The sequence below is a fragment of the Diadema setosum genome, chromosome 19, assembly GCF_964275005.1.
Source record: "Diadema setosum chromosome 19, eeDiaSeto1, whole genome shotgun sequence".
Taxonomy (NCBI): domain Eukaryota; kingdom Metazoa; phylum Echinodermata; class Echinoidea; order Diadematoida; family Diadematidae; genus Diadema; species Diadema setosum.
In genome coordinates, this window is record NC_092703.1 from 13077045 (window position 1) to 13365402 (window position 288358).

Sequence of the window (288358 nt, forward strand, 5' to 3'; positions counted from 1 at the left end):
CTTAACTGTCGTTTTGTAAAGAGTAAAAAGTATGGAAAAGCCTACATCGTACTTCCGGTTTGTTTGCTTGTTTGTTTGTTTGTTTGTTTGTTTGTTTGTTATTTGTTTATTTGAGTTTTTTGTTATTTACTTGTTTGTTTGTTTGTTTGTTTGTTTTCAATAGAAAGGGGATATCATCCTTTTTAAGTTTGATATTCGTTACTTTAAGCAAAAACAATAGTGGACAGCCAAAATAGTATTTTTTTTTTTCGTTTCATGTGTGGTAAGGAGCTATTGATCTGCTGGTCTGTTGGTGTTTTGATAACTCTTAGAAAAGCAGTTTTCCTAGATGGTATCAAATCAGAGTCTAATGTATATACCTGATCGCGATACGGAAGCAGCCTGAAACACGTGATATTCTTCGCCCACTTGACGGAGGTGAAGAGAAGCCTGGCCGCCACCTCGGGCATGTTGTCCGGTGATGTCCCGCCCAGCTCTAGTCCGACGGAGCGTCCGCCCTCGCCACTTCGCGCGAAGTCCAGTACGAGCGGGTTGATGTTGTAGTGTTCGGCCGTGAGAAGGCTGTGGTAAAACGTCCCATAGTACACCGACGCCGATATGAGACCGGCGCTCGCGGTTGGAGCGACACCAGCGGTGAGACCGGACTTCTCTGGGTGCGGTACGGAGAGGGCGAGGATTGGGTGGTGGGCGGTGTGATGGTGCGGCGGCGGGGGACTGTTCGAAGCGCTGCTCGACGGGGTGAGAGAGCGCAGCGAGCCCGAAGATCCCGGGGAAGCGCCGTTGGAGAGTTCCATCGGCTTGTTCTTCGGTTTACGTGGTCCCCTTTCGTGCTGAACAGCTAAAATGCAGGAGAGAGATAAAGAGAACGAAAGGATAAAAGAGAGAGGGGATATTAATATGACTGTCATTATTTGCCCCAAATCATATTCAATATCCATATTTCCATGTTTCATTTTGCATTGTCGGTGTGTTTTTCAATGTAGGTGATCTCAGACAAAAATTAAGATTATGAATGGAGGATTCTCCAGTTATGACAGTTAAGGTTAACTCCATATAGAATTTGAACACCTTCACACCGGACCCCATTAAAATACTTCCTATCTCTGACACAGTCGGAAGTAAAACCTGCCGGCTGAGAAGGGATAACCTTTTTCTGCAGTTTCACATTTTCATTCATTTATAATAATGAAAAAATATAGTTTCTTCGTTTTAGGCTGAATGCGACAAGATAATGATAAATCAGTCTCACTATTATGCAGTAAACAAGACAGTGACGATTTCATGTTTCGTTTGTTTGTTTCTTCATTTTCCATCTGAGAGGATGGCTGGATAGCCCATATTCAGCTACGTTAATCTGGTCTTCCATGGGGTCCAGTTGGATGTGAGGTGAGACCACTTCACCGGGTTAAACACCTGCATGCTCTTTGCGATAACGAATGAAGCGGGATCTTTTACGTGCATGAGTTGTGTTCGTTATAGTGCCACATGAAACAAGAATTCCTTTGACGTCATCATAACTTAGAACTAGGTCGCGTCTGATGCACCTTTACAGCTCAAATATCACACTTTTCACTGCATTTCACACGCAGCCGATGATGCAATACAGAAATCATGTTTTGTTGAAGATGAGGAATTAATGACCTTGTTACTTGTTCACTCCATATTCCTCGGGAAAATAACAAACTGGCAAATAAAGGACGAAAAATACAAAATAATGCCAGATGTTGTCTGCTGACTATGATTTCAGCTTTCTGTAAAAGGGAGTGGCATTGTTAGAAACGTGAGAGAAAATTTCCTTTTGTCAGTTGAAAAACAACTCTACATGGATTACGAGGTGTGATATGATTATACTATCCAATGGAAGTGAACAACACCTGTTACCGTGCTGAAAGTCTATAGTTTCCCATGAATGCACGGTTACAGCTCGTTATTCCGAAGGTTCGTTATTCCGAAGGCTCTTAAGTCCGAAGATTCCTTATTCCGAAGGTTCGTTTTTCCGAATTTCATTTTCGGATGAACAAATCTTCGGAATAACGAACCTTCGGAATAACGAACCTTCGGAATAACGCCACAAATGTTCGGATTAACGAACCCTTTTTCATTTTCGGATTAACGAACCTCTAGGTATAGGGAATTTGCGTGTTTCGGATTAACGAACCTTCGGAATAACGAACCTTCGGAATATCGAACCTTCGGAATAACGAACAGCACCCGAATAGGTACAACGTATAAGTCCCCGTCAACGTGCTTATTATAGCAATTGAAAGTATTGTTCTGTTGCATAGTACGCATGCTCCTTGTTCAAAGCTCAAATGTTTTAGTCTATTAAAGAATAGTATATACTTCCAGTTTGTACCCCGTCGCCATTACAAGACGTTTTCATATTGTTATTTCTTGCCTGGAACTCGCAGTTATACAAGATCTGCTTTTACAGTTTCATAAAACATTTCACATCTTAGTAAGATCAGTCTCCTATACAGACCTATGTGTGGACATCACACTTTCTAATCAGGTCGATCATACATTTTGTCCTTTGTATATTGTTTGTTTTATGGTTGTATTGTTTCACTGTCAAGTGAAACTTGAAAATAAATGTGCTGGAACTGCCCTCCGTGTCTCTCGAGTGTATTATTTTTCTAAAAATTCTGTTTCGTTTCAGTTTGAGAGAAGACTTGAAATGTAACCTCCGAGAAAGGTCTCATTAATATAGAAGCACTGACATAGAAATCGCATTTTGTGTTCAATACTAGCGAAGAGTAATCATAATTTACCACGAAATTACCAAGATCCGCGTATATGTTGTTTTTGGTGTTTTTGGTGTTTTTTTTTTTTTGTCATGATGTCAAAGAGGGGAAATGATTACAAGCAAGCGTTTGTATAACATTTTTCATTTATATTACTTTGCTCATAGAAAAGATTTATGGGAATTTGTGTCTTCATCCACGTTGAGCAAAGTGGTAATTTCACCTAAAATGTGCAATCATTGTGTAATCATACCAGAGCAGCAAAATGGTGCGTAAAAGCGTTGGTTGTTTGAGCCTTTGGTCAAGGAGAAAATGAGACGTGTTCATTTCAATCATCGATTTCCCTCTTAATGACCACTAGCAATGACCATCATGACCTCAACGTCATAAAAACATCTCAACGAAGTATAAGAACCATGAGAATCATTTTCTCCCATTGATCTGTTGGTATGACATCGCCCGGCACAGAGTCACGGATTAAAGGGACTGTACAGTACTGGTTGAGGTGGGGATTCATGTTTTGAACATTCCTAAGTGAGATAATGAAAAGCCTCTATGAAATATGAAGAGTATGTAATTTTAAGAAGGATTCAACGTTTATTTGATGAAAATTGGTTTTCAAATGGCTGAGATATCAAAAAAAAAGTGTTGATAATAAAAGGCGACATGCCACAACTTTATTAGGATCTCTTTGTTTCACCTTGTTTTTGGATATCTCAGCCATTTCAAAACCGATTTTCATCGAATAAACTCTTGATACCCCTTAGAACTGCATGCTCTTTGACATCAATCTCATAGAGTGGTTTCTGAATATCTCGCAAAATGTTAAAAGCTAAATCCTCACCTCGACCAGAACTGTACACACCCTAATGTCACTGTCCTAATTTAAGACTACTGGGCCCCACTTCATAAAAGATGTTAGGATAGCAACTCTTGCTGGAATGGCAACTTCCAATTTCAACAGCCAATCAGGAAGCTGGATTTTTGTTGGTACCATGACAATTGATATTACAGCAAGAATTGTTATCATATCAACTTTTTATGAAATGGGTTCCAGATGTATCAACTTCTCACACTTCCATTCACTAATACACTTCAGAAATTCTTAGTCATTGTTATAAGGATTCCATCACCAATATAGTCAGAAATGATTTTTGTTTCCTATTCCGAAATTACGGCGTGAGTGTCGTGTTCTACCTTTTCATGACTGGGCTATAATTGATCCCATACTATCATATCCTTGCACTCTTGAGTAGTAACCGGAAACTTTCAAGTATAATTATATGGGATGCGTGGTTCGACGCAAATCGCACTTGTACAAGCTTTATGAGGTTTTTATGTCGAGTGTGAAATCCAGTGCTTTGGACTGACGGCTTGCAAGCGATTTCAGAATTTCCCACAGCACACTGACATTTATACGAATATGATATCAAAACCCTCTTCAACGGTTGTAGGAGGAAACGCTTAAATATTTCACCTTTGTCACGATGTGAAATAATGTAAATAAAAAATCTGCGGAATCATGGTACTTCAAAAAAAAGGAATATATATCATCAACGATGATGTCTATTTGAATCGCGTTGCAACTTTCCGTCGACAATTCGGTCACTTTCCTTCAAGAGCAGTAAATCATGGCCAGCTATATACTTTCGGAGGCTTTCTCCTGAGCACCTAAAAGTAATTGTGCTTCCTCCGTCTTTCCGTGGAGTTCGTGTCCACTTAGGATGAGAGGCTTTCTATTGATGCGCGGCGGAAGAGCGTATGTGTGGGAACGAACAGATTGGATCAATTGCGTTGGGCATTACACAACCAGTGCCAGATCAGACGAGACAGCACTTGAGGATTTTTGGCGCTCTTTCTGGTTCTCAAGTGGTTTCTCGCTTGCTTTGCTGTCGTCTTGATATTTGGCGAGGTATACGTGACATACGAACATTCCTTCTCTTTCTCTCCCCCCCCCCTTCCTCTTTCTATAGTTTGAAGCCACTTGGAGTTATTTCATCTTCTTTTATTCCCTTCTCTCTCTATCTATCTCTTGTTCTCTCTATTCCATATTTTGTTAATGAATTTGATATCTTTTTTTTTTATTCAGACTATTGGTTTCCTTTGTAAGCCGTAGTGATAGCACATTGATAGCAATAACTGCTTCACGTCTTTATACTGAACAATAAATCATTCATTTGCTTTGATTCGTATAAATCAGAGGCTTGTTTGGTCTTTACGGATGAATACCAAAGGTTACACATTATAGGCGAAGGCATGAGCTTAGTGTTTTGTCTCTTTTTCATTTCTTTTTCCTTTCTCGATCTCCCTCTTACTTCCCCTTTTGCGATAAATTCTTATAAACCTCAGCCAGCGCTTCCGCGCGCTGATCATCCGTGTTTTTTCGACACCGCAGCGCAGCAGGGCGGCTCCCTGGGGTGATGATCCGTCACTTCGTGGCGGAGAGCTGGGGCATTTCGGGGGAAAGTACGAAGTCACACCGTGGATATATGGCGTGAATAGTGTAAGGGCGGGATGGGTTATTCTCCAGTCGGCACTTCGACGCATTGGGGAAAGAATAACGGGTTTATTGGAGGAGCTTTACAGGCCCCCTCGTTCGGAGGTGTTTGGCCCCGAAACTCTGGAGAGACTGGCGAGAGACAAGGTGGCTTCGATGAGGCGGAAAGCCGAACTACCGAAAAGCTGACAAAATATCATGGTCAATTTACCCTCCCATCTCAGGCTGATAAACAAGTGACATTATACAACCATTTTCCCCCATCTAAGGCTTTAAGGTTTGATCTGAGTGGATGAAATAATGAAGATGCGAAAAACACTTTTTGCAAACCACATGTACTTTGACTCAATGATGTGTTCGTATATCACAGTCTTGCATTAAAACTCTGTTTACAGCCTGTGACCTCTCTCCCCTACTCCCCCTCCTCCCCTCCCTGTCCCCCCCCCCCCCTTTCTCTTTGTCAACCTGTCCCTATTTACCCCTTTCTCTGTCTTCCTGTCCATCTCCTTTTTTCTAGTCTCGGTATCCAGATGTTGTTGTTGTTTTTGTTTTTTTAATCATATTGCCTCTAAATTTTTATACTACAACCTTAAAGCCGATCTGTTCCTGAAAGTGCAGTTTCGCGATTGAGGTAAAAAGTGCATCGAATTGTAAAAAAAAAAAAAAAAAAAAAAAAAAAAAAAAAAAAAAAACTGTTAAACTTACAATGTGACGAATGAACATTAAAGTTAGCCTTTTTGAGGATATAGAAGAAAGAAAAAAAACTGAAGAATAGTGGGAGGAGTTATTCTTGCAAACATCACGCAGACATTAAAGAAAAAATGAGATGATTATGTCTTTTGAATGCGACCGCCTGAAACAGACGTGTTTTTTAAAGTCGTCGTTTCAGGGTTCTTTTCTGTGTTTATTGGAAGAAGACAAAATCTCAGCACCCCCTCAGGGTATATACAAACGGCGTAAATGATTTATAAAATCAACGCCTCGGGCAGTGATTCCACGCCTACATTGTGTTTCATACTGGTAGATTATCCGGCAAAATCTCATCACGAGTCAACACAAAAAAAAAAGACGGTAAACTTCCCCCGTCCCTTATAGGGACAAAATCAAAAGCTAGCTAGCTGTCGCAAAAGAAAAGAAAAAAAAAAGCCCCGAGGGCAAATCAACACAAGCTTCGCCTTGAATTCGCCTGCGCTCCGATCCACCCTTTTCTCCATATTTATTCCACGGGCGGGATGGGCAAGGTAAACACAACGATACAATACTGATCGTCCGCCAAATTGGCAAAGCGATCGTTAACAACACGACGCGGCGGTCTTTGCGTTCCTCTTCCCGCGAATTGCTGTCCGTTTGTCGCAGACGACCGCGCGGTATTGACTTATTTATCAAGCGGAACGAAACGATCCGGATCCTGCAACTCGCCTTGGAGATGTTGAAACAGACTTGCATCTGTCATCGACTTCTTGAGAACTCAGCATCATTGAATTCGTAAGACGAAATAGTATGAAATGTATCCACCCCCCCCCCCTGCGAAATATAGCAATGATAAAAAGGAGCCAGTAGTGCAAGTTCATGATAACCGTTTTTATTGTGAGTTCGTTTTTACTTTTGTTTTTTTCCTCGTGGTTGTTCCACATCAGCAGCAGCATGAGTCCAAGATTGATTTCAAAATGCCTTCAAAATGCCTTCAAAATGCACGTTAAATAATGCTCTAAGTGATTACAGAGATCAATCTCTAAAAGCAGTGAAAAACATCCACAAAAAAGAAGAAACAAAACACGAAATGATAGCTTTATGGTTTTTTTTTAATGTGTCAATAACTCTCAAGGATAACAGTTTATTGCTCTTGTCTCACTGTTTTCTATACTTAAAGAAATATGTGTTTTAAGTCACAAACAAGACAATAGTATAACCCTGGACATGATTTACACATCTTTCTGGTTTCGTGGGATAAGATCTTGTCTTCTTTGCGTGATTCAATGCTTTTGCATTATTGCATATCTTGTACTCTTTCGAATCTAGAGTTTGCTAACCCCTATATAATTTAAGTGATACAACCTTCATTGATTATTCAATTAGCATATACTCGCTTGATGCTATACGGTTTTAAAACACTGTAACTTATGTCGGGCATAACTGGGAGGGGGCTTCCAAAATAAGAAGAAAAGATTGTTTAATGGCTCATATTTATAATGAGTCAGCTGCACTGCATTGCTATGTCAGGACATAAATCAACTATTGTTAGGCACATGCACTTAAGACCCCCAAGGTATGGCTGAAATTGATATTCACGTAAACGGTAGAGGAAAAGGGCACTCGAACCAAACAGACACATTATATTCCGCACAGTTATTCTATTCTAACTTAACTCACTCACTTACTTAGTGCTAACTCAATGAATGCAGTTCTCCTGGCACGGGACTCTAAATGTTAACACCACAAGCTGTAACTAAACGCTTTGCATCAGAACAAAGAAAGTGTATAGGCGAAGAGATGAACTACTGATACAAAATTACAGCCTTGACCGTCACATTTTCGTCCAAATCTACTTATCAACCTCTGCAATTAAAAGCGATTCAACTGTATTTATTCATCTGCTAGAAAGCACTTCGCTTAGAAGCGTGGACGTAGCTTCTTTCCTTGATTTTATTACTCCGGTAAATTAAAACAAAATGAGAGAAAAAAAAAAGGAGGGATGAGATTGGGACCGAATCTGCCTTATAAATACCCGGTGTGGGGAAAACACGTCTTCCAACTGGAGCTCGCAAGGATACCGGGTATTTTCACTATGGTTATTCGGGCGGAAGCTTCCGCTGCCCTAGCTGTAACGATCGACCCGTCTTGAATATGAATCCGGGCGACTTTTTGGAGGTTTTCTTGACGGCACATATAAACAGACATGCGGGATACTTTCGATTTTAAGACTCCGCGAAGTCTTCCGTATTGTGGATAAAGCGGACAGCTATTCATATCAACTCATCAAGCCAATTCCATGAATTCACTGCCTTTGAAACAGGGCAATTTATACGAGCAGAATGCCTGGTACAAGCATGCGATTTCCGTGAGGTAAAGGATTGAACTTGTTCAAAGTACAGTTTACATGCTAGACAGTATAAATGCATGCACTTTCTTAGTTTGTATAGCCCACAAGTTATCGAAAGGTTCTTGAAATTTGAGAAAAGTCCCTGAATTCCGGACGTGCGCTTCTTTATTCTGGAGAAATCTTTTAATACACACACACACACACACACACACACACATACATACGCACATACACACATAAACATAAAACTGCAGCGATGTCTCGGTGGGTTTCTGTAAATCAACGTAACTACAATGCCTGTCATTATTTACTGTTTGTTTCAGTTTATGTCACATAGTTAAGTATTAGTTGATGTATGCATTGTAGGCCTAAGTATACTTATAAGGCCTGCATCATGCAATTAGAGTGTTACTTATCGCACTTTTTATTTTATTTTTTTTTCATTTCATTATGCAAAAGTGCGGAAACCCTGAAAATGCTGACACAAGAATTCGAGTATAGTGTATAGCATAACATATATATATATATATATATATATATATATATATGGGCCACGACGCGAGAAAAGGGCCCTTAGCGCCGTCGCGCACAAACGCCAGAAAACGGCGCGGAAGTTTGACAAAGCAATACGTGCAAAAACGATCAACTTCCTAGCTGCGCGCAAATGCATCAGGCGCATCAAAAAGTGGAAGTATTTGGTCAGAACATGCTTTTTTAAATGGAAATGTTGAGGAATTTAGAAGTGGAATTTAGAAAATCGGTTTGCATATCTAAATGCATCAGAGTTCATTCTACAATATGGCGGTAAAAACTTATTTTCTGTATTTTATACCCTAAGGGCCCTTTTCTCGCGTCACGGCTCATATTATATATATATACATATATATATATATATATATCCTCCTACACACAAACACACAAATTATATTTCAACAGATTTTTTTTTTTTAACAGCATTCCATTTATGAAAATGAATATGCATCAGGGCGAAGAACTGTATTCCCCATGATTTTAATTTTTACGAACTAAAGGTTAACAAATCATGTCCGTCTGATGGATCTTTATTGGTTGTTAAGGTTATGCAAGCAAGAGTATATTAAACAATCATATGCATCTACATAATCGGTCATTGTGTGGGTTTTGTGTGTGTTTGTGTGTCTATTCATGTTACGTTTTATGTATGATGTCGATGACGATAAAGGTGTTTTGCTAGGTTCACTTTGTTTTTGTTTTAAATCAAAGGGTTTGTTTGTTTGTTTGTTCATTTTCCATCTGTGAAGATGGCTGGATAGCCCATATTCAGCTATAAATATGATTATGTTAAGCTGGTCTTCCATGGGGTCCAGTTGGATGTGAGGTGGGACCACTTCACCGGGTTAAACACCCTGCTCTTTGCGATGAATGAATGAAGCGGGTTCTTTTACGTGCATGAGTTGTTACTCTCTCATACACGGGACCTCCATTCTATGTCCTATCAGAGGGACATATGCAAAAGTGAAATATGTTCAATTAGGCGTTTAGCAATCGACCGCTCTGTCATAAAACTTGAGGCCCACATCAATATCGAAGTTCAATCTTTAAAAAAAAAAAATGCCAAGGACTGAAGATCTTAACCTTAGCTTGTGAAGAGAAACATTAACACCATAGTTTATACAAGGGATGAAACACCACAGAGTTTCGGGGGGGGGGGGGAAGAAATCACCTCCGCCTCAACTCACCATCTTTGTTCATCTGAGATTCGAAGCACTTCCGAAGCCTGCAGGCGCGGCACTGGTTTCGGTGCGTCTTGTCGATGGGGCAGTCTCCGCCTCCCTTCCCTTGCTGCTTACACACGTAAACCCGGTTGCGGTGGATGCTCCGTTTGAAAAACCCGCTGCATCCGTCGCACGCGTACACGCCGTAGTGCTTGCCGGAGCTCCGATCCCCGCACACTTTACACGGAATGTCGAGCAGACGATCACCTGAGCGGGAACACACATACACACGAAAGAAGAAACTTAGCTCACATCAAATGAAATTAAGAGTATGATTTTTGTTCATTGACATTATACAGGAAATCTAAATCATCCATTCTTCCCCTTTCACGATCAAGTTGAGTTTTCACAGTTCTATAAACGTTGTCAAAACGAGAGATTTTCAAAGTATTTTGGACATCTTTTGATGAGATATTCTATTAAATCTTTGCTTCATATTTCACATTTACACATGGTTAGCACGTGAGAGATTCTGATCCCGCAGAAAAAGGGTCTCGAGATAATGTCAAGACACTTGTTTGTCAAGTACATTTTCCCTTTCTCGCTGACAACACCACATCCACAATACAGAAAAACACAGTAAAAATAAAGATAAAACTGTTGATAGTGACTTTCTTGATTCATAAGAAAAAAGTGTTGTATAGAATACTGCAGACCTACAATGTAAAATCACGTAATAACTCATGCAAGTTAGATGTGTTCAACACAATATGCCCGGAATTCTTCTAAAAATCGCAGTAGTGAAAACAAAATTTTAATCCAAGTTTTCAATAGGCGTATTTGAACATTCTTTTCAAAATGGTCGAATCAATCACTTTTTGTGTTGTCCCCTATGTTCTCATGTAAGACGCTGATTTTAAATCCACAATCTTGCAAAACAAACGTACCTCGAGTAAGTAGTAGACTCCTCATCATTCCCTACGAAATACTGTTGTCTGAGAATAAAACAGTTACGACTATTCGTAAATTCCACAATTTCTGTGCTCTCCGGAGCTGAACTGAGAACTTGTTTGAAAATGTGTCTTAATTTATATACGCGAATGGGACCCCCAAAAAGCGGTATGTACTCCTCTCCGCTTAGTCCTAGTGGCTTACAGCTTGACAAAAGAATCTCAATTCAATGAAGGTGTCATTGTCTGTTTTATTATCAAATTTTTTGATTGAGTAACGCATTCGGCGACCAGATCGCGGAGGAGGACCGGCCTCCCGAAACGTTCGACCAATCAGCTGGTAGGATAGCTTTTAGGATCCTGTCCAGGGCCCCGTTGCAAGAAAGTTGAAATCAATTGCAAATAATTGCTAATTTTGAAACAACCATTCTGATTGGCTCAGGGTCTGCCCTATTAAGAAGACATGCATGCAACAATGATTTTGATTGGCCAGTGACAATCATTTGCAAGTTGCGTTTAAACGCAAAGTTTCTAGCAACGGGGCCCAGGTGTGATTCGCGAGCAACTCGCGAGTGGAGCGCGCGACTTGGATTTACTCGTCAAACAAAAACCAACTGACGTGAAGGAAGAAAAAAAAAAGTCTTTGCAAGAAAGTCGTCTGGCTCGCGCCGCGCGCACTTGTCACTATGATGAATAGAACAAATTCGCGATGTACACCTGGACATCTTTTATCGTAAATGGCAGCACAAAGGTATTTCTCTTACCACTTTGTTGTCCATTCTCCTTCTTATTTGCACTCACAATAAGGCGCAGAAGATTTCATTGTCTGTATAGCAACCTCGCGCTCCAGTTGCATTTTTTTTTCAATGAGGCACGAGTGATTGTTATCGGACTTTGTGACAATATAGGAACAATGACGACTGTATTTACCTGTTATGAACCGTCTTGTTGTGAACTATCAAAACAAAGCTACGGGTCTAGACATAAACATGGCATGGAGTGCGTACCAAGTTACGGCTTGTGCACCTGTATAGAAACCGCACGTTCGATGGTTAACACAGACATTTAGCAGGCCTATTCTTTAGGCATGATTTCATTAGACTTTGGGTCCCTATTATTAAGAAGTTACTCCGCAGTTTTCATAAAGACATCCTACATATGCCTCAATTGATTTTCCTCTGATATCGTTCACGAAGAAAATTTGTGAATATTATATATGTATATATATATATATATATATATATATATATATATATATATATATATCTCCGATAGGTATATAGTTTGTTGAGGATTGATGAGAAGTGAAGCAGAGCAGTTCAGGCGTACCTGTGCTATCAGAGGATAATATATAAATATATATATATATATATATATATATATATATATATATATAATATATATATATATATATATATATATATATATATATATATATATATATATATATAAATAATATATATATATATATATATGATTATATATATATATATATACATATATATATAGACAGATAGATATAATATATGACACTAAACACTTTTTTTGTAATTTGTGAGCTAACAGCTTTCACTTTTTTGTCTTTACTTTTACAGCATGTTTCCTCCTGTTTGATAATTGCATCCTTATGAAGCAATTAAAGTGCAAACGCAAAGTGTCTCTTCAATGTATTTTGTTTTCGTATGAAAACACATCTGTAACAGCTCTTGAACTTATTCATTTGACGCAATTTATATACCAAGTTCAAACGCCAGGCCAATAACAGTTGAAATCACCTCCCAAATGACAATTTTTTAAAGTTTCGTTTATATCATGAGTTAAAAAAGATGGAATTCAACATAGTTAATAATGGCAGGTCACAGAGAAAACATAAATCAGCACAGAAATTCAATGTGACTAAAGAAGGAGACGAACTTAATGCTTTCATCCTCGAAAAAAAGAATGAAAGACTTGTAATAGTTTGAACACTTATTATAGGCCTAGGGGGTTGGATTTGTCGCGTTTGTGTATCTCATTCTGAAGTTTCAGGAGCATTAGATCATGTTCTGTGTCATTGAGATTAAAAGCGACTTCTTTTGTGCCATTTTCTCACATGATCGTGAAGACTTGCCTTTTTTTTTTTAAACAGTTCCAAGTCTTTTAACTACATAAAGAGAAAGTTGTTTTTTTTTTCGTACATGTACTTTTCCATTTCATTTTCTTGAAAGTGTTTTTTTTTTTTCTCAGCAGTTGACCGTCTACATACTGTTACGATGAAATTTGCATGTTTTCTTTTTCAACGATACCCTCTCATGTCCGTGAACACCACCTCACAGAGCATAATATGATGTCTTAACCATTAAAGGTTTCCGACATTATAACTTTAAATGAGGTTGACCGCTCCAACGCGCCCCGTCCGTCGGACAAAGATAATTGTAACAATATCTTTGGAACAATGTCTTTGTTGGTTTCATGGTTATCACGACATTTCGTGGACAAAAGGTGCGCGCGCGATTTGTCATTTTGTCGACCAGTTGTGTAAACATACATACACCACAATTTTTTCGGGGGGGGGGGGGAAGAGTTAAGTGGTCTTCTGTTTGTATTACTTGAATACATACACACAGGCACACGCGCAATATATATATATCCTATTCTTTCTTTGTAAATCATTAAAATCAGTTCAATTCATTTCAATTCGTTTCGTTTTCCTTTTCCACAGAACATTTATTTCATTTTCGTTTTTCACTTACTTAGAATCGCAGTGCAATCACTGTCTGTCAGCACCAATGAGTCATTATGATCGGAATTCGTAAAGTATTTAACGTGGTTAGAATCTCATGCGCACTTCCCAGCGCAAACAAATTATATCAAAATGCAAATTAAGCAACGTTCGTAACACTTTCTTTTAAAACAAAAACCATGGCAAAGATGAAATACAAAAAAAAAAATCAATAATTGAAAGGCTGATAGTCAAAGACTTAACTTTCTTTATTTATTTTTGTAATTGCTTGTGCATTCTTCCCTCAATTTCTAAGTTTGGAAATAAATTCAGATCACTGATTGCAACTTTTGTGTCACAGTGGGAACATCAAAATGGGACCACTGCAGGTGGCAGGTGGTCACGTCCTGAATTCCCACGGTATAGGCATCAAGTATGTGTGTGCGCGCGCGTGTGCGGGTGTGTGTGTGTGTGTGTGTGTGTGTGTAGGTGTGTGTGTGTGTGTGTGTGTGTGTGTGTGTGTGTGTGTGTAGTGTGGTGTGTGTGTGTGTTTGAGAGAGAGAGAGAAGAGGAGAAGAGGAAGAGAAGAGAAATAGACTGAGGCAAGGTGCATAAAGAGAGACGGATACGTCATAAATACATACATAATGGAGAGGGAGAGAGAGAGAGAGAGAGATTTATAGGGGAGGGGGAACGATGAGATAGAAAATATTATGTGATAGAGGAGGGGAAGATTGGGGAGGGGAAAGATGAGGGAGAATAATGTGATAGAGAGGGAAGGAGAGAGAGAGAGAATGACACACTGAGGAGAAGAGAAATTATAGACTGAACGAGAAATAGAAGGTATGTTGCTGATTCTTATAAAGTGGGGGTTGCTGATTCTTATAAAGAGCACAGAATCTCCGGAAAGAATCTACATCCAACAGAAAGCGTTTTCATCGAAACAGTACCGACAGCTCACGCAAATCACTCCGGCAAAACTTTGAAAAGCGTCTCGCGCACCTCGGCCGATTCTGGGTGATAAGGTCCAAGTAAGGAAAGAGGAACAATGGATAGAAAAGGGCGGGGAAATGGGAGGGGTAAGGAGACATGATAACCAAAACCAAAACCAAAAAAAAAAAAAAAAAAAAAAAAAACGCATACGCATTGTTGCAATAATAACAAAAACCGATTGACGAGGATATGAAAGGACCAGTTTGTAATAATAAAGTCAAATTAACAAAGGTATTCGACTTTTCATTAATCACACGCACATGAAAATGGATATGATTTTCCTATCATAACTTGGTCTTTCCTTTCGTACGTCATACAGGATCAATGTTTTTGTCTTGGGATAATTTATTTTTCAAAACTTATACTTAAGGTATGGTTAGGTTAGGCACCAAATCCTTTACACGAAGAGAACTCCTGTATGAGAATCTCTTCAAGGTAATTCAGAGTTGCTGCACTATGAACAATTTAAAATCGTTACGCTCTATCCACCTTTCGCGTCGGTTGTTTATTGCTGTTGTTTATTCTACTTCATAAATTGCGTCGTATTCAAACATTTTACGGGTCTCCCAAACCGGACTAAATTCTAACTAAATCATTTGCACTTTTCTCCCTAGGTCTGCCATAGCGAAAAAAAAAAAAAACCGGGAAGTAATTGTAATTAGGTGTTATTCTCTTTCACCTGACCGGCAGCGTGTCTGAAGTGTTCGCTGAAGCAGCTAATTCCTCACTCAGAAAAAGCTCAAGAGGGTCACTTTGTAGCATTAAAAAGGCTTTTTGTTGACGGAAACCATAAAAGTGTATCTAAATTTGATTTTTGTTCTCTAGTGTTGATTACGTTAATGCTCCACTAGTTGAAGATAAATGTGTCACAGGTTCTTTTTTTTTTCCATACGCCATCTTTCTTTGTTGTAGTTTACACAAAGCATATGATTATGCGCACCATCAAGTGCATAAACTTTTTTTCCTCCAGAAAAGTTATCCGTTCACTTGTATAATCATGATTCAAGTGGACGAGATTTTGCCGTTTTCTTGATTGTGGTTTACTTGTCTAGTTGAGTGGAAAAGATCGCAATTAAGGGTGTCACAGCGTGTGTAATCCGAAATTCCCTCAGAATGTACTATTGGTGTTAAAATCTGTTTCACCGAGTACAACTTATTTTTTCCAATAATGACTCCCCCCCCCCCCCTCAAAAAAAAATCACACAGGGAATATCGATAAAAAATGGAATCAGCAAATGTAATGCAAACTCTGATCTATATTTTATATCCGAATTCAGTGATCTTAATTCTGGCCGTTTATTTTTATTTTTTAATCTGGTTTTCTGCCAGGTGTGTTTTTCTCTGAGCATTCTTGTCATCAAGTTTGTGTTTATAATATATATATATATATATATATATATATATATATATATATATATATATATATATATATAGATATATATATTTGCATATATGGGTATAGAAAATGAAGAAGACTCGAAAGAATCACAGCAATATCATTGCGACTTTACCATCTGGATAAAAACTTAACATATATGCTATCACATCGTTGATCTGCCACAATCACATTCTTCTTGAAGATACGATTGTATACCTAGTTGTGTTTTTTTTTTTTTTTTTTTGAAAGAATTGTTGAAAATTCGGCATCGGCAAAAACGTATATTCTATATTCAGTTTAATCAAATCCGCTCTACGTGAGAGTGAGTCTTCATGTATAAGACTCCAAACAAGGCATTCCGATTTTTTTTTCCTTTCTACCTGACAAGTTGTCTTTTGTTGACAACCCGTCTTTGTGACTGAGAGCAAAACACGGCGATGTTGCTCTGATAAAAACATGCATCTTCATGGCGAATCTCGGTACAGTACTTATTATTACGTCGAAGATGCGCTCTTTTAGTTATCTTACTGTCAGAAACCAGCCCTCCATTTGGAAGCTGAACAAATAATGAGGAGTGACGAAGAAGATTGCCCGTGGCTTGATTTTCCCACGATATTTTTGAAGAGGCATTTCAGTGGTTTTGTCAGTCTCAATCCCTATACAATACATAACTGAATGTCGTTGATCATTGGATATATTTTTCTTTTTAAGTGATGAACTCTCAAGGTCTTGCAAGTGTCTGTCTAGGAGGGAATCGAATGCCTGCACACAAGCCATTCTTAAACAAAGAGGAGGAGAGGGAGAGTGGGAGGGAAAAGGGGGGGGGAGACAAAGATAGTTTGCTAACTCACTTGTCCGTCCCCCTATGTTGTGGTTGGGATGCCCCACACCTCGCGTGCTAGACTCATCATCTATACAAAGGAATTCGTGAAGCCCTGATTGAGTTGCGTAAAAACGCTCTTTAGAGGGTAACAATGGCCGCAATTGGAAGAGCTGCGAAACGGTCGTGTGCTAGTCGTGTGGGAACGCTTTTCTCTAAACACGGGCGGCGTCCGCCACCGAGGGCCTCGCACCCCTCTCGCACCCTTCACAATTAACTTGTCCCACCAGGAGGTGGACCACCTCCCTGGTCCCACCCAGTCCTCCGTGGCCGATGCGCCGTAGAACTACACGGCATTACAGTACAGTGAGAACGAATCTTTTGGTCGTTTACTCCCTACACACACACACACACACACACACACACACACACACACACACACACTATTTTTTCCATTGCTGGAGACAATTTTATGATAAGAAAAAGCGATTCAAGATTTCATGACGTGGTGCATTGTGATACTGATTATGTGTCTTTTGTTCTGTCTTGTTTTGTTCAGATTCTTTTAATTTCCGCCGTGTCTTTGGTTTGTGCGTGTGTGTGTCTTTCAACATAGCTGTGTATCTCTGATATCGTTATATTCTATTTATAAACACCCCCTTTCAAGTACGAATGTATCTGGAAAAAAAAAATGTAAGTAACCTCACAGATAAACCAAAGAGACAGAAATATTATTTGTACAATGCAGATCAAATGTGTTTTACTTTTTTTAACTATCGAAGAGAATGTTTCTTTTGAAAATACAATGCGCATATCTATGCGTTTTGTAATGCCATCGTATGACCAGTTGCATTAAAAGACCGAAGGAGAAATTTGACAGCGGCAGATAATACGTATGTTCAGCGACGTAGGGGAATTTTGTCAGATATGAGCGAAAATTGTTTGACCCATTGGAATCAACCTCGAAGCGACTTTTAAAACTTTTCTTATCTTTGATATTCATACGAGCTCCTATTACTAGAGTCAGACATTTGGGGGAATTTCTGTTCCAATCGGGATTATCCACAAGCTCGCTTTGTTACACTATGACATTCTCTTTGAACTACAAACAACGCGTTTTCTATGGCACTGTAGACCCTGCAGACAAAAGTAAGTGGTTATCGGGCTTTGGGGTCACCAACAAAGTCAAGCTCAGCTTTTATTATTGTATTGTGGGGGTTTTCTCAAACTTGCGTTATATTTGCATTCTTTGTAGTTCATTCTTGATCTAACTTCAAGACAAATACAAGACAAAACACACACACGCACACATCACATTTAATCACATTCAGTATCATGGAACGTGCAAATTATGCTCAGTTTTTTGTTAATAGTATTATTACTTAAGTTTTTATGGGCGTTCATGAGTAATCTGAAGAAAAATAGTAAAAACACTTTACTGAGCATCACGAAGATGTGACTAACTTCAGAACTTATTTAGATATTCTTTGGACACATAAGTGATGTGGAGGGAATTATAGATCAACACAGTAGACCCTACATGTCAACCAACTTCAATATGCATTGCATAGATTCTGTAAGATCGCTCTTTCAAGAATCCATGACATACAACGAGCCATGACATACAACGAGCCAGAAAGGTGCCACGAGCGAGCGAGCATCGAGGTTCTCGACCAATCAGCCCGCCGCCATCGCGGGTGCACCTGTCCGATGGGTGAGAATAGCGACCTCTCTGTCGCGCCAGTTTGGATTTTCGTTCTCGCCCGGCTGCGAACGTGCGAAAACGCAATAAACCGCGCGATATTGCGGGACTTTCTGATGCACATGAAGCTAAAGTCGTGGGATAACTGGCGCAAAGGAATCACAGCCTCTCCTATCCTGTAAGATAACAATGTTCAGGAGGTTTACTTAATAATTGGGGCGAAAAGTAACCATCATGATGACTACATGATGCAATGGTATGGGTCTTTCGGGAATCATCAATGGACAGCTGCCGCAGCTGATGTTAAGCTAACGAGTGAAATGACGTTAAGTATAGACCTATACATACCCATGCAGTGATTATTAACACACTGAAGTCACACACAATGTATACTAATGTTGGATGATTAATGTGTGTGCATCCATAATAACAAAACTTTCAAGACAGATCTCGGCGGAATAAAACAGTTTCTGCTTTAAAACATCTCTCATCACCCTGTCCTTGTCAGTATACTAACGGAGAAGATTCTGAATTCGAGTCTTGCAAAGTGCTTAAATCCTTGAACAAAATGTTCAACAACAATATCTCTTTTCACTGAGGGGTACAATGTAAATGGGCACCTGGCAAATCTTGGAAATCATATCTTATACCAAATAGAATATACTGGGTTGACGAAAATTCTTGTAAGTCCTCAGACAAAGATGACATTCTGTGTTGAATCTAAGAATTGAGGGTATATTACGTTTTTAGTATTTTTTAAGGTTTAAAATTCACCTTAATATAATCATATTATCCCTGTATGTATTTGCTTTGAGAAAACTTAGATGTGCTTAAATATTCCTTTTCTATTTATGCCACTGACACAAACACACACACATATATATATATACAGACATACACACACACACACACATATATATTTTCTATCATTTCTGTTTGCACTCAATTACTTTGATACTGACATATGCAGGTCCTATTTCTGTCATTAAAAAAAAAACCCCAACAAAATCAAAATGTGTCGCCTACATTGAGCGTTCGAACAATATACAATTCTTTCCTCACATTCTAATTTAGATAATTTACGGACTCTCCATTTAACCCTGGAAATCATTTGTATTTCATTGTAATTCCACCTTGTAAAATTTTATAAACAACATGATAAAAAACCTGGCTATTTGTAGAAACATAATATCACTGTCCCTTAACATTATTTAAAGGAAACCAAAGCGCAAATACGAAATGTGGATTGAGTTAAAGCAAGAATATTGGTAGAACACATCAGTAAAGTTTGAAGAAAATCGGCCATCGTTCAAAAGTTATGCATTTTCAAAGTTCGTGCCGTCATTGCTGGATGAGAAGACTGCTACAGTTCGAGGCGTCAGTATGGACAACGATATAAAAAAAAAGAAGAAATATCCACAAAATCAGATCTTTCATGGAAGTACATATCCCATCGTCTTATTTCTGACTCATGTTAAATGTGATAATATTCCCCCCTGCTTTCTGAGAGAGGTAAGGCAAGTGCTCTTTTATTATGCTAGAAAAGTGAAAATTATGTTGAATTTTCTTGATATTTTCTTTTTACATTGATGCCCATAAACAATTACATCATAAAGTGTAGTAGTCTCCTTATTCAGCGATGACGCAACACAACACTTAAGATTTATAACTTTGAATCAATTCTCCGAGTTTTCTCAAAGTTTTAATGACGTGATCTACTGATATTACTCTTTTCGCTCAATCCACATTCATGTATGGATTTTGTTTCCTTTAAAGTAGCATGGAATGGTTCAAACAACTTTGTTGAGCATGCCAATATAATTGGGTAGTCTGTGAACGTTTATGAAACATTGCGAACAGCTTTGAGTGCAACCACGTGGCGGAAATGCAGGGTAATAACTATTCAACAACAGCGACCTATATTATGCGTTTTAGCACCCATTTACTGTATTTGCATTTGAACACTTCCTTGAGAGTTCAGCAACATGTGACTTCAATTTCAAAATATTGCTTCAGTGCTTTGGGACAGTACATAACGCCTGTCAGTGTTATTCCAAGAACTCGTACTACATGAAAGCTAGAAAGTGTTTTATTATCATAATACTCTACGTCCATGCATATATAGTGTTTGGCATCATTTCAAAAAAATATGTCTTGAAAGGAGTTTGCTCTTTGGACATAAATGTTAAGTATTGTTGGGTACATTTTGTTATCACACCCACGTTTGGAAACTGCATGGGTTACAGTCGTTTAAACAGTCACCAGCTCTGCTCACTGGAAAATTTAATCCGAGTTATGGGGCTTAGTTATCAACAAATTTGATTTATAAGAGAGTATTTGGACACTTTATGATTGTGTTGAGTTGTCAGTATCGCATAATTGCAAGCCATTGAGATAAATCAAGGCAGTCATCTCTTTTCATTACACCATTCTTTAAATTGATAGCATTAAAGTTAAAAACTCATCAAAAGTACCTTCGACATTCATTGATTTTACTTATCAAATCACTTTTTGTTACATAATGAAGGGTATACATAGTATATGATTATGCCTTACCAATGAACATATCAAATATCCCACGATTCTCAAGTATGCTATATTTTATGCAAAGTACGTTTTGCTCCGAACCGCTTTGCCCTGACAAACACTATGGCCTGCCCAGTGGAAAAATGATCTCTGGTATTGCAAAGTCTCTATTTTCTTGTTAACGATTATCAGATTTTTTTTTTTTGAAACATGTGAGCAACTTCTTCAGGTTCTTCCCTGTCCAACTCTTTTTTCCTTTTCTTTCTCCCCTTCTCTCCGTCTCTCTCCCTCTCCCTCACACACACACTTCTCTTCTCTCTCTCTCTCTCTCTCTCTCTCCCTCTCTCGCTTCTCTACTCTAGAATAAGTAATTTCTCTTATTCGTAAGACCTGCAATCACATAATACGACGCGTGTATACAATGCAGAATTGTGAATGAACTATTATTATTGACAATGCCCACTTTGGAGTTATACTCTCTACTTCATAATCATGAATGTCACACTTCCCCTTCTTATCCAACTTTCTCCTTCCTCTTTCTCTCTCTCTCTCTCTCTCTCTCTCTCTCTCTCTCTATATATATATATATATATATATATATATATATATATATAATATATATATGTATATATATATATATATATATATATATATATATATATATATATATATATATCTGGCTCTGAATATTTATGTAATAAATCTTTTTTTGTAATCGTTGGATCCATGGCGTACTTGAGACTCTTTCTTTATATATATATATATATATATATATATATATATATATATATATATATATATATATAATTATATATGTATATATATAATTAGATTTGTATATATCTATATATATATATATATATATATATATATATATATATATATATATATATATATATATATATATCTGGCTCTGAATATTTATGTAATATATATACATAACAATGCACATCATCTATCTATCTTCTGATCGCACCTTGTGTTGTTTCACGACTTGATTTATTACCTCTCACAATGCCATGGCATTTAAAAAGAAAGAGTTAGTGACACTGTATGTGCCCACATCAGTGTCTATAGAGTAATGAAAATCTCGAGAAAATTAAAATGATCTAGCGTAAGAATGAAGATGAAGAAGGAGGTAATGAACAGTATTGATGAGGAATTCAAACATTATCGTCACCAAATAGAGAATGATAATAAATACGATGACGATTAACACATTTTCTCTTTCCAAGTATCGTTTAGAGCTGTCCTTAGAAATTTTGCAAGAGTTTATTAGCAAGCGTTGGTTATTGATGAATTGAAATTGAAATTGATTGCACTCGTCATTCACTCACTGATTTTTACGGGCTGTCTGTGTTCGGGCCTTGGTGACGCCATGGTCGTGATCGTCGGCTTCAGTATCGTGGTCGATGATAGCGATAACCTCGGCTTCTCCTCCCCAAAGTTCATCAGATCCATCACGATACGGAATGGTATATTTGCCGCGCACCCTTATTGCACTCTCGGGGCGCTTAACGTCGCAACAGTTCCCTTTTCCAAGCTGTTTTTCCAGATAAGTTTTCAACCTACAAATGATCAGTCGCTATAAACACCAAGCGATTTTTGTTCTTCTGGAAGATCTATATTTTATGGAAATATCGGAACATCCACTATCTTTTAACCAGTCTCAATCTGATAGATTATTATAAAGGGGAAATTGTTTCCACTGTCCAAGCTAAGAAAACAGAATCATGCAGTTTTTGCAGAAGTCGAAGAAAATTAAATGATTCAAAGTTTAGGACCACCCTAAAAGGATTGCAACATTCATCCAAATTTAAAATGGCACTATAAGGTAAACTCGCCAAATTGAAAGTAGTCCCGACAGAACTCTGGCGATGCAATGTAGCGACCAAACCATAAGAGATTTTGGAAGAGCTGTTGCAGTTATGAAATTATATCTGGTGATGCCTAAGAAGTATCTATCACAGTCAAACCAAATGATAGTACGGCGTCAATCATGTGGGGATTAATAGTCCTGAGTTATTCATTTCGGGGGAGGGGGCTGAAGGGTGAAACGTGGTCAGGACCAGCTTATTGCTTGAGAGTCTGAGCACCTGCTATGACGTGTAGCAGGTAATAAGCATGCGCAATATTACGCCTCTGGATGACGTAGTATCGAGCCGATTATCTGATTGGACAATTATATTGCATGATATGTAGAGAGGACTTGGTTTTAGAACACAATCGACACTGTGATGGCAATCATGAGGTTCATATACTCATGATAAGAAAGAACGAAATGGAAAAGAATGGGTTTGTAGATGGTGATACAGATGATGATGGCGAGGGTAGTTTTGTTAAAAGGCACAATAATGTTGGGGGTTATAATATTATTCGTATATTCTTTAATTTCAGTTTAGAATAATTCTTTCTTCAATATTCACGAGACATCCATGACAACCATTTCATTTGACATCACGGTATATCTACAAAGCGACATGTCCAAGTACAGTATAAGTCGTTGACAGCAATGGTAACAATGATGATAATAATGATGATGATACTGATGATAACATCGATGATGATGATGATGATGATGATGATGACGATGATGATGATGATGATGATGATGATGATGATGATGATGACGGTGATACAGAAGAAAGTGATCGTATTGCAGGGGCCGCGGAACGTTTATGGGCGGGGGGGGGGGGGGGCCTCTGGGACCGAGGAGGTCAAGGTCAATAGAATGATGATAATCGTGAGAACGATTATCGTGTTGATTATGATGATGATGATGATGATGATGATGATGATGATGATGATGATGACGATGATGACGATGATGATGATGATGATAATGACGGTGATACAGAAGAAAGTGATCGTATTGCAGGGGCCGCGGAGCGTTTATGGGGGGGGGGGGGGGGTCTGGGACCGAGGAGGTCAAGGTCAATAGAATGATGATAATTGTGAGAACGATTATCATGTTGATCATGATGACGATGATGATGATGATGATGATGATGATGATGATAACGACGAAGATGGTGATGGCGATAATGATAAAGAAGAATGTGATTATGGTGATTGTACGTTACAAATAGACATTACAGCTGTTAAATTATCGATGAATTTACGAAGCATAATGTGGGTGTCCAAAGGGGGTAAACCTCAGTACTACAGTCCAAAAGTAGGTACATGACGCGAGACATTTTATTCAATAAAGTAAACATATTAGTGTTTGTCAAGACCGTCTAACATTCTAAACACCATCAAGGGTGAGATGACATTGAGGATGGAAATGGCATTGACATACGGAAATTGAATCGTAATTGAGATATCATAAAGAATTAAAATGGTCAGAAAGTAATATTCTGAGAATTGGTTTGAAAAGTTCTGCTTCGCCGAAATAGCAAAAGTGAAAGGTAATTTCGAGAAATATATAATGTTTGCGGGATTCATTTACTCACAATGAATCTTCTCAGTGAATAAGACCATGTAATGGAATTAACCAAAAGATAGTAATATGTAGATACAATGTTGCCTGCCCGGGAGTAGAGTTAGTATTAACGTTGTGGCTTTTGCGCAGACACGACATTAAAGGCAGTTGGTGGGGAAAAATGCAAGTGACGTATTATCTACTGCAGCCTGTCACTGAGATGACGCAAATGACCACAACATGGTGTTTAATCCCCAAGAGTTAAAAAGTCCACCTACCGATTTCCGGACAATCAATACCCTTCCATTTGACCACTTGGCGTAGAGTGACTGACTTTAAAACATTTCACTCGGCCGAAGTTGTCAAGTAACGTCGTTATTACACTCTAATCGTTACCCCTAGAACGTATCACCAATTAGCCATCGCTGACATCTTCAAACCCATTACAAACACCGACCATTCACGTTGAAATCGTGTGCCCGCAGCGAAATCAATACTGCCTCCCAAATTGCATGACTATGCACCCACGTTTGCCAAACGCGAAACATTTGACGGCTTTATATTCTTCAATCGTTACACAGTCATAAAAAGGGGGACGGGTATTAATATTATTTTCACACTTTGTGACTGACGTCCGTAAGTGATGTGATGCTAACAACCCGGAAAACACTCAATTAGGATTTATTCCATCGACCCCCGGGTATCAAATCCATTAAGACACCGTTACGATCGTTTCCGCGATAGCCGAGGGTGTGTGCGAAATGTGCGCACCGCCGCGATGTTACGTAATCCCTGAAGAGGGTGCCCTCAGTGGCTAGATTGTGGGAAATGGACAGATGGGAGAAGTCAGTGGTATAACATCAAAAGGCACCTCATTACAGATCACCGCTGTTGTTTATACAGACTGCCGCTGATATTAACGCTATTATTTTCCAAGTCCGGTTATTCACATTTTCTTAATACGCATGAAGCTAGACCAATTACATAGTAACCATTGTCTTGGAAATCACGAAGTCTCGGCGAGTTATAAAGACAACGAAACGGCTTCGATGCAGTCGGACTATTTCATCCATGTACATTGTAAATAGCAACGATCATTCAAATAGTGACAAATATCTTATTTTATGTTTATTTCATTTTTAACTTAATTTATGTCGGTTATCTCCGTGAGTTATATTATGTATATACATAACATTATATATATATATATATATATATATATATATATATATATATATATATATATATATATATATATATATATGTATATGTATATACATAACATTATATATATATATATATATATATATATATATATATATATATTGAGAGAGAGAAAGAAAGAGAAAGATATGCATATTCATACACGTATAAATATGTAAAGAGAGAGGAACATTGTACAATGGTTTTACGGTGATTAGCTTGCACGAATAGACGAAGAATCGAAGGATTTTTTTTTTTTTTTTGGTTTGGTTTGGTTTGGTGTTGTTGTTGGGTTTGTTTTTGTTTTTTTGCCTAGTGTAGAACTCGTGGGCCTTGTTTGGCTAGTGTCGCACTAATGGGCCGTTTTTGCCTAGTGTCGGACTTGGGGCCTTGTTTACATACTGTCGGACTTATGGGTTTTTTATTTGCCTATTAATGTCGAGCTCTTGGGCTGTATGACTCGTGGCCTGCAACATGTATGACTGGTGGCCTGTCATGACTCATGGGTCTTTTTTTTTCAATGTCGAACTCGTCGGCAGTGTGACTCGTGGGTATCAGTCTCGTGAGATGTCATAAATGACATTAATACCATAATAACAACATACTTTTGATGCATACAAATCCTTGGGCAAGACGACTTTAACATCTTACTTGGATAACCATGTTTTCGGGATAGTTGCCTGTAATCACTGAAGTTTAATAGTACCACTGATACTGTTCAGCGTTATTTATTCAAAGTGTCATCATTTGGCAACAGCAGTGTCACCGCTCCTTACTGCTGTACTGAAACTTTTTTTCTCTGTCATAAAAAAAAAAATGGACCAGTTCTGGGGCGAAATTAATCTTTATGATCTTCATTGTTTACAGAAATATAGTTATGTATACTTTGTATTTGTATTAGGTTTTTGTCGGATGGAACAAATATCCCGTATCAAAATTACGAATAGCACCTGTATACCCTAACGGACAGGGGTCATCCCACTAGACCTACACCCACGAGTCATACAGCCCACGAGTTCGACATTGAAAACAGGTCCATGAGTCATACAGCTCACGAGTCATACAGCCCATGAGTTCGACACCAGGCAAATAAAGCCCATGAGTTCGACACTAGGTAGAAACAGCCCACGAGTTCGACAGATACAACACGGGGCTTGATGTGTCGGTATATTGTGGGCCTTGTTAGCTTAGTGTCGAACTAGTGTCGAACTAATGGGCTGTATGACTCGTGAGCTGTATAACTCATGGGCTGTATGACTTGTGAGCTGTATGACTCGTGGGCTGTATGACTCGTGAGTGTGTCGGTCTCGTGACGTGCACCCTATCAGACATTGGGCCGTATACTAGCAATGTGGGTTTGAGTTATGGTCTTGCGCACGTTAGACACAGTATTATATCGTGGCCCAAGCTTTCAGTCAGAGGTGGATACTTTGCAGTGGATCTCATAAAAGTGAACCAATTTTCGCGAAGATGTTGGCTCGGATCCGATCTCAATCCTGCACCCTGGGCGACCTGAACGAAAAGGGAAAGATTGTCAACCATAAATGAATCACCATGTAACTGATGCACAAATCGTCCTGGGCCCTGTTGCATAAAGTCTTAATCTGAGTTTTTTTTTTCAAGGTTAAGTCCAGAAACTCTGGTTAAGAATTTTTGACCAGAGAAATTGACTAACCATAAAACTTGTCTCAGGTTCTTTATGCAACAGGGACCAGAAGTTGCTGGTTAGACGTCGAGAAGTAGCCCACCAAAAAAAAAAAAAAAAAAAAAAAAAAAGCAAAAAAACAAAAACAAAAAACGACACCCTGGAATGCAATGTGGCCCGATGATTATCCCTCGTCAAAACCTGGAGTTCCACTTATTTTTCGTCCACAATGACGTCCGCCGGAGGAGAATACACGGCAGCATGAAGGATACGAGGGTTCGCTGTCTTCACGTGCATGCGAATAGGGAGCTTCAGATTTTTGCGACGTTGACGTTCAGGGCCCTTTTTCATAAAAGATGTTTATAGGCACTGGCGTAGCCGGGGGGGGGGGGGGGGCGATGGGGGCGGTCGCCCCCCCCCCCCTAAGATTTGGACCGAGGATTTGGGAGGCGGAAAAAAAAATGCGTGTATATACTGTATGCATGCACATGAAGCGGGTCTCCTTTGCAACCTTTCATCAAATAAGATATTTTTTTGAATATTTCACTCAAAGTGTGCACCAGATCGTTGAATTTCAATTCAAAATATGCAAAATCTCTCGTGCTTGGGAGGGGGTATCCCCCTCCCAAACCCTCCCCCTCTGTGCCTCTTTCCCTAGCTTAGTACACTTTTTAGATTTACACAAAAAAAAATGAATAATTCTGAGTGCACAAGACTTATCACTTATATTCCGAAAACTCAAGGTTCCCTCATGTATCAGGGGAATTTCTCCTTTTAATCGACCCCTTTCCTCCCTCAGCCCCCCCCCCCCCCATCAGTTTTTTTTTTTTTTTTTTTTTTTTAATTTCCCAAATGTTGATTCCATCAAATATGGGTATACGAGATATCTCACTTTCAACCTTAAATAGGAAAAAGCTCCATCGGAAGGGAAGGGTGGAGATAACACTCACCCACGCCTTCTCCCTGCTCGCCCGCCCCTCCCCCTCCCCCCCCCCCCCTTCCGCCATGCATAGAAGTAGACTGTGGCTATACCCATATCGCTTTATTTCAATTCTAAAAACGCAAAAGCTCCGCGAGCGGGAGGGGGAATCCCCCTTCCCCTAAGCTCTACCTCACTAGACTTTATACATACACACAGATGGTGCACATTCGGAATAAGAGCTAAATTCCGTGATTTTAACACTTCGATGAAAAAGAAATGCACCAAAAATTTGCACCAGATCGATGAATTTCAGGTCTGAAAACGCAAAATCACCTTCGTGTGGGAGGGGATATGCCCCTATCTACACCCTCGTGTGCATGCTTTCTCTGTTTGATTGCTGAACTGCAGACAGCGTTCATGATATTCAGTGTAAGAATTAATACAAGAAGATTATTTAAATGATATACCATTTTATAGGCAAATTGTTCAATAATAATCTACACTAAAATATACTGCAACCTTAAACAAGTGGGACTGTTTCAGCTCGTTAAAACACGCAAAAACATGCATCAAATTGCACCATTTGCAACATCAAAATGCAAAAAGTTCTCACCGTGGGAGGGGGGACACCCCCCTCCCACACCCTCCCCTCCCCCTTCGCTCGCTCCGCTCAATCGGGTTCAGTCGCGTTCATGATATTCAGTGAAAAGAATTAACACAAGAAGTGTATTCAAAATTGTACCATTTTATAGGTAAATTGTTCAACAATAATCTACATCAAAATATACTGCTACCTTAAACAAGTGGGACTGTTTCTCGTCGATAAAACGCGAAAAAACATGCATCAAATTGCATCATTTACAACATCAAAATGCAAAAAGTTCTTACCGTGGGAGGGGGACACCCCCCTCCCACACCCTCCCCTCCCCCCTTGCTCGCTCCGCTAGCTCGGGTTCAGTCGCGTTCTTGATATTCAGTGAAAAGAATTAACACAAGAAGTATATCTAAATTGTACCATTTATAGGTAAATTGTTCAATAATAATCTACATCAAAATATACTGCTACCTTAAACAAGTGGGACTGTTTCTCGTCGATAAAACGCGCAAAACATGCATCAAATTGCACCATTTACAACATCAAAATGCAAAAAGTTCTTACCGTGGGAGGGGGGACACCCCCTCCCACACCCTCCCCTCCCCCTCGCTCACTCCGCTCGCTCGGGTTCAGTCGCGTTCATGATATTCAGTGAAAAGAATTAACACAAGAAGTGTATTCAAAATTGTACCATTTTATAGGTAAATTGTTCAATAATAATCTACATCAAAATATACTGCTACCTTAAACAAGTGGGACTGTTTCTCGTCGATAAAACGCGCAAAAACATGCATCAAATTGCACCATTTACAACATCAAAATGCAAAAAGTTCTTACCGTGGGAGGGGGACACCCCCCTCCAACACCCTCCCCTCCCCCGTCGCTCGCTCCGCTCGCTCGGGTCCAGTCGCGTTCATGATATTCAGTGAAAAGAATTAACACAAGAAGTATATCTAAATTGTACCATTTTATAGGTAAATTGTTCAATAATAATCTACATCAAAATATACTGCTACCTTAAACAAGTGGGACTGTTTCTCGTCGATAAAACGCGCAAAAACATGCATCAAATTGCACCATTTACAACATCAAAATGCAAAAAGTTCTTACCGTGGGAGGGGGGACACCCCCCTCCCACACCCTCCCCTCCCCCCTCGCTCGCTCCGCTCGCTCGGGTTCAGTCGCGTTCATGATATTCAGTGAAAAGAATTAACACAAGAAGTGTATCTAAACCGTACCATTTTATAGGCAAATTGTTCAATAATAATCTACATCAAAATATACTGCTACCTTAAACAAGTGGGACTGTTTCTCGTCGATAAAACGCGCAAAAACATGCATCAAATTGCACCATTTACAACATCAAAATGCAAAAAGTTCTTACCGTGGGAGGGGGGACACCCCCCTCCCACACCCTCCGCTCCCCCCTCGCTCGCTCCGCTCGCTCGGGTTCAGTCGCGTTCATGATATTCAGTGAAAAGAATTAACACAAGAAGTGTATCTAAACTGTACCATTTTATAGGCAAATTGTTCAATAATAATCTACATCAAAATATACTGCTACCTTAAACAAGTGGGACTGTTTCTCGTCGATAAAACGCGCAAAAAACATGCATCAAATTGCACCATTTACAACATCACAATGCAAAAAGTTCTTACCGTGGGAGGGGGGACACCCCCCTCCCACACCACCCCCCCCCCCCTCGCTCGCTCCGCTCGCTCGGGCTCGGTCGCTTCGCTCCCTCGCAGAATAACCGCCCCCCCCCCTAAGATCAAATCCTGGCTACGCCGTTGTTTATAGGATAACAACGCTTGCTTGAATGGCAGCTTCCCACAGCAACAGCCAATCCGGAAGCTGGATTCTTGTCATTACCATGACAATTGTCATTCCAGCAAGAGTTGCTATCATATCAACTTTTTATGAAATAGCCGGTTCAGATGCAATATTGCTCATCAAAATCGATTTCGCGTCGTCTGATACTAGTACACGTTTCCACGGTCGGTTCTGGGCTATTTTTGCGTCCGGTCAAAATCACACCGCAGAGAGCTACAGTACTTGATGGATTGATTCTTATGGGGGCGGGGGCGCATTTTACTTGTACATAGGCTGCGTTCTCGCGTAATCTAAAGCTACTTTGCAACACGACGCAGCTCTGGAGAGACGAGAACGGCCAACGCAATTGTTGTCTTAAACGTCGTATATCTAAAGCTCCCTGTTATTGTTAACCCACGTACTGAATTCTGAAATCCCCATAGAGTTAATACACAGGCCACCAGGTTCCCATATGGAACCGGTTAAGTTGACATAGAATAAAAGTGCTTGAAAAAAAAAAGAGTCATGTCACGCCATTACACATCATGATGCCATGAAATGTCATGAAGAACAACATTACACGTCACATCTGAATCGCGTGTAAGTGTGACAAGTTTGGAGCAATTGACTGTCTGCCACAGAGATTCATTTTCAGTCTGATTTTTATTACGCTTTTCCAAGAAAATTATACCTTCGTAAAATGAAAACACGTGTACACATATTCGAGAAAAAAAAATCGAACAAAATAAATGTGCAGTATGAAATCACGATGATATTCAAAAGATTATCTGAATGAATATATTGAAGTTGAATTAGTCAACAATACAATCAAATTAAATTCAAGAGAAGAAAAATGCATTAGTCCGCCTACTTTACGCAGGTGCTCGATTAAATACAGCCTCGAAAATAAGGGGAGCGACCTTTATCCTGCTACTTTAACCCTTTATTGCATCATCTCTGAGCCGCTTTTACTTTCCTTTCTGTAACTATCTTTACTCGTTCGATATGAAAAACATATATTCCGGCTTTAAGTCTCAAGTCTTTATCAAAATGTATTCTATATATCATTAAAAGGGTGCTTGGCTTCATTCGGATGGGACACACGATCGCTCCGGTCTTCTTTTCACAAAGGACTTGGGGTTAGGGTTAGGGTTGTGATAGGGTTTTAGGTTTAGTTTGATGTGAGAAGTTAGGGTTATAATGTTTGTGGGTAGACTCTATGTTTAGCTTAGATATTTCATGGGAGCAATTGTCGCTGGAGCAAATGTCATGGAACCATTTTGATCGATGCGACAAAGTGCCTGCAAATGGTACTCAGGTCATTTCTCATAAATATAAACATCAAAGTGTGAAACTATTCAAAGTTAGAAGAGCAGCTTGCCGAGTTACATACCATTACGCACCACAAAGCCTTTGAAACATACGCCCTCAAAATCGATCCAAGGAGATTCGATCAACTTTTTCGTGCATGCTCTTTTAGCCAATCACGAATCTCATTCTGTTCACGCGAGCCCCACTCTAATTTTTTTTCCCACGCTTTAGAGAATTCCCACGAATTGTCTTGGTCACTTCACCCGTGGTCGTGGCGGACTCGTGCACGGTCATCGAGCTTTTGTTTGGTTTTTCTGTAGGTTTTTTGTTTGAAGGTGTGAAGTATTGTTTTTAAGTGTGTCGGTATTTGGGCCGCACCCGCTGCTCTTACTTTCTGTTGTTCTGATTTGTTATTGTATGATTTGCTGATCGACTATTCCGCGATCGTCTGCGCAGATGGCTTTAAGCAGTATCACTGGAAACTTTTTTGTTTTTGGCCCTTTTCGTGCTACCTGTGAAACTTAACTCAAGTTTTGTTTTTTTTTTTTTTTTTAGAATAAGCCCTAAATGTATTACTGAGTTTAACTTGATCTTTCATCAAAAGTAATACGATGTTGGTCCCACATTGAACGGGTGCACGTCACCAGACGGACACCCACGAGTCATACAGCCCACGAGTTATACAGCCCATGAATTCGATACAAAGTAAACAAGGCCCACGAGACCGACACATTAAACTCCATGTGCATGTTTCTGTCGAACTTGTGGGTTGTTTTTACCTAGTGTCGAACTAGAGAGCTGTATAACTCGTGGGCTGTATGACTTATGGGTGTCGGTCTCGTAGGATGACCCCGAATGAAGAAGCCTCGAACTATGAATATTATATGCTTATATAAGGTTGTCGGTTTGTTTTTTAATTGGTTCTTTATTCATTTCTTTCTTTCTTTGTTTTGAAGAGCGAAAGAGTGGCTGAAAAAAAAAGAGATACTCAGCCATCGTTGGACTGCACATGACGTATAAGTGCATGCCATCAAGGCGGAAGAAATGCACAATCATTAATCTTCAATTATAAATAAATTTGAATCTTTGAATCTTTGAACTATATATGGATTCAGCATCCTTGACGCCATCACTGGACAGTCAGCTTGTTTTCTTAAATATGAGATCAGCTTTGTGTTGTTGCAGCGAAGCATTGTTTGTTAATGAATGAAATGAATTGAATGAAATTAGATATTTTTCTAAATAGAAATAACGATAATTTCCATTAGGATGATACATTATGAACCTATATACTAATGTCCCCCAAACTTATACTTATAACGCTAACAGTAATAATGGTGATGTCAATAATGATAATTTACCGTTTCCCTTCCATTTCCACTGCAGACACCAAATGGGCTTCCTGTTCTGAGTTAATAGATGATAGGTTTTATTTACTGAAAAAAAAAATCATCAGAACAAAAGTAAAAGAAAAGAAAATCAAATCCAACCAAAATTCAACACCAGATTCATTGAAAAACAACAATATGACTGTCTATAGAGGTTAGTGGTTGTAATTACGTGCTGGTAAGTGTCTCACTAGAAAAAAAAAAAAAACATAATATGGATATCATATCTCGTCCAAGAACTTCTATAACGATTGATTTAAAAGAAAGCTATGGAGGCGGATAGTTTCCACCTTGGATACGGGTAGACATCTTATAAGTTTTCCTTGTGGTATCCAGTATCAGAGATCTCGCCATGTTAAAACGCAAGTTCTTAAAAAGTAAATAATGTTTTCCTTTGCTGAACCCATAAAACAAAAACAAAAAAGATACCAAAATGACGTCGATTTTGCCTGTTTACAGAGCTACAAATCTACGCAGTTAAACTTTCATAAAGTACTTAAATGTTGTTGTTGCTTTTTTGATGATTTTTTAAAATTTGATGAACAAGAACAGCAGCTGCTTGGCGGGACCGGTCAAAACACTTTGTTAGAAAACAGACAGACTGTATAAAAGATCGTGGGATCGACATGGACCCGACTGAAGTATCGATCCACAAATGCCCCTTTTCTCACACGGGTTATGATTTTAACTCTCTGAAACCCATTGCATCTGAGTATAGCATTGTTATCTTATGTGAGAGTGGCTTAGTTTATGTCGACAGATAAACGACTTGGGCAAGCCACGTCCTGGTGTGAACATTTCTTCAAACCAGTTTGCCAATTACCGGTTATTTTTATTCATGCAATCAGGTTGCTCAGAAGACATTGAGGGTGTATTATTCCTTAGATGCTGTTTGCAACATATCAGCTGAGGATTGCTATTCTGAAGGTTCGTGAATCAGAAAATCATAAAAGCGTTCGATAATCCTAAGGTTTGTTCATCCGAGAATGAGAAAAGCTTTGTTATTCCGAAGGTTCGTTCATCCGAAAAATAATAATAAAGTTCATTAATCAGAAAATGAATAAAGGTGCGTATCAACGAACGTTCATAATTACAAACCATATTTCGTTTAGTTGTGCACACGCGTTTCAGTGTTTTGTAGGTGCCTGACTGTTACTGCTGATTAAAAAAAAATGTCAGTTTCGGGAATGAGAGTATGAAGAAAAAAACAAAGGAAAATAATTTTTGCAGAGTCACCGTTGGTAACTATGATGCAAAAGCGTCGGTTGTAAATTCAAGATTGTAATCTACCCGTTTAACGATGGGGTCTCCCCGGCTTCAAAAGCTTTCGGTGTCAACTTTCCTGGTGAGAACATAGAGAAGGAAAGAGAGAGAAAGGGAAGAGAGAATTGAGAAAAAAACTGACGTAGATAAATGAATAAACTCTTGTCTGAGTTTGCTGTGGTACATGCCATGTTGTAAAATCATTTCGACTCCATAGCTATAAATTAACTTTTATCAGAGACTTAACATTCGAGTTATGATCACGAACAAAGGGCGTGGAAACCAAATTTACTGCATTCATTTATCATCAGAGCCCATTATGACGAGTGGGGAAAAGCTGCTGGCAAAGTGATTACAAACAACGTGAGCGTGACATGACTATCATGAACAAACAACACATGAAATTCCGAATGGGTGGATATCTGTCGTCAGGCTCTGACGTCACCAATCATGGAATGTCTGCCAATAAACCCATTATTATTATGTGACAAGTCCATGGCTTTCTATCAGATGTACAATAAAAAGATAAATAAAAGATTCATAACTATATGATATGCCAGAGCTAACTTCTTTCTTATTTGTTCAACTATTAAAGAAAAGGGGTTGCTTTGTACAAGACCTGTAGGTGCTGCAAGTCGAAAAGAAACATAAGAATAGTAAGTTAACAAAAAGACAGGAGGTGTTGATAGCAACTTCGAGGTCATCCCACGAGCCCATGACATCCACTAGACATACGGACCGCGAGTTCGACATTGACGGACAAAAAAAAAAAGAAAGAAAGAAAGAAAGAAGAAGAAAAGATCCTGGAAGGATAGTGGGATGTGCTGGTCAAAACCATTCTCCTAGAAGAGATTTGACACTTGAATGATTTAAACTCACGTGCAGAAACAAACAAACAAACAAACAAACAACAAACAAACAAACAAACAAACAAACAAACAAACAAACAAACAAACAAACAAACAAACAAACAAACAAACCCTGAACATGACGATTACGTTTCGTTATCCCGAAGGTTCATTAATCAGAAAATGAAAGCAAAACAGTTCGACATTCCGAAGGTTCGTCTATCCAAATACCACATAGGTTCCGTAATTTCGAACTTTTTTTTTTTTTAATTTTCGTATTAACGAATCTTCGGAATAACAAACCGTATTTGATTTTTGGACAAACAAACGAATACCGTTACAGAATGTTCGAATTAACATATTTCATTTTTGGATTGAGGAACATCTAGGTATACGGAATATGTGTGTTTCTGAATAATGAACCTTCACCACTACACCCATATGGGTCTGACATTGATTTGAGGGCTACGCTTCCGTGTGCTCCTATCTAGTTCTGCGTAAACCATTTTTTTTTAACCCTTTAGAAGATCGACGAAATCATTGTAGCTGTCAATGTACTGCCCTTTTTTTTACACCACGGGTACAGCCAGTGTAATTAAACACACACAAAAAAAAACCCGCACACACAAACACACACACACACACAAACACACACACACACACACACACACACACACACACACACACACACACACACACACACTATTATTCCATGCAGAGCTTGCAATTGCCTAACACAGCAACTCTACCTTAAAAAAAAAAAAAAAAAAAAATCGTACCGTAACCTCTCGGGAGCTGTATAAGACTAAAGTCTTACGAAGCGGTGTTTGCCCGCTAGCAATAAAAACATGAGAAACAATAAATTCCTGCAGTGTCTTGATCAGCGTCGGTAGACAAAACGTCGTTCGATTAGAAAACTCAATTTGTCACGGGAAATGCAGTGTGTAACGCAGCAACTATACATACTGGTACACAGTTCCACCTCTTGGCCAAACGTTCTGCGCTCCACGATAGCGACTGGCGTCAATAAATGCGGAGATCCTGATAACGTTTTATGGCGCTCCATCAAAAATGCATTAGCCATACCGTCTTGACTTTGCTACGAAAGCTCATTTGTCAAAGCAAATACATTTCCTTTTAATCTTCTTAATTTATATTCTTAATTATCGTGTTTTTTATTTTTTTTTAACACGTTGCGCTCACCTTTGCATTTCCTAAAGTAGCTGGATATTCATTTGGTGGCTATATAGCATAAATGCATAAAATGGAGCTTGGTTAATCTGGGCGGGGATCTTTCATGAATTATTGATAATTTCCTTTCTTTGCTTTGTACAATATTTGTGAATTTAGGACACAATTCATGAACAATTAAAAAAACAAGTCTTTGCACAAGTTCGCTGTCAGCCCATGTATAAGATGCTGGGAAAGGATGATTTACAGGTGTTGGGTCCGAGATATTATTTTGCTATATTATGTACTTTCACCTTTAAAGGAATAGTGCCGTTTCGGTTGAGGTAGGTCTTCTGATTTCCAACTTCATTTGATGATAATCTTTTTTTGGTAATGAAAAACATCTTATGAAATGTGAAAGAGCATATAAAACTGTAAGAGGAATTCAAAGTTTATTTGAAATTTGGTTTGAAAATGGCTGAGATATCCAAGACAAAGCGATCCTAATAAAAGGTACTACCCATGCACCTTTTATGAGGATCGCTTTGTTTTACTTTGTTGTGGGATATCTCAGCCATTTCATAACTGATTTTCATCAAGTAAACTTGGAGTTCCTCTTGGGATTGTAAGCTCTTTAACATCTCATAAGGTGTCTTCTATAAGTATTTCGCAAAGAGTTAAAAGCTGAATCCTTACCTCAACCAGTACTACACTATCCCTTTAAGACTTCACAGTGTACTTGTTTGTAAAAGTAATGGAGTGAGGGGTGGAGTGAGGAACTGAGAAAGGGCAGAAGAGGAGTAGATTGAATCTTCAAATCATACTAATGGCAAGAGGTTAGTAGGTGATGATATCGCCCCCTTCTCTCTCCTTGTATCTCTCTCTCTCTCTCTCTCTCCTTTTTCCGCATCGTGGCACAATGCTCTATGGCCCGAATTCACGAAGGTAGTACAATTGAAACCATGGTTTAAACCATAGACAATTTGTATGGAGCGCAAAGTGTCGCATGGCCTATATTTCGTTACGAACAATGACTGATTTCGTAACGAAAGAGGCCATGCGACACTTGGCACTCCATACAAATTGTACCACCTTCGTTAATTCGGGCCATATGGGTCACCCCTATGACTGGCCATTATTATTGTCAATTCAAATGGAATCTCAACCTCTAAAATTGAGATGGAAAGGGCTCTTTGAGTTCTTTAAGGTATGTTTGTTAATTTTATTTTATATAACGTTTCCCTTTAAGAATTCTAAAAAAATAAATAAATAAAAAAAAAATGCGGTTGGCCTGTATAGGTTCCTTGTAAGATAGGCGCTGAGTACTAATTCTGGAGTATGCTGATATCTTGTTTCAGTCCGTGTAACATTTTTCCACGTTGTCATGTCTGACGGTAATGCCTTATACACAAATGCAATTGCCGCCAAAAAGACCAATGCCCGCTGAGAGGAAGATGCATGGAAACGGCTTTTGTGTAGAAGGCAACCGTCAGACATGACAACGTGGAAAATGTTAGGGCCTACTATGGACTGGGTGGGGGTATATTCAAAGATAGATACAGGAACCATGTTAAATCGATCAAGCATGAAAAAAAAAAATGAGACCCAGCTCTCAAAGTACATCTGGAGCCTGAAAGACAAATAGACAAACGTGGGACATCCAAAAAAAGTCAAACTTAACTCTAAAAAGAGAGTGGCCTGTGCAATCTCTGCCTCGATGAGAAGGTCATCATCATCCGAAACAAAAACGCGCTCAACAAAAGGTCCAAAATTATATCAAAATGTAGACACCGAACAGGCAAACCATCTATGTGTCCAGCCGATCCACTACGCCACTTAAACACCGAAGCAGGGGCGGATCCTGTGGCCCGTTGCATAAAACTTACCGTTGAATTTCAATGGTAACTACCGTCAAAATTAGGCGTCACAGCCAATCAGCATCAAGGATTATAAGCTTTACCGCTAATTTGAAGACTTACCGCTAGAAAGGAGCGGTAAGTCCAGCGGTAAGGGTTTTATGCAACAGGGCACAGGAATTCTGTAAAGGGGAGGCGCCTTTACAAAATTAAATGAACACCATGAATACCACCTTTTCAGAATTCTGCTGACTAGACTTCTGGACTATTGCTCCAAGGCACATGAATGCTTGATTAATAATTCATGATGGCTTGTCCTGGGCACTGCTAGTCTGAATTCATGGTAAAGGGTAAAAATGCATGAACATAAAACATGAATGCAAATCAAAAAATAAGCACATGTTTTCATGTGCTTGCATACACTACATTTCAGGATGAATTGAGACTAGCTGTGATAGTAGAATTTCTCATGAATATGTAATAGAGCATTCCAATCCTGGCCATTGTTCAGGACCATTGTCTGGGTGTAACCACACACTCCCATACACACCAATTGACCCCTGTGCAAAGTTAAAGTTTTGTACAGAGGGTTGAAAATAGAGCAAAATCTGAAAGCTAACTTAGAAATAAATCTTGAATGTAATAAAATTGATTTATGCTTTTATATTTTTATTACGTCGAACAAAATTGTACATTATACAGCTATTGCTCATATCAATGGCAGTGTTATCTGATACTGTAAAAGTAGAAATTTTCGCGCTTTTCGCGCAACCAGAAACTAGCGCGAAAATAAAAGCACGCGAATATTTTTGCGTGCTATGTTCCAGTAGTTGAGGTCTTGATTCTACGTAATCAAAAACACGCGAAACTCTTCTTACCCTGCTGAGCGCGAAAAATTATTCACACGAAAATATCCACTTTTACAGTATATAGTTTTTGAACTACAGCTGTACTAAGGATCAAAAGTGGGAAATGTTTTTTGTAACACCTAGTGATATATATATATATATATATATATATATATATATATATATATATATATATATATATATACATATATACATATATATATATATATATATATATATATATATATATATATATATATATATATATATATATATATATATATATATGTGTGTGTGTGTGTATGTGTGTGTATAACATATATATATGAAGAGTTTGTTTGCAAAAACCGATAAGTCCATATCTGCCAAATGGATATATTTGCGATTAAAGGTCAAGAAAAATAAAGCTCTTAACTGGAAGGAACATGTATATCATACAAGTAAGAAAATAAGTTCCAGATTAAGTTTGATGAGTCGTCTGAAAAAATCCCTACCTCTGAATTCACTAAAACTTCTTGCAAACTCTTTAGTTCTCCCATTGTTTGACTACTGCAGCGTCGCCTGGTCAAAATGTCCCTCTACTACGAAAGATATTATTGTGAGACAACACAAACGAATGGCCAGAATAGTCTTAGGGGTAGACACACGTACATCTACTGACTACGTACTAAGTCAACTAAACTGGACCACGATAGAGGATAGGTGGAAGCTTCAAAGGTGCAAACTGGTTTATAGGGCACTAAATGGGGACGCTCCAGAGTATCTGTCACTCTTGTTTCAGAAAGTTTGTAATACACACAACTACCAGACTAGATCAGCAGTCTCTGACGGGCTAATAGTAACTAGAACTCGAACTAATGCTGGGAAACAGTCTTTTTCACACACCGGAGCACTTGAATGGAACAGTTTACCAATAAACTTAAGGCATGCCCCATCTAAACATTCTTTCTCAGCCCAATTCTGGAGGGCACTCCACTGTGCCCAAGTATAGTTCTGTCGTTGTTGTTGTTGTTTTTTTTTTTTTTCTGTTCTTTCTTTCTGAGGTAGGGGAAATTTAAGGATATGAGGATGTAATGTGTTGTATAATATTTGTTAAATTTTGAGCTTTTAATTTATATCAGTATACAGTATATTAAGATATATACAGATTTGATACTGCAAATTTGATTTTGATGTTGGTATTGTATGATTATCATGTGTTTATTTGTATGTATGTGTTCATGCAGGGCCTCCAAGAACAACAGTGTTTAACCCACTGATGGAGCCACCCTGTGAAAATAAAACATATAAATAAATAAATAAAATAAAAGAGGATAATAAGAAAATTTTTGCTTCTTCTAACCAATACTTCAAAAATGTACCTTTATATGTAGTGACCAATATATCATTTAAAAGGTATTATTTTGTACTCTATGACAGAGACCGTACCTCAAAATCTTCAAAAATGGACTTATCGGTTTTTGCGAACAAACTCTTCATATATATATATACACACACACTGCAGATTATTGTAATCATTCATTTTGTATTCCATCTGATCGTACATTGGACAAGGCTGATGAAGACATAAATGTTGAAGGCTTTAACAAAAATTTGGCCTCCTACAACATCTGTCATTAATTTCATCACACCTATCTGTTATATTTGTGTTCGTGTTTGTCTGTGTGTCATGTCATGTTCCATATATACATGTACATAACTACACAGTGTATAAGTCGAGAGATGTGATGATACATAAAACATGAAACAAAAATCTGGGAAGCATTGATTTAACATTGGAGAGGACTTTCCCATTCTGTACACTTTCTCTCCTAATCTCTCTCTCTCTCTCTCCTTTTCTGTTAAGCACACTTGTAATACTGCCATTGCATGACATACTGAATTCATTTTCTTCTTTTTTGGATAATTTAATTACAAAATGTATACATGTATATAAACACATAATTCTTTCAAAATAGTCAGGAAAACATCCATTCAACAATGTTGTGGACGTAGATACAGTGAGTCATAATGTGCTGCTTTACATGGATCACTCCTCATTGACAATGCATTGTCTACAGAGGGCACTATTCCTCAAATGCAAGAAAAGCAACGTGGACAATCTTTGGAAATATGGGCAGATTGCTACATCATACTTCCAGTACACACAACTCATCAAATTCCCATCAAATGTAGTCACTTGGGAAGGCCTAGGAGAAATGCACATTACAAGGATGTTGCTCGAGCCAGCTTGAACCAATTTTGAAATGATCTTAACGCCCTCGTGTCGCCTCTACTTTCACAACTGCATAACTTTCTCTGTCATATGTTTGAAGGCACATAGACCCGGTGGTTGCGGGGGTGCTGTTGGATGATACTGCCGATCACCGTTAGCATTGATACAAAGATTGCCGAAGTTGAGCTGTCATCAAGAGTAAAGCGAGTAGGTGTTGCTAAGTAACGTTGCCTTCGTTGTCTTCTCTGCGCATCGCGCAGTCTGTAGTGATGCCAGGGTGCATGCTTCTGAGTATGACATCACAAAAGAAGTTTACTAAGGCTGTCATCCCCTTCAGCCGAATCATGAGCCAAACTGTGATCGGACCACTGACTACAGTGGATCGGACTTCTTCAGACTCGTGGAAATGGGTCTAAGCGTAAGCGCTAAAGAGGAGTCGATAGCATAGGTGTCTGTAGGAAACTTGCCCAATCCGCCTGCGTACGTACTCATCTAAACCACCGGATCTATGTGCCTTTAACTCTGTAAACATCAGCTCTTGATGGATGGAACCAATAACACTCAAAATATGACAATATGATACTCATGATACACACACAGGCCTATAGAGGCACATCCTGGATGAAAATGACAATGTCTAAAATTTCCTGAATAAGGAAAATGGCATGTGTTGGACCCCATAAATGCAACTGTGAAGTATTTCAAAATTGAATCACAATGATTTTAATGTCTTTTACTCTTTTGAGGAAAAATCAAATGGTGGAATTTTCTTCTTAGAAAATGTGAATATTCAAGGTTAGAGTCTGAACTACCCTGTCTTTATTCCTTTGTACACTTTGCATGGGAACAAAAAAAGAATCCTACTCTCATAAATTCACACCAGCACGGCAGGAAACTGAACACTTTCTATTGATGTTTTTTAAAAAGAACCTCAAGACCTACCTTTTCAATTTAAATGGACAATTGTTTACCTGTATGCATATATATGTACGTATACTGTTTGTTTGTTTATTGTTCTTACATCTTCTGTGATACTCTGTTGCAACGCGATACATATGTACTCTGTTCTACAGCGCCATGAGTATCTTTTTAGGTAGAATGAGCGCTTTATAAGATTCTCTCTATTACTATCATTTTATTAACAAGACACTCATCATCACCATCACTCTATTTGTGTGAATCATGTTTATGCATGAATATGTATGTTTATGTGTGAATATATGTTTATGCCTGTCTAGGCATGTATATGTAGACCTGTGTTGTGGAGGCTAAGAAAATGATGAGATAGGCATCCAGAAAATCAAACTAGGCTGCTCAATAAATCTCCCCAAATGATACAGATCTTATTTTAGCATTAACTTTGCTTGAAACATTTTGAAGACCTCGACCTTTGTACTGATGACAGTTCCTTCAGAATGTGAGTGGCATCGCTTCCTCTTAATCCCACACATTAAGTTTCATGTTGGAAGAGTGTGAAACAAACAACCTGGAAGGCGCCCCCAACACATTAGACGTTTCATGTTTATCAGCAAGACAAGTACCTCAGGTCCATGGCATGGAAAGTATCATCATAAATATTGGTCTGATTACCCAACAAGCCTGAGTTTGTCATGGTTTGGAAACAACATCTTTGAGAAAATATAGCGCTCCATAGAGATCCCTAGATAAACTGCAGGTCAGGCTATGCCCAGTCCCACGTGATGAACTTCACAACAGTGTGTATCATACTTCAGGCACAAGCACAACACTCCTGTGTGGGTGCTTCCTCCATCCTGGCATACAGACTCGAACATATAAGGAACAAGTACGAAGCCATCATGTCTTTACAAAGTTTCTCTCACAAACTCATCAGTCCCACAGTTTAATCAGTCCGTCCCAGCCACATGTGATGACTTTTGATGTCTCATGGGGGTGCCAGAGGCAGCCGATGCACACTCCGTCATGGGCCTTTAGCTTGGTGTACAGCTTGGTGCTCTTCCAGTCCCACACATTCAGTTTGCCGTCAGCATCACCAGACACAATGTAACTTGAAAGCGTGAAAGTAAAGAGGAAAATGAGACAAAGAGTTAGTATCAAAGATAAAACATAACTATGAGGCAATATGCCTGTCCATCATCAAAATGCTACCTTCTTCTCATTCAAAGAAATAAATAAGCAATGACAGTAACTCGTTTCACTAGAAACTGTTCACTACCTTTTGGTGCAATTTTTGTGGACTGAACAAAAGCAGAGAGATCAGAGACATACTCATTGAAAGTATGAAGAAAACTGCACAAGTCATTCAAAACCTACAAATGCTTCAAATTTTGATTAATATCTACATCCTCCATCTTCAGGAAAGGAGCTCTACAACACTTTGTGATGTCAGTGCAACAGAACAATATAGAGAATAACAAACACACACAAAATGTCATTTCTTATGAAACATACTGTATATGCAGCATTGCCATATATTTAGCGAGTGTAATTTTTTGCAAATCGCGAGTTCCCAACAATTTCCTGAGTATTTAATTTCGAGAATGTAGAGTACAGTACTGAACAAAGAAATGTATGCGTGCATGTCACATTCATGTCAGGATGAGAGTTAATATTTTCGCATGTTTTTAAATTCGCAAATAGCTCCAGACTTGTGAAATTTGCGAAAATAATAGCCTCACAAAATATTCAGCATATACAGTACTCAGCCCTCTAACCTGTTACTGAGATACGACAGGGAAAATATTCTCCATTCTTTCTGTAGGAGCAAGGTAAAGTGCTTCAAGAAATCTGAATACTAGTAATATCCTTTTTCTGTGCATTACTACTATGACTTTAAAGGGACTGTACAGTACTGGTTGAGGTGGGGATTCATGTTTTGAACATTCCTAAGTGAGGTAATGAAAAGCCTCTTATGAAATATGAAAGAGCATGTAATTTTAAGAAGAATTCAACATTTATTTGATGAAAATTGGTTTCCAAATGGCTGAGATATCCAAAAAAGTGCTAATAATAAAAGGCGACATGCCACAACTTTATTAGGATCTCTTTGTTTCACCTTGTTTTTGGATATCTCAGCCATTTCAAAACTGATTTTCATCGAATAAACTTTTGATACCCCTTTCACACAGGAAAGATAACAACAACAAAAGAAATCATGAAGACATCAGTATTGCACATCAACAAGGCACCAAAGGAAGAAAAACTGGGGGAAAAAAAAAATAATCTCGGGAAAAGTGATGACCCTCACCTCATGTCTGGAGCAAAGTCCATTTGACAGGCGTAACCTGCCACCATGTGACCCTTGAAGATCTTCTTCCTGTTCTGCCTGAACCTGTTGATGGCGCTGTAGATGACGATCTGGTTGTCCATGGACTGGCAGCCCAGCCACTTGCCTGTGGGCGATAAAAAGACACGGTTATACAGGGCTAAGCACTGTATCTTAAGCCCATCATGTCCCCCTATTAAGACAGTTAGTCTGTGCTATGGTACTGAATCTTTTAATTCAAATTTGAATAATTAATTGTCAGTACTGTAAAATGAGGAATGGTCGCATGCATTTCGATTTCCAGAATTTTGTGAGAGCCAAGATTCGCGAATTTAAAATGCATGCAAAAGTTCTTGTCGACAATATATGCATTGATTGCCAGTGGCAATTCGCAAAAATTTCACGCCGTTTGACAGTATTTAAACTGAATTATAATATATAAATGTATGGTAAAATTATAATAGGGCCTCATCCAAATCAAGCTTTGCTTATCTATATTCATATCAGAACAGTGTTGTTATGAAATTGACAATTCCTATATTGATTTGACTTGAAATTTCTCATAAAGAAACATCAACAGGGTGTTTGTTTTTTTTGAAGGCAAAGAAGAAATGAAAATCAATTTAATATAACGAGGTGATTTTCCAGTTTTTACCCCTAATATAACAAGATACCCAATACCACAAGGAAATTACAGTGGTCCCAAGCAGCTTCTTATAAAAACAGGGTTCACCTGTACATCACTAATTTGACTGTGGAAAGTTTTCTTCTTGTGGTGAATATATATCATTGAGTCTCAACCAAAAATGCATACATATCATACAGTGTCTTCACTTGAAAGAACTTGCGAGTGCAAGGGCAAGATTTTCAAAAGTCGTCTGGACAATTCTATGACCTGCAACCGAATGACAGGGTCGTGCCAATCGTTATTAATGCGCACCGTTGTGGCTGAGGGTGACACTGGGCATACTGTGCATGCTGGGATCGGCAATGTACTTGAAGTCAACTGGAATGTCCCACTCCCATACACGCAGACTTTTGTCGTCAGACGTCGTGACAAAGCGCTTGTTGTTGTCCACGAAGGTGATGGTGTTCACCGCGCCCAGGTGGCGGTCGTACTCTTGAACGACCTCTTCGGTTCTGAGATCATACTGTGATAGAAGAAAAGAGATTCAGGAGGGAGCAAACGAGAGAGAGAGAGAGATAAAGATTGTGGTCATTGCAAGCTATACTGTATGTCCTGTATGAGCTGTTATTTTTGCGAGGGTTTAATTTTCGGGAATTTTGCAAAACACTGCTGGATTACAAATTTAACAGCATGCAAAAATGTCAAAATGCGTTAGGGAAATAGTGCACTTATCATAACCTTGGTGTAAATTCATGAAGACAACATCTTGCAAAAATGTCTGTGACCTCTTCATTCAGGAAAATATCTTTACGCAAAAATAATAGCTCATACCGTAAATCATTGCCAAATGAGCTCTGTGGAATGGGGGTATAATTAATGGCCTCCTCACCTGTACAATCTTCTTGTCCGACATCCCTGCCACAAAGATGTCCTGCTTGTCCTCCTCAGGATTGAACTTCACACAGTAGGGCACCTTGCGGTTGGTGAACTTCTTGATGCATTCACCTGGAGGAAAAAAGTTAGAATTCACAAAGTGAGAGTCATCGGCAGATCTGCATCGGTGGTGAGACTGGTAGAAGCAGTGTGGTGTACTGGTGGAGAGGGTAAATGCTGGAAGCACTGCACTGCTGTAAAATAGGGGTGGACTGCGGTGCAATGGTGGGAGCACTGTGGCGTATTGGTGGAGTCACTGTGATCTAATGGTGGGAGCACTGTGGTACAATGGTGAGAGCACTTTGGTATAATGGTGGGAGTACTGTGGTACAATGGAGGGAGCACTGTGGTACAATGGTGGGAGTACTGTGGTGTAATGGTGGAAGGTCTGCGGTGTAATGGTAGGAGCACTTTCTATAATGGTGGCAGTGCTGTGATATAATGAAAGGAGCATTTTGAGAATCAGTGGAGTTACTGTGGTCTAATGGTGGGAGCACTGTGGTCTAATAGTGGGAGCACTGTGGTACAATGGTGGGAGTACTGTGGTGTAATGGAGGAAGGACTGTAGTGTAATGGTAGGAGCACTTTCTATAATAGTGGGAGTGCAGTGATGTAATGGAAGCACTTTGTGAATCAGTGGAAACACTGGTGTAATGGTTGGAGCACAGTGGTGTATCAGATGAAAGGCTGGGTGTATTGGTAGAAGTGCTGTGGTGTAATAGTAGGAGCACTTTGGTGTAATGTTGGGAACACTGTGGTATAATGGTCAGCAGCACTGTGGAATACTGGGGGGCATTTCATGAAGCATCTTGGTCAGATATTTTTTCTGGACAAACTGTTACAAGCTACTGAAATCCTTGCATCTGACTGGCTGAGTGCAAATTTGGCTGACAACTTTGTCGGACAAAATGCTTTATGAGATGCTCCCCTGGAGGGAGTGCTGTGGTGTAATGGCAGGAGCACTATGGTGTCATGGTTGGATCACTCTGGTGTAATGTTAGGAGCACTGTGGTATAACAGCAGGAACACCTGTTTCAGTGTCCACATCTCTCCTACTTAGGAAACTCACCCGTTTCTGTGTCCCAGAGTTTGATGTAGCGATCGTAGCCAGCACTGAGGAACTTTGTGCCCTCATTGTTGAAACAGATGTCCCTGACTGCCTGTTTGTGTCCTGAGAATGTTCTGATCAGCCTCCTCTGGTTATACACCTCCCACAGCTGGTTTTACACAGAGAAAATAAATTTATATCATACAAGGAAAATTTCACTCTATTGGTTACATTTCAATTTCAATCAGGAGGCTAGCCATGCACAAGATTAAACTTGTTATCCCAAAGAAAACAGTTAAATTGACTTTGCGTTTACCAAATGGAACTGATTTCCTTTCCAACTGTAACTACACATGTATCAGCATTAGATATCTGTAAAGAGCTCACCAATATACTGTATATCTACTTATGGCTTTCTTGTTTTTTTTCTTCTTTTTTTGCAAAATACATCCACAGTAGGTAGCATGATTGGGAAAGGAGCACCGTGTGCAGGAGTCAAACTTTGTCTCGATACAGTCGTAAAAGTCAAAGCATAAAATTGTACTTTGGTTCAGTGTTACCCTTTATTGCAATGCTGTATTGTTTTGCATAACTGTGAATGTGTAAATGTTTTATTGTAATTGCATTTTTGTTGTAAATGAAAAATAAATGAAATGAATTATAATCTGAGCTTACAAATTCAGATTGGAAACAACTTATCTACCCCCTAACAAGAGACATTATGAATGTTAACAATCCTATCAAAGAAAAGATCATCTAAAAAACGAAAATCTACCTTGATCTTGGAGTCCATCCCACAAGACAGAAGGAGGTGACCAGACATGGGAAAGAGCCTGATGGCCGCCACGCCCTTGGTGTGACCTGTCCAGGCATGGATCATCTTCTTCGGCAGGTAGCACTTGTCGGGCGGCTGCTCCGACCTCAGGTCGACGTCCAGATCCTGCGGAATGTGCAGGTAGGACCTGCCCTGGTAGTCGTAGGCGTCTTTGACTGAGAGACAAGATTTAGGCAGGGTCGAGTGAGTGCAAATCACATGTCAAGCATTCAACACTGTGACCTCTCTCCACCCACTGTTGAATTTGACTCAGAGTAAACAGTGACTACAACTCTTCTGCGTTGTGACCATTTTCTCGAAATCTCCTGCTCTGCCATCCGAGTTTGACTTTGTCCCACTCTAGCTGTGTGTCTCCCGCTTAAGACATATTTTCTCCAGCTTAGACTTTAGCCTTCTCTCACCCAACATTAATTTTGTCAAATAATTATCAAAAGGCTAAGATAGTAACATTTATAACCCATGAGCTTCCATTGGGCCCTGAAGTGGGCCATGGAGCCCTGGCTACCGGGAATGTCATGCCTCAAACTTTTGATGCGCGCTACCACCACATGAAAACGTGTGCAAGATCACGCAGTAATCTCAAGTTTGCCAGTGGGTCCAGGTGGAAGAATCTCCCGTTTAAGAGGTGCTGGGGTTAGAGTCTCTGAGTAAACACTCTTCTGACGTGCATATCAATGATCAAAACTATTCACATCAAATTTTGTGGTAGATTTCATTGATGATGAAATCTTTTGTAGGTAATTTCTTGTCCCCTAACAAGGAATCCAAGTTTAAATGACAATGTAGATAGACTTTACATCAGACACACACCTTAAAAGAGTTTTAACACAAAGGTCAACTACCTCAAAAAGGAAAGTCAAGACATGAAAACACAAACACAGATAATCTAAACCGCTTGAAGAGTTTCTGCAGCTCTCTCTCTCTCATTCTCAAAACAAATCAAATAGATTCATAAATAAAACTGGAGGTTGTTGGAGCTTAAATTTGACAAATTTAGTCCATGAACTACTGTGGACTGTTTGCAAAACTCACTGTGCAATGTCGTCTTCTCGTCAGCAGGTTTATCATCCACAACCTTTCCTCGCTTGGCTCTCTTTGCAAGAATCTCGTCCAACTCAGTCTGCTCCTCCTGTTTGTCGTTCAAGGAGAGATGAACGCATTCAGTACATACATGTATACATAAATATAAATATAGCAAAAAAAAATATATAATTATACAAATACATTGATATCGTATATAAAACACATGAATACGGGAGAATGTTACTTCTGCAGTGGGCTGTACAGACCATTCCCGGAAGAAACAGTCACACACACACACACACACACACACACATATGTATGTATTATGTCCTACATTAATACAGTTCACTTTGAGCCCATTTGATAGAACTGCATTACATACACTGTATAGAAGTCATATCATGACTAGTAAATTACACCCTGACCCTGATATAAAGTATAATTACACCCTGACCCTGATATAAAGTATAAGTTCACTACCCCTCTACTTTCGGCCTTTATGAAATTTATTTATTTATTTATTTATTTATTTAAGAATACTTGATCACCTCCATCTCAGAGTCACATGTATCATAAATGATGAATTTCAGCCACTGATTCTACAGATATCAAGATACCAAGATACCAGGCAAACATAATCCTTAACTTCCCCAGAAAAGTTCAGACCAGACAGGTCAAAATTTAAATTTGCCATATTATATTCTTTGAACAGCAAAGCAGAAAATTTAATACATTATGAATTGATAACATGTGTGTGTTGGGGGAAGGTAGAGAAAAACAAACAGAAAACAGAACAAGAGCCCCAGGGCAGATTGATATTCAGTTGTGCTCCACAAAAAGTTCGACTATGATGTGATATCTCTGTTGTGCCCCTTGCAGTAAGGTCATTCAATTGCCATGCTTCTTCAAAGATACTTTGCACATTTTTTGTTTTCATTTTTACATAAAGAGGCATCTACCATGATACAACTGTCATCTGCCGATCTTCCAAAGATAAGAATAATACTTGACACTGACAGTACTTTGGCTCTTGGGAGCCCCTTGCCCTAATGTCCTGCCATTTGAACAACTTGGTATCCCTTGCTCATAAGAACAATCAAACAAAATATATACACCAAAACAACAACAGCAATAAAAAAAACATTCAGGAAGGCTCCCTCCTATGTCCCTCGAGCGCTCGGCAAGGAGAGCCCCAAAAATGAGCAGCCGTAAGGTCCCGACTCACCTCCGATGGCTTGGCCACCGTTTTCTCATCCACGTACTTCCCCCACGGTCCCTCGAATCCCTCGATGTCAGACGCGTCCAGATTCCTCACCCTCTTCCTTTTGTCCCCATCTCGCTTGCCCGTCTTTTCAAACACAGTTTTTCCTGCGTATCGCAAGAATATGTGACAACAACCGACTGACCCTTGCTCACATGAATCTACGGTATTCTACACATGCTACAATTTTGCCATATGTCGCACGATGATAAGAAGCTACTGAGCAATTCTATATAGCATCATCTGCATATTTCTACACTTGGAGAACTATCCATCAAGTATGCATTACAATGAAAACATAACATTCATTAATAATCCATTCAAGAGGCAGAGCAGCACTAATATCATATCATACACTGAAATACACAATGATGCATATATATCATAAATTATTTCTGGCAATAGCCTACATTCAATGAAACACTTGACATCCAGTGTACACCGACTTCTGATAGCATCTATATTTTTACGCATTATTTTCTCATGAGAAAGTCACATTTTTCATGGAATTATCGATTTGCAAATTTGTAAAGATTCACTTGTATTTTCAAAAAATTTCAATGCTACCTTAAATGCCCAGAAGTTATGACAGTTGAATGTTCTGCTCAACAGATCAGATTTCTACATTTGCAACATATGCAAAATGGACAGATGAGAGGCAGAATGACAAGTCTAACAATCTTGGGGTTTGTTAACGTCCTTTTGCATCTCAATCAATAACATTAACTTTGAAATAATATGCCCTATCAGCAAGAAGGAACACAATGCCAATGCTTTTCTGCTCAGACATGGGAAAAGCATTTGATATCCCAGTAAATGACCTTTTTTTTTTTTTTTCGTGGGATATGAAATGTGTCCCATTTGGCTAGATGTGTGGAGGGGGAGTGTCCAAAGGGTTTGATAGTTTACCGGTTAACCCTAAAGGGGCCGGGCTTTTTTGGCTATGCTCAGGCCGGGGGGGGGGGGATGGATTCCGCCCCCCCCCCTCAGATCTCGGCCATCGGTGGCGCGATCGCGATGAAATTTTGCATGCGTGAGACCTGCGTCATAATCTACAAGATTGTGTCATAAGATTTTTTGAAACAATCAATTTCTAATTTTAATTAATTAATTATGCAAATTAAGCTCAAGATCATATTTTAGCCTAATTAAAAGCATTGAGAGTCTAATTTTTGGTCTGTAAATCTGTTGCAGCATATTCAACGATTGTACATCACAAAAACTTCCAAAATTCATTTCAATTCTTATGTATTTTATTGTTTTCAGAATTTCTTATGTATTTCTTTGTTTTTCAACTTTTGTTTTTTTCTGTTTTTTCATTGGAAATTGTCACTGACCACTTTTCTACCATAATTAGCACAAAACTAATCAATGAAAGTGATTAATTGTGAAAATAATCAGGTTTTTATGACTTTCACGACAGAGCACTGTTTTCCATAGGAAATGTACACAAAATCACAAAATTGTGCCCGTTTTGGGGCGACATTCCGTTACAAAAATGGGCGTGGCTTCGCAAAAGTACGCGCGGACGTCGCAAATTTGGTCTCAAAAGTTGCGCGAGACTTGAACAAACAAAGTCAAGAAGCCTCGCGACGAGGCCTTCTTGCGTAACAGAATTATAGCGCGAAACGTCGAGGGGGGGGCTGATTCCTCCCCCCCCTGGCCCTTTTAGGGTTAAACTCTCTACACTTTGTTCCCCGCTAACTCTTGATATTGAACATCAGTTTTACATGGTTGACTGCAGGGGCTGCTGAACCAGGGGTGGGTGGAGGGGGAAGGGGCTGGGGGCTACAGCCCCCCCCCCCCCCCACTTTTTTGACCTTAAAAAAACAAAGAAAATTAAAAAGAATGTAAAACAATGGAAAAAGAAATTACAACACCCACAACTTTCAAAAGGTTTCGTTCTTAGATTCTTCCCATCTAAGTGGGGGTGTGGTATTGAGGCTACCATTGACCCTTGACCTCGTATCCTTCCCCCCCCCCCCCCATAAAACGTTTTGATGTCCCTGGACTGTAGCTGACAAAGAGGACCACTGAGAATGCTAAAGTGCTGCAAGACCACCAAGTCATACTAACCTTCAGGTGCCACCGTGCCCTCCGTACTGCTGACCATTTTCTGACCACCCGTGTCCACACTGGGATCAACGGCAAACCCTGATGGGAGAGAAATGGTGGTAGAGACAAAGTGCACTATATACATGAAGTGTGATATACAAAGTGGAAATGAAGATGACAAACAGGGCCACCAGGAAGGGAACAAGATGACTGCTAAGAATGGAGAGAATCATGACGACCCATAATCAAATCAAAGTATGTACAAAGTAATTCAAAACAAAAAGATAGACATGTCATAATGGTGAGTTGACTGAAAAAGATACACGACACCAAAATCAAAGAAATACCTAAAAGAGAGCCAGCAAGAGAGAATAATAACATAGTTTATTAAAAATGAAATAACCATCTATGACTATTTTAGGCTTTGTAAAATAGTCATATACTACAGCTCTTACTAAAATCACATGGCAACCACAGGTAATGCAAGAATTGGTTAAACATTGTTTGCTTCCATAATATTGATTCTTGCGCTTAAAAAGACTAACATATGAGCATGAATTTGAAGAGAAACACAGGAAGATTAAAATTTGATGATAGATATCAATTGCTAATAAGACATGAGTAACAGCAAGGTAAAATCAAAATATGTTTCCGATATACACCTAAACTTGAAGTGGGGGAAAAGCTCACCATAACTTGAAAATGTTCTCCTCTGGTTTTCAAAATGGAAAGCGTTGAGATGTGCTGGCTCTACAAATCCAGACAGCATGTTCTTGGCCGCATTCTGTTGCTGGGTCTTGAACGGGTTTGCCGGGCCAGCCTTTTTTGGATAAAACAAACACCAACAATAGTCCAAATACCACTGAAATTACTTGGAACAGAAAACACCTGTAGATAATAGTAATATCTCCTGTGTGTTTTAAACACAAACAACACATTAATAAACTCATGACAGAAAAGAAAGAAAGAAACAAATATACCTGAGGGAGAGCACAGAAATTATTGTCGTCTTCAATGTCTCTATAAATATACAACGAACCAACAACAAACAGGGTATGCAATGTGGGAAGGACAGTACAAAATGCATGGTGACCTTCAAAAGTGTCTGAAAACAAGCAGCAAGCAAGAAAGCTAAAAAAAAAAAAAAAGGAAAACACTGAGAGCAGAGAAATCAGCATATGCTCTGTGCCTTTCCTGCAATCAAATCTAACTTCCAACACATACAGGTAGATCATGTACATGTATGCATACTATCAATCCATTGTTTTGTTTTAGTTCTTTTCTGTCTACCTCTTTATTTCTATCTCCCTCTCCCTCTTCTATTTTTAATGCAAAAAAATTATCTACTTTGAAGACCGAAGACAGTAATGCTACAAGGGCTTTCTCAGTGAATTAAAAGCTCTAAATATTGAAAGCATGTATAATGAACTATGTCAAGTTCCAAGCCAAATAATTGCATTCTCCAGCTATTGTGTAAGTCCCCAAAAGAAGCAATTTGATAGGAAGAAGGTATATTGAGTACCTCCAGCGTCTTTTAAACTCTTCCAACTGTGTGGTGATATATTTCATGAAAACCAGTACAACTTTACTATAAAAGATATGTTCCTAAATCTGAGTTTTTGTATTTGTAACTTGGCAAGTTAAACAATGCAAACAACTTAACCAGAAAAGCTGCTACATCTGGACTGAATGTTTAATAATAATAATAGTAATAATAATAATAATAATAATAGTAATAATAATAATAATAATAATAATAATAATAACAATAATAACAATAAAGGACATTTATATTGCGCAGTTACTATGATAATATACTCTACTGCGCATTACAAAATAACATACATACAGGAAATTCAAACATAAAAAATAACACTAACGATATGTGTTAAAGGGTGTGTACAGTTCTGGTCGAGGTGAGGATTTAGCTTGTAATGTTTTGCGAGATATTCAGAAACCACTCTATGAGATGTCAAAGAGCATACAGTTCTAAGGTGTATCAAAAGTTTATTCGATGTAAATCGGCTTTGAAATGGCTGAGATATCCAAAAACAAGGTGAAACAAAGAGATCCTAATAAAGTTGTGGCATGTTGCCTTTTATTATTAGCACTTTTTTGGATACCTCAGCCATTTGAAAACCAATTTTCATCAAATAAACGTTGAATCTTTCTTAAAATTACATGCTCTTTCATATTTCATAAGAGGCTTTTCATTATCTCACTTAGGAATGTTCAAAACATGAATCCCCACCTCAACCAGTACTGTACAGTCCCTTTAAGCACAGTACTTTATCCTACTCACTGTATTACACTTACCTCTGGTGTATATATCTGTTCATACTGAGGGTTGTACATAACTAGCTTAGTTGATGGGTCCAGCGGTTGGTAAGGGTTATTTCCAAACTGTGAAGACAATTATAGGTGACAATTAGGAGAGAGAAAAAAGACAAAAAATCATCACAAAAAGTAGTGACATATCATGATCACAAATACAGAATAAACAGAGGTTCTAGCTTTGCATCACATTCAGATTTCAGATCTTATATTTCAGATTTCTTTTTGTGAACAGCCATGTCATTATCTTGAAAGATAGTACATTACACCTATGGTACACGTACATCGAGTGACGGTGTGGAAAAAAAAAAGAATTTGAACAGCCCAGGATAGCACATTATATGTGTGCATGCAAACAAGCCTGACATATACATATTATATGCAAATTGTAAATAGCTAAAAGATTAACATGTGCATTTTATTTTTCACAAAAAAACAAAACAAAACATAACCTTGGCATATCTTTGCAAATGTTGACCTAGCAATGGTAAAGGAGATAAATCGGAAAAAGTTCAAATTACTTTTGGCAACTCTCTAAAAGAAAACAAACAAAAAAAGAAATAATTGGTTCAAATAAGTATTGCCATTGTTTGTTTGTTTTTTCCAGATTCAGTATGATTCTGTGTATATGTTCTTTGGGGGGTTACGCTAACAAGTCCAAGTACACATATTATATATAAACTTCCTCATACACATTTTGAATTCCTGTGAGAGATGCAGTGTCGAGAATCAGTGCAACCTGCAAAAGCTGCCAAGTCGGTGAGTGCAAACTGACGCAGTACAATCAAATTCGATCAGTTGTCATTGCTGCCGAGCCAATTTATGAGCTACTTTTTCCAGTCAATTTTGTGAAATTACATATATCATCTCACAATTGGCAGCAGAGCGCAGTCTTGAAGTCTGATTTTTATGAAATTTGAGTTCTTTTTTGAGCTGTTTAAACAGACAATTTTCTACAACACAATTCAAATTCTGCACACAATTAGCGGATTTTTTTTTTTTGTGGATTAAAAGAAAAAAAAGTTTGTATTGTGTACATGTCTACTCTGTACATAAGGCAAGTGACTTAAACATTATTTGGGCATTTATAAGTTATTTTCCTGCAGACCAGATTGCAGATGTAAAAATTAGACATTGAATACATTCAAAGCATGTTACCCTTGATTCGACCATTTCCATGAATAGACCAGTCTTACGAATATAAATTCCCTGAAATTCATGAATAAAAGATGGCACAAATCAAGTGCGAAATTCAAACTATATGTACCTCCACACGTGTTCCAAAGAGCACAACAGTGGGCCACGTCACCAAGGGAGGAGGTTATGTTTTCGTTACCATTCCGGCGTTGGTTTGTTTGTTAGTTAGATTGTCCGTGTGCAAAATAACTCAAAAAGTTGTAAACGGATTTGGCTGAAACTTGCAGGGAAGGTTGAGAATGACACAAGTAACAAATGATTAAATTTTGGTAGTGATCCGTGAATTTTGAAGGAATTTACGAAGGATTTTTGATATTTTGACAGGTAGGGTCAATGTCTAATGAACTTGCGAGTTCAAGCTGCGCATTTTTGAGGTTTTCAAACGCGCACTAGAGTAAAATATCCCGTTTGCGGCAGTTTAAGCATTGTTAAGAGTTTTTCCAACTTGTAAACAAATCAGGCAAATTATTTTCCACCATTTCATATATCATAGACAAGATTATTCATTAACGCAATTGTTTTCATGAAAGAAATTTATCATTTGACCAACGCAGTTTTCATGATTTACCAGGGCAAAACCCGGCACAATTTTCGCCGATAAGGGCGATATGCGACGTAGTATTTCTGCTTGCGGCACGATGTACAATCCGTATGCAATACGCGCGTGCTCCGCGATCTTTAGCTGAACGCCTTCACATGTCTCGCGACATTGCGTAAGCGCCAATTCCCATTGCGAAAGCACATGAAAATAGCGTGCGCACATGCATTGGCCGCAAAACAAGATCGCAATTCTGGCGGTGTTGTTGATGTCTTTCTCGCGTTTTTCTCATTTTTTTTCGATGGTAACATCCACTTTCCGAAAAAAATGGCGGCCCACATCGGCTCGCGAAAATTCTATTTTACGTGAGGATATGTTTTCAAAATCCATGAACATCGAGAAAACGACAAAAAATCCAGTTGCTTGGACCATTGTTTCTTAACTATTATGTTAAGAAGTACCGAAAATTTCATTTTGGATGCGATATATTGTCATTTAGGTGAGAAAATTTCACTTTCGTCAGAGATCATGCCCATTTTATCGGTTGGTTTTGTTGATTGCTAGTGTGTTAGTATATGTGTAGTGTGCATGTAACAGTGCAATGCTGTGTTTAGCTGTATATTACCGCGTATGTTGTACCTGCCGCGAACGGCTGCACGCCGCTTACTGACACAGTTACTCTAAAGTGTGTGCTCTAAGCCTCTAGTTTCTGCCAGGGCGAGGTGCGCCATGCAGCTGACACACTGGCACTGTCATTCACAACATTACAAGAAAGTCCCTTGGTCACCTCCAAGAGGCAGTTTCTAGAGAGACACTACACTCGATTGTAGCTCGGACACATATAAGATGGTTAAGTGCATACTGCTATGACATAGGCCATTGTATAGCCTAGATAAACATAGGGCCTACATGCACAACATGTATCTAAATTAATGGGACTAAAGGCGGACTATCATTAACGTTGTCTTACATCTGCAGTTTCGTCCACGACAGGTGCTGCATTAAGTTGTAGTTTTGCTTGTAGTGTCTGCACAGTATTGTTTTTCTCCAATGGTTTAAGATGAGCAAGTGCATCTTCAGAAACTTCATGCTGATCATTAGATTCATCGTCACTTTCGTCGCTTCCGTAAGCCTGCAACGCTGCGATCGCTGCCATGTCGCTAGTATACTACTAGTATGCACCTGCTGCCTAGCCTGTCAATAAAACAGATATTCTCATTGGTCAAAAGCTCGAAGTAGTAACATAAATAACGAATCAAAATAGTCTTTTCATTGCTCTCTGCAAGTCTGCTTTCATGTTGCCCTCTTATTTGTTGATTGTAAAGATCGTATAGTAATATTTTCAATTATCAAATAATTTTACAATCAAAAATGTATTCAAAATAAAATTAAAGAATAATAAAATTAACCAAATCGAGTTTTGAGGCATTTAATTAAATCTAAACAATTAGATTTTAAACTTACCGTAACAAGGGGGCGCGCCGCCTGGATGTGCGTAATTATTTTATTAAGTGCACTGTGACCGATCGTACCTGCTTCGAACACCGTGTTGTCACTTTCCTCGATTTGGAGTCTCTGGATGCGACACTCAAAAAACCTGTAAAAATGGGTAAGTACTGCGACAAAGTAAGAGTTGCATTGTCATTGAGGAGAATAAATTTTGTTGTTTGACCTTTTTTGCCATGATCCATTTTCCATGACGGCAAGATCAGCAAGACACAGCTGAAACCTGTTGACTTCCGGGGTTGTGCTCACCGGCAACCTCGGCCTAGGCTCGGGGTAGAGCTAGCTAGAGGATCGGACACGAGCGAGCGAGCTGAGCGGAATGCCAAGGGATACACTGGATATTACTGCTAGCTGGTATCATTCGTGCCTGCTACTGGTTCATCATAGGAACTAACATTAGAAGTAGAACTTAAGCCTGAGGCTAGAGTGGGTGGGAGAGCTCGAGAGCTAAGAGTAGACTAAGTAAAGACAGATAAAGTAAGAGAGAGGGGGAGAGAGAGAGAGAGCAAGCCATATGATCATACTCGGCAACTCGCTACCCTATGATTAAATAACAAATTACCTCGATCTTGATCTAGATCTGAGCTGGATCATGATCAAGAATGAAGTATTGGCAATTGTGCACTTTACGGCCCTATATTATCGGTACCTCATTCGCCGTATGCAAAGGTGATATCCCATGATTATGAACCACCACGCACTGAGCAGCTGGCGAGCTTCTCTTGCTGTATGGAACGCCGTTTGACAAGTGATAAGGTCACTAAGCCCGCCTCACTCCCGCCTTTGCTCTCCGGGGCAGGATTATCGAGCTTTACATATACAATGTTTCGTCGCAGAAAATTGCCATGATCCTGGGGCAAAGTGTGAGAAAGTTGGCAGTAGTCTGCGATACAATAGATTCCATTTTTGAACATCCTAGTATAGCTTGCGCTAGCTCGCCACAACAGTTACGTGATTAATAGATTATTACTGTATACCTCTTTCATCCAATCTGATCCGAACCCATCACAAATCACGCAAACCAACCGCGCGGGCGAGGTTTGTGTGTGTGTGTGTGTGTGTGTGTGTGTGTGTGTCCATGTGGTGGCTGCCCGTAAATCGGTAGCTATTCGCACTTCGCTTCGCCCGGCGTCTGGTCGGGCTCGTTAAACGGTAAATGTGTAGACGAAATAAACACTAACAGACTGACGAATCGGGATGAGATTTTGGTTTTTTAATTATTATTTCACAGAATAATTTCGCCAACGCCGCAAGTGGACATATATTTCTTCTGCAATAGGTTAATTAGTGATCCCCTGCTACAGATATAAGCAGAATTCATTCATTTAAAATCATGATTGAAGCACGGAAGTTTACCACTCGTTGCGTTCCGTTGTATGCCAATGCATAGCACCCTGTTTGTCTAGGGTCTGTTCGCGCTCGATCACGCCGCGCCGCGCAGGGAAGGGCATTAGAGCATTCATGTGGCGTACCGTAAGTGCTTTCATCACGCACACACACGTTGACACATTCATTCACACTGCATCCCAACGCGAAATCTCACCCACATGCACACAGTACCAGTACAGTGCCGGAAGACACGCTGTCGAACCTGCGGTGCCTGATAGGTACTTGAATTCGCATGCACTGCTCGATTAGGGTAAAATCTCACACCGATGATATAGGGCCGTAAAGTGCACAATTGCTGAAGTATTTTTCTAGTAAAACTATTAACGCAAGTCACCCATAACATGGGTAACTGTAAAATCAATTTGACCACAATCAACGGCAACGCCATTATGATTTGTCCGCGTGCTACATGAAGAATTAGAAACCTATGTAGAACTAGTTTGATGAAAGCGGTTTGTAGATACTCATCTCTAGTAATAATAAAAATTAATGATTAACCTCTGCTCCTCCAAGGGAGGAGGTTATGTTTTCATCGGTGCTGGTTTGTTGCTTTGTCTGTGTGCAAAATAACTCAAAAGTTGTAAATGGATTTGGATAAAACTTACAGGAATGGGTGAGATTGACAAATGGACCAGATGATTAAATTTTTGTAGTGATCTGGGAATTTTTATGGATTTTTTGAAGAATTTTCGATATTTTGGCAGGTAGGGTCTGTGAACTTGGGAGTTTAAGCTGCATGATTTGTTAGGTTTGCATGCACAAACTGAGTGCATGCTCTAGTTTCTAGTACCGTAGTAGGGCAAGGCACACAGCGCAGCTAGAATGTTGATGACGTAAAAAAAGGCTTCTATATTGGGAAATCAGGTGAATTTCAACATGCATATACCCCTTATGGCTTGAAATCACTAATCTCTATGGAAGAGCAAGATAAATGGTGGAAATGAGCTGTTTGGCAGAGGTCTGTGCTCTCAGAGTGTTTTTCTAGTTTACATTAAATTTAGACTGCATACTGATATGCTGATTAAATTTACTCCAGCTTGTTTTGGCAGATATACTACTAGTGTGTTGTGTAATCTCGCCCTAATGAAAGCAAGAGAACAGCGTTATTTTTTTTTTTAAAGCAAAAAATGAGAATCATTCACTGTGTCATTGAGAATTAGAGTAAAACAAACTGCCCATAATTCGATCATAACACCATCAAAAATTTGACTGCCGGCTACATGTAAAAACCTTAAGTTCATACACAGCCCTGTTGCTGTACAGAAGTTGCGACAGGGATGTACCAGTCGATATTCGAATGATCACCCTGTTCCGAACGACAATATGAATATATTTACTATATCTTGATCAATTTAGCTTTCATGGGTGTTATCAATATTGACATTCGTATACACAATGTACTATTTACTGTATGAACACTGAATTCACACTTCTCTGCATGGTGTAGATTACTTTTTTTTTTACACTGTTTTCGCTCAATTCTCAGTTCAAAGAAATTGCTTCAGTTGTGATCAGAAGGATTGTCAAAAGTGGCTGCCGTGCGTGCAGCGGTACAAGCACTTAAATCTCTACAGAACCATACAAGGTTTGCACGACTCAATGTTTCAATGTGAAAACATTTGAAAAGTCCAGCAAAAGCAGCAAGATTTGTTTTTTCTTTTACTAACAGGTCCATGACGTTGTATGTTTGTGCAAAAGCAATCATCCTCAGACCTTTGTAATTGAACTGGTCAAACTGAAACTCAGACTCTATTATGTGATTGTGGTTGTCCTTTTATAAAATGTTTTTGTATATGAGGAAAAAAATGTAAATATAATATATTTGTATATGGAACCCTTTTGAAAAATAATTTGCCCCAGACAATACTGAGATCAAATCTAGAGATATTATAAACAGCTAAAACATCATCATTATTACATACATGTATTAATGTCTCCATGAGGGAGCTCATAATAGATGTCTCAGCATGGGAGCTCGATGATACCAGGTACTCTGTTCTCCATGATAGAGCTCATGTTATGTCTCTGTAGGGAAGCTCTAGATATGAAAAGGAAAGGGAGGTAAAGTAAGGAAAAGAAAAGAGGGAGAAAAAAAAAGGAAAGAAATGTCTCCACATGGGAACTCATAACAATAAATACATTTGTGAAACAGTCTCATATTTATAACAGAATACATTTCTCAGAATCATTAAAATGAAGGTACATTTGTACATAAGCCATCGTATTCTACAATTGTAATAGTGATGGTCATACGTATGTCATACGTCATATATATTAAAGCACAGTGTGACATGATTTCTCACATGCTATTAGAGGTTTAACAAGGTGAAGCTAAGCTGAATAAAACATCTCAGGTTTCACCAAATTGCAGTATTTATTGTTCTATTGAGCAAAGGAATACCAGTCATGTTCTGTTTTATAACACTGCAGATGTTAACTCTTGTGTAATATTTGTTTGTAGCTCGGTTCTATGTCAGCGCACAAGCAACTGATGTTACAACTGCTAAAATGTACTAGATGACAAAATTTCCATGCTGCACTAGACCAACCAGGTCCTTGCAGGCAGAAGAGAAATATACAAACTACAGAAAAAGACTGAAAATATTTGAATTGAGCAAGATCTGTGCACCTTAAACAAACTTGATAGAAAGCTCACAAGAGGCGTGTGTGGTTCCCTGGTCTTACTTCCGTGTTACCAAGGTATCACATATTACTTTCTCTTTTACGTCATAACCAGCTTTGCTTACAACAAAAATATGTTTAACTACACTGTATGATAATATTGCAGCATACACATATTTATTGTTAGGACATTTTACTCTATCAAGCTGATACAGTGTAGCATATTACATACCAGGTACTTTATTAGGTGATCCGAGTATCCTCTCGGATCACCTTCTGTTTTTGTACGGATTCTTTCTTCTTCTTCTTTTTCTTATTTCTCCCCAAAAGTTGTGCATCGATTAGCTCAGAAAGTCCTCTTCCTATCAATTTCAAACTTATACCATATATGTATCGTCTCCCAAAGACGGCAATCGAACTAAAATCAAAGTGATCAGTCGACCGTGACGTCACTATGACGTCATTATATGAAAACACATTCTCAATCATATCTCATTAATGGAATGGAATTTTTCAATGAAATTTATGTCACATATATTTCAAGTCAAGCGCATTCTACTCATATTCTCAAAATTCATCTATACCTTAAAACGTGCGCGTACGCGCGCGTTGAAATATTTGTATGGTCAAATCGAGCTCAAATTTTTTTTGCACACGTTTCAGACCATTTAGAGCATTTTTTGAAAAATTGAAAAAATTTTACGGACGCGTACGCGCGCGCGCATGTACGCACGCACAGCTCATATGCAATAGAAATTTCCCGTTTTTTCACACTTATCGCCTGCCTGAAATGTCAGGGAATATGTCTACCAAGTTTCAAGTCAATCCGACTCAATATGACGTCATACGGGCCCGTCAAAGTTGAAATTCCGCGCGCGCGTCAATGGCGATATACAGTGCAACAATGCCAAAAAACCGCCAATTTTAAATCCGATTTTACTCTTCAGGATGGACGGTGACCCCCCATTTTCTTTACATATTCTGAAAGCTGATGAGTTGTACATGTCATTTCATGGGTTGGCGATGCTGGAAAGATGATTAAAAGATATCAAATTTCTTAATAAAATAAAAAGAACAAATTTTCAAAATGACGTCATCAAATTACAAGTTCACTCGAGCGTATTTCACTTATCCTTTGCCCATTTTCATTCAGATTTCAGTATGTTGTAGCTTACTAAATGCTCTTTCATTAATATGATAACAACATTTTGATTAGATGACGGCATCACCTCGTAATATTGGATTGAAAGTAATCTTGTCAAATTTGACCAGTTTACGTGTTATCTTAATGGGAGTGCAGTTTTTCTGGAAATGAAAATTGACATGACTATCTTTTCCGAGCATTAGCTCACTTATGCTTCGGTGAATTTCTCTAAGATTTTAATATGTTGTAGCTGAGACTTTGGGCTATCATAAGTGTGCCCTTCATTTTTTCATACGGTATCGCGATCACGTCCAAAAACATGGTTGAAATCAAAGCCTATCTTCGATGTATTTTCATATTTCTTTCTTTTTCCAACTTTCTTTGCAATAACTCAAGAAAAAGATACTCTATCACCACCATATTTTGCACATGTATAGTTCATGTCACGTACATTATTTCATAAAATAACAACTACTTCATCAGACGCCATCTTGGGTATGTAAATTAGGGTCAAAGGTCATAAATGTTTCATCCTGTATCTTGGTGAATACATGTTCTATCTTCCCCATATTTTGCACACGTAAAGACCGTGTTACAAGGATCATTTCACAAAATAACCACTTTTTGCTCTGATGCCATCTTGTCTGTGCAGATCGGGGTCAAAGGTCATATGTACTTCTTTCTTTATCTTCGTTATGACGTGTTATCTCTATGGGAGGGAATTTTTCTAGATGTGAAAATTGACATGATTGTCTCTATCGAGCACTAGCTCACTTACCCTTCGGTGAACTTCTCCCAGATTTTAATATGTTGTAGCTGAGACTTTGCGCTATTGTACGTGTTCCCTTTGTTTTTCGTGTGGTGTCGGGATCACGTCCAAAAACGTGGTTGAAATTAAAGATTATCTTCGATGTATTTTCATATTTCTTTCTTTTTCCAATGTTCTTTGCAATAACTCAAGAAAAATAGCCCCTATCAACCCCATATTTTGCACATGTTTAGTTAATGTTACGTACATTATTTCATAAAATAACAACTACTTGATCAGACACAATCTTGGGTATGTAAATTAGGGTCAAAGGTCATAAATATTTCATCCTGTATCTTGGTAAATACATGTCTTATCTTTCCCATATTCTACACACGCAAAGACCATGGTACAAGAATCATTTCACAAAATAACCACTTTTTGCTCAGATGCCATCTTGGGGGTGCAAAGTGGGGTCAAAGGTCAAATATACTTCGTTCTGCATCTTTGATAGTGTATACGGAATTCGGTACCCAAGATGGCAGGTCTGACTCCCTTTTCAACATGAGAATCCAAACATCACACGACCAATGTCCGTAATCTCAGGTGAAAACTCGAATCATTGATATAAAAAAAATCGGATCACCTAATTTGTCAGTCTTGACAAATTCCAAGTCTAGTATCAATTTTTTTTTTGTACTGATAACGGCCAAATTGTGTCAAAAGTCATTTTTGTCAAAATTCTTGTTGCATGTTGTAAATTTTAGCACGAGTATGGTACATATCTCTCAAATAATGACATCAATTGACATACCATCAGAATATGGGTATGCAAAATATGTGGTTTTGATAGGACATCCAGAATGTATCAACATGAATGCACACACACACAAACACACACACACACACACACACACACACACACACACATACACAGACACACAGATACGCAAACACATGATCACAAACAAACGCACATACACACGGGAGTACTGGGCAGGGTTCCAAGTTCTGACTGTTATCTCTGGTTGCTACATGCACTGAGGAATGCTGAGTTTAATTACCCCATTTCAGGAATGGGAATTGTTTGACTTCGAAAAGATGCAGGGAGGCATAATCAGGTAGACATACCACAGGGATTACAACTTTATCAACAGCCCACATTAGCCAGTGATTACAGGTAGTTCAAAAGCTGCTAGAAGAGATGGCAGACTAGTCAAATTGCTTTCAGACTAGTTGAGATCTAGTTACTAGTCTGTCTCTGACTAGATATGAAGGCCACAAAAAAATGTGTTTGTGAATTTTAGGAAGTCATCAATGTAACATCCTTCCAAATAACTGTCTAGCTCATGTGAAATTGGAAATTGCTGATCATAACTCTTCTTCTGTTGCATTTGCATAAGGACCAACATATGATTTTCTGGAATTACTGGGGGAAAAAATCAGGTCTGTTTCTCTTGCATGTTGTGATAACTTCACATTCTTGATAGAGAGTCCTCAAACAAAATAAATGTAAACTGTATGTTTTTTGGGGGCATCCATTGTTTTTTTTTTTCTTTTTCATTGATCACATTGCTGATTATTGTGTTACAACTGTATACATTCAAGAGAAATGTTTTGTTTATGAAACTTTAGAAATCAAATAAAGATTAATGGAGATTATGAACAAATATCCTGCAATACAACTAATGTCATACATGTATGTTTAGATGAATTGCACGCTAAAATCAAGCTCTAGCGCAAATTTTGAGCCCCATTACTAAACATGGATACAGATTGGAAGGTTTCTATAATTTGTGAAGAAAAAAGAAAAGAAAAAAGTAAGTTAGTAAGAAATCTGATCTCCTACAAGTGTTGTTTGAAGTTTATCATACTGCTGTAGTAATGTACTATATGAAGTCAATATAGTGATGATAGTCACAGGACCTTGATTTTTATACACCGTGGCATTTGCATTCATGAGATTATAACAGGGAATTTACAAGGACTTGAATCAGCTCTCTAGGTCTGTTCAAGAGTTTGTTTCTGTCTTGTGTGTGTTTCAATGGACAATCGATACTGCTCGTCTGATTAGTCACAAGCTAATCTGACAAGCCATCACTTACTATTACATAGCTTTGTACAAAACATGCTTTATAATATTAGTATCCTTGAGAAGAAGCCCACTGGACTTTCTTTTGAATTCAGTTTGCTTAAGTGTAGACAAAGGACAATACCAATATCCAGGTGTAAGGATTTTAGGGGATAGTACAGTGTAAGTGTATATCATTGAGATTGAATTTTGTGCTTTTGTGTGAATGGAATTATATTTCAGTTACTAGTGCACAAAGATTGTGAACTTAGACTTTGTGTTGTTTGTGTCCAACACTTGCCTTTTTGTATAAAAGGGGATGGCTAGTAACTGATCAGTGGGAATCAGTGGGAATGCTGGGGGATGATTGTTCCAATTCTTGTGGGATTCATTTAAGAGTACATTATATATCTATTGTTGTGTGAAAATTATTTGCTTCAGAACAGTCTCATATTCAAGTAATGTGCAGTTTTATAATGCCCCGTCACTGTACAGGCATGCTAACCTGGAAACATTAAACTGCACATTACTTGAATATGAGACCATTCTGAATCAAATAATTTTCACACAACAATAGATATTAATGTACTCTTAAATGAATCCCACAAGGATTAGAACAATCATTCCCCAGCATTCCCACTGATCAGTTACTAGCCATCCCCTTTAAGATTTCTGTTCACTGACTGGCCCAGATGTCTGAAAACTAATTGTCAATTAATAGAGTTTACCTAATCCCTATTGTGTCACTCTGGTCTTCTTCTGGAACTGAAGCACATGAGAGTGGGCTTGCATATTACAAATAGGTCAAGTTTGTAAGAATTATGTTACTGAGTGCTGATGAAATAGCTTGTCAAGGTAAGCTATTATTAAAGTGCCTTGGCACCTATAGGTTTAAAGTCAGTGGTGATCTTGTTACAACTTGAATTGAAAGGCACACTTTGTATACGGTATTCTGAAACAGATACTTTTTTGAAACAATCAGCATGTGACACTGGCAAGTGGTTGGTAACTACAATGTACAGTACATCATACCAAGATGAATTTATGAAACAAGACAGTGACCTAATTCATACCATTGTATGTAGGGATATCACACATACAGCTGTAGGTCTCAACTACAGGGATGCTGTGGAAATGTCCAATGAGTTCAAACAGCACACTTGTTATTTTTCCCTCGATATCAGAAAGGTTTGTTCTATGTATGCCTCCATGTAAGATGCTTTACCAAATAAGATTCACCCCCCCCCCCCTAAAAAAAAAAAAAATCAAAATCAAAATTCCCCCTCAAGTCAAAGATGTGTTTGCTGTGTACAACACTGTAGATTGCTGATTTCCTCTGGAAATTTTTAACTTCATTGCATAGCAGTGCAGAGTGTTTTTTCTTTCTTTCTTCTTCTTCTTTTTCACGAAGGGCCACTGACGTCCTGATGAGGTTTCCTTTAACCCTTTCTGTTCCAATAATTCAAATGTGCACAAATTTCACACACAAACCTATGGACAAGAAATTACTGTGGTATGCAATGGGTTAAGCGGTATGGCACTTGCCCACATGACAGACGGTCAGGGTAAAACTGCGGGCCAAGACTTCCTCTGCTCCGGGCATTCCTGTTTGAAAAGGCAGGATCTTGGCGGTGTGAATGTGACACCATTCACTGTGCGCCTCACCGTCTTTCGCCAAGCACAGAATCTCAACTACTTCCTGTGGAGTGATCAAATGAGGTGCGTTTTATAGTTGATGCACCAGAACAATGTTACACATTCAAAAGTGTTCCCTTAGTGTTCCTTGTGGCTGATCGATTGCTTTTATAAGGAACCAAATATTTGTCAGATTCAGTGCTTAATACAGAAAACATATTTAATACACCCACTTTTCAGCTTGTGGGATATTTGGGACTATATCTTATGACAGCAATTTTTCCCCACACTCACTCAAACTACAACAACAAACAGACACACAAACACATACACACACACATACACATGCACACACAAACACACCCTCTCTCCTCTCACCCCTTCTCTTCCTTCTCTCTTTCTCTCTCCCTCTGTCTGCAATAAACCTTTGCTGTTTGTTTGATTTGCAGATTTAGAATCCATGAAGTATAAATTTATCAAACATGGTGAAGTCAACTCGAAGTAGATGTAGGCAAAGTCAGCAAAGAAAAGAGAAATAAATGAAAAACTATTCAGTTACGCTGTCTTATACCTGCAAAGGAAATAATGGAATTAAAAAAAAAAAAAATCTTTCCAACACTTCACTCTTGCAGAATAAGGGTGACTGAATGCGTTTTTTAAAGTCAGTGCAGGCAGTTATCGTGACAGAAAACTAGAAAGTACAAGTATGAGCAGTGACAAGGCCACTGTCACATATTGGGAATGATGTGAAAATGGGGGAAAACACATTCTCTAGATTTTGGGAGAGAATATGGTTGCTGCACATATAAGCATTGCATTAACCCGTTGAGGACAGTTTGATTTTGCTGCAACACTCATTTACCATAGACACTTGCCCGAGTATGCTCGGGGCTCATCTTCAACGGGTTAAACTGACATCACATGGCCCAGTCCAAGACACAGACGTGCAAGTAGAAAATTCCCCATTTACCAAATGAGTAAACCATTTCATGTGTGTTGTATTTCAACTGTGCAGCCAGACTAGGTATGCCATTTTAAAAAAGTGATCTATTTGTAGTCGGGAAGACACAGATAAAATTGAAACTCAAGAGAATGAAAGTACATAGTTTGTGCAATATTGGGGAGCAAAGCAAGAGTGAAGGAGAAATGGGGGGGGGGGGAGGGGGAGAGAAGGGAAGGGAAAAGGAAAGGAGAAGAAGGCACAGTCACCAATGTCTTGGACCCGAGGAAACAAATATAGTGTCGGGACGGGATCGGAAAATGCGAAGGAAATGTGACCTTTTAGGAACCCCCCCTTCCCCACTTGGCTTGCTAAAATAGATCAGCTTCCGAAAAGGAATGCTAAAGTCTGTACCTCTCATTTGCATGAGAGCAACATGAGAGAAGTCTGAAACGCAAGGTCTGAGCTCATAGCGTGTATAAGACGTGTAGCGCAGCTGTCGGAAGAGGCCTCAGAAATTAAATTGTAATGGATCGTTAGGAAAGATGTGTCAGTGAATTAAAAAACAAAAATTAGTGTTTCTAGAAGGAATGGAAATTTGTTATTTTGAGAAGGCTGGTGCAAGAATGGTTCTGAAATATGAAATGCAAGCCTAGAGATTTGATTAATCTTTGGCAGGGTGTTTGATTCTCCTCTGATTTTAGTTCACAAGGTCAGAGAATTTCCGTCTTGATGTGAAAACAAGAAAATCTTTATTCTTTGTGTTGTTTGATACAAGGTAAATAGGACCCCGTTTACAGTGCGAGGCTCGGCCGCGGCCGAGCCGCGGCCGAGCCCTGCCTCTTCTTGGTGTAAACGCAAACTGGGCCAAATGCGCGGCCAATTGCGCGGCCAATTTTAGTCTGGCTTCCAAACCCTCTGCCTGTATCTTTCGCTATTCAGGATATTAACCTCCTCAACGTCGAAAACTAGTATAGTTTAAGGTGGTTTTGTCCTGCAAAGGATTTTTTCCTTCGGCAAAGGCCTTTGCCCGAACGGCGACTTCGTCGCCACGGAATTCATTTGGCAAAGGGTCTGAAATCCAGACAATACCAAATTGTGTTTGTTTACAAGCAGAGCGCCACTACGACAAAAATATTGAAAGGTTTGAATCAAAAGCGCGGCCGAGCCCAGCAGTGTAAACGGACAAAATTGCGAGGCTCGGCCGCGCAATTGAGGCCGGACTCGGCCGCGGCCGAGCCGCGGCCGAGCCCGGCCCCGCACTGTAAACGGGGTCTTAGTAATTTCACCCATGGAGCAGTACCTTCATGTACCCAAATAAGTCAATATAGCAAGATACGTTTATGTGGGACGTCATTTGTAGATGAGAAAGCTGACAGTAAAAATAGTTTTGCAGCTACCATGCCACAATTCATCCAAATTGTCTTTTTCTCCCGGATGAAGGAACTCCTTGAAAGGTCTGGCATCATCCGTTATCCCTCTTGATAGACTGTCAAAGTATTCGCACAGTTTAAAAATACATTTCAACCCAAATAGAATGATTTTGTTTCTGTCTGAGAGCAAACCCCTGATGAATCATATTTCTCACAGATACATTTCTCACATTGCCTTTTGGCCATTTTTTTGTATGCAGGGTTTTTTTTTTTCTAATCAAGTTTCGCTTGATTTCTGGGATAATGTGCATTGTAGTGTGAATGGATTAATCACTGGAATGTGAATCTAAAGGTGGTGTAGCTTTTAATAGAAATTGTGGTTTTCCCCTTACCAACTACAGTCATGTAGTGTCTTCATGTGCACAGTACTTGTACATACCCTTGCTCATGTTTAATGAAGAGTTATGTGTTGAATGAACCAGCATTTAATATCTAATGCCACTCTTCACTAGCAATTGAGGTTAGATGATACTACATACATAGCTCGGGCTTACACATAGATGACATCAACCTTGAAGAACTGGGGGGGGGGGGGTAGAGTTAATTACATGGGGAGTTCCATCACCTGAGTTTCGACAGATCAATGTGATGTTGTGGAATGATACTGTCAAAATTTTCAGTGATCTGTTGCTCTGTTATTTCATCCTGATTGTTTTTTTATAAATATCATTAGCCTTATTTTTCTGTAATGATATGAAAGGCACATACGTGCACATGATTGCAATTTATAAGGAGTGCTGATTCTTTGTAGTTGCTGCAAGATAGCTGTATGTTGTTTGTTTGCTTTGTACACATGTATATGATATATGTAAATGGTTCTCAAGTCATTTCGGCTGTTGAGAATGAGAAGGGCGTTAAGTTGTCTCGAACACTATGGGTTTAGTGGCAACTTAACGCCCTTATCATTCTCAACAGACGATTTGTGCTTTTACGGCAAATACAGAAAAACAGTTTTTAAATAGATGTTCAGTGAATCATAAAAAAGATCACGCTTTCAGCTTGAGCTCTCCATGAAAAAAAAAAAGGAGAAAAAACATAGCAGTGGTGGAATTCCTTCTTTTTTTCTTTTTTTTTTTTTTTTTTTTTTACAGTGCTGTAAGTAATGCCATGAAAATAATATGCTGACTTCAGATGTGCAAGCTGTGGCACTGTGGCTACACAGATGCCATAGGCGTTTCCATGACATTTACTCCTGTGACAATTGCTCCCACTATTAAAACCAAATATCAATAGAACCTACCCACAAACATATTACCCTAACCCTAATCCTCACATGAAACTAAACCTAAAACCCTATCACAACCCTAAACCCTAACCAAATCCGTGGGGAAAATATAGAAGACGAAGCATTTGTCGCAGGAGCAAATGTCGCGTCACCGCCATAGACACATCCCCAGTCCGACAGGTGCATCGTTTGGTGACCGCACAGAGTTCTACAATGACTTCCTGTGTTTACACCAGAGGTGTAACTTTGCCCAGGTTTCCACGTGAAAGGAAAGCACATTCCTACATCTGGTATAAACAGGACAAGCTGTAAAATAACAGTACACTTCCCCCCTTGTCAGTCTGGGCCCTTTGTAACAATACCCCATGCACCAAGCTGCTTCTTCATTTATTAGTCAGACTTACATGTATTGTGAAAGATTTGTCTGTCATACAAACTGTATATTTAGGGAGAATTCCAGCCCAGTTCAAATAAAGTTTGAATGAAAAGAGGAGTAAAATGTTATAAGCAGAACAGTGAAAATTTCATTAAAAAATCTATTGGAAATACTTAAACAGTTGATGTGTACTATGCATGTGAGTGAGCTGATGATGTCATCACCTCACAATTCTTAGTTTATTATTAAAAAAAAAAATAAAGACTGGCAAAAATTACATGTTTCCAGAAGTTGTAAAATATTAATTTCCTTTCTGGCTGAAAAGCTTCAGAATAATGATCAGTCAAATATATTAGGATTTGAGACTTGGGCATACAGTAAGTGCATTTGAACAAAAAAGTGGAAATGTCAAGATTTTGTGTGCAAAGTACATGAACATATAAATAGCAAGTTGTTAGAGAATTTATATCATCAACACACTCATTGGCTTATTCATATTGACTGCGTGAGAAGTGTTTTGTAATTAAATGACAGCAAAACTTCACAACCTCACACACTTCCTTAATTCTGTTCTGATTTTAATCAAATTTTTACCAATGTGCTTATTAGATTTTACTCTTGCTAATCAGACTAACTTGACACTGGACCAGAATTCCCCTTTAACAAGAAATGATCACCAAATGCTGTCATAGTGATGTTTCAAACCAGTGCAACTGTCTTGACAGAGAATAGAACATTAGATATGCCCCGCTTGTGTTACATGATGCTTCATGGGAGTGGTTGCAAATACTGCTGGATCTTCAGATATTTTTATGTTGAAATAAACAAGATTTACCACAAAGTGCTCATCAGGCTGTTTAAAAAGAGGGCAACATTGGTTCTGTTATATCCACAGGCATCTTGTTTACTCTCTTGGAAATCAAATAGTTGTATACAGGTGGGCATTATTTGCGTGTGATTTGAAATTACTTCATGCATTGCGCACGACTAAGGGGAGGTGCTAGCCCTTATTTGTCTGATGTGGCACACGGTAGCAGACACAAACATGTTAGCTGAGCATTGGCTTACAATACAACTCTGACACTAAATACCAAACATCAGGTGAATATTCTAATAGAAACTGGAATCCACTAGATCTGTTTTAAAGGGGACCTCTGGATGATTTTCAGACTTTTACATTTTAACAACTATAAATTAGTTAAACTGAGTATAGGGTTTCAGAATTTATAGTGATTGGGATGAGGAATGAGAATGTTTTCAAAATTTATAATAAATTGCAATGAACAAGGACGATGACATGGCAGCCTCACCAGAAGAATGCATGAGTTGAGGCTCAAGGAAACAGAACAAAAGAAGAAGGCATGCATAGATTCTTCACTGGTGAACTTGTTGAGCAAGCAGTATTGTAATGGAATTACACTGAGGTACATTTCTGAAATATGTGAGGCTCTGATGTCATCAACATTGTTCAGTGTAATTTGTTTAAGATTTTCAGTTTATTGGTTTCTCTGCTCATGGACCACGATAAATTCCACGAATATATACCTGGAGCAGCTCTGTCGATTTATGTACTACATAATATAAAATTATGAAAATCGTGAACTGACCAAGGCATCAAGAATATTTGATGCAGAAAAGAAATCTGTAGGATCGTGTGATACCGTGATAGTCTTGAGTCTCAAATATTATTTTTTCCAGTACTGATATTAGCAGGAAGCATTTGCTATCAGCATGGCAGACCAGAGAGAATTGATGTCAGAGTGGGGAAAAAATACTATAAAGCCAGAAATGTTTGCATGCATTTTATTTTCGCGAACGTTGCGAGAGCCAAGATTCGCGCAATTAAAATGCAGGTGAAAATTCTTTTACACTACATGCATCGAATGCCAGTGACGATTTGCGAAAATTACACGCCGCCAAAAAAAAAAAAAAAAAAAAAAAGACCTTCGGCTCCAATTTGCGAAAATTGCAAGCTTTACAGTAGGCATTGATCTGTACATTTATGAAGCAACCAAAAACAACAATACAAAACAAACAACAACAACAAAAAACCCTTCCAACCCTACCCCCGGCCTCCTCCCTCCCCCCCCCCCCCAAAAAAAGTATGATAAGATAAAATTGAACAACTTAACACCGTCTTTTATAAAGCATTTCCCAGCCGGAGTACACCTTTGATATACACAAGGAAAAGGAAGCTGTTGCCGCTGCAGTTGTAGGGTGTCAAATTGCTGTCCGCGGAGATCTACGCAGCTCTCCTTTTTTCTTTTTTCCTTAGGCAGCCCATGTCCGGAAGGACCGTCATGGTTGGTTTATGCTCCTTCCCGTCAGGCTTGCATCTCAAATCAAAGGCTTTCCTTTGCAAATGTACTTCTGTTAAAGACATCAAGTGGCAAATTCCGGGAATATATATATATAAAGTGGAAAGTGTGGACGCATGTTTTGGTAAAGCCTGCAACACGCTGTGCTATAAAATGAAGAGGTGCTCAACTTTGTCAACATTTGACTAGAGGAAATAGAGAGTCTTGTTGCAAATTGTTTTTTAATTGGCTATTTAAGGGGAAGCACAAAGCTTCAATTTCCGATTGACTATGATTAGAAAGATACAGGGAAAAGAATGGTAATGGTGTAAATTTAGTGAACACTGACTGAAGAACAAATAAAAGAATACTGTGAAATTTGAAAGTTTCACACATTTGTGACCGGCGACAACGGTTTCAGGCAAAAGTCGGAAATTTTGAAAATTCATTTTTTCATTGAATCACATTGCCCATTTTCTAAGCTTTACATTGATGTAAAACACTTGTATTCTTCGGTACTGTGGGTGGTCATATAAAGCGAAATATAATGCACTTTGTGATTTGTTAGCCTGACAAAATTGCGAGAAAACAGGCTTTGAAGATTCCCCTCATGCTCAAAGACAATGCCAGGCGGCGATGCGAGGTGAGAATCACCCATCTGTACAATGATGCCAATCGAGATTAAGCTCCGCCTCTAGCAACCGCAGCGGCTTCTGATTGGCTCACTGAGAGAGTCAAATTTCCCGGACACCTTCTTTGGAACTCAGCGTATGGAGCCGAATGCACAATGCGTTTCGCTCGGGTTTGTTTACCAGTACGTCTTTCGAGATGGCAGATACGATGATTACAAGCTGCTGGTTACGTGTGCATGGTGCACGTATTACTCAATGGCATCCACACGCTATGCCTGTGTGTATAGGTTATGGGAGCGGGTAGCACATTCGTTTTCACATCTTTACAAATCACGTTTTTATAGTGCTTGATTTTGTCTTGTAAATTTCATCATTGGGACCCTTTCGAAGGCAGAAGGATGAAAAGGGTCATGCTTTCTGTAGTTTCTTTTTTTTTTTTTTAAGCTGTACATGTGTTGCGTTGTGCGGTAAACAAGCAAGCAAGCAAAAAACAAACACGACTTTACTTAGTTTGGTGCAATTTTGACGTTAACGACATTGTATTATTTGAATACTGGTCATTTATGACCACTCCTTTTCTCTCTTCTGCTGTCTTTTTGAGTCAACCTGCTGTCATATTTACTACACGCACAATATCAACAAGTCAGTTTCCGATCGTACGTTGCACGATTTGTGTGGCAATTTGCCACTCTGATACGCTTACAGCTGTAAATCATGTTCCCTATCGTATCTATTTTCACATTATGTTAGTGCTGCCTAGTGTTGCTGTTCGCCTTTTGTTTCACTAATTCCGTTGTCGAACATTGCTGTAAAAAAGCTCAGATAGAAAGCCAGACGAAGAGCTTACACTAAAGACCGAGCGTACTGGTATCTATTGTAGCAGCAACATTGGAGCATGCATGCGTAATTAGCGTGGACAAAACATTTCCGACACGCTGCGAGGCGTATCTCTGAAAGCCGAACTATGTAAATGTGTGCGACGCATTATCCAATCGCACGCGAGATGCTGCGCCGTAGCAACACTGGGCATAGTGGCACGGCGTTCGAAAGAAGATCGAAACCAACATAGGGTGATTAAAATTCCGTTTTCGGTTGGAAAAACTTAGTGTTATGCTGTGAAATTGAGTGTATATGTAGAAAACATATCAAAGATTCAAATTCTGCAAAAACCCAAAATCGACAAAAATAATGGTCAAAATGTTTGTACTCCGCCTAGGAGGGAATTTGCTTTTGGGACTTTTGCCTGAAACCGTTGTCGCAGGTCACGTTTGTCTGACATTAGTTATGTTCAGACGGTGATCCTTAACCTCGAGGGTGGCTACGTGTACTTTTGAGGATAAGCTTCATCATGTGAGCGTGCTTCGTAGTTGTACAATTGTAGTTGGGGGGCCAGAGCTTATCTTCGAAGATAGCTATCCTCGAGGTGAAGGATCACTGTCTGAACGTAAACTAAAGTAATGCCAGTCACAGCTACAAATTTTCAAAGTCATTTAAAATTCCAAACACATTATAACTCCCTCTTTTGCCTCTTGAGGTTTAACCCCTTTATTGCCATTATTCATAGATGTCAGTAAAATTCTACGAAAGTACATGTAGGTTTGTCAGTGGTAATCGCAGAGTTAATTTTGTTGACATCACAAACTAACAGTGATTCAAACCTGTGCTTGTTGGATTTCTCTTCTGTGATGGTAATGAATTAATTTGGAACCTGTTAAGTACTACATAAGCATTGTAAGTCACAAAAATCACCTTTGTTTGGCATTTCTTGATACTTAAGTGTATATGCATACATGTATCTTTTTTTACCCTAGAATATTTAATTCTTTTGTATTCCAAATTTGTCTCACTTATTTACCAAAAAAAAAAAGAAGAAAAAATCAACTAAATTTCAGAAATGGTAAGATAGCTTGTTGCTAAGAAAACAAACTTGTGGCAAAATTTGCCTTGAAAAGTAATATCTCAGACTTTGACATTTTGACAGAGTGTACTTTGTCTTAAGATTAGGAAGATTGTATTCCCTCATGACATATAATGTAATATGTCACAGGATGTCTGAATGATACAGAAAAATTATGTTGCGTACCAAGCATTCTCCAAAGAGAGTATTCCACAGGAGAAAATTACCTCTGAAGCAACACTGTCATGTCTTGTTTTTGAGGATTAGAAAGACAACAATAATGTTCCAGGCATCCTCTACTTTGGTGTACATAGATCATGTTTCAGGTGTGAAATCACCATTAGTACACTTCATTGAGGGAGAGTTCACACTGTGCTTTGGTGTAGACCTTGTTTCAGGTGTGATATCACCATAGTGTAATTCATTGAGGGAGAGTTCACATTTAAAGATAATATAAAGTTTTGGTACCTCAAAAGTTTCCCTGAATTTCCTTGTCTTAGTTTGTGTTTCAGGTTAAAGTACCTTTCATATAACTAACACTGTGAGACTTACTCGCCCCAAAGTGCTCTCATGTCTTAGTAATCATGCAATAATGGTTTCGTACCAGAGCCGCCGCCATACGGCGGCGAGGTAGTACACGTATTGTACGAATCCATTATTGCATGACAACTGCGACCAGCAGCGTGCAGCCCCATACGCATAGCTAACTGTGACCAGCAGCCCCATACGTATAGCTAAATGGGGCTTCGCATTGTAGCATCCAGCATCATGACAGATTTCGTATCGCGGGTAAATATCAAATTAAAATCCAAAAATTTCTTCAATTTGAAGACTTACCAGTTAAGTTGAGTATTGAAAACAGGCTTCGGGCAACGTTTGGTTTTGCCAATAGTCCCTTTCTGTTCGAATTGATGACTGAATGTGACTTGGTCGAGAGGACCTTGGGAGAGCTACACTGAATTGACGGCCAGCGCATGCGCACACAAACATCTTATCCGTTCATGGATTTGAAATTTGTGCGCATGTGATGTCTGTGCCAATGCGCTGGCCGTAGTATTCAGTGTATGTAGCTCTCCCAAGGTCCTCTCGACCGAGTCAAATTCAGTCATCAATTCGAACAGAAAGGGACTATTGGCAGAACCAAACGTTGCCCGAAGCCTGTTTTCAATACTCAACTTAACTGGTAAGTCTTCAAATGGAAGAAATTTTTGGATTTTAAGTTGATATTTACCCGCGATACTAAATCTTTCATGATCCTGAATACTACAATGCGAAGCCCCATTACGCTATGCGTATGGGGCTGCTGGTCGCAGTTAATTGCATGATTACTAAAGACATGAGAGCACTTTCGGGCGAGTGAGTCTCACAGTGTTAGTTATATGAAAGGTACTTAAACCTAAAACACAAAATAAGACAAGGAAATTCAGGGAAACTTATGAGGTACCAAAACTTTATATTATCTTTAATGAAGACATGTTCAAGACTTTGTATGCAAAGACAGAATTGGGAAATGATGTGTATTGCCTTTAAAGCTGTGAAACCTGCAATGCTCCTTTGATAGCCTGGAGGAGAAGTGCCATGCGTCAGTGTATGGCCATCTAGTCATCAACGGACCCGCATATCGATATGTTTAAATTGTTTTCCACTTAGTCACGCAGGGAACAATGACAGTTAGCCTCATTTATAAGTGTGGTGTAGCAAATTCAATCGGCCTGCAAGGGTGCCAACTTCCTGTTGACAACCTCAAGGGGATGTGATGACATTGAGAAAAGGTGATTTAAGGTAATACTTTTTTTTTTTGGATATAATTTGAATGGATACTGCTGTTCATATTTTCCTGGTGTTAAAGTGAATAATCACTCCCACGTTCAGATCACCTGGAAATCCAAGAAGAATTCTAGAAATAAAGCAAGGATAATGTAGAAATCATTGCATTTGTGTCCAGATTTGGTTTAGAATTATGATTTAGAATTTGTGGTTTAGAATTATGAATTATGGTTTAGAATTTTAATATAGCAAAAAAATACTCCCATGTTCAAGTTGACTAGAATCACTTCAACTGACAAATTCAACAGATTTAGGATGATGAAGAAATTGTAGAGTTAATGTAACATTGAATTCATCCAGAATTGTAACAGTATAGCAATGATGACCTTTGTTGAAGGTGATGTCACTGTTGAATTACGAACAGAAACGCTGGTGTGCAAAAAACACTTTTCTGTATAATACTCCAGTGAGAGTCGTGAGCCAAGGATGTCATCACCGTATCTTACTGTATATGTCATGTATAATAGAAGGAATTTTTCATGAATTGAGACTACTGGACAATTTCGTTGGTGGTTGAAGTCGTAGTCATGGAGTACGATTGTACATCAATGGAGGAAGAAGTGCACTCGTGCATGTCGCATTCATGTCGGGATCATCAAAGTTAATATTTTTGCATGCTGTTCAAATTTACAGATAGATTTTATGTCTAGTATTAAAGCAAATGTGATGTGCCGTAGTAAATGTGCATGAATGTGAAATGTTCTGCATTAGCAACTTTATGACTGGATGATAATATTTTGATCGTAAGGACTCATATCATATGCCAGTATTTCTTTAGTCATCTTGAGCAGTAAATGTGGGCTCAGTTTATGATAGGCATCTGAGTACCGTACACATAATATGTGCTACAATACCTTGTATGGCCTTTCGAAAGAAAAAAAAAATGTACTGTAAAACAAATGATATCGGCATGATATTTTTGCAAATTGCCATGTGTTGGCATTCAGTGCATACCTTTATATATTAACATAATAACATAACTTTTGCATGCATTTTGATTTGGCTCTCACAAAATTGTGAAATTAATATGCACACCAAAATTTATGGTTTTACAATAAACCTTTATGTCATTGTCGCCTGTGTGCATAGATTTTGAATACTGTTTATAGGATGTCACCATGTAGTGATCATGTTCCACTGTAATTATTAAATGTCATGCATGTCACGGGACACCTGTAGCGTACCCACTGCTTCGTGTGCGAGTTGATTACCTGTAAATCCACTGCATACGGTCTCTAGCAGTGAGGCCTTGTTTCTGCTCATTCCAGCACCCAGACAGGAGAGGTGCCAACTTGGCTCGAGCTTGAGAGAGGGACTCTCCTGCCTACCTGTTGCTCCCTCTAGATCTCTCTCCCTCCCTATGCCCCCTCTTAACCCCACACCACCATCTGCAGCCAAAAATACCTGTCGCACAGACACAGCTGCCAGCAAAGTTTGAAGAAATACGTTTACTGCTGCTCACGTCGCTTTAATAAATCGTTAATGCCGAGTACGCGGCACACATCACTGTACCTCCTGTCAGAGGGAGTCCCCACATGTGTGAGGTTCCACAACTCTATCATGACATGTCTCTGTCAAGAGCTTGGCATGCCAGCGAGTGTATTATGGGCTATTATTATTTGCGACACCTTTGCTTCCCGTTATTCATGGAACATTTTTTTTTGGGGGGGGGGGGTAGGAAGGGGGTCTGAACTCCTTCTCTGGCAAACCTGTCCACATTCCCCTCATAATTTTGTCATTTAAAATCTCTGGATGGTTCCCGCAATTAGCCTTTTGATTGCAATCCATGGATTGGCAGGATCCATGATGTAGCTAAAATTGAACCACATTCACCTGATTGGTTGCTGGGAACCAAACTCTTCTAGACCGCCCGCCCCCCCCCCCAAAAAAAAATAACAACCAACAACAACCCCAAACCAAACCAAATCAAACAAAACAAAACAGAACAAAGAAGGGTCTACATAAATTTGTGACTTCACACATGTTAAATGATTCTAATTGCTGGGCCCGGACTGTTTTCCATGTATTGTGCAGGAAGAGTCTATCTGTAACACTCAAACTTCCTGGCTTTAAGTATGGAAAGCTATCTGATTACCGGATAATGCACAACAGAAAATTTGTTAGGTTCTAAACCCAAAAGCACCTCAATTCAGCATAATGTATGGTACAATACTTGCATTTACACAGTGATCCTGTAGAGATACAGCAGAGAGCCATGTCCTTCATAAAAGTGTAACACCCCAAGATATTGTCCCAGTAACTATCGGAACTTTTAGAGTTGTTGTTGTTTTTTTACCCTGTACTTAAAAATATGATCAAGAGAAATCCCAGTTTTGCAAACCCAAAGCAAGAATGTTTGATTTATGATTGCCCGTGGGGCTAAAACTCATCTTTTATTGTTTCAGTAGACAAGTATTGATTTGGAAATAACAGTCAAGACTTCAAGAATGGAACTCCTAAACCTATTCTAAAGGCTTGTTAATTCTTAAAAGTAGTTTATCTCTTGCCCCTCTTATACTGGGCGTTAGCTCGCTTTAGGTGCGGACCTTAAGCGAGCTATCTCTAAGTATAAAAGGTCGAAAAATAGTTAGCTCGAGCTAATGTTAGTTCGCTCTAGGGGGGTGGATCAGGTCAGCTTCAGGTCCGAGCTAAACTTCAGTATAAAAGGTACGCGAGTTTAGCTTGGGCTAAATTCACTGACCTGTGACCAGAAATCGTGTACAGTGCTTCCGGGTTGCCAATATGTATTACGTTAACTGTACTGTTGCCACCGGCGCGCTGTATATTATTATTACGCATCGCATGCACTGGTGTATTGATACATGTAATGTTTTATGCTGCTGTCACTGTTCGCTATTCGGTACAACTCTCAGTGAACTCTTTGAACTAGCAAACGACAGGATTAAATCTTGACGGAAGAAAAAGAATAGTCCGGCGCAGTGCATACACTATACATATATATTGTATTGTGCCGATGACTGGTTGAATTTCGCAAGTAACGTATAACAACGTAACTGAATTTGCACTCGTAAGTAAGCATGAAAACTGTCACTGAATTTTTGTGCTGGTTGGAAGGACAGCAGGCTGATGGGGGGGGGGGGGGTGGATAGGTCTTGTCTCGCCCGTGACCTTGGTGGTTGAGAATGGCAGTATATAAGTCCGAGCTAAAGTTAGCTCGCTTCACTAGCAAGCTTAAAGTCGTGGGCAGTATAAAAGGGGTATCTGACTATTAAATACATTACTATAAGTGCATTGCAATGCCTCATGCACTCAGCACAACCTGGAGAGAAAGAAGTTTCGTTTGTATTTCAAATGCCATGATGTCACATAGAAATGTTCAATAGCCAAAGAAATGTTCGATAGACAGAGGCTCTCTGCATAGTGTAATTTGAGACAACATACATAATGTGCATTATCACATCTCTGTACTCCAGAAGGAATTGTATCTAGCCATATTGATATCTCTTGCAGTTCGTACAATGGAGTGCTGTGGTAGATTATGATAATGATGACACAATGGTTCAGATCTATTCAGTTGTGGGTTCTAATTACGGGTGACCACACAGGAAATCTGCATGAAGAATGTTGTTACATTTTATATTTACAGAGCTATAATTATTGGGCTAGTCATGGGAGCTGTAAAAATATGGGTGGAAAAAAAATGATGCATGCTAGATTATGTTTTGTTGCATTGCTGCTTAATCTCTGACCTACCTACAATGTGCAGAAGTCTACAATAGTATGGAATTTCCTCGTTTCAAAAGATGCTGCGTAGTGGAAGAGTATTGTATTGATATTGAATTTAGATTTGTGCTCTCATTTCCTTTGCAACTTGATGCTTTATCCCAGCTTCAGTAAAGCTTGAAATCAGATGAAATGTGAGCATATTTATGTTTTCTTGCCATGAAAGGTATTCAAAAAGAAAGTCAACATAAGTACATAGTTTGGCGATGTAGTCTCCATGAAGGCTTTGTGCATTGTGTTGTAGGATTTGATGATGTACAGTTGTTTCCATGAAAACCTTGATGTGCAATGTGTATGAAGGGCACTCACAATGATAATGATATTGTTGTTCGCATGACATATTGTTGTTAACACCCTTCGCTGTGCATGACAGAATGTCACTAGGCTGTGGGAGTACGCATACAACATGTAGTGTTAACGACATTCTGCCATGCGCAGGAAAGCATGTTTAATAACAACATTCTGCCTTGCACACATCGATATGATGTTGTAACACCAAGAATAATGATAATAGTATTGTAATAAAGGTAGGAATAATTATGATAATAACAATGAAATGGCAGAAAATGGTAAAGGATGTTCATTACATATTCTAGAAAGTACACATATTTGCAGTTCACTTGCATTGCATGATGCAGCAGTAGAAAACCAATCAGGTAAAAAAAAAAAAAGAAGCAAGATGTCTAGTTACGTAAGATGAACTCTTGCTCATTAACACTGTTTACAGTCAGTTGAATCACATGAAAATTGCCTGTTACTACATACATCATTGCTGCCTGTATAAATGTTTTTCATTTTATGGGAACATTGCGTGCTAAGTTTGATGCAGCATTATGATATCATTGTCTGTGAGTTCAGGGAAAATGAGTGAAGGCTAGGTTGGGGGGGGGGGTGGGGGTAGGGGGTGGGGAGGGGGGGGGGGTAGGAGGAAAAGGAGACTGGGGCTATGCTCTCTTCTGTCTGCTGCCAGTCAGGATAATTGGCAGTGAAGACGTCGTCACGGAAACCGCTTGGAATTTCCCCTCCCGGAAATCGGGATCCTTGAGAGGGAATGGCCACGTTAGACCTGTGCTACAGGATGATGTCCCACAGAGGACTTTTGATAGTGGAGAGAGAGAGATCGTGAGGGGAAGAGATGCGATGGGGGAGCGTCTCGCTTTTTAGATACTGAAAGTATTGCACAGAATTAGGCTTCTCGCACTCTTGCAAAGAATGGAAGTTGAGGTGAAATTTTCAGTAGCCATATAAAAATTGTGTGTGTATTTTCTAGTCGGGGATCAATGTGAAGTGTGGGTTTGTGGGAGTGAATTTTCACATGTGATACTGAATGTTTTAAATGAATCACGAAATCTATTATGTTTAGATTCAGTGGAAATGCTTTCCCTCTTTACAATTCACTTGATTCATCAATCACTAAATTGGAGCAGAGTATGAGACAGTGAGAGCTGTAAAACATGACCATGTAACATTTATGTTCATAATCAATTTTATTGCTGATTAACAATGAATGTGTTTTGGGGATTGTTGATTCGTGCAAAGGTTCAGCATGGTTTAGTTGGACCATTATTACCCTTCAGTATGTGTATATATCAGGAACAAATCAAGGGAGTGTGTGCTTTTCAGAAAGAGTGAAATTTTTTGGAATTCTGTTGATAGTTTCCCTTTATACACATGATTCGGCACGCCGTACACCGGGGTACCGTTGTAACCCGGGGTACCGCGTTGTACAGCGCCATCTCATGCCCATTATTTTATAATGCGTATCCGAATTCAGATACGCCGATTCCGAATTCGGATACGGCAAAGTCGTAGCAATGAACTAGCACCATGGGTGTTTTTCGAAGTACACTTGCATGAATTAATTGTTGCATAATCACAAATAAGAAAACATTTTTGTGCATAATAATACTAAAAAATATTTTGACACATTTTTTGGTAAGCCAGGGTACAGCGCTGAAAAAAAAAAATAATTAATTCAACAAAATGGCGAATTTTCATTTGGTACCCCAGGGTACCAAATATTGCATCACATGTAGGTACCCCTCCTGTGACATCATCAATTGTTGTAACCTTTTTATCCAGTGGTAATGATGCAATTCACAGATTTTACCAAAAACTGTAGACAGTCAAGGTTGACTTTTGAATTGATTGCCCAATTTTCCACACATTTCACCAATTGATGTGTTCTACTAAAATTCCTACATTCACAGAATCCACAAAATTATAAGTTTTTAGGGGGAATTTCCTTACTCTTTGAATGCTTCTGCCTGTCTAGTGTGCAAAGTTTTAAATGATAGCAAGGATCTGATTCAGGCCACCCATCCCCCCTCCCCTCCCAGGGGAAGTCCCTCCTGGGGTTCTCTCTTGGCCAGTCTGATTTAATAGCATGTGATAAGGGAGGACTTAAAGGGATAATTCACTCCATGTGTACAAATTGACGGAATTGACGAATGGAATAAAATTAAAACAAATGCAAATATTTTTAAAAGTTCTGTGTAATTTTCCAAGGGCATTGTGTCTGAAAGACATGAAATTTTGATATTGATTGTGCTACTGTATGTGTATGGTGAAACAGTGACGTAGATCCATCTTACATGCGGTAGGTGTAATTGCATGCTATACTGGACGTATAATGCTAGCAAAATTTCCAGCAAAATTCAGTTACAGATTTCAATACCTTAATATCAATTTTCATCATAACTACAAGTGTATATTGTACATATTGTTGAAAACACTAGCAAAGGAAAGCTTGGAAAGCTGGACAGAATCTCCATATCGTAAGTTTACATCCAACTTCACAACCTTGTATAAAGTTATAGCCATGGAAGGCACTGGAGTCTCTGGGGGGCATTTCATGAAGAGTTTTCTGCAATATTTCTTCAAACAAATTTGCTCTCAGCCAATCTGATGCAAGGATTTCAGTAGCTTATAACAGTTTGTCAGCAAAATATCTGACAAACCGCTTCATGACATGCCCCCCAGTAGTGACTTGCATAATTTGGGGGGACTCCCTAAAGTGTTCTGGCAGTCTGATTTTGCCGGAGTGACTGACGCCAACACTGAGTCAGAAACCTGTGGGGGAAAGAGCCTGACTCTCTCATACTTGGTTGCCATGGCAACACCATCGAGAATGCAGATCACAGCTTCACATTGTACGTGTTTGACTTCATGCTCTGTTATAGCTTCGGCTTTGGTTACTTTACAAATTCTTTTCAAAATAAGAAAGAAAGAAAAAGAAACACCTATAAATTATGGGTAAATTAGTTAGACTGTAGGAACATTGTACTTCGTTGCATTTTTTTGAGCTATCAAAATGACCTTACATGCTGTAAAACAAGGAATGCTCGCCTGCATTTTAATTTTGCAAATTTCGCGAGAGCCAAGATTCGCGAAATTAAAATGCACATGAAAGTTCTTCTCTGCACTACATGCATTGAATGTTAGAGGCAACTGGTGAAAATTTCATGCCGCGAAAAAGGCCGTCGGCTCCAGTTCACGAAAATTTCATGCCGCAAAAATATTGTGTTTTACAGTAATGCTGTGTAGTTGTCAAAGCAAATTGCATGAATAGTAATCTTTGACAAGACCGCACACTGAAGTGATGAGAACATGAAACAATCGCAGTGCATACTTGACAATAAAAAAGATATATTCACTATTTCAATGTAATTTACAGTGATGTCATGACTTCTTTGTCATTGAAAAGATGAAAGGAAATTAAGCTCTTGGTACAGCAGAACAAGCATGTCGATTCAGCAAAATTCAAAGAAAAACACTGAAGCAAATGTCACAGAAGCGTAAACTGGGTTAGTCAAATTTGGGTTTCCTGTAGGCATGTTTAAAAGCTGGTCAACTAAGAATGCTCTTCTGTGTTTTGGGGTTTGGGATGTTTTATTTCAAACACAATCCTGTTTTCCTCCATGATATTGTTTGTGTGTGTGTGTGTGTGTTTCTCTTGCTTGGCGTGCTCGATGTGCCGGTCGACATTCAATACAGTGTTGATGACGCAGTATTCCTGTGATCAGCTCGGAGATGAGTCACGCTTTGTTTTAATAGTGATAGTGATCTGTTTGTCGTAGTTTTATTCTACAATACAGGTACAAGCATGGTGCATATCAATCTCTGTTTCCAGCCCTCTTTATTTATTGTTGCAGTTGAACGTGCTTGTTTTAACTTGATAAGTGTCTTACAGTCTATTTTTAAGGCCACTTTACTAGTCCCACCAATTCTTGATATGTAAGTGGTGTATTTGTAGTGCTCAGTTAATATCGTCTTTGCTTCTGTGGTATACATCATGTCAGCATTTGTTCAAACTTCTCTCGGCTGTTTTGGGAGAAAGCATGACTTTTCCTGTTATTCTTTGTTAATGAGGAATGTTTGCACATCTGGGAAATTCTGCTGTAGCTGCCTTGTGATAACCGAGTCCAGTTTTTATAAGGTGAAATGCTTTCAGGAAAGATGAAATTATCTGAGCTGAGGATGAAATCTATGGCTTCTCAGTACTTATTCCTTGTTCCTTTTCAAATTCACTGAAAAGAAAAACAAAAAATGTTTGCTTGATAGTAGGTTGGCACACAGCTTGGAGTGGAAAATGTTTGATTTTAATGAGAAGAAAGAATGCAGTTTATAGCGATTTTGTTTTTGTATTTCACTCAAGCAATTTGTTGTGTTGCTGCTGATTTTAGGTTTCTGTAAGAGCTGTTAAATGGAAAGCCTGTAATTTATTGCATATGTTTGCATTTCTGAAAGTGGACACACTCACATGCACATTGAATATGGATGTGAAGACGATTTTTCTCACCTTTTTTTCATAACTACTTTTCCTGCTTTGATGATTGAACACAGCTTACAGTAATAATAATAATAATAATACAGGGTACTTATAATGCGCCAGTTCCACATAGTTAACGTGCTCAAGGCGCAGTAGAAGAAGTAAGTCATGAAATACAAAAATCCTGACACAAACATGCACATGAAAATGAATGACACAATAATGATAATGGAAAAATATACATCATAATATACAATTCTACTGGAAAATGGTCATGAACAAATGAGTCTTGAGGGCAACTTTAAAGGAGTCAACATTCGAACAGTATATCTGCCCTTAAAAAGACTCCCATTTTCTTTGCTCATTTATCCACTAAAAAAGACTTGTTAATAGATTGTATGACTTATACCAGTATGTGCTTGTACTGTATTTTATGTGCAGCCAGCTGCTTATCATTTTTTTTTTCCTTCCAACATGTGTGTATGTTTACATTATCATACAAGTTGGAATGTGCAGGATATGCTCATACATTGTACAGTTCCTGCCACACAGATCTCTCGTAACACAGGTTATGTTGTAAAGGAGGATGAACTGCTACTACTGTACCTGTTAGCTTTAAAGCCTGTAATTTGTGACGAGTAGGGTTCAGGGCTAAGTCAGTCTAATGACTGTGATTAACCGTGTCATGTTAAGAAAAGAGAACACAAAGCTGTGCTACGAGAGTGTCTATTTTAGGAAACGGCACATGGCAGCATATCTTGGGGGGGGGGGGGTCAGGGAGGGGGTGTAATGTTGGTGTGAGTAACACAGGTCCCTGTTAGTATGCATTTGTTACATGTTGGCAGTCGAGCCTGGTTTGCCAAACTTAAATGTGCAGCAGGAATGTGTATGTTTATATGTGAGGGACCGCTGTTCTTAAAAAAAAAAAAAAAAAAAAATACTGATATTTCTGGAACTGCAACGTGTGTTGGCACGGGTACCTGGTCTTCCCTTTATGGAACAGGGCCATCTTTGGGTAGAGGGTAGCAAAGTGACTCTGTCAAAAGTCAAAAGTCAAAAATCTCAGCTCTGCGCTGTTTAGCATTGTTTCCAGTGTGAAAAAACTGAACTATGTGGACCACCTTCAAAATTAATGTGCAAGTGCTTCCAGTATTGTGTAGAAAGGAAACTATGGGGGAAAAAAAGAACATGTAGTTGAAAGTTAGAATTACATCAAACAATAAGATGCTTCGAAAAAGAAAAGATCTGTGAGTGGCCATCAGAGCCACCATGTGCTATATATGTAGATTTTTGCCCATAAATAGTTGTATTTTAGAGAATTCACTATTTTTTGAACTGTTTATGAGCATGGTGATAGTTGATCGTAGACATTGTTAAAATGACTGTGCACATACGTTTCAGAAGTTGTGTAATGCATGAATGTTTACTATTAATCACATATTTAAACATCATTACATGGCAAACAAAGTTCAACGCTATGTTTTAGAAGCCAAGGCAAAGGTAAAGTGTGTCTTTAAAAGAGGCTTGATACAATACTTCATCCCTGGGATACCTGTAAGAGGTCTTGTCTTTAATGAGATAGTCAGAACTTGTGCGGGTAGAAGGTCCCACTTTATTTCTCACAGAGTGTGAGGTGCCAGCCCGATCATATTGTACTGATCCACACACACCTCACACAGAGGGAAATGGGCTTAACCTGTTGAGGACAATTCCCGAGTATACTCGGGCGAGCATCTACGGGAAGTGCATGTTGTAGCAAAATCAATCAGTCCTCAAGGGGTTAATAATCGCTTGTCTTTCCCCTGAAAGTGACTATCAATAGCCAGCAAATGCTCTCTCATACCATACACGTTGATTGCTAGGCCTCATCACACAATGAAATATGCGGCGCTGTCCAAATACACTCATTGTGAAACAGCAAGGTCTGTTAGTCATAGAATGTGTATATTATAGGCAATGGTGTCTGTCACCCAGTACTATTTCACTGTTCTTGGTACAATGCCATATTAATTACTGTTTGAACTGAATGTCATTTTTAGATTGACTATACATGTGTGAGATTATATGGCAGTCCTTTACTTGTTGCTAGGTTAGGCATGCATCTTGCAATCTCTGGACTTGCCAAACACACATTTTCACATGGAAGAGAAGTGGATTTTGTACCATGAATATGCAACACACACACTCCAAATAGGGATCAATCAATTACTAAATCTCATAGTACAGTACTTTCTTTGACTGTCCCGTGTTTCAATTTGGCAGATAAACAGTGTTTGCATAATATATGTGTTCAAGTCCAAATGCTGGATGGGTGAAAGCATTTTAATACAAGTTAATGTACTTATATCGATTATAGTCTTACCGTAGTCTGTAGAAATAGCACTTTTGAAGAGACAACCCTTCTGACTAATGATTCATATCCATCCCCTTACCATTACCCCTCCCCTCTTCATTCACCCTTACCCTTCTCCCCTCCTCCTCTCCTCCCTTCCCCTTAACTCCCCCATCCCCTTCTCTACCCCTCCCCCCCCCCCCAGCTTTGCGTACTTGGCATTGAGACCACGCATGAAGATATAATGGCCCAATTTCACTGAGCTATTGCGAGAAAGAATTAGGTAATTCAAAAAACCCTCCAAAAATTGCCAAGAATCCCCAATGAGGTCATTTCAAAAGAATCTCTTTCATTGGCAGTTGTTCAGTTTTATTTCTAGATATTTGTGAATTGTGGAGTTTTATCTCTGTTTTGTTTGGCCAGTCATTCTTACAGTTAGCCTATATGGAGCGCGTGGTCATTATATGAACATTTCTAAAAATAATTGTGTGATATAAAAGGGCGATATTCATTCTGTTGATCATATCTTTGTGAGCTGTTTGCACAATTTGTGAAACAATATTGCTGGAAGGCAGAGTTGATATCCCAGATAGAATTCCTGCTTCATGTTTGGTTCCCGAGGTGGGTGAGTCTCTTTCTGAGCTAGTGGTGAGTTTGTGTAGGACCACATGCCCACATTTTGAAATCAGCCGTGAAAATATGTGACTATCAATATCAAAGTTGATCACAGAGAAAATCTTGGTGGAGAGACAATGTGTTGAAAAGCTTGTCAGTCTGAACTTTGAACGGGTTCCCTTTTTTTTGTTCTCCTTTTTTCTTTTTTTTTTTTCTTTTTTGGTGGTGGTGGTGGTGGTGATGGTTTTCCACTCAGTGGAGTGATGGGATTGGCCATTGAAAACTGGATCAAATTCTTTCTTTTGATAGCAAGAATCATGCCCAGCCCTCTAACTGTGTGTGTAGTGTAGTGTGAAATCATAGTACCTCATTCTTCTGGATTGAAAGGCACAGATAGACTTCCATAAATTCATATCTCTGGAGAAGAGGCCTGTACTACTTGAATATCAGAGCCTGACTCTATGTGGGATTATCCTGGTCACTTCAGAGTCATTGCTTCACATTCTTGAGGCTCAGTTTCGGCTAATTGTGAAACTGTGCTGGCTGAGCTGTAGTGATCATGTTCTGATTTATTAACCCGTTGAGGACGAGTCGCGAGTATACTCGGGCAGGGGTCTACGGTAAATGTGTGTTGTAGCAAAATCAGCCCATCCTCAATGGGTTAACAAACAATGCAGCACAAAAATGCTCTGAGATTAATGCTGTCACTATCAAAAAGATCTTTAAAGATGCGCAAACAATTTTGCTCTGCTTTGAAAGTGCAGATTGCGTGATTTATTCCAACAGGACTGTCTAGAGGAAATGTTGAATATATGGTGATCTGAATCCTATCACTCACAGACGTGAAAGTCTTATCTGTCTTAGAATTTAGCCCTTGTTTTCAATCTTCTTTTGTTTTGTTTTTTAAAGCCTCATATTCACTCAGAATCACAGACACGCAGACATAGGTTTTGCATGTTGCAGAGAGCTGCAAACGTGTTTGTGGTGATTTCTAAAGACAGAAGGATAAATGAGTCGCCAGACTGTTCGGTATGATCGGTAAAGAGCCAAACTTGGTTTTGCTCTCTCTATCCTTTTGTAATCTTCTTTATCTTTATTCACGCACAAAGTTCAGAGCAACAGATTTCTACCCATAATCTATTTGTGACCAAAAAAAGATCCGAAAGTCAGGGGAGGATAATTTTCTGAAAATGACATGATATTATTCCCTTGCTCTTCCACTTTAATTTCATATATAACACGACTCATGAAAGTACTCTGTTGCAGAGATATCGATGATTTTATTCGCGCATATCGAGTGGTTTAGGAAATCAGCGTTTCGAGAAAACCGCCTTCAAAGTTTTCCTTCCGACGCTATCATGATCAAGGGGAGGCAAGACAGTTTTCACCGCTTGACAATAGACGGTATACTCTATAGCAACCTCCACGATGTTCATTCAAGCTTAGTGCCAGCGGTCTACGCACGACCAATCAGTACCCAGGATGCCACGCACTGACCAATAAGATCACTCCCTCGTTGCTAGGGGCAGAGTCTAGCTGCAGCGCAAAATCCATATCTTCGGACATGTTTCTGTTCCGTTGAAAGTCAGAAAATCATGGCCCAGAAAAACGCTGTTTTCTTGCCTTTCCTTTGACCATTTAGCTTTCAAATTTCGGCAGATGATACACGATACATTAGACTACAAAATTATGCAAAAAAAAAACAGAAATCCTATAGTATGACCGATTTTGATGATCTGACTTCAAACTCGATTTTCTTGGCTAAGCTATCAGTGACTTTAGGATCCTTTTGTTGTAGCGGGTCACATTTATCCTCAGTCATCCATTCATAAGACTGACTGTGACAGACAATACCACACGAAAACAAAGTAATAGTAATGAATGTATTATCTACTGTAAAAGTGAGGATCTTTGTGTGGGGTAGAAGGTTTTGCGCATTTCGTGCAACATGAAGCGAGAGTGAAAATAAAAGTGCTCTAATTATTACTTGTTAAAGGGGATGTCTAGTAACTGATCAGTGGGAATCAGTGGGAATGCTGGGGGATGATTGTTCCACTCTTTGTGGGATTCATTTAAGAGTACATTATGTATCTATTGTTGTGTGAAAATCTTTTGCTTCAGAATGGTCTCATATTCAAGTAATGTGCAGTTTAATGTTTCCAGGTTAGCATGCCTGTACAGTGATGGGGCGATTAAACTGCACATTACTTGAATATGAGACCATTCTGAAGCAAATAATTTTTGACACAACAATCGATATATAATGTACTCTTAAATGAATCCCACAAGGATTGGAACAATCATCCTCCAGCATTCCCACTGATTCCCACTGATCAGTTACTAGCCATCCCCTTTAAAGGTCGTATGATATCAATTTAATATTATTTATTTAGCTTTGATATCAAGTTAGGTATATTACAAGTATAACTGCTGTGGTACTTTCCTTCACATTCATTTGTCCTGCAGTATGAGTGAATTAGCTGTTGTAATGTGGACTTGTTTACTTTTTGTACAGTGTATTTGCTGCCAAAACCCCTAGCCACTGTGGCAGTGGCGAGCTGTTGATTCAGTGATATGATTGCTCAATTGTCGTCACCATCCGCAAAATTAAAAACATTCAAAATTCATCATGCCCAGCGGAGCGTGAAAAATTACTGTTGTGAAAATGTCCACTATGTACTTTTGCAGGATGATGTATCTTTTATACTCATTTATGATCACTTGTGTGGTATTATCATGGTTTGAGTATTGCATGAATATTCAGGTATCCCATGATAATGTGGTATCAGTACTTAGTATCAATGCATAAAGTGTTCCTTGAGGTGCTGTTTTGTCCGAAACGGAGATTGAGGAAGCCACGACTGCCCAACTGCATTGCCCCATTCTATTCCACGGCTGCATAGTTTTTTTCACCCATGCAAGCCTGTGCAGTTTACATTGATAGTCTGAAATTGTCAGCACCAATTAAATTTCTCTTGGCTTTTTGTTGGGAACCACAGGAATCCCCATTAGGCAATGTACTCAAGCAACAGGTTTTAGGTCTTAGTTCGGTGAGGCAAAGGTTTAAACTCAAATATGGGACATTATATTGTAGCCTTCTTCTTCTTTTTTTTTTGTACATCTCAGCTTACAGGAAATTAGGTTGTGAATTTGAGACAGGATACATTTCAGCACTCAGCTGGCACTATTCTTATCCCTGTGATCAGTAAATGACTCCTTCGGATTAAATTGTATTTTGATGTGATCCTTTTTCTGCAACTCATACCTCATCGTCTCCACTTCCTCCTTCGGAAGGAAGGTCACTTCAAGCAAAGTTGTATTTTTTTCTCTGCAGTTTCAACCCCCAAAGAAGGTGTACGTGTACGTACAATTTCCATTTATGTGCTTTTAGGGTGCGTTTATCTAAAAATTTTCTGAACCAGAATCACGATTCTAAACCTATTTGAGGCATTCACGGGCGATAAATAAAAGCAAGGTTCATGTTTTCAAACACGTTAAAACAGAAATGGCGATTTAAAATGCCAAAAAAAGGGTCAATTTTAAACGCATTTGAGACCACGATCGTCTTTGTGCGAGTAGATATATACACTATGTACCAGAACACAATGCTGTGTTGAAATGTGTATGTATCTCCAAGCTGCCCAGGTCAACTTCCAGAGCATTCCGCTTGCGTAAAAAAGCGTGCTTCGTTTGTGTTTTCTACCCATTTTTTGTGCATGCATGAATGATAAAGGCATGTTTGGTGGTATGCAGTTGACCTCTTCTTCCCGCATCAAATGGTGCAAAGCAGCTGTGCAGGACAACAATTGAATCGCGATTATGTAATGGTTAGATAAATACGGCACTCCAAGAATCGCGTGTTAAACCGCGTTCATGATAAAAAAACGCCACTCAAAAGGCGTTTTGAAACATTTTTCTCTATCTCGAGTTAGATTTAAGTGCAGCCTGAGTGGAGTATAAGGAAATCTTAACCAAGATGCTGTAATGAATTTGCATAAAGAGAGGAACTCCAAGGCTTGTTCAAATTGACTTTCAAAAAAAAAAATACAGTGAAAGAGTCAATCCAGTCAGACATAAAGAAGAAAAAGTTAAAGGAGTTTGAAATACCCCATTTTCATAAACAGTGCCTGCTTTCGTAAGCACAAAGCAAAAATTCATTGAGCTGAATATGTCATCACTTTACTTAGTCTCCCTTTGGTGTTTATTGGCAAATCTGTGCTCGATTCCAGGGACAGTCACAAATTAGAAAAGAGGAGATCGTGTGCTTCACAGTAGATTAATCTATAGTCGTAGGGATATCGCAAGTGATCGAGTAAGTTTTGAGATGGACTATTTCGAGCTGCTGTCAGTTGTCATTAAAGAATTATTCATAAGGACAAACCAATAGGGGAAGTGTGGACCACAATATCAGCGCCTCATCTTATTTGCATACATTGTGTGTGATTGTGACAGACATCGCTGTTTTGTGAAAGTAGAAGTTTTGACATTCCATAATGCCTGTATTTTCCTTGTCTGGTTATTCTGAGACTGCACTGTTCCGTGTGTAAGTGTTTACTCTCCTTTTCAAGGTCATCTTGAGCAATGAGAGGGGGTTTTCCCCAAGTTAAAGCAAAGTGCAGAAAGCCAATCTGTTGAAAATTGTTTATTTTATTTGATCGCGGGATAAAAATGCCCATGATCAGCCAGGTAAGGCTGTTTTTCAGAGAGGGTGCAAAAACAATGTTACAAGGAATACAACAACAACAACAACAGCAACAACAACAACAACAACAAAAACAGCACAACAATTATCAAATCAATCAAATCAAATTATAAACAAAAGCAAGCATAACATTTTGAAATAAGATACATTGTAAAGCAGAAACTACATACCAAGCAAAAAAAAAAGTATTCAAGGCTATCTCATTGTCATGTTTGGTTCATTTTTGCCACATTATCCATAACATGGTAATTATCATGCATTTTAACCCAAAAGCATTCAAAATATGGAGTATTTTTGTAATGCTGTCTCCGGAAAAATAAAGTTGAATCCTAGATTAAGTAGTACTGTACGAGCTGAAATTTTCGCGTACAGATATTTTCGCGAATTGCTACTTGGAGGACATTTTCGCGTGTTGTTTATTTCGCGGTTATGAGGGTCTAACTGAACTTAGTTAATTGCGCGTTGTTATTTTCGCGGGTTGTTATTTTCGCGGTTCGAAGGCAATTCGCGAAATTCGCGAAAATAAAACCACCGCGAAAATTTCAGCTCGTACAGTACTGCAGAGTCTCGAGTAAAGAAAGGGCTCATAGGGCAATATCTGCAAGAATTTACATAAGTGCTATGTGTACATGCAGTCATAATGTCTCATATGTGATTTTGATTTTGATTTATTGATTTCATCATAGTATAATTTGTATTTCTTTTAAAAATGCAAATGCATGACAAATTGCGGTATATACTATATTTGTGGAAATGTTTTAATGATTACCTTTTAATATACAATATGCCTGGTCTATCTGAATGAAATTTGTATGTTTTTAATTTCACTGGATGCCAACAATTTTGCTTGTGAAGTTGGCATAGGTAAAACAAGATAAATTGAATAATATTCCTGTGTCTGTATTTGTTTTTGCACTGATATCACGGAACACACCATGCACAAAATATTTCTACTGGAAAAAAAAGAATCTGCCCAGCTTATGGTACTCATGCGGCAAAATTTTACTTTTGCATTTGATACAAATGACATGTTTATTTCTACACAGTAGGTGAGTATTCGAATTGTATCATATGTAGAAATTATACTGAATACTCTTGTTACCAATAAATATTTAGAAATAGGATTGTGTGGTGACTTGCCCTATCCCCATATTGTACACTCTTGTGCCATAAAATGGGTATCTCTCCACTGCCCTCCGCTGAAAGAGTATAAAGAGCCAATCCATGGCGTGCGCTTTTCCACGATCTCAAGCGAGGTTGCGAGAGCCGTCACTTCAAGAGCAGGTAACGCTTGCAGGTGGGAGGGCAAGGATTCTGACGGCCCACCCAATTACTCCACTTCGGAGCAGGGGGCAGAGAACTGAAAAATCAGATTAATAATTTCACCTCCCGTGAAAGACAGTGAGACATTTTCAAGCAATTGAGAGAAAGTGTGTGTGTGTGTGTGTGTGTTCTGAGCAAAGTTGTATAGGGTTTTCTTCTTAACCCCCCCCCCCATCTTCTCTGATCGTTAATTAAACAATCTCTGATTTTTTTCATCCCCTTCCATACAGAACAAACATGCATACATATTTTATGCAAAGTATTTGGATAGATACTATCACAGCCCTGGTAATGCAGCCTTTATATAAAGCAAAATTCCATGTTGTCATCAAGATGATTTTATAAAATTGAATCAAACAAAAATTATGAAAGTTTAACAAAAGTAGGAGCTGGAAAATTTCATATGTTTTTATGTTTTTTTAACAGCAACACCAGAACAATCTTATACATAGTATGTACATTAATATATGATATATATGCAAATATTGTTAAGGATATATGTCATCGCTGCAAAAGTCTTTCATTGACCTGCCCATAAACCTCCACGAAATATTCTCGTGTGAAATGATTTAATATGAAAAAAGAAATTATGTCCTTTGCATCCACTTATTCTGGAGCTGCATTTCCTCTCTTTTAAAATGTACAATATAGGTGCAAAATCAAAGATAAATTCACTGTTCATGTTTTTTAGCTCACCTGAGCCAAAGGCTCAAGTGAGCTATTGCGATTGCCCTTCTTCTGGCGTCCGTCGTCCGTCGTGCGTCGTGCGTAAACTTTTTACATTTTCATCTTCTTCTTGAAAACCCCAGGACCGATTTTCATCAAACTTCACAGGTAGCATTCCTAGGGGGTTAGGAACTCAATTTGTTAAAATGGGCACCATGCCCTACCCAGGGGGCCCCCAAGGGGGCCCAAACCCTCCAAAATTAAGGAATCTGTAAAACTCTTCTTCTCTAGAACCAGAAGTGATAGAGCTAAGTTAATACTATGAGTTAGTACATTGATGACTGTAGTTTCAAGTTTGTTCATGGCAGAATCAGGGGTGCCCCCCTTGGGACCCAGAGAGGGGGGTGGGGAGGGGTCCTAATGGGGCCTAAATTGTACATTTTCATCTTCGTCTTGAGAACCCCATGACCCATTTTCACCAAACTTGGCAGGTAGCATCCCTAGGGAGTTAGGATCTCAATTTGTTAAAATGGGCACCATGCCCCACCCAGGGGGTCCCCGGGGGGCCCAAACCCTCCAAAATTAAGGAATCTGTAAAACTCTTCTTCTCTAGAACCAGAAGTGATAGAGCTAAGTTAATACTATGAGTTAGTACATTGATGACTGTAGTTTCAAGTTTGTTCATGGCAGAATCAGGGGTGCCCCCCCTTGGGACCCAGAGAGGGGGGTGGGGAGGGGTCCTAATGGGGCCTAAATTGTACATTTTCATCTTCGTCTTGAGAACCCCATGACCCATTTTCACCAAACTTGGCAGGTAGCATCCCTAGGGAGTTAGGATCTCAATTTGTTAAAATGGGTACCATGCCCCACCCAGGGGGTCCCCGGGGGGCCCAAACCCCCCCCCCCCCCAAAATGAAGGAATCTTTAAAAATCTTCTCTAGAATCAGAAGTTATAGAGCTAAGATAATACTATGAGTGAGTACATTAATTACTGTAGTTTCAAGTTTGTTCATAGCAGATCCAGGGGTGCCCCTCTTGGGCGGGGGGGGGGGGGGGGGGGGGGGCCTGAATTGTACATTTTCATCTTCTTCCTGAAAACCTCATGATGGATTTTCATCAAACTTGGCAGGTAGCATCCCTAGGGGGTCAGAATCTCAATTTTATCAAAGTGGGCACCATGCTCCACCCAGAGGGCCCCAGGGGGCCCCAATGCCCCCAAATTGAGGAATCTTAAAAAATTTGGGCCCTTATTGTACATTTTCATCTTCTACTTGAGAATGCCTGGTCAAATTTTAGTAGAGCTGTGAATAATTTAGATTAGTAACTGCGTGAAAGGTGAACTTGCGATACTCAGGTGAGCGCTAGACCCGCGGGTCTCTTGTTTTACTCTCTTTTCGTCAAGCCACCTTTAATCATGGAGCTGCCCTTTAAAACTAATTGCACAGTCGTTTACTGATTTTGTGTGTAAATATGTACATTGAAACTGTTGGCTATCAGGTATAATTAATCTACATGTAGGAGATACATGAATGGCTTTTCACATCGAAAGTAAAGCGGTGTATTACCATCACTTTCATTGTGAAAACTAGTTAATAGTTTTTGCAGCTGGCCGGTATGCTGTGTTGTATGAAGAGGGCTATCCGTGTGTCGCATACCTGGTAATAATGTCTAGGTTGATCCAGATCTTGGGTGTTCTCTGTGGCAGCTTGTAACAGACTACCTTGAGCTTTAAATTCATAAAGTCCTTGGCGGTGAATGGACTGACTTTATAGTCTGGTCGAAAGAGAAACTACTCATCAGAAAAAATATAATGCAGACAGTTGAATGAGAAGTAGGTCACACAATTAGCCTTGTGGGTTCAGTGGATCAAACCACTGACTCTCAATCTTAAGGTCCCTGGTTCCATTCCGCTGGCAATAGTGGTTGTACACATGGGCAAGGCACCTTAAGTATCCCTATCCCTAGTGTGTTTTGAATGATACATGCATATATATGTAGGACAAAAATCTCAAGATTTTTTGCTCCAGCATTAAAACACTCGCTGTGGTGCGGAATTATCACACTCTTTCCCAAGTTATCGCAATAAATCCGAAATAATTGCAAGATTTCTTGGGATTTCGATAGTGATGCTGATCACACTATTAAGTGGAATTTTTATGTCCACACAGGCCATAATTTCAAGCTTTGGATTGCGATGCAAATCTCAAGAATTGTATCCTGCTTTTAATTTGCATCAGTTTAAATCTGACTATTATGCTTACTCTTTTTGGAGGGAACTTAGTAGTTCAGTAGTAACTTGCTTGTGAGCATTGAAGTGGTGTAAGTATGCTTCCGTAATGACCATCTCAAGTAAATCCAAATAGACAACCAAAACAAAATGCTTTGTTTGTGCAAGTGTCATTTTCTTTCATAATTCTGTGAAAGAAGACTTGATATAACATGTATTATAAGTTTAAGCAAAATATTAGGACCTGGTTCGTGAGACTCATATTTCTTAAACACATTTCCTTTTGAGCTATGAAAACATGCAAATCATATTTCATGTACAGTTGTAAGTACATAATGTGAGGCAGGTGTCATGCATTTGGTTTCTTATCAACTAGATCATTACATCAGATTTTTTTTAAAAATCAAAATGTGCTGGTAAATGTGCTTCTATCTATAACTGAATGTGTGTGTCTCAATATTTTACTGTGAAATTCAAATAAAAGGTTACTATTAATTCTAAACCTTGGACATTGTCTTGGAGAGTACAGGTGCATTTCAATGCTGTGTATATTCTGTCAAATCCCACTTCCAGGCTAGTTCTTTCTTTTTTCACTTGGCATCCATGATGATACAGATTGAGCATATGATCTGTAAGTATAGTATGGAGAGCAAATGCGAAATAAGAAAAGAAAATTTGTAATTCGTGCTTGTTTTGTTTCTGCCATAAATAGTAATGGTATATTTCACATGTTGCAGTGTGTCCCTACAACAATTGTAAATGCAGTGTGATTGGATACAGTCTCAAGAAGCTCAATGAGGTATAATGTGTATTACATAAAAACAAATGAAAGAAGACTGACATATTTCATGATGCTGGCACTATGACTGAAGTCTTTTACACAAGGCCCTTTTGTTCTGTAGCAGAGATTATCATGATCAACTCTCCATGTGAGGTTTCATGCCGCTATCAGGATGCAGGTTAGATAGGCGTGACCTCACTATCCCTCTTTCTTTGCTGTCGCCCGCAGTGGAGGCGGAGGTCGAGTTCGACTACGAGGCCGTAAACCTGGACGAGCTGACCCTGACGAAGGGCGATGTCATCAAGAACATCAAGATGATGGAGGGAGGCTGGTGGGAAGGCGAAGTCGGCGGCAAGCGGGGTATGTTTCCCGACAACTTCGTCAAGGTGAGTGCTGCGAATATTCGTTCATATTTGAAATAATGATCGATGATAATAGTACAAGTATTTTAAGGAGTCGTAGTTATGTACATAATAAGTTTATGATGATAATGATAATAATATATTATGCACTCTTATAGGCTCTAGTTGAAATCATGGATTCCAGGGGTGGCAGGAAAATAGTGCAATTTCTGTCAGAGGAATCTGTGATTTCAATAATGGCTCAAAATAATGCTTGATATATTTGTTCAATTACAACTGATCTATGCATAAGAGATAGTAAATTTGTTGAAATTGAAATATTTGTATACTGCAGTGCTGAGGCAAAGCATGCCAGTGCATGTTCTTACAATTTTCATGGTGGCCTATTAGAGCAGATACCAATATACATGTATGTACTTGACACATGCTGTTGATAAAGACATAGAATGATTGTGTACATGTGATAAGGTACAGTGTATTCATGGTCAAGCGGACTATGACACAAATGTTATGTCAAGGCATACAAAGTTTGTACCACATTTTTCTTCCAACAGCTTTTTGTTTTCAACTTGGCACTGTTATGTTTTGTCACATGACACTATTAAAGTAGACCAATCACTGAACAGTACATGTTAACATATCATTAATGAAGGATGTAATAATGGAAATTTATGGATACTGTTACAATACATACAATAAGTATTCAGGAATGTATGCCTCTTCCCCGAAGGATGGTAGAGTTATCATTTTCAGATTGTCTGCCCATCCGTCCATCTTACCAAGATCATGGAAATATTTGTGAAGAACCATGGACTACATGTTTATGGCACAATGTATGGTGTACACATTGTGTATAGTGGATGCTTGAGAAGTAGGGGCATCCCAGTCATCTGCAGCAAGGCAATCTAAGTGCTCTGGTCCTTAGTACTTTCTTTTTGTACATCAAAATATTAATTACAGTACCCAGCGATGTCATATATGGAGTAAAAGCATTTGATGTTGGTAGTCGTCGATGTGAAAATTGTAAACTTCCGCAAACGTATAGAGTTGCAATGTGTGATGATAGGTTGGATTAGTATGATAGCAAACAGTGAAGCATCTGGTTTAGTACAGAGGAATGCACACAGTGTCATTAAATCAACCACAATACCTCATTAGCCAATATCAATTTCATATCTTTTTCATTTCTATTTCATATCCTCTGATAGTGCACATTTGCTTTACTAGCAAGATGATATTCGTGCTTTGACAAGTTAAAAAAAAAAGAGTGTTTTCTCAACTTTATTTTCTCCGATGTATCAACATTGACATAAGGAAACTACAAAGTAGTTCTTACTTTCATAATCAAATATAAAATGATATTTGATATGATGTATATATAGAATATACAGGAACTTGTACGTATGTCTATACAGGCACAAAAAAAAAAATGTATCTCTGTATTTTTTTTCTCATGATCTTAATGCTTTTAATGAAATGAAATCAAAAAGCAAAAACTGATTTTATGCACACAGAATCAGCAATTCATTTCCGTAATGAAATTCTGCGTCATGCTGTAAAAGTGGATATTTTTGTGAGTTTAGTTTTTCGCTCTCAGCCAGGTAATTAAGATTGGTTTCGCTTGTTTTTAATTCAGTGGATTCAAGACATGCGCTACTGCAACATCAGCAAGCAAAAATATTTGCTTGCTTTTATTTTTGTGCTAGTTTAACATTTCAATACTGCGAAAATCTGCACTATTACAGTATTCCTTTTTGGTCCATGCAAATGAATGCACTGTTAGAATCTATGCACATCCTACACAAACTTTTATTAGAGCAGAATGCCAGCAACCTTCCGATCCCTTGATGGAGGGCCACTGCATATCAATATCATCACAATTCAAGGTGCCAATATTAATCATAATGATACATTTCCTTTCATGTTTTCTATTATTTTGGCATTATATACATGCCACAATGAGTAATACGCACAAATGGCAAGGTTGTCTGGCAAATTGTACACTGAAAAAGGCTGCAGAACAACACAAGACTCTAATTAGACTTTTGCTGTATACTACATATATTTAAACACAACAGTATGGTCAAGGGGAGTTGCATTGTACTCTGGCATTGTGAAATGTAATACTGTAAATCAGTTCGGAGTTCAAAACCATGCAGCCCCCAATACAGAGTGTGCATGGATGAAAGCAATTTGGCATATCATTGTTTCGATACCAGCTATTAGCCAGCATCATCTCAGTCAATTTTGTCAACTCTGTCTTTCATACATTCTCTCTCTCTCTCTCTCTCTCTCTTCCCCACTCTATCTCTAACTTGCCAACTAGACCTTAATAGAGCCATAATACCATTTTATGACCACATTCACCGATGCAAATGACCCCAGCAATTTAGATTTAATTACTATACATTGGGAAACGGGGTAGGATTTATATATTTTGCTAGTATGAGCTCAGTCACGTGGGAAAGGGAAAGACCCTACATTGATCAGAACATAGTTTTGAAACATTTATACCACGACATCCTTGTAAGAGTTGCTGATCATTGATTTCAGGAATATTGTTTGTTTGTTTTTTTAATTCAACAAACTCTCCAAGGCTTTCCATTGGTACTCAAGACATTGTCCCACTTTTTGTCCAACGACTTGCAAAAGAAACATCATAAAAAACAGCAACCAGATGCGTGTAAGCACAGTGTGAATAAAACTTGCCATGAGCTTTTAGGTGTTATGAACATTTAAAAACCATTGTTCAAATCAGAATGAGAATTTAGTATTATGCATTCATGAATAAAAATCAGAAGCTTGGACTCGAATTTTGAACATTCCTAGATTTTGAAATTTGCCCATGAAATAGTTATGGTATCCGACTGATCTTATTTTTTTTTTATGATTTTCACCCACATCACCTTGCAGTACCATGTTTCTTTTTCTTTCTTTTTCTTTTCTTTTTTGAATTCTGCGACTTTTATAGGCATAAGTGTATAACATGGTGATATGGTTACTGATAAGTCACATTTATATATTATCTCTACATTGGTGTGGTATTTATTGAAAGACAATGCTTTTCTTTTGTATTCATTGTCCCCGAAGAGAAATCACGTTTTATGTTGCTGTAAATTGCAGGAGATTGAAAGGCAACAAAGTGCACAAAGCATTTATCATCGTAGTTGGCAACATTGTGCATTATTGGTAGTCAATGTCAGCGAATTCAAGTGGTACAATTGTACGTATACTTGGCATCCTGCATCTCAGCATTTCACTCAAAAGCGTACAAATACTGCATCATCTTAAAAATGTAGGTGTCGAGATTGTAAAGGAAGGAAAGCTGGACCCATCAATCAGTTGGTGTCAGAAGTATGTACTGTTGATTGATTGCTTTGTATGGGGATATTCACAGTAGTCATTTGAAGTGGTACTTGGCAAAGTGTAATGACAGTTATATTTAGTCATTAGCTGAACATGCAGATGTTGTAGTTTCACTTGGGATATATGTGACCCGCTACAACAAAATGATCCTAAAGTCGGGCGAGGTCGATTATTTGAAAATTGCACGATATAATCCCCTAATCTTTCTGCTTTAGATTGATATATAACACATTTTATAAAAATAATCGGCTGCGGAGATATCGATGTTTAAAAGAGAGCATGTCGAGACGTCTGGAAAATCACTGTTTCGAGAAAAGCGCCATAAAAGTCTTCCTTTCGACGCAATCGCGATCAATGGACACGCAAGTTAGTTTTCACCTCTGGACAATAGAAGGTAAGCCCTAGCAACCCCCGAAGAGTTCATTCAAGCACATCAGCGTCGGCGGTCTCCTCACCAACCAATCAGTGACCAGGATGTGAGAAGCGGCTGAGCATAGCGCACCCCACCCGCACGCACCAGTCGACTGGGCAGTGTGCGAGCTTCACGCTTCGGTTAGCAGCAAGCAGCAAACTGACCAATGAGATCACTCTGGTCGTTGTTAGGGGCGGAACCTATCTGTGGCGCTCAATCCAAATTTTCGAACCAGTTTCTGCTTCGTTGAAACGCCAAAAAACATGGCTCAGAAAAACACTATTATTTGGTCTTTCCTTTAATCATTTTGCTTCAAAATTTCGACAGATGATAGAAGACACGTTAGACTCCAATAATATATCAAAATCAGAAAATCGTAAGTTTTGACCAATTTTAATGCTCTGACTTCAAACACGATTTTCACGGCTTCGACCGTGCGCGACTTTAGGACCTTTTTGTTGTAGCGGGTCACATATGACTCCTATGGCAAAGCTTGAAATCTGTGATTACACATCACTTTTTTTTTTCTTTTTGTACATCATTCTGTTATTGATATGTTGGCATCATTTTAATCACTCTTTGCTTGAATGGGTACAAAATTGTATACATGTATCAGGAATATACCAGTAAATGTGTGACAGTTTGTACTTTTGATTTGTTGATGTACAAGTATTGTCGCTTCATATGTAAGCATCGGATCATACTTATTTCTCACTCCATAGTGTGGTTCTTGATCACAAATTTAACCACTACCCAAATTCCATGTCCAAGTATTCGAAATTATTCTAGCAAAATAGATACGTGACATGTACACATTAAGAATATGATAGTGCATGTGTTTTGTTAATTGATTTCTAGTACCGGTTTTGTGACGTCAACCCACTCTGCTCCCACAGGATAGCAATAAACATAGCCAGCTTGCATTCTGCAGTGTAATTTGTACACATGTACGTCACCCTGGTGTGATGTTTATGAGCAGCGATGCGGAGTTCATTGCGAGCTGTTCCCACCAGAGTGTGATGTACAGGGAGAGGCAATATGCCAGGGTTTATGGCACACCAGCTTCAGGCATTCTTGTATCACCAAGCAAGGAATCTGAGTAGCAACGGCAATCACTTTAGTCCGCAGCAATCACAGTCATGCTCAAAGATATAGGATTCTTCTCAATAGGAGCTAACACACATTGACACCAACTCACCAAGAGAGGGCGCAGCATTCCAAGTTCAAGCAGTCAGATTTATGTGGAGTTGAAATATACTCAGTACTTGATCTAGATGATGATGACAGTGACTGCATATTATCTACTTTGTTGGGAAATGTATGATCAGTGTCTGAATTTGTACACTGATTAGGTCTAGTTGCTAATTGGTCTACTATGACTCCTCATAACATTTCCCACTTCAACTCATCATATATGAGGTTAATCACAGCCCCTCCCTGTTGGTGGGTGTTTTTGATAGAAGGGTGTTCCTCTCATGATAGTGCTAATCAATCAAGTGATTACTTTGTTTTGATATATATTCACACCCCCATCTATGATTGTGATTGGCTTCTCCTAGCACTGCAAGCTGATCATGCAGGTTTAGTGCTGATGAATCTTTGTAGAAGAATCTGAAATCATCCCAGAATTCATAAGGTAGTTTTAGATTTGTAAGGGGACATAAATATGTTTTCAAGCATTGCATAGATGTCTCCTGTGTGCAGAATGCAGAATGGTCTTTATAGTCTTAGTATTGACAGTGAATTGAAAGTGAATAGATACTGTACATGTACACGTTGAGTTTGTATTGCAGACTTGAATGAAAGTCATTTTATTCTACTTTGTCTTTAACTATCTACACCTGTGCATACAAAGTTATGACAACCGCAAACATTAGAATCACAGTATACATACGTATGCAAAACTGTTGTCTCACATTGTCAAGATGTACTGTAGACCTATGTATTGGAAAAACCGTGCAATATGTTAAAGGCGTACCAGTTGCCATAGCAACATTTCTAGTTTATCTGATGGCTCGTTCAGCCATTAAAATCTGTAAATGTGAAATTTTGTTGATCAGAAAAAAACAAATAAATTTATGTCGTGGCCCGAAATAAAAGCAAAAGTAACAATCCATTCTTGAATCGTAGGTGCCCCGATCGGGCCATCAAAAGATAAATTTGGTGGCCTGACACCAATTTCTAGTGGCCCTGGGCCACTGCTGATATCAAGCCCTACATGTATGTATGTATGTAGGTTTTGAGTGCCTTGTGGTGCAGATACACTATAGATATTGATGTGCAGTTGTTAGACTAGATGGTTTGTCTCAATGTCTTCCTCAACTCGGTGAGTGTAGCGCCCCCTAGTGGCAGCCCATCACAATGTGTGTTTTCCTCTTTCCTCCGACCCACTCACACATTTTCCTTCCCCAGTTTTCCTTTGAAATTGTCATGTTATACATGTAGGTACTATTTTTACCAATAAGTTAATTCCTTTTTGTGAATTTTTTTTTTCTTTTTTTTTTTAAGTGGAACTGTACATGTAGATTTGACAACAGTTGGCAGGATTTATTCATCGGGTAAATTTAAAGATTGTGAGCTGTTTCAGTTAGTACCATGATTCATAGAAAACATGGGGAAAGGGTTCCAATATAAAGTGAAAAGACAAATAGAGAAGTAAAGAAAGAAATGAGCAAATAAACCAACAAAAGATAGATCCACAAGCTGTTAATGAATATCAAAGTAGATAGCTAAAGAGAGTTCTGAAAATAAGAGAACATGTACAAGAATGATATGAGAGCTTTGTTTTTTTTTTATAGTTAATTAGTCACAGCCTGATCACAGTAATAGAGCCAAGTTGTTTTGTGATTTCCTGTTAGGTAGAGATTAGAAATTTTTCATGGGTGGTCCCAGTAGGTTCCTCAGATCTGCTAGATGACCCCAATTTCAATTGAGACACAATGTGATATAGTTGGCTAGTTTTCAAAGCTCTACTTAAATCCGCATCCAGAACTGCTCGATTCTCAGTCTGCATTGTATGTGAGTGCCATGGGAGATCAGCAAAGTTATTGACTGCATAAATTCCTTCATTTGGAAAGTTAGGGGAAGTCAAAACTTAAAAATGGAGCATGGAATGTTTACAGTTGGCACTGTATATTAGATATTTTAGCATTCTTCCTCTTTTTTTTTCCCAAAGTGTATAAAAAGCTCAGTGTCATCTGTAGGGAATGAAGAGTCTGTGATGGTTAAAGGACAAGTTCACCTTCATAGATATGTGGGTTGAGTGAATGCAGCAATATAAGTAGAGCTCATCATTGAGAGTTTGAGAAAAATCGGACAATCCGTTCAAAAGTTATGAATTTTTGAAGTTTCTGCTCACTCAAGGCTGGATGAGAAGACTACTATAGCTTGTGATGTCACATGAGTACAACAGTATGAAGAAAGAATAAAGAAAATTCAACATATTTTCACTTTTCTCGCATAACAAAAGAACACTTGACTTCTCTCTTTCAGAAGGCAGGAGGAATAATATTACCCTTAACATATGTCAGTAACAAGTCGAAGAAATGTGCACTTTATTCAAAATGTAAAGTTTTGTAAAATTCTCTTTTTATTTTCTATATATGGTTGTATGCATATGACATCATACACTGTAGTAGTCTTCTCATCCAGCAGTGACTACGCAGATACTTTAAAAATTCATAACTTTTGAACGGATTGTCCGATTTTCTCCAAACTTTCACTGATATGTTCTACTAATATTGCCGCATTCACTGAATCCACATATCTATGAAGGTGGACTTGTCCTTTAAAAAGGCTATGTACAAGTGTAATGTGGCAGTTCTGCACAAGAAGATAAAATTGTAATGCTTTGGTGTGTGGCTGACACACAAATTGACCAGTCTGTCAAACTTTGAATATTTTTACGACTCTGCCAAACTTTGAATATTTTTACGACCCTGCATTATGTCTGAGATGATTACATTGTTTCATGAAGTTGTGTTTAAAAAATGAAAAGAGAACGATAATTTTAAAACTTTTTTTTTTGCAATGGTATCAATACACGTAACCTGCCTTTTTTTCTTTGTTTGTTTGTTGTTGTTCTTTGCTTTTGTGATGAATTTCATACAAATCACAAAAACGGAACATTTATTCCAAGCACTGTGGCAATGCACACATATATAGATGTACATGTACATTTTAACCTGGGTTTCAGGTTAAAGGGACTGTACAGTACTGGCTGAGGTGGGGATTCATGTTTTGAACATTCCAAAGTGAGATAATGAAAAGCCTCTTATGAAATATGAAAGAGCATGTAATTTTAAGAAGGATTCAACGTTTATTTGATGAAAATTGTTTTTCAAATGGCTGAGATATCGAAAAAAGTGCTAATGATAAAAGGCGACACGCCACAACTTTATTAGGATCTCTTTGTTTCACCTTGTTTTGATATCTCAGCCATTTCAAAACCGATTTTGATCGAATAAGCTTTAGATACCCCTTAGAACTGCATGCTCTTTGACATCTCATAGAGTGGTTTCTGAATATCTCGCAAAACGTTAAAAGCTAAATCCTCACCTCGACCAGAACTGTACACACCCTTTAATGTAGATCTCAAACGCTGTATTTTTCATGAAAGCCTCATAGCCAACATTTGATGTCAAATGTTTTGACACTTGTGCTTTACAGCTGTAAGTGTAAATTTATGTGTGTGTGTGTGTGTGCATGTGTGTGTGTTTTTTTTTTTTTGATGAAACGTTGTTGATTGTATATTGTGTTTGAATGCATTCAAGATGAATGTTTTTGTCATGTGAAATTATAGAAATCAAATAAAGATTATTAACAAACAAAAAAAATGTTTGCATGTATTAAAGTGAAAGTAGGCATTACACTGTACATACATTGCAAGAAAATACCCCACTCTACACTTGTCCAGTCAAGGTCTCCTTTGTCATGTGCTTCACCAATTTAGTTCCACATCATCATCTTCAAAGTGTCTTTGATACACAGAGCAAATGGAAACAGAAAGTTCAACGGAATTTTCAAGTTTCGTGTTATATGTTTACGAAACATAAATGTACCAACCTTTTATACTCAAATTACATATGAGGTGATTTAAAGTCCTCGCCTCACAAGTTTCCTGTTGACCACCACACAAAACTTCACTGATTTTCCTCTTTTTTTTATTGGAATCAAAGAGAATGTATGTACTTATCCTTTTATCAATTTGTGTTGTGCTGCAATATACGAGCTACATTGTACAATGGCTTTTAGTGACAAAAGGTTTTAGTTGCCAAATAATCATTATGAGAATTGTCAGTTGATGACATCATCACTTGACTTGCATTGTAATTTGAATGCCATCTGTGGTTGAGACCAATATTTTCAAAAACACGGAGAACTTTATATTTCCATAACTTATTATTTTGCATCCAATTTTATTTAAAAAAACAAAGAACCCTGTTATTATAATCCTCAGACTGCAGTCTTTGTATTCAAAGTCATTTTGAGCACAATGTGGTATTGTGACTTTAAAGTCACTTCTCATGCGTTTAACATGAACACGCAATGGGGAAAAGTGTCTATAGTTGCCTCTCCAGGTAGCCAGGAGTAATGCCCTTGCTCACTTGTACACAAGGAACTAAAGACACTGTCAACAACACCAGCGGACTCTTGCAGATTTCTGTACACAAAAAGGTTTTATAAGTAGGGAGAACACAACGCAGAAACATGTACATGTATATGTATGTGTATGTGTGTGTGTGGATGGGGGCGGGGCTGGGTGAAACGATGGGATGGGGCAGAGAGGAATCGGGCAATAAGGCCAAGAGGAAGACGAGGAAATCTTTTGGCCACTTTCTGAAATACATCCCTGTATCATACTGACCTATCTCCGGCGCTGAGCAGCGTTAACTACGTCAATGTGAATCTCTGTGTAATGCTAATGCAGCTGGCAGTAGGATCCAGCTCTCCTCAGAGTACAGTATATATAGCGCTGTGCTTGTACAACAGTCGGAGGGGAGGGGAAAAAAAGAGATAATTTTGGGAGGAATTCCAAGTCAACTATTATATACTTCCTCAGTGATCCATCTGGCGGTGTTCTGCCACTGTTTTATTTCCTGTCATTTTTTTCATTCCTTTCACCAGACCCTTTGCCTTATTTTGCTCTTTTCTCTCATTATATGTTCTTGTGCATTCGACGTCGGATTCCGCCAGGTGATCAAAGACAAAGAGAAGGAGAAAGGGTCGTCGATGAAGTCAAAAACGCAAGCACCGCTCGCCAACGGGGATGCTGCTGCTGCGTCATCAGGCATGAACACCCCCGACCAGGACTCCAAAGTAACAAAACGAGGTAAGCCAGCCTCTACGAGGGCCTTCCTCTTTCTCTGAAACTTTGGAGCTAGAACTATTAGCTGCCTCATAAGAACTGCCACCCCCCCCCCCATGACTTGGATACATATTGGTATTTAATCACTGCCATAAATTGCAAAAAGGAGCAAAGTATACTATATGTATGTCATATAAATGTGTATCTCAAGGTAGCTCTTTTTGGTGGTTTTGAATTTTACAAAATTGATTGATTGCGGCAAAATCAATATATGCCAAGACATTGCCTCCCATTACCAGAATGCAATGCATAATATCATGGCCAGGAGTAGAAATAGTTGACTTTGCTTCTTTTAGAGTAAAATACTTTGCTCACTTCTCATTTGTCCTTATGGCTCTTGGTAGACTTGTAATCAATCATTCACAGAATGTTATGACGACCCAGATTTGTGAAAAATTATGCTCTTGAAGATATATGACATATATAACAGTGCAACCCATGCTTCGCATAAAAAGATCCGTAGAGTTGTAATGATTGTACAGTGATGACTTTAGTTGAGGGGGTATTGTTTGTGTTGATTGATGATGTCAGCCACGCAAGACTTGTTACAAAAGTTACAATGTATGTCAATGGGAAAATTGTTAGATAATGGCTAATAGCATCATTGCCCAATTTATGTTACATACACAATTGTACTGTTATACACCCATATATTTGGCGAGTCTATTTTTTTTTTTTTTTTTTTTTGGAATCAGGACTGCCCGTTACACAAGACAGTATTATTGCATGAACTTCACATGGTGTCTTTCTGTAGATAATGGGAAATATTCACTTCAGTAAAGATATGAAAATATGGCCATATAGCAGTTTTGTAATCACATTATTGATGGCGTCAATTCATTTTTTTTTAATTATAATTTTATAATAGATTTAAATCCTAAAAATCAAAGGTTTCCTAAAATAGTGTCTAGAGACAAAGTGCGAGAGATGGGGTTTGTATGTGAGTGCTTGTGTTGAGTACTGTATATACTGAATATTTCGGGAGGTTTTTATTTTTGCAAATTTGCAAGTCGGGTGCTATTCCCGAATTCAAAAACACACGAAAATATTAGCTCTGACCTCCGATATAATCTGATGGGCACGCATGCATTTTTCCATTCAGTGCACTGTACTTCACAATCGCGAATTTAACCGCACACAAAATTGATGAGAAGTCCCGATTCGGAAAAAAAAAAAAATTAGATTCGCTAAATATGTGGCATATACAGTATGTGTTGTTGGGGTTTTTTTTAGCTTCTCATTAAAGTATTGCGTGCAGTGCTAGCAGAAATGAAGTGCATTATACATGCATGTGTAAGTGTATACAAACAATCGTTAGTTTGTGAGTTAGATTTTTGTTTGTTATTGTTGTTTGTGAGTAGCACAAAATCCCTATCCATCTAGACTTCAACCACAGCTCTCCTCCATACACTCATGGGAGGAAACTTTTATCTGCGTCACCCCTGCTGATCAAGTCCAGAAGTGGATACATTTCTTCTTATTGGGTGGAAAGAGGGATTGGGGGGGGGGGGGCAGGGTGGAATGGGGATGGGGTGAGGGAGGAAGAGAAGAGGAGAGACTGGGATGGGGCAGGGAGAGGCATCGTCGTCATATAGTCTTATCCCAAGCCTCTTGGACTTTTCATTTGCAGTATTTTCACTATTACGCAGCCGTGCTTAGCTCCCATACAGAAATTTGTATTTAGGACTAGATACAGCAGTCAAGTGAGGGGGGGGGGGGTGAGAACAGTATAGCAAAAGCTGACACCTCCCTTCCCATTTAAAAGAAAACAACAACAACAACAACATCAACTACTTTCCTTATATACAACTCCAATTATTACCAAAACGGTATACTCGTAGCTACAGGCTGTATATGATGAATTTATACAATTGTACGTCTGAATGCTGACTAAAGAAATGACGTATAACGAAACAACGTAAATTGAAATGCCGGTCAGAGCATCATTTCAAACTAGAACTCGATAGTAAATCACTATTCCATAATGTCCATATGTGTCTTAACATATGGTCACCGTAGAATGGTATAATTGGGCAGGGAGGTGGCTGCTTCCACCTCCCTGAATTGGGCAGGGCTTAATGTTAGCGTGCGCGAAAGGTGACCCTATTCCTCTTGCTAGCAGCAACGTCATGACAATAACAACATGTGCAGTGGGAAACTGCGCATGTTGATCCATACAACATTTTCCAGAAAGGTCGAGATTAGTGTCTGAACAGTCTGTCGGCTTCTGCTACAGTCACACACGTCCGGATTTCGTACCGGGTCCATAAGGAATTAAAACCATATCGACCTGGTTCGAGCCGTAGAGACCTGCATTGACCCGCATCGTAACCCGTGTCAATTCCTGATGGATTCCGGGGGCTACGATACGGCGGTGAAAATTTTTTGGTCATGTTCAAAATTTTCTCATGGATTTCAATTCTGTATTGATATCCGCATTGACCCGGTTTGAACGGCATTGACTCGCACTGACCTGCTGCAACCAGCAGCGTAAAACTGTATGGACCCTTGCCGTATACCGCATTGCCTTCATGCAATGGATGATGACAAGGTTTACATCCGGGTCGTTACAGGTTGAAGCGGGGTGACACGGGTTGATATAGGGGTTGAAAAGGATTCAGTTAAGGATTCAAAGCGGATTTTTATACGGTTTGATACGGTTTTAATTCCTTATGGACCCGGTTCGAAATTCGGTCGTGTGTGACTGCAGCATAAATCGCCCTCCATTCCGGGACTAATCTGGCTCATTTTTACGCAGATCAAATCCGTTTCGTGACCCGGCCATGTGTGACTGTAGCATAAACGATGATTCTTTATATATCTTTTCTTTATCGAGATTTTTTATGAACTGGCTTGCGTCTGAACAGGGGTCTGTGCTCTGAAAGTGAGTTTTTGTAGCCCGAGGGCAAGCAAGCATGCTTGGCTGGTAGCATCCTGTCATTTCGTATGTGAGTGTGTTTGTGTGGGGGGGGGGGGGGAGGGGACCCCTCTGCCCTGACTCAGTAGACCCCATGGGGGAATGGCATAGTTTCAGTTTTGTGCAAAGGTTGAGCAATTATTGGAACCTTTGCACTATGAAAAAAGCATGAGCGCTCCTTAGCTATTAAAGGACAAGTTCACCTTCATTAACATAAGGATTGAGAGAATGTAGCAATATTAGTAGAACACATCATTGAAAGTTTGAGGAAAATCGGACAATCCGTTCAAAAGTTAAGAATTTTTGAAGTTTTTGTGCAGTCACCGCTAGATGAGAAGACTACTGCAGTGTATGATGTCACATGCATACAACAATATAAGGAAAATATAAAGAGAATTTTGCAAAATTTCATCTTTTGAAAAAAAAGTACACATTCCCTTGACTCATTACTGACATATGTTATGGGTAATATTATTCCCCCTACCTTTAGAAAGAGGCAAGCCAAGTACTCTTTTATTATGCGAAAAAAGTGAAAATATGTTGAATTTTCTTTACATTTTCTTTATATTGTTGTACCCATATGACATCACAAGCCTTAGTAGTCTCCTCATCCAGCGGTTCCAACACAAAAATTTTAAAAATTCATAACTTTTGCATCGATTGTCCAATTTTCCTCAAACTTTCACTGATGTGTTCTACTAATATTGCTGCATTCTCTCAATCCTTATGTTTATGAAGGTGAACTTTTCCTTTAAAAGATATTCTCTCAGATGTTATGAATTCCAAACCATTCCAGACTTTCAAATGTAAGCCTATGAGTTGTATGTCTTCCTGCTTTCCATAGTATGTGATTTGCACATGTTGCCATTAGGATGAATGTACACTGTACAAGTCAAACTGCCACCATGATTTATTGGCATTTAAAAACTCTTTTATGACTTTCTATTAGGCATTGTAAGATGTACAGGCTAGTGGGATGCAGCTCGTTGATTTTGACTGTTAATCTGTTTGCATTTTATTGGTGTATCATTACTGCAATTGCCTCATTGCACTCCAGTGTTGTCAAACCAAATGTCCCTATTTACATACTTGGTATGATAGAATTTAATTTGATTTAGTTTAATTTGATTTGATTTGATTTGACTTAATTTAATGTTGTTTTATTCAGTTGAATTGAATTGAATTAGATTAAATCAAATTGATCAGAATAGAATTAAATTGAATTGAGTTGAATTGAGTTCAAATATTGGTGTTGTGACTTATGAGACTCTTTTAAGAGCAAGATTATTTCATCAAAATGACCATCGCAGCATGCATACTTTAGCACCTTTAGGCCTAATGTGGGCAGTTCATGCTACATTGTACTTCCCTTATTCACAATGCCTTGCATATGTCCCAAAATTACAAGTCGACCATTTTAGCATGACATAGATTGTAAAATTTTGTCTCTCATTGCTCAAGATATCATTGTTGCATCGTCTCATATTATTTGCCATTTAAACAGGACATAGTTTTTCCTAATGGATGAGCATCCCATAATGTTAGCTGTCCGTGAGAGAGTAAATTACACCTGGTTGTGTTTATAAATCCAATTGCTTGCTATCTTGTGACCAGCCCATATGATAATGTGTGAAATGAATGCCGAAGGTCTGCCATCTTCTTGGGGCACAGAAGTGGCTTTATAGAGCTGTACTTGGATTTTAAAGGCATAATTTACCATTTGCAGAAGAAACAAAAACCCTGCATTAATGCTTTAAAATAGTTCTATAATGTGGCTTAGGGATAGAAACAAGTATTACATGTTGTACACTATAAGCTTTGAATCCATGTAATTGATGTTAAGTATTGTTTAGATACACGAAGTGTGAACAATAGTTATAATAGAAATGTTACCAAACTAAACTGTCTACAGTTATAGTTTCATGAGAAAAATACTGATATCTCCTTATATTTTAGGCTTTATTGCAAAATTTTATACGGTAGATTTTTTGAGATACAACAGACCTACACATATATGCATCAAATGTTATATCTTAAATATTTTTTATATCATTGCTCCCAAAGGTGAACAGGACCTTTAAAAGGAATGGCATAGTTTTTGTTAGATGGAGCTTTAGTTTTCCAACTTTTTTGTGAGATGATGAGAAACCTCTATGAAATATGGAAAAGCTTCTAAACAATTCTTAAAGTAATTCAAAGTTGCAACTGATTGACAAAATGTAGGGCAATTTGTCAATCAGTTGCAATGAAAACATCTCAATGGAAGAATTTCATGAATTAGAATAATTTAAAGTTTATTTAATGAAAATTGTTTCTGAATTGTCTGATATATCCCCCCCCCAAAAAAAAAGGTCCTAATAAAAGGTTAGACCCGACCCACCTTTTATTAGGACCACCTTGTTTTACTTTGTTTAATGTATCTCAGCCATTTCAAAACCTTATTTCATCAGATAAACTTTGAATTCCTCTCAAAATTGTATGCTCTTTAATATTTCATCTAAGTGGTTTCTCAATCATCTTGCGAAAAGTTAAAATGTGAATCTCCCATTCAATCAAAACTATACCATCCTTTTAAAGGGACTGTACAGTACTGGTTGAGGTGGGGATTCATGTTTTGAACATTCCTAAGTGAGATAATGAGAAACCTCTTATGAAATATGAAAGAGCATATAATTTCAAGAAGGATTCAACGTTTATTTGATGAAAATTGGTTTTCAAATGGCTGAGATCTAATATCCAAAAAAGTGATGATAATAAGAGGCGACAGGCCACGCCTTTTATTAGAATCTCTTTGTTTCACCTTGTTTTTGGATATCTCAGCCATTTCAAAACCGATTTTCATCAAATAAACTTTTGATACCCCTTAGAATTGCCTGCTTTTTGACATCTCATAGAGTGGTTCCTGAATATCTCGCAAAATGCTAAAAGCTAAATCCTCACCTCGACCAGAACTGTACACACCCTTTAAAGGGACTGTAGAGTACTGGTTGAGGTGACAATTTAAGTTAATAACATTTTTTTGGTGAGATAATGAGAAACCCCTTATGAAATATGAAAGAGCATGTAATTCAAGAAGGATTTGACATTTATTTGATGAAAATTGGCCTTGAAATGGCTGAGATATCCAAAAAAGCGATCCTACTAAAATTGACAGACCACAACTTTTATCAGGATCTCTTTGTTTTACCATGATTCTAGATATCTCACTCATTTGAAAACCTATTTTCATCAGATAAACTTTGAATTCCTCTTCGATTTGTATGCTCTTTGATATTTCATTTAAGTGGTTTCTAATTATCTCACAAAAAGTGAAATAATTTCAATATCCCGTCTCAATCAAAACTACCATATGGCATAGTTTTGATTGATATATCCCTTTAAGCTGAAGAAAAGTCATCAGGAGAATGAGAGAAAATGTGAGGCTGAGACTGAGTGAGAGAGATGGGGATGACTGCGGGGAAGGAGGAAGGAATTGTTCTTATGTTTCTAAGCAGCCTGAGAGTTATTTCCTGGTTGCCAGGCAGAGTTTTGGCACCAAACTGCTACAGAATATGTGTGTGCAGTGCCTTACTGTGAACCAAGCATTATCAGATAACACACAAACACACACACACACACACACACACACACACATGTACACACACTTGTAGCCATATACTTCTTCGATGAGTACAAGCACATCAGAAGGTAAACACTATGAAGGACTGTTACTACCGCTGCTACTGATGTGATACCTCTGACTACTTTTTTTTGATCAACTTTATTTTGATAATGATTACAATCGATATAATTTATCATGTGCCGTATCCACTCTGTGTAATGCTCTAGGTGCAAACATAATCAAGAAAAGAGCAGGTTTTAAGAAGTAGGCCTTTAGAAAGTACAGAAAAAGATAGATAATCAAATAGAGACGTTTAACAGTAGTGGGTCTTTTAGACTGCTTTTGAAAGAATCAGATGAAGGGCAATTAAAAAAAAACAACAACAACTGGAGGTACTATGTATAAAGATATCTACACTATTCAAAAACTTAACAATTTTTGTGGTTCACATTTTTTCTCCTACTACTGCTGCTGCTGCTAGTACTGCTACCAAGACTGTAATCATTATTAATCAATGAACTTGTGATTATATTAAAATGACATGCTAGGATTCAAAGACGTAGTTTATTATAAATGAATGAATTCTCTTTATATACACAAATGATTCAAGTCTACAACCTACATGTATTTTCTCATTAATGGTATGGTATTTCCTCTCATATATGAAACAAGTTTTATAGTTTAACCAAAGGTCGAGCACTCATAAATAGGAACAAAATGGCTTATTTATCAAATTATCACAGTTATCACTTTTCAATTGCCTTCAAGCATGCCAAAATAGCATTGTCGTAATTAGAATGTAATATTATGGCCTGAACCCATGCATGATGTTTCATATTATCATCAGTAAAGTATAATGATGATGACAATAGTGACTGACCGAAGGAACAATATAATGAGAAGACTTATACAATGAGCAGTATAAATTACAATGGCTGTGACATGGGTAATGAAAAAACCTATAGAAACAATATCCAGGTAATAGTCATTGTTAAGCATAAACAGAATACTGACAATGATAATAATACCGGTACATAAAACTATTGAAGTACTGAATATAATTATTTCTAGGAATATCTTATCTTTTGCTTTATCAGATAACCAATGCTTCTATAGACACACCATTTCTGAATTACACAATAATCTGAAAATTGCACAGTAATCCGAAATTTACACTGAGTGAGAAAGAGTAGAAAAGAAACTGAAGGAGAGATTGAGATTGGAACTCTTGAACTACATGTACCTGGTCACAGAAAACTAATCACAAGCATTATGTTATGAAGTTTTTAAAGGCAAATGTTTGCTATTACAATGAAAGCAAAAGTTAAGATAACAAGACTGATATGATTTCAAAAACATGCATTGACTTCAAGTGCCAGCCATAAATTTTATGATGTGTGTGTAGTTTTGAATTTGCTACTGACCAATAAATGTAATTATAACCCAATTACTGGGTAGTTATGATTAGATCTCTGTAATCATCAAGAGAATAGTTGCCCTCAACAGTCTGGTAGCATGAAGCCATTAAACGATATTAGAGACTCGATGGCATGGAAACACCATTTAGTGGGAAGTCTGGCCCGCTTCGGATGTATTCAAGGAACCCCGCAAAAAAATTGTGTACAGCTTCATCACTGATCACTATATATTAAGCACATTCACACCCAAAGAATCTTAAGTGGCGTCAACTGTTACTGATGAGCGTGCATTTCAGTGCATTTATTCCCTGACACGTGGCTGACGAACACTATTTGTGGTTTTGTACATACCGTGATAGGCAGTGAATGGAGACCGATACAATCAGATCACCCATGTCTCACCACACTGCTGGGTCTTTAACCTGTTGAGGATGGTTTGATTTTGCTACAACACGCATTTCCCATAGACGCTTGCCCGAGTATACTCAGGATTCCTCCCGTGTGGGTTAACATGATGTGGTGGGTATAGTGATATCAGCATCTAATATATTTCTCCCCACTTCTCTTTGTGTTCCCCCTTCCCTCTCTCCCATTCGTCTCCAGAGGGTGGTAGCAAAAAGAGGCTGATGCGGGCAAAGGTGGCCTACAGCTACAACCCGCAGAACGACGACGAGCTGGAGCTGGTGGTGAACGAGACGGTGGAGGTGCTGAACCAGCCTGAGGAGGGCTGGTGGGAGGGCATTATCAACGGCAAGCAGGGCATGTTCCCCTCCAACTTTGTCAACATCATCAAGGACGATGACGTCCCCGAAGCGAGGCCGGAAGGTGAGGACTAGCCACTGTTGTGGAGGAATTTGTGCTTAAATGGACATTCCAGACAATTTTCATAATTTCACATCGTTTTGTACATCTACTGCTCCATGTATGAATTTGTAGAATTAATGTGGTCCTTCAGCAGAGAAATCAATACTCTTAATAATCTAGAACATATTACACTGAACAGTGTTGATGACATCGAGCCTCACATATTTCAGAAATGTAGCAGTGCAATTCCATGACAACACCGCTTGCTATACAAGTTCACCTGTGTAGGAATCTATGCATGCCTTCTTCTTTTGTTCTGCTTCCTTGAGCCCCAACTCGTGCATTCTTATGGTGAGGCTGCCATGTCATCATCCTTGTTCATTGCAATTTGTTATAAATTTTGAAAACATTCTTATTTCCAATCCAAATCACTATAAATTCTGAAACTCTGTACTCGGTATAACTAATTTATAGTTGTTCAAATGTATAAGTCTCAAAATCATCCGAAGGTCCCCTTTAAAGGGGAGTGAAGCCAAAATATGCATTTCAATTGAGTGAATTCAGCAATATTTAGTACGAAATGTAGAACAAATTTTCACTTTTCTAGCATAATGAAAGAGCACTTGACTATCTCTTTCAGAAAGCAGGGGAAATGATAGTGCCCTATGTAACATATGTCAGCAACAAATCGAGGGAATTTTTACTTTTCATAAAAAATGACATTTTGTGGAATATTCTACATCTTCATACATGATGTCACAAACTATGGTCATCTTCTCATCTAGCGATGGCTGCACTTAAACTTTAGAAATTCATAACTTTTGAAAGTACTGTCTGATTTTCCTCAAGCTTTCACTTTGTATGTTTTCTAATACACTGCATTCACTCAATCCATTCATCTATTTGGGCTTTATTCCGCTTCAACATAAAGATCAAGATTCATAGTGTAGAAAGTTCACTTATAAATGGATGCATGCAGCAATTTATGTGGAATTGTGACTTTGTTTTTCTGTGATGAAAATAAGCTTTCCATATGGAGCCTATCAACTTGGCTGATAACGCCACAAACAACAATCATACCAAAGACAATACCCAAGCAGCAATTTCAGCTCATTCATTTCAAGAATTTTTTTTTTCTTCTGTGATGAAAATAATTTTTGTGTTGTTGCAAAGATGATTAAAAAGACTGCTTTGACTTGGCATTTTTTGCCATGTAGCATATATATGCATATCAGGGCAATAACCACCTGGCTATCTGGTTAGTGGTAAGGTTAGAGTAAAGATTAGGGTTAGGGTTAGGTTTAGGGTCAGGGTCAGGAGTTTGGGTTAGGGTTAGGATTAGGTTCAGGATTAGGATTAGGAATAGGGGAAGGGTCCGTGGTAATTGCCCAGGGGGTAATTGCCCTAGACCCTATACATATATGACACCACCATTGATGTCATATATTTGAGCTTTTCTATCGAGGCCAGGATGTTACGTACATAATGCCCCAAACGAAAACGAAAACTGGCCTGTAGCACGTGATATGACAAAGATGAAAAATGTTTCGTGTCGACGACCGTGTGTTCGGAGTAGCAAAAGAATAATATAATATAACAGCTAAAACCAGGGAGCTGGCCAAACAACTTGTTAGCTATCAAACAACAATGCTTTGTTACGTAATATTACGATGACATGTGTCCCCATTTGAGCACACAATAGTAATGTTACAATAAACGAAATTCACGTTTGAATCGCAAACGTTTCGCTCTTGGAGCCGGGGTAGCAAAACTCAAAAGATTGTTACGTAAAAGACTCTTCGTGGTGTTCAAGCCAGTTTTTACACGTTTCAGAACGAATAAACAGCATTGAAATTAACGAGGGAAGTGGAGCAATAACCCGTCAACTCTAAGTCATTGAGTCTATTTTTACGTAAATTACAGTGAGCGTCTTTATAATGTTTGTGGAAGAATAGCCAACAGCTTTTACAGCTTAGAGGCTATTATTTATGAGTGGCGGGAAATGAAAATTAAAGGGATCAGATGAAAACAAAACAAAACAAAACAACGACTTCAAGGAACGTGACCGTCGGAAGAAGCAATACAGTCTATGGAGGACGGTTGGGGCGAAGACCATTAACTTCTATAATAGCTATGCTATATAGATATCATGATTCATTAGCAAGTTTTAGAATAACCCACATAGAATTACTTAATAAAATGGCTGAAATAAAATGATTTTGAGTGGCTAATAAAAAATAATTGTTTCTTTTATAAAACAAACATTCAATTGTTTAACAGGAGTAGCATTGGAGAAAAAAAAAACTGTTCTACTGTAAAATTTCCTTATCATAGTTCATTTTGATATATATATATATATATATATATATATATATATATATATATATATATATATACATATATATATATAAACAGATTTCATTCACAAAATCAAAGACTTTATACTATGAGTAATAGTAGCTATATGGCAACGATCAACCTGACTGTGAGCGACGATGGTGTCTTACGTAAGACTTTATTGCCAAAAGATACTATGAGGTATTGTTGTACACATTGACTCTCACTTTCCAAATAGATTTATAAATAACGAGAGTCCTTGATTTAAGCTTTTCTATCGAGGCCAAGATATTGTGCGTACATAATGCCCCAAAAGAATACAGACCTGTAGCACGTGACATGACAAAGATGATAAAATGGTTGTTAACAATACAATTTGATAAAATTTGTTAACAATACAATTTGATAAAAACTTCACAAGTTAGAGCAAGAATTGAAGTCTGATGTACTACAAAAATAATTGGAAATTATAGGCATGAAAGTGTAGCAACCATAAGTCAAAAATGGGTTAACTTCAAACGCGATTTTCTCGAATTGTCATTCTTACGCAAACCTGAGGGATTTGTCGGTTCGTGTGACCGGCGACGATATGTCAGCAACAAATCGAGGGAATTTTTACTTTTCATAAAGCATGATATTTTGTGGAATATTCTATCTTCTTCATACATGATGTCACAAACTATGGTCGTCTTCTCATCTAGCGATGGCTGCACTTAAACTTTAGAAATTCATAACGTTTTGAAAGTACTGTCTGATTTTCCTCAAGCTTTCACTTTGTATGTTTTCTAATACACTGCATTTACTCAATCCATTCATCTATTTGGGCTTTATTCCGCTTCAACATAAAGATCAAGATTCATAGTGTAGAAAGTTCACTTAAATGGATGAATGCAGCAATTTATGTGGAATTGTGACTTTGTTTTTCTGTGATGAAAATAAGCTTTCCATATGGAGCCTATCAACTTGGCTGATAACGCCACAAACAACAATCATACCAAAGACAATACCCAAGCAGCAATTTCAGCTCATTCATTTCAAGAATTTTTTTTTTCTTCTGTGATGAAAATAATTTTTGTGTTGTTGCAAAGATGATTAAAAAGACTGCTTTGACTTGGCATTGTTTGCCATGTAGCATATATATGCATATCAGGGCAATAACCACCTGGCTAACTGGTTAGTGGTAAGGTTAGAGTGAAGATTAGGGTTAGGGTTAGGTTTAGGGTCAGGGTCAGGAGTTTGGGTTAGGGTTAGGATTAGGTTCAGGATTAGGATTAGGAATAGGGGAAGGGTCCGTGGTAATTGCCCAGGGGGTAATTGCCCTAGACCGAATATGACATCACCAGAGACCAATCATTGTTTGATTGATGTTGCTGCAGTGGTAGCCCCTAAGTGAAAATTCCCAACCCAGAGGCAATACCGACAGAACACTGGATATCCTCGTTCATGCAAGAGTTACTCTCATACATCCATGATGGGCTTGCTACAAACATGAGGATCATGGGGAATATATGCTGAACATTATGAATGGCTGGACTGGATGCAGTCATGGTTATGCCCCCACTTCTGACCAATCAGAAGAGGGAGCTCATAAAACGGCATGTTGAAATACGATATGCCACAGTATATCATATCCCCTACGCATGCATCCATTGTGGAACTTTGGACCCACTCATTCCCACTTGAGACAAATCTACAAGTCTGTATGATGGTCTTATATTTTCATGTATAATTGCACACCTGGTTTTCGTTTCCCTCTTCAACCGACGATACAGTTGAACCTCTCGTATCCGGACAAGTCGGGACCGGGGCTCATCCGGATAAGGGATTTGGCCGGATACGGGAGACTCAATGCTTTATACATGTACATATTCATACACATGTAGGTCCTACTGATGTAGCCCATTGTAGTACCACATGTAGTAATGTGTATACTGCAACCTTTTCATTGTTACACTCAGTAACAGACCCCAAAATAGAGGTGTATGTTAATGTTGGAAGTAATATGTAATTCATGTGTGTTTGTGTAGGAGTTCTCAAGGAGTTGGGAATCCCGGCGAGATTGTGTCCGTATAATAGAGAGATCCGGATAAAGGGAGGCCGGATAAGAGAGGTTCAACTGTACTTTTCTCCGGGGCTGTCTACTTAGGTTCCCACACACTGTGTGCGAGTTGGCTGTGATGAATTCAGTGAAAACAAGAATATGTTATTTAAGCTTTTGTTCCACAAGCAAAGCTTTCATAATAACCATGCAAAGTCTCCTTACGTCAAACGTTGCCCCCCAAAACAGGGATGTTATGTAAAAAAGGATTTTTTTTGGGGGGGGGGGGGGCCCTGGCTTGTAGTGCCTTTTGTCATCATTTCCAAAGGATGTCATACACAAATTACCACAAGCAAAAAAACTTTTTGCTGGCATTGTCTCGTGAAAATTAAGGTTTTCCATTGATTTTCTTCTTTTATTTTCCCTTTTTCTCCTTGAAACTACCATAGCATCGGGTCCATCAGCTGCCACCGGGGCCGCCACCACACCTGCCGAGGAGGAGCGGCCGACGAAGTCCAAGATCAAGAGCTCCGGCATGGGGTTCGGTAACATCTTCCAAAGTGGGCAGCCCCACCTGAGGAAGACTCCCGCCCCGAGTAAAGATGTAGGTACTCCCAAATCCGAGCCATTCCCGTTTGCGTTGAAGAGGGTGAGGAATTTCAGAATTATTATTACAATTTTTTTCCTGATATCCTAACAATCTACCCACCCGTGTGCAGGTATTTAGAGGGATGTTTTAAATAGCTCCGTTTTAATCCTCTTTCTCTCTTTTTTTTTTCTCTCTGCCAGCTCATACTGTAGCCACACCCTATATATAATAGTTTGAGCATGTGCTAGATTAGTTTCTGTACTGCCAAGTTGAGACAATATGTCACCAACATCTTTCTTCGCATCAGATATCACAATTCCATTGTATATACAGTGTATGACACAAGTCAAGAAGTCATTCACAGAACCTTACCACATTGCATAAAGTACCATAGTTACAGGTGTACATCTTTTTCATTACCAAAACCTTGAAAAAAAAAGAAGAAGCTGAATCATTCTTTTAACAACCATTAAAAAGATTGAAAGTCCAGAAAGTTGATAAGTATCAAAATGACATCATAGTCTATATTATTTGAAGGCATTCCTATGCTATTGTTCAGCGGCATCCGCATGCCCAAGATGTACATTGGGCGTGAGAGCTAGCTAAAATATAAAATGTGTGTAGCACATTGGCTGATATAGTTGCAGACACTGAAATGGAGAAAACAGCTAAATTGAGGAATTTTAACCCCAAAATGATTAGAAGAAATGTTTGCTAGGTGTTCTAGCATGAAAGGTTCAAAACATTTTACAACCCCATTACCAGAAATTCGATCTATAAATGTTTTAAGATATTTTGAAACTTGCAACTATTGTTTTGGATTGAGTATTGAGTTCAAATGTGTAATTTTTGCATGCTTTATTGCATCTTTACTGCAAGGCAAATATTCTGAAAACTGTTCATCTGGTGGCTGGCATTCTAAGCAAATCTGTGTGGTGGGTTGTTGGAATGAAAACAGAACAAATTATTTCACCACTAGAGAGCGTAGAGTCTGGGCAAGTCAATGAAACCAGTATCAGAAAATTCATGCTTGGTGGCACTATTTTAAGGGTCTTGTGGTGGCAGTTCCATATCATTCCAGTTCTTAAAGGGATCATATAGTTTTGGTTATGTCCTACATATTTGTACCTTCGGGTTTCTAACATTTTTATGCTGAGATATTGAGAAACCTCTTATGAAATATGAAAGAACATGTAATTCCAAGAGGAATTCAACATTTATTTGATGAAAATTGATTTTGAAATGGTTGAGATATCCAAAACAGAGCATTCCTACGATAGCTTTGTTTTACTTTGTTTTTGGATGTCTCAGCCATTCCAAAACCCATTTTCCTCAAATAAACTTTGGATTCCTCATAGAATGTTATGCACTGTACTATTTCATAAGTGGTTTCTTGGTATCTCACAAAAAAAAAAAAAAAAAAATATTAAAACCCAATCCTCACCTCAGCCAATACTATACTATCCCTTTAATGCAACAACAGGTAATACCTGTGTTGGAAGTGACAAATAGGAGTTTTCTTTTTGATCTATTTGAATTCTTTGAGGCATTGTAGCTTTAACAATAACTTCTTTCTAAGCTCTTGTTCATCTCTGTTAGTGTATGATAAACCAATGCCTATGGAAACCTGGTTTGTCCCTGTGCAGAGTTTATGAGAACTTTAGAATATTATATATACAGAACTGGTTGAGGCTGTTGCTGTTATTATGACAAGATTCTAAACAAGCTATTAGAGGGTGATGTTGCAATAGATGAGTTAAAACCTCCCCTGTTCAGATTCATTTATTCTTATCTTTGCTGTGAGTACATTCTTCACTGATAACATAGATTTTATTTTAAAGGACAAGTTCACCTCAACATACAGTGTACATGTAGCCCAGATGGCTACGAGCACGTAAGAAAATAATAAGTAAAGAAGCAAAAACAAAACAAAACACTGCAGTCATGTTTTCTTAGTTGCCCTGTGACATCAATATGCTCAGGGAAAATATGCTTTGAGTTCATGAGATCAATTTTGTTTTTCATCCTGTTGGACTTCCTCTCTTTTTCTTCCTCTTCCAAGAAAAGTCTGCGGTCTTTACAGAAACTTATCACTGGTGGGGTGACAAGACCTCATATCTACAAAATGTGAAATGTTCAGGAGAGCTAAAAAAACATGGCAGCCAAAGCACTGTAACAAATGGAATCACCTTTCCTTTGACATGCCATGTTATAGCTTCACTTTTTTAGTAAGACAGCTAAGATTGGGACAGGACGTTGCTTGACTGATTTTCTGACCATTAATCCCAAAAAGTGATTTTCACCAAAATTTGAGATACGAGGTCTTGTCACCCCAGCGATGTTATGAGTTTGACATTGGCTACTATCCCTGATAGTGAGCACGAGGCTGGTTAGTGCCATGCATTCTCCATCTTCAAAGCCCCACTCCAAATTACGGGGAATGTCTTTGCCCTCTGATCCTTGGGCCTGATGATCCTTTGAGCTTGAAGGTCGTTCTCCTTGGCGAATTTCTATTTTATTTTAGTATTGTTAAGGGGAGTGGGTCACACAGGAATTTCAGAGACAAATTTAGATATTTGGTGATAATGTGAATGCACCCTTCGGTCAACAACCCAGAACACCCATGACGTTGGCTGTCGTAAGGACACCTGTAATCATTTGGTTCATCTGAAAACTTTAATTCCAGAAACAAACAATTCTTGTCCAATGGTTACAGAGAATAAGTAGGTGAACAAATTCAAAAACAGTGGGCAAGTGCATCAGAAATTGAGATGAATCTGTACTGGGCGATATATGATGTATTGTATAAGGTTGCTTAAATTTGTGGATGTATACAGATTAACCAGATTTGTGGAGAAGTTTCTACTTGTAAAGCTGCTATTACATGCATGGGAAAGGAAAGAGCTCACCCAATCCAGAATGTTCTAGGAAGTGCCTATTTGGCTTTAGTGATGCAATACATACACTGTACAGTACATTTTTACTTGTATCCCAGTATTTTTGGTAGCAATTTTTAGGTATGATGTCATGCACATAACTAGACAGTGAGTCAGGGTGTCTAGAAGGATCTTGAGCTCACAAGTATGTAGCCCTAGGTTGGAGATAATTACAGAACATTCGAGAAAGGTTGAAGGAACCTATATAAGCCACAGAAATTCTGAAATAGGCAGAAAACGTAAAACCTCTGCTCTGAAAGTTATGTCGCTTCTGGCTCTGAAGCGATTGTTATAGTTAGTCCTGTGTTACCTGCTATATTTTGTGGAAATAAGGCCTTGGAGACATAATTATTGCCTGCTGAGAATTGATTTGTCTACATTGGTAACCAACCCCATTCTCATGTCTATGAACATTGCTACATCGAAACCTTGAGTGGCTGGATTCCTAGCTGGAGATTATTTGCTGGAGTATCATTCACACATTGACTGGACGCGGTCATCACAACGTCTGGATTCTACATGTATGGCTGTGGATTCATACTTCGGATTACAGTAACCTGTGCCCATTGATTCACATCTGAGGGATCATTCATCGGTGCATCAAGGATCCTTCATCTGTCCATCACACATCATCTTTGGACATTTCCAGGGGATTACATGGAATTTGTGATTTTTACATTCGACTGTAACACATGTATTAAAGTGATCGTGTATTCCTTATACTTACAGATCAGTGTCCGTACTGGAAACATCACTGGTGATATACTGCCTGAACAGAATGTGTTGGTTCTTTTGTGCAGTCATTCTTAGTGTGATTTTGGCCGTAACAAATCATGGAAAAGGAGTTTACACAGAAACAAATTGGAGGAGCTAATAGAACATTTGACCAATAAGAATTTGGATTTTTTTTTTTTTTTTTTTTTTTTTTTTTTTTTTTTTTTTTTTTTTTTATAGCAAGCACCACACCCCAAGATGAGATTTAGCCAATGATTTTTTTTTTTTTTTTTTTTTGGGGGGGGGGGGGGGGGAAGAGAAGTACGTTTGATAGTCAAATTACCTAAAAAAAGACCATGTTTGGGAGAGGAGAGTTGAAAGCACAATGGGAGCAGCTTCAGACTATGTCGTGAAGCAAAGGCGGCAGAGTATTTTGGAAGTTTGAGGAAGTTTGAGAATGCTAGTAGTTGGAGACGACTGAGATAAGGTTTGGAGCCCTTCCATGTTACATCATATCCCTTCCTGGTTAAAAACTAATCCACGCTGACTGTGATTTTGCTAGCAAGATACACTCTGTGAATGTGACAACAATGATGATCTCGATCTGACTTTCTCAGTAATTGAACTGATGAGCTGAGCAGCGGCACAATATGAGAAACTGTGCATCACTCTATAAAAGACAGAGTTAACCCCAATTAGGAGAGTTACGAACTCCAAATAGTCAACTGGTGTCATAACTTGGAAGCGGCGGAGTGCCCCATCTGGCATGGAGAAAATGGACAGTGATGGTGATAAAGTGTTTAATGTGGCAGTGAAAACAGACAGACCGCTCAATGGGCACTCAAGCCCCATGGATGAGAGCAACATGCAGATGAGGACTTTATCCAACAACCATGCAGACGCCGAGATAAGTGGCCGCACCGACTAACTTCATTTCTCCCTTCTAACAAGCCCCTCCCCTTCCCACAGAGTGAGATAGTGGTACTGTGTACGCTATGTATTTAGCAAGTCAAAATTTTCGCGAATCGGGATTTCCTGACAATTTCATGAGTGGTTAAATTCGCGATCGTGGAGTACTGTACTGAATGGATAAATACGTGTGTGTCACGTTCATATCGAGATCAGAGTCATTATTTTTGCATGTCTTTCATTTCGCGAATAGCACCTCACTTGCAAAATTTGCGAAAATAAAAACCTCATGAAATTTTTGGCTTTGACAATATTTCGGACCCTGATGAGTGTGATGTTCAACTGTGTTGTGAGAAAAGTAAATTGTTTGCGATCTAGTCCCTGCTTTTAGGCCTACAAGAAAGCAGGTTGGTGAATAAACATGCTATTGGTAGCATTAGAGTAAACCATATCATGAATTCAATCATTCTTTTGCATTTTGTATTTGCTGTTTGTGGAGAAATATGAAGTCTCCCTTTTTATGAATTTTGTAGATTTGATAATGATTGCTGTGTATGTGATTACCTAGCCCCCGACAAGTACAGAGAGTACACGTAGCTTTATATTGTTCTACACATGTGACATCACAAACTGTTGTAGTCTTCTCATCCAGCGGTGACTGCGCAGAAACTTTAAAAATTCATGACTTTTGAACAGATTGTCCAGTTTTCCTCAACTTTCACTGATGTGTTCTACTGACATTGCTGCATTCATTCAATCCACATGTATATTAAGGTGAACTTGTCCTTTAAGGTGAACATGTCCTGTAGAGTCTGTTTTCATTCTGTCATACCAGCTTAACTCTCTCAGTATGACCATCTCATGTATTACCGTTACCATTGCATACCAGTGCAAGAATTTATCTTGGCTTGGGGCAGGAAGTGAAACCAAAGTTTCATATTCACACGTGCAGAAATAGCACAATAGATTTAATCGCCATTGTGAGACTATCTTGTACAGACGCTGAAAATGTTCTCCTACAGTGTATGTGCAAGTCTGTATTTCTTTGTAGAAGCAAAGTTGTCTTCAGTTTCATTGTCCAATTCCATTGCAGTTTTGACCATACCTGAGGAGTGTATTTTTAATTTTTCATTGTATGCCAGCCAAGGTTCTAGTTATTGCTCTATGCTCATCACATCTATGTCCACGATGTTACAGCATTGTCACTCTATTCTAACACAAACAATTGAACATTTACTTAGGGTGAATTTTAAGAACTACAAAAGTGTAAAGGTGCTTTGCTAAGCAAAAGACACTTCGGTGACACAACAAAGGCAGGCTAAACCTGAAACAATTGTTGTATATCAATAATTATGTTTCAGGCTCACGTTATATTGTATACATACAATTGTACATCAATAGTTATCTTTCAGGCTCAGTCTGCCATTGTTATTGATGCCAAAGTGTCTCGTGCTTTGCAAATCAACATCGAGATCTAGAAACCTGGACTCAAATTTTATGGTCCCTCATAAGGTGTAGCTGTCATCTCACAAGCAGTGAAAATGTGAAATCGATCATGCGAGTCCCAGGTATTGTATATTCAACGACCAATACTTGCAGTTGGATGAGCTTCGGAAACTCGCCCATCGAATGTAGTGGTCACCCATTGTGTCATTTGATGGAGGTTGTTGATTCTCGATATTTAATCAAACACAAGAGAGGCAATCCAAAATCAGGTGTCACCACTTATGTGTACATTAGGTATTGTCTCAATCCCTTTTGTGTCTCTTTTGAATGCGAGGAAACCCGAGCGGTGATTCAATTCTTGGAACAAATCCAAAAGCGCTTAGAAGAAAAGTTCACACGTGACCGCATTGTCCAGTGTGGGAATGTTGGTCTCTGGGTTGTTGGCTTTGCGCGACATTGTCCGGATCATTTGAATGCATCATTTCTGTGGCGGGTGCAATATTGAGGCAGTTGTATCTAATCCAACCCACAGATGTCCCTCCGAAAAGACCAGGCGAGCGCCGACAAGAATGCGGCCGAGGAGAAGAGGAAAGCGGAGGAGAGCGAAAAAGAGAAGGCCAAATCAGAGAAGGACCACACCGACCATTCTGCGAAAGGTTGGTTTGTCGCTGTTTATTGTGTCTGTACAAGAAGTATTGTGTCTATAATATGATGTAGGTGTGAACAATGTGTATCATTCATTACATTCATAGTCATCCTCATACACTAAATCCATCTTAGAATGTACAGCCACCCTTCCACAGTCAAGCTCCTTATCAGTTCTCTGGTTTCTTTCTCGCGGTCAAGATCAACTAATCTTCCGACTGTTGTTTTTTCTGTAATTTTACCAGCAAAAATTTGGCTTGAATAGAGGTATGTACACAACCTAACTGGTCATTCACTGATGTGGCTTTCCTGTGGTAAGCCAAATTGATTATGTCGAGTTGCACACACACATTTTGTGTATTGTCATAAGCTGATATCTTTGGGTTATACATTGTGTGTGAAGAAGGCATAGTAAAACTAAAGATTGCTTTGATATAAATTATACATGCATTGGGGTAAAAGTGTGGTCTGTGAGTTAAGTGCTCCATGCAGTGAAAAACCAGTCATTTTCACATGAATTTTAATTTTGCAAATTTCGTGAGAGCCAAGCTTCACAAAATTAAAATGCACACGGTAGTTCTTGTCTACACTATAATGCATTAGATGCCAATGGCAATTCATGAAAATTTAATGCTGCAAAAATAGCTGTAGGCTCCGATTCACAAAAATTTCATGCCGCAAATATTTCTTGCTTTTACACTATTTCAGTCAGGTACACGCTGTACATGAAGGTCTTTTATGTGTACTTTTAATAGTTTGGGGAAGTGTCTGTTAGATATGTCATCCTGTACAGCACTGGATTTCACCCAGTTACTGTATACGCTATAATTTTCGCGTACATAAACTTTCGCGAATTGCCGATGTCACACATTTTCGCGAGTGGTTAAATTCGCGATTGGGGGACCAGAGAAAATATGAAGTGGCGAAGAAAGTGTGAATTTTCAACTTACTAGCAACGAATGCTACCACAGCGACTGGGCTGTGTATACTAGAGATTCTAGTAGTTAGACGTGGACATGCTATATGTATGTAAACAAGCTTAGCCAGTATGGTCTGTTCGGTAAGCCGTAAAATGATCGTATCGTCAAGGCAAGGGATTCATTTTGGAAGGTAATATTTTCGCGTGTTGTTAATTTCGCGAATAGCTCCCGACTCGCGAAATTCGCGAAAATAAAACCCATGCGAAATATATAGCGTATACAGTAAATTCAAAATCATTCCAGATCGCTACCTCGACAGTCGTGTTTTGAATACTCCAATCTGTAGAGAACATTACAGGGAAATTCAACCCCAAGTCTAATAGAGAGAGCAAAATTGGGCAACATGAATTCAGCAGTTTTTATCAAAATTACACGTTAATAGAAATCGAAAGCTACATAGTTTGTAAAATGTCACATCCTATAAACAAATTAGCTGAGGTGTTGCTGTCGTATAATAACTCACAACTTTCCCATAAGTGTGTGCAGCAAAATTGAAATTTAAAAAAGAAAAAAAAATTGTATCTGCCATTGATAATGTAGGAACTACAAGACCAGCATTTAACATTAGCCCATTGTCTGCCTTGTGAACGAAGGACATTGGGATTCATTTAAGGATTTTCGCTGTGTTCTTGTGTACATTTTGTTCTGAAAAGTGTTCCTTGGTATAGTTTCTTTAGTTTGCACATCATAGATACATTAGTGCTGTTATTATTATTTTTATTATTATTATTATTATTATCATCATCATCATCATCATTATTATTTTTCATTCTTATTATTGCTGTTATTATTAGCATTGGTATTTACATCATTACCAGTGTATAAAAGTGTCGCATACATTTATTTTCTGCGCCCTTCCCAGGTATATGTCGGGTGAGGGTCATATTCGACTACGATCCCAAGAACGCCGATGAGCTCCAGCTCAAAAAAGGCGACATCGTCGTTGTACTCGACAAGGACGCCGGAGACAGTGGGTGGTGGAGGGGCGAACTGAATGGCAAGGAGGGTGTCTTCCCAGATAACTTCACAGAGGAGATACCCCCGGAAGATGTAAGTGGCTGCACTCCAACTTCCGGGTCTAGGGCAATTAACCCCTGGGTAATTACCCCAGACTCTTCCCCTGACCCTAATCCTAATCTGGAACCTAATCCTAACCCTAACCCAAACTCTAACCCTAAACCTAACCCTAACCCTAATCAGTACTCTAACCTTATCACTAAGCAGTATTTAGCCCTGATACACCAACTTCCCCTTATCTTAAAGGGATGGTGTAGTTTTGGTTGAGATTGGGCTTCAGTTTTACAACTTCTTGAGCAAGATAATAAGAAATCTCGTATGAAATATAAAAGAATGTATGATTCTAGGAAGGAATTCAAAGTTTGTTTGATGAAAATTGATTTTGAAATGATGAGATATCAAAAAAACAAGAGGTCCTAATAGAAGGTGGAACCCACCTCTTATTGGAACCTCTTTGTTTTACTTTGTTTTTGGATATCTCAACCATTTCAAAACTGATTTTCATCAAGTAAATTTTGAATTCCTCTTAGAATTGTATGCTCTTTCATATTTCTTACAAAGAGGTTTCTTATTATCTCGAAAAAAGTGACAAGTACACGTAACAACCATCTACTGTATATGCCAAATATTTTGGTAGTTTTTATTTTAATGAATTTCGTGAGTCAGGTGCTATACGCGAATTTGAACACACGTGAAAAATATCAACTCTAATCCAGACATGAATGTGAGGGGCACACATGCATTTCTCCATTCATTACTGTACTCCACAATCACAAATTTAACCACTCGCAAAAGTGTCAGGAATTCCTGATTCACAAAAAATTAGACTCGCTAAATATACGGCGTATGCAGTTATTTACTTTTATCAAATAGATCATGGCTGCAGAAGTATAGAAAAAAAAAAGAATACGAAAAGTTCCAATGGCAAGGTTATGGAATGACACATGAAGATATATACATATATATATTTTTTGTACATGTGTAGTTTCATCTTTTCAATGATGAGTTATTCCCGAAGTTAACGGTTTCTGGGCGTGATTTTCTTGCAGAAGTCCAAGAAGAAAACACCAGCCCCGGGCCCCGCGAGACCAACGTCAGGTAAGGGACGGCACGAAAAGTTTCCAAACATTTTCCATCTCTCTATAAAAAGGGAAACCCCCCTCTATGATGAGACATATCTCAGGTTCTATCCATCATATCGTCACTTTAAGTGATTGCCAGTTGTGTTCCAGCAGAGCTGCGTCATTTTGCACGCTAAATGTCATAACAGCACGGTGGTGGGGAGGAATCTTAAAGGGGAAATCTGCACATTTCATGACTCCCATGAAGCACTGGAGCTTTCAGAAATCTATCCTCTTTGGGTTTTTTTTTTTTTTGATAGCATGCATGCACAGTGCAAAATGTTGTGTGCCAACTCTAATTTTCATTTGTGAGTACTTGCACCATGTCAGTGCTCTGGTTTTGAAACAGAATTGCTAAATCTTAAAGTGTTACTCACACCAGCAGATGCTCCTAGGATTGAAAACACTTGTTTACTACAAGAATTCATCTAGACACTGTCCACATGGCCTAAGCTCAATTCATAATTATTTGTTTTAAAATTGAAAAAAAAAAATTAAAAAAATCCCAAAACTTTGTTTACAAGTTAGTAGATAAGCACCATGTTACAACTTATAAGTTGCTGAAACATTTGAGCAAGAACTGCTATTTGGCTAATGTTGGGAAACCAATGACAGCTCCCCTTTTACTTATTTTCATAGTTCTTGAGTTGCTCTTCTTTGTTTGTTTGGCTTTTCGTTTGTTCTGCTCATGTCATTGCAGTAGATCCATCACAAAGTCATACACAGTTCTTTTTCTTTGAATGAGGGCATTTCTTTTTAGAGCAGACCATGTAATGCAAGTCGATGACACTATCCATGAGCAATTTGTGTTGAGGGGCTATTTTTTGATACAATTTAATGTATTATGTGTCTATATATGTAAGCACACAAAAAAAAAAACAACAACAATGAAATGCTCACCAACTGTGTCATCTGTAAAATTTTGAGAAATGTTCAATGTGTAATGTGTTATGTTTTCAGGCATACATGTATGTTCACTGTACCAATTGTTTATCACATTGTCTTATGTCAGAGATGCTTTTTTGTTTTTATTGTTTTTATGTTTGCATGTTCAAAAAATTTGTTGATCAATGAAATGATAAAGATGTTTGATGTGTTTCTCCAACATGTACGTCCTAATATATCTGCGCATCAAACAGGATTATTTCAATCCTCAAGTGGCGAGCCGCCACGCATCCTACCACGTAAGCCAACCGAGACAGATAAAAAAAAAAAACAACCACAAATATACTTTTCCACCAATCAGATCAAACTTCATTCCATACCGTTTTCATACTGTATATGCCATATTTTGCATGACCATAATAATCAGCGAATTGAGACTTATATGACAGTATCGAGACAGCAGTTGAATTGCAATAGAGAGTCACAGGAAAGATGGATTGAGAAATAAGAATTATCCCCTTTCAAGAGAAAATTTACCCATTGTTGTATTTTCCACCTTGTTGTATTTATGCTCTGCATTTCTGTTTTATCCCAAGGCAACATTTGGGCAAGTTGTTGATTACCAAGGATATTGCTACACTTGAGCTTTGCGTGAAAATGAAAACACCATGAAATATATGGCGTATACAGTATCTGCTTTGGTGATGCAGGATGGACATTTCATTTTTCTCCTCTTTATGACTATAGCTTGATTATGTGAGAGGGTTTGCATGGTCCACATTCTCCTCTAGTAATATACCTGCATGTATAGACAGTGCTATTCTTTCCCCCTTTTTGTCTGTTGTTGGGATATGTCATTTATTGTCATTCTAGAATCTGTTTTGCCTTCATTTGCAGTCAACCCATTTCTAATTCAGCATTTTTTAAAGAAAAGTTTAGCCATTTAGTGGGAATTTATGCTTAGAACAAAACGCACGCGAAACATAGGCACATGTGTTGTTACATGTATTAGCAAGCTTTAGATCTGCGATGTGAACGCTAAGACGACGCAACCTCCGTGGTGGACAATGGAAACAGCTCTCACTGCAGAATGCCTTTTTTTGCCTAATTGCATCGTCTTAGCATTCACATCGCAGATCTGACCCTCACTATCATCTGACAACATGATGCAGGAGAAAATAGAGCACCGAGACAGCAGAGCCATTTCTGTATTTCCTGCTGCATCTCATTCTCTATTGACACTATTTCTAAATTTTTGTGAAGTTAGAGCCATTGTTTGGGGCAAGGATTCTTGAAACTTTAAAGGACAAGTTCACCTTCATAGACATGTGGGTTTAGTGAATGCAGCAATATTAGTAGAATGCATCGGTGAGAGTTTGAGGAAAATCGGACAATCCGTTCAAAAGTTATGAATTTTTGAAGTTTCTGCTCAGTCACGACTGGATGAGAAGACTACTATGGCTTATGATGTCACATGAGTACAACGATATAAAGAAAGAATAAAGAAAATTCAACATATTTCCATTTTTCTCGCATAACGAAAGAACACTTGACTTCTCTCTTTCAGAAGGCAGGGGGAATAATATTACCCTTAATATACGTCAGTAACAAGTCGAAGAAATGTGCACTTTATTCAGAAAGTAAAGTTTTGTGAACTTCTCTTTTTGTTTTCCTTATATCGTTGTACGCATGTGACATCATACACTGTAGTAGTCTTCTCATCCAGCAGTGACTGCGCACTAAGATACTTTAAAAATTCATAATTATTCAATGGATTGTCTGATTTTCCTCAAACTTTCATTGATGTGTTCTACTAATATTGCTGCATTCTCTCAATCCCTATTGTATATGAAGGTGGACTTGTCCTTTAAGAGATTTTTCCCGTCTTAATTGCTTCGCTTTGTCTGCTCCCCATTCTTCTAACTTTCACAAAGCAGCAGAGTAGGTAGACATGAAACTGAGTGTAAAGGAAAATGCTTGAGACCAAACAACTGAGTAATGTATGTGGTCCCCACCCCCCCCCCAAAAAAAAAAAAAAAAATTGAGATAATCACACTACTCCTTTACATAAGACATCTGTGTTTGTATGTTTTAGGATACTTGGCCTTGAGCAAATCCCAATTGTTATTTTTTTTTCACATTTGGCCTTCCATGTTATAACTTAAATCAATTACTTAATAGATAAATGCAATCATCTATGTCTAAATTCAGTCAAGTTTCTCTTGCGGGGAACCTGCTCTGATCAGATTACTCTAAAGGCTGTGTATTACTCTAGCCCTTTTCCTCTTATCTTATATAAAACAAATAATGAACCCCTCATTATCATTTCATGACTGCAAACACATCCAATAGATTTGAATGTGCCCATCATTTAATAGTCCCACAAATCAGATGTATGCCTTTAAGAGTTGTAGGTTCTTTATGGTTGTTTTTGTGAAAGAGTGGCAAAAAACATTCTTTTTTTTTTCAATTCATGTAAAACTGTGCCATTCTCATTGTTTGGTTTTTTGTTGTTTTGTTTTTTTAACGATTTCATTCCTCTAATCTTCATGCAAGTCTTGATTTATGGCACAGGGGACACGTACATGTAGAAACTCCCCCAGAATTGGGTGCTTACTTCCATTCCACATAACTTCAGGAAGAAATTTATCCTTACACTTGACATGTTGCCTTAATAGTAGACTCTTAACAAACAGACTTGAATTTTTAATTTTTGTCATTAATTCAAAGTAGCCACATTCTCAGTCCAACACATTCACACTCTTTCATGTTACTGATTTTGTCAAGATGATACATGGTACATTTGATAAACAACATTGTAAATGCAGAATATTGAACATCTCAAGTCCTCATGGTATTTCTTTATTTTGGCATGGGGATGATTATTTTGGCTTTGGGATTCAGCATTTAATCTGGACTTCTTGGCAGCTTTTGTGTTTGTTTCTTGGTGGAGTGGACTCTTTTCCTCTCATTCTTCAAATTCTCTGCTGGGATTTTGTACAGTACTTCTAGAAGACTTTCCTGAGTATTATTGCCTTGTATTAAAGCAACTATTTAACATTGGTAGCAGTGATTATTTTTTTTTAATGTATGAATTATCGCATTTGATGCGTATGTATAGTTCAGTTGTATCAGAAAACACCCTCCCATGCAAAAATTTTTTAATAAAGGTGCAAATGTAAGGAGATATCTCTAGTTTTCTCAATAAGCCATCATGGTGATGGTTTATTCTAGAAATGATTTTTCATGTGCAAATCATAATAGCAAGGGGCTTTAACCTGTGGTACATGATGGAAACTGTAGATAAACTTTGGTGTACATCATGCCATCTTTGACCCACCAAGTTCCTTGGAATTTTGCTGCAGAAACCAGGATCTTGTTATCAAATTGGCAACTTTTGATATTATTGCATATCATATACTGGGAAAAAAGTGTAGATTGCACTAGGTGTATTTATTGGAGCTGCACATAGTCACAAAGAAATGCAAAAGAAAAACAAAATGCACATTTGAGAGTGATACAGGAAACTTTCATCTTGTGAAATGTGGGGCCATTCTAAGATTTCAATTTGATACAGATTTGGCAGTTGATAAGACGCTTGTAAAATAAATCTGTGACAGGAACACTCAAATGATCGTTTTCGTTACTTTTCCTTATTAAATGCTTACGAAGAATAGAAAGCTATATTACACACATACAGCATCAGCAATAGATATGTAGTTTCTAAGGTTTTATTACAATTGTAGTAAACTTTACATATTCAGTTGTTTTTCATTTTAATGCCAAAGCTGTGTTTTTGATTGGGACCAGTAGTTTCATTTCACAGAAGTATGTTCAACTTTAAAAATTCCTTAAACGTCATATTCATTTTTTTTTTATTGCAATGAAGCTTTTTGTGCCATTCATCTTGTGTCACTCATATAAAATTTGACCTGAATACAGAATAGATGTTTTCCTTCACATTATCCTCCATAACAAATACCGTCAGTAAGTATCCCTATCAGATATTAGGGAGCTTTAGGTTTTCATGACGCAGACATTCAGAGAAAAAATCAAGCAAACCTGTTCTGAGCATCCGCAAAATTCCGTATCAAAATCAATCTATCAATACATTGTAGCTGTCATCGTCTGAGTTTTCACTATTAAAACGTTCTGGACTATCTTTACGTCTGCTCATTTCACGACGCAGAGAGCTGCTTGATGCACCGATCAACATGGGGGCGCCATTTTACTTCACGTAGGTTGCGTCTCCGCATAATCTAGAGCTGCTTTGCAACATGACGCGGGGAGAGAGGGGAATGGCCGATGCAATCATCGTCTCAAACATCTGCGTCACAAATCTAAAGCTCCCTATTATGCCAGCCGTTCATCAGAATTAGTCAACATGTCGGGGGGGCAACATGTACATTTTGACAGCTACTTTTTTCTTAGTTAGAGAATGCAAAATATCTCATTCATATTCATGACTTGTTGGACCAATCAGGGCCCGTCAGACCGCTGAGTGGTGAGCAGCCCCCTCTACTACCACGTAAGCACAAACTGTATCATTCTATGCTATTTGCGGGAAAAGAGGAGTCATGTATATGCAATATGCTCCTTTATGCTTGTATATATACCTATATATTCATGCAAATTTATGCGTACAGTGTATATTATACATACACTGTACGTACATTTATTTGTACACACACACAAACATACTAATCAATGGTTCTTTGACATGAAAATCACCACTGCATTTCTATTGATGTTGCGAGTTTATTTTTCCCATATCTAAAAAGCTCCTCGGTTCGTCATGATAATTTCTTTCATCATACCTGTATTCATCAGCATTCACAGTCAAATTTGTAAGGGATGCGTCATTATTGCTGCTTCTTAGATAGCACAAGTTTCTGTTCATTATTGATTTATTATTTTTCCCATTTTATTTTGCTTGTAGTTTCAATAAACCTACTCGACATCATTCATTCCGGCGCTGTAGATCACTGTCAACTCTTTGGCTTGAATAGATTTATTGTGCTTTGTGTTTCACATTTACAGCAATCTGGAACTATTCATCTGATTTGTTACTTTGGTTGCTTGGGTCACTTAAACTGAACTCTGATATTAGATTGATGTTAGATGCTTTATTTACCCTGAGGGTTTCATGTGAAACATCCCAGAGAAATTTTTAGACTTTCTGTTTATTTCATCTTTGTTTGTCTGTTTGGAGATATTTGGGAGAGGAAACTTTACGGCATTTTCTTACTTTTAGTTCATTCAGTACCCTTTGCTCTGTGGAATAGAATAATGGCACAGACTTCCACAACTTTATGAAAGCTGTGCATGAGTGAGTTCCGCTTGAAAAATTTGCGTTGAATATGTGAACTTCTCTGCCTTGGGAATATGCAGATTACCAGTAACTTAGTTTAAGATATTTTCAGCTGCTGCAGTGCTTTCAGTCAGGTATGACTGTCACTTTTTTGTGTTGGTTTATAGTTATTTCTTTACCATTTTTTTTTTGGCTCTATTGATATTTATAGACCCACTTGCACAAGAATTTGTTGGATAATCAATATGAATGTCAGTTGGCACAATTTATTGATTCACTGCATGTGACATTGTGAAAAAGCAACATTTTAAAACTTTTTTTTCAATTATTTCAATTTATATTTTGAAAGTATATCAAGCATTTTCTTGAATCTTTGACTGAATTTCTCCCAGAGTACTGAGAAGAGAAATACCGTGTAGATGCAGAAATGAGTTTTGTGGCTGTGCTGTAGCCATGAGGAGATAATTAAGGTCATGTTTGGCCAAAGAACAGTGCTAACTGTGAAATCCGCTGATTGAACAATGAAGTCGTTTCATAAATACATTGACTACCACATGTACTTTGTAGATGAGGCAATTTCCCATTAAGTCACAATGTGGCATACTTAGTGTCTACCTATTGTATAAGTATGCCAAGGGTTTGGTTACTCCTTGATTGATATTCATAAATAAAATGATTTTACATGTCTGTCAACCTTTAAGTGTGCCCAGGCATCTCGCTCAGCTTGCTTGCCAAGTTTTTTTTCAACGGTATTCAGTAAAATGTATCCATACTAGACCTAGCTGTAGATTTGTAATCCCATTCACGTGCAGCAATGTGCTTCAGTTCAACAGAAAGGCCACTGTGACACAATGCTGATTAAAAGTAGAGTAGGTAATCTCCATTCATTGATAATTAGTTTCCAGATATCTGTGCCAATCAATCGGCGAAGAGAGAGCACCCCACCATCGTGCAAATGTGCCATTTGGCAAACAGAACGCTGACAGGGTTTAAAAGTGCCTCGCGTGGAATATTGTAAACATTTCTCTTCAGAAGGGGGAAGTGTGAGATGTTCTTGGAACACCTCCAGTCCGATAGAGCCATGAGAGAGAGCAAATGGGAAGGAAGTGTATGTGAGGCTGTCTGGGACACAGCTGGGCATCGGGTATCCATTGTTTGTCGGACGGTCAGGAGGGACATAGTGCTAACTTTGACCCCTCAAATCGCAGAAACCACCTTTTTGTGATTACATGCTGTATTTCACTACAACCATGATTCTTACATTGTACTTCTTGCTGTTAGTGTTAGTGTTTAAGGTAGAGTAAAACAATTCTCTTTCATTCTAGCCCTATGTTATTTACAGACATTTCAGTCATTTGTGAAGTTTTTAACTGATCCTCAAATTAGCAACTTATGAAAGATTAGATTTCCTGTTTCTCTCACAGTTTACCAATTTTTGTACAATTTCTTTTTGATTCTGTGCAGATTTACAGAATCTAAACAGTTCCCATAACCTTTCTAATATATATACACACACACAAAGGTTCACTTTGAATTCTTGTTCTAGCTGCCTAATCAGGCAACCACAAGATAATCTGTTTGGAAATTTGTTGGCCTGACATGACTTTTTAGTGGCCCCGCTAATGTAGAGCCCTGCACTTAATATCTGAGGTGCCACTTTACTGAATGATAACAAAAAAGATAATTCCTTAATTCCTGCGGGAAAATTTCACCAGGAACATTGATGGGTTGAAGACAGTGCTTATAATCATACGGGCTCATCACTTAAAAGTAAAAAAAAAAAACAAAACAAGAAACTCTGTTTTAACAGAGCTGTGTGATGATATTCAGATATGGGTAAAGGGACAGTCAAGCATAATTAACGTTTGTGAAAGTTGTGCTGTGCAGAAATCTGTGAACAAATATCGGAGACAGTATTTCTGGAATTGTTCATTTCAAAATTATACTGGGGGAGAAGGGGGGTGGATTGAGTGTGATTAATCTGGTGCCAGATATTCACTCTTCTGAAGCATCTAAATAAATTTCAACTTCATATTTTTGTTTAACAATCATTCTTACATGATGCAAGTGACTTTATAAGCATGAAGGATTATTCAGCTCTCATGTATTGTGCAACATGCAAACATTGTTAAACAATGGCTTTACACCTATAATTTAACTGTCATATAAACATTTACATTAACATTAACATGTGTCATGATGCTTTTTTTTTTGTGCCCTGCATATAAATATCATGTCAAAAAGTAACAATTATCATCCACAGTAGACATTTCCAACTTAAAAACTCCTTTCTATAAATAATATTAACATATCATAATTACCAATGTATTAGTTCTTCTAATGTTCATGTTGTACATGGCTGTGCTTGATGTGACCAGAGTTGATGAATTTAATATGAACAGTAACATTCCTACCTATGTTCAATCTTCATAACCATTATCATCATCATCATTATCATCATCATCATGTGAGTTCTACTGCACATGTACCCATGGTAACAGCAAGAAGTTGTCTTCTTTAGCCTCCACCTCTTTCCACAGACGATTGCTAGAAACAGTCTAGTACTATAAGGATATCATCTGCTGTATCATATGTGCAGATACAGTGGTGTGCAAAATAATTACACTGTTTGTGAATATTAGTGATATTTCCTTTTTGCATATTTACCACATATTTTTTGTCCTCCTCTGTTAATTTGATGGGTATCAGGGAAGTGGTGGTGCTGGAATCATTTAACCTTTTCTTCATTTGTAATTTTTGTTCGATATTTACCATTTTCTCTCTGGAAAAGTATATGGATGTCATAGCTTGTAATACATTGCATTCATTCCATGGCATTTGTTGAATGACATGATTACTTACTAGCATTCGTCAGCGTTCTCCAGAGTGTGCTGTTTGGCAAAGATGCCGTTGAAACCTCTTGAGAGATACAGACAGAAAGAGAGAGAGAGAAATAGAGGGAGAGAAGAAGAAGAGAGAGAGAGAGAATGGGGGGGGGGGGCGACAGAGTCATATCTCACAGCTTGAGCCAAGATTGCTGTTCACAAACACAAGAGAGCTACGTGCAAAAATGAATGATGGAGCATCGATGCAAGGATGCTACCATGCGAAATTGAACGCTGCTGCCGACGTGCACAGGAAGATGTATCATCTCTGCCAGCGAAATCTTGACTTTTCGTATTGACTTGCAGTTTCTCTGAAAAGCGATACGTTTGGTGCAACTGAGAGAGAAAATATTTTGTATCCCTCTGACTATAAAGCATCAAGTGGCACTTGAGAAAGTATTTATATGTGTGCTCTTATATCACAAGGCACAAAAAAAAAAGTTGCCAGATAATGTTTTTCAGTGTTGATCAAGGAAATTTACAGCTTCAGAAAAGATATATTGCTCATCAAAACTGACAGTTTTATTCATCGTTATTCAAAGGTATCAGTGTTACCGCTGACCATTTTTTTCCAAATTTTCTGTAGATTTCATTGTGCACATTTTCATGTGCCTCAGCTGTGAATTTTTGAATTTTTTTTTTTTAAGAAGAACTGTCTAAAACTCGCTTTGTACTTTATTTTATTCTTTCAAGACAAAATGGAATAAAAAGTGTATGTATGTAATCTGTGAGTCCTGTTAATGCAATAATGCCCATATAGACTCTACTTTATGGTAATTTCTGCACTCAATATTTGTGTATGTATGTAGGTATGTATGTACTGAAAAAATGGATATTTTGGCGTGACAAATTTTTCACGTTCGGCTGGGTAAGAAGAGGTTCACATGTTTTTGATTCCGCGGAATCAAGATATCAAAAGTACTAAAACTTATGGCAAGCAAAAATATTCACGTGCTGTTATTTTCGCGCTAGTGTCTGGTTGCATGAAATGCGCGACATTTTCAACACTGCGATTACTTCCACTTTTGCAGTATATCAGAAGCGTGAATATATTATTATATAAATGATATGTGTTGGTGTTTGTGTGTGTGTTTGTGTGTGTGTAAATACTCTTTTGTGTAATCTTTTAACCAGAAACAGTAGTCTATTAGAGACAATAATACTTGCAGCATTTTCCATCAATGCCATACATTCCATTTTCTGCTCTGTCATGTACATACACTATATGTATATTTATGTATTTATGTATGTATTTATTTGTTTGTTTGTTTATTCATTCATTTGTTTGTTTGTTTATTTATTCATTTATGTGTTTATTTGTTTATTTATTTATTTATTTAATTTTTTATTTATTTATTTATTTATTTATTTATTTATTTATTTATTTATTTATTTATTTATTTATTTATTTATTTATTTATTTATTTATTTATTTATTTATTTATTTACAGAAAAGTAATTGCAGCCATATGGGAGTTGTGAGGTCTGCGTATTGTGTGATATTTTGCTTCACACACTGTGAGTCTTTACATCAACTGCCATTTGCAAGTATTCCTTCCCCAAGTAATTCTGTTCTTGTGTAAGGCGGTATGTGAAAAGCGCCAAAGGAGGATCACAGATCCTTGTTACTTTCATATAGATTAATCTAGAGAGATACACACCACTGTTTATTAACTGAAGTTTTTACCATGTCGCTTTGAACCATGCCAGGTCCCACGAGACCCATCAGCGGAGAGCAGAAAGGGGCGGTGCCGCCAAAGTCATCGATAGCCAAGCAGTCGTCCCAGGACGGGCCCAAGGCGGTGGGCAAGGAATCGTCGACCAATGGTCAGCAGAGGCACATGCCAGCTGGGGCTCGGCAGGTGAGGGCCCGTAGATTTTGCATCTTAATGTGTGAACACATTGGACAGAACTTGGAGGGAAGGGATATCTGACATGCATTACAAAGATCCTCATTTCTCTTTGACCACTGAAGCAAACTAAATGTGGTTGTCTGTGAGATGTGGGTAATTAGTTACAGTTTCATACCCCAGGGAATAGTTTTCCTTCTTGAAATTGAATAGCAATTTTTGTTGATGGACATATATTTTCAACAAAATGGTATACAAGTCTATGTAATGAAACTGCTATGCAAATTACATTTTGTATAGCAGTCATACCAAAATGCATAGCAAATTGCTATGCGATACCAGGAAAATTATTCCCTGATACCCTGAAATTGTATTGAAATGGTATTGAAATTGTATTGAAATTGTATTGAAATTGTATTGAAATTGTGTTGAAATTGTACCATCCCGGGATAGCTCCAAGGAGCTGCTGAAAGGGATTGATATTTCAAGGTTCATGGTTCAAGATTGATTCACTATTTTTGAAGTTATTGTGGAGGGTCCCACTGTAATTTTTTTGACATACGGTGCATGTGCCAAACATCTGAATACAGTATCTCTCTTCTCACACCCTCAGGTCCTCCCACCGCCCTCAAAGAGGCCTCCCCTGCTATCAAAACCCTCTGCCGCCAAAGTCCACAACAAAAGCGCCGACTCGTTAGACACAAGCAAGGACAGCACGGAAGCAGGGAAAGCAGACGCAAAAGGTATATGTGGGTTACGCTGGATTCAAAAAGATGTGCAACTATGTGCCACTTTCGAATTTCTCAAGTTAGTAATTTACGTCAAATTTTGGTGTAATTTTTACCTTATTTAGAATTCATTAGATTTTGCTCTACATACTAAAGTCAATATGTACATGTATGTGATGTGGAATTGCCCTTTAGGGCAATCATTACATTTTGCTCTACATACTAAAGTCAATATGTACATGTATGTGATGTGGAATTGCCCTTTAGGAGAGACTTACTGGGTAGAAAACTGTATGTATGCCGTATATTTAGCAAATCTAATTTTTCGCAAGTCGGAACTTCCCGACAATTTCAGGAGTGGTTGAAGTCGCGATTTTGGAGTACGGTACTGAATGGAGAAATGTATGCGTGCACATTTCACATTCATGTCGGGATGAATGTGAAATTGCCCTTTAGGAGAGACTTACTGGGTAGAAAACTGTATGTATGCCGTATATTTAGCAAATCTAATTTTTCGCAAGTCGGAACTTCCCGACAATTTCAGGAGTGGTTGAAGTCGCGATTTTGGAGTACGGTACTGAATGGAGAAATGTATGCGTGCACATTTCACATTCATGTCGGGATGAGAGTTGATATTTTTGCATGTTTTTAAAGGGGATGGCTAGTAACTGAACAGTGGGAATCAATGCTGGGGGATGATTGTTCCAATCCTTGCGGGATTCATTTAAGAGTACATTATGTATCGATTGTTGTGTGAAAATTATTTGCTTCATAATGGTCTCATATTCAAATAACGTGCAGTATAATTTTTCCAGGTTAGCATGCCTATACAGTGACGGGCCGATTAAACTGCACATTACTTGAATATGAGATCATTCTGAAGCAAATAATTTTTATACAACAATAGATATATAATGTACTCTTAAACGAATCCCAAAAGGACTGGAACAATCATCCCCCAGCATTCCCACTGATCAGTTACTAGCCATCCCCTTTAAATTCACGATAAGCACCCAACTCTTTAAATTCCCGAAAATAAAATCCTCACGAAATATTTGGCGTATGCAATATCTTGTCTGTGGAAATCTTCTCCACACTGGAATCAAGGTCTGGGTCTTGGTTTGAGGGTTTGGAGCCTTCTCCACTATACCGCAATTGTCCAGTTTGGAATGATACAACGTGGAGGGCTATGGGGATATCATGAAGACGGACAGTCTGTCATAGTTTTATTTCCGTACAGCAATATATAAATACAGCCTGTATCTAGCAGAGTTTGTTTTTACAAACAAAAAAGATAAAAAAAACAAAGCAGACAAACGAACAAGCAAAAAAGCAACCAACTATCCTTTATCTCCCCCCCCCCCTTCCACTCTGTCCGTCTTACCCAGAATCCACATTTGACGACATAAAGCCCAGCTCAGAGAAGCTCACCCACCTCAACCTCTCGAGACCAAAAGCTGTGGGTAATAGGAGACCGCCCTCTACTGTCGGTGGTCCGGGAGTTCAGCCAGCCTCAAATGTAAGTTCCAACCAACCAACCCCTCTTTCCAATCTGTCTTCCTCCCCCCCCCCCCCCCCATTTTTTATTTCACTCAACTTCCAAGTCACTGGGGCGACAAAACCTCGTATCTGAAATTTTGGTGACAATGACTTTTTTGGATTAATGGTCAGATAATCAGTTAAGTGATGTCCCCTCCAAATCCTAGCTGTTTTACCCCCAAAATGAAGCCACCACAGCATGTCAAAGGAAAGGCTCTCCCATTTGATACAGTGCTTTGAATGCCATTGTTTTTTTGCTCTCCTGAACATTTGACATTTTGAAGATACAAGGTCTTGTCGCCCAAGCGACGTTATATGTTTGTGCACGTTTCTGTGCATATTGGACATGCATGTAGCATTGTGCCGTGTCATATAACACTAAAGAACAGCATTTGGAACCATGCAGTGCGGATTTGTGCAAGCACAGCAATTTGTGTTATAATGTTGGTCATAGGATTTTAAACTCTTCCTGCTTCAAATATTTTATATTTTGACTGATCAATTACTTGGAGATGCCAAATTGTATTCATTTTACACCATTCAGTCAGTGGCTCCCAGTGTCTGTGGGTTTTTGAGTTGTTTATACTGACCATTTTCCTGAGCTAATAAATAATACATGAATGTGAGCACCTTGTACAGAAATCATTCCAATGCATATGAACATGTTCTACAACACCGAGCATGCATTTTAATAGTATTATGGTTTGTGATAGTACAGTGCATATTGTTTACTGTTATTGATATACCAGGAATTGTGTTTTTACATAGTGCATGAACAAATGCATAGTGGATATCTTTTTGTTGTTTTAGTATGTCCTCCATTTTCTGATCTGTGATTGTTAATGTGTTCGTAAAATCGTCTGTTGAGAATGAGAAGGGCGTTAAGTTGTCTCGAACACTATGGGTTTTGTGACAACTTAACGCCCTTATCATTCTCAACCGACGAAATTTTCACTGAAAATTTACCATTGGTATTTGTTTGAGTATCAAATTTGAGGGGTCTTTAAAGACAAGACCAAAATTAGATACAAATTCTTTTGTGAGAATTGGAATTATGCATGTGACCATGTTATTCAGATTTTTCCATGGCGTGTTGAAATAATGAATTGACTACTGAAAGAATTACCGACTGTCTCCCTAGCACATGTTAGGATTTTGTTTTATGAGTACTTTATCCAAATTTGTAGCTAATCATTGATTGCTCAGAAGTAACCTAAACTCTGTTTGATTTTAAAATAGCTCACAGCACATCTTTTCCCATCCAAGGGTGGTAGCCACAAAAATTATGGAAACAAAAAAAACCCAAACAAACATAAATCATCTTTTGTAGAGAAATAGCAAAGTGGTGACTTGTTTCATCATATTCAGCAGAAGAGTTAGGGGCAACAATTTGCAAATGCAGTCCTTCAAAACTGAATTCAGATTCCGAATCTTGTTCATTTACACCCTACAATTGTAGCTCTAGTTGCATATTGTGCCTTATATTCGGCAAGTTAATACAGTGCATTACTGTTTTGCATGCATTTTATGCTAATGTGTTGATTTTATATGCAATGGTTTTGCTTGCAGAAATATGATTTATATTTTGTTTTGCTCTCCCCCTTTTATTCCCCCGCCCCTATTTTGTGCCCATCTGGACTGATTTCCATCCAATTTCATTTCAAAACCATGTTTAAATAACCCATCTTCCACACTAATAACTGACACATTTCTGAAAAATAAATTGACATGAACATTCCCTTTTAATCGTAACATTGAATACCATACTGTGTTTTGATGTGTAATGATGGTAAACTGCAATCTTGTTGTGTTCCATGTATCCTTTAAAACTGACAATATACCTCAAAATATGTGTGTGTATTCACATTCCTCTCCTTGACTTATCGCTTTATACCCCTGTTGGGCTGCCCTAAATATTATCTGTTGTTTTCCATCTGGAATGTTGCTTATTGGAATGTTGCTTATTTAAAATATCATCTTTGTGTTGATATCTCATAACATCAATGGTAATCCTGTGTATAATGTCATTTCTTAACTTTTGTTATCACATTACCACCTTCTACCATCTCGCAACAATGGATCAAAACGTTAATCTCATCACTCACCAAACTCATCTTGATATACCACTTACCCACTTCCGCCACCCCCCACTACTATCGAAACTAACTTGATCATGCTCCAATGCTGTACTCATTACACATGACAAAACATCCATCTGCACCCCCCCCCCATCATACCCATCACTGCCAACCTAACCCCTCCCCCCTACTGAACCTTCCCCTCCCCACAACACACACATACTGCACAAACACACACACTCACACACACGCACACACAGATGTCCACGCCCCTAGGTCCCTCACCCCTGGCCAACTCGTCGCCAACATGGGGCGATGCCGTCGATGGCCCCGGCCCCACACCCGCCACCGCCACCGTCACCTCCCCCAAACCCGATGAGCCCACAAAACCTCCCCCCTGGAGTCGGGACATCAAAAAGTCCCTGCGTAAACCACCCATGCAACTGCCGTCTCAGGACAAGGTGATGAAATCAAATCAGGGCGAAGCTATCAAAATCTACTTAAAAATTTACCATCTATCTAACATCAAGCACTCTTACAGTGTCCATTTCCTATGTGTCTGCAGCTTCCTTGACGCTCCAAACATTCTCTCGCACGCACTGCGTTGAAAGTCGATCTAGATATTTTGTGATTTTTGTGTGAGTGTGGGTATGTGTGTGAGTGTGAGTAAATGTGTAGTTCTTTCTTTCCTAGGACTCTCTAAGGGCTACCCCACAGATTTTTGCAAGGAATACTCCAACTTCCTGAAAAATCATCTTTTTTTCCCATCCTGACAAAAGAATATGAAAGTCTTCCTGATATGGGAACAATATTGATTACTCAGATGCTGTAAAGCAAGAAATATTCACAGCATGAATGTATGCGAATTAGAGCCAACGGTCTCATTCCAAGGATGAAAGTTTTGCAAAATTGCCATTGGCATCCAGTGCATTATAGTGTAGACAAGAACTTTCACATGTATTTTACTTTGGCAAATCTTAGCTCTCATAAAATTTGCAAAATTCAAATATGCGTGAACATTTTCTGGTTTTACAATACATGTAGCACAGAAGTAGCACTCTGAAAACTCTTTAGAACCTCCCTAATTTTAATGTTTGTATGTTGGCAGCCCTGGAACAGAGCACAGGTTATTGTGGCTTTAAAAGAATCAATCTTTTCTCCACATTACTGAAGAAGAAAGTGATGGCAAATTGTCATCATCAATACAATTTTTTTTTTCTCTTCTCACCTCATAATAAAAGGTGCTGCATTGAAGGTTCATACTGAACACCTGCCGATCTCTCTTTCGGCAGCTGCTGAAAAAACAAAAACAAAACAAAGCAAAAACAAATCAACTTCACCCTGGTTTAGAGATTGATTTATTATTGTGAAATCTTTGCGCTGTCACTGCTGTGATGTCACCACCATACTTTATCACTTGTGGCCTGCAATTTTCAAAAGGCATCGGCAACGTGCATAGTCTATTCAAATATTTCTTCCGCGAAAGCAACCGATCTTTGCAAATCAATCTGTTCTTCCAGTGCTCATGTGCATTTGCAAAAAGAAAAGAAAAAAAGACACAGAAACAAGTCAAAAGCTTAATTTGTGTTTTTTTTTTTAAAATCATAAATGATAGATAAATCTCTTAGTGTGGTGGGTTTAGAAAACATTAGATAGTTTCTGTTTTTCTTTAGTTATTTTACCTATTTACTTATCTTTCTACTATCTATCATAAAAGTATCACAGTCAGGCAAGCATGCCCCTCATTTAATTGTAAATACACGCACACACACAAATCAAAATAAAAAGCAATTCTCCAGCCATGTCATTTTTTCTTTTTATTTATTTCACATGTTGTGTTTGCACTATACTAAGGCAGAGAATTCAATCTTGTCATCTGATTTATCTGATTTTATTGACTGCCATCATGTATGGAGACTTTTTTTGTCTGTGCTATGAAGAATTGTGTGCATGGAAAGCTAGAAGCATTTTTGCATGTGTTTTGTTTGTTTGTTTTTTGTCAAGCATCTTTGAATTGTGCATGCATGGAATGCTTTGTATTTGTCATGTCTTTTGCATGGAAGTATTTGTTATGCATGAGTGCATGGTAGCTAGATTGCTTGAGATAGCCCCTTTGGTTTGGATGCACAACTGACGTTTTGACGGCGAGAAATGCATGGGATGGTATATCTAACACTCTAACTCGACATCATATTTATACGACAGGGCAGAAATCTTTTTCATGTTCTGTGTTGATGCCATATCTAGATATGAAAAGCATACAATGTGTATATTCAGTTTGATGAAAAATCAGTTTGTAATTTGGAACTGTAAATCCAGACTCTGTGTCTGACACAACTATGTAATGTTGTGCACTTTCATTTGAAAACTGAGGCTGCATATTTTCTTGTTGTTGAACTGGTTAGACAGATGTTTTAGAGGCAATCCTGGAGTATGATAGCTATTTTGAGTCAACCTAACCGACTTCTTTATTAAAAGACAAGATTACATGACAACCACTATCAAAATAGCATTGTAGTGCAGTAGTCCTGAGTTTAAATTGTTTATGCATGTGCATACCCAGATAAAAAAAGACATGATTCTGTCTGAACTTAACGGCTGTATGAAAACAAAAATTAACCAGAGCAGTGAATCGCCTCAAATTTCAGATGAGATTGCCGCTTTATGAAATATAATGAAAATGTGGTATGGCAATCAAATGGTACTTCAGTATGGGAGTATGGTTCCAAATTGCAAACTGTTCTGATGTTCACTAACCCCCTTCCTTTCTTCTTCTCAAGCCAAGCTGGTGCTCATGCTCACATAGATGTTTCCAGTAACCTTCCCCCAAATCTTGCCCTTCTCCACAGAGCGTGGACAGCGCTCCCCCGTCGGACACCCCTCCCATACTGCCCCGCTCCAAGCATAAAAAGCTTCTCCAGAACCACGCCCCCCTCGCCTCCATCTCGGCCCAGGCAGACAGCCCCCTCAAAACCCATGACGTGACCCCGCCTTCAAAATCCCCAACCCAGACACATCCCCCGGTCGCGATCCCCCACTCAAAACCCCAGCCCCCAGACCATCCCCCGCCCCGCCATTCCGACCACGCCTCTTCTTCCTCTTCCTCCTCTGCTTCCAAAGAGCCGCCGCCTAGCAACGAGCCTCCTTGGAAGACAGAGTTGAAAAACCGCAACCAGAAAGCTAACGTCAGTCATGCTGGTGGCTTGCAGGTGATTGGGCGCTTTAAGAGAAGGCAGAGCTCTTCAGATGTGCCTTCTTTTAACCAATTTTATGTTGCCTCTTCTTTTTTTATCAGCACTACAGAATGAGATCTGAAGCAAGTACAATGATATGCATGTACCGTAAAAGTGGTTACTTTTGGGCAAGTCATTTGTTGCACTCGGCTGGGCAAGATGAATTTCATGTGTTTCTAATTCCGCAGAATCAAGACATGTATTAGTGGAACATATGACATGTAGAAATATTCACGCTGATTTCTGGTTGCGCCAAATGCGTGAAAATTTCCACTTTTACAATTATCATTAGCCATTTATTTCATTATCAACTTTTGTGTGCTATGAGTGTTGATTAGCGCAGAAAATCCCGTAGCATTTTACACAATGCCCAAAGACCATGGTACAACAAGGGTTAAAATCATCCTATACAGTTGTACATGTAAGCTTGGAATATTTACAAGCCAACCAAATACCTATACATCACTGTGCTACTTTTTTTGATACTGCAATTACATCCAAATTTGGCTACATACATATTTTCATATTGTAAATGTAGTAGCATAAATCCATATACCTATTGAACAGTGGAATTCCATCTGCCAAATTAAAAAAAAAAAAAAAAAGGTCTGGAAAAAAGTCAAAGGTCATTGTTGAGTTCATACTCATTAACCACTGACTGTAAAAAAGGAAAAGTTTTATTGACGTCTCAACATCGTAACGGTCTCCAGTGAAGAGAGAATGCCAAGTTAAAGGGAGAAGAAAAGGTAGTCACATCCTATGGGGGCACTGACCTTTATTAAAGACACTAGAATCGTTTTTTTTTTTGTGAAAGGTGATTTCAAACCTCATTCTGTAGTGCTGGGGGTGAGAGGGAATGTTGACACAAATCTGTTTGCAATTTGCAGTTAACATTACTTCAGCTTTATGACTTCCCTTTTCTTCCTCTCTTTTTCCTAATTCTGATTCCTATTGTGTTGTAAAAGTTGCAATTAACCGAGAGAGGGAATTTCTTGGAGAAAATCTCTTTCTCCGTGTGTGTCTGTCGTTTAAAGGTGTCAGAATTTAACATCATTTTTGTGTTGTGATTGCGTGGGAAATAACATCACATGTGCTATTAGAAGGGAAGATTCGAAACATGTATGTGAATTCAGTGAATGCATGAAGATTAGTGAAGCACTCGGTAAAATATTCTTTTTTTTTTAAAGTAGATTAACTTTTCCAACAGTCACAATATGTTAGCGACAATTTTTGCTCAGTCCTATGTGGCGCCCTCTACAGACAGGAACTGTACTTCACATTTGTCCTGTCACAGTGATACCACGATGCTAAGAAAATTTGAAAAGAATTTCACACAAATTTAAAAAGGTGTGAAATCCATCTCATGTTTTCTCTATATTTGTTTTTGTGAAAGGTATGTTTGATTGTTCTCATTAAGAGAAGGTATCACTCAGAAGAACAAGAACTGAAACCATTCTGAACTTCTGGATGGATTGTCGATCTTTCTCTAAAAACCTTCACTTCAGCATTTCACAAGTCTTTCTGCATTCAGTGAGTCTCTGCACATCATCGGGACGAAACTTCCCCTTTAACGCTGTGGTTGTGAGAACAGGACTTGCATCTTGTTGCATTAACTGTTTGGGAAACTCATCTCAGTGCATTGTGTGTTTCAGTATAATGTTTTCTTATGTCTCTTGGGTTGCCTTATGCATGCATTTGTGTCGTGTGTGGGTATTTTTTGTTGTTGTTGGGGTTTTTTGTTTGTTTTGTGGGTTGTTTTTTGTTTTGTTTTGTTTTGTTTTGTCTGTTCCCACTAGAACAAAACTTTAAATACGCCAGATTTTCCACTTGGGCATTGGCACACAATTCAGTCATATGATGTACATGTTATTTGGATCATCCCAGGGAAGCTGAAATGATATTTAAAGTAAACTTAGTCAGTCTTGTTATGCATTAGGTTTGCCAATTTGCCAATTGAATCTTGATATGATTTGTTGATAGGGAGAGTTCATAAGCCCAAGACATGGCATTTGGAGTAATATTTTGTTTGTGTTTTTCTTGATTTTATTATCATTATTATCATTATTATTATTGATTATTATTATTATTATTATTAGATTCATGATTATTTCTATTACTATTATTAGGGGCAGTAGAAGGAGTACATGCATTAGCATGAGCACTTATAATTGAAACTGAGGAAAGGAGCAAAGTAAGAGTAGTCTTTTCTGGGTGCAATCCATTTACACTGCAGCCCATTGCTGGCATTTATAAGTTCTTCCTTGTTTCTCCTTTTTTTTTTTGTATGTGTGTGTGTGTTTGTGTGTGTACGTGTATGTGTACATGTGTGTTCATTTGTCAACCTTAGATAAGAAAAGAAAAGAAAATCTCTGGCGCAAGTTGAGGAGTATTCTTGCTTTTTCATGCCAGCACAAATGCATTTCATAGTGTCTGCTTTATGCCATAAATGAAAATAGAAGTGAAAAAATTGAAATAAAAATTATGATTATCATTTTTATGCTTTTTATTAAAAAAAAAAATTATAACAACCGTCTTTCTTAACAGTAAAAAACAAAGACATGGAACAAAAAAAAGAAACTGTGATGTTAAACTCACCTTGTGATATAACTTTAACCAAGAACTGGCAATTTTTGTGGCTTTCATTTGCTGTGTATATGCTTTCTAATTTCTCTCGATAAACTCAAAGTCTCAATAGCTCTATAAAATCCTACCTCCCAAAAACTGATATGTGATTTTTAGAGTATACCAAGACTTTATAGTCAGGTAAAGTTACTGACTTTAAAAGCAGTACCGTATGGGACCCAAAACAGAAAGGTACTGTACTTTTTTAGTTTGCTATCTCTTCCAATGAAGCAGTAGAATTATTTTCCACAAGATGGTATCGGGCAGGTGTTTGGAAATATACAAAAAGATTGTTTAGAATGACTTGCCATGGGATCCATAATTTGAGACAAATCAACTGTGAATCTTTCCTTTTGGATAGCATTTTGCATCAGTCAGATATCTTCAGGCTTTTGCGAGAATCAGGAATAATTTAGTGCCATTAAAGACACAGTGCTTTCGGTCAAAATTTCTTAGATCTGTGATCTTTATCACATAGTAATCTTGACTGGTACATGAAATCAAGACAGGGAAAGTCAGTTTACAGAATAGTTTAGAATCATTCATTTCATGTGTATACCATACCTCAAATTTCATAGTAGATATATTAGATTGTAAAGCTGGACACAGGTAAACTTCTGCTTATTTCATATCATCTACCCTGAAGCCATAGCCATTTTTCACTGTGAGATCATAAAAAAAAAAATGATAAAGGGACCACTAAGCAAATGCCTTGGATGTAAAGGAATGCTTGCAAATTATTATATAAAGTCAAAGTCACCCCTCTTTTGTATATACATAAACATTACAAAGCAATTCAGTTGACAAAATTTCCTGATTTGAAGAGATCATTTAGCACATCAAAGTTATTTGAAGCTATATATATATATCTATATCAGTACAAAAAAAAACAACAACATTCGTCCGCTTCCCATAAATTGTGCTAAAATGTATATGTACAATGTATGTCAAAGAGTATGTGAATATTTTCTTTTTGTGGTGTATGTCCCAATCATTACATCACAGATTCCATCATGTCATTATCTGTTTCATCAATGTCCTTGCCCCCGGCAGTCTGTTGAGAATGGGAGTGCCCCTCCGGGTAGGCCCAAGACCACACCCATGCCCTCGGTGGCAGCCTCATCCACCACCTCCGTGGCATCCAAGCCGGACACCAGCGGTGCCCCGCCCAGGCCGGCCCCCATCAGCACGGCAGACCCCATGGCGGCGGCGACGGGAGTAGGAAGCTCGGTGGGGGCAACGCCCTCGGGCGACAGTGCAGCGACGGCAGAACTTGTGCAGGACTTGAAGAAAGAAATCAAAGGTGTGTGCCCATGTGTGTGCATGTGTCCATCTGTCTGTCTGTCTGTTTGTGTGTTTGTTGGAGTATCAAGAACAGTTATCATTTTGGCCTTGTGCTGAAAATGATACCCTTACCTCTGGTGAACAGGTGAGCAGAACATACAAGGTATTAGGGCACAAGATGCCTAACTGTGCATATCAATTGTTCCAAGCAACTTTCATAGCAACTTCCCTCAGCACTGAGGCCTCATAGCTGTTGCCATGGCAACTGCCATTGTTGCAAGTTATTATTTATGGGGAGTCATTTTGCAAGAGTGCCTCACATTGTAAGGTTCATCAATATGCAATTGAATATTTTTATTCCCATCGAATACTCGATTTTGTAAATAAGCTGCTTCCTTTAGAAGTTCCCTTGAATTTGTTTGGGTACTTCTTACAAATCCCTACAAGTTTGTGGCATCATGGTCAGTGATCAACCAACATACATTGTGTGGATGTGGTTTAGCATATGACTAGAGTGCGTAAATTGCATCATAATACTTTGGATGGATCAGAGTGTTCTGAAATATTTTGTTTCAGGTGGTACATCAGCATCTGTAAGTGTGTGAATTCAACAATGCAGTAACAAATCAGGGAATTTAGTTCATTCAAAGACTTTGCAATCATTGACGTTATACTGAGGCCTCCTATTAGAACAGTTTTTATATTTTGTTTTTATGTCCCTTTGTAATATATATGTATATCATCTCTTGTCTGTAATGAACATCCCTGTCTCTGATAGATTTTAATTATACCATGGGTAAGCTTTATTATAGATCCCTCAATCGCATTTGCTTTTCCCACCAAAGTATTGGGGAGCTTCAGATTTTGCGACACGACCGTTCAGAAGAAAAAAAAAAAACATGTTCTGTGCATGTGCAGAATCGTATATCAAAATCAAACTCTTCATAGCTTGAGTTGTTCGAGTTTTCACTACGCGTTCTGGGCTGTTTTTACATCTGCTCAATTCATGTCGTGGAGTGCTACTTGATGCACTGATCATATGGGGGCGCTATTTTACTTTTTACAAGTTGAGACTTCACGTAATCTAAAGCTACTTTGCTACGCGATGCAGGGAGAGAGGAGAACGGCCATTGCAATCGTATTCTGAAACGTCCGCGTCGCGAATCTAAAGCTCCCTACTGACTCATTTGTGTCATCGTTTCTTCGTGTGTATTTTATATTGGTGTGTGTGGATTTAGTTGTTTGAATGCATGAAAAACAGGAAACTGGAATCCCATTGTAACATGAAAGTAGAAAATGTCAGATGCGGCGTAGCTGTGCTTCTAACTTCATCACTCGTCTCTTTCCCCCGCTTTGTAGGTCTGCATGACATGATAGCGGCGATGAAGAGCGAGTTCAAGAAGGAGGTGAAGAAGTTGATGACCGAGGTCGACGAGGAGAAAAAGCACAGGATGATGATGCAGGTGGAACTAGAACGGATTAAGAAACTTGTGATGGAGGGAGACTGATTGCCATGGTAACCACAGCCCCAGAGGATTTTTTTTTTACTTCCGGATGAGAGAACGAAGCAAAAAAGGGAATTTAAAGATTCTTTTTTAAAAAAAGACAGAAACAGCTGCATCTGCCTAAGACTGATATTTTGCCTTCATCCTCGTCACCATCATCATCGTCATCGTCATCGTCGTTGTCCTCGCCTCCTTTCAGAATGAGCACAAAATGCTACTCAGCTATTTGACCGATCAGCGTACCGCCTTTACTGTATTGTCCACTTCCACCTTCCCGTCCCGCAAATACACCTGCTTGTCTTTGTGTGAGTTTGTTGACCTGAGTTTTAAAAAGATGACTTATAAAATGTATGTATGTATATATATATATATATATATATATATATATATATATATATATATATATATATATATATATATATATTCATCTCAATTTTGCGGATACTCTTTGAGCATCTAGCTTGACGGACTCATGGAATGCTTTGTGCAGGCCCTATGAAATTTACACTCACAAGAGAAAAAAACCCAAACGTGTACATATCATTTCCTTCGCACAGTGATTTCATGGTCAATACATTTGTCATGGAGTAAACGACAGTAAAGTAAATCCTGAGCAGGGAGATGTACATGTAATATACCTCTGTTACGAATGACACTTTGAATTTGTAAACTTATCACAAGAATTGAAGAAACGTGTCATATTAACCTTCAGCCAAACAATTTAATATGAATTCGGCTAAGCAGATACGATGGTGATGGTTTAAACGTGAAAAGACTCTCCAAGTAATAATCTTGAAGAAGAGTGGTTAACATTACAGCGCAATATTTGTGGCAGTAGGACCAAAGCTTTAGTCAACATCAATTTCCAGAGTGACCAAATTTGGTTTGTGTTTTATCCACACCCTAGATTTTGAATTACGTGCAGTGAATGTGTCTTTACATCGTGTCAGTGCATAGTTGGTTTAATCGACATGGCTATAAGTATTTTTTATAATTGTGAAGAAGACTTATTTTGCATATATTTGATCTGAATTATATTCTAGGGGGCTTTATGAGCTTATGATCTTGTACAAATCCATGATGCACATTTCTTGCTACTGATTTTTGTTGCAGAACATTTGAGTAGTAAAATGGCCCCATTAATGAAATATTTATACTTTCCTTAGTGTAGTAGGTGCACCATTTGAATGCTAAAATGTCTGTTGTATTCATTTTTAAAACAAGAATATGTAACGATAAGTCATCTGTTTTAAAATTTTGTGTGGATTGTGATATCTAATTGATTTATTAGTCATCTTGAACTGTAAGTTTGCTAGATGTCGTACAGCATGAGTTACCACACACTGGAAAGAAGTGAAAAAAAAATGTGGCAGTCTGTCCGTGTTCTTTCTAATGATTCATCATTTTCATTGATGGAGTATGCTAAGTTTACCATTCTATTACTATTACTTGTTCTTTTTGTTTGCTTCATTGGAATGCATCTTCTGCGAAGTGTAAGCAGATAGAATAATCTCCGAAACTCAAGCATCCTTAACTTTATTCAGTCAATGGCCTACCTGTCTATCTTCAGCAAAGGGCAACCCTCCCCCCTAAAAAAAAAAAACAACAACAACAACAAAACACACACACACACAACTGACACTTACTGACAGTAGGATTTGTTAAAATAAAGATAGTGTTTCATAAGCAAGCCCTCCCAATCTGTGCACAAACTGCTGATTGTAGAAGAGAGTAATTGCCAAAGAGGTACGCAATCCTGACTTTCGTGAGGAGAGTACATTACTCACCTTGGGACTTGTAAATTCTGTAGAAAGCAAAGAGAATGAAATCTCCGCTTGGCAGACCAACTTCAGCTCTTCACATCTTCGGACCATGCACGTTTTCGGTTTATCAAGTGCTGCCCAGAATCAGTATTCCCTTTTTATCAATCAAACCCTTTCTGCTTGGCAGTGAGACAATCCATGCATTATCTTAACTCTCTTCTCAAATCCTGCTGTACAATTTCTCTTTCAAAGAAACTGACAGACCCCAATTACAAATATACATTGTAGAAATGATGTTTGTCCATAAATTGAGTATGTGGATGTTCCTATGTGGCAGGAATACCTCATTGTTTTATTTTGAATTATATTTAGGGGGTGTTGTAGGAGAAGAAAAGAAGCTCTATATTTGTTGTGAATATCTGTAGGTTGTATTTGAGGTATGGATGAAAATCTTGTTTTTGCAAAATGTACTCCCAATTTTTTTTTTCCTAGTTGTTGTGTAATAGGCCGGCCCTCATATTAGGATGTATTTCAGCTTGAGTCCTTTAAAAATCACCATACCGCGTTTTACATAAGAGCGGCATTTCACCTAGGAATACCATGACTCCTCCAGATTTGGATAGGTGCAAATCTTCCCGTAGGTGCATCAAACATAAGACTACATTTTAGTGTGCATACTTTCAGTCTTTCTCCTTGTGAATACATTTTCGTCTTTCGATCTAGTCCCGTTTATTCAAAGCGTAGTCCACACATTCGGTTTAGGTGTGTGTAACATCCCGCTCGTTGGCGTCCATTTCCACTGTTTGTTTCAATTATTTTTCAGCGCTTTCACTCCAGTTTACTCATTTGCCTTGTTTCACTATAGTGTGGCAGGAAAATTTGCATCTGTGCTCTGTGAGTTTGGCAAGATGCTTTTGACCACATCATACCTCCAATTTTCAAAGTACAAGTAATGAGAGAGAGAAAAAAAAAAACAACTTATTATTTTTCTGTATGTCTCATTGGATTGTGTGATCATATGGTATTGCTCGACAACCTTGATGTTTACAACCGGTTTTCGTAACCACAGGGACTGCACTGACATTTATTTATGCTTCTTGAGTTGCGTTCATCCTATGGTCACACAGATACACACACATGCACGTCCACAGACACACACACACACACACCATTGATGCAGCTATACTACTGAAGACATGGAATTGTCCTCCCACTGGTCTTAGTCCTCAGAGGTGAAATGAAATAGAGGGGAAAGCACTGGTCACCCAGGTATTTTGGTGTTGCCTCCTATCAACCCATTCTGTGCCATACAGTGAGTCAAATGTGTGCAAATTTCACACACATACCTATGGACAGGTAGGTAATGTAGCACACAGACGGTTAACGGATATTTTTGCTCCAGATCTGGACATTGTGTCATCTATAGTAAAGCTTAAGGAACCAACTTGTATGCATTTGTGCCAACACAGACTGCAGATGTCAGTAGAGGGGATATTGTTGTCACTGACAGACAACAAAGAAAGAAGGCAGAGCTAGAATTCTTCTGGGGATATTAACCCCATTGAGGACAGACTGATTTTGCTACAATATGCATTTCCCATAGACACGTGTCTGAGTATACTCGGGACTCGTCTTCAACAGGTTAATTGATTCATGAGTAGGATGAGATGAGTTTGGTAATACCTCATGCTATTTTCTATACAAGTGCCTTAATAACAGATGTAGGAGGATTGCCAACTCCCCAGCCTTCTCATGTGTCAATCTGAATCTGTTTTAAGACTGTGCACACAGCGGTGTTTAGCCAAAGGTGTATAACAGAAAATTACCAGCTTCTCTGCTAAATCTTGAACAGAGATTTGACCTTAAGAAATTTGTGCTCCACTCGTTTCTGTCTTGTACTAACTGTCAGCTACATGCAGGGGTGGATCCAGGAATTCCGTAAAGGGAAGGCGCCTTTACAAAATTAAAGGGGGAGCATTTGCCCCCCCCCCCCCCCCATTTTTTTTTCTTTTGTTTTAACAAAAAAAGGGGTGCATTGGGTGTGCACCCCCTCTGGATCAGCTACTGACATGGAAATGCTTATTGCAGTATACTAATTATTTAAAATGTATACAGGTGATGTCAAGAATACAGTTCTCCTTTAGTTCATCTCAAGATATTCACCTCTCAAAAAAAGAAAGGAAACATTCAGTAAGATACCACTAGCAGGCATCATTGCAGAGATGGCAAAGGCAATTCACTGGCTCTCTGAATGTAACCCATCTTTAAGGCACTGTGTGTACACTACACTTCAAAGTGGAGTGGACAATCCATACTGCTTCAACAGCTGACCATTAGGGCGACAGTCGTTACCCGTAGGTGATGGCGCCATAAAATATTGACTCCAAACACGGCGTCTGCAATTGTGATTTATGAATGACCACCATTGAGAGTTTGGTAGTCAAGGCGAAAGTCTTCGTGTGTTGGGTTGGTTTTGTTTTTTATTTTTTTGACAGGAGTCCATCATCCTTCAGAACCCATTAGGGAGCACTGCAATAATGTGAGTGTTTGTACTCTATGGTGGGCTCATATTTAATGCATCGCATTTGCTCAGCTGTTAAAGAATTGTAGCGCGCTAACAGAAGACAAGAAGGAAAGCATCAGCACAAAGTACACAGCAGTTTAAAATTGAAGAATTTAAATCACTTGTGTGTGTGTGTGTGTGTGTGTATATATATATATATACATACATACATATGCACAAGGGGTATAGAAATTTTTTGCATGAACATATTTGCAATATGTTAGAAAGAAATAGCTTAACAAAGGAGTTTAATATGAGCTAGTTTCTTTGCTATTCCCTATCACTCATTTCTGATGATCTGGCCCCCTTCAGATCACAGGTGACACCTTATCTTCACATCAGAGCTGCGTTTCATTTATAGGGAGCCATGTCCAATTTGTACAACATCACATCATGGCTTTTAGGTGAATATTTTTGTCAAATTGTCTAGCTGCAGTGGGGTGAATTTTCAAATGGACATGATTGTTTTCCAGAACTATGGTCGGATATCTGATTGATGTAGAAACTCGGTGGCTATTTCATACTGTGTGATTTGCAGCGATGTTGTTCAGCAATTTTTTTTTTTAAATCCCATGTGCGTGAACATTTAAATAACATTGAAGCAAATATTCATTTTACATTTGTATTTCAAAGTATGCCCACAATCCAATATACACACACACTGACATATTTTTCTCATCAAAGAGTGTACTAGTGCATATGTAATACTGGATGTTGTAAGGGATATATATTTTTTTTTTCTGTTCAATGCCAAAAAAATAGTTGCACATCATGAGGATAAGCTTTGTCGTTCCTTAATGATGCCATGTAGTCTTCAAAAGTCTACAATTTAAGTCAAATGCTTTAAAAAACCACAACTTTGTCTAACAGAGGAAAATGGTAATGTGTGTTAACCTGTTCTTCATGTACTCAAGACGTGTAAATAAACAAATTGTAAATTGTACTTACTTTGTCGAGCATGATTAACTGAAAGTATTTGCATAATGGAATGTGAACAATCTTTCAAATTGATGCAGCGATTTGAGATATGTAAATTTGAAATGGCTACCAAATCGCAAATCAGTTGAATTTATGGCGACTCATTTTTTTTTCAGTTTAAGTCAGGTAAACCTTATGCTATGAATATTACTCTATATATCAGAAGAAAATGGTCTTTCATTCAGTAAATTCTCTTATGACTGGTATGTATACTCAAATTTGTGGATATAAATTCTAATAAAGAACCGGAGGGGCTTTCAAATTTCCCCCTTGTTGAAATACAGGCTTGTGGTTACAATTTGTGAATTTGTTTGTTGCATGAATTACTTAGTAGATGGTTGAATTTGCTATTTAATGAATTGGCTGGCTATGCCTTTTGAAAAAAACAACAACAACAACAAAATACTCCCATAAGTCCAGTGTAAACTGCAATCATTCACCGAAAGATTTTCTGTTACATACCAATTCAGACTTTTATTGATAAACCTGTTGAGCATGTTCTTAAGTAATCTTTAACATGCATTCCTTCCTACCAGTAACATTTCGTGAACAGTTAAGCTTTTTCTACATCAAAACACAGTAGCATAGTCCTCATGTATAAAAAAAAAAAGAAAAATTAATAATAAGTACTGCAGTGGCATGTCATCCTAAAGAGGTCATATTTATTTTATAAACAAACCCTCTTATAAGAAGGTGATTTTGCGCCTCTCAACTCTTTATATTTCTTTGTTGTTGTTATTTTGCTCTGATATAGTGAAGAAGCCTGATATAACAAGGTAGTTGTCATGATTTTAGGTGGTCCATGCTATACTGAGGGTCCCCTGTAATGGAAATGATTTGCAGTGGTATTGAAATGCACGATGTGAGAATTTTAAATTAATGCCTCAGCCCAATATGTGTTGACAGTAAATATTTATATACCTCCTCTCCCCCTAGTATACACCTGATTCTGTCTCTAAACATTGTGATCTTGTCCCACTTTGTTGGTCAGGGTTTTTGTGTGTTTCTTGTCCAGTATTTCAGCTTTGATGGTCAAGCTTCTCCTACCCCCCCCCCCCCCAACAAAAAAAAAGACAACTTGTAATTGATGAATATGCATTTTCAGGATCATCATTCCTTTGATTTAAAGCTTGACCAAATTCTCTTCTGCAGAGTCATTATTCTTCCACCTTCTTCAAGTCTTACCTTTTTTCCTGCCCTTCAGACTGGGGGAAGTTTCACTTCATTCCTTAAAAAAAAGTCATTCCATTTGAGAAGTTTTTGCTTCTTTTTGTTTTGTTTCACAGACTATTTTCCAATATTGCTTGTGATGTAGATGCATACTGGTGTGTATACATTATCATATACATTGTAGTATTGCTTGTGTATGTGACAAGAAATACCAGTAACTGTGGCATATTTTTATGAGCATATTTTTGTCTTGGTATACCATTCATGACATCAGTCTTACTGTCAAATACATTTTTGTTTTCAATGGTATTGATTGTAATCCACAGCTCCATGTGTGTAGATTTCTGTCGCACATTTTATATGTCCTTTGTGTACCCACTGTTGTCTTAATCCATTTCTTGCAGTTTCATCGGCCATCTTTTTGTATCCTACTGTTTCATGCATCTCATTCTTCAACTGTTCATTCTTTTCTTCAGTTTGATCATGGTTTGACTGTACTTTCTGCTTTCATCACTTGTCATGATTAAGAGAATTATTATTTGGGCTTGCTTAGGGACATTATTTCAGTGGTGCTTTGGTATTTCGTTATCAGGGTCAAAGGTGATTCATACATCAGATGTGTAGGTTTAAATTGTGTGATGTGGATTCCAGGGCCCCATTTCTAGAAGATGTAGGATCACAACTCTTGCTGAAATGGCAACTTCCCATAGCAACAGCCAGTCAGGAAGCTGGATTCTTGTCATTACCATGACAATTGCCATTCCAGCAAAAGTTGCTGTCATATTAAGTTTTTATGAAATGGGGCCCAGAACTCGACACTTGTTATTGAAAATATGAAGTCAAAATGGATTGTTTAAAATTGTGATCATTATTCTTCAGTGTTTGAATTTTGTCTTGTTCATATGTTCGTATGTATCTATGATTCTCACATCATCTGCTTTCAATAGAATTATCAAATACCTTATTCCATCACAACATATTTTGTTCAACAAATGAGACAGTAAAACTTTTTTTGTTGTTCACATTCCCCATGTCTTTCTGAATTTTTGCCATAAGATTTTAGTGTGCACATTACTAGATTTCACAATATGGTTGGCCTTCATTTCCATGAATAAGAAGTTAATTTATATGATTAGGGTTGAAAAATTTAACAGTAAGAGGAAATGTCTGTAATTTTGATCACCACACTGGCACATGCATTCATCCCTGTCATTTCAGCGTTTAAAAAGCGAGGAAAATGGAATACCCTGCATGTCTTTGTGACACTGAGACTTTGCATGCATCTTTGCAATGTAATTGATGCAGGGACTAGCAAGACTGACAAGGAATGTGTGGTTGATTTGAAAAAAAAATAAGGAAGTATCGACATTAATTATGAAAAAAAAAAATTAATGCAGTTTTGAAGTGATTCAATTTGTTGTTTGTTGTTACTTTTGTTCCTTATGGAAAATATTTTCGCTATCTCCACAATCTCCAGCGTTCCCATTGATGTAGAAATACAGATTGTGTGTGTATGTATACATATTCATATATATATATATATATATATATACATACATACATACACAGCCATACACATATGTGTATATATTTTTTCAAAACAAAATTTACCTTTGTTGCATCATGGGAGACTGCTTGGGTGAAATCCATCATATGTTCAGCAGTAAAGGGTGCACTGACTTTCTTTTTTTTTCTGGGCTCTTGGCCACATTGGTTCACAACTTTGCTTTTATGGTTATATAATATTATAGTTGTTAGTATTTTCATTGTTGTTGATGTTATTGTTACTATTTTTACCATTGATAATGTTATTATGTGCATTCTGGTGAGTTGAACTGTACCGATGCCGTTTCCAGATATACACGTACGCACCTTATCTGTATGTATTTTTGTCACGTTTTTGATTTGAGAGTTTGTGATTATATCATATGCCTTGTGGAGGCTTGGGTGAGACGTCTTGCAATGTATTCTTTCAAAACAGTTGTATGTACAGATGATAACATGATGGATACGACTAATGAACATGTATTATTTAGAGACTGTATATGTATTGAGAACCTGTATGTCTAAGGGCAAGAGTTTTTTAAGAGTGTATTTCTGTGTGTAATACGATATTGTAGAAAGGTTGTAGAGAAAATGTGAAGAAAGAAAACAAAAGACCACTTGATATTATTACCAGAAAAGGAAACCTGTGTCATATTTGTGTTTATTTCTACTACATGTATGTGAAAGTGATGGAGAATTACATTATATTACACACATGCCAAAAATATACACAGAACTGAGAACACAACAACACGCACTTCCAGACACAATGATATTTTATGTGCAACAAAGTGAGTAAGACATTTAGAACAATTGCCACTTATAAAGCCATATAGAGTGTCTATCCCTTTACATGTAATTAAACGAACCCTTCACAGTGTGTTGAGTTGGTGCTATATGGAGGAGGCAATACAAAAGAAATAGTACAATAATAGTAGTACTGATGATGATAGTGATTTTTTAAAAATATGAATGACATTGTATAGGGGGTTCTGTGAATCAACAATGGTAACACTATTCTCTTGGCAAGTTTAAAGTGCTTTCATGTACATTGTAATTTGACTTCTTTCTGAAATTCGAATAACCCACGCACACTTCACTTTCCATTTACATGTACACTTTGAATGATACATGAACAGGATGAAGTTACATTGCTGCATGCATGTAGTTATATATATATCAGCTGGACAATTGAACAATACCCATGAGCATGTATTCACTTTCCTTCACTACACAGTCCCTCAGAAAACGTGTATTGTTACCTGGATTTAGACCATGCAAATTTGTATATTACTTTGATGTCCTATTTTGATACACTGTACCCTCACAAAAGATTCGAAATACGCTTGCCATATTTAAAATTCACTCTCAAGAGGATTGTAGTACAAGTATACACTTAGAATATGATAATAATATCACATGGTCGGGGAAGTTAGGACACATTTAGTTTGTACGTTCATAATTTACGGCTCGAGTGTTCTAGAGATAGTGGGTAATTGAGCATCAACTCCGATTCAAATGAGATGTAGGAGTACCTCCGGTTTTTTATTTTGTTTTGTTTTGTTTTGTTTTTTTGATGGTATGAATTCACGCCACCGGTTGGACGGCTTTGCACCATGAGTTACACCTCGAAGTTTGTGTAAATGGTTACATTTCGTCATTCCGAAGGTTCGTTTGTCCGAAAATGATTTCGTTATGCCGAAGGTTCGTCAATCCCGCGGAAATGAAATAGGTAGGGCCTACTGTTCGTTATTCCGAAGGTTCGTTAATCCGAAGATGAAATGATGTTTCGTTATTTCGGAAGGTTCGTCAATCCGAAAACGGAATGAGGTGCGTAATTACGAAAGCTCGTTAGTACGCACGGTCTGTACCCTATTTCATCTTTGAATTAAGTAATGTCAGAATATATAACGAACTGTATTTCATTTTCGGAAGTACGAACCCCACAAATGGTCTGATTAAGAAACCCTTTTTCAATAACGAACCTCTATAACTATAGAGGTACAGGAAATTTGTGTGTTTATTAAAAACGGACCCCCGAAATATCGAACCTTATTTATTTTCGGATTAACGAACCTTCGGAATAACGAGCATCGCCATGTGCTTGTCATTTCTGACGGTGCGCGTGCCTTGACGGAATATTTTAATACAGTATAAATCCGCGTCGGTAGATGGCAACCGACGTAAACGGCAAATTTGTGTGATGACGGGGCATTTCTGCCTCGTTGGTTACTGTTACAGATAAGCATCACCAGTATAGCTCTTTAAGCTTTTCTTTATCTCGTTCTTCCATTATCATTTTCCCTCGTTTTGGTGTTGGTAAAAATTGGGGGAAAATAAGAGGACCTCCGGTTAAAACTCCACAGGAGATGTTTAGGAGGTCTGCTCATCCAAGATCCAAGACCTGTTGTAAAAACAAAAGTCTTTTCTCTTTTTTTTTTCTTTCTCTCTCTTTCTCTTTTCAATCTGAACACAACACCGAAATTGTTCGTATATGAAAAAAAAAATAGTGAAATATACCTGCATAACTATTCACACTGTATTCTGTTTCGATTTCACATCGATTGCTGCACAAGCCACGTGTTTTTTAGCCTCCACTGAAATATTATATGATTTTGATAAAGGCTAGTATAGATGCTTATACCTCGTGTGAAAAGATAACCTTAAAAGATATACGTAGTTCTTTCTGTTAAGGCTTATTGTTTTATGAAAATATTGCGATTATACACGCGAATAATCTTTACCATAATCATTAAGCAACAATCCAACGATCACTTTCTATGACATTGCATGTAGGAGCCTACGCTCAAGACAAATGGGTTCGATCTCAAATATGCCTGTCGTGTAGCAGTAGGCCTATAACAGGCCTTTATGTCCATGGTATAGGCACCTATATATAGTATATAGGCCCTCTACCTTCCTCTCCCTGGTACCGTACTTATCTCTGTTCGCGTGTCAATGTTTTATGGACATAACATATGAGCAAAACCAAACTCCCGCACTTCCCAATGTGATGTACATTAGCAAGTACAAAACATCGTACTGCATGGGTTTTAGTGTTGGTGCCATGACTTAGCAGTCAGTCATCAAAAGTATTAAAATGGGTTTTGTTGGGTGGTTGTGGGTTTTTTGTTTTTTGTTTTTTTCTTAATTAGGTCCTGCAATTGACATGAACGCTGTGCAAAGGCTCGTTAATTTCGGACCAGCGCAAGCGCAGAATGCACTTAAAGGCATGCCTGAAAATGGGATGTTTCCACGCGTACACCAGCGGATTCAGCCCGCTGTTCAATGTGATTACTGCGATGATAATGGCACTTTGTTCCTGATCTCCGGGAAACACGAGAGTGAAGATCGATGGAGACACGCAGAGGAAAAAGAGCACGATGATGACCAGCATGTTCACCGTGATCTTGGATTCAATATCCCTCTGGCGCTTGGCAAATCCCGTCGGTTTGGCCATCTTTAAAGTTGAACATGGCTCTTTGGTCTGGTCGGACTCCTCTTGGCTTGCCGTACCTGCTACCCCATTAAGATCAGGTAGCGATAGCTGCTTCGACGCAGCAGCGAGTTTGCGCAGATGGTTCCGGACGTGCGCGTAAATGCGCACATACGAAGTGACGATTGCAATAAGTGAGAGGAGAAGCCACGCGCCTCCGAGGTAGCTGTACGATTCGCCGGTGGCGTGCGCGCAGATCCCTTCGTAGCGTCCAAAAGTGGCGACCCCTGACACTGCAAACGCTAGAGTTACCACCGATATTGCGCCGTAGAGCGTGACCATCATGATCGCAATGTTTCTCTTCGTGTAAACCGCCATGTACTCCTCGCGCGTCTTCGTAATCATGAAGAAGCGGTCGACTGCAATCAGCGCCAGCGTTGCGACGCTTATGCCCATGAATATGTAGAGTCCGATCGCGGCGACCGTGCACACGTCGCCAAAAGAATCTGACTCGCTGACGTTCAGGAGAGACAACACTTGGACGATCAACAACAGGCAATTCAGTAAATCCGTGACGGCCAGACCGACGACGAAGATGTTGGTTAAAGTCCGCAACTGGCGCGAGAGAGCAACGGAAACGAGGACGAGAATATTTCCAAAGGTACCAAGGAGTATCGTGGATGAGAATATGCACCCCACTACGACAGTTTGCGCTCGGCCTATCTCTGCGCTGGTGTTGGCCGACATATTCGTCATCTTTGGTAGATTTGGACGTACTCGGAATGATCTAATGCGAGAAAGAAAGAACAACAACAACAAAAAAAGAATATCCCAACAAACTTGAATATCGTATGATTTATGACATACAAAATAATGTAATCACATTAATTAATTGTAGTCATGTTGCATAGTATGTAAGCAGTCAAACTTGTCAATAGAGCGACCACCTATCAGGAAAAAAAAAGAGTAACCGGTGTAAATGAAATTAATGACCACTTTAGACAGGTTAGAAAATGATTGAGAGTTTTTTCTTTTTTTTTTCTCATATCGTTTGGTAGGCCTCTTAACTGTCATATGGGGGGGGGGGAGCTAGGGCTACGTGTCACATCATCAACATAGTCATGCTAAGACAAGCTGTCGTAATACAATGTCTCATCTGAGTTAATATCTGCAGAAGGACATTACACTATCAATAACTGCAGAAGGACATTTCACTACCAAGGCCATGCTGTCCGTCTGATCTAATGATAATCCAGATAAATCTCTTTTCTGAATGAATGTAACTTAAAATTTCAATTGTCTTATATAATGTTCTTTGACGGGTGGACGGGGATAAAATGGAAGAGGGTACAAGTTGTGTTTAATGAAAGGCGTATCTATACTTCGAAAAGATCATTCATCGTTGTTTTGTTTTGCGTTTTCTCTCATTGCAGGCTTGAACAGTATTACAGTAAATCTTATAAACCGAATTATATTCACGTTTATTTCATACGCTTCATGATTGCTGGTTAGGGGCCTATAGACTGGCATATACAATAAAGTATACAGTCATGAAATTGCATATAGAATATCTAACGAGTCAATAAAGCACGTACGATTAGTGTATGAATGAAAAAAAAAATGTGGAGGTTGATCACGTTTATGATTGGGAAGTCACATAATTTCTATCAACTTTATCGCATGAACATTCAAACTACATGTATCAAAGAATAAAATAAGACGTGCAATATAATTATATATATATACATGTGTATAATATATTTATATACATATTTTATATATATACATATATATGTATTATATAATTATATATATACATATATATATATATATATATATATATATATATATATATATATATATATATATATAACTGGAAGATCGCACATGCTTATTTGTTACTCGAATGGCTGATGTCGTATTAGTCTCATGCCAGATCAGAGACAAATTTCCCCAGTTTATTGATTGCATCCTTCGTTCACATTCATGAATTAGCGCTCTCCTCATTGGTGCCTCATGCCTGTCAATTTCTGTAAGGCGTTTCGTTTTAGTTATACATGGCTGGTAGTCTCTAATCATGGCGTCACGGACAAACTTATTTCATCCGTAGATACTCCCAGACTACATTATATTAATGGTTCGCGTTGGTATCGTCGATGTAACAATCAAAGGTCTGTGCATGGTATAGTAGTCGTCTTCACTTTCATAAGAAAATCCTGTCGGCCAACGCATGTACGTTGAAGACCGGAGGGGCTTGATTAAAGACTACGTACCCAAATACATGTAGGGCCTACAAGGTTTATCTTTCTGAACTCTATACAGACTTCAAATCCATTAGAAATACATGACAGGCATGTACACACATAATGGCATTGTCATTATACTTCCGGTTTACTTCATCTACTTTGCCCAATACACACCCTGTTCGTATCTCCACATCAATATTGTTTTTTATGAAACTACTTTATGCGCATGGCTTGCTTCCTTAAAGGAAGTATAAGCTCGTAAATACGCAGTGGAAAGGTTTCTCTTAGGAAAGCCATTTTTTTTTTTTTTATCACCGAGAGCTTATTATGTTGGGTTACAAAGCTAGGTAATGCTTCGGGTGCAAATTCAATAACATTGTTCAGGTTGCCTTTAAGAGAGTGCACCAAGTTCACATGAACACGTCAAATTCATAACAAATTGCAATGAAAAAGGATAATGGCATAGCAGCCTCATAATAAGAATGCATGAGTTTAGGATCAAGGAAGCAGAACAAAAGAGAAGGCATGCATACATTCTACACAGGTGAACTTGTTAAGCAAGCGGTATTGTAATGGAATTACACTGCTACGTTTCTGAAATACATGGGCGCCGGAAGCGGGGGGGCAGGGGCGGCACTTGCCCCCCCCCCCCCCAAACAAAATGTTGGGGGGGGGGGGCAAAACGAGTTTTTGCCCCCCCCCCCCCCAAGTGCCCCCTGTAACAAATAATTAATCACTGATTTAAAGACCAAAATGAACAATAAAGGCATATTTCTTGTCTAAATGTAGTAATTTCATAACTGAAAATGCAAAAATTTTCGCCCGAAAATTATAATACACTAACAACATACAGTATTGTATCTATACGCTAATAGGAACTTATGAGTAAATTTAGTGTATAGATGGTAGCCTCGTGTCCTCGAGTGTGCCCGCTGAAACATACCTTTAGTAAACCTTACATTTTTCATTTTCTTCTTTGTTTTCTAGCAGTATAAGAATATTTTTCATTGTTCGAACGATGCGATCACGTTTAAGCTTTTAATGAGTACATTTCAGATAAATTGCAAAGTGAAAGTGGCTCGCTCGTTCTGCCCGTACTTATAGTAAAATGAAAAGTATTCATAAGTTATCATAGTCCTTCGCAGTGATTTCTTTTACTATGTTTAATTCCTCAGAAATTTAATTTAAAATGCTCTATAAAAGCGACTCTTATACTCTGTTTTTACAAAAAGTCCCTACCGTGGGAGGGGGTATCCCCCCTCCCACACCCTTCCCCCGCTCGGTCGCTTCGCTCCCTCGACGAGGATCTCACACCATCACATTATTATGTACTCCCGTATGTAATAATCATAGTCCTTCGCACTGATTATTTTTCACTATGTTTAATTCCTCAGAAATTTGCTTTTAAATGGTCTATAAACGCGACTTTTGTACCCTGTTTTACAAAAGCTCCCTACAGTGGGGGGGGGGGATCCCCCTTTCCACCCCCCCCCCCCCCCCGCTCACTCGCTCCGCTCCCGCGCCGAGGATCTCACATCGCACATAAAATGTGCCCCCGTTGACATTTTGCCCCCCCAAAACCAGAAGTGTTCCGGCGCGCTTGCTGAAATATGTGAGGCTCCTATGTCATCAACATTGTTCAGTGTAATTTGTGTAAGATTTTTCAGAGTATTGGTTTCTCGGCTCAAGGACCACAATGAATCCCACAAAATCAAGTAATCTATGGAGCTGTTGATTTACGTACTACATGATGTGAAATTATGAAAACCGTCTGGAATGCTCGTTTAAAAAAAGAATGACAGCCATGAAATGTTGAAGCTTTGCATTCTATATGTATGTATGCCGTGTCTTCAGGCATTTAGTAACTTAAAAAAGGCACTAAATTATCAAGACCAGGGCACCGTTTCATGAAAGCTGTCAACCCTGATAAGTTGTTAGTTAACAGCTTAATTGATAAATGTATCACCTTGTATACGTATGGTTCATTTTGTTGATGGAAATACAGAACAAAATAATTGAATTGAATTGAATTGCATTGAATTGAATTGAATTGAATTGAATTGAATTGAATTGAATTGAATTGAATTGAATTGAATTGAATCAGTCTCTATCAATTACCATAGATATAGTAGCGGTCAGTGACCAGAGCTTCTCAGCCAATCAAAATTAAGGATTTCACTGAAATTGTCAGAGACTAACAACTTGTCACGGCTGACAACTTTCATGAAACGGTGCCCAGTGCCATTGTTTGGTGCAAAGAATTTCCTCATTGTTATTTCCCTTGAATAACAACACAAAACAAACTTACACATTTCATTACTGTCCTTGAATTTATCTTTCTCTCCTCCCCCCCCCCCTCTCTCTCTCTCTCTCTCTCTCTTCTCTTCTCTTTCTTTCCCCAGTCGTATAACATACTGATGTTGGAACTTAAACATCCTGTTTACTACGTAATTGATAATGACTATGTTTGTGACCTTTGTTTCCCACGCAATGATAATGACTGATAGAACGTCGTCGGTAGCCTATAATACACAAGCAGCTCTCCGTAGAGAGCACAGTGGAGAATTTGCTGTGGTTCGGTGTAATAATGTCAGAGGTAAAAATGTCAGGAGTAACAGAAGTGGCATTTTTACCTCTGATATTTTTACCTCTGAAATTTTTACCTCTAACATTTTTACTTCTGACATTCTTACCTCCGACACTTTTACTTTTGACATTTTTACCACTGACGTTTTTACCTCTGATATTTTTACCTCTGACATTTTTACTTCTGACATTTTTACCTCTGACATTTTTACCTGGCGCCATTTGCTGTATACATTAAACTTACATGGTTTTTGATATTTCGATATAAACACGGTTACCTGACCGTAACTGTATTAAAGTTTTATGACACATATAACAACCAATTGGGTTCCTCTGCATTCACTCTGCCTTGTGAGACCGTTTTGTTGTTGCTTGTTGTGTGTGTGTGCGCGTTGTTGTTTTTTCGTTTCGTGCAAACAATAACGACCATTAAAGGACGACGCCCATCCGCCTATATGGTGTTTTGTTCTCGTTAATGACCCAGTAGTACGATGTACTCGAATTGAGGGACTTACAGTATTGCTGTCTTGTGTTCACTCCCCCAATTCAAACGTTGCCTCCCTAATAAAAGAGCGCGAGCTTTCTATGACATCAGCAAAATTGTTTTTTAAAAAAGGCATTTTGCATAGTCAAGTTACTCATTTCCCCTTTTCATAGTCATTTCCATTATCAAGTTACATAATCAAGTTATGCTTTCCCATAAGTTTTGATTGATCGCGGTCTACCGCTCATATACACGTGCAATTGTATCCCTTAACGTCTGTACCTACGAAAAAACAAAACAAAACAGTACGAATATTGTCTTACGATTCATGATCAATGCTGTCACTATACACCACAAGCATTTAAAATGAGCGCTGGTACCTTATAGCCGATCAGTGATGTGTGAAGTAAACATTTAACTCCTAAAACTCACTACACTTCTCGAGAAGAGTAGACAGCGAACCCGCCGTGAAGTGGCCCGTTCCTTGCCCGCGGAGAGAAAAAAAATATCTCGTCTTTGCTCGGTAGCACTTTCTAAGCTTCTGGAGATACCCCCGAGCTGAAGATAAACAGTTAGCAAACGGTGTAAATTGACGCAAAAGCCATCTTATCGTGCCAACGGTTACAGTTCGTCATTCCGAAGGTTCGTTCATCCAAAAAATGATAAGGTTCCTTATTCTGAAGGTTCGTAATTCCGAAATGAAATAAAGTTCTACAATCCGAAAGCAAAAATTAAGTTCGTTAATCCGAAAATGAAATGAAATTCGTTTAGTGACAAAATAAAAAAAAAATGGCAGGAAATTCAGCAAATGAATGCAAACACGCACACACACACACACACACACACACACGCAAACACACACAAGATACGTACTTATTGACGAACTTTAATACACTCGTGATTTGTTTTTGTGCTATTGGTGGAAAAAATGTATTTTGTTCTCCTCCGTATGAAACCCTTCCTCTTCTTCTGCATCTTCATAGGGATGAGCCATTCTTCACCACAGATTGTTCAAAATGTCGTAATAACGAACCTTACTTATTTCGGATTAACAAAACTTATTTCATTATTTCAGAATAACAAACCTTATTCCATTTTCCGAATAACGACCCTTACTTCATTTTCGGGATAACTAATCTTTGGAATAACGACCATCACCCATCCTATATTGGACCGGGGGGGGGGGGACCCCGTGGCAAGCTCCCTGGTATCACACTGAACGAATGGTTGGACCCCCAAGTTTGGAGTCCTAACTGGTATTCGACTTACCGATGGGGTGTACTGGTGTTCCTCACTAGTGGCCCAGTTGCAACCAAATCTTTCTTCTATTTTTTTCAAAATATGGATTTAAATGTGTTCAGTGAAGTTGCACAGATTACGGTGATGACTACACCACGATACACTTCGATGGTCACTTGGTATGAAGGTCCCGTTTTTCTTGAGCATCACCGAGCGTCACAATTCCGTTTGCGAGTTGTTCTCTGAACTCATCACACACATACAAAGAAAACAGGATCCGTGCTTTCGTATAATAAGTATGGTTTTGACCCGAATGCGTTACGCGTCTGAAATATTGATCGCCAATAATCCGCAGCGTGACAAACGAAAGTTTATGACATGCTTTTCCCAATGCAGAAGGTTTGGTATCGATGGGATAATTGAAACCAATGACAGTAAATATCTTTATATGTACGATAGTTGTGTCCTCAAGTGATTCAAATTACCCTCGCACAAACGTCTGCAATTTCAATGTCTTGCTCTGTTGGGAAAGGGGGTGAACTGGTTTAGGGACACGCGCATGCTATGGGGAATTCAAAGCCCACCTTATCAAAACACTTTACCAGGCCACACAGCAAATGACTTCATTCGACCTTTTTCACCGGCATTTTAATCATCCAGTTAAAACCAGCAACAGACGAGTTTATGACGAAGAATCATTTCGGCGAAATTAATCACCTCTCGAAAAGGGCATGAACGCATTCCTTTTCTTCAGTGAAGCTGCTGGGAAACCAGACCACTGATACGGTCATCTTAAATGTCTTCTTCCTTAAATTTCGCCCGGGTAGAATGACACGTACATGAACATTTCACCCAATGATTCCAGGGGCTCACTCTGCATCCGTATATCGCATGCTATCTATAGCTGTATCATATTTGAGGTTAGGGATGGTGTAGTATTGGTGGATATTAGGATTGTGCTTTTACCTTTTAGCGAGACACCAAGAAGCCACTCAAGAAATAATACAGAGCATGTCATTCTAACAGGAATTCCAAGTTCAATTGATGAAAATCGGTTTTGGAATGGCTGAGACATCAAAAACAAACAAACAAAGTAAAACAAAGCGATCCTAACAAAATGTGGATCCCGTCTTTTATCAGGATTGCTCTGTTTTGGATATATCAGCCATTTCAAAACCAATTTTCATCAAAGTAACGTTGAATCCCTTTTCGAATCACATGCTCTTTCATATTTCATAAGAGATTTCTCATTATCTCAAAAAAAAAAATGTTAGAAACATGAAGTTAGGTCTCACACCAAAACTATACTACACGTTCACCTTCTCTACATGAATGGAGAGAACGCAGCAATTACACGTCAGTGAAGGTTTGACGAAATCAAACAATTTGTTCAAAAGTTATGAATTTTTGAAGTTCCAGTGCTGCCAGCGCTGGATGAGAAGACTACAACAGCTTGTGATGTCACATGTAGAAAGATACAAAAAAAAAGAAGAAAATTCAACATATTTTCACTTTACTTACTTAATAAACACACACACACACACACACACACACACACACCAACTTACCTCATTCAGCAGGCAGGGAGAAATACTTAACATACATCAGTGACAAGGCGAGGGAATGTATACTCTTTAAGAAATAATAGTAGTAGTAGTAGTAATAATAATAATAATAATAATAATAATAATAATAATAATAATAATAATAATAATAATAATAATAATGTCTTATTTATCCAGGGTATCCTCTTCAGTGTTGCCACTGCTCTACCAGAGGGCCCTGCCATTATTATTACCCCAGCGTTGCCAGGTCCACATTTATACACCTGGGTCGAGAGGGACAATTGTGGGTAAAACATCTTGCCCAAGGACGTAAGCACTGGGCGGGAATCGAACCCGGGTTCTCCGATCGGGAGTCGGGAGTCGGGAGTCTTATCCACTACGCCACAGCGCAAGAAACATGACATTATGTGAAATTCTCTTTATAATTTTCTTATAAGGTTCTACGCATGTGACATCATACACTGTAGTAGTCTTCTCAGCCAGCAGTGACTGCGCAGAAACTTTTAAAAATTCATAACTTTTGAACGGATTGTCTGATTTTCCTCAAATTTCACTGATGTGTTCCACTAATATTGCTGCATTCACTCAATTCACGTGTATATGAAGGTGAACTTGTTCTTTAAAAATGAATTTTATGGAAACACACAGGGAAGGAAATGACAAATCAAAAACATCCTGATTCTTGCATACAATCATGCTATCATGTCACTCTTTTATCGATCGTTAAAGTTGTACTGACAGGAAGAAGCCACTCGGTTGTATACATGCCTGTAAATAAGGAACAAGAACTACATGTAATATCAACTTACAATGTTGGAACTTTCATATAATAGCAGTTTTTGCGAATACAAAACTGATCATTCCTATCTTGTGTGTGTGTGTGTGTGTGTGTGTGTGTGTGTGTGTGTGTGAGTTGTTATCATTTCTCGAACATGAGCCGTTATTCGTATAATAATCAATCACATTATGACCAACTTCCCGCAGTTGAGAAGTTTAGCACAATCACGTGGACACCCTGATTCGTATGATGTAGACGTGAAACTTCAGCGCGCGTGCACACACACACACACACATACACACACACACACGCACACACACACACACGCACACACACACACACACACATTCACTATGCAGCCCCACAGTCACGGTAACATCACCAAAATAATACATAGCATTCACCCTAGAACCGTAGATCGGAACCCAACATCCTCAGTTATATTTTTCGATTTTTCGTGCAGAAATAATGCGTATCGTTTACTTCATGTTAGGTATACTTAACTACTCACTACAATGTATCGAAATAAGGTTTCATCATTGTTGCTTACCCTGCTCAATTCGCATTGCCTTGTCAACATTATTTCTCTGCCACAAGATAAAATGAGAGGTATGTTGTGTTTTTCTTTTTGTGTCAAAAAAAAAATAAATTTAAATTGAAATATTTGCCTATATGACTGTATGAGATACACAATTTAACAGAGGAAGTGTCTCCCTCCTCCTGGCTTTTATTGGTTCTCCAAGGTCATGCCTAAACTGTCGCAGTTGAATATTTATCGCAAAAGACCCTCTAAAAGCACCAATTCTTGTCCACCACCTGTATTGTAGGACAACGAAACTCGACCACTATCATTACACCAGTACAATTATATTGCCAATGCATCGAACCATAGATTTTCCATGAGCAGGTGACTGCGCTCACCTGTATTTCCTAACCCTGTGAAATATCTAACTTCCGGTTTTGATCTCCATGGCAGACCTATACAAAACGTAGCTTGTGAATGAAAGCCCAAATCGCCACCAAGCGTGATTTGATGACGTAAAAGTCAGATTTTTAAGGAGGAGATTATGGTGATATCGCGAAGTCTTATACTTTTCATAAAAGACATGGGTTCTTTGTATCGCTTTTTTCTGTTTTAAAAATGTCGCACGTCAGTTAATTACAGTATCCCTATATAAACAGCGTCAAAGATACTTGGTGAAACCTTGTAGTGAGCAAGGACAGGTTTTACAGAGAATCTTGCAAAAATCTTTCAGAGATTTATTTCTTATTTAAAATACATTTAACGCTACCATGGTAACCGACGGGTTAGCAGCAAAACCATACAATCGGCTGATTAGTGTCCAATAATCTTTTCGTGACACTAGCTGCTTCTCAAATAACAAGAACTGTCTCTAAATCATTTTTATTTTAACGTACATTTAACGCTACCATGGTAACCGACAGGTAGGCAGCAAAACCATACAATCGGCTGATTAGTGTTCAATAGTCTTTTCGCGACACTGTCTTGTTCAATAGTCCTGAATTTTCGTGACACTAGCTGCTTTTCAAATAACAAGAACTATCTCTAAATAATCTTTATTTCAATATAGGCTACATTTAACGCTACCATGGTAACCGACAGGTAGACAGCAAAACCATACAATTGGCTGATTAGAGTTCAAAAGTCTTTTTGCGACACTAGCTACTTTTCAAATGACAAGAACACTGTCTCTAAACCATTCTTTTGCAGAACATGTCATCGCAGACATCAAACTGTCTTTTATTAATCGAGATCTCTGTTTGAATGCAGATGGGCTGAGTTGTCCGGGGTCGTGGTTTGCACAGAGGGTTCGCATTACAGATAGAATATGGGTTATATTGTGTGTGTGGAGAAATTGATAAGACGACAGAAAATCAAATGCGTGATAAATCACAAATAGTATTTATTGTTAGTCGTCACATGTCAAGACATTGGCCTTCCGCGGGTTACCACTAACAACAGGCGTCAGGATTTGCAGGATTTACTCTGGTCGACCTGACAGTGAACCCTTTACAATCCACGAGCAGCAATAAAGTTGGGTTGTTCACAGGTCTTTCCATACCAGTGGCGATGGTAATGAATACAGTTATTTTTTTTTTCTTCAAAAAGATAGAGAAATGTGTCGTGGTGCCCCGAGACTTAATCAAACATATCAGTTTCAGGAACCAATCTTTATAGATAGCTGTATACACGCGCGCGTTTTTGTGCGTGCGATATGAATTACAGAGGTTTCCATGAATTTTTTTTTTTCATTCCCCGAGAAAGCTTAGGTATTTTTTTTTTTTTTAGATTTCATTATCATTATCATGTATCTAATTTTCATTTTCGTTTTCATCGTCTTTTTTTTTTTTTTTTTCTTTTTTTTTTAATTTGTTGTCTTCGCGTCACATCGGACCATGTTGGAGAAAGTCTGATCTTATGAACGGGGGAGTTGAAATACCGACCAATTTCCTACGCGCTTTTTCTGTATGCCATTGCTTGCCATTCTAGTTGGCTTAGAGTCGGATGCTAAACGCAGGATTAAGGATTAACGTAGGGGTGCACATCACGAGTCGGACACTTACGAGTCATACAACCCACGAGTTATACAGCCCACGAGTTACACAGCCCACGAGCCATACAGCCCATGAGCTACACACTAAGTGAACAAGGCCCACAAACTCGACATCAAGTAAAATAGGCCCACAGGCTATACGGTCCACCACCTCGACATTTGGCATAAGGCCCACGAGACCGACACTAACACTTTAGGCAAAATGTGGCCCCGACATTGCATCACGGGAATTAATGTACGCAGTGTCTGTCTCGTGGGCCATTTTTTACCTATAGTGTCGAGCTCATGGGCTGTATATAAATCGTGGGATGTATGACTCATGGACCTTTTTTCAATATCGAGCTCATGGGCCGTAATGACTCGTGGGTGTCGGGCTCTTCAGATGACCCCCTGTTAAATGTATAGTGCACACTTTTCACTCAGCATGCAATTTCATTTTGTCTAGAGTATGTCGAATAGATGTCCTCTCTAACGACCCCCATCCCCATTCCAGCTAGTACTAGAATGTAAGACCAACAGCTTTATAGATATAAATGTACGGAGATATAGAATAACTTGTCAGTGCAACATTTCATTCTAATACATTATTCTGGTTAATCAAGTAGTAATTCATGTTTTCTCTTTGAAATGATGCATATGATTTGATTTTGATTTGCTTTGTTTTGATTAGAGACGTAGATGTATAAATCATGATCAAACAAAATGCTCTATCCACCAACTCCCCTCCAGCTTGAAGGCAGGTGTGGTATAACCGAATTGGTCCACCCCCACCCCACCCTGTATACCCCTTCAATTCCTTCAGAAACGCTTCCGGGGAATATGCAATGTACAATATTTTTCTTTATTACATCTTTATGTCAGCTACCGGTTTTAAATATTACATCGCGTACGACAGTTCTCTATACAATATACCATTTACAGCCAAGAAAAGAAACCAAGTTTTTTCATTGAGATAAGCTTCGACACCTGTATCTATCGACATGATTATTGTAGTGTTCGCATATCACTCATACAGTTGTTGGTATCAATAGCTGATCAGCGATTTTGTTTCCTTTAGTAGTCTTTTTATTTTCTGCTCTTTTTTTTTCTTCCTTATCTTCCTGTATCCCTTCATTGGCAGTGCGTTGTTCTTTTCCATGACACAATGGTCTTCTAATTAACAAATTTGTCGGGCTGACACCTAAGCATGAGTTCATCACAATCCAGTTAGTGTCGTTCAGTGCTCAATACTTTGCCTCCCAAGACACGAGATTTAGCCTACCTGCAAGATTGCTTCGACCAAGAGATCTTGAGATCCGCTATTCGAGAAAGTGCTGAATTCTATATCCCTGTTTTTGCCGGCAGGAAATTCTATATAGACTGCAACAAGCTTAGAGGGACTTTGGACATTTTGGGAAATTTGACAGTAATAATACACACTTCCATTTTGTGGCTGTTGTTAAAGAAGTTGTTGTTGTTGTTGTTGTTGTTGTTGTTGTTGTTGTCGCAGCCGCTGCTGCTGTTTAAGGCAATCCGTGACGTTTTGATGACAACATTTTCCAAGAAATTATAGGTATGATGGGAGGTGATTTACACGGATCAGCGTTATTGTTCCTCACCATGATCTGGTGTTTATTAATACATTCATCGGACCAGTCATTGTTTTAGTGTGAAATACTACCACGGAATCATCAAAGAAATTAGGCTGACGTCACTATAGTCTTGAAATCATTCCCAAACTGACCATTTAAGGCTATAATATATGTCAAATAAAGCAGACCCTCACCATGATAAACTCATTGCAACTAAACATGTCATTAAAAGGTCTTCTTCCTGAGGTCTTTTTTTCTAATAATTATTTTTCCAAGACTCATTGCAGCGTTAATCCGAAATAATAGAAATCATTTTCGTCAACGCAACCAGAGAAGTTGAGAAGTAGTTATTGTGACGCTCTTTGTTACTTGTTTTGTTGTTGTTGTTGCTGCTGCTGATGATGAGGATGATACTGTTGTTGTTTCATTTTAATTTTTACTGTTCTTCTGTCCAGGGAACCATTTCCCTTTTGATATTCACATCGAGTTTGTGGTAAATAAAAAAAAATACACTAAAAAAAAAAAAAAACACCACTTTCGATATCACTAGACTTGTAATTCATATCCTCTATTCACGGTGAATAATAAATCACAAAAACTACAAGACTGGAATAATGTTAATACTAACAAGTATCATCACCATCACGATCCTCATCATCTTTCCGCAAGACACACACACCAAAAAACAAACAAACAAACAAACAAACAAACAAAAAAGGAAAATAATAAAACGGTTTGAGAAAAGATCCATGATAGAATACTGCGTTTACGGAGTATAAAATACGTCTCAAGAATATCCGTACCTCATTGATGAATTAATGATATGAATTGATAAATGCCAACGTGAGAGAGAGAGAGAAGAAAGAAAATCCGCCTGCTTACCTTATTATGACGAATTCTCAGTTGCATACATAATGTGCCCCCTGTGCTGCTATATAGCTATATATCATTTTGTAGTTTGTAGTAGGTGTTTTGTAGAAAACCAAGAAAACAAGAGCCCCTGCTCCGTTTATACATAATTATACAACAAATCTCCCTCGTATCTGAACGCCATCAACGATTGCAGACATTTAAATATCACATCGTCGAGAAGAGGATTCTATCATGTCCGGCATCTGTGCGTACCTGTCATTATCTATTATACGTACAATTGTTATCAGTACACTATTGACCTTTTCAGTTGCTGCGAAATCTATTGGTATCTGTATTGTGACGTCACGTGCTCTTTTTCCTCTGTTTAATGTGAACGAATAAAAAACAATACATGATGCAAACTTATTTAATAGATGAAATCGATTTACGCTGGGTATATAATTACTCTAGCAATTAAGCCTCGTTTTTGCATGCATACCCGCACAATATCAACCCAATTTCTCCTGCGAAACAGCACGCACCAAATTTCAAACTGAACTGCCTCTCCATTGTAATTGTGGTGAAGTGAATGAAACCTAGATTTATCAGAACTTCTTTTTCGGGGAAGGGAAGAGGGGAGCAACTTTACTCTTTACTTTAACGATGCTTATGTAAGATACGAGGAATTTATTTCTGTTTAATCTGAGACTCGCATCACAAGCGTAGGCCTTATACATCAAAACTTGTCATATTATGTCTATGCCGTCGTCTTGAGTTGTCATTAAAACCTGCACAAAACTTATGCAATTTCCATGTGGCAGGTAAAACGTCAGAGGTAGACCTATAACAATGCAAGAAATAACAGTGCCAGAGATAATTTTGTTAAAGCTAAAATGTTGTTATAGAGATAATATTATGTCTGAGGTTGAAATATGAAGGTTAAAATACCAGAAGTACAAATGCAAGGGTGGAAGAAAAAAAAAATGATGTCAGGTATTAATGTAGGGCTAAACTGCACTTAACTGCTAACGCTATCTGACAGTGCATAAACAAACAAACGAACTATAGCTAACTAACTAACTAACTAACTAACTAACTAACTAACTAACTAACTAATAAACAGACACAAAAATGAACTAAAACTATCGCACTCTGTAATTGGTGTAGATATCTAAAATACAGTATTTACATACATTATGTTTATCATATAATTTCCTAATTTCCTAACTGAAATAATCTTTCCGTCTTTGTATACACCTTAATGATACTAACCACTGGGATGGGTTATCTCATAATGATTTCAGACGAAGACAAGCGTTGAGGATCATGAGTGTTTTCAGGTTGTCATGGTTTCCGATGTCCTCACCGTCGTCCGTATGAGCTGGGCATATTTTAGTTAAGAGTCAGCAACGACGTCTCCCAGAACGGATGTCTTCCAGTACCATCACACATAACTTGACATGATTTTCTCTTATAGTAATATTCTTCCACAGCCTGCCTCGCGCCATTACGTTTCTATAACAAGTTATCGCGAAATCCCTTTCGAGAGAAAACCCCAAATACGTCCGTGTCAGTGGATAGTGGATATGTCAGCGCCTAGAGAAGAGCCAAATGAACAAAGAAAGCGAATTGAGTGACGATAGATCATAATTGTGATAGATCCGTTTGTCGGCATTTCAGGAAATGGATCTGTTGGCTCATAATTTGAGGCTATCATTCCACACTCACTCGTGTCGGGATGAAATTTCCCTCGCGCAGATTCGAGTTCGCAGTCCGTTAGATCGTCATAGGAGTAAGAAGCCAATGAGTAGAGCAAATGCAAATAATCCCGAGCAAAGTCGCAATCCATTATGTGGGTTCAGCCGGGATTAAGACAGGGTGTTAGAGCTGCTGCGCTCGCTCGGCTTTTGCGAACCAATATTATTTAATATCCAGCGTTCGAATTGTCATCGTTGAAATCTTAAAGGAACCAGACATATTGATGACTTTTGAAATGTCTGCTACGAATTAACAGAAATTCCAAAGAGAGTATATGTTTGACTCAGAGAAGGAGATATTTGAGTAACATTTATATATATATATATATATATATATATATATATATATATATATATATATATATATTCATAATTCTATATATTACATAATACAACATTAGGGCCTATATCTATCTGTCCGAATATCTCTCCATTTTCTCTCTATCTCTCTCTCTCTCTTTATATAATATGTATATATACATAATTTGATTATGTGTATATGCTTGTCAGATAATGATGTTATTATAAACTATAAAGTATGTAATATACATATATCAATATTTATCACATATACACTCGAATATATCAAATAGACATAATAAATTGAGAGATAGGGAGAGAATGAGAGAGATATCAAAAGATTGATGATTGATATCTGGACTCGAGTGTGTTGTGATACACACTTAGAGTGTAATTTTTATCAATCTCTCCGTCTCTAGATTTCAGTGATCTCGCTGGAGAACCATGCATCGTTTCATCATCCCTTTGAAGAGCTACAATGATTGGTGCATGGCCAGAAACAGAGGCAGACCTTAAAGATATATATCTGCATATAGAGGCAGACGTTAAAGATATATATCTGCACGCACAAACACACAATGTCTACAATATTGTAGACATTGTGTGTTTCTGCGTGCATATCAGTAAAAGTACACAACATTAGTAGATTACTAATTGGATTTTAACATAATACATTATTTTATAATAGACGGATGTAACTGATATAGAACTCAACTGTGTTGCAATACACACTTAAAGTGTAAATCTTATCAATCTCTCAATCTATTATTCATTGAGTTCACTGAAACCATTTTGATTGTTTCATCTGCTCATCATCTCATTGAGGAGTCTAACTGGTGCATGGCCAGAAATAGAGGCAGACAATAAAGATAATATTGTAGGCATGCATTGTGTGCTTGTGCGTGCATATCAGTAAAAATGTGCATTAGTATACATGTATTACTAATTGGATCTAACGTATACGTAGACGGATGTAACTGATACAGAACCAACATATCTTTGTATAGAACTCAAGTGTGTTGTAATACACACTTGAAGTGTAGATGTTAACAATCTCTCTGTCTATAATTAGATTCACTGGTATCACTGAAACCATATCAATTGTTACATCTGTTCATCATCCCATGGGGGGGGGGGGGGGGGTCTAATTGGTGCATGGCCAGAAACAGAAGTAGACAATAGAAATATATTGTAGACATTGTGTGTTTGTGCATTTATGATAAGTAATGGTATGCATTAAATGAAATACTAATTGGATTTGACGTATAAAATAGACGGACGAATTCATTCATTAGTCATTCGCAACGCATCTGTGATTATCCTATTCCATTGATTCACCACTAGCATATCAATAATGTGAATTGTCTAAACTTTGTAACAAATACAGACAGAATAAACTGACCAGAAAGAATATAAATTATTAGTGGAAAAGTGAGCAAAGAAAATGGGATTCCATGGGGAGTCGAACCCGAGACCTCCGGATTGCTAGACCGGTGCTCTACCGACTGAGCTATAGAAAGCCCTAGTACAGTGTTCGTCCCAGAAACCCTTAATTCTCAATGCTCGGGTGGTCAGAAGCTATAGCAGTGTGTTTGTGTGTGACACACACGCACACACTTGAACCTGGCATAAACCCGAAGGATAATTCAACTTGGGGATAAATGCGAGGGATCACCGAAGTGATGCAGCTTTTTGAGTTTGTAACAAATAAAGACAGAATAAACTGACCAGAAAGAATATAAATTATTAGTGGAAAAGTGAGCAAAGAAAATGGGATTCCATCGGGAGTCGAACCCGAGACCTTCGGATTGCTAGACCGGTGCTCTACCGACTGAGCTCTACCGACTGTCTAAACTTTGTCATAATGAATCATACTGTTTCCTCTTAAGGTTTCATTATTATGATTGTATCTTATTTTACATTAACACACGCAAACACGCACGAATATTTGAAGAGAGAAGGGGTGGAAGGAAGAAAAAAAAATGATAGATTGCTTTCAAAAATGCAAATATACGTCGTAAAAAACAAACTTGGGAGTGTCAAGTCTCTCAGTCTGAAATCAAATTTCAGCTTGAAAAAAAGAAAAGCAAAACAAAACAAACACGTATAGTTCCATCACCTTAGTTCTGGTACACTCACTCATCAGTGATGGGGTGGGGGGGGGGGCTTTCTAGCCGTGCTCTGCGAGGGAAAACTTTTTCTTATGTTTACAGTTTTAAATGAGTTCTGTTCTCTTCTTTTTTTTTTTTTTTTTTTGCTTATGAGTGCATCAGAACTATATGCCTTGCACTGTACACGAAGTTGATCTAGTTGCTGACGAGACTTCGGCAGAAACAGACTGTCCAGCTATAAGTCACTAATAAAGCAATTGAACGCTTTTCATATATAAATTATATATATATATATATATATATATATATATATATATATATATATATATATATATATATATATATTTGTGTGTGTGTTTGTGTGTGTGTGTGTGTGTAAAGTAGGGTATTGGTTTGTTAGTTTGGATGTTAAGTAACAATGTTTACGGTTTGTTTTGGTAGATGATGCAAGCAAACAAACATACACTATATTTTGTTTCGTATAACAAAATAATAATTTAAGGTGATATAATAGGTGAAAAACTGATGAATTTCGTTCGCTTAATTTATTTATGAGATTTTAGCTTTCTGCAGATTTTTATTTTGGTGAATTGATGTGTTCTCAAGTGTTCACTTCGTGAAGTGAAGCCGATATTGATTAGTCTTATCAAGTTGATCAAGAGAACTTTTTTTTTGTATTATGAAATTTAGGCAGAATTTTATATCACTTTTGTATGCATGGTATGATGTGCACAAAATATCAATTACATATTCAAAGTAAAGATATGATTCAGCAGCATAATGAGAAGAACGTGGTTGCTTATTTTTGTTCATACTCGTTTTGTAGTGAAAATCATGCTAATATTGATAATATTGAATGAAATTCAAATAAAAATACCATACAAAAAGTGTAAGGTAAGCGTGAAAGACTATCACAGGAAGAGACCGAAGTGTATATGGAAAGGGGATGAAGAGAAAAAGGATATGAATGAGATAATGTTGTACATCAACAAATCATTGACAGTCGTGAGAAATACAAAGTATGGAAGCGACACACCATAGAAGTTCCCATGATCTCCCCTGAACGGCACCCCCATCAATTATCACGTGCAGTGCGCTGTCCAGAACATACAAACCGACCTTGACTTTGCCTGTACAAATAAACGACAACCAAATTTAAACTCATGCATTGATCTTTAATAAATTAGTGAAGGCCACCGAGGGATTAATTTTATACTGAATAGGAGCAACAACTAATACAATGTCATCCCACTACAACGCACACAATAGACAACGGAAGAGGATGATATGAGTAACTCTGAATGGTGAAAACGAGCAACGTACGAAGATGATCAAAAATTGATGTTCCGTTGAATATATTATCGATCTAATTCCTACTCAAATTGTGGTTCACTTTAGTCAGTAATGGATTATTTGTAGTTTTTATTGTTGTTATTTTTTTGTTCTCGCAGGGGGCCAGAGAGACGAGATAGAAGTGACTAAGAGTGATTACACACTGTCTATGATCTCTTCCCTAACATTTATTTATTCATGATAATCATAAAAGTCACGCAATTACAAAAGTCACGCATATTATGGAGAGCGATTGCGTGAATGAATTTTATTTGTTTGTTGTTGTTAATGTTATTATCATTGTTCTTGTTTTTTCCTTTCTCTTTTATTTTTCTCATCCATCACATGCGAGGGATCGCAACAGAAGGCTCAATCAACATAATGTACTATACACAAGAAAACATTGAAATACGGAGCATACTACAGATCAACATTGTGCTTGTGTCACTCTCCAAAGTCGTCGTTTTTCCAACCCCACTAATATATTATGTGTGTGTGTGTGTGTGTGTGTGTGTGTGTGTGTGTGTGTGTGTGTGTGTGTGTGTGTGTGTGTGTGTGTGTGTGTGTGTGTGTGCTTGTGCGTCCCTCGCGCGTTCTATTTCCCCTCTCTGGAGCAATCCTCACTGTAAACGATGGATTTTAGATATTACGAATCAATGCAGGACAGCCGATTTCATTAAAAAATCAAAGAAAGCAAATCCATGAGTCATATCATGAAACAACTATTTAGGAAAATGAAAAAAAAAAGATACTAATATATAAAATGTGGATGTGGAATTTGAAAGTAATTCCAATAAGTGTCAATTAAGTATCGTCATTATGATTAGGCACATGCTTTACATTATCAATATAAATTGAGCTGATTGCAATTAATGCGATTGCAATCAATGATCAGAGTTTAGTATTACCAAACACTTCCAAAATTCAACAAGTAGTTGTCACAACTACAAAATGCTATTTAAAAAAAAAGGGTCTTCACGTTGGATTGTAGCTATGGCAATAGTATTCATCGGATACTGCAATAGTGGTCAAGTTTCTAGCCTTCATCCGATATAGCACCCTGTGTTCCTGCAACAGTGCACGAGAACGATGCTTACTAACAACATTACAGGCTATAGCGCCATCATTTGTCAACTGTGCTGTATGAGGAAGCAATACAGGTTCGTAGATACCCCGTACTCGATGCTAGTAGTTTCTTTGTATAAGAGATTTTCGAGACAAACAAACTAATTTTATTCCCCCACCTTTGCAGTCATTGACGTCGATGTTATTACGCTAAAAAGGCTCAGGATGAAAATATGGTGCAATTTTTGTCTATTTTACTTACATCGACAATGGTCCAAAGTTGACAATAAATTCGACGTCACATGTATATACTGTTTACTATTGTGACAATAGTAATGAGCTGTAATGATGGACAGTGAATTTGGCAATATTCCCAAGTTAACCTCCTTCTTTGTCCTTCGCAATATTTTCACTGAGTCGTGTAGGATGTATTTTCCACTAAAGCAGAATATTCCACAAAACAGACTAGAAGGACTGTGATGCTGTGATGTTATTAATTTGTTAAGTTGTGAAGAACGCACCCACAAACTGCCTCATTGAGCTAAAGTCTCTACTGCATGTCTCTGATAGTAATTGTTTTTAATACCTTGTAGTCTGTTTATATTTTATCATTATTATCATTGTTATCATTTTAATTCTGCTTAATGTTGTATGCCTTCTTTTGATTCTGCTCATGCACATAAATATAATTCTGCAATTTCATGTGAATTATATGTACGTGCATGAGCGTTTTTGTGACACGTGTTTGTGTGATTGAATGTGTGTGTGTGCGCGCGTGTGTGTGTGTGTGTGCTTGTGTTGCATCTGTCCTATGTAAATATGTTACTATTATACTTCTTGTTAATTATGTTTAAAACTTTAGTATGTTTTGCTTTGTTTTATATGTTTATCCGGGACCCCTTTTTTACAAGCTCTGCTTCTTTTGGGGTCCAAAACCATTCATTACTCTTAATGCTGTATCCTTTTGTAAAATGTCAAATGTTTAATGAATTGGTTAAATAAACTTGAAACTTGAAACTTGTATCATCAGTGTAAAACTGCTTCAATCGTATATGTTACACGGAAAAGTTTGGCAAGCATTCAATTTATTATTCTACGCCTTCTACATGAACGGCAAAGACTAATCCATATGTTTTATTGCAAATTTTGAATCATCATTATCATAATCATCATCAACAACGACGACGACGACGACGAAAACGACAACAACCGAAGTCAAAGTAGAAAAAGAATACATTTTGGAATATATGAAGCTGTTCATTCATTTCAATCTTCAGTATCTCGTCAGACCTGGGGAGAACAGTAAACAAGTTTCTCACACTTACCACCTCAATTGAGTGGCTTATTGCATTTGATTACAATGTATATTGAATATAATGGTATTGTGAAGAGTTCCTGTTGGGTAATGATCGGCCATACATGATGTAATGATTGTAAAACATGCTCAGTGCATCTCTATCGTTAATGTTACTAGAAGTACAATGAAACAAGTGCCTTTACAAACTAGGAATGAGCCCTTGGTTTATGTTTGGAGGTAGATTGATCCCCATCCCACCCCCCCTCCCCCCCCCCCCAAAAAAAAAATAGGAGAAACAATGCTTTGGAAAGGGATGGAGAAATAATCACGAATAACACCGGCTCAAAAGTTGACAGATGAACAACATACAACCTTTACCGCTTTGCCTTTGCGTTAAATCACTGCAATAGCTGCGTGCTCTAAAAGTAAAATCTATTATTTAGAAATGTTTTGCTACTAATTCATTTTGTTACTTCTATATTTCTGAAATGTCACACTGAAAAAGAGAGAACACTTATACAGTTACGAAATACATAATATTAAAGGGATTATAGTTTTGGATTAGATGGTCTTCAGGTTTCTAATATTTTGTGAGATAATGAGAAAGCTCTTATAAAGTATAAAAGAGCATGTAATTCTTAGAGGAATTCAAAGTTTATTTGATAAAAATCGGCTTTGAAATGGCTGGGATATCGAAAACAAAGTGATCCTAATACAAGATGGAACCCACCTTTTATTTGGATTGCTTTGTTTTACTTTGTTTTTGGATATCTCAGTCATTTCAAAACTGATTTTCATCAAATAAACTTTGAATTTCCCTTAGAATTGTATGCTTCGAGATATTTCACAAGTTTTTTTTTTTTATCATCTCGCAAAAAAGTTAAGAGCCGAACTTCCTCCATCTCACCCAAACCTACATCATCCATTTAACCAATGATTGATTGCCTTCAGAGTCTAAAATAAATCGATGATTTGTTTTAAAACTATCATGTAAAAGCACCACTCTTTCCTCCCCCGAAACAACTACAAAAATATGAAAGAAAGGTGTGAGAATCATAAATCATGTAACACAAATTTGTAATTTGATACTTCACATTTTGTTTTATGCATAAAAGGCAAGTGCTTATTTGTGATTGGAGCAAGACCAACGCAGCTACTAGTATCAGAAAAATAACAAACTCGCCAAAGTACGAATTTGACAGCATCCTATAAATCAATATCATTCGCTACAATTTACTTCGCGTCGTATTCGGTATTTCAATCATTTAACTGGACTTTCTACTTGCCGTTGTATTCAGTTTTGTGAATCATTTAGATAGATACTTCAAATCAGTTCTCATACGATCACCAGCACTAACTCAACTGTCTATGGTATCTGCTTGACCTCGACTACAGACCAAACATCACCCGATATTACATGTCTCGAGGCAGGAAATATACTGATTTTTATGTCTTGTTTTCAAAGGATGTCTGCTAGATCTATACTACTCCTTGATCTATATAATGCTGAGTAGGCCTACATGCCGAGAGGTGAAATTTTACATCATGAGACTAAACTTGAAGTGAGATCGATAATAAGGTTCCCATCATTTCTCTCGTAAAAGCAATAGCAAGCTTACACATGTTACTTGATATTAAGTTCAAAAGCGACAGATCGATGCTAATGAAAGACAATACGTGGCCGTGGCGAACTTGTCAATAATACTCGCCAACATATCGACTTGAGGGAGTCGCTCATTGAGCGATTATCGGAAATTCGCACTACGCCATCCTTCGGCGGTGTTGGCTCTACGGGGACTTGGAGCTCGCTATTCAACCTGTTGGCCCAGCCTACCGAACTTCTGTGTACATAGCGTACTTCGCAGCCATGGCGACCGACAACTTTCAGCGGAATGATATCGGCGCGGCGCAACCGAACGAAACAAAACACGGACTTTGAACGACTACTTCTCTATTGATTTGAACAAATAAACGTCCGAAATATGCCTTTCTGGATTAGACTATTTCAACGAATTTGTTTTACATAGCTTTTATCGTCATTGTTTCGCCATTTTCGAGAGGAAAATCTGTGAAACAGCAACGAGGTTTGGCGTATGAATCTGATCGACCAAGTAATTTGCATACCAAATGATCTCGCTCCCTGGGTGAGCGAAATTCTATGTCGGCTCTCGTTTGTTCAGGGTCAATCATCCTGCCTGCCAGAGATCTTTGCCAAGTCCTGTTTTGGTAGTCCCATGTATTCCACCTGCTGAATGCGTGTGTACGTGTGCCGACTTAAATCGAGACTTTGTAGATGAGCTGCAGGCCTGAACAGTTATGTAGCGCGACTTAATTTCTATAACTATGGAAAATTAAGGCCTGTTTTGAACATTAGAATTTCTACAAGTAGCAAGATAGTTTTTTTAGCGATATAATGGCAGACACGGAAGCAGCAAATGCAACTGCTACAGACGGAGGACCAAGCGAAAAAGAGGCAAATAAGCCCGATTCCCCGAAGCCAGATCAAGAAGTTGCACCTCCCTTGATCACCACTAGCACTACAAAACGTGAGTGACATTGACCAGCTATAAAAATCATATTCATTGCTGGTAATTCGTTGTAGTTATGTCATATGTGCAATGATCAATTCATTATCGTTAGCCTTTCTGCTATATCATTGTAACTCAGAAGTTTGACTTTGACCTGAAGTAAATTATTGTTGTTATTGATTAGCCTAAAATTAGTTAGGGCCTAATTTGATTCGAACTTAAGGTCAGCTGTTGGCTACTTAGTAAAATGCAGCCAGTGCAAGTGGTCCCTGAGACTTGTTCAAAACAATGTCATTAGTGTCTATGTCACTGTCAGTGTCAGTAAAACTCAAGTTAAGGGGATGGTAGGCCCAATAAAAGCAATAGTTTTGGTTGAGATGGGGCTTCATGTTGTCAACTTATTTTGTGAGATAATATTCAAATGAACTTTTCATTCTTGTCAGAGTTAATTAACATTTCAGAGTGTAGGCCTAACAGTTAGTGGTTTGTAAGTAACTTGGACCTACTGCTCATCGACCACTTTTTAAAAATTATTATTAAATAGATCTAACGTTACCTTGTACGGTAATTAGTATCTTTGAAAATACCCTTCAGTTTCACCTTAAATTCCTTTCACTTAGAATCAGCTCATGGCAGAAAATAGCGCAGATTCACATCTCAGGCTCGGATTATTGAATCGTACCATACACGTGTACGTGCGGAATTCTCGGTGACAATTGCAAGTGACGTTTTTTGTGCATTTTTAATGTGCAATAGCAAAGCTCATTTTAATCGACCACCCACTTTCCATTGAAAAGCACAGAAATCAAGTGAATGGCAAATATGTGTTAATAATTAGAGTGAACGTGTAGATGTATTACTAATAAGGATTTTCTTCAATTCTTTTTCCTCCTGTGTCCTCAGGTTATTTTACGTGTGGTACCTATCCCACTGATTTCTCTTGATTTGTATTCATGTTCGAATGTTCCAGCATACATTGTATTGTACCCCATCCCATGCGTACTTTTGATTTTATACGTGAGAAAGCCATTGCGCAAGGGTGGTCGATCTAAAAATAGATGGTCGAGGAGTAGTAGACTAACTATATCTTGAAAAAAAAAAAGTTAAAAGCTAGTCAAATATCCTCATCTCAACCAATCTATCCCTACCATCCCTTTATTTAAAGTAGACTTGCTCAAGAATGCCATTGAATGCTTCCAAGTGAGATGGTATAGTTCCTTGAATAAAACTTAAATTACATACTATGTAATTTTAAAAACAAATCAGCTGTACCGATCTAGATCTAGATCTAGACCTACATTGTAGATCTAGTTCTATTTATCATCAATAATGGTGGAAGATGTGATTGTAAACATCACAGCGAGGTAAAACTGATAATAAAGGGATGCCATGCCCTTCACACTCGAGTAGGTTAAATTAGAATTTTTGTACCTGTATAGTACACTTTAATAGTAAGATGTTCTCTGTTGACAGTGTTGTTTATAAAATGGCATGTTTTCATCATTGGTACCGTAGTGACTTTATTTGAACCGGTGCAGTTGTAACATTCTGAAGGTCTGTTTAGTCTGAAATACAAGGTTCGTTAATCCAAAAATGAAAAAAAAAAGTCTGTTGTTCCAAAGTTTTGTTTTATTCCAGAAAGAAACGAGGTAAATGAATGATTCTGAAGGTTTGTTAGTACTCACCTTCTTTTGAAATCATAATTTAGATTAATGAACCATTGAATAACCAACATCACCCGTTTGAATATCTACCCAAACATATTGTATGCATAAATGTGCTGGATTCACTGCAAGCTGGTGCCCAGAATAGATGAATCACATCTTACAAGCAGATAGAGAGAACTGAAATTTTATGAATGTTAGGCATACAATTTATAATGCATAGTAGTTGTAGTGGTCCTGGAATTGTGTTTTGTAATTGATGTTAGCATTACCGATTCAGAATTTAGTTGTTCTAAGACCTAAATCCAGAGATCTAGACTATTTGAAATGCTATTTCAATTTTAAATTAATTCTGTATTTCAAAAAACTTAGTCTAAGAATGATTCAACTTCAAATTAAAATTCAAAATTAATTCTTGAAATTAAAATTTCATGTTTGAATTTCACCTTTCCTGCAAAAATCTACCGTCTTGTAGACTCTTTATTGTACCCTTTCCCTCTTAATTTAAAACAGATACCTGAGGCCTTGTATCTATAAAAATGTTGCCTCATCTCACATGATGTTTATTAAAGAATACTTCTTGTACCTGGGAGGAATTATGATAATGGTTATGAAGTTGCCCAGGAAAATATCCATGTAGCAAGAGTCCAAGTATGCTTTATTAGTTACTGTCTGCCATTTGATCTTGTCATACAATAATTCTGATGGCAGCATAAAATGAAAAGTGCAATGCTACTCATTTTTTTTAGTGCAGTAATATCTCATATCTGATGTGATGTGAATACTAAATCATCTCAAGAAACAGTCTGATAAAAAAGCTGAAGGAAGATATTACTATTTTCATCAAACTGTGATGTGCCAAGGGATGATATGAATTTGAAAGATACCAGTTATATGTCACCACTCTGATTGTTTTCTCGTGTTTACACACAATGTGTGTTGTGTTGCTCATAGAAAGTGAATGCATTTTTATGAGGATGAATAGATTGTTAGATGAAGTGTTGAAGACTATTCCCGAGTGAACTCGGGCAGGTGTCTAAATGGAAAATGCTTGTAATAGAAAAATCAGCCAGTCCACAACAGGTTAAAAGAGACCTGCATGTACAGATATGGACTTCCTTCAGAGCTTAAATAGTATGGTATTTTGGTTGTCACCTTGAATTATACACAACATCAACACACAGTGTATAACTGGCATTAGGGTGTTTATCATATTCAGCAAGGTCCTCATGGAATTGACACAATGCTCAAGTGCACTTTACAGTATGCTATGACGACCAAATACCACCTGCTGCTGATTTCAGACTGAGCTGTTAATCCAAATTCATGGCCATTTTCGATGGAACTTTATTGCCATTTTTTTTTATTGTACTCTGGAATGTTTTCTGCTTCTTTTACTGAAACCACAATTTTGATGTACATTGGTAAAAAAAAAAGGTAAATATAAAATGGAAAAAAAAAAGAAAATATTCTATCCACAAAAAAAGCATCCAATAGCTTTAAAAGACATCAAGTAACTTTAAAAGACTTTGATGAAAAAAATTACTGCCATTTTTTTTTTTTTTAATAGAAGAAGTTGAATAATATACACAAGTACCCACTTTCCTACTTTTGTTTTTCCCTGCATAATTACAGCCTGTATATAATTTAATTGCTTATAAACACATTCATGCTTGTTTATTCATGGGCAGTTTGCAGGCCATGTTATGTATACTCATGTACTATAGATACTGTACATTTCAAACATTTATGGTAATCCTGCTGTATGAAGGAAGAAAGATGAAGTAATTTTGCTGAGAATAGGATCCTGAGCATTTGGTGGCAATACAAAGATGAGCATCCCAGGACTGTTGCAAACACTATTGGCAAATTGTCACAACGTATGATTGCCTATTTCTGGTATCTCTTTTTGTTTTGTCTTTGTATCTAAATAGATTTTTTTTTTTTTTTTAAACAGAAAAGACAATGTTTGTTTGTATTTTGTATTCAGCAGCAGAGAAAGATGCTGAGGCCAAACAAGAGAAGAAGAAAGTTGGTGCTCCGGCGCGAAGGGGAGCCGGTCCAGCAGTAAGTAGAGCTTCTTGATTTGTAAAAAAAAAACAAAACTTATTGTACAAGCCCTCCTTCTATAAATCTGTCTTTTGACTTTTTGTGATACACTGTATACACATAGTGTGTGTGTGTGTGTGTATGTTTAATTTGTATGTATTTGCACATATAAGACACTTTCATTTTTTTTTTTTTGAGGGGGATGAAAGGTACATAGATGTACTTAGTAAAGGACTTAGGACTCCTAAATAAATTTTACAAACCTGGAGCATATGATAAAGTGTATTACACATTTATTTCAGAAGTACAGTCCTTGCTGTGTTTTAGGAAATGTGCTTTGGGGTTATGATATTTGCATCTGAACAGTGATTGATAAAAGAAGAAAATTCTTACTGTGTATAGGCTAAGTGTTGTATTTCAGGATATACAGTGTAGTTGGAAGTCTTCAGATTTAACCAAGAGATTGGTATCTAACAGATACAACTGTCATACATGTAATATGCAGTGTCATGTCACCTTTGCCTGTGATGGATGCTACATGTAGTTCGTGTGAAAAATGCTCCAAACAAGATTGCCCATGTACGTAACTGCTCCATGTGTCAAAAATTTAAATCAATATCAGATTTGTCCAATAACGATGCATTCTTCCACCTGTGTAAGAGGCATGCTTTACTTAAAGTGTTATTTTTTTTCCTTTGCATCCTCCTATAATCATTGTAATTAGCGATCCTGCGAGCAGGGATCGCTGTGATTCTAATTGCCCACGCTCTGCTATTCAATTACGTCGAACATCGAGCCCGTTGTCCATTTCAACAAACACAAAAGACCACATGACCACTGATTTATCGAGATCTAGTGGGCCACCAGGTGGTCGATTGATGAAACCTTCCCATCTCCTTGCCTTACCCTGACACTTGTCTCCCCCCATTGTGAAAGCGAGATGTGCGGCATTGTTTGGCGTTAGTTATTTATCAAATTTCTGAAAAAGATGAACGAGCAGGCTGCTTTTATAATAGGTGTCAGTACTTTGCATCAGAAAGTTGGCGACAGCTCTCGATGACAAGAGAAAACAAGTGTCAGAGAGGTATTGTACCTGTAGAGGGATGAGCTTGATGAGTATAAAATTGTTCCAGATTCTGAAATACCTTTTAGTTGTCTTGCTGGTAGGCCACTGACATTGTGTCTGAATTCCCTGAGGAATATAACATTTCACTTTTGTCACTTGTTCCTTGCTCTCAGCATGCTTCAAAAGGACCGGTAAGTTTGATTTGATGTGCATTCTTGGGGGTGTTTTGCCTGTTGCTGTCATTGTTACATCACTATTGCCATTGTTGCTACCACACAAGGGCCTTTGATCATGATACCATGTCTTTGCATTTAAATGCTGATGCACTATGACTGTTGCCATGTTTGTATCACACCAATGCAGTGGAAGATTTGATATGACTTTGAAAATAGTAGTTATATGTGAGTCTTGTGCAATAATTATGAATCGTTACTCAAGTGATTTGTGAATACCAACACAATTATTCATAAATCACTTATGATTGGTTAAACTGCATTTCACAGAAAATGCCTCTACTCAGTGGTGACCTACAGGTGTACAATGTATACAACATGCACAATGTCATGTACACTGTATACTAGTTTTGTCTCAGTAAGACTTTTGTAATTTGAGTGAATAATATTGTGGTTGATGTTGAATGTTTATGTTTGTCTTGTTAAGAAATCAGAGTTTATTCAGTTATCAAACAGTGATACAGACGTGTTTGATGAGCAGGTCACAACTATTCAACATTCAGTATTTTGTATAATGCTCAAAGTTTTATTAGGACTGGATTCATTAAACACGTGTGTTGTATGCAATTCATCTCAAGTTTCTAGTAAAATCTTGTGTTTGTGTGTGTGTGTTTGAAGTGCTGTGCAAAAAACAGAAAGGCTTGCTTTGTAATTACTAGATTGGCTTAATGTCCTTAAGTAATTGTAAGTAAATCAAAATAACATTTCATGAGCAAAAGATTTATGCAACCTTCCCAAGACAACGTTGATATGAAGGTAGACATAGCAAACCCCGAAAACCTGATAACAAGTGCAAGGCAAAGACAGATTACATTTGAAAAGCCAAGAAAGATGTGTGGAAACTTTCCTGTATTTATAGAGTAAAATTTTTTCCATGTTCAAATAAACTCTATTCCAGAGGAGAGTTATTGATGTTAAAAACAGAGCTTCAAAGTTAAATTAAGGTCAGAAATTGGTTTTAAAAGGAGAAATATGGCATTTTGTAATTCATGTGTTTTCCCAAACAGTTACCAGTTTTAGAGTAGTCATAACATTATAGTGTTTGTATGTACATGTAATTAGACCTGGATAAACGTGATGATGTCAAGGCCTCACAAATCCGCAATTGCTTGTGGGCCGTCGGTTCCAAAGTTCCCATTTGGACATGAAAAAGAGCTATTATTTTTGCATCTTTGTACTGGACATGTATCCTTCAGTTCTAGAACAAATGTCTGTAACACATTAGTGATGCCAAGTTTTATTTAGGGGAAAGGGGAGTTACAATATATTGAATTATCAAGAAAGAGAATACAATGTATTTGTAGTTATGTATTTTTTTTTTCACAAATCATGAAAGCATTGCAAGCTGATGACATTGTCATTAAATTTGCATTAAAGTGATGGTACAGTGTACCTGATGCCGTGTTTTGCAGCGTTAACTGTTAATATTTCCATATTTTTCTTATTGTTTGTCTGATCTGCTGAAACTTTTTTTTTTTTCAGTGTAGGTCATTACATCATGCTTGTGTCATTCATAATATCCCTATTACATGTACATCTAAATTCCAAGTACCCATTATCAACATTTGTGGATATATTTTTGTTAGTTTCTTATAAAAAATGTGGATTTTTCCATTCATGAGTATTGTTCACAAATTTAATGCCTGTGCTAATATGTATCATTATAAAAGGGAAATCATAAAAAAACCCAAAATACTTTAGAGAAACTCTAATATATGTCTAAGAAGCACAAATCCTACCATGTTCACCAATTTGCTTTACAAAGAACTGCATGCTCAAAATATTGACAATCTAAATAAAATGCCTGCCCTGAAAAACTAGGTTCAGCGCAGTTTGTTCCCATACATCTCAGTGCACTCCCATAGATCACTGTGCCCTGACAGGTGCTGTCCCTTTTGTTGACCCTTACTGCACTCAATCCATCCTGTTGACCCAGACCAATGGCTACCATTGTCCCCCCTACCCCCATAGGTGTGGTTTGACTATGGGCTATGTCTATTGACATATCTCATTGTGGCCCCATTAGTGGGCTTGATACAGTCTAGGAGGGCATTTGTTGACAGAAAGTCAATATTTACATTAACCCCCTCCAGTTTGCCCTCCACTAGAGCAACATGTAGTGCTTCCATGCTGTGCAAAGTTGGAAAGAGTTTGTACCTACCAAGGAGGTACTAGGCGAGCTCGCCTAGTACCTCCTTGGTACCTACACTGAGCTGTACTACACCGTACTTTGATTATGCTGTAATACAAATGTAGTTTTTAATGTTAAATGCCAGTTCATGGTCAAGTTGACTTTTACATAGATATTGAACATAAGGAAAATATTCAATAACAGAAAAGCAGTTTAGGACATACACTATAGATCATTGCATAATAAGGATGATGATGATTTGCATGGCACATATACAGTGTACATATGTACACAAAGATTTGTTTGAAAACATACATTTCTTTAATATGTAATGACTTATTTTTTTTTTTTTTTTTTTTTTTGCTGTGTGGCAATATTTTGGGCAAACATACTTTATCATACAATTGTAATACAGTATGGCAATGAAATGATAAAAAGGTACATTGTATTTATCATATTATTAAGAAAAAAAAAATTGATGTGGTATTGCTATGCACCATGCCGTTGACTGAAAAGTGCATAATTTGCAGAGATAATCTGGTACCGTATTCATTTTCGCATAGACTTTGCACATCTTCTGCACCTACTTATGTACAAATGTACCTTACAGGTGTGCATTTAATCATACAAAAAAAAGAAAGAAATAAATGCAAAGATCTCCTAGCAGAACATCAAATGTCATTTATCATATTCTGCTTGCTTATCAAGGAATGATTTTCCTGGTATCGCATAGCAGTTTGCTAACAAATTATTTATGAGTGCTATACAAAATATCATTTCTGTAGCATTTTCTTGTGTATGTAAAAGTGTACACAATTTCATTTGAATTGTTGATTTATTGGCTGAAATTGCTTTTGAGGAGGTAAAAGTATTCCCTGCATATAATGGAAATTCATGTATATGGTCAACCATTTTTTTTTCTTTTTACAGTTTTTTGTAAAGTACATACACCATGCTGAAAATGGGGCATTGGTTTCAAAATCACACATGTACTGTGTATTCATTCGTATGTGCGTAGTCCACTCATTTTTGCAAGGAGGGAATTCATTCTAACAAATAAGATGTGCTCTGTAGAGGCCAATGTGCAGGTATCATGCCAAAATGACCTTTCACCTCTGAAAACTCAGGTTCCTGGACACAAGACTAGTCGTGTCTCCATTTCGCTGCAACCAGGGGACGTCCATGTATCTGGGTCCACCAGCGATCCCAGGAACAGACGTTTTGTATGTTCTACATATTACAAAAAAACTTCACTCCCTCATATGCTACATGTACCATTGCCTCCAAGCAACTGTATGCAACTCCCTGACCTTTGGCAAAAACTCTTATTTCATCTTGCTAAGAAGTGCTACTATGCTTCCATAGATATTGCATGTTGAGCTTCCATCCAAATGTTCCCATGAAATGCAATCATTGCATATATAATGCATTGTATTTGTCAGTATATTTAACATTGTATTGACTGTTCTCAGAGGAAGCTGTTTTGAATCAAACTTTGAAAAGTCACATCACAAATTAAAGTAGGTTGCAGATTTATAAGCATCACAAGTGAACTCCATTGTCTTTTATTTCTCTAGTTACCTGGGCATCTCTTTAAATTTATCATCCTTTCTCTTAAATTTCATTTCTATTTTACAAATGATGGGGATAGGGGAGACATGGATATTTTTTTGTTACGTTTTCCTTTTTTAATCTCTGTTTTGCAAGTGAAATATAGCTGCAGTACAATTCTTGGATTACTACCATACATTGTCATAATGTGACAGCCATTGGGGGGGGGGGGGGGAGCCAAAACACAAACTTATTTTCTACTGAGGACTTAATCCTACATGCTACAAGTGTATATAATGGACTGGTCTTTTCAAAGAGGCTTGGTGATGAGACTAAAGTGAAAACTGACAATAGAATTGGAATAATTCCCATTGCGCATGCTACTTTCATCCATGGCATGCGGCACATTTTTATTAGTTCCGTACAGTAGTTTGATAGCATACATTCTCTTCTTTCATCCAGCAATACCAACCACCAAGCTTTATGTTGCCCATATTGTAGAACAAGGAGGTCTGCACGCATAGAAAAGTACCATTATCATGCCCTTTTCAAATTATTGCTTTTCCATCTCATTGCATCTGCAGACATTAATAGGATCAGAGATATAGCAATTATAGCTGGGCAGTTTCAGAGTAGTGTTAATGGTTTTATTGATGGCTTATCAATTTAGTCGTTCTCATCGAAGTAGATTAACATTTTTTTTTTCACACAAGGTTTATATTAACGTGCACAATTTATACAATGCACAAATACATTGTACAGAGTTATGTGCAGTACAGTACACACACACAATTGTACATAAACACACAGACACAGACACACAGACACACACACACGTTACCAGAATGATCAGTAACACTATAGCAACAATGCGGGACATTAACAAAAAATGGAGAAGATAAAGTACATGGAGATAATGAAACTACATTGTGCTAATAAATGAGAAACAATTTCAAGGTTTGTGTGTTGGCACTGATGGGCAATACATGTTATGTTTGTACAGGTATAATAACCATGCCCTTCTGCATCGATAATTACATGCATGCCTTTTAAAAATATAGTATAATAGCTTTCTATGCACCCCTCCCCCAATCTCAAATAAAGTTGGCAGCTTCCCTAACAACAGAATAGACCTTGCGTAGCAACCAGTCCAACCCACCTGCTGACAGTGAAACAAAAAAAAAAAGTCACTGACTTCCCATGGCACCTTTCATACAAAATGCAGTGCAGAAGATGCATTGTCAAGGCACTACGGAAGTGGCAGGTGTTTCAGGGACTATTAGATATATTATATTTCAGTGTACAGGTTGTGGCCTCTGCATTTAGATATGATATATCAAATATAGTCATGATTTGTGCATGTTGTCGGGGACCATGATATACAATGTAGCAGTTAACCCATAGCCTACAGAAATTAGTGTTCTACACTGTGTATCTTTAAATAGACAGCTGGGCTTTTTCTATGTTGAACAGTGCTTTGCACTGCAGAGAACTGAATGTTCTTTACAAACAGAACAAAAGTTTTATTTGTGTAATTTAAAAATCCTGATATATTTCTTTTTGAAAGTGAAAAGATGGCATAGACACAGTTTCTTTCCTTTTTCATGGAGGAAACTTTTATATGACTAATAATTTAAGATTGGTACTATAAAATTGCATCACCTCAAAATGTTGGTCAAATATTAACTGACATACTTGTACATGTGTACCTCAAGTAACAAATAAAAAGTTGAAAAAGAATGATTGTATGTGTATGTATTATATACATGTTATAATCCACTTGCTGTTTCTTGAAGTGTGCACATTTCTTCATCTACAACAGTAAATATGTACTGTCCAGCAATGGCAGCTGTTACTTTCTTAGCAATATCAAGCACTGTTTTTCTCCCCAAATACTGCAGGTTTCACGGAAAATACTTTTTCCCATAAATTTTGTTACACACATGTCTATTGCAGGAAAGGTAAATACAGTATGCTATTTTTCCACCAAAAGTATGCTTTTTCAGCTTTCAGAATACTGCAATCCAGCAATTCTGTCAATTTACATGGTTGGCATTCCTGACTGTCATGCTGTGTGCAGGTGGTTTATCTTTTTCTTGCTTTGTTGCAAATATATTTCACATCAGGGGTAGATTTCCTGCTAATTCCTGCCATGCAAAACAAGGGAAAATTTTGCAAAAAGATGATTAGCAGTTGCTGTAGATGGAGACAATCGAACCATAAGGCTTTAATGCCAATGAGATTTTCATTCTGGCACAGTCTTTATTGTGCCCTCAAACTTGACTGTATACAGTGAAGAGTGTCTGTCTGCTGTTAATTATACATGCTTCCAATGTACATGTACACTCCTGTTTGTTTACTAACTTTATGAGTCAGTACAATTTACATATTGTACTATACAAGGTACAATGTATTTATGTAATTCTTTTTTTATAGCCTATCGTACATGTACATTGTACGTACAATATTTAGCAAGAATTTTGCTTTGATTTCATCATTTCTTAGCAGCCACTGCCATCTCAGATGTTGCAAATTGTACAAATGTATGTTAGACTCATTGCTCACTGTAGAATGTATACATAATGTACATTGTATATTGCCCATGATAAGATTCCTGTACACATTTTCTAATGAGAATGATGAAGTACTAGTGCATATACAGTATGTCCCAGAAAAAAAAAATCAATCAAATTTTCGCATTGATAACACCCAATATGATTAAACTGTCTAAATGCTACTTCAGCCTCTTTAAATGTAACATCTTAAGCTCTATTTTGTAGAAAACCCCATTCAATTTGGTTAAGTGGTCACAGAGAATTGTGGAATGTTGTAAAGCATGTCATGAGTCTGATTCTTCCAAGTTTAGCACTTTGATGCTTTTGTGTGTGAATACAATAGACAGAACTTGGAGGGAAGAGATTCTTGACATCCTCTACAAAATTCCTCATTTCTCTTTGACCACTGAAGCAAATCGAATGGGGTTTTCTGTAAGATGTGGGTAATGAGTTATAGTTTCATACCCTGAATTTGTATTTGGATTGAGTCACTATTTTACAAGATATCATTGCGGAGGGTCCTGTTGTATTTTTTTGGGGGGACACATGGTATACTTGTATATACTGTCCATTGTAGATTTGCTGATTTGCATCAGCTGATTAGTTGTGCCTTTCAAAGCTCAATGCATTTACCTCAGAAAGAGTATAATTCATAGATCTCTATCTCCATCTCAAGTCATGGTATTTCCTCTCGCTGGATTGAATTACTACATCATGCTGGAAATAAGTCATTATGAACATTCATGTATCCATTTCCCATCTCTTTACCTTTTGCTTCATCCAGCTTTTCTGCAAGTGTATGCTGCAGTTACACTTGTATTTCTTACGCACCAATGCTATTTGTTCTTCTTTCTATCAGCATTTCTTATTTGGTTGAGCATTTTATTTTGCAGCCACAGCAGCAGTTCCATTAAAAGAAAGAAAGAAAAAAAAAAAGAAACCTTGTTGCAAGTGGCTACAATGCTGTGATTCTTGCAGTCAATTATTCCTTCTCAAAGAACACATTGATCATTAAAGTGACATACCAACAGAGTGGTCAGTGGGTTTACTAATTTCCTTCTGTCTTTTTCCTTTCCTGTCCTGTCCACAGTCTATGGTCAAGAAGAATGTGGTGATGTCGTCCGAGGCCATGAAAGAGATGGCCAAGCAGGCTAAGGCCAACAGGGACGAGCGCAGGCTGACGGTGAGTTGGTCATCATACACATCAATCTACCCTCCCTTTATGTAGCATGTAGATACCAGAATACTGGGTAGACTATCAAAGCTTGGGTTAAATGCATGTTGTAAAACAAAACCATTTTCTGCCTTAGTCATGGTGTAGGAACAGCCTGCAAGTTTTGTTCCTTGTGTTTGCTATAATTACGGTTTTATGGGTTGTACTCATAATATTTGCTTTGTTTATGTTTTTATCTTTTTTTTAAGATAGAATATAAAGTTCTTCCCAAGAACTGTAAGGAACTGGAATTCCCTGTCGTCAGAAATTGTTTCAGTGCCATCTGTGGTATCATTTCGAAACCGTCTATCGGTTGATCACAGTGGCTAGTTTTTTCGCCAAATTTTCTCTGTGCTTGTAAATATCTGTAAATAAATTTTATTATAATGTAAATAGCACCAGTCTGCAAGAATCTTCAGTCTATTGAAGGAGGCAGACTTAATCAGAAGAAGAAGAAGGAGAAAGGAAGAAATAAAACAAACATGTCGTTAAGTAATATTGTTAGATATTCTTTCTATAATTTTCTTTCTATAGTCTGTCTATATGGATTTTAAACATCATTACTTATCTATGCCTGCAAGAATATGTACAGAAATAAAGTATTTGAAAGATAGGTAACACTTTGGTCCATAATGGATAAAATGGGAAGGTAATTGATTTAATATCTTTTCTCACAGTTGAATGTTTGGGTTGCATCAAGTGCAGAGTAGAATTTTTATAGGGTATACATTGTATACATTATTTTAAGCATGTTATTTGATTGAGGAAGTTGTCTTTCTTCTTTCTACTTCAACAGATGGATGCAAGACATCAGTTCATGTTTTCAAGTGTAAGTATTAGTACAGTACATAAAGCACCATCAGAATAATACACTCGTTTAAATTTTTTGGCAGATCAGCATGAACAATGAACTCATTCTTTAATGTTTACCCTGTGGCTTTCTCGTTGTTACATATCATAATAGTAAAAATACCATGTTACAGTAATGAATGACTAAAATTACTATTGATTTGATTGTAATAATTTATGTCAGGTACATTTGTAGTCTTTGTACTGAGATCAGCGTATGACATGTAGTACAAATGTATGGTCGTATTCTGCCTCATACTGTGTACACCATAATTATATTTCACAAATTAGGACTTGTAAGACAATTTTGCAAGTGGCTTAGATCCCCATCTAGAACCTCTTTGAGTAATAGGAAAGATGAATTATCACCTTTTACAAAAAAAAACACAAAACAAACAACAACAACCAAGCAGTAAAATATAACCACACATTGTTGTGCTTCTGCTAAAAGCAATATGTAACTCGCTACAACAAAAGGATCCTAAAGTCGTGATGGCTGAGCAGAGAAAATCGAGTTTGAAATCAGATCAGCAAAATCAGTCAAAATGATGGGATTCCTGTTTTTAGCATAATTTTGTAGTCTAATGTTTTGTCTATCATCTGCTGAAATTTCGAAGCTAAATGATCAAAGGAAAGGCAAGAAAATAGCATCTTTCTGGGCCATGATATTCAGACTTTCAACAGAACAGAAATGTGTCCGAAGATTTGGATCTAGCGCTGCAGCTAGACTCTGCCCCTAGCAACGAGGGAGTGATCCTTTTGTTGTAGCAGGTCACATATTTTTGCGAGTTGGTAATTTCTCAAATATCGGTCGACTCTTGAAATTTGTAACTCTGTAATATACACTATAGCCTATCTGCTGCTCAGTGATGCATACTCTGTTCATTATCTTCTGTTTCTTGTTTCATTCATGTAACATTTTGCTTATTTTCCTCACAGCTTGCTGAGGCCCTGAATATGGAGATGGCACAAGTGGAAGATTTCCTCCTTGGTGATGACAAGGTACAAACACAATAATGTACTTCAGCCTTGAACAAAGGCTGGCCTCTTGAAAAGTATTATTTTAAGTGCATGAAGCCAGAGGGCCAAGATTTCACAGGCAGGCAGGTATAAGCTAGCTCCACCAACACAAGGGATGGTTCATGCTGGAAATGCACTTGACTTACGCTCAAGGTTCAATGAGTATGTTTACATTTTGTACTGCCCGCTCTGGGACCTTCAGTTCAACCTACCATTTATTTAGGGTAAAATATTATACAACCAGTATTGAAGTCACTCATCATTTTATGCATGATGTCTAAATAAGCTTATATCTCGTGTGCAATTCATTTTAAGACTCTTCATTTTGAGAAAAATTAACATACATTTGTAATGTTGTTGTACATGCTGTAAGTAGTTGTGTACCTTATAAGAAAGTGAGAATTGTAGAGATCTTCAAGATCAGCAGTAGACTATTATGCAAGAAAGTACTAGCAGAATTGTAGGCTAATAGCACAATGGTGATCCCCCCCCCCCTCGAGAATAATATGTCAGCTAAAATTGATTGCCAAAACCACAAGTGTTCTCATGTTTCTCCTTTAGAATCTTTCTGTTGATCGGCTACCTTTGTTCTGACATCTTGTTTCCAGTGTCTTTTGAGCAGTCTCCAACATGCAGCACACAAAGATAGAACTGATATGTAATATCATGACGATTGCTTGCATTATGTATTACAAATCATCATTTTGGTTTGTTCATTTTTTCAGTTTGACATGATTGAGGAGTTCTTTGCCCAGGATGGTCCCCGCAAGCTCATGTTCTTCTACCAGGAGACGATGGGTCGAGACACCCTGTACTCCAGGACGGACACCTCCAGCGTGGTGACCCAACCAGCCCAGAAACGCCTCTTCCTCACCACAGGTAGATTGCAACACAATGGATGCAGTTGTTGATCTGATTTGCTTTTACCACACATGTCTATACCATACTAGAGTATTAGAAAGGATAATGCTTTATGAAGAGAAAGATGAATGAAAGCAAATCCTGTTAACTTTATAGTCTACACAGTGTTTGCAATTCCCCTGTTTCCCTTTCTCTCTCTTCTTGTACTATTTCATCTAATTTCCTGCTGTTTTCAAATCAGAGAAGTAAAAATAGACTCCTGTCCGCCCCATGAATATCTTTACCTCTTGTTGTACACTTGTAAGGAGAAATTCCACAGTTCCCTGCAGAATCCATTGACTAGACGCAAGAAGTGTCAGGCTGAAAATAGAATAGGCTGTATGATTGATGCTTAAAATGATGTCAGGCATGGCATTTCTGTAAGTTTCATTTTGGCATGAGATCAACACAGTTTCCCCATTGATATTCTGTAAAAAAAAGTCCAGAATGAGAACTGAAATATCTATCCTGGTGCGCTGTGCTCTTCAGAGAGGACTTTCCATTCACATATTCTTCCTCCCTTGTCTTGCAGGTACATCCGAGGGGCTGAATGGCATGTGCTACTTCTTCCTCCGTTCTACCAACAAGGCCATCACGGTGGCCAACATCGCCGCTGAGGTCAACTTCGGCATGATGGACTGTGGCAACGGAAAGATCCTGGAGGGCTTCAAGACCATGCTGGCTAGGGTCATGATGCCTGCCCTCAAACTCCAGGAGGTGAGCTATGGCTTCGTGTGCATGACGATCGATATAAAGTTTATGATGGTGGTGAGGGTGACAGTAGTATTTGTGATGTTGAGCATATCCTAACACTGGAGTATTTCACAAAGGGGATATTTTTACAAATTTCTGGCTGAACTTTGTGGTGGCAAAAATGCCAGCATGCCAATATTCATGGAGGTGTTACATTTTGTACAAAGATATTCTCAGAACAAGTGAAGTTTAACTGAACTTAGCCCAGCTTGAAAAGGGTAATTTGCACCAAAGTTTCTACTTCTACATGGTTTGTGCTAGCTGAGCTAGGATCAAGTGTCATAAGATTAGACATCTATCATATGGGATAATGTAAGCATACGAACAGTCATAACAGTGTTGCAAAAAACTCATAACTTAGCAACAGTGATGTTCATGGAAATATGTAAGCATACTTGTCATCCATTGGTATATGTGCAGTCATTTATCACATATGTTAACAATGCATACCATTCTGAGACCTTGTGTGTTCCTTTGCATCTGCAAGTGCTGTGCAAAAATGAAATGCATACTACTTTATGACTACGCCTGGTAACTGAAATGACCAAAATCTCACTCTCGACATCATCTCACTTTCAACAGAACTGGGGCGAGATCAAGGACAACGGTCAAGTGTCCGAGTTCATGGAGCAGCTGGAGAAGTTCGTTGGCAGCCTCGGGACGGCCACCTCCAACATGGACGGCCGTGTGCAGCTGTGTGAGCACGAGTACCTCGAATCCATGTTGGATTCGCTGAAGACTGCTGCTGACTTCCAGGCTGCTGGTGAGATGCAACAAATGAAAGATATCATATCAGGGAGCTTTCGATTTGGGACAGTCGGGCATACAGGACGGAGAGTTTAGCCAGTGTGCCTTTCTCGCTCTGTCCTGATTTAGTGGCTGTTTTGATCTCTGAATACAGGGATACTTGCATCGATTGTACCGTGTAAACCGTCACACAAATGGGCGCTGTACATAAACATGTGGCAGCTACACTGTAGCTGCTCCATCGTGAATACAGAATCAAGAACCCAGAGCCCAGAACCATCTTGAAAAAAGTTATGATTCTAGATAAGTTCTGATAAATTCCCTTGTGGGTCTGACTAGATTGGAACTCTACACAAACTTGTGATGTCAGAGTAGTAGAACAAAATATGATATTGAATGAATTTCAACAAATCTTCATCTTTCCACAAAAAAAGTACACACTTCCGTGGCCTGTTACTGAAATATATAAAGACAAAAAATTTTTGTCTCTGTATTGTGGAGGATCTATGCCATATGCTGTAGTGATATATATTAGAAAAAAAAAAAAGAAGTCTGTGAGAAAACCAATGTAGGCATGTGTTGGTCTTTTAAATCTCAAATTAGTGCACCAGATCCTTCCATCATAATGGAAAGTCAGTGAAATCACCCTCAAGTGTTAACAAGAAACCTGAAACTGCAATGATTACGTACGAAATGTCCGTCTTCCAGTGAGTGGATGTTGTCTCACTCTCCTCCTCCCCATTTTCCTCATCACCCTTAGCCTCGGTCCCAGACACCGTGGAGAAACTGGAGGAGCTGAGCATGATGTGGCTGAAGCAGATCGTGCAGGTGCTGACGGAGAGCGAGCAGATGCGCAAGGAGGCCGACGACATCGGGCCCGCCGCCGAGCTGGACCACTGGAAGAAGCGCATGGCCAAGTTCAACAGCCTGCTGGACCAGATCAAGAGCCCCCGCTGCAAGGCCGTGGTGGGTGTCCTCAACGCGGCCAAGTCCAAAGTCCTCAAGCAGTGGAAGGAACTGGTAAGACTCAGAAAAATCTGGAGAGCATTTCATCAAGCATTTTGTTAGAGATTTTTCTCACAAGCTGTTTCCAAGCTTCTGAAACCCTTTCTTCTGATTAGCTGAGAGTGAATTTGTCAGAAAAAGTATGTGACAAAATATTTCATGAATTACCCCCTCCCCCCTCCCCCTCCCCCCAATATGACTGGAGTAGACTCCGGTCTGACTGTGGTTGTACTCTCTTTGCAGAAGGCTGTTGTGTTATTAGACCTATGAGGGTATGGGACTTGGCTCAGTACTGTTATTATGTTAAGGTAGACTTGGAACAAACCAAGATTATACTTTCTTCAGACTTGAACCAAATCTTCTTTAGAATCATATCACTTTCTAACATAATCATACATGTATTTACATTATACCAAGATCAGATGCATGGAAACCAAAAGCTCTTTGTCTTTGTACTTTCAATACTCCCTTTTTTTCTCACTCATCTCAGGAACACGCCATGACTTTATAAAAAGCCCTCAAGGAAGAGATAGGTCTTATATTAACTCCGAACATGTGTAGTTCTACAGCCAGCTATCATTTTGTTGTGTGTGTGGCTACATGTGTTTGAAACATATTAATGAAAATCATATCAAATTTAATTGCTACTTGGAGAACATGAGTTTCGTTAATGAAGATCTTTGCACAGTAACATGGCACAAGCACATGTTGATTTATCTAGCAGCTTCATGTACGGTGTACCGGTATATTATGTACTTATATGAACATCCTTCTCTTTTTAATCACAGGATCGTCGTATCACTGATGCAGCCAACGAGGCAAAGGACAATGTAAAGTATCTCTACACCCTTGACAAGTTCTTCGGACCCCTGGTCAAATGTGACCCGGTAAGCACACTACTTTCATCAGTCTTTGCTGTGTTAGCATCTCCAACCGTGATGACAACTTAGTAAATATCGTAAAGTATGTGTGTGATATTTTTGTTTGTGTGTAATTGAGAACATCGGGAGTCGGATGTGTGGACCACACTAGCAAGAACAACAGAACAGGCAATTTAGGGCAATAGTGGACATGTAGAATATTGCAAAGCTTCAAACTGAAGATTGAGCTGGACTTGATCACTGCTTCTGCAAATTCTGCAAACTCATGAACCACAGGCAGGGGAAAATGCATTATCAAAGGTTTGAATGAATCAGCATTTTATACACTGGACCTTTTCACCATGTGTATTAACCCTAAAGGGGCCGGGCTTTTTTGGCTATGCTCCGACCGGGGGGGGGGGGGCGGATTCCGCCTGAAAAACCCCTGAGATCTCGGCCATCGGTGGTGCGATCGCGATGAAATTTTGCATGCGTGAGACCCACGTCATAATCTACAAGATTGTGTTATAAGATTTTTTGAAACAATCAATTTCTAATTTTAATTAATTAATTATGCAAATTAAGCTCAAGGTGATATTTTAGCTTAATTAAAAGCATTGAGAGTCTAATTTTTGATCTGTAAATCTGTTTTAGCATATTCAACAATTGTACATCACAAAAACTTCCAAAACTCATTTCAATTCTTATGTATTTTATTGTTTTCAGAATTTCTTATGTATTTCTTTGTTTTTCAACTTTTGTTTTTTCTTTGTTTTTTCATTGGAAATTGTCACTGACTACTCTTCTACCATAATTAGCACAAAATTAATCAATGAAAGTGATTAAATGTAAAAATAATCAGGTTTTTATTCCTTTCATGACAGAGCACTGTTTTCCATAGGAAATGTACACAAAATCACAAAATTGTGCCCGTTTTGGAGCGACATTCCGTTACAAAAATGGGCGTGGCTTCGCAAAAGTATGCGCGGACGTTGCAAATTTGGTCTCAAAAGTTGCGCGAGACTTGAACGAAGAAAGTCAAGAAGCCTCGCGATGAGGCTTCTTGTATTGTTTGCATTTTTTTTTTCACTTCATGCTTCCCTACCATGAACATTCTCTCGATGACACTGTCTTTGGTTTCTAACCTCCACCCGTCCCCTCCCCCCACTTCATCTCCAGAGTGCCATGATTGAGCACATCCCGAGCCTGATGAACGCCATCCGCATGATCCACAGCATCTCGCGCTACTACAACACCTCGGAGCGCATGACCTCGCTCTTTGTGAAGGTCACCAACCAGATGATCACCACCTGCAAGGCCTACATCAACCGGGACGTCTCCAAGATCTGGGACCACGAGAGGTCAGCAGGGTTAACTTTTTTTTTTCGCGCACTCTCGGAGACTCAAACTCACCCATTTTGAGGCTATTTTCGCAAAATCTCCTGCTCTTCCGCTTGAGTTTGAATTTCACCCACTTTAGCTGTGTGTTTCTAGCTTAAGATGTGTCATCTCCTGCTTCAAATTTAACTTTCTTCTGCCCAAATTTATATCGTCATATGCATGTCCTGTATGTTAAAGATAAGGCTGAAATAGCAATAGAGAGCATCTACTGTACGAGCAGAAATTTTCACTTTGGTTTTATTTTCGCGAATTTCGCGAATCACGTTTGAACCGCGCAAATAACAACACGCGAAAATAACAACGTGCGAATAACTAAGTTCAGTTAGACCCTCGCAACCGCGAAATTAACAACATGCAAAAATGTCCTCCAAGTAGCAATTCGCGAAAAATATCTGTATGCGAAAATTTCAGCTCATACAGTATTGTATAACCCAGAGCTTGGACCCCAGGTTGCATGTCTAGCTGCAAGGAGCATCGCACTTTGAGCTCATTATGTGTGCTATGTGCAAATAATATTTTGTGCATATCCATGCACTGAGAGTCTCAAGTTTGCTAGGGGGTCCAGGCAGGAGAATCTTCAGTTTAAGAAATTTTTGGGGTTGGAGTTGCTGTTTTCAGCTTCTATCCCTCCACTTCCCACCCGAAGTTCCCTGTATGATAAAAATTTAATTGAGAATCAATAGCGACAATATCAAGCAATATCAATCATGAAACTTTAGGGGGAAAAGACAAGAAATTTACGAATGTCTTAGCATTCCAGCTTACTGAAAAATAACTCAACCAGATGAGGCAGCATGTAATGTCAACTTCATGTGCTGTTTCTTTCCTTAGTCCCATCTGTTATAAAGCAGTAGGTCATTGCATATTATTGCAGTCTAAAGAAGTGCAGTTATGTGTAGACATGATTGCAAAGCTTCTTGTGTATTATGTACCATGAGATTTTGCTTCTGTTCTGATCCATCTGTGGAATGTACACACAAACAAACACACGACTTTATGACATACACAGTGATTTGGTAATCATTAAACTACTGAGATGATTGATATCATTGTCAAGAAATCAAACATATTGTAATATTCCCCCCTTCCCACATTTGTCCTATCTTTACCTCTCTAGGCCTGAGCTGCTGAAGAGACTGAATGACTGCATCAAGCTAAACGATGAGTACCAGAAGTGTTTCCACCGCACCAAGGAACGTCTGAAAGAGACGCCAGAGGAGCGCCAGTTTGAGTTCAGGTAAGGAGCCATTCAGGGAGGTCAACCCACTCAACTACCTGAACGAAAATGTCCTGAAGTTTTTGATTAAAGCAATTTCATTGAGTTGATTGTTTAATATTCAAAATGAGCTGTCAATTTAAAGATGTGTCATTTGATGAAGTTTATCATGTTTATACTTTTGTCATCTAATATGGTGTGAAAATTGTGTGAAAAGAGTGTTTGACAGTTTTGTGGAGGGTAGGAACATATTTTCATAAGGATATTAATTTCCTAGTGAACAATGTCCTCATTGGATTGGTCGTTTCTAGTGTTATTATTATCCGTACAGTTCGTTGTCTTATTTCTTAACATGTATGCTCAGTTAATGCATTGCCGGCTCTTTTGCGTATTAAGATATTCATAGTGTTTTGCCTTTAAAGTCCAAAGTATAGCAAAATGGGCTCATGTAATGCGTATGAATGTTTATTTTCCAAGACTGCTGCATCCTCAGATATCCTATTTGTGCATCTTGTGTTTGAACACATTTGCTGAAATACTGATTAATGTTTGTGAAGGCAGATCATATTGCCATCTCTCATTCATCTGTTGCGACGACAACTTATATCCTCTGTCTCTCTCTGTCCTCCACATCAGTGAGAACTACATCTTCGGCAAGTTCGACACCTTCTGCCGCCGCCTCCAGCGCATTGCCGACATGGTCAACACCATGGAATCCCTGAGTGGACTGGCCGACGTGAAGATTGAAGGCATCGACTCCCTGTACATTCGCTTCACTGGTATTGTGGCCACGTACAAGAAGAAGAGCTATGACCTGCTTGACCACCGCAAGGGAGAGGTGAGCTCAGAAAGGGAATTATTCTGACTGCCAACCCAGAAGGGGAGAGTTGAGAATGTGTTTCACCATGCAATGATTTTTATAATCATCCTTCCGTAATATACAAAGAGTTTTATCACAAAAGGAGCTAACTCCATTCTTGTTAGGTTGAGATATTTGTACATAAAGCTACTAAAGAATAAAGAAAAAAAGAGAAAATGCAGAATATATCTGTAAATAATTTCAAGAATATTCCTTGTTATGTTTCAAGTGAGGTATCACTGGAAAAGTTCTGATGATGGACTTACTGTAATTTTTTTTTTTTTTTCGAAAATGATGCGTAGCCCATATTGTGATAAAATTCTTCATTATGCTTTTGCAAATTTGGTAAAAAGTTTTCCCCAGACTCTTAAACACACTTTCGTAATGAATGCATTTGTCACATCAAGCAACTCTGGAGTTGATCCGTTGCAGTGATCATTAATCATGTAATGTTTCTTTTGAGAATTGATAAACAAGAAAGGTGAAGAAAGGCTTTGACTATTAAAAATTACTGAGACATCCTGAGGTAATGTTTTGATGTTAATGTATGTCTTTTGCTCCACAGTTTGACCAGGATTACATGGACTTCCGCTCCCAGATTGAAAGCCTTCACAGTGCCCTCCAGAACTTTGTAGACAGCTGGTTTGAGAAGCCTCTTACCGTGAGTTTGCAGTCATTTCTTATGTAAATCTGTGATTTCTTAAATACTGTGGTAATATTTCTTCGCCCTTTAAGTTGTTGCCAATCTGCTCATATGTAAAGTTTGCAGGGTCTTTTTGTTGTTGTATGTATTATAATTTTTTATTTTTTGGTGTAGCTTCTTGTAAAGATGTTTTATGTTTAAGTTATGTATGATCTTGTATTTATTGTTGTTTGTTTTTGCACAGTGACTCAGTATATGTCTGATTTTCACAGATATTGGTATATGATTGAAGTGGCAAGTGGAGTCAGTCTGTTGACTTGATGTTTAAAATCCTGTTTAAGAAAGCTACGGTGTCACAGCTATTTACTAAACTTTCACTGGGTGTGATGCTTTCTACCAATTGCAGCACTGTTACCTTTGATAGGGCAACTCCCATATCATTTGAAAAACAAATGATGATTAGGGTTATTGATCAGTTGTGTTGGATATACGAGGCTTTTTAAAAGAGTCGGTACAATTCTGTTAATACGTACACGGTACTGTATATGTTGATAGAGGTCATGGTCATTTATATATCATTTTAATTTTTTCTTGTGGTTTTCTTCGTTGTGGTGACCCTCACGTACCACAGACTGAAAAGGCCATCGAGCTCCTGGGCAAGTTTGAGAAGATCACTGGAGCCAACCTGAACCTGAATGACAAGTACATGCGGGTGCTGGCCAACTACGGGCGCGACCTGGAAACAGTGCGCAAGCTGTACCAGAAGGGCAAGGAGGACCCGCCCACCATGCGCAACATTCCGCCCGTGGCGGGCAAGATCGTCTGGGCGCGGCAGCTGTACCGGAAGATCGAGCAGCCCATGCGGGCCTTCAAGATGAAGGCCGAGATCCTGCGGGTGAGGGGCGCCCTCTTTTGGCCATTTTCTTTCATCTCTGACTCATGATTGCCTTGGCACTATGAAAAGTTTCTACATCCTCCTAACATTCTTGCAATAGCATGCTGATCTTATTAAAAGCCGAATTATTTTGAAATGGACCATAAGGACATTATGAAAATAGTACAGTATTAGTTTATAGTATAGTACAACAATTGTTAAAATGATACTTTAGCCTTCACTGTAAACCAAGTTTGTATATCAGCACCATGTTCTTTGCGTGATGCAGTGTCATGAATTTTGAAAACTTTTGCAGTCAGCATTTGTGCATTGTTATTACATTCATAGATTGTTTACTGGGAATGTATCAGCAAAGTAAACAGACCTTATTGAGCAGTTAGAGCACTTACTGAAGTAAGTATACAAAGATCACAAAGTGAAGAGCCACAGCACGTATGAGTAACATTATGTTTTTGAAACTCTTGTATGTGCGATGTCACACTGTACGATGAGAGCATACATATTAATGTTTATGTATGATGTGTTGCCGATAATTCTCTGATACATGAAGCAGTTATAACTCTTTCATATCTCACAAATGTCTTTGTGTGCAGACAAATGAAGCCAAGAAGTTGATCCGTAACTACAACAAGATGGCCACAGTTCTTCTAGAGTATGAGGTGAGTCCCTTTGCGTCCAGATAATAGGTAGCCTTCCTTTTCACTCGTTCATATTTTCAGCAGTATAGAGTACCAAAGTGATCATATCACAGTCTTTTGTTACAGCTTGAGTTGGAACCAGGTGCAAAGCATGGTCAGCAACAGCGGTGTTTATATTTTGGGCCAGGTGAGGTTGTTCAGAACCAGTTTCCATTGCGATGAATGGCTGTGACATCACACTTTGATACGCTATTGTGGAAGGCCATGGGATGACATAAAGGCATATAGCCTGATGATTACTATGGTCTTTCCCCAGGAGAGCACATGATCCAGCTTTGACAGTATGCAATCTTGCTCTTTACAAAGGTAAAGAGACATTTTTATTAACTCAGACAACTAAGCTGCTGCACTATAAACTGCACTTTTCCTCGAAACTAATGGAATGGAAGCAATCTTGTATATATTCGGCAATAGAACCCGATACGTGAAATTCGTGAAAGCAAAAACCTTGTGACATATTCGGCATATACAGTAGATTGTCATTTGGAAGCCAGAAGGGTGCTTGCTATGTACACAGCCAACCCTAATGCCCTTCTTCCAGTGAATTCCCAAAACAATGTTCAGATTCTAATGCATCTTCTCTTGTTTGGCAGGTTCTCTACCACCGCGGCTGGTTCAAGGCAGTGGACAACATCAGGTCCGGTCTCCAGGCCTCCCTCTTAGTCCGCCACCCGGAGACCAAGGAGCTCTTTGTCAACTTCGACCCCCAGGTCCTGGAGCTGATTGCTGAGGCCAAGTACATGGGCAAGCTTGGGCTGGAGGTTCCCGAAGCTGCCGGAGTCCTGGTCCTCAGGGAACAGGATATCAAGGACAATTACGTCGGGTGAGCCAGTCTGAAGTCCCTGCGCATATTGATAGGGCACAATCATCCGTAGATCATTGGTTGAGAGACAGAAGTGTGTTAAATGGACTTTACGTGGACTTACCACCTTTTTGCTCTCAGCTGACAAAATATTGTGCGATAGCTTTGATAGCTTTGATTTAGATGCTGGTCCACTTTAGATCTTTTAAGAAAATTTACACATGAAAATTTGTACACAAGCAATATTACAGTGGAAGTGGCAAAGGTGAAAAGTTCAAGGTTTTGCTGTCTGATGTCGTGCAGATGATTCGCTGACATTGAATATTACTAACACTTTCTTACTGTTCATCTTCATCTTGTATTGCAAATTTCAGTGATCTGTCGCATTCATCTCTTTGATTTTGCCTTTTGATAAAAAATGTTTTGATTTCAGACTGCTGGAGATGCTGCAGGAATATGACCGCATCGTTGGCACCATCCCCAACATCCTCCTCCCTCTGATGACCCCGTTCAGGCAGCGCGTGGAAGATGCCCTCCAGCCTGGCCTGACCAGTCTCAACTGGACATCACTCAGCCTTGACCAATGTGAGTCTTGGTTTAATTCCTGGAAGAATGACCAAACCAGAAGATGTCAGAACTGCAAAGCAAAGCAACACATGGGAGTAACATTTCATCTCCCATGAGTACTCTATGATTCTTAAGTTTAATACAGGGAATAGAGATAATTGCAGTACTGGTACCATGAATCCAGGTTGAGCATACATGCACTTAGGTTCCTTGTACCAAGTCCTTGAAAAGGCTGCAAGGAATACACTCTCAGCAGTATTCAGTACCTCTGTTTTCAAAACCTCTGCCTTGTAGTTTTTTCAAGACAAGTTTTTTGTCATCCATCCATCCATCCATTTCTTATTCTTTTCTGTTCTCATACTATTTATGTGAGAATGCTGCACATATTCATGATGAAATGAATCGTTATCTGTCATGGCCATGCACGGACTTAGTGTTCAGAGTCAAGCCACTTGTGTCAAAGATCAAATGTTGTCGGGTCAAGAAAAAGAGGTCAAATGTTCTTCTTGTAATCTAGTTTGTAGTGTTTAAAAGATTGGTGTTACCTCTATGTAGCTGTCTGAATTGTCCTTGAAATATGTAATGCTGTGAGCAATATTATTGCTGTGGTAAAGAGCAGACTGAAGTTTTTCAACTGACTTGTTCATGTTTGTATTGTGCAGACATCAGCCAGACATACACTGAGATCCACTTTATGCAGCATCTGACCAAGCAGGTCGTTGACCTCCTGGAATGCCGCATCGACGACGTCCTGAAGGACATGGCCACCACCGCCCTGTGCGACCTGCCGATCCACGAGCCGACCTCCACCAAGGAATTCTTGGCCACCACGGAGAAGACGTGCCAAGAGGCTTGTGAGCAGCTGACAAGGCAAGTCCCCCTGCTTTCCTTTCCCTCATAGCTCTTTTGTCTCTTTCTAGCTTCTACTCTGCCTTTCTATCCCCCGAGAGAGAGCCTCTATAATCATAGGATGGCCGTGTGGTCTCTAGAACACCCCTCACAACTCCCCCTTAGGGCTTCTGAAACTCTCTGTGGTATGATATGCTGTGATGTCTTTATGTTTGCAAATTGAGTCCACCAATACACACTGAAACAAGTAACTCACAAAAATATTGCCTTTCGTGACACAAGTACATTGTATATTGTCTCAAAAGTGTGATATTACCAACTTTTTTCCTTGAAAAGAGGTACTTGTGCTTTTTCATTTACACTTTGCTTAATGATATTGTTATGAAATATATGACAGCTACAAAAGATAGATATATGCCCCTCTGGGCTTGCCTCAACTCTCTTCATAAGGTCTATGCCATAAATCTGAGCAGTTCATGGATGAACAATTGTATAATTTCTAGCATATTCCTCCATCCCATGTATATCTTGCAGGCAGAGCAAGGCAGTGGAGTCTTCTGTCAAGGACCTGGTGGGCCTGCTGGTTAGCAACCTGCGGGACAACGAGAAGAAGAACCTCCACGGAGCCTACCCCTGCCTCCACCCAGACTCCAAGCACAAGCGGTGTCTGGAGTGCCTCCCCTGCTGCTTCTACACCATGCTCGGCAGCTTCAGCCAGCGCAACACCGATGCCCTCATCAAATGTGAGTGACATCAATTGCCTCCCTTCTTTCTTGCTGTACCATTAGGTCCCATATATTCAACTTGGTGTTTGTAAAAGTTGTGGTACATCTTGGGCTGTTCTTTATCTTTTTATTATAAAAATAGCATTACATATGTATACAATATTTGTCATGTTACTATTATTTCATCATCACACACCATCTACTCCACCTTTAACACTTGTGGTTGTTATCAACAAGAAACAATGCTATGTAATTGTCATATTTTATCGTGTATAATGTGTGAAAGATGTTGGCGCACCCTAAAGGCAAGAAAGTGGTGCATCGTAATGATGGTGTATGCACCATCATTTTGTAGCTGTGTGTATGTGTTTGAATGGTTGTGCCACCATCTTGACTCTGCACTTTACATTCACCACGAAAGGCACCCGCCTCTCCCTGGACACCATCAAGCGCCGCCTGCAGACGGGCACCAACAAGTACACCCGCGGCGCCACCGAGAACGAGGAGGCCAAGGTGCCGCTCTTCCACGCCGACATCGTGCTGGTCATCCCCTCCATCGTCCTCCAGCCCAGCCTGGACGAGATCCAGCAGACGGTCAACAAGGCGGTCCAGGTCATCCTCAAGATGGCCCAGAACATCCCGCAGTGGGAGCAGACCATCCTCAGCCAGAAGGCCGCCCTCAAGGTAACAGAGGGTCACCTTGTTTGTATAAACCGAGAACGACCACATAACACAGATATAGGCGTGCACATATCGATAATGATGATGACTCAGCTGTATCAATTTCACTGATATGCACGATCTCTTTTATGGACAATACATTTATATTGGCTTTTATCTGACAGCAGTTTATGCAGGATCGACTGTGCTGGTCAACTTGTCACCTAAGGCAGGGGTTGTGAACAGTTGGAAAAAAAAAAAACACTCATACTTGCATAATTTCCATTGGGTGCAAGGGGTCTCACTATTAATGAATGAAATTATATCATACACATCTTTTATACACACGTGGCTAATACCAACTCGATAGCAAGCAACAGAATGAAAGCGAAAATCAGAGCACATCTGCTGCTCTAACAGATTAATTTGACAGTGGGGAAATCTACCTGGTCATTATTTCTCTTGTCTGCTAATATTTAGCATTATATTCATAGATGTTTATGTTTTTTTTTCTTTCCTGTGTTCATCCCCTCTGGGAGTTAGAATATAAGTTCTGCAAACATATTTGGTACAAGGTGGAGAGTGTCTCGCACTCATGAAGCAAGTATTCTGGAACGCTTCCGTAGATGGCAGAGCAGATATTGCACAAAGAGAAAAAAAAAAAATCTTTTTGAAATATAGTGCGCCTTCTTAGGAATAGTTTCTGACAGAGTTACCTTTCTTATCAAAGTCCCATCTTGTGTTGCCCAATCGTTGAAAAGTTTTACTTTTCAGAAAAAAAAAAAAAATCCAGTTTGATACAGGGATGCTGTTTTGTCCTTGTGCCATTTTGTTTTTGAATATGAAGACTTTTTGTCCACTTTATTGAAGTAGATTTGTGCTTTTCACCTCCCATTACAGGTAAAAGCAGATGTCTGTAAACTCTTTCAAAAAAAGGATCAAACAATTCTTAAATTACTTATGGGTAAACCAAGTTTAATTCACCTTCAAAGGCAGAGGAGCTTTTTGCATAGGCTTTCACTTTTGCCTCTGCAAAGTCGTTACAAAGTCAACCCTCTTCTTAATCTTGTGCTCGAAGCTGAGCCTTTGATGAGAGTGGTCACTCAGTGACCTATCGCGCCATCCTCGAGATAGTTTTTTTTTTTTAAAGTCTGGCAAATTGCGTCTTCATTTCCACCTGCCTCACATTTCAGGTCAAGGCAAATGTTCGAATTGCCGACTATTCCCTAAATATACATCTCTCTTATGCATGATGAGCCCTATCATGAATGCAAGGTGTTTCAAAGTTTGCATTAGAATGACTTTAATCGCAATGAGACGTAGAGACAATGACCAGCCTCACACACTCTTTTTTGCCTCTGTAGAGCAGCAAATCTAGGCCAATGTAGCTTTCTTCATAAAAGTCTACACTCTGTCTGTCATTATCTCTTGGTTTTTGGGGGTTTTTTTCCAATTTTTCTTTCCCAAACAGCCATGATGTAGTATTGGTTGGTTCCCCCCCCCCCCAAAAAAAAAAAAAGAAAGAAAGAGAAAAAGACCCTTCCTTGTATTGGTGAGATGAATCTATTTCAGAGTGCAAATGAGGCTATTTCAGGAAAGACAAAGAATGTGGAAATTTTGTCAGGTGTAAGTAGATTTTCAAGGAATGTGCAATAATTAATGATTAAAAGGCATAATGTTCATAGCAGTGAATGAAGGAACTCTATGTAATTTGGTCAAAAATTCTTTGAACGTTTTGATTAGTTCTTGAAATGATAAATATTGCAAAATTTAATTTGTTATCCCATTGCCAGTTCCCTTGCAGCTGTTCTATATCATTGTGAGGCAGACATCATTTTTTTTTTTGAAATGTTTTTAATCTCTTTCATTGATGGTGGGGGACCAATTGTAGGATTTCTTTTTTGTTGTTGCCTCTCTCACTTAATTGACAGTGTTATATATGCCAAGTCTTGGAAACGTTCGGTAGAGCATCCATGTGCTTTAACCCTTTCTTTACCAGAAACTTTAGATAGCAAACACAGCATTATAGCAGTTTCTAATTAATCTTTACTCAAAGTGCACAAAGGGTTAACTGAAGGGATTTTGGTGTCTTTACTCGTGGCACACTTAAATTTCGATCAAGTCATCTATCTAAACACTGTGTCCCTCAGCACTCAACCACGTCTCACTATACTAACTAGGGATACTCTCTTGACTCTGTCATTCTCTTTCCTCCTCCCAAACGGGTCACTAATTTGGTTGCCGTAGAAACGGCTTCCTCCCGACCTCTTCAGCAAATGGCTGGCCCAGGTATCCGCTCAGCGCGGAACGGTCAAAGCAAGTACTCCACTGGATTGTGTACCCGTATCCACACAGTCACCTCCATATACCCACAAACAAAATTGCAAGGACTGTATTCATCTGAAGAGATGAAAAATAAAAGAGAAGCTTTAAGGAGTCATAAAATGCACTTTCTCGTCAAATCTGAACTATGCAAAGGTCCAATCGAATGTGAGGCAAGAGTATTGTGCACTCTCTGAATGGAGTAAAAACATGATAGACATACACTACAGAACACGTGTCTGCTTAAACACTCAGTGTAAGTGTCAATTCACTGCTCACAATGCTACAATTGATGACTGTGTATGCAATTTATGTTCAGTTAATTTTTACTGTACTTCACTTTTCTCTCAGTTGGTATGAAATTTGCATTTATGAATATGTGAAAGTACACTATGTCCTGACCAATGATGCGTTCCACATCAAGTTTTGCTGTGTTCATACATCACTGACACCGTGCTAAGAATGTTTTTTCTTTGCTTTATGGCTATTACAAAACACAAGTTATATGTCTTTGTCAACTGAGCAACTGTGATGAAAAGTTTGTGACACAGTTTTCTCCAATTCATATGACACGACTTACGGTGGACACTTGGTGTAGAATGTATTTGGAACCAGTGAAATTATTTTGTCGTGTTGACAGCGTAACAATTCTTGTGTAGCAGTCTCCTCTCAGTAAAACTCATATCTTTGGTTTTCTATGATATTATCACTGTCTTTTGCACAGACACTACCTTTTGGGGCAAAGGAAAACCCCCAAACTTGGCCACTTGAACACTTAAACTGCTGTAAAGTTCAAGAATGTGCCACTTTTGTTGTTATTATTGACGGAAGTCAACTACACATCCATCCTACCTCTATGTGCACTTTCTTCGGAGTACAGATGAATGACTATAAGGATTTGAGTAATTCAGTCTACACAGGTGCTACAAAACTGAATGAACCATGCCAATTTGCCAAATGTTCAAGATCAAATAGTTATTGCCCTTGACACTCTTCAATATCTTTTGCACATTTTATAATCTAATGAAGCCATGTCCACAGTCTCTTTCACTTTTATAGCAATAGAAAGCAGTGTGTATATCCAAGGCACCTATGGTTTTACATTCGTTTATATCCTTATTTCATAGGGGGAGGGGGAGAAGTTGGGAGTTGGAGCATTAATGTGAAGTATAGAAGAAGTAGTCAGTGTGTTTATTGTCTACACTTCGTCTGTGTTCCTCATAGAGGTTTCATTCTATTCATAGCTCTCACGGTGTTAGTGGTGAAAGTCGTAGAATCCCCCACCTTCTAACCAAAAGCCTTGTCTTATCCAACTTTTCCCTTCCATGTCGTCTGTGATGTCACCCACCTTTTTTTTTGTTTTTTTGACCCCACCCACAACCCAAGATCATGCTGGGGGATAGAAAGGTGACGTATTCGTGTCAACTCTCCCCAAGGGGGCGCACCCTCTGTTTCCCCCATCTGCCCACCTGGGGGGCGTTTCATCAACGAGTTCGTCGGAGGTTTTCACCGACGAATTTGCTTTCAGCCAATCAGACGCAAGGATTTACACAGACAACTGTTAAAAGCTAATGAAATCCTTGGTCTGATTGGCTGATAGCAAATTTGTCGGTGAAATCTCCGACGAACTCGTTGATGAAACGCCCCCCTGCTCATCACCACTGTCACCGTCGGTGGAATTCACACTAACATTACAACTCTTACTAACCACACCCCTTTTTTTCTCACTCATTTATTTACTTATTTTTTTTACACTTCAGCAGCTGCACCTCTGATCATCTCACAAGAAGAAATTTCTGTTCAACATCTTCAATTTTTGATTTTCTTGACTACATTTTTGATCCATTGTTCTGGAGGCTCAAAATGAGAATGCTGTGATGTGGTCCATTATATATGGATGTATTCATATAATATGTATATATATTCAAGTCCTTATTTTGAGTGTGTTCTGAATCTGTTTCCCACTGGACAAGTGATAACACATTTCTGTTGTGCAAATATCGAGACTCTGTGAACTATGCCTGAATATCTCAAAATTATTCGGAGGAAGGACGATTGCATTGTAAGAACAGAGCAGTGATCTCTCAGGGAGGCATTTTTCTCCCAAATCAGAAAATTGCCCAGACAAATATCACAAACAGTTTTACATTTAAGTGGGTGTTCCTTGCGATATCTTCTCTGTTCTTCATCTTTTTCAATCATCCTATGCTTTTCTGATGCCAAATGCAACATTTGGGCGAAATGTGAGCGAAGAAATGGAGGGAATGTGCTAGCAAACGAGGGCATAACTATCATTGTGGAAAAAAAAAGCAACAGCGTTAGACAAAATTTGAGATAATGCGTATTTCAGAATGTAATTTTGTATAATCCTATCCTCAAAAGAAAAGAAGCTTTCATCTTCCTTAATTTCATTTTCCAAAGCTTCAAGACTTTGCTTGCTGAAAGAAAGAAAAAGAATAAGGTGATAAGGCATATTGTAACAAAAGACGTGAATGCACTTCTGCCTGAATCGTTTTCATTTTTTGAGCTGTTTGTTGTGTTTCTGAAAATAGAAACAACTGCTGGAGATGAACATGTACCAAGGGGTAAGCTCCCAAAAGCTAATGGTGTATATACTTTGGTGGAACCTGCTTACTCCCATGCATAAAATGTGTGCTTGGGTACTAGTATCATTGATTGACATCTTGAAATTACTCACCTGCAGCATGTAATCAGTAACAACTGGCAACTGCTCAAAAGTGTACAATTTTCATCTCCATACACAGTATACTTACATGTACGAGGGATCATACATCATAAATAACCAATTGATTGTTCCACCTGGAAGATGTATCCATAAAACTGGCCAGTTTAATTAAGTTCTTTTTGTGCCATTTGTTTATCGTAGGGATTGCGGGGTGACTAATATGCAGCGTTAGGACAGTGTAATGGCTATTTGTGACAAGAACATAATATATTGTGATGTAGAATATAGACTACCTGTAGTCAAGTGTATTTTAAGATGAAGAAGAACATACGTGAGTTTCAAGCTATGGCCTGCAGTACGGATATTCAAATAATTGTTTTTCAAGAGAGCCTATCGTATACATTTATCAAAAGCAAAAATCTTCAATATTTGAGGGTAGAACTACCTGGTGGGAGACCATAGTTCCTGTCCTTGTTACAGTTAAGTCAGAAAATAATCCATTCGCTATAAGTATTTCTGTTTTGCTTTGAACAACTCTCAGGGTTGAATGCTTTTCTTTGTGGGATGGATAAGATTTAAAGCCACCTTCTCAAGGGTGGAGGGGGGGGGGGAGTATAAGGGTGGGTGTAGAGATATATGTATGGCAAGTTTGTGCAGTGTTTATATGATATATGTCATCACTGCAAGTGCTATGTATCTATTGCTTCTCGAGTGGAGTGGGGAGGTATATCGCATCATGGGTCTGGATGTCTCACCTTTCAATTCTGTGTAATGAATCGTGTTGAAAGTTCATGTCTCCTGCAAAACTCTGTTCTGCCTTGCATTTTAATTCACCTGATCTTCTGCACAAAAAAAATATATATATAATCTACAGCATATCTTACCTGAAATATATTATTCTGTGATGCATTCTGCAATTAATATTTCTCCCAACAATGGATGTTATTCAAAAGAAGAAAAAAAAAAATCATTTATCATCTACCATTTGCAAAAATAATCAATCACCAGCATTTCACCGGCACAACTTATCACAATTTGCAGATTATGTTGTGATGCATCATGCATATTCTATGTGTATTTCTTTTTTCTGGCCAGCCCTTTTATGTTCATTAATTGATAGGTTGTCATGTTTGTACAAGTCAGATTATTTCATGTCTGCTCCATTTGATCAGTGATGTTGTCCCGATGATTAAAATTCAGAGTAATACTAAGCTCAGCATGTGACTAGGATGAAGGTGTAACTTAATTTTTTGACATTAAAAATGCTCAGTTTTCATTTAAATAATATCATTATTAAGTATGAGTGGCATCTTGTTTCAAGTGACCTTACCCACATCTAGTGATATGATTTATATATGTATATATATATATATTATCTTTAAATGTAGGAGTGTTAGAAATTAAAAGATTTTGAAGGCAACGTATGTAAACATGCAATGTTGATGTAGTCTCAGATACTGTAAATGGACAGCGAGACATTTATTTTGTTTACTTTCTCATGTCAGTTCTGTGAAAGGTCAGTTAGTGACCACCCCTACCCTGATAATATAAACACCAAAATCCAAATGTTAATTTTCCTCCAAATACACACACAGTGCTACATGTATAAATTGCTGCTGTGCATTATTACTGGATAAGGGCAGATGGGTAGAAGGGTACTCCGATTTTGTGGAATTAGTCGATGGGGTCATGACCTTCCCGTGGAATTTTCAAATTTTGGAATAGATACGATAAGGAATTCAGTACGGCTGTGGTAGAAAGATGTTATCGGAACGCAACATTACAATGCAAATTCAATTCGATTCCCTTTTGTGTTTGCATGGACATCTCTCTAACTTATGAGTTCCATTTCCATTCTGTTATTAAGCTTTTGCTTTGTTGATATCTATATTAATATATATATATATATCCATTCATAAACAACATCAGAATTAAACCACTGTCCTCCCATTCAGCTTCCAATCAGTTGTAATGCTAGTGTCAGTGTTTGTACACATTTTTCTTCCAACTGCTCTACTCAGAGTGTCTCACCAATCATGATCGTTCCATGTTTCGACTAATATCATTGAGTGGAACTGTTGCGTTAACCGCATTTACAAGCATGTATTGTTATACACATGTCAGCTAATGTTGCTTTTATTAATCTGTTGAAATGGTAGCTCATCTGTGCAAGTTAAAATGTAAGTAAACTGACAATTGCTTGCCTTTTAATATCAGCTATATGATCAGGTTTTGATATATTTGAACTTGAACTCTGATCAGATGCAGATTGTATGAGCTTTAATCGCATGTGCCAACCAGGTTTTGTACTAGTGTAGCATCACAAGAATATATGGACCACATCATGTTAGCTAATCTGTAAAGTCTTTGCATTCATACACACATACAAACAAGTAACTTTAAAGAACTTCACAAGTTGCGTTGACTTTCTCAAGTTGACACAACTGTTGGTTGTGCTTTTTCAGGCACACAAACTGTATGTTTCATTGTTGAGTGGGTTAAATAACCTTTCTCTACTGCTTCTTACCAACAGGAGCTGGAGGAATCTAAGGATGAGAAGGCGGACGCAGAGAAGGTCACCCTGCTGGCCATATCCCAGAAACCCCTGCACAAGGTCATCGCCGAGCACAAGGACATCATCAAGGTGGTCATCGCCCTCAACAACATCGTGGGCAACTTCAAGATTGAGTGCCAGAACATCCTGAACGAGTTCACCCACTTCAGCGAACTCTGGAATGAGGTACTGTGCCCAGTGTCTGCTGTTATGAGATGAACCTCCTTGTTTCTCCCTATCGCAAGACAATCAAGTGTACTTAGTAATGCTCAGCAACTCATCAGTACAAATAAATCTATTGTGATTCTCTAACTGTGGCATTTGATCCAGGGGTTAAGTTTTGCCATACATATAAAGATACTCGCCTGTAGTGTGAGAAAAATGTTTGCTCCATGGAGCGTGCTTTTTATCCACATATTGCATTGATGAGCATAGTGTTTTTGCAAATGTGTACAATTCAAATCTCACCTATACATTGGATAATTCAGTGCATATCAACTATATTGCAAGATTTGACAATCTGATCTATTACAGCTACAAAATTGTATCTTAGATTTATCTAATTTCTGCAAGGACTGTCATTCTTGTCAGTGCAGTCATTGCTGGTGATTTAAAAAAATAGAATTGTGAACATCTGCAGTATTTCATTATGCCACATTTCTCATCCACATTCAGTTTTTATGGAAACGTTTTTTGACAGTAATTTTGTAATTTTTTCTGGGTCTTTGTTTTCTTTTTTGCCAATGACCCCCCCCCCCAAAAAAAAAGCAAACAAACAAACAAACAAACAAACAAACAAACAAACCACCTTTACACAGCCAGCAGCAACTGCGTCATATTGCTTTCTGTTAAGATCCATCAGTTTTTTGTTGCATACATGTAAACATTGTTCTTCGGTGTCGTACTTTGTAGGATCCTGAGGAGAAGGTGAAGGAATTCATGGACACCAAGCCTTTGATGTCTGAGATTGAGTCCAACATGAGATACTACCAGGTAATTTAGGGTTTGATTGTGTGTGTTTATGTTTTTATTTCGTAGAGAATTCCTCCTTTTGATCTGTAGATCAAATTTTTTGTGATGAAACCAGAAGACAAACTTTGTAAAGATTGAAATGGCTCTTATGTGATTGGAATTATCAGTGATAGAAAGATGTTTTTCTCAAGACAACTGAATTATGCCATGGAGAAGCACTGAAATAAATGCTGTAAGTTTTACAGATGGGACTACAACAATTTCAAAAGGCATCAGGAAAATCTCTCTCTTTTTAGCCTTGATGTAATTCTTGCAAGAAGAATACACAATTTTCGAAAGGCACTTTGAAGATTTCTGAGAAGCGTTTGAAAGTGTTGTATGTTGGGGGGAAAAGGGGAAATTTTTCCATGTGTCAGTTTTACCACTGGTTTCTTTATATCCTTTTTTACCTCAGGCTTATGAGCACAAGATTACAGAGATCCCACCTAACTACCGTGTAGGCTCTGTCATTTGCATGACAGAGCGACTCAACACTGCCCTCGTGGCCGAGACAAAGGCATGGAAGGTGGCGTTCGGCCGTGCCCTGAACTCCAAGGCCTCTGCCGACATGGCTGAGATCTTCGACTTCATCGAAGACCTCCAGAAGCGGCTCTCGCGCCCCATCAAGGACCTCGACGACGTCCGGGCAGCCATGGCGTCCCTCAACGAGATCCGCGAGTCGGAGATCCGCATCGACATGACCATCAGTCCCATCGAGGAGTCCTACGCGTTGCTCAACAAGTACGAGCTGTTCTTCTCGGACGGGAACGCTGAGAAGGTCGACAGCCTGTCCTACAGCTGGAAGAATGTCACCTCGCAGGTAGATATGGAATTTACTTGCAAGAGATGTGTAACAACATTTGATGCACTGTTGGTATATTTCTTAAATCTCATGGCCATGATTGTTCTGATTATCAGCTGAGGATGGGCATCGTATGTATGAAGTTAAGAGGAAGAATAAAAATTTCCTTATACAAAAATCTTGACAAGAGAGAAATAAATGTAGATGTTTGTGTTGCTGGACTGCACATACCCAAAGCATGTCACATGGAGTATAAAGCTAATTATCTTTCAGAGTCACTTTTGATTTGAGAGCTAAATTTGTGGCATCAGATATGAAATGGCATTCATGCCACAATGCTCCTAAGAAATCTCTAGTGTAAGCTACCAGTCAAGAGCTAGCTGAATTAATTTTAGATGTTAGTTGATTTGTCCTTATATAAAATTAATTGATGACCAAGTCTGCAATTTTTCAGATTTATGAAATTCTTGTGTCGACAAATTGCCCTACATCGACTGTAAGTACTGAATTGATCTGTGTTTTAGTTGTAGCCGTTAAAACAGAAATTATGGGCATATATATTAGGTGGGATTTAAACCTATGACCTCCTGATCTCCAGATAGGCATTCTATCCACTAGACCACCGAGCTTCTGCCGGACAGCCGGTGTTGGTTCTAATCCTCATAGCATGCATCAATTCGAATAGGTGTAAAATTGCTATTTCACTATTTTGTGCATCCTTCTCCCAACTCCCACCCCCCCCCCCCACCCTGCAGTCAATCACTGTCCAAGATCACCTGCTGTCCATCCAGCCTCAGTTCAAGGGTGACCTGCTGACCGGTGTGGGCGTTTTCCAGCAAGACTCCACCCAGTTTGTGGAGGAGTACAATGAAAAGTGAGTGGAAGATACAGAAGCATGGTGGGTGGGTTTGCCTGGCCCACGCAGACAGATACATGTAGAGCAGTAGAATCTAGCAATTTGCATCCTCAACTCTACTCTGTTGAGATGTCCAGCAGAAAATCCCCATCTGTAAACTCTTTGTATTCATCTTGGTAGATTAATGTTATGTTTGTGTCAAACCACTCGCCAAACACTTCCAGCATTTTGTGTTTCATTTCCATGTACAGATTTAAGTTCAGTTCTTCGACAGTCATGTGCTTCATAAATGTGGTATTGTATTATTGTGACATTCATTTGTATGTATTTCTTTTATTTTGATGATGCTTGATTTCCACTGTTATGGGATCCACTGTGCATGCCACAATTGGCCATAAGTAGCTGATCATGGAATTTTCGTTTATGTCTTTGACAGTTTGCTCCACAATTGAAATTGTGGTCGTAATGATGGAGTAATTGTGATGATCGTATCAGATCTTGAGGTCAGTTGTGGCAATCGCTATGATCACAGACAAATTTTGGACAGTTTGAAAATTGTCTACAATCAATGGAATTGCCATGACAGACATCAAGATTTAAAGCCACAATTTACATCATAATTGTGATGGACATAAATAAAGATTCCATGATTGTTTTACTAGTGGCCGATCTTGGCATGCATAGTGGATTGCATGTCAGTGGGAAGCCAGCTTAACAAGGATTACATAGTTAGACAATATTGCACATACTTGTAGAGATTTGGAATAATACTCATGACCATGCATGACTGTGTTTGTTTCATACAGGGGTCCCATGGTGCAGGGAATCCCGCCCCGCGAGGCCAGCGACCGTCTCCAGCTGTTCCAGGCCCGCTTCGACGAGCTCTGGTCCAAGTTCATCACGTACTCCGGCGGCGAGGAGCTCTTTGGGCTCCCCGTCACCGAGTACCCGGACCTGCAGCGCATCAAGAAGGAGCTGAACCTGCTCCAGAAGCTCTACGGCCTCTACAACGCCGTCATCGAGAATGTCAATGGCTACTACGACATCCCCTGGGTGGACGTCGACATCGAGAAGATCAATGGGGAGTTGCAGGACTTCCAGAATAAGTATGTTGTCATTTTCCGTATCTTTATCTCCCTCTATCTCTCTTTACACTTGTGTGTACTGTAAAAACAAGGAATATTTGCATGCATTTTAATTTCTTGGATTTCGTGACAGCTAAGATTCGCAAAATTATCATGCACGCGAAAGTTTGCATCTACACTGTATGCATGGAATGCCAGTGGCAAATCACAAAAATTTCAGCAGCAATTACAGCATGTGCTTTATTTGTAACTCATAGATTATTTGGCCAAGAAAATATCTGTGATTGATTGGGTCAGGAAAGTCCCAAATGATTGATTTTTGTCAAGGAATTTTATTTTAAAAGAGACTTGATGAAGTGTATTTTAGATTTTTGATAAACTGCATTCCTTTATGACTTACGTCAATTTCTCCTACAACAAAATGGCTGCAAATTAGTGTAAGGAATAGTGCACCAAACGGAAACAAGCAAAGTCATGATATCTTGCTTGAAACTTTACAGTGTTAGAATCTCCACCAAAAGTATAATTACATAACGTAGCCACATGGGACAACTTTCTTTATACAGTACTATACCCAATCGGAAGTGCAGCTTTTAGAGTAAAGTCAAGAGTCTCTTTTACCCGTATTTAAAGCAAAGTATAAATCTGTCTCGCTGCCTAGATGCCGCAAGCTGCCCAAGGCCCTCAAGGAATGGCAGGCCTTCCTGGACCTGAAGAAGAAGATCGACGACTTCAGCGAGTGCTGCCCCCTCCTGGAGATGATGTCCAACAAGGCCATGATGACGAGGCACTGGGACCGCATCGCCAACATCACCAGCCACACCTTCGACGTGGATTCGGACACTTTCCTTCTCCGCAACATCATGACCGCTCCTCTCCTTCCCAACAAGGAAGACATTGAGGTATGGCTCCTGCTGGCTGTCCAGTGTTGCTCGCTCATTCTCCCTTCTGCTCTTTGTGCAAATTCATTCCTCAGTGTGCCACGCCATACTGAAAATCCAGAAAGTTTCGTGACCATGAACCTTTGCGAATTCTGTGAGGAGCCACGATTCACAAAAGTAAAATTGCAGAGAAAAGTTTTTGTCTGCACAGTCTAATACATGTTAGTACACTTGTAACTTTTTCATGGTTGACAGGTTGCGAAAATGTTACACCGTAATTGTTTCTGGTGTTACTGTGTTGATAAGGTTGTTTGCAAGATGAAAACAGTCTTTGGAATAAAGCTTTCCTATGCTAGCAAAATACCAGTACTCAATTAGTATAGCACAGAGCAGTTCAAAGATGTATGCACGTTCAAGACATCTGAATACATGTAGATATACAAGAATAGTAATGATGACAACAATCAAGTGATGTTACCCAGGGTAGCCTCATCAGTGTTAGCACTTTTCTTCCTGGAGGGCCTTACCATTATCCTTATTACCCCCAGCATTGCCAGTTACCCATTCATACTCCTGGATCAGGAGGGACATAGTGGGTAAAGACATCTTGACTAAGGATTTACATGCCAAGTTGAGCCCAAACCCAGGATCTCCTATGTAGAGTCCACAGCCCTATCCATTACACACATTGCTCCCACTAATAATCTGCAAATGAATGTCTTGCTTTGTTTAATATAATAATGGCATGTTGATCATTATCATATGAACAATATTACTGTAAAAGCTGTTACTTTTGTTAGAGTTTATTTTTCAAAAATTTCACTAATCACTTTTGAGTCAAGAATTAAAGAGTATGTTAAATTATTGCCACCTGTTGCTTTAGCAGAGTAAACAGACAGGCATTAATGCACTTACATGTATGATGGCCTTAGTGTCATATCGCAGAAACAGCATCGTGAAAAAATGTGTGTGACCTCCTCATTCACGAAACTATCCATACACACACAAAAAAATCACACTTTTACAGTTTACTGTGAAGCCGTTTAAATCCTTGCATGATTGACCAATGTTTTCAAATGTCTGGCGCCCTCTTATGGTAGGATGTGTGCATCTCTGCGGTGAAGGAGAAGGACATCGAGGCCAAGCTGAAACAGGTGGTGGCCGAGTGGAGCGTCCAGGACTTCCAGTTCTCCTCCTTTAAGACGCGCGGGGAGCTGATGCTGAAGGGTGACACCACGGGCGAGATCATCTCCATGATGGAGGACAGTCTCATGGTGCTGGCCTCGCTCATGAGCAACAGGTGAGGGCGGGCTTTGGTCACTCCCTGCAACCCATGCTGTATGATATAGAGAAACAGTCTGGCCAACTGCAACAAAATGGACAGCATGTCTTTACTCAGCGCGGAGTGCGTACAAGCATGTATACACACTGTCTTGATAGGTGGTGTGTAGTTAGCACTTTGCACTGCATGTGAGCTCTAGTCGTGTTCATGGCATTGGATAATGACATGGTGGCCTGAGATCACGAGACTAGCTATTGACCAATCACTGCTCATTTGTCGAAAACCCAGGTTGGCCAGACTCTCTCTAATTATGGCAATGCCTGCAACAAGGGTAGTCTGTCTTGTTCATTAGTGCTTGCCTCTATGTACAAAGCTTTTGCATGTTGCCACTGAAGAAAGTTGTCGGCTTCAGTTAAATTATTGTGGAGGGGTAAGAAACTATTTGCAGTAATTAGTGGTATGTTATCTGGTAAGTTTAGATACTATTTTAGAATTAATATGACTCCTGTCAGAAATGTAATGAGATATATATGCCAATTTGGGATAAAGCAGTAAAGAGGGATGATTTAAGCATATTTGAGTATTTCGGCTAAATGAAAGTTATGTGTAAGTGCACTCAGGAATCACTATTTGTAATTTTACGGGCTTGTTTTATGTCTTTATGAACAGCTTTATAACCATCAGCATTGATCAGATTTACTCAGAGAATTGATTATGTTGTACTTTGAAAAAATTCTGCTAACTGCATGCCTAGTGACAGACAAGTTTTGGTTCCATTGAGATCTCAACTCCAGATGCTACCAGTAAGTTAATTTATGGTTATCTTTTGATCATGTAAGTTGTTTTGTTGTTCATGTGATAAGAATTTACATGCCATGCCAAAGTTGTAGATTTTACACTAAAATATTATCCGTCTGTAATTTTGTGATACAGGCGATACAGATACAAGTGTTGCTGCATTTGATTTCATGCTAACAGCAACTCTTTCCCATATTCCACACACACACAAACAGATACAATGCTCCCTTCAAGCCTGAGATCCAGAAATGGGTGCAGCGGCTGTCCAACACCACTGAGATCATTGAAAACTGGATGCAGGTGCAGAACCTGTGGGTCTACCTTGAGGCCGTGTTCGTCGGTGGCGACATCGCCAAGCAGTTGCCACAGGTGAGATGCTGTGGCGCACCCGTTTCCATTGAAACCAGGAGAATATTTGATGATTGTCGCAGTCAAAGAGCGCTGTCACCATTCCTGAGATATAAATTCAAATGTATAGGCAGTGGCAATATACAGTAGATATTATTACAAGTCTTTCTGACCATTACAGAGTCTCCCTGATTTTGCAGGCAGCTTCGTGAAAATTGGAATACTTCTAAATGTCTGGATAAGAGAATACAAAAATCTTCCTGTTTCAGGAATCACTTTTGCCCATAGAGATGCATGTGTATCACATATGTTTCACCCTGATTGCTCATTGGAATCTCCTTGATTTTGAAATAAAAATGTTGGCAACCCTGTCATTGCCCTAAAATGATATGTCCTTTAACCAACAGAATGAAATATTGGCATGTGTACATAGAAGGATCAAGTGTCATTCATCCAGCTTGATTAATAAGATTACGAAGTGGATTAAAATGTTATGACTCAATGAAACTAGATACTATAAGATGATCAATGATGAGCACAAAACTGAAGTAAGCCACCCCATACATTTGCTATCTCCCCCACCCCACTCCTCCCCCTCCCCCTACAGGAAGCCAAGCGGTTCAGCAACATCGACAAGTCCTGGACCAAGATCATGCAGCGGGCCCATGAGAACACCAATGTGGTGGGCTGCTGCGTGGGCGACGACACCCTCTCCCAGCTCCTGCCCCATCTGCTGGAGCAGCTGGAGATCTGCCAGAAGTCGCTGACGGGCTACCTGGAGAAGAAGCGCCTGGTCTTCCCCCGCTTCTTCTTCGTCTCCGACCCTGCCCTGCTGGAGATCCTTGGGCAGGCCTCGGACTCGCACACCATCCAGGTAAGGACCGACGACAAGGGTTTTTGTGTGGTGACTCCATCCTGAAAAAGATTGATAAGTGTAACATTGAAGTGATTTGTGCCTTGCTAGTAGACTACTGTAAAAGTGGATATTTTCGCGCGACTAATTATTTGCTTTTGGCAGGGTGAGAAGAGTTTTGCGTGTTTTGAATTACGCAGAATCAAGACATTAACTACTGGAACATACGGCAAGCAAAAATATCCGTGTGCTTTTATTTTTCCCGCTAGTATCTGGTTGTGCCAATTGTGCAAAAATTTCAACACCGTGAAAATTTCCACTTTTGCAGTATTAGACGCAATCATGCAATTTTTCTAAGGCAAGCTTCACTTATGTTGAAAATTAATCATTCTACATCAGTACATTTAGTAATGCCCATTCCTCCCACCAAAGTAGTGAAATATCTAAAGCGCCATCTTTCTCATGACTGATCTTTAGCCTTAAGGGCACCAGGGGCATTACCTACAAGCATATATGATTATGTAGCATTCTGACATTGTTCTTCTTTTGACTTTGGTGTACACTATGATCTCTCATCACCAAATATCTCTCTCCGTGCCTTGCAGCACCATCTCGAAGGTCTGTTTGACAATGTGAAGACGGTGGACTTCCACGAGAAGAACTACGACCAGATCCTGGCCATCAGCTCCAGGGAGAAGGAGAAGATTGACCTGGTCACTCCCATCAATGCCCAGGTCAGTTGCCATGACAACCCTGATATTTATTTTTATTTGTGTATTATTGTCACAGTGGCTATCACTCTATCAGTTCATTTTTTTTTCCAGTTTGGTACGTAGCATAGCTCAGATGAATTGTGATTACTTTTTAAAAGATGTTAATTCTCGCAGTCTTGATATGGATACACACATTTGTCTTAATTGGATTGAATTGAATTTATTTCTCTTATTGTGTGAGAAAATACTATACATGCCACTTCACCAAATATTTTCAAATCATTATGATACAATTCAAAACAACTAACTAGTTACAAAGTTTGTATAGGTGGAATATTGAACAGGTGAAGTGACACATTAAGATAATTTGCAGAAGCAAAGCTTTAAGTCCATAACAAAATGAATCAATGACATCAGTTGAAAAAACAAACAAACAAACAAACAAAAAGTAACCATGACATGGTTTATGGAGTAGGCATGATTGTTTCTGGATTGCATGCCATTGAAGTTAAATGCTAGTACATGTATAGTGTACTCCTGTTAAGTCCTTTGGACTGGCAAAATGTCATTATAGCTGAACAGTAAACAATATACACCTGTATTAATGCTAATTTTGGGACCTGAATTTTTACTTTGTTGTGACAAGAATTCTTTAGCAACCATGTTCTGGGAATGAACTGTACAAAGTTGAAACTTTTTTTTTTTTCTGTACCCTCTTTCCTCCAGGGCAATGTTGAGTTGTGGCTGGGAGAGCTGCTGAAGACCATCAGGAAGTCCATCCACACTGTCATCCGCACGGCCCACATCGCCCTGCAGGACAAGGAGAACTTCAACCTCATCGAGTTTGAGAACACCTACGCGGCCCAGGTGGGCCTGCTGGGAATCCAGATGATCTGGACCAGGGACAGCGAGGATGCCCTAAAGAATGCCCGCTCAGACCGAAAGGTTTGTCCCCTCTGTCACAGTAAAAGTAAAAATTATCTTGGTTTTGATTTTTTTTTTTTGCATTGCAAATTGTCATATTGTCATATATAATACTATTTCGTATTTTCATTTTGCAGAACTAAGAACACACAAAATTCATTTTACAGCCTAGAGTGAAATATTACCTGTGCTAAAATTTCCACTTTCAGACCACTTCCAATGTCTCAGATCCCCTCAACCAGGGACAGGTTTTTTTCAAGTCATATTCTCCATTGGCATGTTGTGACTGTTTCATTCACATATGTGTCTCATTTTCTGGCTACTGTTAGTCACCTAGGGCAAAAGAATGGAGGAGTCAGCATCAGTCACCAGTTTGCTGGTGTTGTTGGGCACACCACTTCACCAGGATTTGAAATCATACATGAATATGCTGAACGATTCTCTGCTATGCTTTTGCAACCTTTAGGTTGAATGCACTGGATGTAAATTGCTTCTCCTGCTTGTCAAGGTATAAAACATTTGTAGTCAAATGCAAATCTAGTCCCATAACTCTCTATCACTTACACATATGTAAATATGAGTTGTGATTAGTGATCCCGACAACTTAAATAGTCCCATGCTAATGATTTCTGTGTCCTCTTCACAGATCATGGCGACCACCAACCAGTACTTCCTGGACATGCTGAACATGCTGATCGACATGACCACCCAGGAGCTCACCAAGTATGAGAGGACCAAGTTTGAGACCCTCGTCACCATCCACGTCCACCAGAGGGACATCTTTGATGATCTGGTGAGCAGTGGAACCCCAAATCCTAACCCTTGACCTTTCCCAAGTGACTAGCTCTAGGGGATGCATTTCTCTTGGGAAATAGGGGCTGTAAAAGCCAACACTTTACTTGAACCACATATTGCTCAACCCCTTCAAGTGCAGTCAAGCCTATCTGTCGCAGACATGCAAGGGAGACAAAAAAAAAAAAGTGGCCGTTGTAGAGAAGTGGCCACTATTGACAGGTTATATAAAGGCCACCACACACTATACGACTTTCAGTCGTATGACTGACAGACTTTGGATCCAAAACAAATCACAATAGCCCATAATAGTCGCTTTGTCATGTGACCTAAAGTCATATAGTTTTGCAGTGGCCTAAACATGCCTTTTCTCTTGGAGAGAATTGATTTTAGTGGTTATATAAGGCAGGTGGCTGCTATAGACAGGTCGCTAAGACAGGTTGTTCACAAAACAAGTAAATCGAACATTGCATCTATCTCTTCTGAATAGGATTTTCTGGCTTTCTGCCACAGAATGTTTAAGTCATGCACTGTTATAGATATTGTGCATGAGATATAAGTCCCAAACATAACACATGATTTATTTAAAACTTTCTATATGTTCTACAGTGGATATAGGTACCATGCACTTGTATGACATAATATATTTTCGTTTGCATCCGACAGGTGCGCATGCACATCAAGTCATCCAATGACTTTGAGTGGCTCAAGCAGTCTCGCTTCTACTTCAACGAGGACACTGACCAGTGCATCATCTCTGTCACCGACGTTGACTTCGCCTACATGAATGAGCCAGTGGGCTGCACGGACCGACTGGTGATTACTCCCCTCACTGACAGGTAAGTCTTCCCCCAGTGTTGCTCACAAGGTGTATGTGTAAACACTTGTAGCTCACAAGGTGTACATGTATGTGCAAATGACTCACAAGGCGTATGTGTAGAAAATGGCTTGCAAGGTGTATATCTAAATGGCTTACAAGATGCATGTCTATCAGAGTTAGAACAATTTGTTGTCCGAGGGATTCCCTGTGCAATGACAACTTTGAATTCAACAATCTAATCACACAGATTTCTTCATGAGAGCCTGTTAAAGTTTTATGTAGCCACTTGGGCTCATTTCACAAGAATAAGTGCATGGGAGTGACTCCTATGTGTACAGTGAATTTAATTGTGAATTTAGTATACATGTATCTTCATATTCATGTTGATAATGTGACAATTCAATTCATTATTTGGGTTGTACATTCACAAATCCATACCTTCAATTCAGTTCAAATTCATATTATCAGAGCAGTAAAACACTGTTGAAACTTGATATTTTTGTTTCTCTTAATCCCTTTTGTAACTGTATATTGTAAGTAATGTGATATATTATTGAATGAACTTTATCATCATCATCTTTGGTTGGGATTGTAGGTGCTACATCACCCTGTCCCAAGCCCTTGGGATGAGTATGGGAGGAGCTCCGGCTGGCCCTGCAGGCACAGGGAAGACTGAGACCACCAAGGACATGGGCAAAGCTCTGGGAAAATACGTCGTCGTCTTCAATTGCTCCGATCAGATGGACTTCAGAGGTCTGGGGCGCATCTACAAAGGTAAAGTTCCTGGGCCAGTGGTGGCAAAATGAGGAGAACTTTCAGAAACAAGATCAGAAGTGAATATGTTTGCATGCAGTGTTGTTGTGAATACCATATTTAATATTAAAATAATGTGTGAGTGTGTTGATGTGCCAAATGAATTCAATATCCAAATTCATGAAATTCTTCCGTCGAGATGTTTTTTAATATCATCTGTCATAAAGTCTGCAGATGCTATCGAACATCAGAATCCTTTACGCTGTATTGACAATAACAAAATCTCAGAACCCCATTCATGCCTCATTTCCCTGTAGAGCTTGTCTAGATCATTGAGGACTATAACAGAACTTAACACAGAGATGATGACACCAACACCATTTCACACGCTGTGGTAATGTTCTTTCAGGTCTGGCTCAGTCTGGTAGCTGGGGCTGCTTCGATGAGTTTAATCGCATTGAATTGCCCGTGCTGTCCGTGGCCGCTCAGCAGATCTACATCGTTCTCATGTGCAAGAAAGAGCGCAAGTCCCAGTTCATCTTCACAGACGGAGATGTGGTTGACATGGACCCCGAGTTCGGCATCTTCTTGACCATGGTGAGACTACAAAATGTACCTCCATCCTCCTAGATGCCGCATTCTGTCAATTTATTCACTTATCATGGAAGAGGAAATAATGATGTGGTCTTATTTACCCAGGGTAGCCTCTTCAGTGTTAGCACTGCTCGACCAGAGAACCCTGCCATTATTATTGCCCTAGCATTGGCTGGTACCCAGTTATACACCTGGTTCAAGAGGGACATGGTAAAAACATCTTGTCCAAGGGCATAGGCACTCAGTAGAACTCCAGCTCGGGACCTCCATTCAAATTCAAAAGTCTTATCTAATATCACATTGCCCCCACATGAAGATGAACCTTAATTTTTTATCTGATGAAACACATACCAGAGCTGTATTGTGTCGTACACCCACAAAAAACCTAAAAGCCATTATTTTTTTTAGTAACCTTCATCACATTTTACCCCCATCAAAATGCATCATATTCGTAGTGAACTGTCTTGTAAATATCTGCACCTACTGTACCATCCTTTCAACCCCCCACCTAACAGAACCCTGGCTACGCCGGACGGCAGGAGCTGCCTGAGAACCTGAAGATCCAGTTCCGTACCGTGGCCATGATGGTCCCGGACCGACAGATCATCATGAGGGTCAAGCTGGCCGCCTGTGGTTTCCAGGGCAACGTGATCCTGGCCCGCAAGTTCTACACCCTCTACAAGCTGTGTGAGGAGCAGCTGACCAAGCAGGTGAGAGGTCATCAAGGACAGTTTGACCGTTGCATAGATCATGATCACAGCTTACATTGCATGCGATGGAGATGAATTGATACATTTTCTACGTAAGCAGAAATCTGTATTTTCGAAAAAGAACCGTATGTATACAGTGTGAGTGTAATGATATATTTAATTTAGTGGATGGATATGTGCCAGCAATTGCATGTTCTATTCTTCAAACAAATTTTCCTTTTACTCATGTGAATCAACAGGTCCACTACGACTTTGGTCTGCGCAACATCCTCTCTGTGCTGCGTACCCTGGGAGCCTTCAAGAGAGCTAACCCGCAAGACAGCGAAAACATGATCGTCATGAGAGTTCTGAGGGACATGAACCTCTCCAAACTGGTATGTGGACTTCGTTCATAAACCCCTTAGCTTTGGGAAATTGATGGGTCTGTGTAATGTCTATGACGATTTTATAATCTTGTGGGGAATGTATTGCATGTGACAATGTTGCTTAGGCTTGTCCTGTTGCAAAAAAAAAAAAAAAAAAATGTGTATTGTTCATATACATGTGTTTGTCATATCCATTTTATCGTGTTGTATTGTAGTGCATGTTGTTCTAAAGCCAGCAGAAACAAAGCTTTGTTGTTATTATGGACCAGTGAATAAACAGGAATATAATTTGGCCTCTCTCTGCTGCCCTCTACAGGTGGACGAGGATGAACCATTGTTCTTGTCTCTCATCGATGATTTGTTCCCCGGTATGACACTAGACAAGGCTGGTTATCCCGACATCGAGGCAGCCATTGAGAAACAGGTAAAGTTGCACCAGTCTGTTTGTATTTGTGTGTATATGAAGAAAAAAAAAAATATGTGCTGAGTGTAATTCTGAAATTATAACTAAAGCTGCTTGAAGCTGTCTAGAAAATCACTCAAATAAGAAGGAAGCTCAGGAGGTAGCATGTGGCATGTGATGAAAGGCATGTACATGTATTTTACCAAGGGAGTTTCTTTGCTGAAGTAGTTTTGTCGCTCAAAAAGTGAGAAATGATTATTTTGCTAATTTAACGAGAGGAAAGCCTGCTGTTATTCTCAAGATTTTGCAGTTGTAGATTTTAGTGAATCTGGTTTTCCACAAGCTTTTGTATTATCCTATGGCATGTGCTCCTCAACACCATATGAAGTACATAAAAAAGTTTATGTGCTTTATATTTGCAATGAGTTTCTGTTAAATTATTGATCATTAAAACTCTCTACAAATGTTTACAGATTGGATTGTGAAATGGAGAGTGTGAGTAATTGTCACTCAATCTTCTCTCTCTCAAATTCTGTAGATCCGTGAAGCGGGCCTGGTCCACCATCCCCCCTGGACGCTGAAGTTGATTCAGCTGTACGAGACACAACGTGTCCGCCACGGCATGATGACCCTTGGACCCAGTGGTGCAGGTCAGTGTAACAGTCAGAGGCTGTAGTGGATGACTGGAAGTCATAAACCAAAAATGAGATTCTTAATTCTGAGAGAACATTATGCAATAACAGAGTAGATTTCAATGCGAGCTGAATTGATGGTATGCCTCACTTATTCTATTTACTTCTATTCTCTTTTGTATCAAAGTTTTAGGCTGATATGACTTTGCCGATACTGCTGTTTTCAGTGTTATTACCAGGGCCAACTTGTTACCTTTGTCCTAGTGTTTTCATGATATCCATACCAATACCCTTTAAGGCTTTTAATTACACATTTAAAAAAGAAAACATTAAGAAAAATATATACATGAGATTCCTTGCTGTTTTTGCAAACTGCTTTCACTCACAGCCTGTCATTTTCTTCCCAATAATAACAATAAAAAATAAAACAAACAAGCAATTCTCTGCGTGCTACAGTTATCATCACGATTTATTGACCTTTGACCCCTCCCATTCAGGCAAGACAAAGTGTATCAACGTACTAATGAAGGCCATGGGAGACTGTGGCGCCCCCCACAGGGAGATGAGGATGAATCCCAAGGCCATCACCGCGCCCCAGATGTTCGGCCGGCTGGACGTCGCCACCAACGACTGGACCGACGGCATCTTCTCCACCCTCTGGAGAAAGACACTCAAAGCCAAGAAGGTCAGTGACACGAATCGTTCACTTTGAATTGCTTTATTTCAACATCACTTCTTCTTGGAGTTGATCACTGAGTTGGCACTAATCTCTATAGGAAGTATCTGGATATCTCATTGACCCATTCATGCCATAAGAACAATTGAAGCCGCTGCACCGCCATCTTGCCAGGCACATCCCATGAGGACTTGCACGTGTTTTCAAGCAGAGGCTGTCACCGAGATCATGTGATGTTGTGAGCTCAGTACATATATGTATGGGCAATGTGTGTGGTAAGATGGTGGTGTGCCAGCTTCAAAGTAATTTCCCTGTGAGATATCCAGATTTTTCCGGAGAGATCAGTGGTTAAGGAGCATTGTCTCCTGTTGTTGCACCCCTCCTCACTCACTTCATATCTTATCTAGATCATAACATCAGAGAGTGTAAGTAATGGTGCTCAGGCAATACCTGTCTATGTATGCTCTGTTCTTCTGGTGATTCATTGAATAATGAACAATTGCATGCAGTTAGAGTGTATATTCTTCTTCAAGATGGATAAACATAATGAAAAAAACAGAGAAAAAGTGTCTTTAACGTGTTAACTCTGTGTTCGGCAAAATAAAAAGAACATTATTCCACTCGTGGATTGTACTTGAATCGTTCCAGGGTGAGCACATCTGGATTGTGCTGGATGGTCCGGTGGACGCCATCTGGATCGAGAACCTGAACAGCGTGCTGGATGACAACAAGACACTGACCCTGGCCAACGGTGACCGCATCCCCATGTCACCCAACTGCAAGGTGGTCTTCGAGCCCCACAATATCGACAACGCCTCCCCGGCTACCGTCTCCAGGAACGGCATGGTCTACATGAGCTCCTCCATCATGGATTGGAATCCCATCCTCCAGGTAAGAATCACTCCAAGGACTTAGGGTTAAGGTTAGGGTTGTGATCGGGTTTTAGGTTTTAGTTTGATGTGAAGATTAGAATTAGGGTTAGGGTTATGTTTGTGGGATGGTTTTTGTATGTTTATGTGTTTGGTTTGTTTGTTTTCTGTATGTTTGTTTGATATTTGAGCAAGATTTTATCAGACTTGACAGTTGCAAATTAGATTTTTTCCAGAAACAAAGCATAGTCGTGACAGTGACACAACACTTGCTCCTGCGACAATTGTTCCGGTCTTATTTTCTCCAAGGACTTAGGGTTAGGGTTGTGATAGGAATTTTGGTTTAGTTTGATTAAAATACATCAAACTAGAGTACATCAAACTAGAGCACATAGCGTTCCATGTTATACCACACCACTGTGCAGATTTGAGTTGCCCTTACATGCCTCCATGTGCTTTATCACAGGCAGGCATGAATTCCTATTGTGTCTACTCACCTCATTTGTATTTGTGTGATGTCTCCCTCTAGGGTTGGCTGTACACCAGGCCGGCCACCCAGCAGGAAGTGCTGATGTCACTGTTTGAGGAGACCTTCAAGGACCTCTACACTTACATCGTCCAGAACTTGGTGCCCAAGATGGATGTAAGATTTGTCTTCATTATTTTTTTGCTTATTCCAACAAGTGATATGACATGTCATGTTCACAAATTATCTTACATATTGGTAGTTATTGTTGTATTAAAACTCCCGAAGCTTCTCCTACCACCTGAATGATACATGTGATGTCCTTTAATCATATAGTGTGGTGTTTGAATTACATGTCACTGTAAGATTATACCAAAGGGACATGTATATTGCAGCACAATGTGATCCTGACTTCATTGTCACAAATCATTCACCTATTTCTGAGCTGTAAGTACAGTATGTTATCAAATACCTAAATTTGTCCTATCCATTTCACCTCCTCACCCTCTGGCTGCATAACTGCTGACTTCTGACCTTTAACCTCCACTTCTGACCTATGACCTCATGCACACACAGATCCTTGAGTGCATGTACGTGCGTCAGGCCATCGACATCCTGTCAGGCCTGATCCCAGGGGAGGATGCCAACCCCTCCAGGGAGCATCTGGAGCGTCTCTACATCTTTGGCCTTATGTGGTCCCTGGGAGCCCTGCTGGAGCTGGATGACAGGAAGAAGGTCAGAGTTCATTGTAAACTAGAGAGAAAAAAAATACCAAACACCCCCCCCCCCCCAAAAAAAAAAAAGAAAAAAAAAGAAGAAGAAAATAAATAAATGAAATAAAATATAAAAATAAAAATAAAAATAAAAATAAAAATAAAATTCATGGCTTGAATAAAAAAGAAAGAAAAAGAAAATGTCATGTAGAGGTTGAGTGTCATGCTTGAAAAAAAAAAAAAAAAAGGAAGACATATTGCAATAACCCTGGTTAGTTGATGTGTAGTGCTGTTATAAGTAGTCCTGGTTGATAAACAAAAGGTGACGCAGCTTATCTTGTCTTAAAAATCTATTCATCTTGTCTTAAAACTCTAATATTCTTTTTCCAGATATTACTACCAACATTTTACTGTCGAACTGTCCTTACTGCTTGCTGCCCTGGGAAAAAAAATCATCACAGCATTGAATTTTGATGGTCATGATTTTATGATATTGATGATGCTGTTTTACGGTCAATCCACAGATGGAGGAGTGGCTGGTGGAGAGAGGTGGTCTGTTGCTACCCAAGACCCAGCCTGGACAGACCATCTTTGAGTTTGTCGTCACGGACGACGGTCAGTGGCAGCACTGGTCAGACAGGGTAAGGATTGTTTGTTTGTCTCTGGGAGGATTTGCTGCCCACTGATCCCTGCTGCGATTACTTTGAAACTTTGAGTGGGATGGATGGATGGATGGATGATGTACAACCTATATATTGAGAGACAATATATGGATGATGGATTGACGATGGATGATGGATGAATGAATGAATGAATGAATGAATGAATGAATGAATGAATGGATGGGTGGATGAAGGGATGGATAATGGATAGATGGATGGCTGGATGGCAGTCAGTCCGCAGCACGTATGCTAATGAGCCGATCCGGCAAGATTTATTCAGCACTCTCGTTGACGATCTTTGCGTTCGAAAGGTGTCTCGTCGTGCGAGATTTTGCGAGACTTTGATAGGGCTATGGTATTCACAGTGTAGCGACTTGTACATACATTCGTCATGGCTACAAGTCACGGTAAATTGTTTTCCAGACTTTGATCTTTATTTTGATACTAAATTTGCCTATAACATCAGATCTTATCATGATTATATAATCAGTTGAATTTGCGTAAATTAAATTTTACCTGCTTTTCACGGAAGATTTTGTCATCTAAAGTTCTTTTTTGGTTCCTGACCGGATTAAGAAACCGTTGTTTCTGATTTTGGCTTTTTCGTAGAGAGGAAACTTAGATACTCATCATATATTGGAGTCAAGGAGACGCAAGCATGATTTATACTAGTTTTTCCGTTTTTAAATGTCTGTAAAATTCACTCCTAAGCCAGAAGTATGCTCCGCACAAAGTGTACAGTGGTGCGAAAGAGCTCTCTCATTGGACAGTGCGTGCGTTCAGCGCTTGAACTACACGCGTGCCAAGAAACCGCAAGTGGCATGAAACCGTTATGTAGCAGCGTAATGACGTAATGCAAGCGCTGAGTGCAGGCGCTGTCCAATGAGAGAGCTTACTCTTGAGATTGCACGGTTTCAAGCTGATCAGCACTGACATCGATGTATATTTTACTGGTTCCTGACCGGATTAAGCAACAAATTGTCAAGATATTTACATGGATACAAAGATTAGGAGATGGACTACCAAATAAAGCATTTTCATTGAGACGCAAGGTGAATTTGGTATTTTTTTGACGTCTTGAAAGTGTACTGCACGAATTATTTTTTTCATCATTTTTCAAGCTCAAATTACGCTATGATATTTTTCATTTACAATAATTTGAGTAACATGTGACGATAGTTTACATATTTTCCTTGAATTTGATACCAAATTTGTGAACATAAGGTGTATTTTTGTAGCCGAAAGCCCAAGGACAAAATCCCCTTACGCAGCTCATTACGTATGCAAGCCTAAAGCGGGCTTGCATATGAGTTGAATAAATACGAGCGAATTATCGGGTGCTGCGGACTGACTGATGGATGGATGAATGAATAGATGGATTGTGAATAATCCGTGAATGTGGACTGTGCCAGTTCCACTTGGATGTATAACATGTATGTATTTTAGTTGTCTTGTTTGGCTGAATGAGTAATAATAATTCAATGATATATAAACCTAGACTTTTTTGTAGAATGCTATTTGAGAAACAAAATGCATTGAAAATGGGTTTGACATCCATTGTACTGTTTCATTAAATCAGTGTAGGTATGGTAATGTATGCAAACCCACCATGGACAGTTTAACGTCAGAAAGCCAAGCAGATATCAAGTTCATCTATTCACTCTTGTCATTGGAGGGAAAAAGGAATCCAATAATGCAGGCATCATGCTTGTAGTAATGTACTGTGACTATCACACATTATCTCATGACTCATGTTGCTAGTGATTTTACTGGAAATCATTGCGTCTCTGATCCCTAGGTGCCCGAGTATGTGTATCCAAAGGACTCTACCCCAGAGTATGCCACCATCCTGGTTCCCAATGTGGACAACGTCTGCACTGACTTTCTGATCCACACCATTGCCAAGCAAGAGAAGGCTGTTCTTCTCATTGGTGAGAAAAATAATTGATTGTCCTCCTTGTTGGAGCTTTCATTCTCTCGATCTCCCTCCTGTGTCTCTTCCTTTTATCTCTTCCTTCATCCTCTATCCTCCTTTCCCTACCCTCACCATCAATGTCCTCCCAGTCATTCATGTTTGTTTTAGAGAGGTTTTTCAAATCCTGAATTCAACGACACCTTTGAAACTAACCTCTGACCTCTTATTGAACTCTTGTCAGTTGGAAAGGGAGATGTTTTCTGATATTTCCAAGTATTCGATAACAAAACCTGTTAGTATTTATGTAACACTGGCAGTTGTAGCAATGACAGCCATATCTAATGGAATCATACTTTGTAACTTGTCATGTTGTCTGTATCTTAACAACTTACTGTAAAAGTGAATGTTTTCGCGTGACTAATTTTTCGCGCTTGGCCAGACGAAAAGAGTTTCGTGTGTTTTTAATTCCGCGGAATCAAGACATCAACCACTGGAACATACAGCATGCAAAAATATTCGCATACTTTTATTTTCGCGCTTGTTTCTGGTTGCGCGAAATGCGCAAAAATTTCAACACCGCGAAAATTTCCACTTTTACAGTATACAGGCTAACTTTTGTATTAGTATATAACATTGGATTTGGAAATGGGAATTATGATTTTGCCAGTGTACTTGTATTATAATAAATTGATAGAATGTAGAAATCAAAATTGGTCACAGTATATCTGATAACAGTAACTTAAAGATCAGTCAGATGTAGCAATATTGAAGGCATCATATTTGGAGTCATTAACCCATTGAGGATGGACTGATTTTGCTACAACACACATTTCCCATAGACACCTGCCCGAATATACTCGGGACTCTACCTCAACAGGTTAACTGGCCAGTGAGTTTGAAGAAATATTTCTACTGGCAAATCATACAAAATGTGATAAGTGAAGTCACAGTCAGCACTCTGTAATCATTTTATAATTACATTTGACCATGACAGGTGAGCAAGGAACAGCCAAGACTGTTGTCATCAAAGGCTACTGCAGCAAGTATGATGCTGAACATCACCTCTTCAAGAGCTTGAACTTCTCATCGGCCACCACACCAAACATGTTCCAGGTATGCTGTTGTAACCTTTACTTTTGCCTCTGTCATTGGTGCAGAGATTTTACGGAAGTTCTTTTTACCTGAGAATGAGCACTCTTGTCGTAGATATGCTGTGCATTGATTTTCTTTGATTTTTTCTTTCAAGCTTCCAGATGTCCTTTTAGGATTGGGCCTATTCAGAACTCTAAGGATAAAAATAAGCAACTCTGTCATAAACATGGGCATTGTGATGTACTCATACATTCGATCAGGCACAGACACATTCACGTGGAGAGCAAGTAAGGAAGACGGGTGACTCGAGCTATGCCTGGGATAGGAGTGAGCCTTTATTAAACTTGCCACGTTGGGCTTTTTGGTATCAGTGAGGGTGAGGGTGCAGTGTTACATAATCAGAGTGGGGAGTATATTCCTGAGCGGGTGACTCATGCTAGTGTGCATGAGATGCAAGTAATACATCACAGGCATATTAGCAATTTTTTTTTTCAAACTATATAGTTCTTATATGCATAGAGAATTCAATAAAAATGAGATAAAGGGTGGTTTATCTTCAGTTTAGCAAGAATGTTCTCTCAGTGCAGATTATGTCCATTCTTTTTTTTTGAATTCTTGATGCAAATTTATTTGTGATTCAGAATTTTAAAAGTGGGATTGATGCTATATGATTGTTTTTTGTGTGTGCATTCCTACAATGTTTGATGGGGGATTGATCACTGTGTTACTGTGAGAAGTAGTATGTCATTTTTTTATGTCAGTTGACTGGAAGTACATGTTTCTGCATTGCTTCTCTATCTACTCTTACACTCTTACACTTGCCCCTCCCCATCTCTGCAGCGTACCATCGAGAGTTACGTGGACAAGCGAGTGGGTACCACCTATGGCCCCCCAGCTGGCAAGAGCATGTCGGTCTTCATTGACGACGTCAACATGCCAATCATCAACGAGTGGGGAGATCAGGTGAGATTATTGCTTCTCTCACAAGTACACTACTCTTCCAGCATTCCTCTCCCCTGCAAGCAATTCTGTCCAGTTATCAGTTGTATATTTAGCAAAAGACAAGACAGGACAAGTGAGTTTTGGTTGGTGGTTTGCCGTCAAGTGATGCTGTATCGAGCTAATTGAAAAGGCAAGCGAGAGTGTCACATGCAACAGTGTAACATTACAAATCGAGATCGTTGACCTCAACAAATGCACTATAAGGATGATCAGCTTAACAAGAGAATTGTAGGAAAAGTATATCAGATACTTACAGACAGAAATCTTCCCACCTCCGACACAATGGAGGGAAATTTAAGAGACAGCTTGTCACACTCTTTGATTTTCTGTTCACATAGATCACCAACGAAATTGTGCGTCAGCTGATGGCAACGAGGGGCTTCTACAGCTTGGAAAAGCCTGGTGAGTTCACCAACATCGTCGACATCCAGTTCCTGGCAGCCATGATCCAACCGGGAGGCGGCCGCAACGACATCCCGCAGCGCCTCAAGCGCCAGTTCAACATCTTCAACTGCACCCTGCCCTCCAACGCCTCCATTGACAAGATCTTCCGCACCATCGGCACTGGACACTATTGCAAGGTAGGCCTGAACCTAGAAAAAATTACCACCAAGAAGCTGTGTTTGCTTTGCAATTATCTCTTGCATTGAAGTTCTGTCGTATGTTATTGCAGCTCACTGTGTATACAACGTGTATCTCTTACTCGTTGCATTGTGCTGGGTGATTCAAGTAGTGTTAGGAAACTAGGGTCTGCCATAGGAGCACAGCTAGTAGATTTCATTCATTTAACAAATTGAATTCAATCAGGGCAACAAAAGTAAAGAGTGGCAAAAAGACAGGGGTTAATGAGAAAATTGGACTTATAGTTTTAAATGAAGACCAAGATAAAGACAAAGGAAAAGGAATGATGATGAAATAAAGTGCCAAGCTCCTCACATATGGAGTTGAATGGCCCACCTTCAGTCATGTTAGAAAACTCAGCAAAACACAACCAGCCACTTTTGGGACCGAGCAAGATCTCCAATATCATATTAAATATGTCAATGCTCGAGGTAAAGTAGTCCTGAGGGTCACTACAGAAAAAGATAAATAAATATAAAAAAAAAAGAAGGGAGTTACACAGTTATTGTTAACCCAAATTAGAAAATTGTTTCACGTCAGCCAATAATTATGTCCTGTCAATTGCATCTGCACTCTGTCAACCACACCCATGCCATCATGACCATTTCCCATCACATCCCTCTTCTTGCCACCAGGAGCGAGAGTTCAGCGAGGAGGTGTGCCAGCTGGCCGACAGCTTGGTCTCCTGCACCCGCAAGCTCTGGCAGCGCACCAAGATCAAGATGCTGCCCACGCCGGCCAAGTTCCACTACATCTTCAACCTCCGCGATCTCAGCAGGATTTGGGAGGTAAGATCATGGGGGTTTTTGTTTTGTTGGTGTCACTGTTTTTGGTATTGTTATAGTGATGATAATGATGATACTATATGATGATGGTGATGATGATGATGGTAAAGATGATGAAGATGATGCTGATGATATTGATAATGATTAAGATGATGGTGATGATGATCATAATCATCATTGTAATATTAATTATTGTTTATCATTATTAAAAGTGTTTGTAGTAGTAAATTACAGTAGTAATAATATTTGTGTCAGATTATCTATCGGCTACGTTTCACTTTTTTTTTTGCAGAGGTTTGCAGAAACTTGGCAATATAGCAAATTACGTCAGCATGAGCTAAATATGGGTATGTAGTAAATATGTACATGTAGACATGTACAGTAGCTATACCATCTCCTCAAAGTTTATACAGAAGTTCTGTCTTCCTGGGGAATGTATGCATTGTCAGTACATTTTGAGAATTTGGGAGGCCTTGTTGAGGTCATCTCATCATACCGCTTTCCACACCCTACCTCCCCCATCCCCCCACCTCTTCTCAGGGTATGCTGAACAGCTCAGCTGAGGTTATCTCCGGTCCATCTGTGCTCCTGGGCCTTTGGAAGCACGAGTGCACGCGCGTCGTCGCTGACCGCTTCATCAACCAGGAGGACAAGGACTGGTTTGAGAAGACCATTAAGCTGGTGAGTGGATGTGACCCGTTAGCGGTGTAGCCAGGACAATCTCTGTTCTTTACTGCAACAAATATGTCATCTTTGGATGGAATGAACCCTTTCTATGCCAGAGACTTTAGACAGTGTGTATAATGCTATTAGGTTTTCTGTGCCAATCAACACTCAATGCACACATTAGGGTTCGTGCAGAGTAAATGCCACTTCTCATGGTTGTTGTCACTCTAATCATCCGATCTTGGTCATTCTCTGACTTTCTATTTAGTAAACTTTATCTTTTATTCATTTTTATACAAGACCTACTTTCCAGTGTTTGATATTTTCTATTTTGTTTGTTTCCATTTTGCCGTTTACAGCTGTTGCCATCTATTTGCTGACGTTCATGCTCAAAAACAGTCCAATACGATTTCAGACATCACATATATACAAGACTTGGTTTCAAGGTCCACCATATGGGAGCATAGTGGTCAAATGGAAAATTTATGTTTTGTACTGGTATTTTGACATAGTAGATTTCTCATGTAAAATGACTGGTTGCTGCATGAATCCATTCCATACTGAATTCTGAACCCCCCAAAGAGTTATAACACAGACCACTAGGTTCCCATATTGCATGGGTTAAAGAAAATGCTAATCGTATTTATCAGGATTATTCTGTTCCATCATCCACCCCACAAACAGTATCATATTTTGTGACATGAGGAAAAGCTTGTTTAGATTCTTATGACAACTGTAGTGAAGTTTCTACCATTTGCTTTTCTTACCTATGATATGATATGACATGATATGATATTATATTCATCTCCACTTGTTGTTTCGTGCATTTGTCATCCAACAGACAATTGAAGAAGACCTGGGTACTTCCTTTGCTGAGCAGGTACCCAAGGAGCCATTCTTTGTGGACTTCCTCAGGGATGCACCAGAGATTACAGGTTTGTGAGAGAAGCATTACACACAATCTCAACAAGTGATATACATGTATCTCTAATACTCAAAATTCAGCCAAATATCACTGATACGATGATTATCTTATTTTTCTTTTCCAAGACTAGCAGCTGAATTCATTGGTGTGTACAGTGAGAGAGAGTGACCATTAATGTGTATGCATGATAGAGCTTGCAGAGAATATCAAATAGATTCTCATCATATAATTTCAGTTCACTACCTAAACTAATTTCAGTCCTATTCACCATTTATCACGTAGGTAAGGAATTATCCGATTTACATAAAGGAAAACTCTGAAGGCCCATATTTGTGTAGGGGGTTTAAATCAAAAGCATGGTTTGAATTCAGTACATGAACGAAAATAAGCATGAATTAGGCATACATGTACATGGACCTTTTATGCATGAGTATCAATGCTCAGTTATTATTGGATGTCTGTTGGCATACGCAGTCTGTCACACACATTTACACAGAAGAAATTTGCATAAACCATGGACTGAATTTAAACAACCTTCGTGAATACTGGCCATTGACACTGTACTGTGGAAACTGGAGGCATACGTGACAGACGAGGTAGTCAGGCAGCAACTCTTTAAAATGTTCTTCCCATACTTTTACTTTTTTTTTCTGCTATGTATGCAAAATGGAATGTTTGCATCATATTTCAGTAGATATGTGGATTTTGAAACAGGGACTGCTATTTTGCCTGTGGTATGGTGTGACTTGTGGAGAAAATCTCCCCTACACCTCGTCAGTATGTTGATATTTCCATTTTGTTTATATACATGTAGTGTAAGGTTAGTAGAACACAGTGCAGTAAAAACCTATATGAGACTAGTCTTGAAGTCCAGATGTTTCAACTAATCAACATCACAGTAGAGGTTCTTTCTGTCTGTTAGCTCATGGTTTACATTGTGCAACCTGAAGTGGTTCAGAAATAGCTATGCCCAGTTGGAGCATATTGAGGGAGGCAACTGAGGTTCCATAGAATTGTTTTTAGTTGAGAAAAAGAAAAATTTTCTTGAAATCTTGTGCTGGGCATCACTAATTTGAGCTGGTATGAGTCGAGATGGTCATAAGGGGACTGATGTGAACGAGACATTGAAGAAGCTAGTCTTTAATGTCCAGCTGTTCCAAATGGTCAACCTTGTAGGAGAGGAGCCAGAAGACGCGGACCTTGATGCTCCCAAGATCTATGAGCCAATCACCACACTGGAAGCCCTGGCGGACCGCCTGACCATGTTCCAGGAGATGTACAATGAGTCCATTCGTGGTTCCAAGATGGACCTTGTATTCTTCAAGGTGAGTCTATGCAGACCAGAAAGCTTGATATTTCCTGGAGCAGGGGAAAGCTATGCACCACTCTCTAAAAAAAAAAAAAAATTCCAACAAAACAGAGAAAAACAGATCCCATTGAACTTTGTAAGGATGATGGAAGTGTTTATCAGCAAGAAGCGCAGGTAGAGAGCAGTTCGGAGCACTTCAGTTTAATCCAGTTAAATTTTCATTTATTTCCATCTAGCATAACAGTGAAACAAAATACAAAGTGTACATATGACACAAATTATATTGTTTTTAATCAGTTTGTAAGAAATACTGTATGTAATGCAGTGTGGATCACAAAGTATATAACAAAATATATGTGTTGTTATGTAGAATACCCAAGAACAGCAATGCATACATTGCAAGTTTGTCAGAAAAGTAAGTACAACAAGGGGAAAGAGTGGTCCACAGAAAAGCAGGGCTTGTAGAACGTGGATTACTCAAAACGTAATATGTAACTACAGTAACTATCCAAAACCTATTCATGGGCAGCTGAAATGTAGCTGTTAAATGTAATGTAGGTAACAAGGTCATCATCATTAACAGTTACTATCTTAAAGTACAAGGAAATACAGAACAGAGAAGGAGCAGGAAATACACAGACTGAATTCCGTCTGCGCATCACTCGGACAGCCTTCATTTATCTCCCTCGTCTTTTTTTATTCGTCGATGTTGCTGGACAGGATGCCATGGTCCACTTGCTGAAGATCTCCCGCGTCATCCGGACCAACCGGGGCAACGCCCTCCTGGTGGGAGTGGGTGGCTCCGGCAAGCAGAGCTTGACCCGTCTGGCCTCCTTCATTGCCGGCTACAAGAGCTTCCAGATCACCCTCAGCAGGTAAAGGGTGTGGGGATCGCTGGGTAATTACTGGGGAAGTGCGTTGTGATCCCACAAGAATTTTTCTCTGTTGAAATCACCCATCATGTATTGATAACTGCTAGTTTCTTCTCCAGTACAAGTTGGCATTTTAGAATTTTCTTACTTAAAATTGTTTTCATGAAATGATCTTTGTCATAGATTAGCGTTTTAGATTTGCAAAATTTGATGCTTCAGAATATTCAGATTTTTTGCAAGGTAGAGGACATTTTGTCCTGATTCAGATGATATCTCACGATACCGTTACTGCCAAAAGATATTTCCCCTCTTTTTCCAAGACAATTAGTTGTAGCGTTGCTGGGGTGACAAGACCTCGTATCTACAAAATGTCAAATGTTCAGAAGAGCAAAAAAAAAAAAAATGGCACCCAAAGCACTGTATCAAATGGGAGAGTCTTTCCTTTGACATGCTGTGGTGCTTTCATTTTTGGGTAAGACAGCTGGGATTTTGACAGGATATCACTTAACTGATTATCTGACCATTAATCCAAACAAGTCATTTTCACCAAAATTTCAAATACAAGGTCTTGTCACCCCAGCAACGATAGGCTTCCTAGTTTCCAACTTCTTGTCATGGGGCAAAAGCCCGTCTTCAGTCAATTCATCTTTGAATCGATCATGATCAGTGTTGTAAACAAAAAGTTTTACTTGTAGAAGTAGAAGTTTGTCACAGTGCATGACAAAGCAACTCCTTGTGAATTCACATATTTGCTGACGTTACATGTGGAGGTATTAAGAACCACCCTGTGCCTGGAACATTCATGCGCACCTTTACCTTCCCTCCACTCACTGCCCTCTTCCCTTCCCCTGCTCATTCCCCTCCTGTTTCCTGTCCACTCCCTTTAATAGGTCCTACAATGTGACCAACCTGATGGAAGACTTGAAGTACCTGTACCGCACCGCCGGTCAGCACGGCCAGGGCATCACCTTCATCTTCACTGACAACGAGATCAAGGACGAAGCCTTCCTGGAGTACATGAACAACGTCATCGCCTCCGGAGAGGTTAGAGATTTCTCTCTCATACCCATCTTTTCCCCTAGATGTCAGAATGTTACCTGTTTTGTAGGGATGTTTCAATATAACCCCCTACCCACCCCTTCACCCCCTTACCCCCGTTCCTCCCCATTCCTCCCTTCCCACCTCCCAGGTCCATATGTGTATTACAGTATAAAGCAACAGATTATTAGTTGGACTTCAGAAATCCAGCTTCAGCAACCCCACCCCTTCACACTCCCCCCCCCCCATCCCTTTCCCCACCCATATGTATACTGCATTATAATAAATCTTAACAGTTTTGATATACATGTATTCCCCAAAAAGATTATTAATAGACTTCAGAATATATTTCAATCTACAACGTACCTCAATTTGAGTATGAATATGAGATAATGTGACATGATATCACCTATTCCATGGCTATTGCAATGCAATCCCCCCACCCACCCTCATTCAAATGTGACATTACAATCTGGACCATTTCAGTTCATTCTACGAGATCAAGAATGCAAGACTCCAATCTTGCTCCATGTTTTCCTTCAGAGACTGTGAATACAAAATCATGCAATGTGAACCAGATCTACTAGTGCCCAAAAGATTTTGAATGCAAGACTGCAGATTTGAACCATTTTCCATCCGTTTCACATGATTACAGAAATACAATATCATCTGACATGTATGATCATTATTCTATGGCTTCATATTTCATATTACCCATGGCATTCCTCCACACTTACTGAGATACTGTTTTGTTAGTCAGTCAGTCCCTTCGTACAAGTTGAAATTGTACAAGTTGAAATAAGTTTCGCGGTGAATATGTTCGCCTCCTCCCCCAGGTCTCCAACCTGTTTGCCCGCGACGAGATTGACGAAATCACAGGCGAGCTGATCAGTGTCATGAAGAAGGAGTATCCGCGGCGACCGCCGACCAATGAGAACCTCTACGACTACTTCCTGACTCGCGTCCGCAACAACCTCCACGTGGTTCTCTGCTTCTCGCCTGTGAGTTGTTCGTTAAACGTCTCGGCACTGCTTTATGTATTTTGACCCATTGAGGAAACATATTGCTGTACACTTTGATATTTTTGCGTACAGGTATTTTCGTAAATGGCAGCTCAGCAGACAAGTTGCCTCGTTGAAATAACCACTGTAAACACGTTATGGGGCAGTTTTAGCAAGAGTTCGCACACTCAGCATACATTCGTGCATTCAGAGACACCTATTGGCTAGCTAACCATGCATCCACTACATTTACTGTGCATCCAGTAATTACTGGATGCATGGCTGGAAGTACTGGAAACATGGTTTGTGTCTATGGCAGTCCCAAAGGAAATGCATCCAACAAATTTGCCATCAGGTTACATGGGCAAAAAGTGGGTTTCTGGCAACAACAACAAAAAATCATCTCCCGTGCTGTAAAACAGATGATGGACATGTTTTTTCATGCATCATTGGGAATAGTGTACATGCATTAACTGTGGAATTTGATCTAAACATTTTTTAGTTACCTTATGCACACAATTCCTGCTGATGCATTCAGACCTGTGCCTCATTTGTGTATTGTCTTGTGCATTGGCATGCACACGTTAGTCACGTTGACTTCTCTCTCCGATCCCCATCTGCCGTTGATGCGGACAGGTTGGCGAGAAGTTCCGCAACCGCTCGCTGAAGTTCCCCGGCCTCTTCTCGGGCTGCACCATGGACTGGTTCAGCCGCTGGCCGAAGGATGCCCTCATCGCGGTGGCACACCACTTCCTGTCCACTTTCCCCATTGTCTGCACCGAGACGGTCAAGAAGAGTGTGGTCAACACCATGGGCGTGTTCCAGGTCAGTTGGGATGCTGCGTTCATTCTTTTTCTCGGAAATACATGTAGGATGCCATAGGCCAAGACGATGAATACATCAAACATGATCAGCAGTTAATGATGTCATCACAATTAAGGATCCAATCCCTCCACCTACCATTAAAAAAGAGATAGCAGACTCATCTTCTTGCAGACTTTCATGCATATGTTGATGGTTAGGTACAAGAGAATTTAATTGCACAATTTCCCTCTATTATTTTACATCATGCAAGGGATTATTTTGTTTGTTTGTTGTTTGGTTGTTCTCTTTTTAATTTATAGCATTTGATAGTAAGATCACTGATACAATGAACAGAGTATGCAGTTGTCACAATCTAGAACCTGCTCTAATGTCTTGTACCTGAAGTGGAATTGTTAGCAACCAAAGAACAAATCAAATAGATGTGTGTAAAGGTAGACACTCAGGAACTTTTTATATGCATATGTGTGCAGTTTAATTTCTGAGCAGGCCATTACATTCATGGCACCAACCACTAAAAAAAAAAAAAAAAAAAAAAAAAAAATCTGAACTGTACCCCTTCCCCGTGACCAGTTGATTGTAACAAAATCACCAATTGCCCAAATGTACAGGATCTGGTGGCCGAGACGTGCGTGGAATACTTCCAGCGATACCGTCGCCAGACCCATGTGACGCCCAAGTCCTACCTGTCCTTCATTGATGGCTACAAGAAGATCTACACAGAGAAGAAGGAAGCCATTGGCATTCTGGCTGAGAGGATGCACACAGGTATAACCTTTGAAAGGCAGCATTGTCAATCTCACTGAAAAAAAAAAATGTTTACATGTACCCCTTTCTGTACCAGGGATTTTGGACAGTGTGAACTAAGGAAGTATTAGCGTGCTTTAGATCTGTGACACAAACTCTAAGAAGCCACCAGCAGGCAAACATTGGTGTTCTGCATATGTGTGAGATATCTGTTTTCAATAGCGAGCTTTAGATCTGCGACGCAAACGCTAGGACGACGCCAACAGGCAAAAAATGGTGTTCTGCACATGCAAGAGACAGCTGTTTCCATTGTCCAACCCGGGAGGCTGTGTCATCTTAGCGTTCGCGTCGCAGATCTAAAGCTTGTAATTGTCCAACCCAGGAGGAGGCACATCACAGATCTAAAGCTCGCTATCATAAATGGAGTGGCAAGGGTTAGGGTTGGACAGACAGACAGAGAGACAGACAGAGACATACAAAGGGACAGACTTACTTACTTGCAGAACCATGTGCATTCATGATCATGTTTTGCCCACGAGACAAAAATTCCGGCACTGTCGGGCTCCTTGTGCTGAAGTAGTTTCTCTTGATTCCTGTATTCATATCAAAGTTTGATGAACTTTCAGTTGGTAAAGAGTGATGCCCCCTAAAAACATTGCATCTTCATTTGCCTTCAATCTAGGTCTGGCCAAGCTGGTGGAAGCCACCGCCTCGGTCAACGAGCTGAGCAAGGAGCTGGCCGTCAAGGAGAAGGAGCTGGCCGTGGCATCCAAGAAGGCCGACACCGTGCTGGCGGAGGTGACGGTCAGTGCCCAGGCTGCCGAGAAGGTCAAGGCTCAAGTCCAAAAGGTCAAGGACAAGGCCCAGGCCATTGTGGACGAAATCAATGTGAGTACCTGGCATCATCTCATGTCAAGATACAATTGTAAGTGAAGTTGAAGTATCCACTTGCTTGTTTTTCCCCATTGATTTCAATGGTAAATAAAACAAACAGAGTTCCCTAATAAGATATTTTTGTGCAGAGTTTTGACTAATGTGAACTTGACTTGTAGACATGTTGCAACTGCCCACGTTTACCTCAAGATCATCAATAGAATTTGAGAGATTTTAGATAAAAAATTTGATAGTGTGTCATCATGTGGGTGTAGTGTAAGATGGGTACATTGAAGGGTAAAGTGATAACCCATGATATGTGGTACATGTATAACTTTTCCTTGTTAATCCAAGGGTTGCAATTTTAATAAGTGTTTGATTGTCAAATCTGTGTGCTGGTTAGTTGTTTCTGTTTGAATATTTCTAATGATACACATGAAGCGTTGGATGATACAGTAGTCTTTGCATCAAGACATGGAGACAAATTCAAAGGATGCTATGATTGTTACGGCAGTGATGCATGAATTTACTGTTATGTCTGGTCTGTCAAGTTGATTGACATCTATTTTGAAGAATCTCATTGTACTTTCCAAACAAACAGGTGGACAAGTCTGCAGCAGAGGTCAAGCTGGACGCAGCCAAGCCCGCCCTCGCTGAGGCAGAAGCGGCGCTGAATACCATCAAGCCCGCCCACATCTCGACAGTGCGTAAGCTGGCCAAGCCGCCCCACCTCATCATGCGTATCATGGACTGTGTACTGCTGCTCTTCCAGCGCCGCCTGGATACCATGCAAGTGGACCCAGAGCGCCCTTGCCCCAAGACCTCGTGGGGCGAGGCCCTTCGCCTCATGGGCAGTAACACTTTCCTGCCGGTATGGAGCTCTTACATTGCACCTCTTCATTCTCCTCCTCCTCTTCCTCCTCCTACTCCTCCTCTTCCTCTTCCTCCTCCTCCTCCTTCTCCTCTTCCTCTTCCCCCTCCTCTTCCTCCTCCTCCTCTTCCTCCTCCTCTCCCTCCTCCTCCTCCTCCTTTTCCTCCTTCTCTTCCTCCTCCTCCTCCTCCCCCTCCTCTTCCTCTTCCCCCTCCTCTTCCCTCTCCTCTTCCTCTTCCCCCTCCTCTTCCTCCTTCTCCTCCTCCTCATCTTCCTCCTCCTCCTCTTCCTCCTCCTCTCCCTCCTCCTCCTCCTCCTTTTCCTCCTTCTCTTCCTCCTCCTCCTCCTCCCTCTCCTCCTCCTTCTTTCTTGTCCCTTCTGTTCCTGTCCTTGGTTATCCCATGCTGTATTTCATGTCACCACATCCTCAGCTAGGAACTGGGAGGTTGTGCACTCAAGAGTCATATGTCTTCAGAGTCAGTGCCTTGCTGCGACAGTCACTGTAAAATTGTAATAATAGCAGAAACAATGCCATTGGCTTTTACCCTCTCTGTGTCAGGGACTATGGACAGAGTGTACAAACACCGTAGGGGTTTTTTGTGCCAGTCAGCACTCTGGTTCTGTTGCAGCAACTGCAGTTATTCCAACAAACAATACTGGTGATTGCAAAGCATCTGAATAAAAAGGTCCTATATGTAATGGCTGTCAGTCGACAGCATCACAGAATGATAATATTGATTGTGATGAAGATGAACTCTGTGGTTCCTTGACAACGTTCGCTTGACAAAACGTTCTTGCGTTGTTATAATGTCAGTTGTTCGGTCATGAAATTTCTCCTTAACCGGATCATTTCCATGTTTACCTTAGTATGTCACTATATATTTTGTTTCCATGGCAACTGTAGGGTTTGATGAACTTCCCCAAGGATACCATCAACGGTGAGACGGTGGAGCTCCTACAGCCCTACCTGACCATGGAGGACTACAACCTAGAGACCGCCAAGAGGGTGTGTGGAGATGTCGCTGGCCTCTGCTCCTGGACCGAGGCCATGGCCTTCTTCTTCGGCATCAACAAGGAAGTTCTCCCCTTGAAGGTATATACACTGTCAGCTCATTTGAGTATGGCAAGGTTTTTTTTTTTTTTTAAATATATATTTGGAAAGAAAAAGGAACAGAATGCTGAACAGCTGTTTGTCTTCTAAATATGCATCAACTAGATAGTCCTCTGGTGGTATATTCGTGTCTTTATCGTTTGAGTATTAAGATGATTTCAGGTGATTTGTCTTGTTTTCCACTACTTTCTTGAATTTTATCTTATGCTTGGTTTTGACTAAAATTTCAACTGTTCTGTTTGTCTAAATTTACTCAAATTATTCAGATCAATTTTAACGTGATGTGGAAGTGCACTTTAAATAGCAGTCTGACAACTGTATATATAGTTCCGTTTTTTTGTAACATCTGAACAAGCTTACATACACACATACTGAAAATAGGATAAGCTGACTTTGGGTACTACAAACATATGAACTTATAAGGATATAAATTATATATACAGACATATATGTATTATAGTATACAAACATATGAATTTAGTTTTTTGGGGGAGTGTCACTAAGGAGTCTCTTCTTCTTGTGTGCCCATCCATCCCATCACAGGCCAACCTGATTGTGCAGGAGGCCCGTCTGACCAAGGCCAACGGAGCTCTGGCCGAAGCCCAGGCCCAGCTGGACGAGAAGCAGAGGGAGCTGGACATTGTCCAGGCCAAGTTTGATGCAGCCATGGGCGAGAAGCAGGTCAGTTCATGCCCTCCCCCCACCCTCCCCCACCCCTTGTTGGATGCATGTTTCGAAGTGACATTTCTACTAAGCAGAAGTTGGTTTCTGAAGCCTCCTCAAGCAGCCTCAAACAACCTTGTCGCTCAGCATGGACGGACAAAATATGACCAGAGGCGATCTAATTCAATCAGGTTTTGAAACCACGTAGAGGGGGTGGTTTCAGCGCCTCCTGTTCATTGTAGCTACCTCAAAGAGGCTCAGCTGCCGCATAAGCACTCTGGGTTTCGAGAAGCATTTATGGTACTCATAAGCATGTGCCGTTCATAGGAGGGGGACCCAGTTACCATGAGAACGGGGCCTGTCATGGTCTGCTTAGGGAAAAATCTTAGCAGATAGCCAAAGCAGTAAAAACAGACCAGCGGTTGGCTTTCCAAAAGAGTTTTCAAAATAGTGTGAGGAGGCTCCAAATTTTGGCTGTAGTGTATATGGGGAAAAACTTCATGGAATTCCGGGGCAGTTAGTTTTGGTCCAGTGGTCCAATTACTTTGTTTTCCCTCTTTTCCACATGTATGAAATGGTAGAGAATTTGTAGTTTAGTTTTATATCTCTGGGACCAGTTGGGAAAAGCAACTACATGTTGATTAGTGATGGATTGTTCTTGAAAATTGAAGCTGCTCAAGGTGCTTGTCCATATGATGAATTATACTTCAGTCTTATTGGGAAAAACAGAACAAAGACAAAACATGAAAAACAAGTAAACAAAATGAAAATGAAAATACATTGATTTTATGAAATGGAGTGACGGACAGAGTCATGGAATTTATTAACTCTAAAAGTATGTAGACATGTTAATCCCTGAAGCTTTAACACCAATCAAAGTGATGCTTTATTGCCCAGATATAGTTAAAGTTTTGAAAGTGTGGAACATGTGGCTCATACATCTGATACCCAAACTGATGGATTTTTGAAAAGATGTTTTTGTTGAGATATGGTACATGTATGATGCATAACTAGAAAGAGTTCATATCTCATCTGGAGAACAACCTGTTTCTTACGGAATGATTTGTGCATTTCCTTCCACGTCAGGCTCTGTTGGACGATGCTGAGAGCTGTCGGCGCAAGATGAACAATGCCACAGCCCTGATTTCCGGCCTGGGAGGCGAGAGGGTGCGTTGGACTGAGGCAAGCAAGCGGTTTGAAGACCAGATCAACAGGTGACCATTCAATTTCAGATTATGTCTTACTTCCCTTTTTCCAGCCCTGTATCAGAAATGTGCTTTCGCAGTAGGTGTTCATTTATTTATCACCCACTACTCTCTTGCGACAAAAGGTAAAGCCAAGAGAAAGCTTGGAACCTAGTGGTCCCACATTCTCCACACTAGGACCCATGTTCAAGAAAGAAAGAAAAGGCAAACAACAAGTGATGATTGAATACCCTCAAATATTTCCCTGTGTCTTGTTTCTTCTCCCAGGCTGGTTGGTGACGTTCTGCTGGCCACAGGGTTCTTGTCGTATTCCGGTCCCTTCAACCAAGAGTTCAGGAATCTCCTGCAGAGGAACTGGAAGAGGGAGATGGCATCTAACAAGATCCCTTACAGTGACGTGAGTGTCTTTTTGTTTCTTAGTTTGGTTGTTGTTGTTTTTTTATGCCTGACCTGTTTAGGATGACTCTTACACTGACCCTCAAGAACTTTTGATCTAGTGTGTCTACTTTTGGCCTTTATTTCACTTTTTTAAAGGCTCCTGATTTGTGTGGAAAAGTCTTGTGCAGAGTGAGGTACAATTGAATGTAGACCCTAATTACAACATGTTGCTATTCCCTGGAAATGATGGTACAAATAGCATGAAAATATGATAGCTCATGGTAGCAGTAATGAAGACAGGTGCAAGGACAAAGAGTCAGTGCTTGCAATTGTATTTTTGGATGCTTACTGATGTCAGAGCACCTTTGGTGTTGTTACACAATTACAAAGTTTATTCTGGTCTATCTGATATTTCTCTATTTTCTAATCCTGCTTCATTTGTGACTCCCACCCAGGACCTGAACCTGACCTCGCTCCTGGTCGACAACGCCACCATCGGCGAGTGGAACCTGCAGGGCCTGCCCAACGACGAGCTCTCCATCCAGAACGGCATCATCGTCACCAAGGCGTCCCGCTTCCCCCTCCTTATCGACCCCCAGGGCCAGGGCAAGGCCTGGATCAAGGAGAAGGAGAAGTCCAATGAACTCCAGGTCAGAACTGATTCTGGCTACACTCTTTAAAAAAATAAAAATAAAAAAAAATAGGAAAGAAATGACAGCATCACCTTTCAGTACAAATAATGATAGTGCATGATGGTGATGAAGATGATGATTGATGATAAATGATGATGATGATGAATGATAGTGATGATGGTAATGATGGCAATGATGGTGATGATGATGATGATGATGATCTTAATGATGGTGATGATCTTAGTAATGATACTGATGATAAATGAGAAGAGGATGAATGATCATGATGATAATAAATAACAAATTATTATTGTAATGATAACAGTGATCATAATGAGAATGACAGTGTTCAAAGCACACATCAAAGATAGCAGGGCCTTGGTTTAGAATGAAAACAAAAATTGCTGCCAAGATTTTGTCATACGCAATGTTTACCAAAGTACTGAAATTTTAGTTGATGTAGTGTTATTTTACTGTTGCCTACTGAAAGAGAAATGCTTGTAGTGCGATCATCCATCACAAATTTACCAGCGTTTGGTGAGAATCTGGGGATGTTTGGATGCCAAAAGTTGTCTTCATTATTGATATGCAGTCAGGAAAAGGAGTTGATGAGCATCACATTACAATTATTCCATTTGGTGCAATTTGTCGTTCCTACAACTTGCAGGTGACATCCCTGAACCACAAGTACTTCCGTACCCATCTGGAGGATGCCCTGTCGCTAGGGCGACCCCTCCTCATTGAGGATGTGGCAGAGGAGTTGGACCCCGCCCTGGACAATGTGCTGGAGAAGAACTTCATCAAGTCTGGCTCCACATTCAAGGTAAACGAGCGGCACATTATCATTAATTTGCTTGTACAGTTGAACCTCTCGTATCCGGACAAGTCGGGACCGGGGCTCATCCGGATAAGGGATTTGGCCGGATACGGGAGACTCAATGCTTTATACATGTACATATACATACACATGTACTGATGTAGCCCATTGTAGTACCACATGTAGTAATGTGTATACTGCAACCTTTTCATTGTTACATTTGGGGATGTTTCAGGATGTTGAAATGTCTGAAGGTAAGCTTTGGAAGGAAATTTGATGCAATGTATGTTAATCATATTGGAAGTAATATGTAATTCATGTGTGTTTGGGTAGGAGTTCTCCTATTAAAAAAAAATCACAGCGAGATTGCGTCCGGATAATAGAGAGATCCGGATAAAGGGAGGCCGGATAATAGAGGTTCAACTGTATATATACTTGAGTATTGTTTTTATTACTGCTTGTTTGCTTGTTGTTGTTATATGCTATGTCATCACATTTAACCCTATTCTAACTGGGCTATTTGAGACCAAGTTTTTACTGAGGGGGGGTCAATTTGACCTCCCCTTCAGATCTCGGCCGCCAATCGCGCGATCGCCGCGATATTTTGCCTGAAGATAGAGCTGGAGGTCAACTACAAGATTACATCGTCATACAATAGAAAAATATTGCCTTTCTATTTTTAATAAATCAATTATGCAAATTTGTGCATGAAATCATATTTTCACCTATAACTCCATTAAAAAGACTGGAGGATTGCTAAATTTTTGTGTCAGAATTCCTCAAGACACATCAAACATTTTTTGTGTAAAAAAATAGCTCAATTGAAATTAATTTCTTTTGTTTTTTATTGTTTTTTGTCAATTTCTTATGTATTTTGTTGTTTTTTCAACCTTTTGTTTCCTATTGTTTTTTTGCCAAAACTTGTTGCAGGCACTTTTTCAGGCTTATCTACACTAGAATTGATTAATTTCAATGGTTAAAAGTTGAAATAATCTAATTTATATCAATTTAACCAAAAAACACAATTTGCATTGGATTTGCACACGATATCATGAATTTGAGCTGTTTTTTGGTTGACATGCATATGCAAAACATTACGTAACTTCAAAATGGTGTACCCGGATGTCGCAAATTTGGTCTCAAAATATGCGGGAGACTTCAATGAAAAAAGTCGTGAAACGACGCGGCAAAAGCTTTGCGCGTTGCGAAATCGTAGCGCGAAACGTCGAGGGGAGGGTCAATTTGACCCCCCCCCCCCCCAGTTAGAATAGGGTTAAAGTGGCATCATTCATTTGTGTTTATATCTCCGAGTAATGTTCTTATTGCTAAACATTGTTTTTGTTTGTTGTTGGTATGTTGTTTATCATCACATTCAAAGTAGCATCATTCATTTAAGGTAGATAAGCTGCACATAATCATTATTCTGTTTGTTTATATCTCTGAGTATTGTTCTTATTACTCCTGCTTTTGTTATTGTTATGTGGTATATCATCACATTTAAAGTAGCATGATTTATTTGTTTGTTTAAATATTTCTTAGTAATGTTCTTATCGCTGTTTTTCATTTGTTGTTGGTATGTTGTTTATCATCACCTTCAAAGTAGCATCATTTATCTTGAGCTGTCATATCACTTGGTTCCTTTCTCCTCCTCCTCCTCCCCTCCTCTCCCCCCCCCCCCCATCCCCCAGGTGAAAGTGGGAGACAAGGAGTGCGACGTGATGAACAACTTTGCCATGTACATCACCACCAAGCTGGCCAACCCGGCCTACACCCCGGAGATCAGTGCCAGGACCTCCATCATCGACTTCACTGTCACCATGAAGGGGCTGGAGGACCAGCTGCTGGGCATTGTCATCCTCACGGAGAAGAATGTGAGTTGACGTGCATCCGTGCTTGTGCACACATGCATATTCCATAAACTTTGTTGGTATGAATTGGCTTCAGAGGAGTTCACAGTGCCTAGTATAGTCTGTAATCTAAAAAAATTGTGTAATAATCTATCCGTCCTAAAATTGTTCACATAGGGGGTATGGGGGGTAGGATACAGATTCTTGTGCTAACATTTCAGTTCGTGATTACAGGGAAGACTACTGCATTACAAAGTCATCCCATTTCAATTCTTTTGCTGAGAAGAAAAAGGAGAGAGAAAAAAAATGTCAGAAATCAAGCATCAAATACATGGTCAGTTAATCTTGTGCATTACCTCAGAAAAGCTTAGTTAGGAGGTGACTATAACTCCAATCTGTGAGGAATTTGATATTGCTGGCCTGCTCTGATCCACTTGACTCCACTTTCGTAATATGATTACCGACTCCTAACCCCTCAAATTCCTCGGCAACAGTCGGCCATCACTTTGGTGCACTTGACTTTACTTTTACCTGACTACCAACTCCTTACTCCTCAAATTCCTTGGCAACGATTGCTCATTGCTTTAATGCACTTGACTCAATTTTTTTAACTGCCAACTCCTTACCCCCCTAAATTCCTTGGCACTCATCGCCCATCTCTCTTGCAGGAGCTGGAGGCAGAGCGCACCAAGCTGATGGAGGAGGTGACGGCCAACAAGCGCAAGATGCAGGAGCTGGAGGACAACCTCCTCTACCGCCTGACCAGCACGGAGGGCTCCCTCGTGGAGGACGAGAGCCTCATCGAGGTGCTGCGCGTCACCAAGATCACGGCCGAGGAGGTTAGCGAGAAGCTGACCATCGCCGCAGAGACGGAGGTCCGCATCAACACCGCCCGCGAGGAGTTCAGACCGGGTGAGCGCCCACTTCCACATGCCTTTTTAGTGACTTTCTTCCACTAGCAATATTTGCCGGATGTCTTGTGAAAAAAATACCAGTCTGTATTTACGAGCTCTTGTTAAGTGTGACTTTTATTGTATATTTTTCCGTCTTGGTAGGGAAAGGACTATTTGAAATATGTGTATGTAATTGTCAAAGTATTTATAGAATGTGATCATGCCCACCTTTTACACATAGGTGTCTTTTGCAAGTCTTCCAAAATCTATAGGGGTGTAGTCTTAAGAACCCTGTGTAGTGTCTTCATAAATATTTTTTGCTTTAGAATTGCCATGGAAACAAAACAGTTCTTGTAATTATTCATTTCATTCCCTCATCATCAAAAGATAGGTTATACAAGTAAGTATGCACATAACAAACAAGCAAGTAAGCCTCAAGGAAAGCTGAGATCTCTCTATGCCTTCTAGTACAGTATTGTATGTTGTAAAGATGTCAGTATGGACGAATACAACTTACGAATGTCATCTTGCTCTCTTTTGCCATCATTCCAGTGGCCACCCGTGGCAGCACCCTGTACTTCTTGATCACTGAGATGAGCATGGTGAACGTCATGTACCAGACTTCCCTCAAGCAGTTCCTGGGTCTCTTTGACCTCTCCATGGCCAGGTTTGTCACAGTTGCTGCTTTATACACATCTCTTTGATGTATGACATGTTTGCCTCTCAAGATAGTTTCACAAATGTATGATTTGTCCATGAAACTTGTCCCCTCCGCTCGATCTCTGACGCATCTACTCTTCCGTCTCCTTTCCCAATCGCGCAGGTCGCAGAAGAGTCCGATCACGGCCAAGCGCATCGCCAACATCATCGACTTCATGACCTACGACGTCTTCAAGTACACGGCGCGCGGCCTGTACGAGAACCACAAGTTCCTCTTCACCCTGCTGCTCACGCTCAAGATTGACATGCAGCTCGCGAAGATCAAGCATGAGGAGTTTTCCACCTTCATCAAGGGTAAGCAAGCTCATTTTTCTCTCCTCACATCCACAGCGGAGGAAAAACATGCTATGATAATTGTGCTATTAGCTTGAGTGAAACCACAGAATCCTTCCCAGAAGAAAAAAATACTGATTTCTTTTTTTTTTTTTCTGTAAAGGTATGGCACATGCAATTAAGCAATCACTATGCAGTGTTTACTTTTGCATGTTTTCATCTTCACATTTTTTTGTTAAAATCACAAAAAAACAGATTTTCCTTTTGAAATAGGTAACAGAATCGGTACATTTGTTCATAGAGGGTGTGAGATATATCCCATGTATCTGTGTCAGTGTGTGTGTGAGATGCTGCCCCCCCCCCCCTCCTCCATATGCAGAAGGGAACTTTTACAAAAATGAGTTGTGTAATAATTGCCTAGTAAAGCTTGATTTTAGTCTAGTGGAAGGTTTATGGTCTCATAACTTTCAGATCTTCTCTCTTTTTATTGGAACTCTCTGTTCATGTGCTGTTTTTGTTTGTACATGTATAAAGTTTGTTGGATTTATGAAGTTTGTTGCATACTTAGATCAAATTTACTCTTGTATCTCTGTGAACACCAGGGCATTCTTCATATTGATGGTGCTTTATTTTCCCACCATCCATTGGCTCATGTTGAAAAAAAGTATGTAGATCTTAACAAGCAGACTGTCTCTATGCGTTGTGCTGATGCCCAACAGGTGGTGCGGCTCTGGACATGAACGCCGTGGACCCCAAGCCCCGCAAGTGGATCCTGGACACCACATGGCTGAACCTGGTGCAGCTGAGCAAGCTGCCCCAGTTCTCTCAGCTGCTGGGGCAGGTGTCGCGCAACGACAAGGCCTGGAAGAACTGGTTCGACGAGGACAGCCCCGAGGAGGCCACCATCCCCGACGGCTACTCTACCTCCCTGGACGTCTTCCGCCGTCTCCTCCTTGTCCGCTCCTGGTGCCCCGACCGCGCCATCCCCCAGGCTCGCAAGTACATCGCTGACTCCATCGGCGTGAGGGTGAGTGTGGAATACTCTTACCGGATATGCCAATGCCGTATATAGAGAAGAATATGGCCAACTTGGGTTTTTGCCTAAATGAGCTGTGATTGGTCAATAGCTGGTCCCTTGATTACCAGGCGCCATGTCATTACCCAATGACGTGCTTGTCATGCAAAGACTAAAACACTGCACGTATAAGCGTAAACACACATGTGTGAACATACTCTGTGCTGGGTAGCAACATGACATGGCGCCCATTCTTATAGTTGGCCACACTTTCTCTATCTATGGCACGTTAGAGACGTATAATCAAGCCAAGATACTGCCAGAATAAAATGATAGTGGTGCCTCAGTGACTGTGTGTTGACACTTTACTTTTTTTTATCAAAGTTGATTCTGCATCCCTTTGTGTCTCTCTTGCTCTATCTCAGTCCCTTCCCTGCTATTTTCCCTTATTTTCTTAAAACTGTGTCATACAGTATGTACAGGGATTACAAAGTCTCTACAAAAGATATAATGACAAATTTGCTCTTCTATGCACTGAAAGCAATTTCGAAAGTCGCAGCATTGTTGTTGACATAGCATTATTGCCATCCTTACAGTTGTCGATGACCCCTCTATCTCTCTTTGTCTCTGTGATGCGGTCCAGTTTGCGGAGGGAGTCATCCTCAACCTGGAGACCATGTGGGAGGAGAGTGACAAGAGGACACCCCTCATCTGTTTCCTGTCCATGGGATCCGACCCCACCGCCTCCATCGAGGCGCTGGCTAAGAAGATGAACCTTCGTGAGTGATCCCCTTGGCTTCCCATCTGTCTTCCATGCCCCTCCCTACCCCCCAAACAAAAGGAAATTAGTGGAATTTTGTGCACAAGTTATGTATGGGCAGCATGATTATAAGAATATATGTAATTTTTATGATACATACAAAAGAAATACATACAGAATAAATTTGGTTGAAACAATGACAGGATTTGTTTTGTGTGAATTTTTTCTTTTTAGTGAACCTTAAAGTTGGTGTTCCTTTTGAATGTTAAAACAGGATTCATAACCAACTCATTCTGTCACACCGTACCAGTGTGTACATTGAACTTCTGCTCTAAAACTCACCCCTTCCACTCCTGTAATGTTCAGTAAAACACTGGACAGTGTATGAAATGTGAATTGATGCACGCTAGCCTGAAACACAAACACACAATAACGTGCACAAATGTGGGAGAGATGAGGGTGGCATTTCTTCAAGTGTTTTGTCAGATATCTTTTCTTGCTCTCAGCCAGTTACATGCAAGGATTTCAGTAGCTTAAAACAGTTTGTCAGAAAAACTATCTGACAAAACATGAGATGAAATGCCCGCCAGTTTGCCAAGACAGTGCATGGAGCTTCATTCAGAGTTTTGGAGGACTGAGGGGGGGGGGGGGGGGGGGACTTCCTGTATCTACATTTTCCTGCCCTCTGCAAGTTTTGAAGACAAAGAAGAGCATGATTCATTTGGGTGTGGTAGGCTTGATTGGGAATGACATCTTGATTAAGATGGATGTGTCGTTCTCCCACCAATGCAGGTTGCCGTGCCATCAGCATGGGGCAAGGTCAAGAGGTCCACGCCCGGCGACTGCTCCAGTCGTTCATGGGGGAGGGAGGATGGGTGCTCCTCCAGAACTGCCATCTTGGTCTCGGCTTCATGGACGAACTCCTTGAGACGGTGAGTCTTCGGCGAACAGCCAATTCCCAAAAGTGGCACTGCACTGATGATGATGATGATGGTGGTGGTGGTGGTGGTGGTGGTGGTGGTGGAGATGGTGGTGGTGATGATGATGGTGGTGGTGGTGGTGTTGGTGATGATGATGATGGTGATGATGAGGATGAGGAGGAGCAATGTGCATTCATTTATAGAGCACTCATTCATGGAAAGTTTCACAGCATTTGTGCAGAATTTATCGTGTATATTATGTTTAGTTTGGTCTTTTTCAATTATAGCCAAGTTTATCTGTAGCATTACTGCAGTTTGATGTCTTCATGACCCGTTTGTTATAATTACTGGCATATTGCTGTAGCTACTGGCTTTTTGTATGTCCTTATGGCGTCATATTAAGGTTGCCCGCCAATTTCTTCTCAACTTACAAAATTTTTGTACTTAATGATCCTTTTGGCAGGTGACAACGTCGGAGTCATGCCACGACCAGTTCCGCCTCTGGATCACCACCGAGGTGCACCCCAAGTTCCCCATCAACCTGCTTCAGTCGTCCATCAAGTTCACCAACGAGCCTCCCCAGGGCATCAAGGCTGGCCTCAAGCGGACCTATGCTGGTATCTCCCAGGTACGTCACAAGCTTCAGAGTTTCCCCAAAACAAGGTTTAAAAGTGCATACAATGTATATCATAAAGTCACAAGAGTGATGTATCTTAGCTTTGTGAAGATTCAACTGCAAATACTCAGTGTTAAGTGAATATGGTGGAATAATGTCAGGATGTTGGTGTATCGTGTGTGACTCTTCACTCTGTCATTTCATTAGACTTGTGTAATTTAGAAAATTAATCCACCTTTTGCTCATTTTGAGCCATCGAACATTAACATTGTCATCGGAGAGGTTTGATGGTTTTCCTACTTGTTTTTTTTATCATTTGTTTATTTTGTTCTAAAACAAGTGAATGACCATTAGTGTCTTATCATCAAATACATATCCTCATCATGTTCGTCATCTGCTTACACAGATGGAAAAGTTTCAACAGTACAACAATACTGATTGTATTTTGTGATTTGTTGAGGCTGTTGTGTGCTTGCATGCTGTGCCACAGTATAAATCCTATTTACCAGGAATGACAATTTTGGGGGAGATTTACCAAAGATGAACCAGTATCATTGAAATGCTCTGCCTTTCCCCCACACACCAACCATGTCTCTCTGTTAGGAGCAACTTGAGATCTCCAACATGCCGCAGTGGAAGCCGGTGCTGTACGGGGTGGCCTTCCTGCACACCACGGTGCAGGAGAGGCGCAAGTTTGGCCCCCTCGGCTGGAACATCCCCTACGAGTTCAACCAGGCCGACTTCACCGCCAGTGTCCAGTTTGTCAACAACCACCTGGACGACCTCGACCCCAAGAAGGTAGGAAGAAGCTTACAATATTTCATAGTCTAGTTTGACACAGGCCAGTGAAGCATTGATACCAAACAAATTCACAGAGGTCCATTCCCTCCATGATTCTCATTTGTCTTTTTGTGATGGATCAATTCCCATATGTGAAATGAAATGAAGTTACAGTTTGTCTGCCATCAAATCTTAGAAACTGCCAACTTTCTGTTCAGTATTATTGACAGTATGACTAAGTGAAAATTCACCACGTTGTAGCAATAATTTTAAAATGTGAAGGTGATATATTGTCTAAGTTTCGTTTCTTCTGTAGAAGGTGCGAGGTTTTAGAAAGAAAAATAAATTTCACTGGTGGGCAGCTGTCTCTTGTGTGCTTTCTTTGCCATAGGCAGAAACGATGTTGTAACAGTTTGACACGGATGATCTGTTGTTAAGAATACACTGGAAAATAGATGGATTACATGTATGTCCTCTGTGGCAAAGTCAGCACTGTGGTTCCGAATGTTGGGACGACTCGGGCGAAAGGGATTGGTATGATAGTGCTGGCGATATCAAAACTGATGATTCTTTCAATGCCCCACATTCAACAGGGTATTTCCTGGAACACGGTGCGGTACATGTTTGGTGAGGTCCAGTACGGTGGGCGTGTCACTGATGACTTCGACAAGCGCCTACTCAACACCTACTGCCGCGTCTGGTTCTCTGAGGACATGTTCAGTGACAAGTTCAAGTTCTACACTGGTGAGTAACAGATAAAGAGTAACAGAATGAGCAGAATCCTTTGCATGTGACCCTCACTGCCCCCCCCCCCCCAAAAAAAAAGCATACATCTTTGACATATTAGAAGAGCATTTTGGGCCACCAGCTCCACACTGAAATATACCTTTTCTGTGATTGATAGATTGTGTACTGGTATGTTAAAAGAGCTAGTGCTTTGCGAGAGCAGAGGCACTTCGGCTTGGTAAGAATTGTCTAGATAAAGAAAAAGTTTCACCATATTAGGGCAATACATCTTTTGATAAATTATTAAAATGCAGAGAGGGAAATGGCACCCTTTCAACTGGGTGATAATTTTTCACGAAATCTGTAAGAACATCAGTTTTCAGCATTTTCTGTGAAGATCAGTGTATAGATCCATTGCAATATCATGTGGTTTTTCTCTTGCTTTCTTTGTCACGTGTGCAGGCTACACCATTCCCAAGTGCCGCAACGTGGAGGAGTATCGCAACGCCATTGACTCCCTTCCCCTCACTGACTCCCCAGAGGCCTTTGGACTTCATCCCAATGCCGACATTACATACTCCACCAACATGGCTACTGAGGTGGGTAGGATGATGGTGATGGTGACTGGTGATGGTGATGGTGATGGTGATGGTGATGGTGAATGGTGAATGGTGAATGGTGATTGGTGATGATGATATGGTGATGATGATGGTGATGGTGATGATGAATATTATTATGATGGTAATAGTGTTGGTGATGATGCTGATGATGGGGATTATGGTGATGATGGCGATGATGGTAATGTTGGTGATGTTAATGGTAGTAATGATCATGATGGTGATGATGATAATGATGATGGTGGTGTTGATGTGATGATAGTGATGATGGTGATGGTGATGATGATGGCGATGTTGATGGTGATGAAGGTAATGAAGATAGTGGTGACTTTGAGGAAGGTGATGATGATGATGATGATGCTTCTGAAATTACCAAAATTACCAAATCATCTTCTTTTTCCTCCATCCTCCCTTTTATCTCTCCCACCACCAGGTGTTGGAGACCATCCTCAACATCCAGCCCAAAGACTCCGGCGGTGGAGGAGGAGAGACTCGTGAGGCCACTGTCTACAAGATCTGTGATGACATGCTCTCCAAACTACCGGACGACTTTATCCCTCATGAGGTGAGCGATCATTCCCATGGAAACCTCATCCCAGGGTGCGAAAAAGGGGTTCACGCGCAGGTTTAAAGGACAGTGAAGATCTCACAGTGCGTGCAGCATTTAGTGACGGAGTGTAGATAGCTTTCAATACCGATAAATGAGTGATGGGGATCTCGCATTGTACCATATATAGTGAGAGATGCATCCACTTCATGTCATTAGAGCTATCCTTTATATTACTATGGGATATTATTTAGTTAGTATTGCTCTATTTCTGGCCCAAGTTCCCGCCAATGAGAACTGTTAATGAGTAGGGGCATTTATTTTAACATCTTAGGAGCTGATGTCCTCGCCAGGTGCCAATATGGCTCAGCGGATATAACATATTGGACTCTCATTTAGAGGGTCCTCAGTTCAAGTTTTGTTGGTGGCGGTGATAGTGCCCATCAGCATGGCCCCTTCTCTTCCGTGCCCAGTCCTTCCAAAGGGACTTCAAAGCTGCAAGTTTTGTGGTTGCTTGTGTATAAGTAGTTGCTTGCTTCCTTCTATGGTCACATACCTGTAGAAGAAATCCTCGCTGAAATCGAAGCTCAAATTTTTCTCTCCTCCCGCCACCAGGTCAAGGCACGCCTGCAGAAGATGGGCCACCTGCAGCCGCTGAACATCTTCCTGCGCCAGGAGATCGACCGCATGCAGCGCGTCATCACCTCCGTGCGCACCACCCTGCAGGACCTCAAGCTGGCCATCGACGGCACCATCATCATGAGTGAGAACCTGCGGGACGCCCTCGACAACATGTTCGACGCCAGGGTGCCTGGCTTCTGGAAGAAGGTGCGTTTGTCTTTGCCAACGTGCTGAGACCACATTAAAGAAAACACAGTCTTCGAAATATGCCTTAGTATGCAGATAGTGAATGTCACGAGTGCGATATGGCGCAAAATTTAGCGCAAGAGAAAGATAAGGTGGTCTAATTAACGAGAAGCTTGGATGAAATGTGCGCGCCATCTTTCAGCAGAGTATTTTTTTTCACCAAGAGGTATGTTTATTATTATGTCAGAGGCATGCAATGTGGCAACAACTATGAGTTGTTCAAATTCATGAAAATTCTTCCGTCGTGATGTTTTCATTGCAACTGATTGACAAATTGCCCTACATCGACGTAAATAAGCACTGAATTGATCAGTGTTTTAGTAGTAGCCATGATAAAAAAAATCATGGGCGTACATACTCGAGCAGGATTCGAACCTATGACCTCCTGATCACCGGACAGGCATCATCTCCACTAGACCACCGAGCTTTCGCCCGACAGCAAGTGTTGGTTCTAATCCTTATAGCATGCAGCGGGTACTGCTTTGTTATTCAAATTCATGAAAATTCTTCCGTCGTGATGTTTTCATTGCAACTGATTGACAAATTGCCCTACATCGACGTACTAGTGGAGATGACGCCTGTCCGGTGATCAGGAGGTCGTAGGTTCGAATCCTGCTCGAGTATGTACCCCCATGATTTTTTTATCATGGCTACTACTAAAACACTGATCAATTCAGTGCTTATTTACGTCAATGTAGGGCAATTTGTCAATCAGTTGCAATGAAAACATCACGACGGAAGAATTTTCATGAATTTGAATAACAAAGCAGTACCCGCTGCATGCTATAAGGATTAGAACCAACACTTGCTGTCGGGCGAAAGCTCGGTGGTCTAGTGGAGATGACGCCTGTCCGGTGATCAGGAGGTCGTAGGTTCGAATCCTGCTCGAGTATGTACGCCCATGATTTTTTTATCATGGCTACTACTAAAACACTGATCAATTCAGTGCTTATTTACGTCGATGTAGGGCAATTTGTCAATCAGTTGCAACTATGAGTTGATCATGATCCTAATATGGGTGTTGATATACACTTGTAAATTGGTGATGTCAGCCCTGCAATATCCAAAATTGCCTGACAAAAATTGCATGGCTCAACAGCGACAGCATATTTGACTGCATGTCATGTGATGAGCAATCATGCAATGGGATCGATAGAATCTTTTTCGTTGTTGTACGAATATTGCAGTACCTTCCCCTCATGATCAGTGACTATTCATGCCAACGAGTACGGTCGGTGTTATCTCATTTATTGCTGAGTTGTTGTCTCTGGTCTTGCCTACATAGATCTCTTGGGACTCCATGACCCTGGGATTCTGGTTCACCGAGTTGATCGACAGACATGCCCAGTTCCACAGCTGGTGCTTCGAGGGGCGCCCCAATGTCTTCTGGATGACAGGATTCTTCAATCCACAGGTAAGAGGAACAGAAGCAGAAAAACAAACATTTACGGACTTCTGATTCACTCGTATGCTGTATATAACTCCCAGTGACTTTCAGATTTAATATCATTTCAGAGTTTTGTTTAGAAAGGGGCAAAAAATCTTTGTATCAATTATTTTTCTTTTATGTTTTGTTCTTCAATTAGATATACAAGGAAAATATTGAAGCAAATCAGACAATGCATGACTTTGTGAGGACACCCAAGAGAAATATGACAATCTGGCAATGAGCCTCGAGTCTGGTGTCAACATTTCTGCTAAGAGAAATCGACTGCATAATTTCCAGTAACATTACATGTCTATCCATATTTGAATATGAACAAATGGATTTTGTGTGTCTGTGTGTGTGTTCACAGGGTTTCTTGACAGCCATGCGACAGGAGATCACCCGCGCCCACAAGGGATGGGCCTTGGACAGCGTGGTGTTGCATAACGACATGACCCGTTACCTCAAGGAGGACATTTCTGGACCCCCGGCTGAAGGTGAGTGCACCGGTTTTTCATACCTTCTCTGATGCAACTCACATTACCATGTATCACTCACCCAGCTCATCTGTAGCAACCCCATTCCATCAATTAGAATGGAAATGCTAAGTTCAGGCAACCAAGTCCCCAAATCATAGCATTTGATGAATTTTGAAAGACTCTTAAGTCTTACAATTCATCCTGATTTGAAGGACTTGAAGTTTGAAAAAAAAAATGTAGTTGTATTAAGCACCACCACCATCCCAGTACAAAATTGGATGGCCTAACAAGCAACTCAAGACCTTAATTTCCCACTTGTTTCTCCAAATGAGTTGATAATTAAGACAAAAAAAGAATGATACAGTCCCAAATATGTACAAAATATTATATTACAAACATTTGTTGCTAGTGTAATATTTGCATCTGTCCCTACTTCTGATTTTTTTGCTTTTTTTTTCTGAGCCATGAATTGAATGAGTGGAACTTGATATGGCAGATTTGATATGATATTTCCTTCATATTATCAAACTGGTTGAAATGTGCATTTGTTTTGTTTCATATATGTGTGTGTCACATTGGATGTTTGTATGATTTGTTGTCGAGATACTGCCAGAAATCATGTATTCATCTTCTATAATTTTATTGAGATCTTGTTTCTGCAATACACATTGAGGCGTGAGGATTGATGGGCATTCTCTTATTTCAATCTGATTTCTTTTCTCCCCTCTTCTCTAGGCGTCTACATCCATGGCCTGTTCCTGGATGGCGCCGGCTGGGACCGCCGCAACTGCAAGCTGATTGAGCCCCCGCCCAAGGTTCTCTTCACCCCCCTCCCCGTCTGCCACGTGTACGCCATCAACGCCATCGGGGGCAAGGACCCGCGCCTCTACGAGTGCCCCGTCTACAAGAAGCCACGCCGAACCGACCTCACCTACATCTTCCCGCTGTACCTGAAGACCGTGCAGCACCCCGACCACTGGATCCTGAGGGGCGTGGCACTGCTCTGCGACACCAAGTAGGGCGTCGGCCGGCTGGTTGCCGTGGGAGACGGAGAAGAAGCAGGATGCGGAGGAGGAACGAGGGGAGGTTAAGGGATTGATGAGAAGCTTAGCATGGGGGAAAATAATTTCATGTAGGGGTGAAAGAATAAGATGATATCTAGACAGGACAGGATTATAAATATTCTGATACAAAAATTAGAATGGCACACAGCTTTACACAAATAGATAATTAGTGTCATACAACACATAGATTTGCACTGTTTGGTGTAACTGGGTGATGTATTATTTCAGCATTTGTAGTGACATTGTCATATGCATCAGTTTATTCCTTTTGGTTTGAAATTATTGAAGTGAAATTTTGTCATGGCCTTGCTAGCCAGCTGGTTTTACACCTCTTGTAGACATTACACTCTTATTGCAAATGCTTACATGTTGGACCACAATGATAATGTACATTCCACTGCAGGTAATGCCTCCTCACAATACACTGTCGTGATATTGTTTAAAAAACCTTGCAGATATCAGCTACCTGTTTTGTTTGACGTTAATGAAATATGTGGACTGTGACAGAGTTCTACCTGACCCTTTTGTTTGGACCATCTAGAGCATTTAGTACAAGATACTCTCTATATTTTATTACCATGCCATTTTTTTTTTTTTTTTTTAAGGACAGCAAATTATAATTTTATTTGTTGGTTATCTGTCGTCTGTGTGAATGACTTTTGTCAGCGTTTGGGAATTTGAACCATTTTGATCGAGTGGGACTTGCATACAGTTGTATTTTTAGAGTTTGAACTATTTTCTTCTTATGTTCTTTTTTTAGTCTAAATACCTGGTTAGCTGTAGAGGCAAGACTCGGTTACCTATCAATTTGTCACGTTAAGGGAGAAAGCAAAGAATAGAAATGAAACAGTATCATCAATACCGGTATGCAGCCAAATGCTAGCTTCAGCCTGAACCAGGTCACTGAATCGTATCCGACGACAATATGTTTGCATTAAGACTTTCCATTCCGTCCATGCCCTCTTTCGTCCAGTTTTGATGTTCGCTGGTGCTTCCAGTACTGTGGTAGTAATGTGCGCTCCAGATGCCTTGATTATGCGAAACTTTCAATGCCTTGAATATTGAATATATGACTGTGTGTGTATAGTGCCATGTTTAATGTAATGCTTTGTCCTCCAAGCCTTGAAGATATGATATCAAGTTGTAATTCCTATAATGGTATATGGTATAAAGAATTTTATGAATTTTCCCTTCTTGTGTGGGTAAATTTACTTATTTATGTAAATGTGCTGAACCTTTTGCATTGCCATTGTTTCAAAATATTTGCAGTTGGTTATTTGACTTGTTACACATGCTATGTATTCAACATGTATTAAAAAAAAAAATCTATTTTCACATTTAAGAAATACCATCTATTTCAAATTTTACATGGAATGCTATACGTATTTGGAGTGACCTATTTACTGACAGAAGAAGCAAAATAGAAAAATATGTGTATTTAGCTACAGTTATTTATATGAACTACAGTTTGTGTTGATGGATAGTGCTGTGACTTTCTGAGACATTTAGGTCTGAGCAAAATATGCTTTGGATAGGAGAGGGCCATTTGATGTATATATCCAGTACATCTATATTTCATGAATTGTTTGGCAAGGTTACTATGGGATAAATCAAAAGCTAGGAGCAAATAACCTTACATTCCTCTGCTTATGAAAGATCATAGGGTAATCCACATAAATGCTGGAAAAGAGAAAAGTTCTTGAAGACCATTAGTTCAGTGATTTGTCAGCCTTTTGGAGTTATTTTTGCCGCATTTCTTCTTCCCAAAATTAATATTCAAATTTTGTTGTTGTTCAACTGCAAGATAAATAGATTGTAGAATGCAGATGTGAAGAGGGAGGGAAAAAAAGAGATGAAAAAGGAGATTCCATGCTCTGATATGCCCTAACATAGGGCTGCATTCCTAATCAGTTGTACATTTGATATGTTGGATATGTCTACTCTGCCATCAATTCCCAAGTCTATGCATGTTATGGTGTGAAATTATTGGATTTTGTACACCTGGTGATGTGGGTATATTGAATATCACAGTGTTTGTGTATTAAAGATGTTGCCACCATTGTAATGATATTTGTTATAACCGTGCTGTGTTTGCATGCAATAAATCAAAATGAGAATATATAGGAAAATTAACAAGTGTTGAATATGTTTGTGTTTCTTAAATGTAATGTGATTGCTCTCTCTCTCTGACACACACAATATTGTGCGCATGTTTGCACAATCAAGAGTCTCCAGTTTGCGAGGGCCCCAGACTGGAGAATAGGGAGCTTTAGATTTTCGTGACGGGGACGTTCAGAGGAAAAAAAACTATTCTGAGCATGCGCAAAAGCGCGCATCAAGTCGATCTATTTTTAGCTCACGACGTCTTAACTTTTTCACTACGTGTTCTGGGCTGTTTTTACGTCCGCTCAATTCACAATGTAGATAACTACATGTACTTCATGCACTGATCATATGGGGCGGCATTTTATTTTTCATACATTGCGTCCCAGCATAATCTAAAGCTACTTTTCAGTACGACACGGGGGAGAGGAGAACGTCCAGCTCGAGCGTCGTCTCAAACATCGGCGTGTCAAAATGTAAAGCTCCCTAATATCCTGATTAAGAGAAACTTGGGGTAGGAGCCTCTGGAGAGCTAAATTAATGTGCAGGGCCCCATTTCATGAAAAGTTGATATGATAACAACTCTTGCTGGACTGATAATTCTCATAGTTACGGCAAGAATCCAGCTTCCTGATTGGCTGTTACTATTGAAGTTGCCATTCCAGCAAGAGTTGCTATCAAAGACTCCTTCAACACATTCATCAAACCCTCAAACTGAGCATATTGAATGAATCATGCCAGACAAAAGACTACACAGCACATCAAATAATCAATTATATTATTGTATTTTTTTTCTTTTTAATACATAAAAACTCATTTCACAGTCTTTATAAAATTCCACCATGAGGTCTACCAGACTCCGAGTGACTGTTGCAGACTCCTCAGCAAGCAGTGAATTCAAAATAACATTCAGAGGGACGCAAGTCCGTAAATGAACTTTAATTCAAAGTTCAAGATACTGTACAGCACAGGTCGGGCCCACAGAAGGGGTGTGCAGTGAACTGGTCTCTGAACTGGTCTCTGTTTGATGGTTACGGAGGATTTCTATCACAACAAAACTCCCTTGGACAAGGGATCATCGCTTTTGCAGGTCAAAATTTTGTTGAAAGATACAACAAATCTTGAATTTTGAGATAAGAAAAATTTATTTGTCATTGTTTGAAAAGAAAAATGCCAAGTATGGCATATACTGATATCTATCCAACAAAAGACTTCAAGGGTAAATATCATATATGCCTTTAACAAACATGAGTATCAGAACAGTGACTTAGGATAATTTTGAAACACAAGTCGTTTTCTGCTGAAGAGGCTTGCGATATAGCTGTACTCCCCTTTGCATTTTGATTCATTTCAGCTAGCTCCTGAAAACATAGGTCCGGGTATTCCTCATTCACAGCAGATAAAGCGATAGATGTATTGTAATTATGGAGAGTTACAGAGAAATGTAATGGAGTCCTCTTTGGCCAAATCACACACCCAACACAACTACTAGGTAGGTAGGAGCTGGTGGAGGCTCTCCTAATATGCTCCCTTTGACAGAGTCTAGCTTGCAATGTCTGGGGCATGGCATTGGGTAGGTTAATAATGCACCTTCCCGCTGATATGACAATTACCTACAAGGCAATTTATCAAGCAAGAAAGAAAGAGTGGATGAGAGGGCAGGGGTAGAGGCTAAGAGATTGACAGAGACACACACACACAAAATAAGCAAAGATTAAAGAGAAAAATATGCTATGAAAGAGAGTACATTGTATATACTTCCACTACACTCACAGGCACAAAACATATTCATACACATCAAAGAAAACAGCCTAACATACGTAGCAGGCACATTGCCGTTTCTGGCTGCTCCAAAACAAAACAAAATTTGCTTGAATATGCTCAACAGTATGTACCTGGTAATCATGTGAATCAGTGAGGTAGAGCATCTGTATGTATGGACTTCAGTAGGACAGATGTAAATTTGTACACATAATACATTTAAATTCATCTGTGTAATACAGTGTACTCCTGTTGTAATGAACATGGATGGTTAAAACAAAATTCCAGTTACAATGAAGTAAACATTCAGGCCACAGCACTATCCACTCTATGTTTTTTTTTATTGTTTATTTGTTCGGTTATCTGACAAAATTTCTATTTAACGAAAGAAAACTGCTGGTCCCAAGGATTTTGTCATAACAGGAGTCCACTGTACAAGGTTCAACACTACCAAAAAGTTGCTATCACTGGATTTCTGTTGGTCTACATTCCATGCATATCTTTTACTGAATACACTCATACATAATTCAAACTCTTCCAATGGTGGACCCTGAGGATTTCACATTCTGTAAAAGTGGAAATTTTCGCAGTGGGGAATTTCCTTTGCACTTCACACAACATGAAACTAGCGCGAAAATGTAAGCCTGCATTTTCTTGTTTTTGTTTTTGCCCGTTATGGGTAATAACTAGTTTATATCTTGATTTGGTGGAAGTAAAAACATATAAAATTAAGCTTACCCAGCTGAGCGTGAAAGTTTCCACTTTTACAGGAGGTAATGAATTCCTCAAGCTGGACTGCATGGAATAAAAAACTCCTGTGACAATCTGTGCTATCTATTTCTGCAGTGATCCATGCTGTAATTCAAACTCCACATCACCTTATGAACACACACAGTTCTTCTCAGTAGGCTTCCAATGTAGTGCTACAAGCTCTCCGTTATCAATGACTATTAAGTCTGTATGAGTCAAACAGAGCATATCTCCAATTTCTGAAAGCTCATCGTACTTCTCCTTGCAAAATTGTTTTCTGATTCACTGGAAATTCTGCTGCACTGAATACATTGTATGCCATGCACACTGTACACTATACCACACTGGAGTAAAATTTGATTCTGTGTAGGATAAAAGTTGTGATCAACAAATATAAATGCCACTGCACCAAACACTCAAACTTCCATTACAGTAAGAATCATTACAATCCAGGTTTAGATAATATGGGTTTCAAAACATGTGCTTACATTGGTCTTGCCAATACCATCCAGTAGTTTAAATGACAAAAATTAATTACAGTATTCCTTCACAGTATATTCCTTCGCAACCTTCATTATCAAGGCTGCGTGAATTTGCACAAGAGTGTACGGTCACTATACATAAAACTGCACATGGTACAGTATTCTAGGAGCAAACAAAAGATTTTGTGGCTCAGAATTTGATTGTGTGCCTATAACTAAATTATGCAATGTCACTGCCTGCCTGGCAGAAGGGCCCTGGCATGAAATTTTGAGCCAAAATAAAATTTTTGTTAGTTACATAACTGAACAAATTTGAAGGCTCTTTCATGTGATGTAACCATCATTACTTTTATTTATTTACTTACTATTTTCATTTATTTTTTGTTTTTTATTTTTATTTATTTATTTTTTTATTTATTTCTATTTATTTATTTATTTTGTTATTTATTTTTTATTTTTTTATTTTTTTTTTTTTTTGGGGGGGGGTGATTTTTTGAGTCTGCAAGGTTTAGTGTCCACTAAGCAAAACATCATCCAGAATTTAAAATGGCTCTGGTAGGAGTTAATCTCTGATTTCTGGTATGCTTACATCCACCATGAGTACTTTCATATCACCCTCTCTTTCGTTGGGGGAAAATAATTAGTTCTTTGCTTGGTGAGAACTGAACAGGAAGACATGTACCAAATCTCTCACCGATTACTAGTCACACCAAACTGACACATCATAATCAAACGTTCAACAATTACAGCCAACTGGCGGCACACTCAGCCTGCGTCCACTGACTGACCGACTGAATGAATTATCCGTAACCTTCCGTGCAAGGACCAGTAATCGTTGAATGCCCGTTGCACTGACCACAAGCAAGGATGACTGAGCAGTATCTACAACACCGAGAGACGAGAGATAGGGAAGGCCATCCGCCGGCATTATGTCAGCCGGTTGCGTTCCCGCTGCAGTCTGGCGTTGTAGGCCTTTGACACCGTGTTCCACGAATCCATATACCTGTCCATGCACATTGCTATACATTTCTGGAGAGGGGCCAAGAAAAATTGGGAGAAAAAAATATGAAAAGAAGTTAGTCTCCATTACATGATCTACTTCACATGACATCCATTACATTTCAAAACTATTCAACCATATACCAACATCATAGTTTTGCATGCTAACTTGTTTAATAGTTTTCCTTGCCACATGTACTAAACTAGCAAATCAATGCATGAAAAGTTGCAAAAAAATAAATAAATAAATACAGTCAACCTCGCTCAAGTCAAATCTATTTAAACGAAGAGGGAGCTTCCACTGAGAGAAAATTCAACTAACAAGGGATTAAAATGAAAAAAAAAAAAAAAATATATATATATATATAAAGAGGACTTGTTGAAAAGACTTTCTACTTCGGCGATTATCTGACTTACAATCTGTACAAAGTATGTGCGGTCGATTTAAGACTGTACTTCACAATTGAAAAACCTTTCCTTTATAGATTTACTCCTTTAAATAATTGTACATGAATGCTACCTTACCTGTTCTGAACTGTCTAATGATGTACCAGGCTTGTAGACGCACTTCTTGAAACACTTGTCTGTCATTTTCTGTACAGTAGAGTGAAAGTGACACATGATGTATTATTGCACATCTTTAGCACTGAAATTTGGATGATGGTGTACTATCAATCACCATAATATTAGTCTGCAGTATTGTTACTACCTACAGCGCCCTGATGACGACTTCCGTGCAACAGGCGGTTTGTTGAAGTGATCGACGTGTAAAGTGCACAAGGACGAACTAAAAAAATGCTGAGACAAAATTTTTCATTGGACTCTTACTGCAGATTAGGCAATATTGGAGATCAATTCCTCGATGTTACTACAGACAGCTAACACGGTTACAGCTTACAGTGCCTTAGGGTCAGGGTCTCTCTTCCAAACTTTGACTTTGTACACTGCCCTCGAACGAATTCCAGAGGTGGCGGCATCTGCTTGCTTGTCCGTTCATCTGCACGTATTTCCATAAATGACACTTTCACGTTCTCATCATTTGAACTCCTTGATGTCACAATCAACCTTTCTCACTCATCCGCTCTGAGAGTATATGGCATCTACAGACCACCTCCTTCTGCTAAGAACAATTTAACCAATAACTTATTTCTGTCAGAATTCCCTACACTTCTGGAATCAGTGGCAATCGATGACTATCGTTCCATTCTGCTTGGGGATTACAACATACATGTTGACGATTGCACGGATAATTTGGCTGTATCTTTTCTAAGCACCATTAACTCTCTAGGATTTCAACAGCATGTTAAAGAGGCAACTCATAAAGCTGGACACACATTAGACCTAGTTCTAAGCAGAAAAGTTGACAACATTGTATCGAATGTTAATCTTGTCACATTTCTGCCCTCTGACCACTCCGCCATCATCACCACTCTCAACCTCAAAGGCCCAGTGAACCCCAAGAAGCAGACTACCTCCAGAAATCTACGGTCTATGGACCTCTGCTCCTTTAAAAATGACATTGCTGCATCACTTTTCCAGATCAGAGAGCCAGCATGTCCCTCCGAGGCTGTCCTGCTGCTCAACTCTCATGTAACAAGACTTCTTGATAAGTACGCTCCGCTCAAGACTAGATCTGTAACAGTGCGGCCAAATAATCCCTGGTACACGACAGAAGTGAAGGAGGCTAAGAAGCGTAGACGCCGTGCAGAGCGCCGCATGATCAAGTCTGGTCTTTGCATTGACAGAGAGCTGTATCGGCAAGAGTGTGAGTCCTACTACAGCCACCTTGCTGACGCCAAGTCAAGGCACCTAAGAGAGGAGATTGCTGCTGCAGACACCAAACAACTTTTCAACATCATCAAAAGACTCACAATTGCACATCCAGATTCTTCTCTTCCTGACCATACTTCAAATCCTGCACTTGCCAATCAGTTTGCTGAGTTTTTCGACAACAAGATTAGTACCATTGCATCTTCATTCCCGGTGTCTCCTGAAATCTTTCTCTCTAATTCCTCTCGCATAAATATAAACACTGAGTGTGTATTTTCTGAGTTTGGTTTAATCACTGAGTCACAAATGAAACGTCTCATCAATTCTCTTCCGTCCAAGTCTTGTTCTCTTGATCCTCTCCCCACATGGCTACTAAAAGAGTGTCTAGATGAATTTCTTCCTGCAATAACTCACATTCTGAATCTCTCGTTGTCATCAGGCGTAGTTCCTAAGCACTTCAAAAGGTCACTCATATTGCCCTTTCTAAAGAAACCCAGCTTAGACCGTAATGATTTGAATAATTTTCGCCCCATTGCTAATCTGTCTTTTCTTGGTAAAGTTCTTGAGAAAGTGGTTGCTCGCCAACTCAGAGATCATCTTGATGAACACCAGCTGTTTCCTAGTAATCAGTCTGCCTACAGGCACTTCCACTCCACTGAAAGCGCCTTATTGAAGGTACTCAATGACCTCCTCTTAGCAGTAGACAAAGGCCATGAAGTTGCTCTTCTGCTTTTAGATTATTCTGCTGCGTTTGATACTATCAATCATGAAATTCTCCTTAACAGATTGGAGACTAATTTTGGTCTAACGGGAACAGTCTTGAGATGGATTGCATCTTACTTACACGACCGCCACCAGATGGTTACTGTGAACGGTGCATTTTCTCAGTCGTTCCCTCTTAGACATGGTGTCCCCCAGGGGTCTGTGGTTG

The 288358-nt window shown here is 39.0% G+C and overlaps 6 protein-coding genes across 6 annotated transcripts in view; 2 read left to right on the top strand and 4 right to left on the bottom strand.

Moving 5' to 3' along the window:
• Positions 1-10237, bottom strand: part of LOC140243049 (photoreceptor-specific nuclear receptor-like) — an 11757-nt gene extending 1520 nt beyond the window's left edge. The window contains exons 1-2 of the mRNA XM_072322788.1: positions 10000-10237; positions 360-838 (exon numbers count right to left, since the gene is read on the bottom strand). Of these exons, the coding sequence (XP_072178889.1) occupies positions 360-838; positions 10000-10012 (492 nt within the window). The 5' untranslated portion in view covers positions 10013-10237. The remainder of the gene's footprint in view (positions 1-359; positions 839-9999) is intronic.
• A 31000-nt stretch (positions 10238-41237) lies between these two features.
• LOC140243097 (pre-mRNA-processing factor 17-like) lies at positions 41238-57798 on the bottom strand. The gene is made up of 12 exons (XM_072322830.1): positions 57613-57798; positions 54890-54976; positions 53264-53393; positions 52595-52672; positions 50483-50625; positions 49267-49363; positions 48175-48389; positions 47421-47568; positions 46308-46423; positions 45731-45941; positions 44773-44917; positions 41238-43572 (listed from the first exon to the last, which is right to left on the bottom strand). Exons 1-12 carry the CDS (start codon positions 57796-57798, stop codon positions 43395-43397), a joined length of 1734 nt encoding a protein of 577 aa, XP_072178931.1. The 3' UTR covers positions 41238-43394.
• Positions 57799-58188: 390 nt separating this feature from the next.
• Positions 58189-157733, top strand: LOC140242279 (SH3 domain-containing kinase-binding protein 1-like). The gene is given in 15 exon segments (XM_072322024.1): positions 58189-58251; positions 99774-99931; positions 109881-110016; positions 118592-118813; positions 123617-123816; positions 130294-130417; positions 132249-132436; positions 133453-133501; positions 144316-144467; positions 145069-145198; positions 146572-146752; positions 149090-149261; positions 151617-152009; positions 155709-155958; positions 157299-157733. Coding segments are annotated over 15 exon segments (2508 nt in total). The 5' UTR covers positions 58189-58247; the 3' UTR covers positions 157448-157733.
• Positions 157734-168614: 10881 nt separating this feature from the next.
• Positions 168615-169646, bottom strand: LOC140242280 (alpha-1D adrenergic receptor-like). The gene is made up of 2 exons (XM_072322025.1): positions 169021-169646; positions 168615-168969 (listed from the first exon to the last, which is right to left on the bottom strand). Exons 1-2 carry the CDS (start codon positions 169644-169646, stop codon positions 168615-168617), a joined length of 981 nt encoding a protein of 326 aa, XP_072178126.1.
• A 23166-nt stretch (positions 169647-192812) lies between these two features.
• Positions 192813-281685, top strand: LOC140242814 (dynein axonemal heavy chain 5-like). Its single transcript, XM_072322569.1, has 84 exons — positions 192813-193204; positions 196844-196917; positions 201457-201552; positions 205526-205618; positions 206445-206477; positions 207437-207499; positions 208243-208396; positions 208950-209134; positions 209753-209933; positions 210678-210937; positions 211711-211809; positions 212962-213143; positions 214301-214420; positions 215036-215237; positions 215824-215919; positions 216533-216796; positions 217390-217455; positions 218088-218317; positions 218730-218881; positions 219526-219737; positions 220251-220455; positions 220859-221121; positions 225972-226004; positions 228639-228845; positions 229572-229652; positions 230086-230490; positions 231228-231346; positions 232135-232434; positions 233075-233315; positions 234395-234594; positions 235590-235743; positions 236330-236596; positions 237181-237309; positions 238015-238233; positions 238859-239005; positions 239671-239843; positions 240420-240598; positions 240987-241174; positions 241687-241881; positions 242121-242255; positions 242563-242670; positions 243188-243299; positions 243779-243966; positions 244606-244848; positions 245356-245469; positions 245869-246027; positions 246530-246646; positions 248466-248598; positions 249577-249695; positions 250515-250637; positions 251015-251257; positions 251933-252085; positions 252623-252763; positions 253590-253683; positions 254850-254998; positions 255703-255857; positions 256745-256898; positions 257729-257893; positions 258530-258718; positions 259327-259483; positions 260145-260350; positions 260937-261206; positions 262111-262299; positions 262861-262998; positions 264067-264194; positions 264453-264582; positions 265019-265213; positions 265863-266018; positions 267701-267883; positions 268528-268771; positions 269305-269419; positions 269576-269766; positions 270465-270772; positions 271404-271539; positions 272313-272452; positions 272904-273068; positions 273660-273854; positions 274430-274580; positions 275025-275161; positions 275613-275744; positions 276342-276554; positions 277879-278007; positions 278390-278516; positions 279234-281685. The coding sequence occupies exons 1-84, from the start codon at positions 193072-193074 to the stop codon at positions 279515-279517; spliced, it is 14013 nt and encodes a 4670-aa protein (XP_072178670.1). The 5' UTR covers positions 192813-193071; the 3' UTR covers positions 279518-281685.
• A 769-nt stretch (positions 281686-282454) lies between these two features.
• The window catches only part of LOC140242546 (mitochondrial import inner membrane translocase subunit Tim13-like), an 8531-nt gene continuing 2627 nt past the window's right edge, over positions 282455-288358 (bottom strand). The window contains exons 2-3 of the mRNA XM_072322287.1: positions 286183-286251; positions 282455-285687 (exon numbers count right to left, since the gene is read on the bottom strand). Coding sequence (XP_072178388.1) covers positions 285586-285687; positions 286183-286251 — 171 coding nt within the window. The 3' untranslated portion in view covers positions 282455-285585. The remainder of the gene's footprint in view (positions 285688-286182; positions 286252-288358) is intronic.

Excerpts from the sequence above, each read along its gene's own strand:
- LOC140242814 (XM_072322569.1), top strand. The coding sequence starts at position 193,072 with ATGGCAGACACGGAAGCAGCAAATGCAACTGCTACAGACGGAGGACCA. Across the intron at positions 266,019-267,700 it reads AGTCTGGCTCCACATTCAAG|GTGAAAGTGGGAGACAAGGA; the intron begins GTAAACGAGCGG and ends CCCATCCCCCAG. Across the intron at positions 275,162-275,612 it reads CCACCAACATGGCTACTGAG|GTGTTGGAGACCATCCTCAA; the intron begins GTGGGTAGGATG and ends TCCCACCACCAG.
- LOC140243097 (XM_072322830.1), bottom strand. The coding sequence starts at position 57,798 with ATGGCAGCGATCGCAGCGTTGCAGGCTTACGGAAGCGACGAAAGTGAC. Across the intron at positions 50,626-52,594 it reads GGGCACGGTGGCACCTGAAG|GAAAAACTGTGTTTGAAAAG; the intron begins GTTAGTATGACT and ends TGCGATACGCAG. Across the intron at positions 47,569-48,174 it reads GGATGGACTCCAAGATCAAG|CTGTGGGAGGTGTATAACCA; the intron begins GTAGATTTTCGT and ends GTGTAAAACCAG.
- LOC140242280 (XM_072322025.1), bottom strand. The coding sequence starts at position 169,646 with ATGTCGGCCAACACCAGCGCAGAGATAGGCCGAGCGCAAACTGTCGTA. Across the intron at positions 168,970-169,020 it reads CTGCGCAAACTCGCTGCTGC|CCAAGAGGAGTCCGACCAGA; the intron begins GTCGAAGCAGCT and ends AGGTACGGCAAG.